The sequence below is a fragment of the Leucopleurus acutus genome (genome assembly GCF_964270905.1).
Source record: "Leucopleurus acutus genome assembly, chromosome: 3".
NCBI classification, from domain to species: domain Eukaryota; kingdom Metazoa; phylum Chordata; class Mammalia; order Artiodactyla; family Delphinidae; genus Leucopleurus; species Leucopleurus acutus.
The window spans coordinates 39,631,690-39,920,047 of NC_139145.1; the positions used below are offsets into that span (position 1 = coordinate 39,631,690).

Sequence of the window (288,358 nt, forward strand, 5' to 3'; positions counted from 1 at the left end):
AGCTTTCGCCCTTTGATATTACGTGGAGCCGGAACGTCTCTGGTGGACCAGTGTCCTGAACTCGGCTCTCCAACCTCAGAGGCACAGGCCTGACACCCGGCCAGAGCATCAAGACCCTGTCAGTCACACGGCTCAAAGGAAAAGCGAGGAGAAAAGAAAGAAAGAAAAAAGAAAATAAATTTGTTAAAATAAAAAATAAATTATTAAAAATTAAAAAAATTTTTAAAGTAATGAAAAAAATAAGAAAGAAGGAAAGAAGAGAGCAACCAAACCAAAAAACAAATCCACCAATGATCACAACTGCTACAACTATACTAAAAAAATGAAAACAACGGGCAGACAGAACCCTAGGACAAATGGTAAAAGCAAAGCTCTACAGACAAAATCACCCAAAGAAGCACACACATACACACTCACAAAAAGAGAAACAGGAAAAAATATATATATAAAAGAAAAAGGAAAAGAGCAAGCAAATCTACCATTGACAATAAACTCTACATACTAAACTAAGAGAAACATAAGACCAGACACAAATTAGATGCAGAAAGCAAACCTCAAGTCTACAGTTGCTCCCAAAGTCCACCGCCTCAGTTTTGGGATGATTCGTTGTCCTTTCATGTATTCCAGACATACAGGGTACATCATGTTGATTGTGGAGATTTAATCCGCTGCTCCTGAGGCTGCTGGGAGAGATTTCCCTTTGTCTTCTTTGTTGGCACAGCTCCTGGGGTTCAGCTTTGTATTTGGACCTGCCTCTGGGTGTAGGTCGCCTGAGGGCATCTGTCCTTCGCTCAGACAGGACAGGGTTAAAGGAGCCGCTGATTCGGGGGCTCGGGCTTACTCAGGCCGTGGGGAGGGAGGGGTACAGAATGCAGGGCGAGCCTGCAGCGGCAGAGGCCGGCGTGACGTTGCACCATCCTGAGGCGTGTCGTGCGTTCTACCGGGGGAGTTGTCCCTGGATCCCGGGACCCTAGCAGTGGCGGAGTGCACAGGCTGTGGGAGGGGAGGTGTGGATAGTGACCTGTGCTTGCACACAGGCTTCTTGGTGGCTGCAGCAGCAGCCTTAGCATTTCATGCCCATCTCTGGGGTCCATGCTGATAGCTGCGGCTCGCACGCGTCTCTGTAGCTCATTTAGGTGGTGCTCTGAATCCCCTGTGCTCGCGCACCCCGAAACAGTGGTCTCTTGCCTCTTAGGCAGTTCCAGACTTTTTCCAGAACTCCTTCCCGGCTAGCTGTGGTGCAGTAGCCCCCTTAAGGCTGTGTTCACACAGCCAACCCCAGTCCTCTCCCTGAATTTGATTGACCTGGCTGATTTTGAGAATGCCCTCAGGTCCAACCAATTGACCAGGGGATGGGTCATATAGTAGAAACATGGTGCTGGAGGTTAGAGGGGTAAAGTTTTCACAAGAGGAAGGATAATTGAAGAAATACCCTGGGAAGTGTCTAGAACACATAAGGGAGAATAGAATGCAAATTCAGAGGAGCCACTATGGGCAACATACACAGGCAGAAGAAAGGTTCCATGTGGGCTCAGTCATCCAATTCAATAATGAAAAAATATTGATTTATCCCAGCAGCTCATTCAGGCTTAAGCATATGCAACAGCTGTGCACGCTGTATGTAGCATGTGTCATTACCTCTCCTGTCAGGCAAGAAGAGAGCGCATTAGGAAGCCAAAGAAATAATTTGCGTTCTTGTTGTGGGGTCTTGGGTTTATGACCTTATCTTTATTCGCCTCAGGTTCCTCATCTATAAAATGGGAACAGTAGTATTTCCCCAGGCAGGGTAAGAATGAAATGAGATAGTGGGGCAGCACAGGAGTCAGGAGGACAGACTTGAGTCTGAGAGGCAAAGTCAAGGCTAGCCCTGCTGTTCGCCAGCTCTGGGCCCCTGTGCAAACGCACCTTCTTGGACCTGCATGCTCTGTGTCTCTAAAACAGACGGGTATACCCATCATGGGTTTTGTCAGCATGAAATGATTTATAGAAACTCTGTGCATTGGGCCTAGCAGTGTGAGGGCTTAAAATTGTGCTTCCTAAAAACTGTGTTTAAGTGATGGTGGTTTGAAAAATGTAAAATATCTACAGGGGTGCACTGTGATTTTTTTTTATATTATTATTGTCACCACTACTATCATCACATCACCACTGATTCAAGAAAGCACAGTAGAAACAAGGATAAACATAGTTTCACAGGATGGTCTTATCCTTCCTTCTTCAGCAGACTCTTCCTTGCTACCAAGATAAAAATGCTTTGACTTGACAGACAAGGCCATTCGTTCTCCGATCTCTGTGTTTCCAACCTCATCTCTCCCTCCCTCCCTCCCTCCCTCCCTCCCTCTCCCTCTCTCTCCCTCTCTCTCCCTCTCTCTCTCTCTCTCTTTCTCTCCCCCTCCCTCCCTTCCCCCCTCCCCCTCCCCGCCTCTCCTGCACTGCTGCTTCCCCTGCTACACTTCGTCACGCAGGTTCACAGGCTGTGGGCCCATGACACACTCTGTACTTAAAACTCTGTGCCTTCATTCTTGCCACTTTCATCTCTTGGAAAGACACTTTGACCAACCTCTATCCATTGAAATTGTTATTTCAAGTTCAAAAATACCTCCTTCTAGGCCGTTATTGCAGCCACTACTATTGTCACCTTTTGAACAATTGTTCACTCCTTCAAATTTTGCGTGTCTCTCTACTCCTAGTTAACCGTTATTTTACTTAGATGTTCTATGAAGTTGTTCACGTGACCCAACACCCCACCTTATTAAAGCTCCCTTTAAGGCAGGACTGTGTCATGATGGCCTTTGTAGTCCCTGTTGGCTAGCACAGTGGCTGAAGTGTATGGGTGGAACACAAGAGCTGTTGGAAGGGAGGGAGAGAAGGAGGGCAGGAAGACAGGAGGAATGGTGCTGTAACCTGGCCTCTGTGGACATCAGTCTGTGATCACAATAAGTATTAGCACTGTGTTCTAAGCACCCCAGCTGCCCAGCCCTGCAAGAATATCTAGAAATGGACAAAAAACATCTTCTTCTAAGCCTCCAAGGGGTCGTTACTATTTCCATGCTGTCAGACCATAGAATCCCAGAGAATCTGAAGCCTTAAGCGACCTAATAATAGTTATTTCAGTATCTTCATATTACAGATGAAAAAACTCAGGCCCAGAGAGATTTAACCTCCAGCCCCCAGAGGCATTAAACGAACAAGAGGCAGAGCTAGGCTAGGATCAGGGGCCATCTGTGACTGCTGTGTCCAGACCAGCCCTTCATCAGCTCCTACCTGCCATTCCCAGGTTTTGCTTGTCACTTTCCTGGACTTGACCCCTGATCTCATGTCGCCAGTCCCTTGCTGGCGCAACCCAGTGTTACAGTGGCTCATTCCAGGATTTGCTAGTCAGACAAGGAGAGGAGAGAGAAACACAGTCCAGAAGAAGAAAGCTGCCAGCGCAAGGGCTGAGTGAGCCCACAAAGTTAGAGGGAGCACAGTCCATAAGCCCACCCTCACCTTTCACACCAATTGCAAGTTTGTGGGTTTCCCAAGACCACCTTCAGTGTTGATCATTCACTAGCAGGACTCAGAACGCACCGAAAGCTGTTATACTCAAGGTCATAGTTTACAGAAGGGAAAGGATATGGATGAAAATAAGCCAAGGAATCATGGGGCCAATTCCAGGAAAGTTCCAAATGCAGAGTTTCCATTGTCCTCTTCCCATGGAGCTGTGGACAGTGTTACTTTCCCAACATCCACGTGTGACAGCATGCACCGAGTATTCTCAACCAGAGAAGCTCCCCCAAGCCTTGGCCTCCAGAGTTTTTACTGGGGCTCCATCCTATAGATACAGCTGTCTGCCCACATGGCTGATCTCAGCCCCTCTGGACATTGAATTGACACTGCGTGACCCAAAGCATCCACCCTAAGTCATGTTGTTAGTTTATCTGACATGACCCAACATCCCCAAGCAAACAAAAACACTCACATATGACATTCCGAGGCCTTAGAGATTATTTCCCAGAAGCCGAGGACAAACAGCAGACTTCTTTGGGGCAGAAGGTTAAATTCTTCACTATGAAGAGTCCAGCATAGACACCCTTCCTGACCCTTATTACCCCCACTTCAGCATGCTGGGAAACGCATGAACTTGGAGCCAGACAGGGCTGTGCAGGATCGACCATTATCCCTGTATAACCTCACCAGTCACTCACGTCTCTAAGCCCCAGTTTTCTCCTTTGGAAAATGGAGATGCGAATGCCTAGCCCTTGCAGTGTTTGTATGGATTAGAGTTGATGTTTTTAATGTTCTTAATATAATGCTGATGTGTGGTAGATACCCAGTAAATTGAATAGCCTTTTCCTATTCCTTCAATTCTTTTTTCACCTCTCTTTCTCTCTCCCTCTCTCCAGCCCCACTCCCTTCCTCCCTCCCTCCCTGCCTCCCTCCCTCCCTCCCTCCTCACTTATGCTCTCTTCTTTTCCAACCTTGCATCTTCTCTCAGGATAGGAGGATGTCACTTCACTGCACTGTGACTAAGGAAACGCCAAATTCAAGGGACGCAGATGCCTGCAGCAGCCTTGGCATACACTGCCCCCATAGACAGGCCCTACCAGTGTCTACTGAACAAAGCTAGCTGTCCAGGGCTGGAATAAACAGGACCTAACACGTTGTAATGACTTAGCTCCACTCCAGATCTGGTGTAAATTGAAGACGAAAATACGTTTTCTAAAAATACCTGGGCTGCTACAGATGTCTGGGCCTGTTTCACCTTTGGTTACACAACAGTCCTGCCTGGGCTTCTCTTCTGGGCTCACAGGGAAGGTTGGGCTCACATGCCAGGAAACTTCCCTAAGAATAGCCCTGCCCTCCTCACTAGCATTAGCACAGCCCACCCACTGTACAGACAGTCTAAAGCACCCAGGAGGAACACTGACCATGTTATGAAGCAAGGTCTTATCGAGACTGCCATTTGCGTCATCCTGAGTTAGGCTTGTGCGGCTCTCAGCAGCTCTCCTGATGCTGCCTGGAATTGTTCTGTGGTTTGGGAAAAGGCAAACCTTCCCCCAGACCCCTATTCTATGATTGAGATCAGCCTTCCATGTACACTTTCCCCAAAAATACCTTCTCCTACAGAGCTACAATCATGAATAAGAAAAAGTTCTGCTTTAGGGTCTCAGTTTTCTGACTGTTGAAGATCTGAGTCACAGATTTTGCTGTTTTCTTCCCTGTACCTCTTCCCATGAACGTGGCATTGGGGATGATCAATGATAAGGTGCCTGCACATTTGCTGCCTGAGAATCCCATGATGAGCCTGTGACGTAGCCCCAGCAATTAGAGCTGCGTACGATAAATGCTGGTGCATTGCCCTTATTTTACCTGTTAGGTCTAGAGAGAGAAAGTCACTTCTCTGAGTTCCCAGATGTTCTTAGTGAGCACAGAGAGTGACTGAATAATCTAGGGTAATCCGTGAAGACTAAACTGCAGTGCATGTAAGCAAACATTTTGCTTTCTACACATTCAGGCTATTTTTATGCCTGACCTCTCTTATTTAGCGTCCAAGTCAACTAATTTTTCAATCTTGATTTTTTAAAAAAATTATCAAATCAGAGGAGTAGGTCCTCTTCCTTAATTCATTAACTCAACAGATATTTACTAAGTGCCTCCTACACACAAAGAACTCTTCTAGGCAATCTAAAAAATGAAATGGACAAAAATTCATGGCCTTCAGTCGTTTATATTGTGGTAGTGGGGAGCAAACAATAAGCAAACAAAAAATAGTAAAAACATGTTCTATCAAATGATGATAAATGGTTTGGAGAAAAAAAATGTAAGGAAAAATGATAAAGAGTTGGGGCCTACAGGGCTTGTGGTTTTAGGTATTAAATTGGTCAGGGAAGTCCCCAGTGAAAAGATGACATTTGAGCAAAAACCGGGTGATCAAGGGATCCCGGGGAGCATCAAGACAGATTCTTGGGCTTTAAGGGGTCATATGGCAGGAGTGCCCTCAAACCAAGTATGAGGCCATCATAGCTGGAGCAGAGCGAGCCAGGAGGGGAGGGGCTTAGAGAGGTGGTCAAGGTGAGAGGAGGGGGCCACAACACACAGGGCCTTCTGTGGTGACTGCAGGTAACTGAAGAATACAAACACAAAGAATTTAGTTATGTTTTTTACTCTGAGCATATGGGAAGCCATTGGAGAGTTTTGAGAGGCGTTGTGAAATCACTTGATTTCTATTTTTTCAGAATGACTATAGCTACTCTGTTAAGAACAGGCTGCAAGGAGCCAGGGTAGAAGTGCAACCAGTTAGGAGTTGATGGCAGCAAGCCGGTTAAGAGGTGATGACGGCTCAGACCAGCGTATATCAGAGGACGTGGAGAGAAGTGGTCAGACTCTGTAAATACAGCTGACCCTTGAAGGACTCAGGTTGGAACTGTGCGGGTCCACTTATACGTGGATTTTTTTCAGTAGTAAATACTACAGTATTACAGCATCCACAGCTGGTTGGATGTATGGATACAGAAACACAATCACAGAGGAATTACGCACACCAGGGGCTGGTTATTCGACTGCATGAAGGGACAGTGCCCCTAACTCCCGCTTTGTTTCAAAGGTCAATTGTATATTGAGGTAGAGGTTTCCTGATGGATTATATATGATTGGTTAATGGGGTACAATAGAGAGAGACAGAAAGATCGAGAGAAATAAGAATGACACAAAAGTATTTGGCCAACAACTGGAAGGATGGAGTTGTAATTTGGGAACAAATTATGATTAATGTCTCTCTGCCTCCTTTTTCTCATCTGCCAGATGGGTCAAATAATTAAAATGTGAAAGGTGAGTGAGTTGTTACAAGCAAATGGCTTAGAATTATTCCTGGTACGTAAAAATCAAGTGTTAGCTACTAATCTCAGGATTATCCTCCTTTCCCTGCTTACTTCCTTCAGAGAACTAAGCACAGTCGGCTATGATCTTGTTTACTTTTCTTTGTCATCTATGCCCTCCACCGAAATAGAAGCCTCGTGAGGGGAAAGATCTCATCGACCAAGCTCATGCCATATCGTCAGCTTCTACAACACTGTTTCAACTTTAACATATGCTTGGTAAATACTTACGAGTAGAAGCATGAAAGGCTATAACACTCAGCCTGCATTTCTCGTGATATCTCTGCTTGACATCTGTCTGTTTCATGCACTCACACTTGTCCGTTTGCAGCTTAGAAAATGGCACTAAGGAGGGCCTTTTTAAAAGGTGGATGACGCTTAGGCTAAATAGTTCCCTCAGGGAAGTCTCTGTACTATGCCTTGATGAAGAGAAAAGTTCTACCTAAGTGCTGCCATCAACAGGAGCTCCGAGATTCCAGGCACCACAATCTACGCTGCTCCTTCTGAAGCTGAAATCAATGCATCCAGTTCTTTAATTAGCAGAGCTGTTGCCCTGCCTCTACCCCGTTTCTGCTGTCAAGATGTCACACGTCTCTGGGCTGGCTGCCTGTCCCAAGATGGTTTAGCTCTCTGTGCATGGCTGAGGAAGGCAGGAAAAGGGCAAGGAGCCAATTAGATTGAAATGGAATCTGGTCTTTGGCGGCCCCTGTCAGGGTAAAGAGTTTTGGATGTTCCCAGAGATGACAGATGTTTCTTTATTTGAGCTGATCTCAGAGGTTAGAGGTCATTTGTAAATAAGATTTTGTCCATTTGGCATGGCAAGTCCTGTTCTTCTTGCCTTATTTTTTTTTAATCCCTGAGTCTTTTTCTCTGTGTTTTGACGTGTTTGCTGTCTGCAGAAAGGCTGTTTGGTCTGTAATGAATATTTCATATGCTTGGGAGCAGCTGAAATAGCAATCGAATTCAGTGAGGGTGCCAGTGATCAACTGACATGGTGCTAAGACAACCCACTGGGAAGGATAAGATAGAGCAACTGGGGTACTGAATGAAGGAATGAGTGAGAAAACGAGTGAAGCCTCAAAGTTTATTTCCTCTGATTTTAGGTGAGAGGAGAGGAAGTAACCTAAATTCTATTACTGAGTCTTTCTGTTGTTGGTCTAAGAAATTTAGTCTTTGTATAGATGATATTCCATGGAATATAATCTTCAAGTAAATAACCCATTCTGATTATAAACACAAATTTTAATCCAAATCAGGGAACTTTTCTAACTTATAACTTTCTAACTTATAAGTCAATGGACTTATAAGTATCCACAAACTGTGTATATATATTTACATATGAAATACAAATGTATGTATTTATATATATAAGTTAGCAACCACTTTAAAAAGAAACATTTAGTATGGGGCAGTCATTGCTCCAATGTTTTAGAAATTGTTTCTCATGTAATCCCTACAACCCTAGGAGGTGGATATTATTACTATCTCCACACAAATAAGGTCACTGAGGTACTAAAAGGATAAGTAGGACTTAGAGCCAGGGAGTGGCAGAGCTGGCGTTTTAACTCTGGTAGTCTGGATCAAATTGTAAACATGATGTCGTGATAGGTCAAGGAGAAAGCATTGATGTGGAGTTGTTTTTCAGTTTTGCTTTATAAAGGAGGGTGTATTGAAAGAAATCAGAGCATCTCATAGACTCCAAGGGCAAGAAAGCAGCTACCCTCACAGAGAGTAGAACCAGAGGTCAAGTCATCAGGAAGCTCTGCAGCCATCTGTCTGGTCTCTTAGAGTTTCTGTGTGTCTTCTCTGCAAGACTGTCCTATGAACCCATCCATCAGCTTGAACATGGCTCGTTATAGCTGATCAAAACGCAGCTTGAGCTTCCTAAGCTTAATCTCCAGAAGCTTCATTGGAAATCTTGATTTGCACTGTAGCAGCCTGTTGGGAACTGCCCATTCCATGTTCCTTCCTTCATGCCATCATACTCATGGCAATGGACTTGGGCCAAGAAGAGGCAAAAGTGTGAGCTTTAGCCTAGGGATGACAGTGTCGAAGATCTAGCAGAACCCATTTTATATCTTGAAACCTCATTTCAATATTCAATCAGTATTATGAGTTAGGTCAATATCACCATAATTACCCATGAAAGCTCATTGCTCAGGAAGTGTTAACATTTGGTGGGGAGCAGAATACACCATCTCCAGAACGTGCCACTTTGGCACGTGGATTATTTTGAGCTGAAGACAAGTCAGGCCCAGCAACCTCAGAAAGCGCTTTTTACCTCCCCCTTAACCGCCTAAAAGAATTTTAGGGGCTTCCCTGGTGGCGCAGTGGTTGAGAGTCCGCCTGCCGATGCAGGGCACACGGGTTCGTGCCCCGGTCCGGGAAGATCCCACATGCCGCGGAGCGGCTGGGCCCGTGAGCCATGGCCGCTGAGCCTGCGCGTCCGGAGCCCGTGCTCCGCCACGGGAGAGGCCACAACAGTGAGAGGCCCGCGTACCGCAAAAAAAAAAAAAAAAAAAAAAAAAAAAATAGAATTTTAGATAGAGGGCCTGTACCAGGAAGAGAACTATTACCAGAGATAACTTTTTATATCAGAAAGACTCATTTGGATGGCAGGGCAAACATTTGTTGACCAAACGTTTGCTCGTCTCATCTTCCTGTGAATTGTCTTCCTCCCTTTTAGCCCCAGATCCCTTACCCCTTCTCCTTAGCTCAGGGTGGTATGTAAGCCTCAGTCACCTGACTGCTGGGGACTCTCATCTTCACAGGCCTCTCATACGTACAAAATTTGTTTTTCCTCCTGTTAATCTGTCATGTGTCAATTTCATTATTAGACCAAACAAAGAACCTAAAAAGGAAGAAGGGGAAAGTTTTCCACCACTACATGTTCCATAAGGAGCGAGCACCATTGTCCATGGATCCCTAGGTGTTCTGATGCATCCTATCCTGTGATTCAAAGAGATCACTGTGTGTGCACTGTCCCCAACTTAGACGGCCCAACTGGCAACCTTCCACATTCATACTGTTCTTATCACAAGTCACACACACACACTCTTAGTCCTTAGCACCCACAACTTGTGTTAAAACTGGCCTACTTACTACAACCACTCATGCCAATTATCAGCTGAGTGAATTGGCAGAACAATGATTAGAAAAAGCAATGAACCCACACACCTACGGTCAATTAATCTTTGAAGGAGGCAAGAATAGACAATGGAGAAAAGAGAGTCTCTTCAGCAAGTGGTGTTGAGAAAGCTGGACAGCCACATGTAAATCAATGAAGTTAGAACACTCCCTAATACCATACCATGTGGAATCTAAAACATGACACAAATGAAGAACATATTTTCGAAACAGAAACAGACTCACAGACATAGAAAACAAAGTTACAGTTACCCAAGAAGAAAGGAGGTGGGGGAGGGATAAATTAAGAGTTTGGAATTAGCAGATACAAACTATTATATATAAAATAGATAAACAACAAGGTCCTACTGTGTAGCACAAGGAAGTGTATTCCGTATCCTGTAGTAAACCATAATGGAAAAGAATATGCGGGAAAAAAAAGAAAAAGCAATGGGCTAAGTCATGAGGTGGAATAATTTTTGATCGCATGGCTTTACGTGCAGACATGCAAATCATATACTTTTCCACCAAAGCAACAATTTTTACCAAGACAATATCTCTCTGAAAAGCTAACAGCACTTGAGGTGAGATATCAAAGACGAGTTTCTAGCATGAGTTTAAGGATAGTTTGAGATTTCAAGGCTATAAACTCAGGGGGAAAATATAAAAGAAGCAAAAGAAGAATCTTCAAGAGATCTGAGCTGAAACTCTTGAAGAGGGTAGTCATTGCAGAGTATTTTACATCACAAAACAAGGATCAAGATTTCCTGGTCAAAGCCTGATTGCAGAGGTTTTCAGGCATATTGACTCATAAGAAAAGTTTGAGTTGATTTTCATCTGAATTCAATTCAAAGGACCCTGGAGCAAAAAAAGAGTGCTTAGGAAGCTTGTTAGAGGGATATTTGCCAAAAAAGGAAGCCAGCGCTTGCATCTCAGACTTCATTGCTCTCCGATTTTTATAAAGCCTCTTTAAGAACAGAAAGAAGAAAATACAATGTAGCCTTTATATTCCCTATTTGATTTTTGCTTCTTCATAAATGTTTGCAAAAGCATGCATTTGGGGGTTGCTTTTTCCTTCGTTTATGTTCAAGATTAATGTTGGTATTTTTAGGGTATACCACGTTTCCATAGGGTAATACCAATTCACAGCGTCACTCCTCTGGGAAATAAGGACTTACATTAAGTCAACTAGATTTGCCAGCAGAAAACCATTAGATTAGGAGCTGCAGCTTAAGTATATTCAGAGTAGCCATAAGATCACCTGTGCCTTGGGAGGAGTTATGGGAACATGCCAGAATCTTTCCTTAAGGAGAAATGTAACTTCTTTACTGCCATTTTTTGATGTTGCAACTCAGTCTGTGAAAGGGGAAAAGTCTGGCCACCGCAGTAGTAGAAGTATAGACTTTGGAGCCCAGGAGACCTGCATTTAAATCCTAACTGGGATCCTAACTGGGCTCCTTATGATATGTTTGATCTTCAAGAGGCCACTTAACCTCTTCATTGTGAAATGGTAAGGATAATACCTACCATGCAAGGTGATGGTAAGTTTTAGAGATAATATACTTAACAACACCTGGCACATAAGATAGACCAAATAAATTGTGGCCATAGTTATTTTGTTTTTGATGATGAGATTCATGATGTTTTTATTAGAGGTTTGGGATCATTTTCAAACAACCTCCTGGCATCTTTACCTGTGGATCTCTGGAATATGCCATACGATTCCAGTGCATTGTTATAAATCCCTGTTTTTATTTTGTAATTCATCTCACTTCTGCTCAGCTGTGGGCATGATGCCGGGGCAAAGTGTGCAAACACGAATAATGCCTTGCCCTCAAGGAACTTAAACTAAATTTGTGTTTATTGTGCTGAGTGCTCAGCCCCAACTCAGAGGACACCAGCGAACCTCAGTCCTCTTGAGTTTACTTGTTTGTTTGTTCATTTGTTTATTCAGCAAACATCTATGTTCCTACCGTATGCCAGCACCATCTCAGATCTTGCACCAGACACAGTCTCCTCAAGGAGCTCTCTATAGAGGGTAAGCAGAGGGAACAGGCAGTGAGAGCACAAGTAATTGGTACCGTGTCCTGCTTAAAACTCGGGGAGAAATGACAGTGGGGACGTCAGTGTAGGTACACTCTTCCTGGCCAGGGTTCCACCCTGAGTACCTGGCTGATTCCTACCCTGTGGCAGCAACACTGTGACTAATGAAAGGCCCTTGAGAAGCCCCCCTTATTTCTTTGGCTTCTAGACCAAGTCCCCGCTCTGAGCAGTTAGCTTTCTCCTTCATCTCAGCCTGGCCCTCCGTGGCCCTTCCAAACTGAGACCCCTACCAACCACAGGAAAACCCAGCCTGTTTTTCCATCCCGATCCTAGCATCCCACCTTATGCTTGGCATCTTGCTTTGGCTACATCCCAGAGAGCCCTTCTTAGAAGTTCTAGCAGGAGATGGGGCAGGGGAGTGATTGGACATCAGAAGAGCTGGTTACAAGCCCAGGTCCAGAGGCCAGACAGGTGTGGCTTCCAATCAGGACTCTGCCCCTGTGGACTGTGGGATCTTCAGAAAGATACGCAAACTCTCTGAGCCCTATTTCCTCTTCTGTCCCATGGAAATAACAGTAGTTCTTAGCTGCCAGGGCTCTTGTGGATTAAATAAGTTAATGCTTGCCGAGGCCATAGCTTAGTGTTTGACATTTGATAAGCCCTCAACCAATTTATTCCTGTTCAAGCAGGCACACTCCAAAAATGCTGCAGTTTGGAACAAACTGCCGTAAGTTCAGAGAGGGCTTGAGCTTTGAACCGGGGACATGGCTCTGGGGGATCTCTCCCCTTCTCTAGAAAAAGAGAGGAAAATGAGAAGGAGTGAATGAATCATGCAGAAGAAGAAGGAGAGCATTGAAAACATGCCTACCTGCCCAAAAGGCACACCCGGCCTTACCCTCCACCCAAATTATTGCAGTTTAACCGTCATTTTTGCTTCAGACTTTTTTTTTAGGTCGAGATACAGTTGAAGTTTATTGTATATCCCCCCACTTCCGTCCTTCTCCAGACATAACTGTTGTCCTAGATTTGGTATTAATTATTCCCATGCATGTTTTTATATCATAATAAGTGTATAAATCTATGAACAGTATATCACATTCTTTTAAGCTCTATATAAATGGCATTTCCGATAGAAACTCTTTGTTGCCTACTCAGTATTTATTTATTAGTCGACCTACTTCAATATTTACTTTCCTTCTTTGCAGAGCAAGCAGTTTGTTCTGGGCAACACTGCATCCAGCTAAAGGCCTACATATCCCACCTTCACTTGCTGCTAGAGAGGCAGCTAGTGAGATGACGGTGAAGGTCATTGGCCAGTGTTTCTGGAAGGACCCTTTGAAGAGACTCAGCTGCCAGGTGTACCCTTGCCCTTCCTCCCGGTTTCCTCCTTCCTACCTGGAATATGAGTGAGGTGGATGAAGCTCCAGTAGCTCTTTGGTTTGTAACACACCTGGAGGTTGGGCACCAGTGCTAAACATGGTGGAGCAGGAAGGCCTGCGTCCCTCATTCCCCTGGAGCTTGTGTATCAGCCAGCCTTGGAGACCTACCTCTAGATTTGTTTTGTGTCATGACTAAATATCCTGGTTAAGGCACGTTTTTTGTTACTGTGGTTAAATGCAGTTGAAGCTAAGCCTCATCATACTAACCAGAGAATCATACTGTATGTATCATCTTCCAAGTTGAATTTTTGTTCAACATTATATTTTCATTGCTCAGCATTCTATTTATTTTACAAGACAGGTATAGGGTTTAACGCACCCATTCTGGAATTAGACAGGCTGGGTCACAGCCCAACTCTGGCACTGACAGCTATGAGACCTTGGGTAACTGCTTAAACTTCTCTGTATCTTAGTTTGCTCATCTGTAAATTGGGAATGATAATAGTACCCTTATCACAGGATTGGCAAGGGAATTAAATGAGTTAATATTCACATGCAAAGTGCTTACAATTGTACCTACAGCAACATAAGTAAACCTGTAGAGACTTACTAACTATTACTTTGCAGCTTATTGATGGTGATATAGTTCGATTTTAACCGCCATATAGTATTCCATTTTATAAACATGCTATAATTTATTTTTTTATTCTATGTTTGGATTTTTAAGTTGTTTCCAGTTTTTAACTTTTACTAAATGATGGTGCATTGAACATTTCTGAATATGTCTCCTTCTTTACACGTGTGCGAGTTTCTCCAGGGTATCTACCTAGAAGTGGAAATGCTCAGTCCAGGGCCATGTGCACTTTCCACCTGGCTTGATAAAGCTAATTTGCTTTCCCAAGTGGTCATAACAATCTAAGAAAGTGCCCATTACAGCTCATCTTCCCCAAATCCCAACGTAATTCGACTTCTTATTTTTTGCCCATCTGATGTCATAGCAAGGTATCACTTTGTTGTTGTTTAAATTCGTATTTCCCTGATCAGTAGTGAAGCTGGAAATAATCTCATGTGATTTGGAGGCATTTGGGTGCTCTCTTCTGTGAACAACCTGTTCTTATCATCTCTCATTTTTCTTCAGGGTTGTTTCCCTTTTCCTTTTTGAATTTGTATCTATAATAATGTTACAACAATATCTTCCCAATCTGTGACTTGTCTTTCCACATTCTTTAGGGCATAGAAATTTTAATAGAGTCAAATTTATCAAACTCTAATTATTGATGTCTGTGCCTTAAGAGTTCCCTCTCAACCTCGAGGTCATAGGGATTTTCTCCTATATTTTGTTTTAAATTCCTCTCCCCAGGAAGGGAGCCTTGGCTACACCTGCCATTGTTTTTTGTACGTGCAGCGTGAAATAGAAATTGGCTGCTTCTGTATGAGTTAACAGTGATCTCAGCACTATTGATTGAGCAGTCCGTCCACCCACACTGATTTGTAAGTCTACCTCTGTCGCTTATTGAGTCCCCATATGTACACGAGTCTGTTGCCCAGCTCTCTGGTGTGTATCATCTGTCTGCTTGCTATCCTAGTGCCAGTGCGCACTGCCTGAATGTCAGTCTCTAAAGGGTCTTTAGTCCATGAGAACCCTGGGTTTTTGGCCTCGTGCAGATAAATCAAATCATAGTTAGGATGGATTTTCCCCTGTTCAGACAGCTCTTCCAGCTTTATGTAGGGCAAGTCTCAGTGCCACAGGGACACAGCAGAAGGGAGAAATAGGTTTAACTCAAACTTGCATCTTCCCTCTCTTCTCAATATACACCCTGTGGTGTTTCAGACTCCAAAACCCATACGTGCATCCTGCCACCATCAGAGTTTACTCTACATGATGCTGTACTCAACAGTACCCCCCAACTCTACTTGATAGCAAAGCCATTTTGTCTTTCTAATGGTCCAAAGAAAGGGAAAGGTGCCTAGATGCAGCATTTATAGCCTGGATAGTTATGAAGCACTTGGGACAGGAACCATTATACTGGAGACATAAAACATCACCAAATCCCCACACGCACAGCTCTAAAAAGGTTGAGAAGATTAGAAATAAATTATCTGCTTACCAGATGGAGTGTCATCTCCTTGGCTCTTTCATAAAAGGCCAGAATGAAGTGATTAGGAGGTGGGAAGGAGAGTGAGTGTGGCTACCTACGTGTGTTAATTTGCTTTCATCTCGATTTTCTGTATCAGAATAATAGGCCAAACAAAGCGCCTCAGAGAGAATGCTGATTTTGCTTTATTAATCAGGTAACAAAACCCCTGCAACACCCTAAGTAAATGTTTAAATGTTTGCAACCCCCCCTGGGCACCAGGAAATGTCAGTGGGTCTGCTTCAGCAGCCTCAATCAGAATTCAATCAGGCAAGAACAGAAAAAGCAAGGCCCAGTGGTTTTTCTAAACATCCAGGATCTCTCACCAAGGACTGAGGTTTAATGAAGAGGGGAGAACTGGGCCTCGGGGACCAAGTCTTCAGAAGGGGTAAATTTCCTGGAGAAGTGCGCAGCCCCCGAGCTCCATCAAGCAGTCCAGCCAGGGAACATCACTCTGCCATTCTCTTTCAAGCTGATCATGGCTGATTGACTTATCACTGTGCTGCTGCTCCCCTATCTCCATGGGCCTTTGCCACTTAAGGCAGAAGAGTACTTAAATGGTGAAACCCGTTTTCCTACTTTCTTCCCATTTCTTTTTTGTCTATTTTCTCTCTCCTTCTGTCTCTGGGTTTATGATCTCACCATAGGAAACCACAGTCAGTTTCTCCTTTACAATCTTGTAGACCTCCATTCACTCACCCGATATTAACAAACTTTTCTTTACTGCGGGAAACAAACATTAACAACTGTGGTCTATTATTCTTCCCAAAGCCGTATGTGGATCTGTGTGCCCCTATCCTGAAGGTAAATTGTGCATATTACCAAAAAGGAAAAAGAGTATGTGATGTTGTCACATGCCAATGCAAAGTCTCTGTCCAGAAATTTGCTCGCTTGCAGTTTACTGGGTCTTAAAATAGCCAGAGAACCTTTCAGAGTCTGAAATGAGGCAAGAAGCTTGTGATTAGCTCTTCTCAAGAGTCCAAAGTTACTGCCCTGAAGAGCTAGCCCCCTGCCCACCCACACCAGCTCAGGGCTCTACCATAGTGGGAGAGATAGAAGGAGTGTGGGTCGCATGAGAAAGTCACTTAGTATCGTTTCAGATAGGAATAGAAGGATATGAAAACAAACAATCCACCAACAAATATTTAACCGATTGAGTCTCTTGCTGCCAGTGATCAAGTACTGTGGCACTTGGGTCAAGCTCCGTATTTTTCTCTAATTTGAAATGCTTTGTAACTTGAGAAATCGTAAAATGCCAAGGTAAAACCCAAATAAAGGTTGTAGTTTAATTAATTGTAGTGTACGGACACTGATTTCTCATTTTGACAAATGTATCCTGGTTTTGTAACGTTAGGAGAATCTCGGGTGAAGGAAATCTCTGTACTATCTTTGCAACTCTTCTGTAAACCTAAAATTATTCCAAAATCAAAAGTTTATTTTCAAACAAACAATCACAGGGCAATCACAGATGTCTAAAATTATAGGAATAAACATAAATGGCTCACACTGACATAGAAAAACCAAAAGCCATTTGTCCAGCCTATACATTAGGAAACTGATGTCAGCTCTACCGCTGATTATTTTTGTGACCTTAAGCACGTCACCTAACCTCTCTTCTTTTTATTTATGATTCCAGAGAAAAAGGGCAATCAGACTGACCTGCAAAATATGGAAAAGTTCAGAATTATCCACAGCCATACCCTCCAAGGCATGATTCCACCAAATATGAAAGTTCAGTAGCAGCAGATTTACTTCTGCACATCTAGTTGACCCAGGCAATTTCAGTTCTGGTATATGCAAATATCACGTCATTTCTAACAGAACAAGGAACTAAAGAGGACGAAGATGGTACATTGGAAGTAGAGATGGGAGTGACGTCATACTGAAAGATAAAGAATACTGAAAGCATGTGAATTGCGATCTTAGAACCGCACCCTGGGTCTGTAGGGAAAGCCTTTGCTGAGAGGTATGAGAGCATTTTGTTACAAGCACTTTGATCAGAATTCCTTCTGAGCAGAGTGAAGGACATGTAACACTGTGTTATGGGAAGGTAGTTTCAGAAGCACGTCCCCAATAATTTGCCCATCTCAAAAATCCAGTCATTCAGAGTCTCTGAGATCTGAGGAGCCAGAAATCAAAAGCTCTGAGTCATAAAGCAACAATTTTGTTTTCATGCTTCATAACAGATGCTAGTGACAAACAAAATTAATTTCAAGTTTCTCGTGTTAGCTGAGGCAAGCATTAAAATGTTCCAGGGAGCAGATTCTGAGTGAAATCGTGCCATACCTATGGTTATTTTAAGAGATAAATGTCATTGATATTGACATGCTACCTTGATTGCTTTGTTCAAAATATTTTTTATTACACTCTCAAACTTGGTCGCAAGGAAGAACTTCTACTATGAGTTCTGAAGTTCCTTAACCACAGGTTCTCCTAAATGGGCATATTGAGGAACTTAACACCTACAGCTGGGGAGAACCAGTATAATACAGACCCAGCCTACCTCAAAGGATTATTTGGAGGGTGAAGTGGAATACAGTCATACCTCATTTTATTGCACTTCTCAGATACTGCGATTTTTACAGATTGAAGGTTTGTGGCACATCTGCTTCGAGCGAGTCTACCGATGCCACTTTTCCAATGGCATTTGCTCACTTCGTGTCTCTGTGTCACATCTTGGTAATTCTCCCAATATCTCAAACCTTTTCATTACAGGTCATTATGGTGACCTGTGATCAGTGATCTTTGATGTTACTATTGTATTTGTTTGGGGGCGCCACGAACCACACCCATATAAGACATTGAACTTGATTGTTAGTACGTAAACTTAGTTGATAAAGAAGTGGCAGGACTTGAGAGGACAGACTCCAGTTTTGAAAGACGTTCTACTGTGGGTAAAATGCTATCAAGCAGCATTTCATGCTACAGAGAAATCGTGTGCAGCAAACTTCATTGTTCTTTTTAAGAAACTTGTACAGCCACCCTAACTTTCAGCAAGCACGACCCTGATCGGTCAGCAGCCATAGACATAATGCTCTTGCATATTTAATAGACTACAATGTAGTACAAACATAACTTCAAATGCCCTGGGAAACCAAAAAATTCATGGGCCTCACTTTATTTTGCAACATTCACTTTATTGTGGTGATCTGGAACTGAACCTGTAATATCTCTAAGGGTATGCTTGTAATAGAGTTGAAGTTCTTTGAAATTTTTAAAAATAATATTGATATACACGTTTTTTATTCATCAGAGAAATCAAGCATGTCTTGGTGCCTATCATGGCACTGGGAAAGGAGGCGTAAAGTGCTGACTGCTGCCAGAAGACACTGGTGGGTAGAGTGGTGACTACCCTGTAGAAGCCCTCAATCCCAACAAGGACATAGGCTTAATATACAGAGCTAGGAGCTAAAACGGGATAAGGACAGGGTACTACGAGGCACATGAGTTGCCCCTCAATCATATATCAGGACAAAGGAAGGCTTTCTGGGGGAGGTAACATCTAAGTCCTTAAAAAAAATGAATGGAAATTAGCTAGGTTTTGGGGGGATGGGAGCTAGGGAGTGCTGGTGGTGTTGGTTGTGACAGACACAGGCACAAAAGGAAATAAAATAATTTCCTATGATTAGAATAGAGCATGAACGAGAGATTAACAAAAGATGAGCCTGGAAAGAGAGGCCATCGCTAGTTCACGGAGGGAAGGAGCTGTCAGTTATGTTAAAGTTTTATTCCTTATCCCGTCTGAGGGAAACTGAAGCCAGAATGGGTTTTTTTTTGTTTTAATAAATTTATTTATTTTTTGCTGCATTGGGGGTTCGTTGCTGTACGCAGGCTTTCTCTAGTTGCGGCAAGCGGGGGGCTACTCTTTGTTTTGGTGCACGGGCTTCTCATTGCAGTGGCTTCTCTTTGCAGTGGCTTCTCTTGTGGCAGAGCACAGCCTCTAGGCACACAGGCTTCAGTAGTTGCAGTGCGTGGGCTCAGTAGTTGCGGCCAGCAGGCTCTAGTGTGTGGGAGCAGTAATGGTGGTGCACGGGCTTAGCTGCTCCGTGGCATGTGGGTTCTTCTCGGACCAGGGCTCGAACCCATGTCCCATGCACTGGCAGGTGGATTCTTAACCACTGCACCACCAGGGAAGTCCCCAGAATGGGTTTTGAGCAAGGTTATGACATAAATGGATGGACAATTTGATGACGTCTTTCTGACTTTACTGCGGAAAAACAGATTGGGTGGGGGGGTGGGGGTTGGGGGTTGGAAGCAGAAGGACAAACTATGAAACTGTTCAAGTAATCAAGGCAAGAGATGCGAGTGGCCTGGACTGGGGTGTGGCAGTGGGCCCAGAAAAGAGTCAACAGAACTGACAGATATGTAGAGGTTACAATAAACAGGACTTGGTAACTGATTGGATACACTGCATGAGAGAAGAATCAAAAGCTTGGGCAACTGAAAGGGTAGCATTGCCATTCCACGGAGATAGGAAAGAGGGGGTAATAGCAGATGTAGGAGTAAAGGTAATGAGTTTACTTGGAGGCAAACTGAGTTTGATATTCTTAAGAGATGTCCAAGTGGTGATGTCCAACAGACAGTTGGATCTTTCCGGAAATTTCTCTCCACTTTGAGAATAGGAGTTTGGAAGATATGGAGGCCTTTTGAGAACCTTGTTATTAATATATTAATCTAATAAAAGAGGAGAAATAAAAATGAGAGAGTAAGTTATTTCTTTGGAAATAAGAGAATGTTCAGTCCAAAGTATGTGTGAGAGAGTAACTCAACCAAAACAGTTGGATGAAAAAGCTGCATTTCTGAAAAGAGAAAAGATCAGCCACTTAGCAATTAGGTGCTGTGAGGTCATTTACCTTTTATGGAAAGGCTGGCATCTGGGGAGGAAATAATCTGCCCTCTGGCAATATCCCTCATCGGGGCACTCATCCCCTTGATGTCAGAAAAGTCAGAGTGAATTAAAGCTGACGTGAAAGTGTGAGAGACATACATGGGCCTTCACCCTTACCGGGTCCAATTCCTTCCTTTTATAGAGAAAGGAACTAAGACAAGACCCAGAGGGTGTGACTGACCTGCCCATGCTCACACAGCTGGTCAATGGGATGTGTAAGCCAGATGTCAGCTTGGTGTCTTATTCTGCCCTTTAAAATCCAGATGAGATCAACCTGAGCCCCCATCCCATATCCTATGGAAAACCCCATGCCACCACTTCCCCTGCCCCCAACTTCTGTGAATGCCTGTGGGACTGACGTTTCTCCCAGTCATCTCTGGTTCTCATTCCCAGCATTGGCCAAATTTCTCACTCTCTACTCTTTCTTGTGGCTCTTCTTTTAGCTTCTCCCCCTGGCATTGAGCCAAATATGGGGACACCTCCTTCTTGACTTTTAGACCTCTACCCCCAATCAAACGGTACCAATCAGACAAGGCCACTCTGTGTTGCAAAGTTTTACTGACAATTTTAAAGTAACATGGATGGATATTATATCACATTAGAATATCATACGTATTTGTAAGTAAATATTGTTTGAAGTACCATTTATACCATGGAATATTATTCAGCCATAAAGAAATAAGGAAATCTTATCATTTGTAACAACATGGATGTATCCTAAGGATGGATTATGCTAAGCGAAATAAGCCAGACGGAGACACATGCTGTATGATCTCACTTATATGTGGAACATAAAACAAACAAAAAACAAGTTCATAGATACAGAGAACAGATTAGTAGTTGCTAGAGGTGGGTGTGGGCGGTGAAATGTGTGAAGAGAGTCAAAAGGTACAAACTTCCAGTCATAAAATTAAGTCATGCGTAGTGTACAACATGGCGACTATAGTTAATAATGATTTGAAAGTTACTAAGAGAGTAGATCTTAACAGTTCTCATCACAAGGAAAAAAAAATTTTGTAACTGTATATGGTGACAGATATTAACTAGACTTCTTGTGCTAATCATTTGCAAAGTATACAATTATAGAATCATTATGTTATACACCTGAAACTTATATAATGTTATATGTCCATTATACCTCAATTTTAAAAATAGCCCCTCTGCCCTTTTTTGACAACACAAGCACCAACCTGTTCCCATCTTAATCCCATTTCTCATGCTTTGGGCAACTGATTCTCTCCCGTTCCCTTTCCCGTTTCCTCTTCCCCTTAATTCTTGTCCCCTTGCCATTCATCCCAGGTACTAATCAGAGGATATTCCCTCCCTAGAGAAACTCTGGAGGTACCCGCTAAAATATCCATTTTTCTCACCCCACTTAACAAATCTGGTCCTACGCTCTTTGCACTAAGCCAGGTGACTCGTCCATCTGACCTTGTAGAAAGCTCCTCCCAAATTTCCCAGGTCCTGCTCCCTGCCTGTCCCCGCCTCAGGCTTTCCTGGGCTTGTTAGTCAGCATGAAACTCACATAAGCACGCATATGTTTTGAGTGAGGTGAACTGAGCCTGCCAGTGTATACTATTGTCTTTTAATTGCTTTCAGCCCTGCAGACTTTGAACAGCTTTCTTCACCCTGCAGCTCAGCACTGATTTATTCAGCTTCTGCAAGCAATTTATTCACTTTTAATTAGACCCAACTTATATTTTGTCGGTAAAACAAACCAAAAGAATCTATAAAACAACTTTTAAGTGAAATCACATTTCTGCCTGGAGGGATATAAAAAATGAAATTGCACATCTCATTTTACCTGCCTGTTACAAAGACAGGATTGCCCAGATTGTCTTTTTATTTCCCAAGACCTTTTGTCTTTCATTAAGGAAAAGACTTGGGAAATCAGGCTTGGAGTAGAGGGGAGAAAATGGGAAAAGGTCATTTTCAATAGAGAGCAGATATGTGAGCGCATAAGGCAGGGCCTCTCCAGGTTGGTTCTTTGGCAACCCCTGCCATAGAATATCTGGGAACTGGTTAAGAGAGCAGATTCCCCATCCTAGCCCCGGGCTTTCTGACTAGTAGGTCTGAGAGGTGGGGACAACAGATGGGGCTTCTCACTTACCCATTCTTATACTTTCTGGACCAACGCCTGCTTCTGGACCAATACCCAAGCCCTCATATTCACTACTTGGCCACTTCTGCTTCCCCAGGAACTTGCCTCATCCTTCCTAGTCATCCAGGTTTTCTTCCATCTCTGACAACCACCACTCCTTGATGTCTGCATTTATTCAATTCCCCGTTGATAGCCTATCCAGTTACCTTTCCTGTGTATACATCTCATGTCTACAATTATTTTGTTAGGTCAGGAACTGTGCATTACAGATCAGTCTCTCGGCCAAACACCCGGCGTGCAGTCCTGGGCTCCCTTTACTACACCAGTGTTTCCAACCTTTCAGAGCCCAAAGATCTCTTTTGTCATCAAAGAATTTTACAACGTCCACCTGGAATTTGCTATAATTTTAATTGAAAAATGCACAGCAGCTGAATCCGATTGTGTATTTGGTAATGACTTTATACAAATTTACAATATATCTATCTTAAAAGTATCTGCCACACCTTAAAATAGGGGCTCTCATATGTAGGCAGCATATAATGTGTTCCATCTACAGACTGTGCCAGGAGCACATGGGAATTCTCTGACCTCTTGCTATCAGCGGTCTACCTCAAGGGCAATGTTGAAGGGCCAGAGTTTAGGAGCTACTCTCTTGGCCTCAAATTTGAAGCAGGACACGCAAGTAGAAGGTGTCAGAGTATTTGGAAAATGTAAACTCTTCCTTCGGCTAACGGCAATAATGACGTTCTGACCATGTCCTGTCGTCATGCTGCCACGTTACTCCAGTAGCACTCACTGGATTAATCTGTTATTTAACTCTCTGAAGAAACGTCTTTTAATCTGCGACCTGGCAGAGACAACCAATACCCACCAAAGAGTCTGTGTGCTTCCCACGTAGCCCAGCCTCCCTTGCAGTTAGGATGAGGCCATGTAACTGATTCTGGCCATTTGACTATGAGCAAGGTAATGTTATTCACTTCTGGGTCCTTGTCCTGGTTATATTTAAAGCCACATGTTGAGATCATGGGGTGGAGGGAGCCTGGATCCCTGAGTCACTGGATGGAGGTGAATTACTTGGACCTGCAAACTCTTCGTAGATTGTGCTAAACCACTGAGATTTGGAGCCTTATTTGTTTCACAGCCTAGCCTAGCTTAAAAGTGAAAAAAGAGCTTTTAAGGAAAGGAACTACTAAATGCCTAGATCCATGCACCAAGAAAAAGAGAGAGAGAGAGAGAGAGAGAGAGAGAGAGAGAGAGAGAGAGAGGGAGAGCTTGGAGTGTTTGAGAATATTGAGCAGCAAGGAAAGAGGTAGGCAGGAGCTGCATCCTATAAAGAAATGTAGGCCACAGTGAGAAGTCTCGATTTTGTACAAAGGCAATCAATCATAAAGAGCATTAATAAGAGAACTGACATGATCTAACTTACACTTTAGAAAAATAACTCTGGCTGCTATGTGAAGGCTAGATTGGAAAGGGAACAAGCAAGGATGTAGGAACCAGTTAAAAGTTTGTTGCAGTCATCCAAGACAAGAGATGCTAATGCCTTTTTTAAAATGGAAGCAGTAGAAATGTTGAGAAGCTGATGGATTTGAAGAATATTCAGAAGACAATGGATAGAACACAAAGATAGATTGGCTGTATCAAATGAAGGAGGAATCAAAGTCAATGATTAGGTCATTTGGGTAACTGGAGATGCTATTCATAGAAATAAGGACTACTGGAGCCAAAGTGAATTTTGGAGAGAATCCAGGAGTTCTAGAAATGATAAAGTTGAGATACTCAGCAAAGAAGTAGGGACGGCAGGTAGGCAGTGGGATTACCACTGTCCAATACTCCACGAGTGAGGTTTGAGCTCCAAATACACTGAATGGGAGATAAGCTTGCTGGGTCACTGGTGGTGCCCTAAATGCTAATGAACTCGGAGGATAATGACGTTTAACATGGCAGAAATATCTTCTCATCTGTTTAAAAAATAGTTGTCCTTGAAAATCTGTTGGAGTAAGTCTTTTACGGGCCGAGGAGCTAAGAGAAAATCAATCAGGTAAAAAACATTAACTAGACTCGTGATGGACACTGAGTGTGGCATGCTGATAATACGTAAGTTTTATAAAAATCTATCTTTTGATCGTTCCTTTCCCACAAAGGTCCTATAGGATTTCATTTGTCAGGTGTTTTCATTCTCTTCTACAGAACTGCATCCTTTGGTTAATTTTATTTAAGGTGATTGCTGTTTCGTTCTCACTCTCCCCACACCTTTCACACTCCTCCCACTTTCACCAACCTCTAAAAGCAGCCATCCGCACCCCACCCTGTGCAAGGGCCTGCAGACTCGGTTCTTATTCAGTATTTCTTCCTCTCTAGAGGAAGGCAGCATCTGGCATCCTAATTATAGGACACGTTTTGTGGTCTGTGAATGAGGCACAGTCACAGCTTTCGCCCTTCCCTTTGGGAAGGACAGAGCACCGTCTAGTACTTTCAGGAACTGATGGCACATAGCAGCTCTATGTAGACTCCTGTACTGAATTCAAGGCCAATGGAGACTCTGAAGTTGAGGCATCCGCAAGGCTTCTGCCCGAGCTCAACTCTACTGCAGGATAAGGTCTCCCCTTTGACCATTCCTTTCTCATGAAGCCTTACTGAGCTTTCCTGGACGGGTCCCAGAACTAGAAACCTTAGTGAGCGGCTCTCAAACCATGTTTTCTGGCCTGCAACCAAAGACATTTCTTTGAATCTAAGACGCTATCAATTTAATAATGTTGTGAGGAAGCCTGCCGGCTAGCTCAGTTGGTAGAGCGTGAGACTCTTAGTAATGTTACGAGGGTAAAAAAACAAAGAAACATTACCATATCAATAATGTGACACGTCCTAGGTTCAAAACAAATGTGAAAAAAAAAGTTGGACTTCCCTGGTGGCACAGTGGTTTAGAATCCGCCTGCCAATGCAGGGGACACAGGTTCAATCCCTGGTCCAGGAAGGTCCTACATGCCACAGAGCAACTAAGCCCGTGAGCCACAACTACTGAGCCTGTACTCTAGAGCCCGCGAGCCACAACTACTGAGCCTGCGTGCCACAACTACTGAAGCCTGCATGCCCAGAGCCCATGCTCCACAATAAGAGAAGCCACTGCAATGAGAAGCCCGCTCCCACAACCAAGGTTAGCCCCTGCTCACCTCAACTAGGAAAAGCCCATATGCAGCAACAAAGACCCAACACAGCCAAAAAAAAAAAAAAAAAAAAAAAAAAAAAGGTATACCTCAGATTCTAGCAAATATAGGTTTTCCTGAAATGGAGTAGGAAGAAATCACAGGTTCTACAGAGAAATTACTCTATTTCCCTTATTTTTGTTTCTTCATCTGTAAAATGAGTATGGGTAAAATAGGTAAAATACTACATAAACGTGAGGGCCATTTCCTTAAGCAAATCCAGTCAACATAAATGGAAAAAGCAAAATGAATAAGAAATTGATGATAAGATTGTTTTATTGCAAATCTTTCCTTGATCTGGTAAAATGCTTGGGGAATGGATAGGAATGTGGTCACTGGACTTTTGCTTTAATTCAGGGTTGATGAAAAACCTTTTGTTGCTGTTGCCTCTGTTGTTCTGAAACTTCTGTGAGAAGCAAACAAAAATCTTACAAAACATGTTAGCAGTCTTTCCTGCAGTAGTTGGAAATACCTCAAATAATGAAAATGGCTGATACTTTCTGGGTGACTGGTGATGTTTCTGAACCTGGTTTCCAGATAGCAAATAGAGTTATAGATGGTCTAGGACAAATGTTGTAGTAACAGGACAACAGTTTTATTTTGATAAAAGTCGGACCTGTTAATGCCTATTAAAAAAAATAATGTGTGTCAAACTCCTAATTTCAGTTATCAGTGCTTTAGCACAAAGCCAAAGTTGATTAAGCGTTTAAAAAGTGAGTTGACTTGAAATAAAATATACTGCATTTAATAAAACAAATGTTATTAGGGTATAGCAAGAATTGGAAAGATGACTCAAGAATGCTTGCAATTTGGGGAAAACCGATATAACTGATAGATTTGAGGACACACTAACCCCAGACTATTTCTTCTAAGGTGGTTATTGTTTAACTCAGTGTCTAACAGGAAATTGTTTTTGTAAGATTTACACATTTTGTCCTCAGGGTGGAGTGCTTTAAAAACCCCTGTGGTTAACTGAGGATGAAACTTTCTTAGATTCTAATTAATTCTAATATCAGGATAGTGTACTATTCTTCAAGAATCTAAGTGTAGATTAAACTTAATTTTATAGGGTCCCCCCGCTCCCACGGTCCTGACCAACTGATATCCTTTTCAGAGACCTGTACATGAAGGGAAAATACTTTTCTAGTAACAACTTTTTCCTGCTTTCTAACCCCACTTGGGTCTTTCCATTTTTAAAGTCAACATGTTTGCTGTAGCCACAGGAAGCCTGCAAATGTGGCTTCTTCTTAGGTTGCTCACTTACATCCAGACACACACACACAATTTTATGCAGTTACTTCTCGTCTCTTGATCTCAGCTCAGTGAACCCCACCTCCTCAGGGACGGGGTCACATCCCTCTGTCCTGCAATCACATTGCACCCTCTTCTCCTTTGTGGCACTTATCCTGACAAAGGTTCAATAAGTATTTTTTTGATTCAATGAATAACTGGTTAATTGACCCCTAAGAATAAAAATGGAATTTGCTAAAAATGGGGTTTAGCTGAGTTCATTAAAATGTAAAAGCAAAGAACTAGGGTTAATTGAAGACGTGAGCCAGGCAGGATAGAGAAAGTTTGGGAATAAGAACAGAATTTCTTAGCAAACTCTAATTAACCCAGTATTTTAGACTAATGGTCCACCGTATAGAAATACTCCCCCCACACACCCCATCTAGGGGACATTCTGCCCAGTGGAAAAATGATATTGGTGCCAGAGAGGATTACTGTCTCAAGCCAGAGGTGATCTGAGTGTTCATTAGCAAAATAAGATAATCGCCAAGTTTATTGTTAGTGGAAGGTGCCATTTCGGGAAAATTAGAATGAGAGAGAGATTTTACAATCGGAAGGACCTTGGAGAGTTGCTTCAGATATGCCCCTCCCTTTCTGAAAGCAGTAATAAACCACACCTCGGATAAAAGAATTGCACAATCCCCCTTTGTTTCCTGTTCTACTTTTGGAAAGAAGTGGCTTCTCTGGAGCAAAGGGGAAGCAGTGGGTTACGGAGCTGCCTCCCGTCTTGGTCCGTCCAGCCCATTCTCGTGTGCTTCACGCGGCCTCGTGTGCTTCAAGCGGCTCTGCTCGCCGCTTCCCTGCCCAACACCCTCCAGGACTTCTTACTCTCAGCGTAATAAATGGCTCTAACAGGCCACCTCGCCCTTGCCTGCCTCTCCACCCTCACCTTTTGCTACTCTTTGTCCCCTACTTCATGGCCTCTATAGAACAGTCCTATAAACTTTCTAGAACCAGTTCTTCTACCTGGAACACCCTTCCACAACCTCCTACCTAGCTAGCTAACTGTGTATATATACACATACGCATATATGTATACACACACATATACATACACACCATTGAAGTGTCTTGCTCCTTAACCCATAACTACTTTAGGATGGATTTCCTGCAAACAAGAGCAATTTCTTTTTTTTCTTTTTTTTTTAGTATATATTGATCATCTGCTTTGTGAAAGGTCGTATGCAAGCTGCTAGATAATCCAAAAGACATGATATATGGCCCCTTCCTTCAGATTCTTTGTTTCAAATGACTAATGAAAAAGAGCTTATTTACTAAATTCATATATATTATTATTTAATTAAGTACTGACTAAATATAGCCAACTGCTGAAAAGGCTGGATCAGGTGATACATGTATGCGCGGGGAGAAGAAGTAAGATTTCAATGCGTGCAGGAGTTAGGAAATGACACTAAAGTCAACGCAAGGGAAAGCAGAGCTGACATGGTTTACTGTTGACGTCATCTGAGTACCTACCTCTAACCATACTTAAATATAATCTAGCTAAATAAGTCAGTTTCCTTCCTCCCCTTATTTTTCTTTAGCTTCTTCTTGCTGACCTCTTTGTTGCTTTTTATTTTTTATTAATTTTTATTGGAGTATACTTGCTTTACAATGTTGTGTTAGTTTCTGCTATACAGCAAAGTGAATCAGCTATACGTATACATATATCCACTCTTTTTAGGATTTCCTTCCCACTTAGGTCACCACAGAGCACTGAGTAGAGTTCCCTGTGCTATACAGTAGGTTCTCATTAGTTATCTATTTTATACATAGTACTGTATATATGTCAATCCCAATCTCCCCATTCATCCCACCCCACCCCCTTCCGCTCTTGGTTTCCATATATTAAGAACAATTTCTTATACAACCACCATGTAATTATCATAATCAGAAGATTTAACATTATTAAGATCCTGTTTCTAATCCACATTTCATATTTAAATTTTTCCCATTGTCCAATACTGTCTTTTATACCTATTTTATCTCCCCCGGTCCAGGAGCCAATCCAGGATCACACATTACTCTTAGTTGTCATACCTTTTTAGTCTTCTTTAATCAGAAGCAGTTCCTCTGCTTTTCTTTGACCTTTGACATTTGAACAACCTAAGCCTGTAATTCTGGAGACCAGCCCCCAGGTTGAGATTTTTCAGTGTTTCCTTGTGACTACCACAGAAGTGACGTTCTCAGTGTATCGTATCAGGAGACCCAACATATCCGGTTATCCCAAAATGGGTGACGTTTGCTTTGATCTCTTGGGTAAGGTGGTGTCTGCCACATTTCTCCACTACAAAGTGATTCTTTTCTTTTTCTTTAACCATTGTAATCAGTAACTTGAAGGAAAGATACTTTGAAACTATGCAAATATTCAGTTCCTCATCAAACTTCATCTACTTGTTTGGCATCCACTTTATATCTGCTTTGCTTTTAAGTAAGCTCATTTTACACTGTTAATAAAGAAAAGAATATAATATGATAAGTGGACTTTCTCAATTGCCCCACCTAACGTACCTGCATCTGCCGTGTCAATCCAGTCTTCCTTTGTGAAGACCTTATCACGTAAAATTGACAGACATCTGATATGTATGGCACTAGCCAAGGCAAGATTTCTTGTTTGCATTTTCCACTCTGTTCATGAATGATCTTTTCCTTTCCTTTCCTTTCCTTTTATAATAATAATATTTTTGAAAAAGAATCCGTGAAAGGGGCATTTATTTTAATAATGAGAAAGAAGATATACATGATTATTTCGGGCTTACCACATGTCATAATATTGCTTTTGTCTCGTTATGATGGGCGTCAGTAATTGCGTTTACTTTTTTTCATGCTTGATACAAGGACTCACTTAAGACTCTGAAGAGCTTCTTTCAGCCTTGGGGTCTGTGCATTAGAAATCATTTGGGTTCATTAAAGTCATGAGGAGAATTAGGGTAAGGGTCAGATCATAGGAGCATTAGGAAGGTAAAATATTACGATTTAAATGAGAAATGGAACTTCTCCTTTAGTGAATCACATTTTCAATGACAGATGGGGTTGCTCACTGTGAGATTAATAATGCCTGACATTCACTCATCCATTTATTCAAAAGAAAATCATCCTGCAAGACTACTAGGTGAGAAGCAAACTATCTACAACTTCTAACCTTATAAAGTATGTATTTGAATTAATTCTACTGGGTCTCTAAGCAAGATGTGGCCAAAAGGAACCTTGAGAGCTTGCTTATAGGTTCTATTAAAAGAGCTCAGAAACTGGAATATCCTAGATAAAGCAGCGTCCTTCCTCCATCTAGGACTGAGGGCTCAGTTTCAGAAACCACCAAATGGAATGGCAAGAAAGAAAGGGGTCTCCAACCCTCACCCCCAGACAACCAGATCAGGAAAAGCCCACGGCGTTCATGGAACCGCATTCAGTGCAGTCCAGTCACCTCAGGCCCAAATTTCCTAGGAAAGAGACTTTCTCTTGTTTCACCAATCACTCTCACGTGGGGTTCTGACCACAAATGAGCGCCTCTGAAATATCATCAGTATCAGAAAACTTTAGAGCGAGGGAAAACCTAGAGAATAAACAGCTTTCCCTTTAAGACACGTCTCCACTTTTTATACTGTCCAGTTTGTTCCTCACAAAAGGCTTGTGAAAAATATTAGAGTAAGACTAGGTCTCCTCATACCCTGGTGAGGACACAAGCCCAGAGAGGTGAAGGGGCAGTTTGGAGTCAGGAATGAACCAGAGCTAGAATTCTGAGCCCTCGGTTCACAGTCCTCCAGGCCACACTTTTGCCCCATCGAGGTCATCTACACCCTCTCCATACCATCGACCAGCTGAAATGCTTTCATGGCACCTATCAGAGTGTTAGTTGTATTTTATTTATATGATCATCTGCTTAATGTCTCTCACCCTAGAATGTATGAATTATAGGGATTGAACATATTCTTCTCGCCTCGTGTGCCACAGTCTACCTTGGATGGTTGGGTGGACAAGTGGATGAGCCAATATGCCGCCCGTGTGTCGTAAACATATCCACACCTCGCGCTGACAAGCCTCGTATTTCTCCTGACCACGGTGATTTCATGTCCTTTCTCAGATCGTAGCTTGCTGCCAGACATGGCCCTCTCAGTGGACTCGTCTTGGTACCGGTGGCAGTGGCGAGTCAGAGATGGCCTCCCACAGTCTCCATCAGAAGCCACACCACTGCTGTCCCCAGAGGAGGGGGCGCAGAACTACAACCTGGCGCAGCAGCGGGTCGTGTTCCCCAACAACAACGTATTCCACCGGGATTGGGCCAAGGTCTCCAGGAGATACTCTGGCAACAGGATCTGCACCACCAAGTATACCCTCTTCACCTTCCTGCCCCAGAATCTCTTGGAGCAGTTTCACAGGTATACGACCACTTGGCTGGACAGTACGCACTTTAGAGCCAAGTATTTGCCACTCAGATGAACTCAGAAATGCTACCCTCTGGGCCAAATGCGTGTACCTTGAGAAGCTTTGTCGTTCATTCGTTCATTCATTCATATTTATCAGGTTCTACTCTGTGTTAAGCCATGTGTTGTGTATTAGAGATACATGGGCGAAAAGAAAAAGACACATCGTCCTGACTATATTGGCTAGTGAAAGAGACAGATATTGATGTTAGGAATTATGTAAATTGGTGTAAACTGTAATTCAGATAGATACTTCCAAGGAGAAGGATATGGTGCTATTAGAGTGAGTACAAGAGAAATCGGGCCTAGTTAGGAAAGTCAAGGAGGACTTCTAGGAGGAAGTAACTGTGGAAGTCTAATATGAAAGAAGAGAATGTGTTAACTAGGTGGAAAGAGGCAGAGAGAAGTCAGAGAAGGGAGCCAGAAGAATGTTCTTTCAAACAGACCTTCATGTGCAAAGGCACTGTGGCAAGAGGGAGAAAGATGCACTTGGAAAACGTAAAAGTGCAAGCCACTCTTTCGAGATAATATATGCAAAATTATCTTTTAATTATAAAGCAAAATATGCACCTAGACATTATCCTAAGTTTTATAATTATTAGCACCTATCATTTATTGAGCAACTACTATACTCTGGAACCCTCCATTGCATACATAACAAATATTCATCCCAGGTAATATTTATAGGAGCCCTTTAAAGTAGACAGTACTATCCCCATTTTAAATGGATTTGACTTTAAAGCCCTTACCATGATGTTCGAGGTGACACTGAAAGAGAATGTCATTTTTAGTTGGCAAGGGCTAATAGGGAAGCAGTAATGCGGCAAGTATATTTCTCTTCTCCGCGGTTTTCATTCATACCTTGCTTGCCCCTTCCAGATGGGCTAACCTCTATTTCCTGTTCCTGGTGATTCTGAACTGGATGCCCTCCATGGAAGTCTTCCACAGGGAGATTACTATGTTACCGTTGGCCATTGTCCTGTTCATCACCATGGTCAAGGACGGCACAGAGGACTTCAAGAGACACCGCCTTGATAGAGAGATAAACTGCTCCAACATCCAGATATATGAAAGGTAAGGGAAATCATTCCTCTGTTTTCTCTGTGGCAAACAGATTATGCAAACTTATCAGTGTTTTCAAAAAATTGGTCTCTCTTCTCACATTAATTTTCTTCAATTCATGTAATTCAGTGATACTCAACCGGGGCAATTTTGCCCTGCAAGGAACTTTTGACAATGTCTGCAGATGTTTTTGGTTGCCATATGGGGAAGGAGGTTGCTACTGGCATTTAGTGAGTAAAAGCCACGGATGATGCTAAACATCTTACAATATACGGGACAACCTTCCACAACAAAGAATTATGATCCAGCCCAAAATGTCAGTAGTGCTGAGATTTAGAAACCTTTAATTTAACTCATGTAACTGCCATAAGAGCAGGGTTGAAACCTCAAGAATTAAACTCTAAAATTGACTGAATCATCTCAGGAGACCAAGTTCAGGAACAGCTCTTTGGAGAGTGACAGGCAATGTCTCCCAAACAGGAAAATGTATACTGTTTTTAAAGCATCTGTGGCTCTTGGCTAAAACTCCTTGCTTTTAGAACTTAGCCGGGTAGGTTTTAGGACCCAGAGTTGGCACACCTGTTCTTGGTTGCCTGGGGTGGAAAAGGAAGCTACCTGTGGGTGACGTCTGCATTCCAACAGGTGGAGTCTCAACAAATAGAAGGAAGTGACCTGGTGGGTACACACCTGTTCTCTGCAAGCTCTTTCCTTGTCATACTTCTCCCCTAGAGTTTATACACCGGCTTTTTACTTTTAGTTTTCCTTTTGAAAGAAGAGAGAAATTTTCAGCAGACAAGGCGAGTAAAAGATGTCAGGAACATCACTCGCTGACAGCTGAACAACGGAACCGATCAGGGAAGAACCTCTTTTATGGGGAGCTCAAGTGTCCTGCTATGAGAATTAAAGAGACGGGATTGAGCAGAGATGAGAAAGGAAGGCAAGGAAAGGCTGAAAAGGAAAGAAGACAGGAAACGAGTGGTGGTCTCCAACCTGCCCTTTGAAGGACGGTCCCACAAAGAGAACCCCAACAGACGTTACCATGGGAATCAAATTAAGACCAGCAAGTACACTCTGTTGTCCTTCATACCCAAGAACATCTTTGAGCAGCTACACCGGTTTGCCAATTTCTATTTTGTGGGCCTTGTGGTTCTGAATTTTATCCCCGTGGTCAATGCTTTCCAGCCTGAGGTGAGCATGATACCGATCTGTATCATCCTGACGGTCACTGCCATCAAGGATGCTTGGGAAGACCTCCGGAGGTACAAATCCGATACAGTGATCAATAACCGAGAGTGCCTCGTCTATAGCAGGTAAAACGAAACACCCGGGGAAGTCTCGGCCCCCAGCTCTGAGCTTTCTGTGGCTGCTGCCACCGCAGGTGCTGTTTCTAGAAGGATGGGGTAGGAAGATAGCATCATTTTATCACAGTGAAGCTGTTCAGTTCTCCACAATGGGGATTATGGTTTAAAACTGAAAAACATAAAACAAAAGGAATTGAGCCTTGAGTCAATCGTTGATTAAAATTAGGAGGTTTTTATGATGTGACATTTTCTTTGCTGTGTCAAATGTGTTAGACATTTAAGAGTTTTGCATAAATTCACAACCATTTTAGGTCCAGTGTGGCCATGAGCACATTGGAGCAGGTTTGGAGACCCTTGGAGAAAAGTGGCATCACTGTTTTTCAGGAAAGCAGTAGGCAGTGTATTAGGAGAACCAGTCCTGGAGACACACTGCCTGGATTGAACGCTGTCTCGATCAATCGTTAACTCTGTGACCTTAGGCAAGTGACCTAACCTCTCTGAGACTCATTTTGTCCCTCGTAAAATTGGAACACTTCCTGAGGTGGTCGTGAGAATTGCATGTGATAATCCTTGGAAATTACTTAGCACTGCTCCTGATGTATGATAAATACTCAGTTTGCAAACTGTAATTGCTTTATTTTTAGAATGTGAAATGCCCATTAGCTCGATCAAGACTGTCCTTAAGCTTTCTCTCTGATATCCCAACCCAAACAAACATGGCTCACCACCTGTCTTGCCATGTACTTTAACATAATTTTATACCTGTCGTTGTCTTAGAAGGACTCCATTGAGTCAAAAACCAAACTGGGTTGTTAGGAAAAGGACACGCTCTCGATCAGTAAGGGAAGAAAACAGAGTTACCGTGTGTCTCAACTTTGTGACAATTCATGTAGGCCAGAAAGAAGCAAGGGAATGGAGGCTGGGCTTGCAGTGAGATTGCGGTGACAAAGAGTGCTTTCTGGGCTGGCAATAAGAAACTTTGGATGAGTCAGTCACTTAGATGGATACAGCAGGTAGGGGCTTGACCTCCTGCCAACTAAGGGAAAAAGTCCATCTCTCTCAAGAAGCACCATCCCTCTGACTTGTTTCCTCTGACCTTACGGACCCCAAGACGTTCTGCAGTCGCTCTGGTCCTTCTTAGAGTGAAAGGCACTTGCTCCGATGTGTGCCCTACAGCTGTTTAGGGGCTGCTTCTTTCTAAGAAGTTCTCTTCCCCGGGGGAGAACATGGATCTTATGACTTGGAGCTGGCTGATGACAGTTTATGAGCCAGACTCCACTCGGAAAATTGTAGCCTGGGGAAGCTTCTAAGGAGATCATGTAATGCAAGGGACTCAGCTGTCTCCAGGGCACCCCTAAGAGAACTTCCGTACCTTCTCCTCAGCAAAAGATGAGCTTCTGTTCTGTTTGCCTACAGGACCAAAATTGCACATCTAAAAATGTTAATCTGAAGGTTTGGGTTTTTTTTTTTTTTTTTTCAGCTGGATCTAATTGTCTTGAGTATTGTTAGCACACTGAATACCTAGAGTTGAGACTGAGTCATTCCTCACCTTTGAGTAAGGAAATTATAAAGAGAGGAAAAAAACAAAAACTGTTGGAGTGTGCCGCCTTTCCTAAAGAGACTGATTTTTTAAGAAAACATTGTTTTTCTCTTGTCACCAATCCACCCCATCACTTTTTGTTTTCTGTCTTTCTCCTTTGTTGTTTTTCTCATGGAAGATGCACAGTGAGGCTGGTTCCTTGGGGAGGGATACAGGGGGACCTCAGCGAGCCTGGTTCTCTTCTCCCTGCTTTGCCAGAAATCCTCTGCCCTGAACATCCCGGAAAAATAGGCCTGTTCTTGGGGATAATCTCAGTGTCAATCAGATCACAGACGGACCTGTGCTGGGTGCTGGCCTGATACAGGCCAGGCTGTTGTCATTCTGTTCTCAAAATAGCTTCCAGGAGAGTGACAGAAAACTGAGGAGATAACAGTCCAGAAAAAAGAGACATTTATCCCCAGGCTCACTGGCAGGGAGGGACATACAGGTTTTTTATTTTTTAAAAACAAATAATATTATTTTATTTACTTCTTAATATAATTTCAGAGAAATCGTTCTAAAATTATTATAGATAAAAGTATAGTGATAATAATGGGTTTGATCATTCTTCACTATTCTGGTGAATCATAGTTTAACAAAGAGAATATTTGAAAACCAGGTTCTAAGTTCAGTTTATTTCAATACTTGATTATCATAGTTGTCAGGACTGAAAACTCACCTTGGAAAAGCACACATCGGGCTCCCCTGGTGGCACAGTGGTTGAGAATCCGCCTGCCAATTCAGGGGACACGGGTTCGAGCCCTGGTCTGGGAAGGCCCCACATGCCGCGGAGCAACTAGGCCTGTGAGCCACAACTACTGAGCCTGTGCGTCTGGAGCTTGTGCTCCACGACAAGAGAGGCCGTGACAGTGAGAGGCCCGCACACCACGATGAAGAGTGGCCCCGGCTCGCTGCAACTAGAGAAAGCCCTCACACAGAAACGAAGACCCAACACAGCCAAAAATAAATAAATTAATTAATTAATTAATTAATTTTTAAAAAAAGAGAAAAGCACACATCATGCAATTTGTACTTGGGAAGACTTTATGGTTATTGATAATGGATATACAAATTCATATTTTCAATTGAAGTATAATTAATTTACAATGTTGTGTTAGTTTCAAGTATACAGCAAGGTGATTCAGTTTTATATGTATTCTGTTGTGTCAGTTGAGTTGCTCTCTACTGCAAGAAGCAGAAACCTCAACTTAAACAATTTTAACAATGAAGAGACTTTGTTTCTTAAGTCACTACAAATATGCTGAGGTGGGCAGGTGATCAAGCATGGTTCATTCAGCCAGTTGGCGTTCTAGCTGCAGCAGTTAGCTGTCCTTCTCATTCAGTCCCCCTCTGTGTCATCTTTACCCCCAGGTAGATTTCCCTCATGGCAATGAGATGGCTGCAGCAGCTCCAGCCCTCACATCTACATGTAATAACCCACAAAGGGAGAAGCATTCTTGGAAGGTCCAGGAAGCTTACTCCACAGATCCTCCTCATCTCTCAGTGACCCCAGTGGGTCCCATGCCCATCCCTGAACCAATCCCTCTGAGCAGGAGATGAGATTACGCTGATTAGGTTATACCTGAGCCATAGAGCCCAGCATGAGGTTCACTTCCCTGAAAGCATATGGGCTACACAGGGAAGGTGAAAAGTCCAGATTTTAAAAATGAGGTCTTTCCAAGAGAAGGAGAAGCACGTGTTGGAGAGGCCACCACTATGTCCTCAACATCATCACCTTAAAATAGTTTTGAGCCTCGACTCCTTGTGAATTGCTTTTCACATATTAACAGGAGCAGACACACTTTGGGACATTCTGTAATATATATCCTTAAAGTTATTCTAACCCTGAAGTGGATTAATTCTATGAAAAACTCCAGAATAGGAAGATAGAAAATGCTAGCTATTATTATTATCTTAAGTGATGATGCTGAGGGAGCATTTCCTTTTGCCAAACGTTGAAGATATTGGGCCGGCCAAAAAGTCTGTTCGCGTTTGTCATCCCGTCTTACTGAAAACCCCAAATGAACTTTTTGACCAACACGATACATGACGGTATGTCAGGCAAAGAATACAAGATCTGAGAGGACAATTTGTTTCTGAGAAGCAACATGAAAGCTTATATCTCAAGCACTAGTTCTATCCATTTTGTCTCAATTTCACACATTTGAGAAGCTGATATCAAATGTCCTCATTTTTGTACAGTTGAACACTAGGACCCTAAGAATTTTGCACCTTAATCCCATGCGTCATCCGGCCTCGACTTGTTTATACTGTGAGAGAAGCTTTTTGCAAACAGCAGAAGCCTTGTTTACAGAATTACAATCCTGTTAGAGCATTTTCTTTTAATATAGCAACTGTGCTTGTGGTCTAAAAGTGACCCATTAATCAGATTTATGGAATGACTTCAAGGAGAGATTAGCTTCAGAATTGTATTAGCTTAGTTTCTCCCAGGGCTCAATTTAATGAATCTAGAAACCATACCGAGCAAGAGAATTGTATTTTTCCATCCAGCTTCGTATATTTTTATTTGTATTCAGAAAACAGGCAACAAGGAAGCAGGAGTGGGAACTAAGGGAATCCATGAAGGTTTTTGTCCCCATATTGTAACGCAGCAAAAGCCTTCCAGTGTTTCAGCAGCCGAGCACACAATTATTCATCTGTTCAGCAAGTCTTACGTCTGAACCGAGTACGTGTATATCAACATGGAAGGCCCCATGTACCCTCGAGGGGCTCTCAGTCCAGAGAGCATGAGGAACTTGTAAACAGCTACAGTGTCCCTTGCCTATGGACAAAGGGTCACAGTCATGCATGGGCTGCAGTGACACATCTGCCTGCCAAAAAGAGCCAGAGCCAGCCGAGGGAAGCCTTCTCTGAAGAGGTGACATTTCAGGAGGGCACTGAAGGATGAGCATTCAAATAGGTAAAGAAAACAGGTCAGCTCACAGCCTCTTCATGTGTCACCTGAAGGTTGTATGTGTGATTTATGCTGGTATCAAAAAGACCAGGATCAAGAGATAGCAGGAGCTTAAGAGAGAAATGAATCGATTAGAAACTTTATTTTATTTTATTGGCCACGCCGCATAGCCTGGGGGATCTTAGTTCCCTGACCAGGGATCGAACACGGGCCCTGGCAGCGAAAGCTCCGAGTCCTAGACACTGGACCGCCAGGGAATTCCCTAGAAACGTTTAAATTCTGACTTTTTACCAAGACTTGGAGATTCTCTTTTCTGTAAGTCAGGTGGCTGCTATAACATAAAAAGAATTCCAGATGCTACAGGATCGCGGCCAGTCTTCTGACAGCATGGCACTGAGGGCCTGGTTTCCCAGCTGTGGAAAGCTCTGCTGGAGAAGGCAGATGCCTGGCCTGCAGCCTGTTTTTATTTGTATGTCAGTTTCCTTCCGTGCCGGTGTCCCCACAGGAAAGCCTGAGAATGAGGAAACCAGAGGTCCTCATCCTGGGTCTGTCACCAATTAACTACATGACCTAAATGAAACCACTTAGGCAGTTGTGTCCCCATTTGTCTCATCTTTAAATAATGGTCATAGTCTCTCTACGGTAAATTTTGTGAAAAGATGTGAGATGACATGTCAGAGGGCTTGAACATAGCAGAGCTATAGAAACAACTCTACAATGCAGTGCCAAAGGAGACTGCTTAAAGCAGTCTCAGCAGGGATGTTTAAAACATGACATCATACTGGACACTTGGCGTCACACCCGGGCTTGTCTCAGAACTGCCACTTACTAAATGTGTGGACACTCGTAGTCACTTGATCACTGCAGCCGCCATTTCAACTTGTGTAAAGCAGGGCCAGTATTAGCACCTATCTCCCAGGGGCATGTGGGTTGAATGAAATAATCCTTATAAACTGTTAATTCAGTGTCTGCACCATAATTAGCACTACATAATTTTTTACATTTCCCTTCACTTCAACTCTCATTTTTTCAATGTCAGGCCCAACCTAAGCCTTCATCTTTCTTGCTACATTTCCCACCCATACAAGGGTGGAATTGTTTATTTTGTTGGCAAAGGTCAAGGACATTCACTGAGCCACATTTACCAGTGGGCAGGGTAACAGCGTTTTAAAAGCAAAAACTTACGCTCTGCTCTCTCATTTCTCTTCTATTCTATGTGGCAGGATTTAAAATCTGAATTTGGGAAACCCTCCTAGAGCCTGGACCTCTTTCCCCTAACTCCGTTTCCACGGCACTCCTGAGCACACCCAGACCAAGGTTTAGATTTAGGCGAGGGATTTAGGTGGCTTCATCTGGCCCGGAGCCTAAGCCACTTCTCCCAACCCAGCTTCTAACATAGAATGTACATTCAAATATCATATCTGTGTGGCTCTTAATATAGTAGCTATTCGATCCCCATTCTACTATCATTTTCCTCCATATAACATCCCTCTGGGAAACCGAAAGGGTATGAAATGATTGACAGGGTAGAATTTAGGCTTTGCCAGGGCCGTCCTAACATCGAAATACAATATGTATTCTTTACCCTAAAACTGTATCCTCGGTTTGCTGCAGCTGTTAAATGAAGTAATGCATGTAAAATGCTTAGTATAGTTCCTGGCATGCAGTAGCCCTCAGAAAATGTTGCCTAAAATATTACTAAGAAGAGTTCGATAACCTTGATAGCCAAGAGTCACCATGAGCTTGCCTCAAGGGGAGTAAGACAGACAGATCATTGGCTGGGGTTTTGAACCGCATAGAAGAGGACAAACGCTTTACCATAGAACTTGACTCCAAGCTATAATAACGTAGCAAAATAGGCCTGGGGAAAGAATCTGAAAGTGCACAAAACAGAGGATCATAGTGTCGTTTGAAGCATGACTATGAGAAGTGCCACTGGCTGTAGTTGACAGACCAGCAGACCGCTGCATCCACTCTGCAGGTCTTTGCTCTGCATTTGGCACCAGCCAAGTAGCCTCCTCTCTAAAGGGTCGGTTTTGCAAGTGCCCACCCGACTCCCATGGCCTCGCCCTGTGCTCACAGAAGGCCATAAACTACGTGGGCCAATTCAGCTTGTCATTTCAGGATAGAATGCATTAGGTTCTCCCCCAAACTCAACGGGTGGAAGAATCAAAAAACAAGAATTCAGGTGTCCCTGAAGCTCTGCACTTGTGTCAACAGGCGTGATTTGTATGTGAGCGGGTGAGCGTTTATAGCCTCTGATTTGCCATTATGGAGCTCACAATTCCAAAAGCTGAGGCTCCTGTTCCCGACCCAGCCTCAGTTATGTTTATGTCGCCCGCTTCTGAGGCGTCATCTGCTTAGTACTGCACTTTCGAACAGGACCAAGAGACCACGCTGAGCCATGAAGTCCCCACAGCTATCACTCCTATGTCCTGGCAGACACACCTATGTGACCTTACACAAGTTAGATAACCTTTCTGGGCTTAAGTTTCCTCATCTATGAAACACAGATAACAATAATAATAAAAGTTGTGTCATTATTAGGCAGCTAAATGGTAACGTTGGTTAAGTGCTGGGCTTATTATAGGCACTTAATACAAATAAGTTTATTATATTACATTACATTAAATACATTATATTATATCATCTCATCATATCTATTCATATCATCCATCATATTATATTATTATGATATCATTTTTGGAAGTCTCCGTTAGTGCGTCCATAACAAAAAGAGATAGACGTCAAAATGACTTAAGATTAGGAAAAGCTTTTCCTCTACTGCCTCATGTTCAAGACAGATCTACAAGGGATCAATTAGTGAATATTTCCTGAACGCTCCCCTGTGCGCTAGACACCATACCAGACTCCATGTAGGTACGGAGATATAAGACCCAGGGTCATCCCAGGTGTCAGCAAGCTTATTGCATAGTTGAAAGTAGAAGACACATGAAACAATTAGGCCTCTGGGTGTTAATGAATTCACATAAATACAGATGCCCCAAGCTGCTGCTTTGGGTCTTCATTCTTCCCGCCCTAATACTCAGGCCTCCCCAGATATATCTGGGCATCCTCAGGTATAGTTAATATGTTCATGTCCCCCAATATTTCCATCCGAGCCAGGGGTCCGGGTCTCCTACCCACTCCTCCAGCCTCAGCTGTTTCTTTCTGGAGCTTGCCTGAGTTTAAAGCCCCCGTCATCGTGGTCTGTAGCAAACAGGCGGGTGCGGGGACACAGCTGCACTCCCTGCCCTCTGCCCCAGGCCCACGTTGTCTTTAGCGTAACTTTAACTTAACGCTAAACCTTTAACTGCTGTTCCATTTCCATTTTGTGGGACCAGGTCAGGACAGAAGCCACAGGACCCTTCCTCCCTTTTCAGTTCCTTCTCCCTTGCTAAGCTCCTCCTCCAACCACAAAGCCCCACCCCTCATTCACGACAGCTCATGAAAATAGACAACCACGCAGATTCTGTTCTGCTGTCACCGCAGCAGTGACCCTGTTTCCTCCAAGCTAATAATAACTGTGATGACACTAATAGCAGCAGTAAATGCCATTTGCTCTAAGGCCATTTCGTGTATTATCTTATTGAACTCTCACTTTAACCTGTAGAATAGATCTTATTTGTCCATTTGATAGATGAATAAACTGAGGGTCATATAGTCAAGTAGTGGGTTCAAGGTCACCCTACCTTGTATGTAGGAAGTAAGAAGTAGTTCTGGGTTGTAGTCAGGCTCACACGACTCCAGAGCTTTTAACCACCCCACGATATTGTCTCTACGTGAGCACACCACTGTCAAGACAAAGACAGTTGGGCATTTCCAGTATTCCTGAACCAGCTACAGGACGCTTGACTCTTCTTGGAGCCATGGAAAGAATAGTGGTTCCAACCCAAGTTTTGTTCCTAGACACCTTGGCCAGGTCAGTTTCCTCACCCAAATTGGAGATTTATCAAATTTCCTCCAGCCTTTTTTTTTTTTTTTAAGACTTTATTTTTTTAATGGATCTTTTGTCCATTTTTAATTGGGTTGTTTGTTCTCTTATTGTTGAGTTTTGAGCTAGGTTCACAGTAAAACTGAGGGGAAGGTACAGAGATTTCCCGTATACCCTCTGCCCTCACACATGCACAACTTCCCCATTATCAACATCCCTCACCAAAGTGGTCCATTTGTCGAAATTAACGAACCAACGTTGAGACATCATAGTCACCCAAAGTCCATAGTTTACAAGATGGCTCACTCTAGGTATTATACATTCTATGGGTTTGGTCCAATGTATAACGACCTGTATCCACCATTATGGTATCATACAGAGTAGCTTCACTTCCCTAAATATCCTCTGTGCTCCACCTGTTCATCCCTACCCACCTCCCAACTCCTGGCTACCACTGGTATTTTTACTGTCGTCTCCATAGTTTTGCCTTTTCCAGAATGTCTTGCAGTTGAAATCATAGAGTGTGTAGCCTTTTCACATTGGCTTCTTTCACTTAGCCATATGCGTGTAAGTTCCCTCCATGTCTTCGCATGGTTTGATAGCTCACTTCTTTTTAGCTATGAATAATATTTCATTGTCTGCATGTACCATAGTTCATTCATTCACCTACTGAAGGACATCTAGATGCTTCCAAGTTTTGGAAATTACAAATAAAGCTGCCATAAACATACATGTGTGGGTTTTTGCATGGCATAAGTTTTCAACTCGTTTAGGTAAATAGGATACGTGATTGCTAGATCGTATAGTAAGAATACGTTTAGTTTTATAAGAAACCACCAAATTGTCTTTCAAGGTGGCTGTACCGTTGTGCATTCCTACCAACAGTGTGTGAGTGCCTCTTGCTGTACCCCCTCACCAGCAACTGGTGGTGTTAGCGTTCACGATTCGGGGCATTCAAATAGGTATTTTGCGGTATCTCATTTTAATTTGCATTTCTCTGATGACATGTGATGTGGAGCTCTTTTCATGCTTATTTGACATCTGTATATCTTCTTTGGTGAGATGTCTATTCAGATCTTTTGTCCATTTTTAATTGGGTTGTTTGTTCTCTTATTGTTGAGTTTTGAGTTTGTTTTTTCTTTCTGTATTTTGAATAATGAGTCTTTATCAGACGTGTCTTTTGCAAAACACATGTTTTCTCCCAGATGGTGGCTCGTCTTCTCATTCTCTTACCATTGTCTTTCACAGAACAGAAATTTTTAATTTTAATGAAGTCCAGCTTCTCAGTTACTTCTTTCATGAATAGTGCCTATGGTGTTTACCTAAAAAGTCATCGCCACACCCAAGGTCATCTAGGTTTTCTGCTATGTTGTCTTCTAGGAGTTTTATAGTTCTGCATTTTACATTTAGGTCTGTGAGGCATTCTGAGTTAATTTTTGTCAAGAGTGTAAGGTCTGTGGATTCTTCTTTCTTTCTTTCTTTCTTTTTTTTTTTTTTTTGGGCATGTGGATATCCATTTGTTGAAAAGATTACCTTTGCTCGGTTGTATTGCCTTTGTTCCGTTGTCAAAAGTCAGTTGACTATAATTATGTGAATCTATTTCTGGGCTATCTATTCTGTTCCATTGATCCATTTGTTTATTCTTTTGCCAATACCGTACTGTCTTGATTACTGTAACTTTATAGTAAGTCTCGAGGATGGGTAGTGTCCATCCTCTCCTTCAATATCGAGTTGGCTAGTGTGGGTCTTTTGCCTCTTTATATAAACTTTGGAACTAGTTTGTCGACATCCACAAAGAACTTGCTGGGCAGCCCTGATCTTAACGAGATATTTTTCTGGGAGTTTGCCCAGTAGCCAGCATCCAGAGCCCTTGGTCTTCAGTGGGCTGAATTTGGGTCCTTCTTTTCTGGACTTGGGGAAAATGTTTGGATTTTTTAAGTTCCTTGTATTTGCACATTATGTGCCTGAGCCCAATTCATGCAATGTACTCACGGACATAAAGCGGGGACCCCAATGGCATGAAGAAGAAAATGCTGGGGCTGGCGGTGGTGGTTAGCCCTCACCATAACATTAACAATCATTGTCATCAAGATCATAAAAGAAGCTTGTATTCATTAAGTACTTACTAAGTGCAAAACCAAGAACTCAGTCCCTTCCATGCATCATGTCACTAATCCTTCCAATAACTCTCTGAGACAAATACACGTATCACCTTCAACTGAAGAAATAGAGTCTCTGAAAGATTCAGTAACTTCCCCAAGTCACACAGGTAGTAAGTGGTGAAGCTGAGATTCAAACCCACTCTTAATCCCTAGACTGCACTCATTCTCACTGGCTTCCCCTTTCACCCTGGGGTAGCGATGCTGACCATCCTGGGCCTGACATTCCAGCTTCCTGAAGGACAGCCCAGGTCAGCTCATCATCCTACACTGAATGGGAAATCCCACAGACGACTAAGCTTCCTGATAAATGCCCTCTACTCTAGTTCCTTGAAACCCTTTTTACAAAACCCACATAGCACTTGAGAAATGGAAGCTTAAGCACCTTCTCCTCCTCCATTTCCCCCCTTTCACCTGCTTCCCCACAGGATCCAGTTGGTTATAAACCTCTCTTGCTGTTTATTTACCTCTTAATAAGCCCTATCTCCTCTCAGAAAGCCATTTAGCGCTGCACCACTTAATTTCTCCCCAAGGCAGAATCTGCCAGATGGAGTCTTCGTCCCCAGCCACGTCGATTTGTCTTATTTTTAAGCAGCAGTGAACATGCCACAAAACTAAAATAACAATCAGTTCCCAGGTGTGGACTCACTGAGCAGGGAAATGACCAGGAGTGGTGTGTGCATGTGTCCACCCACGGCAGCTGTTCCGAACGGGCTGGATCAACCGGGGAATGACTCCTCAAAGTGGCTCCCAGCCAGCTGTGGCCACATCTGGGCATCCCTCAATGCAGAAGCACGCCGCTTTTCTGCCTCAGCTGTATTCAGCCACTCAGCACCTCCTCGGGCTGGACGCCCCAACCCCGGAGCTATGCACCCTTGCCTTTTCCACAGTTGAGGAGACAAAGTGGGCCCCCAGAGGATCAGGAAACCAGCACAGAATAACCCAGTGCAAGAAGGAAATGTCCCTGATGTCATTTGTTCTTATCCCAAAATTCCTATAAAATCTGACTCTGATTCTATAATATTACTACATTTGGGTCAATATAAATATATAATTCTTCAAATTTTGTACCAGCTAAATTACTAAATTATGTCCCCCCCCAAAAAAATTTTGAACACCCCAAAAATCATGTTGTTCCCATAGCTTCAGTGCTCCTGGACACACACGACAAGACGTGTGCCTGGAGGCGTATGTGCCTCTGTTTGAGCATGACCCGGAGATGGGCAATCTCTGTTTAGGGGAGGGTAAGCCTACAACAGGGACGAAGAGTGTCCCTTCACCACTGCATGTCATCCTAAGGAAGAGAAGATTACATCTAAAGGAAAGACAGGCGATTATTAACGGGACAGCAGTACTGGACAGGACCTCCCAGGGACCCAAAGAATAATAGAAAGAAAACAGAGACCAGTCTGACTTATAGCTTCTTGTGTGGTTCCATTGACCTCACGATACCTATCATCATTATGGGAATTGACAAGACAGCACTCCAGCCAAACTCACAGAAGTGACTGCTCATAAATATATATACATACACACACACACACACATACACATATACACACATATATTTCATAAGTTCATCTGCGTAACATCCATCTTCCATCCCATTAATAATTTACATCCCATAATATGCAGTGGAGCCCTTTATTAGAAGGAAGAAGAATGAATTTCAGTGTTCACGGGTGGCGGTGCATTGGCCTTGCCTTCGGTAGGTCTGTGTAGGTAGCGTTCCCAACTAGCTTTTGCAAACCTTCTGGTTTGAACCAGTGTGCTCTGGAAGTGTTGGCAGTCAGGATGTTGCTCAGAGTCAAAGGTGTTCTCATTAAATCCAATCTCAATACCGGCCAGATTGCTGAGATTACAGCAAGCAACCAAGGGTGGGCCATCCCCAAAGGCATTACCCAGTAGGGCAGAAGTCAAAGGGGAGAAGAGTAAGGACAAGTTGAGAGATAATCCTTTATTCCTTGGAGCAATTTTGCTGTAATATTCAAGGGTCCTTTTTTTTAAGTGCCCTCTCAAAAAGGAAAAAAAAAAGCACTAGAGAAAGCCTCCCTCCTTCACCATACAAGATTCCTTTTCCAATGGAGAGTATCTGCCATTCCAGTTTCTTTAAGTAGCTTCATATTTGGACATTTAACAGGTGTTCCCAAGGCTGCTCTGAAGAAAAAAAAATTCTTCCCTGAATCAACAGATAAATGTTTTTCTGAAATGGCAGTGAGAAACAGATCTGGGGGGACTGTCTCTATTTTCCATGGTAAAAAAAAATTAAAAAATAAGGTAGAGCAGATGATAAGCTGCTCTAAAATAAGTTGTTGGAATGAAAAAGTGCTTAGAAACCTGTTACATCCTTTTTCCATTAAAAGAATTATTATTATTAAAATGCTACAGATGGGGCTTCCCTGGTGGCACAGTGGTTGAGAGTCCGCCTGCCGATGCAGGGGACACGGGTTCGTGCCCCGGTCCGGGAAGATCCCACATGCCGCGGAGCGGCTGGGCCCGTGAGCCACGGCCGCTGAGCCTGCGCGTCCGGAGCCTGTGCTCCGCAACGGGAGAGGTCACAACAGTGAGAGGCCCGCGTACCGCAAAAAAAAAAAAAAAAAAAAAAAAAATGCTACAGAGGCACTGCCCACAGAATGCTCAGAAGTGGTCCCGTTTGGGTGATACTGCCCACGGTTAACCAGTGGCTGTGGCTGCTGCACTGGGCTCCCTAGAGCATGGGCACTTCCACAGAACTCTGTGGGTCTTTAGAGTTACAAGACTGCTCCCTAACTGTAATCCCTGATTATTTTATAGACTCTGATCAGACCTTCCCTTGGTTGGCCTTCCAAAAGTCTTCCAGATGGATGTGCATCTATTTCAGGAAACTGGGGGATTCCTTTGAAAGGATCTTTTTGACAAGGAAGATGGGGTCTTAGGAGGGCTTGCTTGGGGTTCTCTAAAGGGCCGCCAAAGAAAGGAGAAAGGCATCAAACCCTTATCCTCCTCAAGGACTTTTACGAACTCAGAGGAGAAAAGTGAAATTCGTCACGTCTCTTCCTCTGTGGAAGAGTGGTCTTGTCATGCCCAGGGCAGCTCAGATTCCAACAAAAACAGAATCAGTAACATGCCCAGAGAGGCTCAGCATCAGTGGAGAAAAATAGCAAAAGAGAGCCTGCTTCTCCAGGCCTGGCTGGGCTCAGAGGCAACCAGCTGCAAGCCAGCTGGACTTAGTTTAAAAGACCACATGTGGAATACTGGTTTGGTCCCAGATCCCACATTTAAAGAGGAACATTTCCAAACACAGCCTTAGTCAGAAGAGCCCTCACCTCTAAGACAGATCTTGAAACTGTGTCACACAGAATAATTGAGGGCACTTGGAAAGTTGAATTTGACTTGGCAAGTCCAAAAGGCCTCAGAAGACACCCGATGAATACTTTAAAGTATTTTTTTAGGGCTTCCCTGTGTGGCGCAGTGGTTAAGAATCCGTCTGCCAGTGCAGGAGACACTGGTTCGAGCCCTGCTCCGGGAAGATCCCACATGCCTGGAAGCAACTCAGCCCATGCGCCACAGCTACTGAGCCTGCGCTCTAGAGCCCATGAGCCACAGCTGCTGAAGCCCAGGCGCCTAGAGCCCATGCTCCGTAACAAGAGAAGCCACCGCAATGAGAAGCCCGCGCACCGCATCGAAGAATAGCCCCCACTTGCAAGTAGAGAAAAGCCTGCGTGCGGCAACGAAGACACAACACAGCCAAAAATAAAATAAATGAATTCATTAAAATATATATATATATTTTTTTTTTTTTTAATGGTAGAAGATGGACTAAATCAGATTGCCTGGGAGAGCAGAATTAGTTCAATATTTGGCTAATCAGAAGGAAGAATTTCGTAAAATGAGGGCTCTTGGAAACGGAATGTATTGCCTTGGGGAGTAGCGAGTCCTTCTGCCAGGGCTGTAAGAGCTGATGCTGCCTTTCCACTGGAGAGGAAAGAGGGGAATGATTTCCAGGAGGCAGGATATTCAAGCAGTGAAAACTGGGTTTGGTGTCAAGTTGGACCCAGACTCGGGGTTCAGCTCTGTTTCTGTAAGGCCTTGGGAAATTTCTCTTGAACCCTCAAGCTCCTCATTATGAAATGGGTGTAACATCTCCTCCAGTGAGTTATTATGCAAGTAAATGAAGCAGTAATTCACCCTAGTGCTTGGCACGGTAGAAATGCTAAATTCACAATTGCTGCCCCTGTTATTACCTGAGCTTGATAATTTGGATAGGAAGAGAAAGTACATCATTTTCTCAGATTTCTTTAGCCCTCTGATCCTGTGATCACTGTGGGGCCCATCCTATCAAAGTTCCGGGTGCCATCTTCCTAATTCCCTGCTTCCTATTGCAGCATCACTGCAGGTCTTCCTAGGCAATGGTCTATATTCTCACCTTTCCCACTGCTGCTCTCCACCCATAACCAGAAGCAGTCTTTCCTATACTCCATTCTTTTGTGACCCTGCTTTCTACAGTGATAACTGGGTATTCTAGGAAGTGATGTATATTAAGAATACTATGTTAATATGACTATTATCCTTTAAATTTTTTCTCCTGCTAGGAAGCAAGGGCTGAGCACAGCAACCAGTCGATAGCCGACGGTCAGTCAAAAGTCTACATGGTCATAAGGAGGGATCTTTACTAGTGAGACTCTGTAGATCATGCTTAGCTTTTCTAGAGATGATGAGAGTGGTCATCTGGGGCAAGGTAGAATACAGAGCGGTCCTGTGACAGGCTGACTGGAGGATATTAGGTGCAGGGGGGACCTTTTCCATTCACTCACCCATGTTCTGGAGAACTTTAACATTCACTCTGGCCCCTGTCTTTCTCCAACCCCAGAAAAGAGCAGAGCTACACGCAGAAGTGCTGGAAGGATGTGCAAGTGGGGGACTTCATCCAAATGCAATGCAATGAGATCATCCCAGCCGACATACTCCTCCTCTTTTCCTCGGACCCCAGTGGGATCTGTCATCTGGAAACCTCCAACTTGGATGGAGAGACAAACCTCAAACAGAGGCGTGTTGTAAAGGGCTTCACACAGCAGGTAGGGCTCTTTCTAAGATCTTCAACTGGAATGGCAAAGGGAAGATGCCAGCCAGCTCTACTGGGAAACTGGATTTAATCTGGTGTGTAGAGGAGAAGGTAGTCGATGCCTCCTTTTCCCAGGCACTTAGGTACAATTAATCTTCCCACCAAATCTCTGAGATGGATATCATCCCCTTCTCACAGATGGGGAAACTGAAGCTCGGGAAAGGTAAATAACTTGCTGAAGGCCTCAGAGTCCTTAAATGGGGACCCCCTCCATTCAACTGAAGAAACTGTGCTCTCTGCTCTAAACCGAGGAGTCTAGTGTCTGCTCAATTACTCTTGAGACCAACCCACTTTTCTGTGCGTATCCAATCCTGGCTCATCCTGCCCAGCTCAGCTTCAGCAATTTCTCCCCCCATGAATTTTTTCTAGTACTCCTTTGACCGCAGCATAAAAGCAGCAAGGTACCATTAACTATTTTACCATTCGTGTAGGTCTTACCTTCTCAACAGTACTGAAACCTCTTTAAGGACAGGGAGTGATCATCAACGTTTTAATTTAATCCCCACTTTATGTGTGTGATACCTTGGATATCATGGAGGAATCATGATTGTTTGGTGGTTAAGAGCCCAGGCTCTACAGTCTGGCGGAGCTGAACTCAAAAGTCCAACCCCACCATTTATTCGCTGTCTCACCTAAGGCAAGTTATTACCCTCTCACACCTTCATTCCCTCATCCGGAAAATGGGCACAAAAATAGTACCCTCTCCACAGGGTGTTTCTGAAGACTGAATTGTTACCGAGCCAAACCTGGTTCTGCGTGCCCCCGTGCAGTAAAGCCAGTCTACTGACACTGGGTCGTAGTAAAGGGAAACGCAGCATGTATTGTAAGCCTGCATACAAATAGTCTGGGACGGCTCGTGCTCAAAAAGACTGAACTCCCTGATGGGTTTCAGGAAAACATTTTTAAAGGCCAGCTAAGGGAGGGGGGTCACAGGGTATGTGATCTCCTCGTGCACAGTTCTCTGATTGGTTGATGGTAAGGGAACAGGGTGGTGTCGCAGGGTTTATCAGCCCACAGGCTCCAGGAGGTCTTGGGGCTCTGTGCTCATGGTCATCAAGTAGTTAACATCTTCCATGTGAAGGGGGTTTTCATGTCTGTAAAACAACTCAGGAAATGTGCATCAGGTACTATTATCTAGGGACTTCACAAAGGAACTAAAGCAGGGAATATGGGGGAGAGGTCGGCCCCCAAAAGGCCCCATAAGGTCCTGTTTGATTATAAAATAATATGTACATGAATTACTTAGCATGAAGCTAGGCACATAGTAAGAGACCAGTAAATAGTTGGCAGTAAATATCAATGGCGTGCATAGGCAATATGGGTTGACTGATCGAAACTGGGTGTGATATTCCAGTTTTCAATTAAAATTCCCCTTGAAAGGGTTGATTTCCCATCTGGTATCTTGCTCTATGCATGGAAAAGAATAAAATTCTATCACTCCTCTTCATCCTGACAGCCTGTGGCTGGGGAGAAAACGGATGAATCAGGGGCTTTAGAAGAAGGAAGGCAAGTGGTTCATTCCTCAGAGATGCTCATGAGCTAACGTTTCGTTATCTAGACAGAAACTTCTCAAGAGAAGGCCACTCATCAAACCTCACTTTGCCTCTCTCCAAGCCCCGGATGAACAGTTGTCATAAAATCGCTTTTCTATGATTGAACTCTGTTCTCTCATCCTTATAATGGGAATAGTAATAATAGCTCTCCCAAAGTTTTACTGTGTGATTCAAATGAGATAAGGAAAGTAAAGAACAAAATAGAGGGTTTGCTGCACTGTAGATACACAATAAATGGTCTATTGCTGCTACCTCAGCTACAGTTCCTACAATGGGAATGGAAACTACCATGACCACCACGCCGTCATCTTGCTTTGTGGTTGTGATAGTGGCTCAGTCCTCCCATTGGTGCCCAGGCTCTATTGAGTCAATCACTGCCCTGGGGCTTGGCGTCTGAGTTTTCTCTCCTTTGCTTGTCCTTGTCACACTCACCCAATCAGCCCAGTGTTTACAAAAATGTAGGGTGGGATCTGGGTAAGCTCACAAAGCCATTCTAGACACAAAATAACAATCTATTTCTTGGCTCAGGGCCCTGTGGGCTGCCCTCTAGAGCAAAGGTTTTCAAGCTTTTTTAACCATAACTCACAATAAGAAATACATATTGCGCACACACACCTATCCACATGCACATGTAGGTATGTGTGTGAGTGTATAAAACTGCCACCTCAGTCATACTACGTGCAAAGGACTCTGAAACTTTCTATTCTATTCTGTCAGGTTTTGGGTTTTGTTGTTGTTTTAATTAATTAATTTATTTATTTTTGGCTGTGTTGGGTCTTCATTGCTGTGCACAGGCTTTCTCTAGCTGCAGTGAGTGGGGGCTTCTCTAGTTGTGGAGCACAGGCTCTAGGTGCTTGAGCTTCAATAGTTGCGGTGCACGGACTCAGTTGTGGCTTGTGGCCTCAGTAGTTGTGGCGTGTGGGCTCAGTTGTTGTGGCATGCAGGCTCAGTAGTTGTGGCACACAGGCTCAGTAGTTGTGGCGCGCAGGCTCAGTAGTTGTGGCGCATGGGCTCTAGAGTGCAGGCTCAGTAGTTGTGGCACACGGGCTTAGCTGCTCCGCGGCATGTGGGATCTTCCCGGACCAGGGCTCGAACCCGTGTCCCCTGCATTGGCAGGCAGATTCTTAACCACTGCGCCACCAGGGAAGCCCTGGTTTTTGTTGTTGTTGTTGTTGTTTTTAAGTTCTGAGAGCAGCAAAACGTGTGTGTGTTTGTAAATCTACCCTTCAGCCGGCCCACCCCAACATCCTCACCACAACTCTGAGTCTTTTATTCTCTTTCGCGGGCAGTTATTTCGGCGCTGTTGAGGTTCACCCAGTCCCTTCTCTTTTTTGCCATTGGCAGCAGCTCCCAAGCTGTTTCTTGTATATTAATTAGTCTGATAGTTTGGGATTTGACTAGAATGAAGAGCTGGATGAAAGGGTCATTCACGCTCCACTGCTATAAACCAGCCAATTCAAGTTAATCACATCTCTCAAACTCTAACCCTGAATTCTCGTAGGGTACTTGGTGTAATGATTTACCAAAATAAATAAATAAATAAATTCACTTGTAAAGGGAACAAGATTTATTTGATTTTGAAAGTTTCCAGAATTCTCTATTCTATTTCAATTCTTGATTCTCCCCCTCACTTTGCTTAAATGTGCTTTTCCACTTCTATAAGAACAGGGATAAACAGTACTAATAATAATGCACTTTTGTAAAGCCCTTATAAGGTAAGTGAGGCACAGAAACGTGAAGCAACTTGCCCAAGGTCACTAAGCTGGGAAGTATTGGAACCAGGATTCAAAGCCAAGTTTGTCCAGTCTCGGCTCTTAAGGTTTGCAGTAGCTCATCTCCCTGGTCCTTTGACTCTCACCCAGACTTTACCCAGAATTGCTTACTTGAAAACACACATTTATCGTTTTCAATATTCTTTCCACATGTAAGTAACAAGCAGCAGGAAGAATAAAAGCAGGCCTAGCCAGCTCCCTGGGGAGGAGGAGTTTTAGCTGCTCTGTGCGATCTTGCTTCTCCCTTATGTCTTCAGTGCAAAAATATTTTTTTAGACCAATTCTTAGACCAATTCTCTTCTGACTAACTCTATATATAATATTTCTCAAATGTGTTGAACAAAGATGTTGATGAGAGTTGCAAGAAGAATACGTGTTGCACTGTCAAATAAGATCAGAAGGCAACAGGTTACAAGTTTTCCGATAGTGTGTACTGCAGAACTTCTCAGATACTTTAATAAAGGGGGAGGGGGGGGAAGGTACTCGTATATAATATTTCTAATTATTTAACCACAGAAACCTTTGATTCCAAGGACCATATCCCAGGACTACTACAGGAGAGGTGGGATCACAATTTAGAAATTTGCCTTAAATGCATTGAAGGTGTTTTGGATGTATCATAACCATCACAGGGAGAAACTTTTTCATATATACATGCATCCTTCCCCATTATTATCACCAAATTATGATTCATGGGGACTGAGTAGTAGTCTGGGCATGCATATTTTTTAAATGTTCTCCCAGATGATCTTCATATGAACCTACCACTAGTTCATCAAAAACCTGTATAATAAAGGGAAGCTGTTACTTCCAAAAAACACTCATCATAATAATGGGAATAAAGCCACCATCTACAGGAGTCTTACATGTTTTGCCCATGTTGTCCTTCGTCCTCATGACCATCCTGTGAGGAGGACATCACTACTCCATTAGACAGATGAAAACCCTAAGGTACAAAAAAGGCAAAATTCACCACTTGTCTCAGAGAAGATTTTGAACACCTGCAAATGTGGTTTGTAAATTTAATATCTTAAATAATTAGTATTAATGACTTTTTTTAGCTTGTTATTCCTATTGGCTATGAGACTTTTATTTTGCCAAAAGGGGGTTTTTACTAACCTCAGAGATTTCTAGAAACTCCCAACCCCACACCATATACCCACAACCATTTTCACTGCTGTGTTCTGTTCATTGAAAGTCAATAAGACAAACTTTGTCCCAGCTCCCCTAGATCAGCACTTCTCAAGGTGGAGTCTGCCAAATCCTTATCTCAAGAGATAGTTCTTAAAAACCTAAAAAAGGTGTGTGGTCAAATCTGATTAGGAGGCCAAAGTCCTGTGGACCCCTCTTGGAGGTTCCAATGTCCATGAATATTTTAAGGTCTCAGAGAAGACCTAGAGGAAGGAGGCCAGTTAAACTTTCTTTAACCCTGAGCTTTCCAAACTTATTTAACCTCAGAACCATTTGGGGCACAATAACTTGTCACCTTAATATGGAAACTCGAACACATTAATCTACATTGTGTGGAACACACGTGATCACAACAGGTGAGGAATGACCGAGAGGCTGACTATCCTCATGGCTTAGACAGCTCATCCTTACCTTTCCTGTCTAGGTTCAGGGGAAATTATAAACATGAGAGAGCTTCTCAAAAGGATATTTCCCCTGTGACACAGCACATCATTCTCAAGGTTGCCAAAGAGTTAGTTTCAAAATCCGTTTCCCAGAATGCAACTTAGACCAAGTCAGGTTTCAGGGTTGTTGTTTTTTTTTCAGTCGGAACTTTTATCATGATGGGCCATCTTTGCATTCACAACATTATTGACCTGTTCTTGAAATATTTATTCCTACATCCCATTGCTGGGAAAAGGACAGAAAGGGAAGGAATACAAAATTAGGATTATGCCGAGGTCTGCAAAGCAGGCAAGAAAACTTCATTAGAGAATTAAATTTTACACTTTTGGGGCTTCCCTGGTGGCGCAGTGGTTGAGAGTCCGCCTGCCGATGCAGGGGACGCGGGTTCGTGCCCCGGTCCGGGAGGATCCCACGTGCCGCAGAGCGGTTGGGCCCGTGAGCCATGGCCGCTGGGCCTGCGCGTCCGGAGCCTGCGCTCCGCAACGGGAGAGGCCACAGCAGTGAGAGGCCCGTGTACCGCCAAAAAAAAAAAAAAAAAAAAAAAAATTGTACAGTTTTCTCTTTGGGGACATTTTTGACACCTGAAATGTCTTCTTTTTTTAATTTTTTTTAATTGAAGTATAGTTAATTTATAATATTACGTTAATTTATGCCGTACAGTAAAATGAGTCAGTTATACACATATGTACATTCTTTTTTTATATCCTCTTCCATTATGGTTTATCAAAGAATATTGAATATAATTCCCTGTGCTATACAGTAGGACCTTGTTGTTTATCGATTCTACATATAATAGTTGCGTCTGCTAATCCCAAACTCCCAATCCATCCCTCTTCCACCACCCCCCGCTTAGTAAAATCTCTTCTTTAAAGGGGTTCCAAGATGGGCACTAGAGATTTAACACCTGAAAATAAGTATGTGTCATTTATTTTGGTAGATGGAACATTTACCAAAGCCAAAGAATCAGAAATGAATTCTTCCAATTAGTATTTCAGAGCAATTATCCTAGTTATCTTTTATCCAAACCATTGAAGCCCAAATCCTACTGAAGCGTGTGTCAGATCATTTCCCAGTAACAAGGAACTTGGGACACCAAGTTGACATGGACTAGCCTCTTCAGCATCCCCTGAAAGTTTGTCAGAAATGCAAAATTTCAGGCCCTGCCCCAAACTAAACCAGACTCTGCAGTTTAAGAGATCCCCAGGTGATTCATGTGCAATTGAAGTTGGAAAGCACGGGCCTAGAGCATCTTTGATTAATGTAATAATTGTGCCTATCTGTTTTATTGCACACGTTAAAGATTCTTAATTGACTCTGCCTTTTAACTAGCTTGAATTCCACTGATGGTTAGTGCTTTTAAGCCATTTGCTCAACTAAAAAGAGCCATTGTAACCTGGATCCTCCACAGTGAATGTGTGTGCTGATTTAACGTATTTAGACAGGAGAGCACTTTACCTACGGAGTTGAGGTGGGGTGGGGAATTATCTATCACCATCCCAGTTCAGTGATGATGCATCTTGAATGAAACAAAAAGTCTCTGCCTGTCCATTCAACTTGTCTGCCCTGAGAACCAGAGAAGAATCCTCTTTCCTGCTGGATTTTATAATGGGACTGCATCTACGTAACAATATACAGTAATAATAAACAGTATCAATAGGTAACTTGGTTGAGCACATACTATGTGCCATAAGCAGCTCTTCTAAGTGTTTCATATCTATTATTTCTTTCTACTCCTGCGAAAAAACCCTATGAGACAGGCACTTTGATTATCCGCATTTGACAAATGAAGCAAGAACAGTTCACTAACTCTGCAAGCAAAGGACTGAGCTCAGCTTTAAACCCAAGAAGAGTTCTTTTATTTTAACTTTTCATTACGGGAATTTTCAAGTATATACAAAAGTGAGAATAATATGATAAATTTTTATGTGCTCATCACCAAATTTCAACGATCAGCTCATAACCAATCTTGTTTTAGCTAGATCCCCACCCTCTTCTCTCTGTTAATTATTTTGAAGCATGTCTTTTCAATACCCAGCATTTTATCTGTAAATATTTCATTATCTATCTGTCAAGAATAGGATTTTTAAAAATATACCGTTCTATCTTTGTCACGCCTAAAATAGTGGCAGTAATTTCTTGATCTCAACTTCCAAGTCAGTGTTCAATACTTCCAGTTTGTTTGAATAAGGATCAAAATAAGGCCAAATACTAAGACTACTTTCTTAAATCTCTTTTACTCCGTAGGTTCCCTCATCAGCTTTTTTTTTTTCCCCTTGCATATTTAGTTTTTGCTGCTGAATAAAACAAGTTGTTTGTCCCGTAAAATTTCCCATAGTCTGGATTCTGCTGATTGTGTTGTTTCCTTGTGGCTCCATTTTGCTTTCCTACCCACTATATTTCTATAAATTGGTGGTTGGATCTAGTGCCTAAATTAGACTCAGGTTAGACTTGTGTTTGTGTGCATGTTTATGTCAACATTACATCATAGGAAATAAAGTGTGTTACCATCTTGAGGTACAAGATGTCTGGTGGTCTTTTTTCAGTGTAAGCAGTCATTGATGATCATTGTTTAGATCCATTAATTCAATTGGGATTTGCAAAATGGCGATACTCTAACTCATGTATAAAGAGGAGTTTCCCCTCATCAAGTATTTGGTTACTGTGCACTACCCTCTATAAAGGCAGGATAAGTGTTTGTTCCTTTCCTTTTATTTACCAGTTTTAAAACAATGATTTGCTTCCCTAACATCCTCCAAAGTTGACCAGTGAGTTTTTCTTAGTATCAATATGAACTCCTGGATTAAAACATGTTTGATGTATGTCAAATCATTGCAGTTATTATCTTTATTGAGTATCCCGTCTTTAGCCAGTGGGAACTTCTTCAAATTGGCTTCCAAGTTCTTTTGCCATGACCTCAGTAGTCTTTGACAAATCTAGTCCCTTTCGATAGAAAAATGGCGTTTAGAAGTCATAGTAAGTACATGCTAGAGGTACTTTTTGCTATTGGGTTAATCATTGTTTCTAGGGCGTTTAAGTGAACAGAACTAGGACTTTCTTTTTAAGATTAAATACATCAAGAATTATGCTGATACTTCAAATTAAGGGCTAGAGGGTTTTACTCAACCTCATCAATGTTAAGTATGTAAATCCTTCTCCCACATCAGGCAAAGTCCTTAACCACTGTACTACACAGCTCCCTTTTGATATTTGACGCTCGATATCGGACACTCACCGGTTAGAAGTAGAATTAACGACATTTTCAAGATGAGAAAAGTTAATTTCAGAGAGATTGAATCTTGTCAAGGATTACCTAGCCAATATAGTACGGAGACAGAATTGGAACTAAATTCTGATGTACCTGATTATTTCTCCCACTGCTAAAGTAAATTTTAGATTCTTTTATATGTATTTTCCATTTCTCAAATAAATACAATTTTCATATATATGAAAATACTGAAGTTTTATAAGTTTTAGTTATAATAATATACAATAATACTTAGTATGACCATGATGGACACAACTCTATAAAAAGCTGTTATTTTTATTTTTATAGCCCCCTGACTTCCATTTTTTTTAACTCAAACAAAAAGTCACAAAAATTATAATCATCCTCATCAGTTCACTCAGTCCCATGTAATTAATTATTTTTATCTTGATCTTTTGATAGCACTTTTATGAATTCATCAGTTTTCCATTAGAGTTCTGAAAATGCTTATTCATTCACTTCAGCAGTATAGTCAGTTACCAGAAACCTGTACTTGTCAGAGTCTTTTCCATGAATTCCTTGAAGATGAAACCCTTTTATAGGAACATTTTTACAAAAGCATCAGAGTACACCCAGAACTGTCTGTAAATGACAGAAGACTTAAAAACGACCACGGTTAAAGATTTGATGAAAGTTCATATAATGCAGTTGACAAGGAAATTTCGTTATTTCTGAGATATACATTTTAAAGTAATAACTAGAATTATGACTTATAACATTATACCAGAACATATAAGATTTTTAGAAATTTCATGTAATGTCTGAAACATTTATATTAACATATTTCCATACAAATAACCCAAAGAAAGTTTAGTATTACTTGCTTGCTTGTTTGTTTGTTTATACTGCAGGTTCTTATTAGTCATCAATTTTATACACATCAGTGTATACATGTCAATCCCAATCACCCAATTCAGCACACCACCATCCCCACCCCACCGCGGTTTTGCCCCCTTGGTGTCCATACGTTTGTGCAATACATTTGTGTCTCAACTTCTGCCCTGCAAACCGGTTCATCTGTACCATTTTCCTAGGTTCCACATACATGCATTAATATACGATATTTCTTTTTCTCTTTCTGACTTACTTCACTCTGTATGACAGTCTCTAGGTCCATCAACGTCTCAACAAATGACCCAATTCCGTTCCTTTTTATGGCTGAGTAATATTCCATTGTATATATGTACCACTTCTTTATCCATTCGTCTGTCGATGGTCATTTAGGTTCCTTCCATGACCTGGCTATTATAAATAGTGCTGCAATGAACATTGGGGTGCATGTGTCTTTTTGAATTATGCTTTTCTCTGGGTATATGCCCAGTAGTGGGATTGCTGGATCATATGGTAATTCTATTTTTAGTGTTTTAAGAAACCTCCATACTGTTCTCCATAGTGGCTGTATCAATTTACATACCCACCAACAGTGCAAGAGGGTACCCTTTTCTCCACACCCTCTCCAGCATTTGTTGTTTGTAGATTTTCTGATGATGCCCATTCTGACTGGTGTGAGGTGATACCTCACTGTAGTTTTGATTTGCATTTCTCTAATAATTAGTGATGTTGAGCAGCTTTTCACATGCTTCTTGGCCATCTGTATGTCTTCTTGGAGAAATGTCTATTTAGGTCTTCTGACCATTTTTGGATTGGGTTGTTTGTTTCTTTAATATTGAGCTGCATGAGCTGTTTATATATTTTGGAGATTAATCCTTTGTCCATTGCTTCATTTGCAAATATTTTCTCCCATTCTGAGGGTTCTCTTTTCGTCTTGTTTATGGTTTCCTTTGCTGTGCAAAAGCTTTGGAGTTTCATTAGGTCCCATTTGTTTATTTTTGTTTTTATTTCCATTACTCTAGGAGGTGGATCAAAAAAGATCTTGCTGTGATTTATGTCAAAGAGTGGTCTTCCTATGTTTTCCTCTAAGAGTTTTATAGTGTGTGGTCTTACATTTAGATGTCGAATCCATTTTGAGTTTATTTTTGTGTACGGTGTTACGGAGTGTTCTAATTTCATTCTTTTACATGTAGCTGTCCAGTTTTCCCAGCACCCCTTATTGAAGAGACTGTCTTTTCTCCATTGTATATCTTTGCCTCCTTTGTCATAGATTAATTGACCACAGGTGCGTGAGTTTATCTCTGGGCTTTCTATCTTGTTCCATTGATCTATGTTTTTGTTTTGGTGCCAGTACCATATTGTCTTGATTACTGTAGCTCTGTAGTACAGTCTGAAGTCAGGAAGTCTGATTCCTCCAGCTCCATTTTTTTCCCTCAAGACTGCTTTGGCTATTCGGGGTCTTTTGTGTCTCCATACAAATTTTACGATGATTTTTGTTCTAGTTCTGTAAAAAATGCCATTGGTAATTTGATAGGGATTACATTGAACCTGTAGATTGCTTTGGGTAGTATAGTCATTTTCACAATCCAAGAACATGGTATATCTCTCCATCTGTTGGTATCATCTTTAATTTCTTTCTTCAGTGTCTTATAGTTTTCTGCATACAGGTCTTTTGTCTCCCTAGGTAGATTTATTCCAAGGTTTTCTTTTTTTTTGCAATGGTAAATGGGAGTGTTTCCATAATTTCTCTTTCAGATTTATCGTCATTAGTGTATAGGAATGCAAGAGATTTCTGTGCATTGATTTTGTATCCTGCAACTTCACCAAATTCATTGATTAGCTCTAGTAGCTTTCTGGTGGCACTTTTCTCTATGTATAGTATCATGTCATCAGCAAACAATGACAGTTTTACTTCTTCTTTTCCAATTTTTATTCCTTTTATTTCTTTTTCTTCTCTGATTGCCATGGCTAGGACTTCCAAAACTATGTTGAATAATAGTGGTGAGAGTGCACATCCTTGTCTCGTTCCTGATCTTAGAGGAAATGCTTTCAGTTTTGCACCATTGAGAATGATGTTTGCTGTGGATTTGTCGTATATGGCCTTTATTATGTTGAAGTAGGTTCCCTCTATGCCCACTTTCTGGAGAGTTTTTTTTATTATAAATCGGTGTTGAATTTTGTCAAAAGTTTTTTCTGCATCTATTGAGATGATCATATGGTTTTTATTCTTCAATTTGTTAATATGGTGTATCACATTGATTGATTTGCGTATATTGAAGAATCCTTGCATCCCTGGGATAAATACCACTTGATCATGGTGTATGATTCTTTTGATGTGTTGTTGGATTCTGTTTACTAATATTTTGTTGAGGATTTTTGCATCTATATTCATCAGTGATATTGGTCTGTAATTTTCTTTTTTTCCAGTGTCTTTGTCTGGTTTTGGCGTCAGGGTAATGGTGGCCTCATAGAATGAGTTTGGGAGTGTTCCTTCCTCTGCGATTTTTTGGAAGAGTTTGAGAAGGATGGGTGTTAGCTCTTCTCTAAATGTTTGATGGAATTCACCTGTGAAGCCATCTGGTCCTGGACTTTTGTTTGTTGGAAGATTTTTAATCACAATTTCAATTCCATTCCTTGTGATTGGTCTGTTCATATTTTCTGTTTCTTCCTGGTTGGGTCATGGAAGGTTATACCTTTCTAAGAATTTGTCCATTTCTTCCAGGTTGTCCATTTTATTGGCATAGAGTTGCTTGTAGTAGTCTCTTGGGATGCTTTACATTTCTGCAATGTCTGTTGTAACTTCTCCTTTTTCATTTCTAATTTTATTGATTTGAGTCCTCTCCCTCTTTTTCTTGATGAGTCTGGCTAATGGTTTATCAATTTTGTTTATCTTTTCAAAGAACCAGCTTTTAGTTTTATTGACCTTTGCTATTGTTTTCTTTGTTTCTATTTCATTTTTTCTGCTTTGATCTTTATGATTTCTTTCCTTCTGCTGACTTTGGGTTTTGTTGGTTCTTTCTCTAGTTCCTTTAGGTGTATGGTTAGATTGTTTACTTGAAATTTTTCTTGTTTCTTGAGGTAGGCTTGTATAGCTATAAACTTCCCTCTTAGGACTGCTTTTGCTGCATCCCGTAGATTTTGGATCGCGTGTTTTCATTGTCATTCGTCTGTAGGTATTTTTTCATTTCCTGTTTGATTTCTTCAGTGATCTCTTGGTTATTTAGTAATGTATTGTTTAGCCTCCATGTGTTTGTGTTTTCTACAGTTTTTTCCCTGTACTTCATTTCTAGTCTCATAGCGTTGTGGTCAGAAAAGGTGCTTGATATGATTTCAATTTTTTAAAATTTACTGAGGCCTGATTTGTGACCCAAGATGAGATCTATCCTGGAGAATGTTCTGTGCGCACTTGAGAAGAAAGTGTAATCTACTGTTTTGGGATGGAATGTCCTATAAATGTCAATTAAATCTATCTGGTCTATTCTGTCATTTAAACCTTCTGTTTCGTTTTTTATTTTCTTTTTAGATGATCTGTCCATTGAGGTAAGTGAGGTGTTAAATCCCCCACTATTATTGTGTCAGTGTCAGTTTCCTCTTTTATAGCTGTTAGCAGTTGCCTTATGTATTGAGGTGCTCCTATGTTGGGTGCATATATATTTATAATTGTTATATCTTCTTCTTGGATTGATCCCTTGATCATTATGTAGTGTCCGTCCTTGTCTCTTGTAACGTTCTTTATCTTAAAGTCTATTTTATCTGATATGAGTATTGCTACTCCAGCTTTCTTTTGATTTCTATTTGCATGGAATATCCTTTTCCATCCCCTCACTTTCAGTCTGTATGTGTCCCTAGGTCTGAAGCTGTTCTCTTGTAGACAGCATATATATGGGTCTTGTTTTTTGTATCCATTCCGCAAGCCTGTGTCTTTTGGTTGGAGCATTTAATCCATTCACATTTAACGTAATTATCGATATGTATATTCCTATGTTCTTTTTCTTAATTGTTTTGGGTTTGTTTTTGTAGGTCCTTTTCTTTTGTGTTTCCCACTTAGAGAAGTTTCTTTAGCATTTGTTGTAGGGCTGGTTTGGTGGTGCTGACTTCTCTTAGCTTTTGCTTGTCTGTAAAGCTTTTGATTTCTCCATTGAATCTGAATGAGATCCTTGCCAGGTAGAGTAATCTCGGTTGTAGTTTCTTCCCTTTCATCACTTTAAGTATATCATGCCACTCCCTTTTGGCTTGTAGAGTATCTGCTGAGAAATCAGCTGTTAACCTTATGGGAGTTCCCTTGTATGTTATTTTTCGTTTTTCCCTTGCTGCCTTCAATAATTTTTCTTTGTCTTTATTTTTTGCCAATTTGATTACTATGTGTCTTGCCGTGTTTCTCCTTGGGTTTATCCTGCCTGGGACTCTCTGCACTTCCTGGACTTGGGTGGCTATTTCCTTTCCCATGTTAGGGAAATTTTCGACTATAATCTCTTCACATATTTTCTCTGGTCCTCTCTCTCTCTCTTCTCCTTCTGGGACCCCTATAATGTGAGTGTTCTTGTGTTTAATGTTGTCCCAGAGTTCTCTTAGGCTGTCTTCATTTCTTTTCATTCTTTTTTCTTTATTCTTTTCTGCAGCAGTGAATTCCACCATTCTGTCTTCCAGGTCCCTTATCCGTTCTTCTGCCTCAGTTATTCTGCTATTGATTCCTTCTAGTGTAGTTTTCATTTCAGTTATTGTGTAGTTCATCTCTGTTTGTTTGTTCTTTAATTCTTCTAGGTCTTTGTTATACATTTCTTGCATCTTCTCTATCTTTGCCTCCATTGTTTTTCCGAGGTCCTGGATCATCTTCACTATCATTATTCTGAATTCTTCTTCTTGAAGGTTGCCTACCTCCACTTCGTTTCATTTTTTTTCTGGGGTTTTATCTTGTTCCTTCATCTGGTACATAGTCCTCTGCCTTTTCATCTTGTCTATCTTTCTGTGAATGTGGTTTTTGTTCCACAGGCTGCAGGATTGTAGTTCTTCTTGCTTTTCTGACTTCCTTTTGGTGAACCTCTCCTCCAGAGTTCTGCTGGGGCATGGGTGCACACACACACACACACACACACACACACACACACACACAGAGAGAGAGAGACATGGGATGCCCCGTTCCCAATGGTTTGCCCACTTCTATTAAACATTCTTTTTCTATTTTTACCCCTTAAGGGCCGCATTCGGAAGCTCTGCCAGGTTGTGTGAAAGATATAATCTCATTAAGGTGTTAACAGATGAAATCTTTAACAGCTTAAAGTTTTTCTCCCTCCCACTATCTCCATACCCCACGATAGTATATTTATGTTGTAATAGTGGCCTTCACTGTCTTAAACACTATGGATAATTGTGGATATTTTAGGCCAGTGTGGGAAATACTTGGTATCTCAAAGGGGAGACATACCACTCTAGTATATGGATTAGTCGGGACTCTTGTTTGCGGGTGACGGAACTCCAGTTCGAAGTAGCTTGGACAAAAAGGAGTCTTATTGGAAGGATACAGTGTGAGATGGGCCTCAGAGTGCTGTGGACCCGAAATTTCTATCCATCAGTACAATCTCCATCTCCTTTGTCTACATTTCTCTCCATGTTTGGTTTTAGTCTCTCAAACCAGTTACTTTCATGTGGAAGAAAAATTGGCACCAGTAAAACTGCATTTATGCCCCACCCCCCAAAAAGGGACTGGGGACCTTCCCTGTTGTCCCACTTGAAAAGCATCCCAGGGATTAGCCTGGCTGGTATCATGTGCCCACCCCTAGAACAATTCACTCTGGCCACTGGGGAAGGATTCTGTCCTTGGCATCCTCTAGTTCAACTTCATATTTGAAATTGGCCTGTGAAGCAGGAGGGTACTGAGCAGCACAGCAATAAATATCCATTGCATCTATTCTGCATCAGGGCTATATAAGCCTAACTTAGGTACAACCAAGGTCATCCATGCTTAAGGAGGGGGGTCCAATGTCCTCTCTCCTATAGCTCCCAGTGGCATTTCCTCTTCCCCAAAAGCCCTTTCCCATCTGCCCTTCCTCTGCCTAGGCACCAGGTACGTGGGATGAATCCCTCCTTTCTTTGTGCTCCCATAGACTTCGTTCTTACCACTCTCAACCACTACACATACCTCTTTGTAGTTCATCTGATAAATTCATTTACTCAACCAGCACCCGATTAGGTCCTTCTGTTGCCAGACACTGTGTTAGGATTTGTCACTGTTGTTGTTGTTATCACAGGGGTGACTCATTATGATCATCTCTTCTGGAAATAACTGAATATAGAGTTTCTCAAACTGGAATTCATACTCTCTTCTTTGTCACCTCTTTTGCCAAAACATGAGGTACAAAACATTGGATCTCATGTCATTTTCTTGAGTCTCAGTTATCCACAGCAATAAAAATGTGTACAGAAAAGAATGTCTTTGCAACACTCCCTTAAGGCTCCACTGCCCATCTGGTGGCAGCTGCCCATATTTCCAGCATGCATTCATGCATTCATTCACCAAGTATTGACTGAATGCCTTCTATACGGCAAATACTATAGCATGTTCTGGGGGTCCAGGTGTAAACGAGAGACATACAGGCTCTAAGAGGGAATTAAACAGACAATTGTTAACAAACAATTCCACAAATAATTAATTGATTCCTTTTAGGAATGACAGAAGAAATCATTCTTTTTTCAGTATTAGCTTCACATGCCATACCCATGCCTTTTTGTTGGAAAAATGTCACGGGAAGGTTTCAAGATTAAATTTAGTCTTCGCCCTGAATAAAAATCAGAATATTTGTCCACTTAAAAAAAAGGGAACACAGAGGAATCCTTAAATAGACCTTTTCTCCCACAGCCCTCCAGCCCTCTCTGTGTGCTTTTGTGGGAATCACTGGGGCAGGTAGGAAGACCCAGTTACTTGCACACGCAGACAATTTCCTCATCCAGAGTCAGAGATGAAAGTATCTGCCAGTCACTGTTGCAGGTTATCTCGAAAAGAACTCTGACCAGAAAGCAGAAAGGTTATCGAGTGCTGGTAAATGTCATTAGTTTTCAGATAGAATTCTCAGAAATCACAGGGTTAATTTGCATGTCAGGGAGGAAACCTCAGTCACCTGACTCAGCAGCTGGAGCATGAAGAACATTTAATTCTACCATTTATCCAAACTAGTATGCTAAAAAAAGAAAAACAAATTTTTTTAACCACTTGAAGTAGTACTCTTCTAAGGTCGCAGTATATCTCCTGTGTAGCTGCCCAGGTTGGTGTGGTTTGTGTACCCTGTGACCCCCATCCTTGCAGAGTTCCTGTGAGCCTGTGAGTCCTTGCAGAGTCCACAAATGACTCACAAATGCTGCTTTGTCATCCTCCTTCTGGCGTGGAGTGGAGTTGGCTCTTCTAGTCGTCTAACCTGAGGGTTGTGTAAAAACACACTCTGAGAGCTTTGCAGAAGCTTGGCAATCCCTTGTTCAACTCTTCTTTTTCACATACATCACCAGCTTATGATAAAAGCTCAGTATATAAGTGCATTCTCTGTTGGAGGAAAGAGTTTAGCTGATTTCTCTTTCTTCAATGAACAGAATCTTTCGTTTTATTTTTTTAATGTGCTTAGCTCTTTATTTTTTTGTTTTGCTTTTCTTTTTCTTTGAGTTTTATTGAGATATAATTGACATACAGCACTGTTTCAGTTTAGGGTATAGAGTATAGTGATGTGACTGACACACATCATGAAATGATTACCACAATGAGTTTAGTGATCATCCATCATGTCATATAGATACACAATAAAAGAAAACGAAAAAGTATGTTTTTCTTTGTGATGAGGATTCTTAGGAGTTATTCTCTTACCAAGTTTCATATATAACATACAGCAATGTTAATTCGTGTCAGCAATGTTAATCATATTGTACATTCCTTACCTAATAGTTATTTATCTTATAACTAGGAGTTCGTACATTTTACTGCCTTCATCCAATTCCCCCCCCCACCCCACCTCCTGCCTCTGGTAACCATAAATCTGATCTCTTTTTTATGAGTTTGTTTGATTGGTTGGCTGGTATTAAACTATAATTGACCTACAACACTATGTTAGTCCTGGTGCACAACATAGTGATTCGATATATCTATACATTACAAAGTGATCACCGCAAATCTAGTTACCATCTGTCACCATACAAAGATACTACATTATTATTGACTATATTCCCCATATTGTACATTTCATCCCCATGGCTCATTTATTTTGTAACTGGAAGTTTGCTTTTGTTTCCCTTGCCTGAGGAACCAGATCCAAAACAATATTGCTAAGACTGATGTTAAAGAATGTACTGTCTATGTTTTCTTCTAGGAGTTTTATGGTCTCAGGTCTCACATTTAAGTCTTTAATCCATTTTGAGTTTATTTTTGTATGTAGTATGAGAAAGTAGTACAGTTTATGTCACATGTAGCTGTCCAGTTTTCCCAGCACCATTTATTGAGGAGACTGTCTTTCCCCATTGTATGTTCTTGCCTCCTTTGTCATAAGTTAATTGACCATATAAACATGGGTTTACTTCTGGGATCTCTATTCTGTTCCATTGATCTATGTGTCATTTTTTATGCCAGTACCATGCCGTTTTGATGACTGTAGCTTTGTAGTATAGTTTGAAATCAGGGAGTGTGATACTTCCAGTTCTTCTGTTCCTTCTCAACATTATTTTGGCTATTCTGCATCATTTGTGCTTCTAATTAAATTTTAGAATTATTTGTTCTAGTTCTGTAAAATTTACCATTGGTGTTTTAATAGGGATTATATTGAATCTATAGATTGCACTGGGCAGTATGGTCACTTTAACAATATTATTTCTTCCAATCCATGAGAATGGTGTACCTTTCCGTTTGTTTGTGTTGTCTTCAGTTTCTTTTATCAGTGTCTTACAGTTTCCCAAATACAGGTCTTTAATCTCCTTGGTTAGATTTATTCCTAGGTATTTTATCCTTTTTGATGCAAATGCAAATGGGATTGTTTTCTTAATTTCTCTTTCTGATAGTTCATTGTTAGTGTATAGAAATGCAACAGGTTTCTATGTATTAATTTTGTATCCTGCAGCTTTACCACATTCACTGATGGGTTCTAGTAGTTTTTTGTTGGTGTCTTCAGCATTTTCTATGTGTAGTATCATGTCATCTGCAAATAGTGACCTTTTACTTCTTCCTTCCCTATTTCGATGCCTTTTACTTCTTTCTCTTGTCTGATTGCTATAGCTAGGTCTTCCAGTACTATGTTGAATAAAAGTGGTAATAGTTGGCATCCTTGTCTAATTCTTGATGTTAGAGGAAATGCTTTCAGCTTTTCAGTGTTGAGTATGATGTTGCTTGCAGGTTTGTCTTACATGGGTTTTATTATGTTTAGTTGTATTCCCTCTATGCCCACTTCGTTGAGAGGTTTTTTTTTTTTTACGTAAATGGATGTTGAGTTTTGTCAGAGCTTTTTCTGCATCTCTTGAGATGGCCATATGACATTTTATTCTTCAGTTTGTTAATATGGTGCATCACATTGATTTGCAGGTATTGAATGATCCCTGCAGCCCTGGAATAAATCCCACTTTATCATGGTAAATGATCCTTTTAATGTATTGTTAAATTTGGTTTGCTAATATTTTGTTGAGGACTTTTCCATATATATTTATCATTGATATTGGCCTGTAATTTTTCTTTTTTTTTTTAACATCTTTATTGGAGTACAATTGCTTTACAATGGTGTGTTAGTTTCTGCTTTATAACAAAGTGAATCAGTTATACATATACATATGTTCCCATGTCTCTTCCCTCTTGCATCTCCCTCCCTCCCATCCTCCCTATTCCACCCCTCTAGGTGTTCACAAGCCACCTAACTGATCTCCCTGTGCTATGCGGCTGCTTCCCACTAGCTATCTATTTTACGTTTGGTATTGTATATATGTCCATGCCACTCTCTCACTTTGTCACAGCTTACCCTTCCCCCTCCCCATATCTAATTTTTCTCTTTTTGTCTTTGGTTTTGGAATCAGGGTGATGCTGAACTCATAGAATGAGTTTGAAAGCATTCCTCTTCAATTTTGAGGAATAGTTTGAGAAGCGTAGGAAGTAACTCTTCTTTACGTATTTGGTAGAATTTACCTGTGAAGCCATCTGGTCCTGGAGCTTTGCTTATTGGGAGTTTTTTTGGCTACTGATTCAATTTCATTTGTGGTATTAGTGATCTGTTCATATTTTGTATTTCTTTCTGATTCAGTCTTGGGAGATCATATGTTTCTACCAGTTTATCCATTCTTCTGTCTTTCCATTTTATTGGCATATAACTCTTCATAGTCATCTCTTCTGATCCTTTGTATTTCTGTGGTGTCAGTTGTAGCTTCCTTCATTTCTGACTTTTTTGAGTTTTCTCTCATTTTCTTGATGAGTCTGGCTAAAGCTTTATGAATTTTGTTTATCTTTTCAAAGAACCAGATCTTAATTTCATTGTTCTTTCTTTTTTGTTTTTTTAGTCTCTATTTCATTTATTCCCACTCTAATCTTTACTGTTTCTTTTCTTCTACTAACTTACAGTTTTGTTTGTTCTTCTTTTTCTAGTTGAAGTATAAGTTTATGTTGTTCTTTTGAGATTTTTCTTGTTTCCTGAGGTAAGCTTGTATCTCTATAAACTTCCTTCTTAGAGCTGCTTTTGCTGTGTTGCATAGATTTTGAATCATTGTGTTTCACAGGCTGGTGGGTGGGGCCAGGCCCCAGCTCTAATAGGCTAGAAAGAGGACTTCAAGATGGCACTTGGCAGCATCAGAGTCCTCGTGGTAGAATGAGCTTCTGAAAATGACTTCCACCAGCATCTCCCAGAGGGAGTCCAAGTTGCCTCTTGCCTCTCTGGGAGGCTCTCCAAGGTTAGTAAGCGGGTCTGACCCAGGCTCCTTTCAAATGACAGCCTTTGTTCTGGGTCTCAGAGTGTGTGAGCTTTTGCGTATGAATTTTAAGAATGAAGTCTCTGTTTCCTTCAGCTGTCCCATACACAAGCCCCACTGGCCTTCAAAACAAGGTAGTCTAGGGGCTTGTCTTCCTCATGCAGAACTCCTGGGCTGGGGAGCCTGATGTAGGGCTCAGAACTTACTCCTTGGGGAGAACCTTTGCAGTTGTGAATTATCCTCCCATCTGTGGGCTGCTTGCCTGGGGGTGTGGGTCTTGACTATTACCACATCTCTGTAGCTCCGACCCATCTCCGTGTGGTCCCTTCATTATAGCTTTAGTTTTGAAAGCTCTCTTCTGCTAGTCTCCAGGTCATTCTCTTTGATAGTTGCTCTGTAAATAGTTATAATTTGATACGCCCATGGGAGGAGTTGAGCTCATGGTTTTCTTACTCTGCCATCTGGCTAGCAGAATCTTTCTTGAATATTTCCTAATGGCTGTAGAGGGGTTTCAGAATGGTCTAAGACATACTTCCTGTCCTGTAAGAGCTTAGAACTGTGGGTCCCTATTTTTCTTTAACATAAATACCCTCAGTGACTATCACAAAATTTTGATAATCCTAACCCCCAAATCCCTCCTCCCTGAAAGTGGTTGTCTTGTCAGTGTCCGTTAGTTAAGAAAATAAATTAAAACAAAAAGCGACCATGAATTTGGTGACCTTTTTAAATGCATTTGTATTTATTGATCTCAGGAATTCCTACAGAAATTTGAAAACCATGTATGTGTTAGAGTTATTTTTACTCTGTCTACAGACAGCATTTTGGTGTACGTGGGGATGTGTACACAAGTTGCAGTGCTTCATCTACCAGTTGGCTTATAGAAACAGCTTGGTATTTGACAAATAAAAGTGTAAAACATTTCAAGTTCCAAGTGAGTGGTATGGCTATTACAAATTGTCTAGGCTCAAAGGAAGGAGAATTTGTGTGATCTATGGTAGACATATGGGTCCTTAAGAGGTAAACCCTTGAGCTTGGCAATGAAGGTTTAAGGGAATTGTCAATGAGAAAAACTTGCAAAGAAATCATGAAAAAGGCTCAGAGGGTTTGCTCTATAAGAAGACAGCATTAAATGCTTACATCCAGCAAAGAACAAGCACAAGCTTTAGAATCAGACAGATGTGGGTGTTCATGAGCTGTGTGACCTTGGGCAAGTTACTTAGCATCACCAACACTCAGGTTTCTCTCTTATAAAATGGGACTAACCTGTCCTGAACACTTCACAGAAGAGTTGGGAAGATCAAATAAGATCACATAAATAAGGGGCAGCATTTTGTGAAGTGTGATTTTACCAAGTAAATACACATCATTATTTTTTAAAGGCCTAGAGATGTCCGGTGGACTGAGTAGACCACTGTGTTGATTAGGATTCTTTGTTTTCAAGGAACAGAAATGATTCTGGCTCACTTAAACAAAACGGAATTATCAAAAAAATGTGCCGGGAGGTGAGGTGGAAGGGGTGAAGTACACAATATGACTCACAGATTCTAAGGAAATCTGAAGAACCAGGCTCAGAAACAAGTACCAGGAAATTTCAACTCAGCAGGAGAATATCGGTAGCAGCAATTACTTAATGTTCTCCTTTGTTTTTCCTTCCCTGAGTTATTCTACTCAAGGCAAAGTCCCACAGTGAGCAAATTTAGTGGGCAGGGCATCGTGATTTATAGTCTCATTAAGATTATGAACCAGGGAGAAAAGGTAGTTTTCCAGAAGGAAGTTAAAGGATTGTTAAAGAAAGGAGAACACGATAGAGAGTTGAGTCACCAGAAAACATCTATCCACTACAGACAATTTCAAAAGATCATCCATACATTTATGTAATCATATTTATTGATGAACTTTGAATAATAGTGAAAAATAAGCCTAGGAAAGTAAGAGTTGAGGCTAATTCAAAGGAAATGGCCTAATCTAGATACAGAAATATATCACAACCTCTTTGTTTCACCATGGCCTTCCCAGTTGCCCCAGGAGGATACAGCCTACTGTATCTAGGGCATAGGTCAGTGAGGAGTACATTAATCCCGGAGAGTCATTACACACTAACACTTGGCTCACTTTCCTTTGCTTTCACTGATACCACCATTGACACATCCAGCTAAACTGGGAACTTTGAGTTGTTTTATGGCTGCAATAATTGATTTGTGTCAATACCCTCTTCCTTCTCTCTAATTCTCACTTCCATGGCTCATACATTATGTGTATTCAATAAATACTTGAATACATGGACGGATCGTTGGATGGATGGATGGGAGACTAGTCTGGCCCATGTTGGGATCTAGGATTTTGACTGCTTTTTTTCTTTTTTTTTATTAATTGAGCCAAAGAATTTCCTTGCAAGAAGGAATCTTATTCCCATGAATCAAAGTTAAGATTTGTACCTGGGGCTTTTCCTACTTGTGTGGGGCAGTCTTTACAGAGAGGTCTTCTTTGTTACCTCCTCATCCATCACCTTTCAGTATTTATATTTATAATATTCATCTCCCCAGCACTAACCTTACCTCTCCAAATCTTTATAGTGTGCCTGTTAACACAAGGTATCACAGGAGATGCTCTAGAGGAAGCTGACAGTTTACTCAAGGAAGCAGAGATCTAGATACATCAGTGTTAAATGGAGGCATGAGAGTTGATGTGGAAACATGTTAAAAGAGCACTTTTTGTTGGCTAGGGTGAAACAGTCTTTGGGGATATGGGTGGGCTTCATAGAGGAGGTGGCAGATAAAAAACCTCTCAAATGTTAAAAATATATATAAAGTAATAATTCTCAAAAGAATGTTCTCTGTCTAGGCAATTTAGTATCTTAACCTCTACCTTTTGAAGGTACCCTACTTTAAAATGCAAATTATACTTGGAAGAGGTAACACACCACATTGCTTATTAGTTGTAGTAATTTTTCTGTATTTTCTACTATGTATTAAAAATGAATTCTTTTTTCATAACAAATCCCCTTTTATTTATTTTTGGCCGCGTTGGGTCTTTGTTGCTGCATGCAGGCCTTCTCTACTTGTGGTGAGCAGGGCCTACTCTTCATTGCAGTGCATGGGCTTCTCATTGCAGTGGCTTCTCTTGCTGCGGAGCATGGGCTCTAGGCGTGCGGTCTTTAGTAGCTGTGGCACAGGAGCTCAGTAGTTGTGACTCGCGGGCTCTAGAGCACAGGCTCAGTAGTTGTGGTACACAGGCTTAGCTGCTCTGTGACATGCGGGATCTTCCCTGACCAGGGCTCGAACCCATGTCCCCTGCATTGGCAGGTGGATTCTTAACCACTGTGCCACCAGGGAAGCGCCCCCCTTGTATTTGTAACTGTAGGATGGTTACATATATTACCAGGAACCTCCACCATGCTTATACAGTAGTTTCTGTGGTATACAAATGACATATACAGATTTCTCTTATTACAAGTCATTATGACCCCCAGTCATAAAACCTAACTTTTTTCCAACTGAAGAGAAGAAAATACAGAAATTTGGATTGTGTCCTTTCCTAATGGACTGTCAGGATAGAGGGTATTCTCAAGCTCTGCAACTTCATCTCCTGTTAACTTGGAACTTTTTCTAGAGCAATTTTTTGTTCTTCCCCCTCCCCCAAGGGACATTTGGAAATGTCTGTAAACATTTTTGGCTGTCACAACTGAGGGGGAGAAGGAGAGGGTGCTACTGGCATCAAGTTGGTAAAGGCCAGGGATGCTGCTAAACATCAAAGAATTATCCAGCCCAAAATGTCAAGAGTGGCAAGTTGAGCTACCCTGGTCTAAAAATGCCTTGAGCTGCCAATCAACCAGATGTCTATGTAGACACTAGAAAAAATGAAAGTGAGCCAGTGCAAAACCTTTCATGAAACATAAATACACATCTTTTAGAAACAATCAAAGAAATAAAAAAATGTTAATAGCAGTCAATCAAAGGTCAGCAGGACAATATAATGTAATTTACTTTTTGATTCTTCCTTATCTGACCCAAGTTAAGAAGGGTGGTAGTGATGGTGATAATGATGATAGTTTCTAGACACTGGGGTTTGCTTACATTTTTTATTGAGACACAAGTGGCATATAACATTATATTAGTTCTAGGTGTCTAACATAATGATTTTATATTTGCATATATTGTGAAATGATCACAATAAGTCTAAGTTAATATCTGTCATCATACATACTTTTTTTTCTTATGAACAGAACTTTTAAGGTGTACTCCCTTAGCAACTTTCAAATATGCAATACAGTATTATTAAATTGTTGCCATGCTTACGTTATATTCCTTGACTTATTTATTTTTTAACTGGAAGTTTGTAACTTTTGACCCCCTTCACCCATTTCACCCACCCACAACTCCCTGCCTCTGGCAATAAGCTTTTTTCTTTAAATTTAGATTCCACATACAGTTGACCCTTGAATAACACTGGGGTCAGGGATGCTAACCGTCCACACAGTGGAAAATCCACATATAGTTGATAGTCAGTCCTCTGTACTCGCAGTTCCACATCTACCAATTCAACCGACCGCAGATCGGGTAGCACTGTAGTATTCACTATTGAAAAAACCTGCATAAGTGGAGCCACACAGTTCAAACCCATGTTGTTCAAGAGTCAACTATATACAGACCTCATTTATTGTACTTCGGTCATAGGAAGTGGAAAAGGAATATAGAAAAGGAAATAGAGCCAAAAGGAGATCTTAAACAATAATCTCTCATTGTGCATCAAAATAACACTGTGGGGCTTCCCTGGTGGCGCAGTGGTTGGGAGTCCGCCTGCCGATGCAGGGGACGCGGGTTCGTGCCCCGGTCCCGGAAGATCCCACATGCCGCGGAGCGGCTGGGCCCGTGAGCCATGGCCGCTGAGCCTGTGCGTCCGGAGCCTGTGCTCTGCAGCGGGAGAGGTCACAACAGTGAGAGGCCCGCATACAGCCAAAAAAAATTTAAAAAAAATAATAATAATAACACTGTGGTTTAAGAGAGCAGGCTGTGTGGCATCAGACGTCCTGAGGTCAAAGCCTGTCTTCTGCTTTGCTAGCCGTGCACCGTTGGGAAAATACACTGAATCTCTCTAAGCCTTAGTTCCTTCGTTTGTAAAATAGCGTAATAATAGTACCTACCTGGTGGAGTTATTGTGTGAATTCAAGAGAATAGCATGTATAAAATATTTAGTTATACTTGACACACAATAAGCATTCGGTAAGTACTGTAATAAGAAGAATAATGAGAGGAGAAAGTGGAATAAATGCATTGGTGATGATGACGATGATAACAAAGACAATAATGATTGATGATTGGCTTTGGAGTCTGATGATGTGGATTGCATTGCTGGCTCTGTTACTTACCAACCATAAGACAATTGCTTTATTGAATCTGCATTTGCACTTCTGTCCACACCTCTTAAGGTTACTGTGAGAACTTAATGACAGGTGCCTGGCACATACTAAATACTCCGGATCAGTAGGTCTGGCCTGAAGAACCACAAACACACTGTGCTCTCTGGAAAGGGTTTGCCTTTTCCTGTACCCTGATGGCTGTTCCTTTCATAAGGACAACACCTTAGATAAAAGGCTGGGTCTGAAAGAGAAGGTGGTTAGGTGGGCTTCATTCCCAAGCTAAGAAAAGCTAAGGGGTAGTGAGTCAGAAGTGAATCAGAAATTCCTGAACAAGGTAAAAAATAAGGACCCTGATAGATTTGTAGGGCTTGGCAATGCCCCCGCCGCTGCTGTCCTTGAGTTCTCCTAGCAGCTCCCTAGAGTGAGTTACAGGAAAGCCTAAGAAGCAAGCAATGCTGATGGGGTCTCTGGAGACAGCAGGGCCGTGTGGCCCTCTCCACAGTCCATCTCGGGGAGGAACAGAAGGGGCCCGAGGACAGAGAGCTAGAAAGGGCGAAGTCACCTCTCCGTGTAGAGAGGGAGACAGAGCACCCAAGGCCAGTGCCCAGAAGAATAAAAGAGCAAGGGATGCTTCAAGAGGAAGGTCATTGGGAAGCCCCACTGAGGGACAAGAGACTTGAGCGCTGCCGGGGATACGCCAGGTACGATTAAACAGCTGACAGGGACTCACTGCAGCAGGATCATTAGCTCTCAGACCCTGCTGCCACTCACATCTGAAATAAGTTTGGATTTAGAAAGCTAGCAATGAGCTGAGTGGTACAGATCAGGAGGGAAGCACACGGCTTAATCAGGGCCGTGAAAGCAGCTGACAAATTACAGCGTGATTTGTCATCATCTCAGAACTCGGCAAGTGTTTGTCCCTGAAAGAATCAATACTCGGAGGGAAGAGGGCTGTATTTTTAGAAACTCCTGGATGGTTAATTTATTTCAAGTGAATGGAGAGTTTATGTTGGCGCCCCACAGAACCAATGGACAGTATATTTACACGAAGCCAGAAAATGCTATCATTTCTTCTAATCAATTTACTCCTTTGAACAGCGGTACCTTGAAGCTTGGAGTGATAAATTCACTCCCCGTGCTAAAAGCTCTACCCTGGGAACCACTTCCAATCCCACCTTTAGTAGTACTTCATTCTATATGCATAGCATGTTATACCTTTCAAAACTTTCCCACGTGGATTCTATCTTCTGGGGCACAAGTGAGATGGACAGGGAGAGGGGGTGTCAGCCCCATTCTACAGAGGAGAGAACTGAGGCTCGAGAGTTGAATGTACTATTAGGCAATGTGGGGTAGAATTAGAAAGCAAGATCTCCCCGCCCCTAGTTGTGTTTTCCCACTCATTGAACTTAAAGAGATTGTACAGCTAAAATACTGAATGAAAGAGAAAAAGTGAAGTCAAGAATGTGTTTTAAATGCTTTGCTATAAGAATGTTCACCAGGGGGCAGTGTGCTGTGCAAGTAAAGAACAGAGGGTCTGCACTCAGACTTGGATTCAAATCCCAGTCTTGATATGACCACGGACAGCCACTTAACCCTTGTGAGTCACAGTTTTCCCATCTCTAAAGAGGGGCTAATCAAAGTACTTACTTCATAAAATGATTGAAAGCTTGAAAAAAAAATAGCATTCCTTAAGTTCTCATTGCAGCATCTGACAGAAATAAGAGTCTAGTAAATGCTACTTGTTTTGTGGGTTTTTTTTTTGTTTGTTTGTTTGTTGAGAACTTTTTTAATTTATTTATTTTTGGCTGCATTGGGCCTTGTGGCTGCACGTGGGCTTTCTCTAGTTGCAGCGAGCGGGGGCTATTCTTTGTTGCGGTGCACGGGCTTCCCATCGTGGTGGCTTCTCTTTGCTGCAGAGCACAGGCCCCAGGTGTGCGGGCTTCAGTAGTTGTGGCTCACGGGCTCAGTAGTTGTGGCTCACGGGCTCCAGAGCACAGGCTCAGTAGTTGTGGTGCACGGGCTCAGATGCTCTGCGGCACCCGGGATCCTCCCAGACCAGGGCTCTAACCCATGTCCCCGGCACCAGCAGGCAGACTCCCAACCACCTTGCCACCAGGGAAGTCCCTACTTATTTTATTAGCTACTATTTGCACAGCATTTTTGCAATAGCCAAACAATTGAAACCATGTCAATGTTCAGTAGTAAAAGGATTAAATGAAATAGGGCGACACTCATGCAATAGGTATCTATCCAGGTAACATGTAAAAACGTTCAAGTTGTATGAACACTAAATCTCATTGTTGAAATGCATAAATGTGTATGTTTGTCCATACATAAATGTGTATGTAGGTATATGCATATATTTTTTAAAGCCTGGAAGTTCTGTATACACACGAATATTGGCTAGCTGTAGGTCGTGTGATTTATAATCTCTACTTTTTTGATCATCTGTTTCTATGCTGCCCAGTTTGGTAGCCACTAGCCACCATGTGGCTATTTAACTTTAAATTAGTTAAGTGAAATTAAATAAAATTTAAAAATCACTTCCTCAGTCATACTACCATATTTCAACAGCCACATGCAATGCGTGGCTTCTACATTATACAGTGCAGACATAGAACATTTCCATCATTGCAGTAAATTCTGTGGGGCAGCTTGAGTCTAGAGACTCAAACCCAGGCCGGGGAAAAGTGGTCAGGACAGGGCCCTCCCTTTGCAGCACATCCAACTTTTCATCTGCATCTATTCTCTCCTCCTTAATGAGGATTTAACTGTTTCTTTTAACACATTACAACTATCACAGTGTGACAAAGTGGGGATTACCTTATTTGCAATGGTTCTAACAGTGATTAGCTCTCCTGATGATCCTATTAAAACGAGATCCCTCTGACTTAATAACCTCACAGCGTCCTCTCTTTCACAGGAGGTACAGTTCCAACCAGAAGGTTTCCACAACATCATCGTGTGTGAGAAGCCTAACAACCACCTTAACAGGTTTAAAGGTTATATGTAAGTATGTGCTGCCTGTGTGCTGCTTGTAAATATCTCGTCTGCAGCTAGAAAACATTTTTTCTTGAAATGGCCAAACAGATAAGCGTCTGGGTCCTAAGGAAGTTTATTTCTTTTTATCACAAAAAAAAAGGGCTAGAGAAAACTAACTAAATTGGGAAAACTTTTCTAGTCTTTTTTTTTTTTTTTTTTTTTTTTTTTTTTTGCTGGAGTGATATTTAATTATCTCACAGGGTTAAATTCACTAATAGTTCAGAACTCTGGTGAAACAGCATCAAAATCGAGACCACACTCTGATTCAGGGGAGGCAAGTATGATTGGATTTAGATCAGATTTCTGAAGGGGCCTTTACTGCCCTGTAGGTAAGAACGGGGACTTTGGAGTTGGACAGACCTAGGTTCGAAACCAGGCTCTATCACTTACAAGCTGTGTGACCTTGAGTAAATTAATTAACCTCTCTGGGCCTTCATTTCCACATCTGTAAAATAAAGATTATATCTACATCACAGGATTTTTCTTGTCTAAGAACTGATCATATGCAAAGCCCGTAGCACAGAAACTGGCACAGAGTAGATCGTTAATGCGACTGCTGCTGTTGCAATTATTGTTGTTATTGTTCCTCACCTCTGGTTCAGCATAAGAGTTTTACTGTAATTTTGCTCCCACATTTGACTGCCGGTCTTGCTGGAAAAAAAAAAAAAAAAAAAGAGTAGTGGTAACAGATGTGAATAAATGCCCGTATTCTGGCTTTAAGAGTTAGAGGACTTTCACAGAACATCGTCTCATTTAATCTGCAAAACAACCCAGGGAAGTGAGAATTATGATTCCCATTTTTCAGATGGGACATCTGATGATAAGATTTTTCAGGATTCTCCCAGAGGCACACAGCAGCTTCAAGGCAAAGCCAGGACTTACAGCTGGGTCTTTTCACTCCAACCCCGGTGTGTTTTCCATTGTCTGCACACACAGCTCAGACATGTTATAGCAACTTCTCTACCAATGTGCCCTGCAATGAAGCTTAAGAAGGCTTCTTGGGAGGCAGGTGTCAATGCTTTCCCTCCACCCACGTTTTCTCAGGCCATATGAGATATCTTGAGGAGCAAGATAAGAGGGGAAAGGGTAAGAACAGTACAAGAGAAATAGAAGCTTTTCAATGCAAATTTCTTTTTAAAAGCTCATAGAGAGCAGACGGAGACAGGCGAGAAGGGCACGAGCTCCTGGGGGAGAAGAGGGTTCGTTGCAGTCATCTGGCAAGGTAGAGCTTGCCACCTGCCCGGCCAAGGAGTCTACCCCTCGTGCCCGAGTTTTGTGGATTTGGTTCATCCCAAGTGACCCATGCCTTGAGCCATTCTTCCTCTTAGAGAGCAGCCTCCTCGCTGGGTTTCTCTTTGTAATCCTTTCTCCCCCAAACAGCTCATGCCAGCACCCAGCCTTTCTAAGCTTCATCCTGGTCTCTGGCCCTTCATCTCAGACAGAACTTTCCCAGTTCCATTCAACCCCCAGCACCTCCTCTTCCTGGCTGCTGCCCTTAGAGTTGTCTTTCCCCACCTGCCCGGGCCTCATGGGTGAGCCCTGAAAGTCCAGTTGGTCAGTCCAGCAGCCAGCCCATGGGATGCTGGGGAATTCACTGTGGTCCTACATCCCTGCCAAGGCCCAGCACCCACAGATGATAAGCACTCTCTTCCTGAACAAACCCACTGTCTGATGCCTCCAGGTCTCCGGAAGCTTCTTTGGGTCCCCTTAATTTAGGAGTTCTCCTGGGGATAGCCAGGTTGGCTAGAAAATGAGTATTTTTTAATGCTTTGAAGGTTAGGAATGTCAGATTTGAAAAGGTAACTTTTAAACAATAAGATCTCTCTAAAGGAGTGGTTCTCAAACCCCATCTCCTCCGCTCCATCAGAGGACCTTTAGCGAGTCTGGACACATTGTTGGTTGTCACAACTAGGGAAAGGGGTGCTGCTGGCATCTGGTAGGTAGAGGCCAGGGCTGCTGCTCGGCACCCTACAAAGCACAGGACAGCCCCCACGACAAAGAACGATCCCACAAAGCATGTCAGTAGCGTTGGGGTGGAGAAATACGCTCCCCCTCATAATGCTCTGAGTTGGTTAAATAAACACCCCTGGGGCTTCCCTGGTGGCGCAGTGGCTGAGAGTCCGCCTGCCGATGCAGGGGACGCGGGTTCGTGCCCCGGTCCGGGACGATCCCACATGCCGCGGAGCGGCTGGGCCCGTGAGCCGTGGCCGCTGAGCCTGCAAGCCCGGAGCCTGTGTCCCGCAACGGGAGAGGCCCACGTACGCAAAAAAAAAAAAAAAAAAAAAAAAAAAAAAAAAAAAAAATCCCTGTAAACAGAGCACTAAATAGAAGAGCTATGAGATGGCTAATCTCTTTCTACCATCCATTGAAAAAGGAACATTATGACCGGGAGAAAAAGATGCTGTCATATGTTATCACCTCAGAGAATCATAAAAAAACGCTCTTTAAACCACTAGCTACTGACACTGAATCATTCAAGTTTCTATCCCAATATTCTATCCATAGCCAACTCCCTCCTTGATAAAGAGAGGTAGGTCATAAAATTTAGCCATTCTTGGACCACCTTTATGATTTGTATCACATTCATAAAACACCTCTACTTTCCAGCTTTTTAACTGGCTTTCTTTATCTCCAAAGGAAAATGTATGTTACTGGCACTGTGGGCATCAAGCATCACTGCCCTATGTAGGTTGCCATAGACTTATGGCAGTATTGCTTTCCATATATAAATTTCATAGCAGTAAAATTAATAAAATGAAATCAAAACCGTTATTATTTCATTCTAACTACAGACTATTACTTGCCAAAGCCTCCTCTGTGTTGAAAAGTTAGATAAATAAGGGCTAGAAAAACGTTAACGAAATACTAAGACATTTCCTCGTTAGATTTCAAAGAATTGCAAATGGGAATGACTCCGATTCAATGTCAGTTAACGGGGTGCTACCTTGGGAACCCTGGTGTAGTGAAAACCACATGAGGGTTGGTGTCTGGGACCTGGGTTCCCAAGTCCTAGGATATTCCGTGTACTAGGTGAGTGGCCTTGGAAAAGTCTCTCACCCTCTCTGAGCTTCATCTTTCTTATGAGTGAGGATGATCACCGTACTAACTTCCCAGAGCTGTGAAGAGACAAATAAAATAATGTAAATAAATGTAGTTTACAAACACAGTAAAGAATTATTATTAAGAGGAGTATTGAGTGGCAGTATAGAACTCTGGAGCCAGACTCCCTGGGTTTGAATCCCCTTTCTGCCACATACTAGCTCTGTGAACTTGCCTCAATTTCCCTATCTATAAAATGAGTAGGAAACATGACCTATCTTATAAGATTGCCATGACCATTAATTAATACATGGAAAACACTTATAACTGGACCTAGAGACATGAAGCATTAAAGAATTAGAAGGAGAAAAATCCCTAAGGGTTCAGATTATTACTTTTCTGTTCTCCCCAATGTTGGGGGAAAGTTATATGTAAAATTCCTGAAAAACCCAAATGGAGGGCATCAGGATAGAATAAGGGCCAGACGCTGAGTAATCACTAATGTGGACTGACTCAGAAGTTTCTAGTGTGAGGTGGAAAATTGCAGCGCTTCTGGAGGCTAGAGAAAGGGAAACACTCCATGTACCTCGCTTTTGAGAAGCTGCCCTGCAGGATGTTGCACAGGGTCGCTGGTCCACCTCCTGTGAGGTCTGTTTATTTTAAGGCTTCCTCAGCAGAGTTCTGCCTTTTAGGTGAGTAAATGATTACGTCCTTAGGGATGGGTAATTCCCTTCTAATGGTCCAGCCCCCACTAGACATCCCAGGAGCAATGAAGGGTTGCACTTGAACACGGGGATTAGATTCTGAGTTAATATCACTCTTCTGAGGAACAGAGAGAAGAGTGATCTTGTTACTCGCCCCTCTGATTCTATGACACTCACCGGTGACAGCGTGGAGAGGCCACCAAACAGCTCCCTGTCTTTCCTCATCCCCAGGGAACATCCCGACCAGAGCAGAACCGGCTTTGGCAGTGAGAGTCTTCTGCTTCGAGGCTGCACCATCAGAAACACTAAAGTGGCTGTTGGCATTGTCATCTACGCGGGTAACTGTCCCTGGACAGCTTCCTATGTCCCTGTCCTTTATTCTCTCTCCTCCAAAACCCCCTCCAAATTTATCTTCAGTCAGTGGGAACTCACATCAGTTCTAAGGAGTAGAGTCATGTGACTTCCCATTTCTCAGCTAAGCAAACTGAGGCTGGAATCACAGCAGCTCACTTGGTCCACAGAGACATAATTCAGTTCCAAGTTACTGTCACTCATCCAGACAAGACAGGGAGGGGGACTCATGCTCATGTGTCCCTAACACTTTTCTGACACTAACCACAGGTGGGATGAAGAGTATCTCCTTGAGCCTGAGGAATCACGTCACCAAACTTAGCAACTTCACCTTGTGTGCCTCAGTGTCCTCAGCTATACAACAGGAAGAATATTTCTATCTGCCCCATAGGCCCCCCATGAGGGTCCAGTGACCCAGCACATGGAAAGAACCCAGAACTGTGTGTAGCAAGTGAGGGCGGGATGGGTTTTAGTTATTGTTTTTATTATTACCTTTATTCATTTTGTGGCTCCATATATGGTGGCCTGTCTCTCCTTTGCACTTTGATTTTGCTTCCCATTGATAAAAGGTAACAGCAGCACTTCTCACAATGGTACCTGAAGTATTGGAGGGAGGTCTTGGGACTGCTGTATCCCCACTACCTAGCACCTGGCACTCCGTGGGTACTCAGTACGTGTCTATTTTTACGTGAACAACTGCAGACTTCTTCTGTAGAGGAAACACAGTCCCCCTGGAGTGTCTACCTTCCCTGGAAGTCTCCAGAATACGTTTCCCTGGATCTTCCACTCACTGGGACACCTTGTAGTATTTCATTTGCTTGTTCTTTTGTTTGATTTGATTCGTTTTGGTCGGAGTAGACTCCCACTTTTGTTAGACGTAGAAGAGCACTAAAACGTCAATCCATCCTAAGATTCCCTTTGGGGGACTGTGAAAGAAAAATAGGTTTTTCAACAAATGCTGGAGAGGGTTTGGAGAAAAGGGTACCCTCTTGCACTGTTGGTGGGAATGTAAATTGATACAGCTACTATGGAGAACAGTATGGAGGTTCCTGAAAAAAACTAAAAACAGAATTACCATATGACCCAGAAATCCCACTACTGGACACATGCCCTGAGAAAACCATAATTCAGAAAGACACGTGCACCCCAATGTTCATTGTAGCACTATTTACAATAGCCAGGTCATGGAAACAACCTAAATGTCCATTGACAGATGAATGGATAAAGAAGATGTGGTACATATACACAATGGAATATTACTCAGCCATAAAAAGGAACAAAATTGGGTCATTTGTAGAGACATGGATGGACCTAGAGACTGTCATACAGAGTGAAGTAAGTCAAAAAGAGAAAAACAAATATATTAACGCATATATGTGGAATCTAGAAAAATGGTACAGATGGACCAGTTTGCAAGGCAGAAATAGAGACACAGATGCAGAGAACAAGTGTATGGACACCAAGGGGGGAAAGTGAGGGGAGGCGGTGGTGGTGGGATGAATTGAGAGATTGGGATTGACATATATACACTAATATGTATAAAATAGATAACTAATAAGAACCTGCAGTATAAAAAATGATCAAATTAAGTTTAAAAAAACCAAAAATATGTTTTTTAAAAAGTTGTGTCACAATCTAGCTGGCTTTCCCTAATTTGGGGGAGGGATGTTATATTTGTCAGTACAGGTCACTGCTTTCAAGGGTCTTTGGCAACGGAGTTCAATGCCATCTGGTAGACCTAGTAGACAAGAACACTTCCACAATGCCTACCGCACCAAAAAACCTGCATAGACGTGGATTTGCTTCTCTGCCTAATCAGAAGCAAAGGTCGGAGTGGGTGATGGGAGCGGTGTGTGGGGAGGCAGATGGAGGGAGACTTAATCGTGACCGGGGACTCAGGCCGCCTGGGGCTGAATCGCTGCCTGGCTGCAAGTTCCTGAGAAGCTGGCTCAGTTTTCACCACAAGGAGCACTGATAACCCCTGCCTCCTAGGGTTATAAGGTTCACAATGCCTGGCACACATTGGGGCCTCAAGAAATGTGAGCAAAAATGGTGCAAATTGTGTTTAGTGTTACTGTCTAGACCAGGGGTTCTCAACCTCAGCACCGCTGACATTTGTTCCAGGTTGTTCTTTGTGGTGGGGGCCATCCTATAGGGTGTTTAGCAGCATCCCTGGCTTCTGCTCACTAGATGTCATTAGCACCACCTCCTCAAAGGTGACAACCAAAAATTTCTCATGACTTGGCCAGGTGTCCCCCGGGGAGAATGACTGGCCTAGAGCTACATTCTCTGCCTTGGTAATACAGATGGACAAAGTGGGAGCACCTCACAGTCAGAGGCCAGAAAATGGACAAGTGAGCTTTCCAGAAGGAAGAGATTCAGTGTGGAGGTATGTTTGCTCACAGCAAACATTTATTGAGCCCCTACTGTGTACTGGAAACTAATTTAGGTACTTTGTGTATATCAGTTCACTCCCCCACCCCAAAACACTCAACGATTATATCTCATTTTGCAGATGAGGGATTGAGTTACAAGAGGATTAATTCCTCCAAGGTCACATGTCTCCTGAGATTAATTCCCTATAACCCAAGGTCAGGTACCTGCAGAGCCAAGCTCTGTCGGACACTAGAGCCCACATTCTATCCACTACACCATACTGCCTCCCCCTTGAGCCCAAATTTTGCCAAAAGAACAGGGGGATCTTAGGAAGTGAGGAAGCAGGTGGGTGAAGGGGGTGGTCCGAGGACCCCTTTTACGGGGTGAGCCTGGGGCACGCAGGAACCACAGCTGTGTCAGCCCCTGCACAGCTGCAGCAACTTGAGTCTAATTTAATAAGCCTAGCATGCTCATGCCTACAGTTTTGTTGCTGCTTTAAATCCACGAGGCCACCAGCTAAGTAGCATTAAACCACACACTGCTGGAGCTGATGTATTGGTTTTCTCTAATTTTGCACAGAAAATGTGTGACGGGTCTCTTTTAAGTTGACTGCTGAGGGGTACAGCGTGGTGAATACAATTTGGCAGCCCCAAAGGGGAGGCTCTGTTCTAAAGACAAAGGCTCAGTTTGACTCTCAACTCTTAGCTGGGTGGTTTGGGTTCCAGGAGTTACTGGAAGGAGAAATAGACTGGGAGTCAGAATCCTGGGTTCTCCATGTGGCTCTGGTGTCAATTTATTCTTTCGTTTGGAGCGGGTCCCTTCTACGTTTTGGTCCTGAATTCCTCTAATTGGAAAAAAAAAGGGCGGTGGGTGCCTGAATGAGCTCAGTAGTTTTTAAATTTTACTGTCTTTTCTTTAAACAGAACTTTATGCAGAACTCCAGGGTAGGAGAGTAGCTGCCCAGAATTAATGCTGGGGTGGAGACCTTTGGCCGCCACCACTCTTGCACGAGCACGACAACACCTTAGGCAAAGAAGCAAGCATGATAATTACTGGCCTCAAGTACAGGCCCGCCACAGGGCCTTGGCACATACTGTTCCCCCAGCCTAAAACCCTTTTCTCACAACTCTTCTCTCTCCCTTCAGGTCTCTCTCAAATGTCACCTCCTCTGAGAAGCCTTCCCTGACCACACTCTAACACCATCTCTTATTTATTAGCCCTTTATTTATTGTTTACTTCATGGGACTTATGGCTAACTGTAATTACCTTATTTACTTATTTCCCTGTATATTTTCACCAGATTGTGAATCATCTTTCTCACCACTGTATCCCACCACTGAGCCCATAACAGCACCTCTGCGCAAATTAGAAAAAGATGGCCCTTCCTCAAGACAGCTTACTGTCATTTGCTACAAATGTGTCCTAATGGACTTACAAATCTATGACAGCTACAAAATGAGGGCTACCTCTCGAGTTGTGCAAGGGCACAGCCTGCGCACAGTAGCTCTGTCCATGCCCACCAGTGTCTGGCAGGTAGGGGATGTTCAGTAAAAACCTGCTGACAAGTTGTGTGAGGTCTCTCCGGCCGTTCCCAGAACCTCCCTGCAGCAGGACGGATTCAGGTTAGAGAATGAAGCTTCTCTTGTATCGAAATCTCATGGGAGAAGAGCCAGAGGCAAACAGGGGCCAAGGGCTGACGATCTCATTTTCTCTCAAAGGCCATGAGACAAAAGCCATGCTGAACAACAGCGGCCCGCGGTACAAACGCAGCAAGATCGAGCGGCGCGTGAACACAGACATCTTCTTCTGCATCGGGATCCTCTTCCTCATGTGCCTCACTGGGGCTGTAGGTATGGAATGTTCTGGAAAGGACAACCCCACAATCATCTTCCGTTTCTCTGGGCGAGTTGCTGCAACTCGGAGCCTCAGTTTCCTCATCTAAAGAAAGAAAAGCCTCAAAGAAAGCCTACTCCGTATTTTAACAGGGTGCCAATTAAGTACGAATGCAGACGACGTTCTCCTGAAAGTAGTATGCACTCTAAATCTTAGGAAGAGCGTCTATCACGTATCTGTCCAAGAAATACTTCCTGAACCCAGGCACCCCCTTGTCATGAAAGGGTAACGAGATGAATCACAGGACCGGTCCTCAAAGAGCAGGAAGGTCCTCATAGTCTAGTAGGAGGAAGTCCAACCTGAGAACAGAATCAGTAACACCATCTGTCCCACTCAGTGAGGGCGGTACCAGGTACTGTGCTCGTTTCCTAGTGCCACTGTCAAAAGTCAACACAAATTAAGTGGTTCAAAACAATGCTGGTTGATTCTGTTACAGCTGTGGAGTTCAGAAGTCCAAAGTCGGTTTCACTGGATAGAGACCAAGGTGTCCTCAGGGCTGCAGATTCCAGGGGGAGAATCGGTCCCTTGTCTTTTTCAGTTTCTACTGTCTGCCTGTGTTTCTCCCTTTGAAGCATCTTCTTTCATTTTCAAAGCGCATTACTCCAATTTCCACTCACACTTCCTTCTCCTTGTCTGTGGGAGTGTGGCCCTCTGCCTCCCTTTTATAAGGGCGCTTGTAGTTCCATCATTGGGCCCACCTGGATAATCCAGGCTCTTCTTTCCTATCTCAAGATCCTTAACTAAATCACATCTGCAAAGTCCCTTTTGCCCTCTAAGGTAGCACATTCGCAGGGCCCAGGGATGAGGGCGTGGACACCTTAGGGGGCCATTATTCAGCCCACGACTGGGATTATGGGAGCATCAAGGAAGAAAGTCTCACTGGAGCTGATTCCCAGATGCAGCAGGTGTTCACCAGAGGAGGGCGGGGACAGGAACAGCATGGGGCAGGCAGCTGTGAAAGGAAAGAGAGAGGTCACTTCACCCCAGGGGCAGCACAAGCAAAGCACAGCGGCAGGAAGGAGAGCCATGTTATGCAGAGGAGTGTTCGGCCATTTGGTGTGCCAAGAGCAAGGCCAAGGATGGAGACCTGATTAGAAATGGGCCGTGGCCAGGTTCTACGACGGCCAGGTGTAGACAGCTGTGGGAGGTGTAGACACGAGTGATCGGAGCCATTTCAGTAGACCCTCGGAGGGTAGGGGAAGAGGGGCCCTCACTCTTACCCACTCTCCCCCTCTATGGCTTAACAGTAACGATGGTTCTCAGGACCCTAAAGGAGACCCCAAAAAGAAGCGGGGAGGATCAAAAGGGAGAACTCGTATGCTGAGTCCAGAACCCCCTGCCATCCCCACGCCAGTGAGCAGCTACAGCGTTCGCGCTTTACTTTTGTCAGAAATCGCACCCATCACTGCTTTTAAAAGACAGGGTCCAGGGAGCCCCCTGGTGGCCTAGAGGTTAGGATTCAGTGCTGTAACTGCTGTGACCCGGGTTCAATCCCTGGCAGGGGAATTGAGATCCTGCAAGACATGAGGTGCGGACAAAATGTAAAAAGATTAAAAGAAAGACAGTGTCCAAAGCTTAAGATCTTCCTAGGCCCACAGAGATTTTCTACGTCACCACAGTGAAGACAGTGGGATTCAGTCTTGTGCGTGGCCTGGAGTTTTGAATGAATATGCTTCCCAGATGTGTCTAATGGCACTCCATGTGAGGGGCTCGTGGCTGGAAGGGCAGCACCCGCATGGGACGGAAGCAGGCAAACCGGAAAACCAACTGTTCGTTTTGTGGGCCATCCCTGTGTCCCCGGAAATTCTGGAGAACTGTCAGCTCTGCTTCGGGACAGGTTTTTCAGGGAACGTCAGACCTGGAAAGGACATTGGAGATCATCTCACTGCGTCTCCAGGGAAAGGCAGTGAATGATTAAAAGGTCACAGAGTTAGATGAGGTACAGGCCAACCAGAAGCAGCTTGGTAGATTGCCCAAGATAATAAATACGTGGAGAAAGTAATTGGGAGGGGCAGGATTCTATTCTGCCCGAGAATAACACAGGCCGCTGCTGGCACCGTATCAAACACAGCTCCCGCGGGAGGTGAAAGCTCTCGAATGAGCACCATTCAGGGTCATTTATCACATGTTTGCTTTAATTGTGTGAAGATGGTGTTTCTTTTTTATTTGCCCAGAATGTCCTCCCCAGGCTTTTCTGATCACCCAGTACCCACCTGGGCTTCAGAACCCCTCCAGGCCTCCTCCTCCATGCAGCCTGCTCTGACTTCTTTCACGGTCTGTAGTAACCCTTACTCTGTGCCTTACATTTGGCCCTTAACCTCACGTCTGTAAGTCTCCTTTCTTCTGCTGTATCTGATGGTATGTGACCCAACCTCCTGTGCAAAGAAGTATCTTAGGGGCAGGGTAGGAACCCCTGTGCCTTTTATTCTCTATAGTCCCTGCCCTGGGGCCAAGAGCATCATACACATTAGGTTATCCTGTTCTCACAACAACCCCATGGAGAAGGTATTATTACTAATTGACAGATGAGGATGCTGAGATTCAGAGAGCTTGGTGCGAGGTGCACTTATCAATCCTCACTTGATGGGTGTTGTTATCCCCATTTACAGTTAAGGAAACAGAGGGTTCGGTCTGCATCTGGTGCTGTCACTATGGGCTCTCATAGTGTTCCAGGATCTAGCATAGCACCCCTCATGCTAGGTGGGATTTGTATCTTTCCATCGGACTCCCTGACTTGGTAGGGAACTCCTCAAAGACAAGAAGTAGGACCGACTCCTTCTTGAATTAAAAAATTTTGGATAAAAAAAAAAAAAAATTTTTGGATAAAGGGAGGGAAAGGAAGGAGGCAGGGGGGAGTGAGTGAACAGAGCTATAGATGGACGGACGGACGGATGGATAGATGGATGCATGGACGGGTGGATGGGTGGATGGGTGGATGGGTATGTGCATGGGAGAGAATGAGGGACTAGGATACAGGTCTGTGAAGACTTCCCAGCCATGTACTTTCTACCACCCAACTGAAAAAAAAAAAAAACTCATGCCCCTTTCTTGCTTTCCAACCCCTGAATAACAGGACTTCAACAAAATGTAAGTAATCCGTATGCTAGTCTCCTCTGGGAGGACAGACCTAATGCCTATCAAGAGATTGAAATGTAGTATATATGAAGGACCACTTTAGAGCTAAATTAATACACACACACACACACACACACACACACACACCTGTGTTATATAGAAAAAGGACGGCTTCCTCCAAAGCACGCTCACTTCTGGCAGTAGGTCAGGGAAGGGCTGACGTAAGTGACCCATTTAGGATTAATGGGAGATTTTGCCTCATGCCTGGCTTTGCCTCCTCTTAGGTCACAGCCTCTGGAATGGAACCTTTGCAGAACACCCTCCCTTTGATGTGCCAGATGCCGAGGGCAACTTCCTTCCCCTTGCCCTTGGAGGCTTCTACATGTTCCTCACCATGATCATTCTGCTCCAGGTAGGAGGCCCTCTGTAACCTGGGACCCAGAAGACCCGTGGCCAATATCTGCACAACTTTGCAAACTAAAGAAAAATCAGCGCTGGCCCCGTGAAAGAACTAACTGGACTGAGATGGGGAAATGTTTATCGCTTTCTCATGGGTCTTTGAAAGTATTCACAACTGGGATTATGCCAGGACCAGCCCTGCCTTGTGGAGGGGACCTTGGCCTCAGATAATAGCAGAGGAAAATATTTATCAGCATTTTCCATTTAAAAGTAAGATTATAGCAGTGATCCACGTGTGCCTGTCCCTCTGCCAGACCTAAACAGGTAAACCCTAGTGACCTGGGAACAACAAAAGATAATGCAGCACAGAGAACTACAGAGAACTTTCAGACCCCAAACACTGAGAGAAAGAAACCACAGGTTAGTGTTTTCTCATTTGAAAGTTTGAGATGGAAAAAGAGAACTGGCACTATATAGGAGGAAAAAAACAAAAACATAGAGCACCTACGAGGGACGTAAGAAAGGCAACGACTGTAGGTAAACACCTGCAGAGAAGTATAAGAGACAGATTAAAAAAATCCTCAGGCTCTATAAGTAATCACAGTCTATGAAAAGATAAGGCAAGTTGTAGTTTTGTTTTAACAAAACCCCATCTGTGTTTGAGTCCCTACAGTATTTGAGGGTGTTTCACTGTCCTCTCACTGATGATCCTTTTTCATTCATTAGTTCGTTCATTCATTGAGCACAGTAATCCTTTTAAAATGTGAGTCGGGTCATGCTGTCCTCTGCACTGAACCCTCCGGTGGTTTCACATCCGCTCAACGTGAAAACTGAAGTTCTGACTGCAAGCAACAAGGTCCTAGGTGATCTGGACCCTGACTCCTTTCTGGACCACGTGTCCAAGCCGTTTCCTGCACACTCACACACAGGCCTGCTGACTCTCACGCCCACCCTGCAAGCACCCAGCCACCCATGCGCTGCCCGGAACCCTCCTCCTCCCACAGATAACCTCACGCTCACACCCTCATTTCTTCAGGTCTCCGCGCAAAGGTCATGGCTTATGACCCACTCCCCCCCAGCCTTCACCCTTTTCACTTTTCTTTACGCTTTTTCATGAGACTTACCGCTACCCAGTATCTATTGCTTTGTTTGTTTACTAGAACGTGAGGTTTTGTTCTGTCACTGCCATTTGCGGGACCTAGAACGGCATGTGGCACCTAAAGCCCTGATAGGCACTAGGCATCGGATCAGTGGGCAGTGATCAACAATGAGTCTGAATAGGAAACAAACTTATGGTCACCAAAGGGAAAAGGCGGGGGAGAGAGATAAATTAGCAGTTTGGGATTAGCTGATACACACTACTATATATAAAATAGATAAACAACAAGAATCTACTGTGTAGCATATTCAAAACCTTGTAATAAACGACAATGGAAAAGAATATATATATGTATATTATATACATAAAACTAAATCACTTTGCTGCATACCTGAACCCAACTGAACACAACATTGTAAGTTAACTATCCTTCAAAAGAAAATGAGTCTGGGGCTTCCCTGGTGGCGCAGTGGTTGAGAGTCCGCCTGCCGATGTAGGGGGCACGGGTTCGTATCCCGGTCCGGGAAGATCCCACGTGCCGCGGAGTGGCTGGGCCCGTGAGCCATGGCCGCTGAGCCTGCACGTCCGGAGCCTGTGCTCCGCAACGGGAGAGGCCACGCCAGTGAGAGGCCCGCGTACCGAAAAAAAAAAAAAAAAATTGAAAAAAATTGAAGAAAAAGAAAATGAGTCTGAATGCCCATCAAAGTGGGCAGCAGTCTTTGGTGGCATAGAGATCCGAGGGGCACCAGGAGACTCTGGACTGAGGTAGCTAGAGCTCCTTACCTCCTTCTGGCTCAGTCATTAAACAAGCAATGGTGAGTGCCTACCCCGTACTGGATATCTCTGGTTGAAGAAGGTGTATCTCTTTTTCAGATGACCCTAAGAAGGCCAAGGGAGGCATGAGGTCATTAATCTTTAACTTCTCAGAGAAAGTCCACATGTGAGCTGACCTGAGCTTTCCATGAAATCCCTTTGCTACTCCCATCACCCAGTGAAGGTTCTGAGATGGGGGACCGGCCCGTTTTCTGATACGATGGGAATTGATCTCCCCACAGATACTGATCCCAATCTCCCTGTACGTGTCCATCGAGCTGGTGAAGCTTGGGCAAGTCTTCTTCCTGCACAATGACCTTGACCTGTACGATGAAGAGACCTATTTGTCCATTCAGTGTCGAGCCCTCAACATCACTGAGGACTTGGGCCAGATCCAGTACATCTTCTCTGACAAGACGGGGACGCTGACGGAGAACAAGATGGTGTTCAGGCGTTGTACCATCATGGGCCACGAGTATTCTCACCAAGAAAATGGTACGAGGGCTTCCAGGGGCTCCCACCCCTCTTCTAAAGGAATTGCCCCTGCTCTCCTGAGAGAATGATGATAAAAACCATTATCCTGGCTCCCAGCAGAGGCTGGGTGGCTCTGTGGGAAGTAGCTTCCTGCATCCCTGTGGCTTCCTTGTCAAAGATCAGTGCTGTTCTTATCACTTGTAAACTTTCATTTGTTCACAAAGGCTATCAGTGATCTCCTGTGTGGTAGCCCTCCAGTCTGTTGATCTTTGGTGCCATTTACACACAGGATTTTTATCTGTCAGGAATGCACTGGGGAAGTGTTCAAATTATGTGCCAGTCATGTAGCCAAAGTTTAAGAATTTCTCACGTCCCCTTACCTGACAGGACAGGCCCAGGTGTAGGCACATGGTGAGATGTGATACATCCAGGAAACGCCCTCCATAGTAACTGATCTCTTAGATTTTCACTGACGCAAAGCTTTGCCTTAGGGGATGTGGCTATAAAATGCCTGGACTGTCATCTTGCACAGACTGAAGGTGGCCGACAGAGCTGACTGATTCCCTCAGCTCCCTCCCCCGACAACACACACACACACACACACACACACACACACACACACACACACACACACACACACACACACACACTCTTCCTAACTAGGAGAAGAAACTCACAAGAGCAGCATTCATTCTTTTGAGTGGGAGGGATGGAGAAAGAGAAAAGAGGGGATATTAAAGGCGGTCCAATCCCCTTTGCCACAGTGGTAACCATTTACATGGAGCTTCTAATCTCTTCTTAATAATAATACAGCTATCGCTACCAGTCCTTAGAGTATGCGAATCACTTTTATATCATTAAGTCTTCAAAACAACCCTGTGAGTTAGGTACTTTTTTATAACCCCTAATTGAGGAAAGAGAGGCATGGGTTATGCGAAGCGCGAAGTCACATAGCTAGGAGGTAGGAGAGCCAGGATTTGATCCTGTGCAACTTAGTTGCACCCCTCTTTCACCAGCTGGGGTAGCCAGCTACCTACTCTTAGCTCCACCCCCAAAGTCTGGCATCTCCCCAACCATGATCTGGCCAAGGTATGACTGGCGCAATAACGGGGTTCCTTTCCTGCAGCTAAGCGACTAGAGACCCCAGAGGAGCTGGACTCAGACAGTGAAGAGTGGACCCAATACCGGTGCTTGTCCTTCCCAGCCCGAAGGGACCAGGGACCAGCAGCAATAAGGGGCCAAGGAGGGTCCCAGCCTCTGAGGAGCCAGAGTGCCCGGGCACGCATCCAGGGCCACCGGCGACAAAGGTCCAGGGGGCGCTGTGAAATCTCACAGCCCCCTGTGGCCTTCAGCAGCTCCATAGTAAGTCCCTGCCTTTTCCTTTTTGAATTGCTGGTGGCCTGTCTCGGGGAGAGAAGGGGGAGGGCTCTGGGGTATGAAAGAGAAAAGGGTGTATAAACCCTGAAGAGCTCTCAGAATGGCAGCTCTTGGTCTTGTATGTAATCTACACAGGTTTTTGGGGGCACCTACGATTCTTGTTAATTTCAAATGTTCAATGTTTAGAAATTGGGAGATTTCTAAATGGAATTGAAAAAAGTGTCCCCACTAAGCCGGCATTTCCCTGTGGCAATAAGTGGTTTGAATGAAGAAGTCGGTGCTCAGCCTGGGCGTGCCGTCCTCAGTCCATCACTGTCCCTCACCCCCTCTCTCTGTATCCTCATCCCTGAGCTGAGGCCCAGCAGCATGTTCATTATGCATTTTTTCCAAAATACAGTTAAGAGGAAAAAGAAAGATCGGACATGTCCACGTTTCTATAAAGTGGAAAAACAAAAGATGAGCCCGTAAGGCTTAGGTTTCAAGAAAAATGGGAGAATGTATTTATTGTGATAAACAGTCTTAAATTGTTATGATGCAAAGAACATCTCTGTCAAATTTAGTCAGTCCACCTCACTCCCTTAGGCTAACTGCCAGGCCCCTAGGATGTTCGACTTTGCAACTTTGGGGCTTTCTGCTTCTGGCCCCTCACATTTGATCCATTGGGATAGTTACCACTAGACGTCCAGGCAGCAGGTGAAGAAACTGAGTTCCTTCCCCAAGATGACACAGCATGCCCAAAAAGTCAAGGCCAGAACCAGGGCCTCTGACTCCTGTCTCATCCCACCTTCCTCTGCACCAGGCTCTTCCTCTGGGGAACACATCATCCAGAGTCTTCTGCACTTACAGAAAAGGCCTCAGGGAGCCCCAGGTATCCTGAACAAGACACGCATACAGAGGGACTGAAAGTGCTATTATCCCATTATTAGAACATTAGATTTTCAAAATGATCATTTTGGTGAATCTCCTTCCAGTCTTTTATTTCCCCCACTAATACACACACACATGTGCACACACACAAACTACATATTTTAACATTTTTGCAGTCATAGTACACATAAACTATAGCTGCTGGGTTTTTTTCATCTGACATGATATCAAGAGCCTTTTCCACATTGCTACCTAGTATTCATTATCCAGGACTCTGTTTTCTGACTGTGACAAGAAACGCTGTGAGACTGTATGTTCTGGGGTGTTGTTTATCTAACTTTAAGTAAGTACAAATTTAACTCTCTTATGTTATTGTCATGCTCAGAAATGCAATAGTAGCAAGGAGAAAACAATAACAGTGTGTTAAGACATATGATGCTTATAAAACTACAAGAAGAGTGATCCTTTGAGAAGATTTTAGGTTTTATTTTATTTTCCCAAATGAAGTAACAACAGGACATGCATATTGTCAAGTCTTTCCTTCTTTAATTTAATTCTGTCCCTTCTGAATGGAATGCCCTTCCCCTCAGTTCTTTACCTAAATATTTGGACAATGAATTCAGTGAATTCTCATTGGGCACAGGTAGTAAGTCTTGCACTACCGGTGTCTTTTGGCATCTTCCAGTTCTAGATACCGTGGGCATCCCGTGTGTCTGAGAATGTCTCCCCCAGGACACGGGGGAAAAAAGGAAGTTTTCCTGTGTACATCTCGTTTGGGGTACACAGATTCATTGCCCAAGCGGACAAATCTCAGCAGCCCAGAAAAGTTGCAGCCCTGAGTCAGTCAGTATAACTTTTATTCGGGGCCCTTAGCTGATGGTCAGTGAAAGGGACACGTTAACTTATGAGCTGCCTCCAGATCCTGGATGTCATTGTTCTGCCCTGGCTGGCACATTCTAAGTCCACTTCTAACTAAATGCATTTAGGAACAATAAGGAAATGGACACATAGAGTAAGACCCAACTCTTGTTGCCTGAGCAAGACAGGATGGTGATGTGTTCTCTGCTAACTATGCTGTTCTACAAGTCAGGCTGAAAATCTGGGGTCAGTGGGGTCAGCATCCTGGCTATGTGTTAGGGAGGGCACTGGGTCAAGGGTCAGGAAACATAGGCTCTGGTTTCAACTCTGCTGAGGTTTGCAGGGTGGCCTTATGCAACATGTTAAACCTCTCTCTTTCCCTGTTTCATCACCTGAAAATACGTTGCTTACAACTCTGACTGGCTGTCCTAAAAGTCAAATACCATGATGCTTGTGCTGACCTGCAAGGTCGCTGCCAGCTATGAATTAAGCACATTTGGGGTCACATGTCCCGGGTTCTCATCTTTGCTCCACCGTGTATTAGCTCCGTGACTTTGGTCAACTCACTGAGCTGGAAGCCTCGATGTTCTCATCTTGAAAAGGGATTACTGTTATGCCTCGTGAGTTGATTTTGAGGATATAATTCTCAAAGCTCATGTGTTCTAGACAGATGGATAACTAATAGAAGTTTTAAATGACTTTTCTAAAGGAAAGCTGTCTGCCTTGGACAAACGTTCACATAACTGATGACAGGGAGGGGAAATGGGAGTTTTCATAAAGCACAATGTCAAGCTCTCTCCCCTGAGATTCTGGGATATTCGGTCTAGGGCGAGGCCTGAGCATTCATGTTTCTATTTCTGATGATTCCAGTGAGTAACCAAGATTGAGAAGCGCTCTAAGCATACCATCACCCCACTGGAAAACGGTCTTCATTTGGCTCAGACGGGCGCCTTGTACAGCCTGGGAGGCATTCGCTAAAGGGAGTGATGTATGTTGCCTTAAAGGGCTCTGACACTAACCTGTAAACTCTCTGTGTCTGAGTGGCAGACCCTTGAGTGAGTCCATGGAGAACGTCCATGGCAGCCCCAGGGGGTTGCCCTGGCTCCTGGCTCCCACTCACCCCCGCTTGGCAGGCTTTCTGTGTTGCCTCCTCTTGCACCCACCCGTCTGGCAACCAACCTCGTTGGGCAATGTCTTGGCAAAACCAGTGCTTTACCTTTCCTTTGTAAACTCAGCCAGAACTTGCCTCTGAAGCCCCAGGGATGCCAGGTCATGGCGGAACACCCAACCCCATTCCAAAGAAGCCCATTGCTCTGAACCAAAAATAAAATGAACAATAACAACCACTACAACAAAAGCTGGCTTTTTTCTTTTACTACAAAGATCAAGGAAGCATCTGTTATTGTTGTCTAATTGGCTGCTCTAAAATCTGTGGCTTTAGGGTGGGGTAATATTCTTAGGAGAGTGGTGAGTTCTGAGCCAGCATTTAATAGTCCTGCCGGAGGGAAAGTGAAATGCCTTTTCCCCCCTGGTCTGTAAGCAGACAAGATTGGAGTAGAGAGTCTTTGTTTAGACATGCCACTTGGAAAAATATTTTTGAGTCATCAGACCAAAGACTGTTTTCCTAATCATAAAGTTTGCATCAGGGCCGTTTAGGCTCCAAACCCCACCACCTCTCCCTTCTGTGGGCACGACCCCTCCCACCTGTCTAGAAAAAATGCAATAGAGGGAAGTAAAGGCGGTGTCTTTGGCCCTCTGCCTCCTTTCTTGAAACTTGGTCTTCCTTTCATTCTTGGGAAGATATTTGTGCCATACTAATAGTCTGCTCCAGGTTGACAGGGACAGCCCACGTGCACAAACTCCCACGGCAAGGTTAGGTAAGAGTCCTGATTTAACTAGTCAAGCGCGCAAAATCTTTTAGTAAGTCATGTGACCACACAGGGCAAGAAATGGATGAAGCCTGTCTCAGCTTTGCTTCCCTTAGCTCCCAGGGTCCCAAATGGGGGCACACAGCTGTGGTGACCCTTTTCACAGAACTGGGTCTTAGAAGATCTGGGATACTTCTTTCTTTTTTTCTTTTTTTTTTTTTATTGAACTATAGTTGATTTACAATATTGTATTAGTTTGTGGTGTATAGCAAAGTGATTCAGATAGATAGATAGATAGATACAGACATATTCTTTTTCATATACTTTTCCATTATGGCTAATTACAGGATATTGAATACAGTTCCCTGTGCTATACAGTAGGACCTTGTTGTTTATCTGTTTTACATATAGTAGTTTCTATCTGCTAATCCCAAACTCCTAACTTATCCCTACCCACCCCCTTTCCCTTTGGTAACCATAAGTTTGTCTTCTATGTCCATGAGTCTGTTTCTGTTTCATAAGTAAGTTCATTTGTATCATATTTTCGATCCACATATAAGTGATAGCATGTGGTATTTATCTTTCTCTGTCAGACTTACTTCACTTAGTATGATAATCTCAAGGTTCATCCATGTTGCTGCAAATGGCATTATTTCATTCTTTTTAATGGCTGACTTAGACGCGCGCGCGCGCACACACACACACACACACACACACACACATATACACATACACATACACACACACCTTCTTTATCCACTCATCTGTCAATGGGCATTTAGGTTACTTCCATGTCTTGGCTATTGTAAATAGTGCTGCTATGAACACTGGGCCGAATATATCTTTTTGTTTTGTTTTGTTTTGCGGCACGCGGGCCTCTCACTGCTGTGGCCTCTCCCGTTGCAGAGCACAGGCTCCAGATGCACAGGCTCAGCGGCCATGGCTCACGGGTCCAGCCGCTCCGCGGCATGTGGGATCCTCCCGGACCGGGGCACGAACCCGTGTCCCCTGTATCAGCAGGCGAACTCTCAACCACTGCGCCACCAGGGAAGCCCCTGAATGTATCTTTTTGAATTAGAGTTTTCTCCGGATATATGCCCAGGAGTGAGATTGCTGGATCATATGGCAACTCTATTTTTAGTTTTTTAAGGAGGCTCCACACTGTTTTCCATAGTGGTTGCACCAATTTACATTCCCACCAACAGTATAAGAGGGTTCCCTTTTCTCCACACCCTCTCCAGCATTTGTTATTTGTAGACCTTTGATGATGGCCATTCTGACCAGTGTGAGGTGATACCTCATTATAGTTGTGATTTGCATTTTTCTAATAAGTAGCAATGTTGAGCATCTTTTCATGTGCCTATTGGCCATCTGTATGTCTTCTTTGGAGAAATGTCTCTTTAGGTCTTCTGCCCATTTTTAGATTGGGTTGTTTGTTTTTTTGTTGTTGAGTTGTATGAGTTTTTGTATATTTTGGAAATTAAGCTCCTGTTGGTCACATCATTTGCAAATATTCTCTCCCATTCCGTAGGTTGTCTTTTCATTTTGTTTATGGTTTCCTTTGCTGTGCAAAAGCTTATAAGTTTGATTAGGTCCCATTTGCTTATTTTTGCTTTTATTTCTTTTGCCTTGGGAGACTGACTTAAGAAAACATTGGTACAATTTATGTCAGAGAATGTTTTGCCTATATTCTCTTCTAGGAATTTTATGGTGTCATGTCTTATATTTAAGTCTTTAAGGCATTTTGAGTTTATTTTTTGTGTATGGTTTGAGGGTGTGTTCTAACTTCATTTACATTTACAGCTTTCCCAACACCACTTGCTGAAGAGACTGTCTTTTCTCCATTGTATATTCTTGCCTCCTTTGTCAAAGATTAATTGGCCATAGGTGTGTGAATTTATTTCTGGGCTCACTCTACTGTTCCACTGATCCATATGTCTGTTATTGTGCCAATATCATGTTGTTTTGATTACAGTAGCTTTGTAGTATTGTCTGATGTCTGGGAGGGTTATGCCTCCAGTTTTGCTGGTTTTCCCCAGAATTGCTTTGGCAATTCTGGGTCTTTTTGTGGCTCCAAAAAACTTTTAGGATTCTTTGTTCTAGTTCTTTGAAAAATGTCATGGGTAATTTGATAGGGATCACATTAAATCTATAGATTGTTTTGAGTAGTATGGCCATTTTAACAATATTAATTCTTCAAATCCAAGAACATGGAATATCTTTCCATTTCTTTGTATCATCTTCAGTTTCCTTTATCATTGTTTAATAGTTCTCAGCAGATAAGTCTTTCAGCTCCTTGGTCAGGTTTATTCCTAAGTTTGGTTTTGGTTTTGGGCTTTTTTGATGCAATTTTAAAAGGAATTGTTTTTTTTACTTTCTCTTTCTGATATTTCATTGTTAGTATAAAGAAATGCAACAGGTTTCTATATGTTAAACTTGTATCCTGCTACCTTGCTGAAATCATTTATCAGCTTTAGTAGTTTTTGTGTGGAGTCTTTAGGGTTTTCTATGTATAACATCATGGCATCTGCATATAATGACAATTTTACCTCTTCCCTTCCAGATTGGATATCTTTCATTTTTCTTGTCTAACTGCTGTGGCTAGGACTCCCAATACTATGTTGAATAGAAGTGGTGAGAGTGGGCCTCCTTGTCTCATTCCAGATTTTAGCAGGAAGGCTTTCTCTGTTGAGTATTATGTCGGCTGTGGGTTTGTCATAAATAGATTTTATTATGGTGAGATATGATCCTGCTATACCCTCTTTGGTAAGGGTTTTTATCATGAATGGATGCTGTGGGAAACTCTCTTCTTGCTAGGCCACTGAGTTTTTTTCCTTGGGGGCTTCTATCCCATTTGGGAAAAGCTTACCTTAATAATCCACATGCTTCTATTTAAGCAAATATTTACTAATATTGAGCTCTCCCCATTCTTGAACCAAACTCAATATCATCAAGGCCACAACCTCATCAAGGGCAAAAACATGATGCCCTAAATAATACTTCAGCCTTCAGCTCCCCAGCAACTGGGAAAGTTTGTTTCAACAATAGCAATACAACCACGTGGCTAAGTATTCAAAAGGAACCAAAGGGCAAATGAAGAGAGTAAGCCTCCCTCCCTACTCTATTCCCCACCACCTAAGAGACAACCATTATTTGTATATTCCTGTGTCTTTGCCAGAGGTTCTATATCTATATAGAAGCAGGCAAGTGGGGTGTACACATAAACACATCCTTTCCCACAAACAGAAGCATAGCATACACACTGTTTTGGACTTTGGACTTTTTTTTTAACCTAATGAATCTTGGGGAATATTTCATATATGTAGACAAACTGACAGATATTCAATGGAGAGCTGCTTCATCCCATTTTTAATGACTGTTAGAATTTGTTGGATGGTCGAGCCATCACATGTTTATACATGTATGTAAGTTTTTCTATGGCATTCTTAGAGCATAACTGCTAAATTGAGATTGTGTGCATTTTTAAAATTTTAATTGATACTTCTCAAGTGGTTGTACGAGTTCAGACACTCACCAAAGCAAATAGAAGGGTCTGCCTCCTCCCCTTCTTCCAAGTCTTTGTATTCTCAGTGTCTACATTTCTTTAGAATAGCTTTTCATTTATTGTCGGTCGGTCAACAAATACTAAATAATATAGCAAGTACTGTTCTAGACACTGGGGATGTAAAGTCTAATGGGGCATTGTTCCTGATTTCAGGCACTTACAGCCCAGTGAAGGGGCAAGAACCCCAGTGCCTACAGGACACTGCTCTCATTGCTGGGGTGTATGGGTGCAGAGGTGCTATAGGAGCCCAGAAGAGGTGCACCTACATCAAACTAGGCATCAGGGGGCTTCCTGGAAGGGTTAGCATCAGAGCTGAATTTGAGACAAAATTTTAAAGGTTAACCAGAGCAAAGAGAAGAGACCATCTAGTGGGGAGAATGCAGGTTGTTTCAAGGGAGACATTCTGCACAAGCAAATGGAGACTTGGGGTTCCAAGGAATGGCTGGAATAAGGGGCACAGGTCGGAGAGAGGCGATCGAGGAGATAGAGACATGGGAGGAACCAAGCCACAGAGTTTGCTTCCAGGCCTATGCACCAGGGTTCCTGTTCATTTCCACCGCTGGCTCTGTGGGTTCCCATGGCAACAATCTGCTGTGCCCAATTAGTGATAGTCACCAATGTGACCATGAGTGAGCCGTCACTAAAACTGAGAGGAGAGTAATGGAATGGAGCTTGGTCTTCTTCTCCCAGCCTTCCATGCAGAACACTCCCCAGTCAGAGAGGGAGTGGGCTATATCTATAGGGCAGCCCTATAGCCTAGAGCCTTGCTACTCAAACTCTTGTCCTCGGACCCCCAGCAGGAGCACCCCTTGGGAGCCTGTAGAAATGCAGATGCTCAGACCCCACTCCAGAACTGCTGCATCAGTATATGCATTTAAATAAGACACCCAGCTGATTTGTGTATATGTTAGAGTTTGGGAAGTGCTGGCATCGTGTTTAAGGGTTTGGGTTTTGGCATCAGCAGAACTGGATTCAAGAGCCAGCTTTTTAATTGACTTTGGAACCTTAGACAAGGTACTTATCTTCAGTGAGCCTCATTTGCCTCATAAATAAAATAGGAGAATGACAGTAGCTATTTTGATGCTGTTATAATGATTACATGATGTACATGGAAGCACTTACCAAAGCCCCTGACTTTGCTATAAGTTGTCAATAGATATAATCTGATGATAATAGGAGGATCCTTGAGGATGTGGTGTGAGGTAAGAGATCATCTTCCCCAAAGAGGGTTTATCTGAGCTTCGGGTGTTCTGCAATAGAAAGAAATCCAACCAGTTGGGTGCCCAGCTGCCACAAAGCTCTAATCTGAGCAACTGGTAGCTCCACAAATGTATATTTCTTTTCCTTCAGAGAAACAGACTAGCCAAAGGGCCCGGAGGGGGTTGGGGGCACTGTTTTCTCTAAAAGTGTCCTACATGCCAAGTTCCTAAATGTTAATGAACCGGACAGCAAACCAATGGGCTGTGGATGAAGGGAACCACGAAGAAGCTTGCCCTGCAGAAACAAGTCTGCGTGCCTGGATAAAGCTTCCCTGACATCTGCCGCTGACACCTGCAGGCTGGGCCTGCTGCCAATGCCAGAGAGAAGCAGGCCCTTTGCAGAACTTTTTGTGTGTGTGCATTGCTATATGATTGGGTAGAAATATACTGAATAAGAGTTTTAACAAAGAGCCCCCATGGGTTAATCAGTGGTGAGGTAGCATGGTGTCCTAGACAAGAGTCAGGCAACAAAGGTTCGAGTGAGTGCCTACAGGCTGGCAAGCACCGGAGACACATCACAGTCTCTGCCCTCATGGCACTTAGAGACTAGAGAGTAATGGACATGCAATACATAACCGTTCAATCATTTTAACTGTGTCACCGTTTGGAAATACATAATGCATAGCTTGGAGCAAAGCGGTGTGCTGTCAGAGGCCGGAGTCAGGTGGTGTGAAAACTGTCCTAGTTCTGACTCTGATTCAATGTGCAATCTTGGGGGAGTTCACTACCCTCCTCCCTGGCACTCAGTTTTAGCATCAGGAAAATAGGGGATTTGGCCTTGATGACCTCTGAGCTTGTTCCCAAGTCTGGGTATCTTTGGTAAGGGTTAAAAGCATCCCATTCATGTACCCCTGCCAAAAAAAAAAAAAAAAAAAAAAAAAAATGAATCTACTTTCTGAAAAAGATCCCCATAATCCCCTTTATAATCTCATGAACTCCCTGCTGAGCCCTAAGGATTAGATATATAAGCCCGTCAGTTGTATTTGGGATCCCAGACACTAAAGATGCCAACTGTCAGCAAGTATCAAAGGCCACTTCCTTCTCATGGGAGATCTTGCCTGGCGTGGAGGTTAAAGAGCATGAATTCTAGAGTCGGACTATCTTGAATCAACTTGCTGTGAGACCTTGGGCCAGACATCTAATCTCCCTGGGCAGCCGTTTCCTCGTTTGAAGTGCAGAGGTAACTGGGAGAATAATAGTACTCAATAGATAGTGTGCTGTGGGGATGCAGTGAGATAATGCATGTACTCAGAACATAAGAAACACTCCACGAAATGGAACTGTCACTACTGTTATCAGCAATTGGCTCAGGGCTTCCCTGGTGGCGCAGTGGCTGAGAGTCCGCCTGCCGATGCAGGGGACACGGGTTCGTGCCCCGGTCCGGGAAGATCCCACATGCCGCGGAGCGGCTGGGCCCGTGAGCCATGGCCGCTGAGCCTGCGCGTCCGGAGCCTGTGCTCCGCAACGGGAGAGGCCACAACAGTGAGGGGCCCGCGTACCGCAAAAAAAAGACATTGGCTCAGAGTTCCGTGAGTGATGCTGGTAAACCGGATGGACCCTGGAATCTGGTTAGAGGAGTACGCACGGGAGCATTCATAAGGGAACATAGCTACTTTACCACGACCACGGAAGGGAAGACCCTAGGTTCGCAGTCAAGGGGTCTGACATCAATTCTGGCTTTACAATGACTCCTTGGGTGACACTGGTCAAGTCAGACATCTCTCTGGGTTTCAGTTAAGTTGCGGCTAGTTTCTTCTCAACTTGGGACTGTGAGAACCCAGTGAGATCACATAACTGACATTGTTGGAAAGGTAGGATTAGCTCCATCACTGTCAGTTCCTGCTATGACAACTGTACTCAGAGGCAGGGAGGATGGATGGTTCCTGCTCCTTCCTGAGCTTTCTGAAAATAGGGTCACTGTATGGTATGGACGGCCCACCATTACTTATTACAGGGCAAGGAAAGGGAATGCAGACTGCATGCGGTTTTACTCGCACTCTTCCTTTTAATGAAAAGGCTTTTTTCTGGACACTGTCCTCTTAAGATGGTATCAACAAGTTGGAAGTGTAGGCGTTGGCTCTGGGAAATCCCTCCAAATGAAGGTCAGAACTCTTTACAGTGTGAGCTCCACCCGCAGTCCACTTCCCCGATCAAGCTGTGCTGTTGGAAAAGCCGACTCTCATCCCTCCAGCCATCCAGCACCTCCACGTCAGTCTGGGTTTCCTCCCCTGTGGCTCTCGCCTGTGCCAGCAGTTCCAGGGAGGTGAGAAGCTGACTTCTGGAGTCACTGCACTTGGTAGTCAGAGAAGACACAGTCTGAGGACTCTTTCCCCACAGGCTGTTTTTCCTCTCAACTTGGGTTCTTGTTCGTAAAACTTGCTAGCTTGTTGGCCCTCGGTCTTCACTCTGCACGAATCAGTCAGGATTCGTCAGTCCATCGTTTCCAATCATTGACTCTCTTCTAAACTTTAATTAACCTGTGAACTCTGAACATTGATCGAAATGGCTTTTTGCGGAATGGCTTTTGTCATATCTGTGAAGAGCTAGTGTTTATTGAACTTCGGCTTCAAACAAAGCAATCTTTGGAGTTACAGAAGATACAACTTCATGGAAAAGGCAGTCTCTTGTCTTTCAGCCTCCTGGTTTATCTCTAGAGAGATTAAACATGGACTTAAGAAAATTGAATTTAAAATATAGGTCAGTATGTAGTGAATTCTAGAGGGATGGCAGAAGTGGCGACTTCCACAAAGATGTGGAAAAATTGGAAATCCATGAGTCAGATCCAGCCCACAGGTTTTTTAAAAAAGAAAAGAAACAAAACACGGTTCTCACATCGTCTCTACTTTCTCTTGAAAAATCCAGAGATTTGGCAAAATGTTCCAGCCCTGGAGCCTGTTAGTAGCAGAGCAGTCGCCCCCTTTTAGATGGGGTGGGACTTGCCAGGTCTCACAGCCCCCCATCCCATAGTGTCCTCGACTGTACCTTGGCCAGCTTGCCTCATTCACCTTACCCTGACTCCTGTGCACATTCTGCATTCAGGAGCCTGTTACTGTGGCTCAGAAGACAGAGAACTCACTGTGGGCTGCATCAGATCTCATGGACCCGTGGAGTTTTCGTGGTTACTGATGTCTAGGTAGGATTTGGGTAGACAGGAGAGGACTTCAAACAGGGTGTGATCAGAGGCATAGGAGGGGAGTATACCCCCAGGAGGCAGCAGACAGACCACCCGGCCTAGCTGAGGGTCCACAATGCAGAGTGGTGGGAGTCAAGAGTGGAAATGCAAATGGGAAAGAATTTAGGTGCCAGGCTGAATTGATCGTGTTTCCAATGAAGATCTCCCGGAATTTTTTCAAGCTCAAGAAGACCTTGAGGGAAATAGTATTTTTAGGAGGACGAATGGGTGATACATATGAAGGGTTTGAAAGAAGAGAGGTGAAAGGCAGCCACCTCACTTTAGAGGCTGATGCAGAAATCCAAGCTGGAGGGCTAGAGGGTCTGCGCTTGGCTGGAAACATCAGGAATGAGGGGTAAATGGCGGGGAGACCCAGTGGGGAAAGAACTACCAGAGCCTATAACTGATGGGCATGTGGGGTTGAGGGAAAGGGAGGAACCAAATCACACTCTACAATGACCAGGCCCAGGGGAGGGGGGGAGACGTGCTGGATGCAGGATCGCAGGGGGGGACTGTATCAGCCTTTCCCAGGCGTGAAAGGATCTGCCGGAGGGGCTTTCCTCCCCAGTCCCTTCAGGAGACTCTGACCCGGGCCTTTCTCTCCCAGGAAAAAGATGTGACTCCGGATAAAAACCTCCTGACCAAGGTACGAGATGCAGCCCTGTGGCTGGAAACCCTGTCAGACAGCAGACCTGCCAAGCCTTCCCTCTCCACCACCTCCTCCACTGCTGACTTCTTCCTGGCCTTAACCATCTGCAACTCCGTCACGGTCTCCACGACCGCAGAGCCCCGTCAGAGGGTAAGGACCGCTGATGGTAAGGTGGGATGGATGAGAGGAGGGCGAGGGACGAGGGCGGAAGCCCTGCACAGGGGGACAAGATACTTGGGTCCTAGCCACACTGTCACCATTTCATCACTGTGAGACCTTGAACAGAGCTCTTGGCCTCTCTGGGCCTCAATCTCCTCCTTTTTTAAATAAAATATTAAAAGTTCCATATGAGCTCTCTATATAGATCTCACATTTTTGTGTCTGTCTGTCTGCAGGGTAGACGTTAAAAGTTAATACTTACTGAGCACTTGCTGTGTGCCAGGCTCCATGCCAAACATGTCACCTGCACTATCATTTAATCCTCACAGCCCAACAGTCCTAGGAGGTATGTCTTTGGATTTAACAAGTGAAGAAACAGTGGCGTGGCTCAGAGAACTTGAGGAACTTAAGGAAGGACGTATGGTGAATACACGGCAGAACGATCTGTACGATTCTGTAATAATATCACGGTATAGTGGTATCTGCTTCTTAATGGAGGGTTAAAAAAACAATTAACACCATGTGTGAAGTTCTGCCAGTTTGAAGATAGTGCACCTGGATGGCCACTCATAGGACGTTATACTCCGAATTATTTTTCAGTACAGAAGATAGATTTACCTTCGATTATCCACATACTCTCACCCAAGCTCCCTTGTAAGTGAAAAATAAGAATAATTGGGTGTTACAACATGTGGCCACAAAAATCAAGAAGAGCGTTCATCCAGGCACCAAACCAGAGCCCCCATTATTACACCCAGATTCTAAACTACCCTGAAAAGTCGGCAAGTAATCAGAAGTCTTCAGGGAGTTTGGGGAACGCAGGAAGCATTATCTGAGCAACTCTCCCTATTTTCAAGGGAGAAAGCAGTACCATGTGGGGAAGGACAGCATCCAGTTCTCAATTTGCACGTCAGTGGGGAGGCTTTAGCTGGCAGGGAGCTCAAGAGCCCAGTCCCTGGAGTCAGACAGGCCCAGACTTGAGATCACCCAGCTCTGGTATCTACACACTGGGTGATCACAGCCAATTTACCCTCTTTATGCCTCAGTTGCCTCATCCAGAAATTGGGATAATGATAGGATCCCCTAGCAGCGCTGGGAGGATGAAGTGAGATGCTGCGTGCACAAATAAAGCAGACAAGGCGATGACAAGGGTGCAGGGCGTGTGAACCCCTACTGTGAGTCTGGCTTTTGTCTCCTTTGCTTTGCCCATGATCAGAGTGGGATGGTCATAAGACAGAGGAAAATGAGTATCGCCGATCCCTAGGAAGTCAGGGCTGGAAGGAAACCAATGGCCTCACTCCCTCATGCTATAGGTGGGTAAACCGAGGCTCCTCACAGAGGGGAGAAGACTTGCCCACCATCACTGAAGGCCCACCTAATTCACTGATTGCAAAATGAGATTCATAAGACAGCTTGATAGTTTTCCCAACCTGGAGAGTCATGGTCTCCTTCCCTCCTCTACCACAAGGTCACAGTGCCACCCTCGACCAAGGCTCTGGTGACATCCCTGGAGAAGATTCAGCAGCTCTTCCGCAAGTTGAAGCTTTCGAGCCTCAGCCAGTCATTCTCGACCACCGCACCCTCCGACGTGGACCTGGGGGAGAGTTTGGGGGCCAACATGCCCACCACGGACTCGGAAGAGAGAGACGACGCGTCTGTGAGCAGTGGCGGCTACTCCACCGACGGCGGCTACAGGAGCAGCACGTGGGAGCAGGGTGACATCCTGGGGGTGGGTCCGGGTGCCTCCCTGGAGGAGGTGCTGCAGGACCCGGCCCTCAGCCTGGCCGGCCCCGAAGTCTGTTACGAGGCCGAGAGCCCTGATGAGGCTGCCCTGGTGCACGCTGCCCGTGCCTACAGCTTCACGCTGGTGTCCCGGACGCCCAAGCAGGTGACCGTGCGCTTGCCCCAGGGCACCTGCCTCACCTTCGATGTCCTCTGCACCCTGGAGTTTGACTCTGTCAGGAAGCGGATGTCCGTGGTCGTGAGGCACCCGCTGACCGGTGAGATCATCGTCTACACCAAGGGTGCCGACTGCGTTATCATGGACCTGCTGGAAGACCCGGCCTGTGGTGAGTCCACCCCACCGGGTTCCAGGGAGAGAGGGCTTATTTAACAGGCGGCGTGGATGGTAACCAGGGGCTCAGGTTATAGTGTCACTCAGTCCGGCAGGTCCCAACTGGAACACAAACCCTCAAGATGCTCTCCACAAAGCAGCTTGCTTTCCACGTCTCCACGACCTGGAGAATGACAGAGCTCATTATGAACTTATTAAAGGCTTTGTTTGGGCAGTCTTGTCATAGAGGAACTTCTTTAACTTTATTTATCCCAGTTTCTAGTTTTCCAAACTCATTTAAAGAGGGACTCTCCATACACAATTTTTTTTTTCACCAGGACACCCATTAACATACCCTAGAACACACTGTGGTCCTAACTCTTACTTTTGGAGAGAAGCCAACTGAACCCAAAGAGGGAAGTGACTTAAAAGAGTGGCCCCAGCTAACTAGTGGTAAATCCTATGTGGAGGTATCCTGAATCCCAGTTCAGGGCTCTTCCCATGCTGCCAGAATTCTGCATCAGGCTCGCCTCGGGTGGTCCTCTTTATCGTGCCTTTCCCCAGCCTCCCCCAAACAGATTTTCATAAACTTGCTCCAAGCCAGAAAAATGTTCCAAAGTCCCTACATATCAGTGTCCAATTCTGGAACAGCATGAATTAGTGTGCAGCCGCTTCCTGATTGCTAGCAAGGAGAAGACAGTTATGGGGCTGTGATTCTCCCAGGGTAGTAGATTCTAGCCAAGCTTTAGAATTGCCCAGGCAGCCCTGTGCCTCCTGAATTATCAGCTATGGATGAGAGCCAAGAGGATCATGGGGGTTGATGAGTGTTTTGAATGGGAAGGGAGCTAATTAAGTCTCTTCATCCCCAGACTCTGGCAGACAAGTGAATTCAGTGTTTCCGAGTCAAGGGTGCCACGGCATTCTATCCCCGGGCAACAGCCTTCCACACTGCCCTGGAGATGTTTCTTTCTCTGTTCCTCACCTGATTCCAAAATGGATTACCGATGCCTCCGATAAAAAATACATAGACAGTGTCACTATAAGATTTGCGAAGCAAAGATTTCAAAAGGAGGGGGAAAAATAACCTCAGCGTTTAATATATTTACAGTGTTTGAACATTCAGTTTGACCCTGAGGTTCCTGGTAGCCTGAGCAAAAATGTAAACTCAAAGGCACACAGGTAGAAGGCAAAAGGTGTTCAACCTCGGGAGCTGATGTCTTTGAAAATAAAATATTGTAGATAGTGCCCAAAAAGATAAGGTACAAAGACTGTCGTTAAGGTACCAGGAAACCAGTAGCATCTGAAAAATGGGAAAATAATCTTTGAAGGGATTTTTATACTGCATAAAAGCAGCCTTAGAATAGTATCATGGAGAAAGTGAGAGCTTTGTTGGACTTCCTTATACTTATCATACTGTTAAGAATTGTACTTTTAATTTTGCATCGTATGGAGGGATGGACAAAGTGCACAAAATCTGTTTACCGCTTAGGGCTTCTGAAGATCTCAGTCCAGCCCTGGTAAAGAAGGATTCAGAAGCTTCTTCCAAGCTCACATTTACAAAGTGCTGCCACTGATTAGTGATGTCTGTGACATCTTAGATAAAGGAAGCGGTGATTGCATCAATCCTGCCCCACAACCACCAGCCCAGGCTGAAAAATTCTTTTTTCTCTGATAGATCAAAGTACTGGAATTTCAAAAGAAAAAGATAAATTTCTTCTAAGAGAATCGTATTATGTAGGACTTCAAAAGGGGGACTTTGAGCAACACAATGAAATATTTTTCACACTAGATTTATAGGAATCCAAAAAATACTTTTTCTAAGCCTAACTCGGCAAACCCAGTATGGTGAGGAACTTAGTAATCAGATTCAGGTCTGTAGCCACCTTGGAAGCAACTTGCTATAAGGACTGAAGTAGATGACGGAGAAGGTGATGGATAGGATCTCTGAGACTTAGCAAACTGGTCATCCAGGGCTAAACTAGCCACATGGAAAACTCCTTAGGTAACAAGAAACACTCAGACTTCTCGTCCCCTGATTCAGCAGGCCTTTCAACCTGACCTGCGAATTATTGGTTTAAGTTCCCTGGTGGTTCTGATGCAAACAGATGTTTAGGTTATCCATGTTTTTTTTTTTTGCCTCACAGCATGCAGGATCTTAGGTCCCTGACCAGGGATCAAACCCATGCCCCCTGCAGTGGAAGCACATTGTCCTAACCACTGGACCGCCAGGGAATTCCTGCAAACAGGCATTTGGGAACAATACCTGGAACCACCTACCTTCCCTAAATAGTACTTCTCTCAGCCAGACGTTGGATGATCAGATAGAGAGAGCAGACAATTTAAGGACCCGTGGAGTTACCGCCTTCCAGGGCAGCCTGGGAGAGCTGTTCCATGTTTACGGGGGGGGCGGGGGTATGAGGGAATTCCTCCTCTAAAGATGCCTGAGTGTTAGGAACGGGATCCCTAAGCAATTGCCCACGACCTCATGGGGGATAATGACTATTTGACAGTGACTGACACTGATGTGGAAAAGAAGGTGAGGAAAATCCGAGCCCAGACCCAGAGGCATCTAGACTTGTATGCGAGAGATGGCCTTCGAACACTGTGCATCGCCAAGAAGGTGAGAACAAGTTCCACGCTTAGTGGCTGAAAGGCCTCGACCCTGCTTCTGTCTTTTCTATTTCTTTTTTAGAAGATCCTCAATGTTGGTTGTTTTAATATTTTCAAAATTAGCTATCCTGACCACAGGGACCCATGACTTTGACAATTTTGCTGGGACAAAAATCTGAGTGGGAAGGTTCCTTATCAGTGTGGCTTTGTGGTTCCTTGCTTTCCATTGTCCATGTAACTGATGACCTATAACTCATAATTTTTTAATGTTCTAATTTTGCCTTCAAATATCCTTTGAACATTTGCATTATTTGTCTAGATTTGGAATTGGGGAGATTTTATGTGATCACATACAAATCTAGATTTCTGGTTTCTCTTGAAAGTGCAGAGGATCTGGAAAACTGGATCTCCATTCTTGAATAGCTACAAATAGCCTAGAGCCATGTAGCAGCTGATCCCTTTGATGAAGGATATATTCTGCTGTGTTCTGGGGTTGGTCATGTGTCCTACCATTCCCGATTGCATTGCCCTTGTCCCAGCTATAGTCAAGTAGATTACCCACCTTATGCCCTTCAGGTCTCTCACTTTGCTGCCCCTACAGGAAAGGAGGCAAAGAGCTATGAATCCCAGAGCTGGGGCATCTAATGAGGCACCTAAAATCAGGGGAGCTATGATGGGCATACATTTCAAGATGGCTAGAAGTGGCTTCTTCTCCATAAATCCCCAGAGCTCTTCATCTCTTTTGTAGGTGCTTAGTGCACCATAAAGTTTAAGAGCACCCGCTTTAAAGCCAGACCTACCAGGAGACAAGTCCCAATCTCACCACGTATCTGTGGTGTGACCTTGGGCAAGTTTCTTCACCTCTCTGAGTTTGGGGATGTTTTTATCTGTAAAAAGGTGCTAGTGTTCCCTACCTCATATAATTGTCAGGGACATCAACTAAGATAACACAGGTACAGCACCTGGGACAGTGACCCACATTACTATTCTATAAATTGTAATTATATCCTTACCACCTTCTATTTTTTATTTACATTATCTATTCCTATTTTGCCTCCTCTGATGAGACTCTTCTTCCTTGAGAGCAAAAGGCCTACCTGTGTCCCCTTGGTTTTCCCTACAGTGCCGCGCACAGAGGGAAAATTAAAGAATAGTTGATGCTTGAAGGAAAGAGTCATTCATTACTATAAGAGGCAGAGAGGGGCTTCCCTGGTGGCGCAGTGGTTGAGAGTCCGCCTGCCGATGCAGGGGACACGGGTTCGTGCCCCGGTCCGGGAAGATCCCACATGCCGCGGAGCGGCTGGGCCCGTGAGCCATGGCCGCTGAGCCTGCGCGTCTGGAGCCTGTGCTCCGCAACAGGAGAGGCCACAACAGTGAGAGGCCCACGTGCCGCAAAAAAAAAAAAAAAAAGAGACAGTGAGGATATAATGCCAACAGAGGGGTCTAAAAGTGCTCTGGACTCCAGATATGCCCTCTAGTTGGATTCTTTCAGCCACTGGGCACCCCCAGCAGCTAGTGGAATGGTCTACCAGGCTATGCAAGATCTGGATGCTTCTCACCTTTCCAGCCTCATTGCTGGTCCTCTCCACCTGGCTTTCCATCCTTAAGCCAACTGGTAAGTTCAAGGGACAGAAAGAAAGCCACGTCCATTGCTATTTCATGGCCTTTGAACTTACCCCTCCCCGTGACAGAAGCCTTCTCGTCATTGGATCTCAGCCAACATGTCACCTTGTCTAAGGGACCTGACGATCCAAATGAAATAACCCCTCTTCCCGCAACTATCCCCCTACCCTGTCGTACGCCGTCATATCACCCTCTTTGTTTTCTGTATGGAACTCCTTGACATGATCCATTCTTTTAAATTATTCACTTGGATCATGTCTCTCACCCTCCACTAGCACATAAGCCCAGGCCTGTAGGATTCTTGTCTGTCTCGATCACTGGTATATCTCCGGTGACCAGAGCATCACAGGGGCTCAACAGAAGTTTGATGATAATGGAACACGAAGAACCAATCCTTCATCAATTCAAGACTCAAAAAAAAAAAAAAAAAAATTGAGGGAAAAGCCCCATCTAATTGTACAGTGAAGCTCAAACTGGCCCGTAGGAGGCCCAGCACATGGGCAGGGGGAGGGAGTCACCCAGAGCTGTGAACAAGCCTCTTCTTTTTGCATAGATCTTAAGTGAAGAGGACTTCCAGAGATGGGCCAGTTTCCGGCGTGAGGCTGAGGCGTCCCTCAACAACAGAGATGAGCTTCTCTTGGAGACAGCACAGCACCTGGAGAACCAACTCATCTTACTCGGTAGGTAAAAATAAGTTATCATTACATTTTTAAAAAGGAATGCTGCAAGCTGGAAAGGGAGTTCTTGGCCTTGATTCTGACACCGCTTCAAATGTGTCTCAATTAGGAACCTCCCCGGGGTGCCCTTCCAGGCATTTGGCGCCAATGGGCTGTGCCGATATCCAACCCAGACTCCACACGCAGATTCCTGAGGATGCCCCAGGAGCATTCCTGCACTCCCTGCCGGATGAAGCCTGGTTGCTTCTCCTCCAGTCGTTCAAATGTTTATTGAGCACCTACTATGTGCCAAGTAGCATGCTAGGTATCGTGGCTACAACAGGGAACAAGAGCCGCAGACCCTCACCTGAAACTAACACAACACTGTAAATACTATACTCCAATAAAAATTTAAAAAAAAAACAGAAAACACACAGACCCTGCCCTCCTGGAGCTCAGAGTCTAGCAAAGACACTTGGTTGATTAAACAAGTAATTTCCTCAGAGTGTGATGAGAGGTGGGCTGGAAGAGGTACCTGGTGGGATGAAAGCACAAAGGAGAAGGTGGCAACATACTGCGGAGCCAAGGAGGGTGCAGGACAGCCGGAACTGAGCAGAGAAAAGGAGCTGGTCAAAGGGGGAGGGTGTTCCAGGAGAGGGAAGGGCCCGAATGAAGGCCTGGAGGCAGGAAAGCCTGGGCTGGCTGGGGACTCAGAGGTCTCCTACGGCTGGACCCCAGAGTGCGGGGGAGATCAGCAGGATGCAGGTTATGAAGGGCCGTGTAGATCACAGGCTAAAGCTTTGGAGAGGGGAAGGGGATCAAAGCAGGGACAGATCTGCGTTTTACAAAAATCACTCTGCTGCTGTAAAGACGTACAGAAGTTAGATAGATACTCTCGGGGGAAAGATGGAAAACACCAGCTAAGAGACAGGGTTGGATTTCTGCTGAAGGAAAAGCGTTGCCAAGGGAGAAGGGGGAGGCTTCATTTATCAGACTAATCTCTTCACAGCTCGGGAAAAAGATCCCGGAAAGGCGATGCCTGAACAGCGTGCACATACTGGCCATGTGGCAAAAGGCTTCTTTCATCTTGGGAGGCAGTGCTGGCCTGGGGATGAAGGCCACATCTTGGCCCTGTGGTGACCTTGCTGTGTGCCCAGGGACACATCCCCACACCCCTCTGAGCCTTTGCGCCTCCTCTGGCTAAATCACCAAGCTCAGCCAGGCAGGGTTGAAGGGGGAAGACCCAGGGTCGCTGTAGGAAGACGGTAATACCTCTTTATATAAAAAAGGTACCAGCAAGATTTGGTCAGATGGGGGGAAAACAGGAGGAGACAGGTTTGCTCCCCACCTCCTTCGGCTTTTCTGTTTCCTGTGTTTGGACTGCAGGGGCCTTTGTCTGCTGCCTCACAAGGCCCCCTTGAAAGCTGGCCTCGAGAACCCATTTTAACAGGAAGTAGACGGTAGCTAGTCCAGACAGCTCCATCCGGCACCCCGGGCCACCCCCGGAATGTCATCCCATTAGGGCACCTGACCCCCTTCACACCCTCTCCCCTGCGGTTTCTTTTGTTTCAGGGGAGCCTTCTGGCCTCAGCTGGTGAGAAATGCCCCTGAGCCGGTAGTGCATGAAAGAGAACACACTTGTCAGGACCCATGGGCTTCCCTGGCTGAGAAAGGCTCTCACCACCTTCCTGTTTCATTTTCTCTTTCACACAACTAAATGTGTTTTTCCTGCTCTCTCCTTCACCCTGCCTCCCGGTAACGCACATCATTTTCAGTCTCACTTTCCAGGCAAACGCTCGGCGGAAAAGATGAGGGTCGGGCATCACTTTTCATGGGTTGGTTTACCTGTGCACTTGGGCCTGAAATACAAAACAGGCACATTTCAGGATAGAGAGGTTTGTTTTCTTCCCTCCAGATGGCTTGTGATGGAGAGGACTAGGGCTGGGAAGAGATTTCATCCTGCCACGAAGAAACTGTCACGCCACTAAAAAGCTGCCATGCATTCACACCGAGTCCCACGATATTAAATCAACTTTTCAATATGCATCTAATGTAACTGCTTTGCCAAGCTATTGTCACTCGGGATTATTAAAAGAAATGGCACGCCTGTTCCTGCCCAGAGTGAGATGGGTAGCCATTAGTCTGTGGTCTGAAATGAATCTCAATTTAAATGCAGATTTATTTTTGCTTAATCACTGAGCAGCTATTGGGTATTTGGGTATACAATCACCAAGTTTGGCTCAAAGCTTGAGACCATTCAAAAAATGATGGAATCCGCATGTTTAATGCCCTCCAAGAACGTTATCAAGAACCCAAGTCTCTGTTAATTCTGCGGTGAGCGCTTGCAGAGCAAAGATTCCAGTCTCTCCATATCTTTCCACTCCTATTGCCGCTATGCCAGTCCAGCCACACCAGCTCTCCTCTGTTAGCCCTGAATCTCATCCTGCTTCCTCCACCCTCCAATCCATTCTTGAGAATGATCTTCTTAAAATTCATAACCGATCCCCTCACTCTCCAACTTAACTCCCTTTCATAGCTTTCTTTGCTACCAAAAAATGCCAAATCCCTTCATGCCCTGATAGGCTCTACGGGATCCAGCCCCACCCCTCCCTGCCTGGCCTCGTCTCTCTCCCTGCTCTGCCTGCCTTTCTGTGTCATCTTCTACTCTGACCTCTGGGCCTTCACACATGCTGATCCCTCTGCCTGGAATTCCCCCTCCTTCCCCACCTTTTGGGTTTATCTCCCAGGTCTGAGCTTAAGTGGCCTTCCCTGACCTTCCAAATGAAGTTTGGGTCTCCTGATATGTGTTTGCCCGGCACCCTGGGCTTCTCTCCTCAAATAGCTCAGTTATAAATCCTTACTCACCAGGCCTTTGAGTACCGAGAGGGTGGGGACCGGCTCTGTCTATTTCACGGCTGTGTCCTGGGCACTTAGCACAGCCTAGAACACGAGAGATAAGTTAATAATCATTGCCTGGCTTGATAGGGCTTTGGGGAAATTAAGCAGCTACTTTCTCAACATAAATGTGAGTTCTGCTGTCTCTAATCACTCCAGGAGCCACTGGGATCGAAGACCGGCTGCAGGAAGGAGTTCCAGATACAGTCGCTGCTCTGCAGGAGGCTGGGATCCGGCTCTGGGTCCTGACTGGAGATAAGCAGCAGACGGCAGTCAATATCGCCTATGCCTGCAGACTGTTGGACCAGAAGGACACCGTTTATTCCATTAATACAGAAAGTCAGGTGAGGCCAAAGTACAGCTCAAATGTCCAAGTGCGGAGCAGCTTCTAGGCCAACAGGACACGGGATTGCGGGTGGGACTTGGGTACACAGGAGACGCACCCCTACCCCCAAATCTTGGAATTCCAAGGGTCCTAGAAGGCATCCAGCCCAATATCCTCGACCCCATCCCCACATATCGTTGACCAGTCTATTTATATTACATCTAGCAGTACCTAGTAGCAAGTTGTGCCTCTCTCGAATCTCATCCTTGGCCCAGTCTCCCCATTCTACACGTGAGAAACTGAGGACCACTGGAGCTAAGTCACTTGCCCAGGGCCACCCTGGTAGTTTCTGATGGACCAAGTCTAAAATGCTCTTCTCCGGCCAGGCCAGTGCTATTTGCATTATACCACACTGTTTGCTCACAGATCCTCAATTGTTTCTTATACTTTGGATAAACTTGTCCATTGAAAAACCCCAATTGAATAGAAATGATTCTGAGTTTAAAATTTCAGCTCCAATTCGTATGTGCAATTTGTTGCCACAGAATAAAACCTGAAGGAAATGACACGTGAGACCAGTATGTTTTGATGGGATGGAGGAGAGAGAGAAAGATAAGCGAAGTTTGAAAACTGTAATTTTCAGCCTGAATAGGTTGTGAGTGGCAGGGAGCAAGGTTTGGAGACAGAGGACTGTACAAAGTCTAAAGAAGCGTATTTAAAGGCATAACACAGTTTTATATTTAGGAGGAAAAAATCTATTTTCACGATGCAAACTGCAGAAAGTAAAGTTCCACTATCTCCGTGGCTGATGAATATGGGAAGTAGGCATTGAGTTGTGTGCTCCTATCAAAGGGAACAGGGCTGGATTAGATGTGCGGTTGTAACAAGGAAAGCAGTGGGTTGTGGGGGGGGCGGGGGGCACCTGGAGACCTAGAACATACCATGGGGAGAAGGATGGAGACAGGGAGGAAGATGGAAGATGGAAAGAACAGCGCAGAAAGAGAGGCAGGAAGGATGATGCAATCTCACTCCTTCACTTTTGCCTGGGGCTGAACTGGACCCAGAAGAGACGTTTACAGGTTTCAATTTGGTTTTCATTCCATGAAGAATCCACGTACACATATTTTTTTAAAGAGGTAGTGAATCCTAATAAAAGTGCCAGAGGCCCTTTAGATGAATTGGGAAAATCACTTACTTTCTTGTCAGGTGAACAGATAATGCCACGATTAGATTAAACCCCAATGAATTTTCAAAATGAAACTATTCTCAGGGAAATCTTGGCGTTAATATGATGCCTAGGAAAGAAAGTAATTTGCAGCTGGCTTCAGTGCTTGATCCCTGTAATAGTGTGGATGTCTGCCTGCCCCACTTGCAATGGAAATTCCATTTGCAATGATCATTTCACTCCAGCAGATTCCAGGAGGAGGATGTCAACAAGCCTGTGAGTGCTCCTGAGGGGGATAGAGTGGGCTTCTGTGGGTTCTGTGAAATGCAATGCATTCCTGTAGGAAGCGGAAGATGCCTCTTGATTAATCAGCCAAACTTCCCAAGGAACTGTGGGCCACGTTCCAAGTTGAGCTCAGTCACTGTCAACAATTTTAAAGCTGTCCACAACCCTCCAAGACGGTACCTGAATGTTGGACCCTGCCTACACCCCCAGGCCCACTAAACCTGGAAAATTAGGCTTTCTCATCCCCTTGGGAAAGTAGTAGGTGCAGAGATATGTTAAGACAGAAACTGGGGAAACCTATTCTAAGTCTCAGACTTATTATTTAAACCCCAGTTTAATGTAATTACATATTTGGTGGCTATTTCCTCCAAGGGTTTTAATCTGCCTGATTCAATATAAATTGATTTGGGGCTATGGTTTCTTTGTTATGTATCTTAAAGCTATAAGCAAGCTATGGGACCTGTCTAGAACTCACGGTTCTCATCCATAACACGAGAAAATTACTAATCCATCACTGGAAATGTTGATCTGTCAAGGAATTCTAGAAGGGACTATATAGTATTAGATAGGAGCTGGTAATAGCAGCTATTATTGTTATTATTAACAACATATTGAAGGCGTAATATGATCCAGATACCATATCTCTCTGAACTTCGTTCTTCTCATCTGTAGAATAGGGATTAAAAAGATTTATTTCAGAGGCTATTGGGAGGGTTAAATAAGTTCACAGAAGAACAATACTTACTAGCACTGCATTTATGAGAGTAAACAAATTACCCCAAAACTTAGCAGCTGAAAACAGTAAACATTTATTATCCCACAGTATGTGTGGGTTATGAGTCCAGGAGCAGCTTAGCTGGGTACCTCTGGTTCAAGGTCTCTCCTGGGGTTGCAGTCAGGCTCTCGGTCAGGGATGTGAGCTCATCTAAAGGCTCAACTGGTTGGGTCATTTGGTGATGGAGAGGAGTCCTTGCAAGCTCACGGACATGATTATTGACAGGCTTGGGTTCCTCACCACAGGGGCCCCTCTACCGAGCTGCTTCACAACGTGACAGCTGGTTTTCTCCAGGGTAAGCCATTCAAGAGAGAGAGTGAGAAAGATTGCCAAGGTTGGTAGCCACAGTCTTTAGATGAACTGACCTGGGAAGCGCCATCCCATCACTTTTGCAGAATTCTCTTCATTAGAAAGGAGTCATTAGTCATAACCACACTCAAGGGTTGGAGGTTACACAAGGAAGGACATGAATACCAGGAGATGGAGATCACTGAGAACCATCTTAGAGGCTGCCTGCCTCAGCACCTGATGGATACTGAATGTTAAATGAATGGTAACGATTATGATTATTACATAGAAAATTTGAAATAAGTAAATTCAGAGATTTTATTTTGAAGCTTATATTTCCCATGACTTGCTGCAGTCACATGTTGGAGGAATTGACAGCATACCTCATTTTATTGCACTTCATTGCACTTTGCAGATACTGTTTTTTACAAATTGAAGTTTCGTGGCAACCCTGCATTGAACAAGTCTGTTGGCGCCATCTTGCCAAAAGCATTTGATCACTCTGGGTCTCTGGGTCACATTTTGGTAACTCTCGCAGTATTTCAAACTTCTTTATTATTACTGTATTTGTTACGGTGATCTGTGTCTAGTGTTCTTTGATGTTTTAGGGTACCACGAACTGCACCCATATAACATAGCGAACCTAACTGATAAATGTTGTCGGTGTTCTGACTGCTCCACGAACAGGTTGCTCCATCTCCCCCCCACTCTCCTCAGGCCTCCCTATTCCCTGAGACACAACAATATCAAAATTAGGTCAATTAATAACCCTACAATGGCCTCCAAGTGTTTGAGAGGAAGGGTTGCATATCTCTAGCTTTTAACCAAAAGCTAGAAATTCTAGCTTTAAACCAAAAGCTAGAAATGATTAAGCTTAGTAAAGAAGGCATGTTGAAAGCTGGGACAGACCAAAAGCTAGGTGTCTTGTGCCAGTTAGCTAAGTTGTGAATGCAAAGGAAAAATTCTTGAAGGAGATTAAAAGTGCTACTCCGATAAACACATGAATGATAAGAAAGTGAATCAGCCTTGCTGCTGATACAGAGAAAGTTCTAGTGTTCTGGAGAGAAGATCAAGCCAGCCACAACATGCCTTTAAGCCAAAGCCTAGTCCAGAGCAAGGCCCTAACTCTCTTCAATTCCATGAAAGCTGAGAGAGGTGAGGAAGCTGAAGAAGAAAAGTTTGAAGCTAGCAGAGGTTGGTTCATGAGGATTGAGGAAAGAAGACGTCTCCATCACATAAAAGTACAAGGTGAAGCAGCAAGTACTGACGTAGAGGCTGCAGCAGGTTATGCAGAAGATCTAAGATCATTAATGAAGGTGGCTACACCAAACAACAAATTTTCAATGTAGAGACAACAGTGTTATATTGGAAGAAGATGCAGTCTAGGACTTTTATGGCTAGAGAGAAGTCAGTGCCCGGCTTCAAAGCTTCAAGGGACAGGCTGACTCTGTTAGGGGCTAATCAGCTGGTGACTTTAAGTTGAAGCCGATGCTCATTGACCATTATGAAAGTCCTAGGACCTTTAAGAATTATGCTAAAATCTACTCTGCCGGTGTTCTATAAAAGGAACAACAAAACCTGGATGACAGCATAACTGTTTACAGCATAGTTTAATGAATATTTTAAGCCCACTGCTGAGACTTACTACTGCTCAGAAAAAAAGATTCCTCTCAAAATATTACTGCTCACTGACAATGCACCTGGTCGCCTGAGAGCTCTGATGGAGATGTACAGTGAGATTAATGTTGTTTTCATGCCTGATAACATGACATCCATTCTACAGCCCATGGATCAAGGAGGAACTTCAACTTTCAAGTCATTATTTAAGAAATATATTCCGTAAGGTTATAACTGCCATAGGCAGTGATTCCTCTGCTGGTTGTGGGCAAAATAAATTGAAAACCTATGGAAAGGATTCACCACTCTAGATGCTATTACGAACATTTGTGACTCATGGGAAGAGGACAAAATACCAACACTACCAGGAGTTTAGAAGAAGCTGATTCTAACCCTCATGGATGACTTTGAGGGGTTCAAGTCTTCAGTGCAGGGAGTCACTGCAGATGTGGTGGCAATGGCAAGAGAACTGGAATTAGAAGTGGAGCCTGAAGATGTGACTGAACTGCTGCAATCTCATGATAAAACTTTAATAGTTGAGGCGTTGCTTCTTATGGATGAGCAAAGAAAGTGGTTTCTTGAGATGGAATCTACTCCTGGTGAAGATGCTGTGAAGATTGTTGAAATGACAACAAAGGATTTAGCATATTACATAAATTCAGTTGATAAAGCAGCAGCAGGGTTTGAGAGGACTGACTCCAATTTAGAAAGTTCTACTGTGGGTAAAATGCCACCAAACAGCATTGCGGGCTACACAGAAATCCTTCATGAAAGGAAGAGTCCATTGACGTGGCCCACTTCATTGTTGTCTTATTTTAAGAAATCGCCTCAGCTACCCCAGCCTTAGCAACCACCACCCAGATCAGTCAGCAGCCATGGACATCGAGGCAAGACCCTCCCCCAGCAAAAGGATTACAACTTGCTGAAGGCTCAGATGATAGCACTTTTTAGCCATAAGTATCTTAATTAATATATGTACAGTTTTTTAGACATAATGTTATTGTATACTTACTAAAGATAACTTTTATATGTCCTGGGAAACCAAAAATTTCATGTGACTCACTTTATTGCAATATTCACTTTATTGCAGTGGTCTGGAACCAAACCCACAATATCTCCAAGGTATGCCTGTATATACTGTGTGCCAACCCCAAGTTCCAGCAAGGACTACCTTGATCTCTCTCCCAGAAAAGTGCTTCGGGTATAACCACCTGCTCCTGAGCTACTTCCTGTGGCCCCGCTAGGTCCTGTGCACATCCTCTTGCTTGCAGTGCTCAGTTTAGCATCCCCTAAAGGAAGCCTCCAGAATAATGAGCTGCAGTCCTACTCACTCCAGAAGCAATTATTCCAAATATTCTCAGAAGCTTCTAGATCAGGGGTCTCCAAACTTGTCATTTCAGAACAACCTTCACGATTTTTGCCTAAATCCACATTATTATCTATACTGTTGTTTATTTAATGATTTCATTTAAATAGACTCACTTTGAACTTTTCAAAACTTATTTTTAGAAGAATTTTTAGCACTAAAGTAAATGAAAAATCATCATCCCTTGCCACGGATAAAAGAACACTGCTAAATAAAGACCCCGTGAACAGAACAACGAAATTAAAATTGATAATACAGCTGACTGCCACCACTTTTCTCTATCTTTATTTAAAAGTGATGTTTAAACAAGTGAAAGAGGTATTAAGGATATCTTTACATCCAAGATCTGTCTTTATCTTTGATACAATCAAAAGTAATGGAGGAGAACTGATAAGAGGAAATAATTTCTTCACCATGTTTCAAGGTAAACATCAGAAAAACTCAATAAGACTCACATACATGGTCAGTTTTTTTTTTGTTTTTTGCGGTACACAGGCCTCTCACTGTTGTGGCCTCTCCCGTTGCGGAGCGCAGGCTCAGTGGCCATGGCTCACGGGCCCAGCCGCTCCGCGCCATGTGGGATCCTCCCGGACTAGGGCACAAACCCATGTCCCCTGCATCGGCAGGCGGACTCTCAACCACAGCGCCACCAGGGAAGCCCACATAGTCAGTTTTAACCAGTACGACCAATACATTAATACAAACGGATAAACACGCAATGCATTTTTTCAGTTAAGAAGCCACAATTCGAGATGACCTTGGGCAAGTTACTAAGGACTTCACTGTTTCAATTTCCTCATCTCGAAACTAAAGTCAGTAATACTCACCCTACCTACCACACAGGAATGTTCTGAGGAACAAAGGAGAACAGAAATGACTTGTGAGAAATGGAAAGTAGGATACCAGCATGACACATTGTCATCATTTGCCATCCTATCAGTATCATTTACTACATTCTGTCATCCCTGTAAAAGGCCTGCATCTTGCTGTGCTATCTCCACTCCCATTCCCAAGCTGTCTCTCCTATTTGGGCCATTAATTTGTTTCCAAATTACTATTGCTTTGATGCTGTTTGAAATATTGCAGAGAAATGTCAAAATCAGAGAGTGAAATCCCGGGTCATCTCTATGGGGGTAGAGTTTTATAACACTTTAACTAAAGGATAAAGTGACATTTTTAACCTGTTTCTAATGTTGCTTACTGACACCAAATTCATTATTCTGCTCTTTATAGGAAACCTGTGAATCCATCCTCAACTTGGTATTGGAAGAGGTAAAGCAACTTCATGGACCACAGAAGCCGGACCACAAGCTCTCTGGGTTCTTCCGCCTACCTTCTGCGACGCCACCCCCCACCTCAGGAGCTGCAGTTCCAGAGGTTGGATTGGTCATCGATGGGAAGACGTTGAATGCCATTTTCCAGGGAAAACTGGAGGAGAAATTTCTGGAGTTGACCCAGTATTGCCGGTCTGTCCTGTGCTGCCGCTCCACCCCACTCCAGAAGAGTATGCTCGTCAAGCTGGTGCGAGACAGGCTAAGAGCCATGACCCTTTCCATAGGTACCCATCATGCGGAGATGTGGGGGGGACGCTGGGCAAGCCCACTCTGGACCAGAGGTGAGGGGTCACGTATCACCGTCAGGATGCTCAAGCTGAGGGTCATTGTCTTAGAGGGAGAGAGTTCAACGTGACAATCAAGATGTGGCAGCCAGCAGGTGAGCAGCAGCTAAGCAGGGTGGGCGAGCAAATCCAAGTTCTCAGGATGAGCAGGTCTGCTAAGGAACAGTCAGGACTTGGATGGAGGCCAAAGGCAAGAGGGGCCTCCAGTTCAGGATAGCCAGGTAGCTCAATATACATTCAGGCCCACTCACTTCTGGGATGCCGACCACGTGCCCTTCAATACTTAACACATGGCACAATACCACGCACCTCAGGTGCCTGTGGACTTGATATTCTGTCCAGTGTTGATGGCTGGTGGGGAGATCTAAAAAGTGAAGCTTGTCCCACGTTTAGTGTTGTATATTCATTTCTAAATATAAGACTCTACACAAAGCATACCCTCAGTAAACACTGGCTTTTTGGTTGTTGAAGAATTTCTCATAGGGGATTAAATTTTAGCCATGGTTGAGGCAGAGAAATGAAGTGTCCTTACTTCAAACCTTCCAGGAACAACCAAAGCTGGTTTACAAGAACCTTCACGATCTGGGCTCCATTATCTCTCCAGCCACCTTCCTCCCCACAACACTCAGCAGTCCATGTCCCAATCACATGAAGCTGCTCACCATTCTCCAGGAGCCTCGTCCTCCCTCGCTTCCTGACCTTTGCTCAAGCCGTTTCCTCTGTAAAACCTCCTCCAATCCCGCCTACTGTTCCTCTACTCCGTGGGCTCCCACAGAGCTCCACAGCACTGTTACGGCTTCAGTGCTGAGCTGCTCGGGAGACCAGAAGTTTCTTGAGGGGAGGGGCAATGTCAGTCTTACTCAGTTCCATCCCGTGCCCAGCGCATACCAAGCACGTGGTAAACGTTGCTTTTGTGTGAGGACATTCTTACAGATGGTTCAGGTTCTCTTCCTCCTGCAAAGACATGGAAAGAGATTTTCTTTCCTGGCGTTTCAAATAAGGGGCCTACTTTACATTGGTGGGTTGTTTTGTTTTTTTTTTTCCTTTTCTCCTGGTCTTCAGGTAAAAGCAGTTCAAAACCAGAAAAAAAAAAAAAAGAGGGAATGGGCAGAAAGAATAGAGGGAGCAGAGCTTTAGCAACTGCATCCTAATTGTATTCCCTGAATTGTCCTCTTCCAAACGTCAAGGCAATAGCCCGGGATTGATTCCCAGAGGTAAGGGACTGGCTTCACTGCCACAGCAGCAGAAACAAAACCAACAGGGCAAGAAAGAGCGGGATTCCACACCTCTGCTTCCACTGCCTTGCAAACAGAAGAGGTTAAAGGGTGGATTTGTTCTGCCATGGGGAAGATGAAAATCAGGCACTGCTGTGCTATCAAGGAAAAAAAAAATCATCGTTAGAAGAATAACAGCAACTTACACTGACACAGTTTTTGAGCTTAATGAATTTTGTTGCCAGATAATTAGGAGAAGGAAATTTTCTCCCCCAAATCCATATTCTCTCTATTATCTCATATAAATTGACTTGCAGATCATTATGAGAACCCACTGGAAAAACAGGTGGCGCCAGGAGAAGGAGAAGGATGAAGCCAGTTCAGTCTACAAATCATGGCCCTCAAGCTGAGACTGGCCCACTGCATATTTCTGTAGAGATGCTAAGAATGGTTTTTGTGTTTTTAATAGTAAAATGTGTAAAAACGATTTGCCTCTCAGCAGGAACAGTTGTTCAGTTTTGCTTCTTGGCCCACAAAGCCTAAAATATTTACTATCTGGCCCTTTACAGAAAAAGTTTGCTAAACTCTAGTCTGATGGATAAGGCATCATAGTCTGGAAAAGCCAGGCTCGTGAGGAAGACCTCACTGTTGAGAGCTGTGCCGTCCAACATGGTTGCCACCTGTTATATGTGGCTATTTAAAGTTAAACTTAAAATTAAATAGAAATTCACCAGCCACATTTCAGTAGTCATAGGGGGCTAATGGTTTTCAAATTGGACAGTAAAGATATAGGACATTTCTATCACAGGAAAATCTGTTTGACGGTGCTGGTATAAAAGGTGGCATGTGTGTGTATGTATTTCCATGCCCTAACCTCCAGTTCCCTGAATCAACTGATTCATTGACTGGGAACCCAAAGTGACTCAATGTACCTCAACCTAAAAAATGAGTCAATCCCATGTTCCTCTGTTTAGAAACATCACTGAACATTGTCTCTGTCCTTGGACACCACTGACAATCTCTGATGACTTAGCTGTCCAGCATTCCAGTTGTCTTGATATGGTCAGTGTAAGTTATACTGAGTGAGGGAAGGTTTGCTGGCCGTGGAAACAGAAAGATCTTAGTTCCAGGGCTTCCGGGTCCCTTCACTACCTGGATTACCCTTGCCGAGCCCCTGTGTTGCTCAAATTCTCCATCTGCTTCTCAGTGAAGCCCGCTGTAACACCTGAGAAGGCCTTTTTGGCAAACTGTAAAGCACTGCCCAAGGCTCACATACCATTGTATTCCCAATACCTAACATTGTACCTAAAAAAAGGACACAATAAATATTTGGTAAATGATAAAGAAAGAGTAGGGCTTCTTGTCCAAAGAAGAAAAGATCTCTCAGGCTAAAGTCCTGTAGCAATGACTCTTCCTATAGGACTATTCAGAGCAACATTAAAAGGATTCACTTGTGCATAAAATAGGGACGATTTAGTGCCGCCTGTATAAAACTTCTCATTGTCACATAGCAGGTGGACCAGGATCTCATGACCTCTCTCCTTTCAGGTGATGGAGCAAATGACGTAAGCATGATTCAAGCTGCTGATATTGGGATTGGAATATCTGGACAGGAAGGCATGCAGGTATCATTTGCTTCAACTCTACTTGTTACTTTCTTACTCTCCTTTGTCCTTATTAGTGAGTTAAGCAATTCCCCACAGTGTTGGAGGAATTTATACTGAAGAGCTTTGCAGAATTATCATCTGAAAGACAGATATCCTTGCCTATACATAACCTCCATCACCGCATCCCTACTGCCCAGTCCTTCAGAATGAAGAGAGTGATCAAAGATGCTTGGCTTCTTATAGACAGCTGGCGATACCCATATTCTAAAGCCAAATAGTACCCAACCATTCAGGGAAAACAAAGCCTTCCTGATTCCATGCTTCCTCCCTGTAACCTCCACCCACATCCAAGTTTGCAGTGCCCTCTGTGAGCAGTGACAGCTGTAAGGACATCGGAAAATATTTTTCAATTGCCATTTGAGTCGTGATGGCTAGATGGACCTATAAGTTGCTTGGTATACCTTAAAAGTGTACCAAAATTACTCAGATTCAGCTTGGAACAAACATACTAACTGGAGCTGCTAATGTTTCCCATTAAGACAGACCCCACCTTGGGGTTCTGAACCATTAACAACTGTATTCCCACCACCAGTGCAGACATTAGGTGGTGCCTAAATTTGTTGGTGGGGGAGGATCGAACACCGTCACCTTTTGAGTGTCTATCATAGGCCAGCACTCTATTCGCACTTCACACTTATTATCCCAGTTAATTTCAGCAGCCACCACCCTGTGTGTTAGGGATTGTTATTCCACTTTTTCAGATGAGGAAACTGAGGCTGAGAGTGGTTAAATGCCCTGACCAAGACTCAGACGAGGATTTATAACCAGGCATGTCCAAACCTCATACTCTAAAAAATTACTATGAACTGGGCCTTGTTTCGGAGTCATCCCAAGGGCAAAAGACACATTTCAGCTCCAGGGAAAGGAAGAGCTATCCATCCATCAGCTCCGCATGAGACTGGAGCAAATGGCCTGCCTTGGTGGGTGGCCAAGGGTGTTGAGAGGTTTGAGGATCACTTGCATGGAAGCCCCTACTCTCTGGTCAACCATCACATCCCTAGATGGTGCCCAACACACACTGGTTCACAATAAATGCTTATTGGATAAGTGGAAGGAGGTGAAGGGCCAGGCCAGACCACTGGTCCCTTCTGACCTGCCCTCCTTGGATTCCAGTGGGATTTGCATTTCCCAGAGGAGAGGGTGGGGTGTCAGAGTCCATAAAGCCACCCAAGGGTGCTACATGTGACAAAGGGTCTTTTAGACCCTACCGGCTGTGGACCCAGAACAGAGCAGCACCCTCCAGGGAGCCTCTTTGGTGCACTGGCAGCAGTGAATGGAAGCTGATGTGTCTGCTCTGCCCTCTCAGGCCGTCATGTCCAGCGACTTTGCCATCTCCCACTTCAGACACCTCAAGAAGCTGCTGCTTGTGCACGGACACTGGTGTTACTCACGCCTGGCCAGGATGGTGGCATACTACTTCTACAAGAACGTGGTGAGTAGCCCTGCGGTAACCTCCCACCCGAGCCTTGGGAGCCCTGGCCAGGGGACAGCCAGCTCTCCCCGCTGAAATAGACGAAGCATCTCTATGTAAGGAAATAAGTCAGGCTAACCTGGATTTTGAATCCTGAAACTGTCCCTTACTAGCTCAGTGACCTTGGGCAAGATAATTCAGTTCTCTGAGCCTCAATTTCGTCTTTGATAACATGGGGCTAGTACTATTTGGTGAGATTATCGTCAACACTGGCAGTACTGTCTGGCACGCACCTGGCACGTAGGAGGCAGCGTGAGCACTCTGGAGTCAGATCAGATTTGGTTCAAACTGAGGCTCCTGTATTTGGTAATGGCTTCACACCTTAGTTTCCTCATCTCTAAAACGGGGATGGTAATAGTACCTTTCTCGCACACTTGCCACAGGGATGAACTGACAGCTTGTGTGGAAAGTGATTAGCGCTTAGTGATCACCCTATAAAGTTAGCCATTCTTCTTTTTATCATTGTTGCTGCTGTCGTAACTCTTAGAGGGCCTCCATACATGAGATTTCTTTTCTGACTGCAAGGAAGAAGGATTTGAAGAACAACTCGCCTAACTTGTAGCTTAGGTTTCCTCCCCAGATAGAGTCACCCGGATAGGCAAGAGCAGAACCCTGACCCTCAGGAGAGTGAAGGGGAAGGTTTCCACCCAAGACCCTGTGTATCACTTCAACATCGCCAGCATTCCCAACAAGGACTTCTAAATAAAATATACATTAGCAAAAATGTTTAGAGCAGGGTGATCATCTGGGTTTTAGTCTTGCCTGACTCCAGTATGCTTTGTAAACTTGAAAGAGTTACTTCAACTCTCTGAGCCTTGGTTTCCTCATCCATAATGTGGGGAGAATAGGACTCTCTCTGTCCCTAGAAGTATTATCGAGGGGTTTTAGCATCAGAGCTCTGGATGGCACGGAGCACTATACAATCATTTGAAGGTATGATTGTTTCTCTGAAAGATACGTGTGTTTTTGTCTTGTTGATAAGGGCCCAAAGCAGGCACACACCAACTGAGGTATTAAAACTGTCAGAGGCTCTTGTTTGCAAAGCCCTCGATTAACAATGGGCATAGGAAGAAGTCAGAGCGCTGCTGTACTAAGGGAGAGAACAGGGCCTGCGCTTTTCATTATCTAGCTTGAGGACCTTTGAATGATCCCCAAGAGACTCCAAATAGAATCCAATTCCTTTCTGCATAAGGAAAAAGGGAGGATTAAGACCAGAGTGATGGAAGCGAAACACAGTAGCCAAGTAGCAGCTACAAAATGGCATATATTTTTTCCTCTCACTCCATTCTCCCAGGCCTGCTTTCAGGAAAGTCACAGTTACCCTGACTCGGGAATAGGCATTTCTGTGCAAAGTTCAATGTATATGTAAAGAAGCAGCATGACAAAAAATAATGTAAATTCCATACACTGGATGGTACCATTATTTCAGCAAGCCCATGCAAACAAGCCTCTGTTTGACCAGAAAGACTGTGTAGTTAGAATTCAAAATGCCCCCGTTTAATGTTTTTTCCTTGCCTCCAAGAGAATCGTTTTTCTGAATAAGCACAGCCTCTTCTCTGCATTAAATCTGTGAAATAGAAAAGGAAACGTTTCCAGCCAGCCATGCTTTCAGAGCTTAAATGATATTTATTTCCAGCTCAATACCGGGATCGAAATGGCGATACTGATGCCCTATTATCTCCCCTTTGCAATTAGAGGGTGGAGAACTATAACTTCCATGTCCGAAACCAATTTCCGAGGGGATTAAAACCCTGCCTGCTCTGAAATGTGAACAGCGAGTTAATTACGGCACTGTGTCTTCTTGGGAGGAAAAACAGGCGCCCAGTCTCAGCGATGCCATCACGGGGTTCAGTACGGTCTCCCCGGGGTGCAGAGATTCCAGCCAGGCAGAGCAAGTGGAAACGCACAAGGTCCTAACACGACCTGTGGAAGGAAACACATTTTCACGTTAAAACTCCAGGATGCATGTGAGGACAATAGAACCACCAAGATGTGCTTAGTTTGTTCAAATAATTATTGAACATCTGCTGTGTCGGGAACATTATCAGGCACTGGGTATAGAGCAGAGATCTAGACACACGTGGTCCCCACTCTCACGAGGCTTACGGTCTAAATCGGGGCTCTGCAAACTTCTTCTGCAAAGGGCCTGCTCATAAATATTGTCTTGGAGGTCAGGAACCTTGTATTCTTTTTTTTTTTTTTTAAGGATTAATACAGTTTCAATTTTCTAATTGGATTATTCCTTTTTTAATTTAATTTTTGTTTTATATAAGAGTATACTTGATTTATAGTGTTGCGTTAGTTTCAGGGGTATAGCAAAGTGATTCAGTTATACATATACATATACCCATTCCTTTTCAGATTCTTTTCCCATACATGCTATTAGTAATAATAACAGTAATAATGTTATTACTGATTATTGAGTAGAGTTCCCTGTGCTATACAGTAGGTTCTTGTTGATTATATATTTTATATTACCTATTTTATATAGTGTGTATATGTTAATCCCAAACTCCTAATTTATCCCTCCCCCAACCTTTCCCCTTCGGTAACCGTAAGTTGTTTACAAAGTCCGTGAGTCTGTTTCTATTTTGGAAGTTCATTTATATCATTTTTTAGCTCCACATAAGTGATGTCATATGATCTTTGTCTTTCTCTGACTTTTCTCACTCAGTATGACAATCTCTAGGTCCACGTCGCTACAAATGGCATTATATCATTCTTTCTTATGGCTGAGTAATATTCCATTGTATACATGTACCACATCTTCTTCATCCATTCTTCTGTCAGTGAACATCTGGGTTGCTTCCATGTCTTGGCTATTGTAAATAGTGCTGCAGTGAACACCGGGGTGCATATATCCTTTCAAATCATGGTTTTCTCCAGATATATGCCCAGGAGTGGGATTGCTGGATCACATGGTAGCTGTTTTTAGTTTTTTAAGAAACCTCCATAGTGGCTATATCAATTTACATTCCCACCAACAGTGCAAGAGGGTTCCCTTTTATCCACACCCTCTCCAGCATTTGTTGTTTGTAGGTATTTTGATGATGGCCATCCTGACCAGTGTGAGGTGATACCCCATTGTAGTTCTGATTTGCATTCCTCTTACAGTTAGTGATGTTGAGCATCTTTTCATGTGCTTTTTGGCCATCCATATGTCTTCTTTGGAGAAATGTCTATTTAGATCTGCCGGTTTTTTGACTGGTTGGTTTGTTTGTTTTATATTGAGCTGCATGAGCTATTTGTATATTTTGGAGATGAGTCTCCTGTAGGTCGCTTTGTTTGTAAATATTTCCTCCCAGTATGTAGGTTGCCTTTTCATTTTGTTTATTTTTGCTTTTATTTCTATTGCCTTGGGAGACTGACCTAAGAAAACATTGGTATGATATATGTCAGAGAATGTTTTGCCTACGTTCTCTTCTAGGAGTTTTATGCTGCCATGTCTTACATTTAAGTCTTTAAACCATTTTGAGTTTATTTTTGTGTATGGCGTTAAAGAATGTTCTAGTTTCATTTTTTTTTACATGTAGCTGTCCAGTTTTCCCAGCACCACTTATTGAAGAGACTGTCTTTTCTCCACTGTATGCTCTTGCCTCTTTTGTCATGGATTAACTGACCATAGGTGTGTGGGTTTATTTCTGGGCTTTCTAGCCTATTCCTTTGATCTATATTTCTATTTTTGTGCCAGTACCATAGTATTTTGGCAACTGTAGCTTTGTAGCATAGTCTGAAGTCAGAGAGCCTGACTCCTCCAGCTCTTTCTTTTTCAAACAGCTTTGGCTATATGGGGTCTTCTGTGTTTCCATACAAATTATAAAATTTCGTGGTCTAGTTCTGTGAAAAATGCCTTTGGTAATTTGATAGGGATTGCATTGAATCTGTAGATTGCCTTGGGTAGTACAGTCATTTGACAATATTGATTCTTCCAATCCAAGAACATGGTATATCTCTCCATCTGTTGGTATCATCTTTAATTACTTTCATCAGCATCTTATAGTTTTCAGAGTACAGGTCTCTTTCCTCCTTAGGTAGGTTTATTCCTAGGTATTTTATTCTTTTTGATGTGATGGTAAGTGGGATTGTTTCCTTAATTTCTTTCTGATCTCTTGTTGTTAGTGTACAGAAATACAAGTGATTTCTGTGCGTTAATTTTGTAACCTGCAACTTTATCACTGATGAGCTCTAGTAGTTTTCCGGTAGCATCTTTAGGATTGTCTATATATAGTATCATGTCATCTGCAAACAGTGACAGTTTTACATTTCTTTTCCAATTTGGATTCCTATTATTTCTTTTCCTTCTCTGATTGCCATGGCTAGGACTTCCAAGACTATGTTGAATAAAAGTGGCAAGACTGGACATCCTTGTCTTGTTGCTGACCTTAGAGGAAATGCTTTCAGCTTTTCACCAATGAGACTGTTGTTTGCTGTGGGTCTGTCATATATGGCCTTTATTAGGTTGAGGTAGGTGCCCTCTATGCCCACTTTCTGGAGAGTTTTTATCATAAATGGGTGTTGAATTTTGTCAAAAGCTTTTTCTGCATCTATTGAGATAATCATATGGTTTTTATCCTTCAATTTGTCGATGTAGTGTCATCACAATGATTTGTGGATATTGAAAAATCCTTGCATCCCTGGGATAAACCCCACTTGATAAGGGTGCACAATCCTTTTAGTGTATCGTTGGATTTGGTTTGCTAGTGTTTTGTTGAGGCTTTTTGCATCTATGTTCATCAATGATATTGGCCTGTAATTTTTTTCATGTGTGGTAACTTTGTCTGGTTTTGGTATCAGGGTGATGGTGGCCTCATCGAATGAGTTTGGGAGTGTTCCTTCCTTGCAGTGTTTTGAAACAGTTTCAGAAGGACAGGTGTTAATTCTTCTCGAAATGTTTGAAAGAGTTCGATTGTGAAGCCGTCTGGTCCTGGACTTTGGTTTGCTGGAAATTTTTAATCACAGTTTCGATTTCAGTACTTGTGACTGTTCTGTTCATACTTTCTATTTCTTCCTGGTTGGGTCTTGGAAGGTTATACCTTTCTGAGAATTTGTCCATTTCTTCCAGGTTGTCCATTTTATTGGTGTATAGTGATCTCATACAATCCTTTGTATTTCTGTGGTGTCCATTGTAACTTCTCCTTTTCCGTTTCTAATTTTATTGATACGAGCCCTCTCCCTTTTTTTCTTGATGAGTCTCACTAAAGGTTTATCAATTTTATCTTTCAAAGAGCCAGCTTTTAGTTTCATTGCTCTTTTTCTATTGTTTTCTTCATCTCTATTTCATTTGTTTCTGCTCTGATGTTTAAGATTTCCTTCCTTCTACTAACTTTGGGTTTTGTTTGTCATTCTCTAGTTGTTTGGGGTGTAAGGTTAGGTGTTTATTTGTGATGTTTCTTGTTTCCTGAGGTAAGATTGTATTTCTATAGACTTTCCTCTTAGAACTGCTTTTGCTGCGTCCCATAGGTTTTGGATGATCATGTTTCTCATTGTCTTTTGTCTCTAGGTATTTTTTTATTTCCTCTTTGATTTCTTCAGTGATCCATTGGTTGTTTAGTAGTATATTGTTTAGCCAGAACATCTAGGTCTGGACTCCAGCTTTGTTACTTACTCGTCTGTAACCCCAGCCCCATGATTTGACCTCTCTGAGGCCCGGTTTTCTCAATTGTAAAATGAGGATAGTAGTGATATCCTCATAAGGCTGGTAGATGGACTGAGTGAGTCAACACAGTGTTTGGCACATAAGATGCGCTTTAGGGGTCTCGGTTGCTGTTGTGTTTGCTGCCGTTGCTATTCTTGGCCTCGTCTGTAGATGGCGTCACTTCCAGCCCTGGCGTCCTAAGGTTCTACAACCTCAAGTCACAGTTCCAGGCCCAACTGGCAGAGGGACTTTGGTGTAGTCACTTACCCCATTTGAGCCACTCAAGCTGCCTGTGCGTACATGGAGATAAGAGTTATTGTCTTACCCAGCTAGCTGGGGAGGAAGAAGCAAGGCAAGGTGCTCAAAGGGCTTAAAAAAAAAAAAAAAAAAAAACAAAAAACAAGCAGTCAAAGCCTCATGCAGTTGCTGAACCCTAGTATCAAGGAGACTTTAGCACTTTGGTTCTTCTTAAACCAATCCTGTCAAGTGCACAAGGGGGTGATGTTGATTTGGGGACTCAGTGTCTGCCCATAGTATATTTCAAACCTACCTACAGCACACGAAACAGACCAAGCCCTCTCCTTCCCAAATCTCCTCCTCTGAGAAAGCACTTCGCCAAAACTCATAGGAGAAAAGCCCTCACAGCATCACAGGACTGGAGTGGGAGCGGGATGACCTGAAGCCCCAGAGCAGCAATGGAGGGGAGCCTGGCCCTCAGACAGAGAGATGCAAGGTCCATCCAGGGTGTCTCAGAGCACCGGGGTCTCCTTCAGAGCCAGGAAACCTCCCATTAGTCACCTTGGCAGAAAAGCCAAAGGATGGAGTTCCTCAGCTGGGAGAATCTTGGTTAGCATTGTTATTATATAATCCAAAAACGGGACTAAGAGTTCTTGCGGGTGGTTGAGGAGGAAGCTTTGAAAACTCAGTGGCTGGTTGTGCCATTTCCTGGCTGTGAACACAGGCAAGGAGTAACTGAGTATCTCAGAGCCTCAGACTCCTTGTCTGTAGATAATGTTAAATAATGTTAACATTATTATCAAGTTATAATATTTAATAATACATAAATATAGTAGTATGATATTATTAGCAATGACATTAATCTTGCTAGGTTGATGGGACAAATTATGTATACTGCACATCTACTAATGTGGTATATACTAATATAGTATGTCACACACCTGTCACAAATAGAAGCTCAAATAACAATCGTGGTGTTAATCTGAATGTTAATATTACTAGTAGTATTACAGTACTAAACAGAGAGGCTCTTAAAAATAACACTGGCCCGGCAATCAGGGAATGAGAATTCTAGCTTGAACACAAACCCACTGAAAGCTTCCTTACAACATCCTTCACGCCTCTGTGCCCCAGCCACGTAGAGCCGAGAAGTTCTAGTTCTAATGCCAGGACCGGCTGCTTCTGTGACCTTGGTCAAGTCACCAAACCACATCACAATATGTTAGATAGTAATAGTGAGCCAGCCCTTCTCAGGGGAGGAGGTCTTGGGTCGAAAGATCTTTCGAAAGCATAAAGCAACTTAGGCACAAGGTTTTCTTCTTCACCTTTGGAGCTGTGTGACCATGAGGCAAGTGTTGTGAGGTCAACCTCCTCACGAAGTCATCCTCCGGCCAGCCTTCCTGCCCGCGGTCAAGTCTTTCTAGCATCCCTTCCTCTTAACCATACTGCTAATCACAACTACTGCCTTTTGGTATCCCATGTCATGGTCTAGGTACTAGTAATCGTATCCGAAAGATGGCAAGATGACGTTCAGAAAGGCTAAGCAATTTGACCGAGTTCACACCCAACTGGGGTGTGACTCAAGCTAGTACATGACCCAACTGGGGATTCAAAACCAGTCCTCTCTGCCTCCAAAACCCTATGCTCTTGACAACGTATACTTAACAAATCGGTGGAATTCCTTTCAGGTCCTAAAGAAGGTTAGTAGTAGTAGTAGAAGTGTTAATGGTAGAATCTAAGGGATGCAAATTACCTGCAGTCCTTATACAACCTTGCCTGTCACAAACAAGGAAACTGAAGCTCCAAGTCTGAGTAGGGACTTGTCAGAGCTCCTAAGCAGCATCAGACCTCCTAAGCAGCATCTGGTGACCCGGCTGCCCGCGGGTCCTCACTCACAAGGCCGCACCCTCTGCCTGCAGGGCTACGTCAACCTGCTCTTCTGGTACCAGTTCTTCTGTGGTTTCTCTGGCTCCACCATGATCGATTACTGGCAATTGATCTTCTTCAATCTCTTCTTCACCTCCTTGCCTCCTCTTGTCTTCGGAGTCCTCGATAAAGACGTCTCTATGGAAACACTCCTGGCGTTGCCTGAGCTGTACAAGAGTGGTCAGAACTCTGAGGTAAGGGGCTCGGGCAGGCGGGGAGGTGACCTCCAGCTCCTCCCTTGAGGTGGCAGAGGAGGAGTGCTGGGCTGGCGGTCCTGTGTTCTGGTCACCACTCTGCCACTTACCTCCCATGTGACCCGGAAACACTGCTCCCTGCTTCTGGCCTGTTTCTCATTTGCTGTTGAAGGTGATGGACCAGACCAGTGGGTATTTTTCTTTTCAGTTATTTCTTAATTACATCACACGTTAATATGGGACTGCCCTAGTTAAAGGGGAAGAGGGCTTACAGAAAGATCCCATCACCCTTATCTGGTCCTTGTCTGTAGGCTTTCAACAGAGTGCCCAAGGCTTGGTTTGGGAACCCCTGGACTAAAACCACAGAACAGTCTCTTACAAGGCACAGAGGCCACACTGATGCCCTAAATGATCTGGAGAAGTCACACAGCAGGCAGCCCGACTAGCACAGACACGGGTCAGGAGCTTAGATGCAGGAGGCAGAGAGGGGACCTGACTGCCTCGAAGGGGGAGCTCTGGGAAAAGGGATGTCGATATGCACAAGGGTACCTTTGCACCTGGGGAAAAGGAGGGCAAAGCCAGATGTAGTGCTTGAGAGCTGGTGATATTTTGGGGACAGCCAGTGAAGAACCAAGCCCCATCCTCAACCAGAGACAGGTGGAGAGCAACACAGCAACCCCAGCACTTCAAGCAAGGGAGAGGTGGCGATGGCACGCATACATCCTGGGCCCTTCTAACTGCCCCCTTCCCAGAGGCGAGCTAGCTGCATGATGTCTTCCTTGAGTAACTAACATTAAGAGAAGTTAATGTGGCAAAAACATACAATGTGAACAGTTTCACTTTTCCCAGGGAAGGCAAGAGGAGCGAAGCACAAAATGAGAAAGGTTGTCTCTGAAGCCACTGAGATCTTGGGAACCTGTGACCCTGGGCTGTGATTGAGGGCTCTCTTTCAGATGCTATTCAGAAACCTCAGAATCTCTAAACTTACCAAGTTTGTATTAGCACTAACAATGTGCTAATGAATGGTAATCATGCATTATCATTTGGTAATAATTTGGTGGCTGAGTCTTTACTAGCTACCAAAGCACGTTGCATTTAGACCTCTTGAAACCCAAGGAAATGGCTGGTGGTGTTTTTCTCTACTTTCTAAGGAAGAAGAAACAATGCTCAAAGAAGTGTAGTGACTTTCACTAAGGCCACACAGTGCTGGAACTGGACCTGAGGTCTGTCACCCCCAGGCCCATGCTCTTAATCGTTCCATTCTATTGCCTCTAAGATAAGAAGCATTGTAAGTGCCGTGTTGTCTAGTCCAGCCATGCACAAGAAAGTTGCTTACAAAGAACAGAGGCTTGCTTTGATGGTGGTTACTGTCGATGTGTTATTTCCTGCCAGTGCTATAACCTGCTGACTTTCTGGATTTCCATGGCGGATGCGTTCTACCAGAGCCTCGTCTGTTTCTTTATCCCCTACCTGGTAAGTTGTATGGTCCCATTCTAACCGTACAAATAGCAGGGTAGAACTGGTCCTGTTTATATGAAATCCCAGACTAATAGTTTCCTAATATTCAGAGCAGGGGCTCCAAAGAGGAGGCCTGCAGACTCCACCCTACCCTGGTATTCAAAAAGTCAGAATATTTTACCAAAACGTCTTCATTTCTGCCAGCTTCTGAAACACTGAAAGCTATTATTACACTGGGTCATTCTTCCCTCGTGGCGAGAATCCAGAGTTGACTCACTGCCCTGCTTAGATGGGGGGGCATGTGCTCCAGTTTGCCATAGTCCCCACCATGCCCTTTTGTGTCATGCCTGGCCTTCTTCACTCATTCACCGCTTCTTACTTGAGCACTGAAGGTATCTGAATTTGCAACCCTTGGTTTATATTTAGATTTGACCTTCCAAGGTCAAGGCAGGAGGTTCTGATAATAAGGGATACTACATTCTATGAAATAAGAACAAACAAGAATGCAGATAGTAAGGGATTCCAGCCCCATCTCAGTTTGGTTCCCCAGTTTCAAGAGTGAGAATTTATACAGCATAGGACATCTGTATTCATCCTAGACAGGGAACTCAGGTGTGGGGTAATTGCTCCCAGGAAGCCAGTGGTGTCTAGTCTCTGGCTCGTGTTCGTTTGCAAATAGCAACACGATGAGTGTTGAGGTGGGCATTTTGTGCTTTCTTTGAATTTCCTGGTTTACATTAACCTCCCTGGTCAGGCCTCTGCTTGCCTTTCCTGCGTCACCTTTTGCCCTTACTGTGTGCTCAACAGACCTACCATCTAGGACGATTTGGACTTTTCACCCTCGGTTGTGGCCTTTGCCTTTCCTCTCTCTTTTCAATCCTCTTATTGTAGTCTCAGCTGATTCCTCTTCTCTACTCCCAGCGTTCCTTGTACTTGCTGCCATTATAGCATTTATACCCTAAAATTGTACCACATTTGCCCTGCCTAGTCGGTCTCTAAACTCCTTGAAAGTGGACACGGCAGTGTCTTTAGCAGTTGGCACTGTGCCTGGGAGGTACTCAGTAAATTCTTTCTTGACTCCAGTTCTGCAGTGTTCTGGAATACTCATCATGGCTTCCTTTGCAAATGCTTTTTCAAGAGTTTAGTCCTGTCAACTCACTCCTCCTCTTGTCTGTCCCTTGGGTCAGCTCCACGTGATGGCAGCTGGATGCCTTCTCCCCAGCCTGCCCCTCCCTTGACACCTGCCTTCACTGATGTTTTACAATCACTTGTCAAAGCCAAGGCCTTCAGTCCATGGGCACATCTGCCAGTGCCTGTTTGTTCCTCCTCTGCAGACCTACAAGGATTCTGACATCGACATCTTTACCTTTGGGACACCCATCAACACCGTTTCCCTCGCCACAATCCTCCTGCACCAGGCAATGGAAATGAAGACCTGGGTAAGTGCCCCAGAGCCCTTATGGCCTAAGAATTGTGTTCCTGTTCATCACCCACCTTCAGATTTCTGAGCTGCTTTACTCCATATAATTGATCCACTGGATAAATACATACTGAACCCCTACCTGCGTTCCACTTGTACAGGGATAAAGAGGTAGAGAAGATAAAATTGCTGGCCTCAACTTTGTAACCATCTAGCCAGGATGAAAAAACTAATTCATAAAGAACAATGAGACAATTTGTTGCCAAAATGCAAATTTTTGATTAAAAAATTCAGGGGTGTTTGAGAGACAAAGGAAAACGTTAGACTGATCGTACTTGAGGCTGTGTTAGGGAGGTATGCTCCCCATTTAACTTGGGGGTAAAAGATTAGTAGACTGTCTCCATTAAGCATATCTCAAGCACGTCCAAATATCACATTTTAGTATCTAAAAAGGTAACACTACCTTTCTCATTAGACTAGTCAATGATAATTATAAAAACAAAGAGCTTAAAATTATATGCCAGGTACATATCTACATGTTTTAATGTATTATCTTACTTAACCTCCCAGAACCCTTCGTGTTAGATGGTATTTGGAGCGTTTTGTTCTGCTTTTTTCAGTTTTATTGAGATATGATTGACATACAGCACTGTATAAGTTTAATGACTTGACATACACATATAGTTAACGCTTGAACAGTTTGGGGTTTAGGGGCGCCAACCCTCCACGCAGGGGAAAATCCACACATAAGTTTACCGTTGGCCCTCCGTACCTGCAGTTCCACATCCATGGCTTCAATCGTGTAGTACTATAGTATGTACTTAGTGAAAAAAATCTGTGTATAAGTGGACCCGTGCGGTTCAAACCTGTGTTGTTCAAGAGTCAACTGTATTGCAAAGTGATGAATCTTAACTAAACTTACTGTGGAAATCCTTTTGCGATATACGCATGTGTTAGGTGTTTTTTTTTTTTAATTCCCATTTTATAGCTATAGAAATGAATATAAAGAGGTTAAGAAACTTTCCCCAAGTAGTTCAAGACAGAAGCAAGTTTGAACCCTGGCCAGCTGACTCTTGACCGTTTAACCTCTGTGCTAATAGTGTGAGAAGGTAAGACTAAGACTGACTGGTGCAGGGAGACCCCTTGACAGAAAGATCTGTCTTTAGCCAAGCTGAAATGGCTCTTTCTGACAGCATTTGTATTAACCATTTCGAAGACTTCCCCAAGTAGGCTCAGTGTGTTCCCAGCATTCTGCAATGGGACTTCCTCCCCACGCCCTACTATCACAAGTTAGGCCAGGCCCTGACATTGGGCAGTGGCTGATAAGAGCCACCCAAGGGAGCTTCCAGATCACGCAGTTCCCATCTGGAAAACCCCTTTGCTCCAATTCATGCCAATGACAGATAGACCAAAACGATGAAAACGAAAAGGCCTAGCCAAGCTTAAGTACACAGGATAAATTTCTTTCAGAACCACCAGAAAAACCACTTAGAAGCTGTGAGGAAGACAGACAAGAGTCATAACTTTAATACTGGGAACTGAGCCAAACTAAGGAAACATTTAGAACTCTTGAAAAATATAAAAATTTTGTCATTGAAATTAGACTGGACACTGGCTAAAAGTAAACTACCAAATTGGAAGGTAGTATTGGGTACCCATGCAGAATGCCACACAAATATGAAAATGTAATCAAGAGGAATGGTGGCTAGAATAAATGGTTCCAGCAGCTACATAATAGGAGTCAGAGTCACAGAAGAACAAGCAAAGAATAGTAGAGAAGCAGTATCTGAAGAGATCATCACTGAGAATGACGATTAATCAAAATAAACCTGGGTATATTGCCTGGTATATCATAGTAAAACTGTACAGTGTGAAAGACAGACTATGTACCAATTACTTGAAATTTAACAGCAGTTTAGAAAGTAGAAACCGAAAAAACAATGGAGTAATTATCTTCAAAGATCTGAGGCAAAATAACAAACAGTTATACTACCATTTAAGACTGTGACAAATGACATTTTCAGATAAACTCTGCAAGGCCTACCGCCCACAGACCCTCACTAAAGGAAGAAAGAAACATGCAAGAACATAAAAGCTAACAGCTAAAACTACATAAGAATCCGCCTGCCAATGCAGGGGACACAGGTTCGAGCCCTGGTCCGGGAAGATCCCACATGCTGCAGAGCAACTAAGCCCGTGTGCCACAACTACTGAGGCTGCACTCTAGAACCCAGGAGCTGCAACTACTGACGCCGCGAGCCACAACTACTGAAGCCCACACACCTAGAGCCCGTGCTGTGCAATAAGAGAAGCCACTGCAGTGAGAAGCCCACCCACAGCAACGAAGACCCAGCGCAGCCAAATAAAAATAAATGAAGACTTGGCTTTTTAAAATTTATTTATTTATTTTTGGCTGTGTTGAGTCTTCTGCTGTGTGCGGGCTTTCTCTAGTTGTGGCGAGCAGGGGCCACTCCTCACCATGGTGTGCGGGCCTCTCATTGCCGTGGCCTCTCCTGTTGCAGAGCACAGGCTCGAGGTGCGCGGGCTTCAGTAGTTGTGGCACTTGGGCTCAACAGCCATGGCTCACGGGCTTAGTTGCTCTGCGGCATGTGGTATCCTCCCGGACCGGGGCTCGAACCCGTGTCCCCTGCATCGGCAGGCAGATTCCCAACCACTGTGTCACCAGGGAAGTCCCAAGACTTGACCTTTTAAAAATAATAATAAAAATAATTCCTTTAGGGCTTCCCTGGTGGCGCAGTGGTTGAGAGTCCGCCTGCCGATGCAGGGGACACGGGTTCGTGCCCCGGTCCGGGAAGATCCCACATGCCGCAGAGCAACTAAGCCCGTGAGCCGTGGCCGCTGAGCCTGCGCGTCCAGAGCCTGTGCTCCGCAACGGGAGAGGCCACAACAGTGAGAGGCCCACGTACCGCAAAAAATAATAATAACGATAATAATTCCTTTAAATGTAAAATTTACCAAAGCATAGTCAAAATCATTCAGCAAACATGAATAAACCAATCACTATTACAGAAACTGACTCGGTAACCCTGTTCCTAAAGACACCAAGCCCAAGGATTATAAAGGTCAGTTTGACCAAACTTATAAGGGACAGATAATTCCTCTCTCATACCCATTGTTTCATGGATTCAAAAAAACAGAAAATATAGGCAATTCAATGTTCATGGCTAGAATAATTCTGATATGAAAATGAGCATGGACTGTTCAAGAAAACAAAATTACAGACCAATCTGTTCCATGAACATAAATGTAAAAAATTCTAAATAAAATATTGCCACACTAACTCAGTAGCAGGTTAAACATCATAAAGCCCAACCAAGGAACTTTCATATTCTGTTGGTAAACTATAAACTGATACCACCATTCTAGAGAGCAACTTGAAAATAGCTAGAGGAGTTTAAGTACTCACTATATGCTATGACACGATTCCACTTCTAAATATGCACCCTGGGCCATCCTTTTGCACATGTATATACATAGACATGTACAAGAATGTTTGTTTCTTCATTGTTCTTAATAGCAAAAAAAAAAATCGGAAACAGCTTAAATGTCATTAACAGGAAAATAAATAAATAGTGGCATATTCATACACTAGAACAGTTAAAATGAATAAACTAGAATGGCATTTATCAACAAAAATAAAGGTCCAAAGCATAATTCAGAGCGATACCTATACATGATAAAATTAAAAAGCATCCATTAACATGGATACGTAAACATGTATATAGAAAATACACAGAAGAATGAGGAACACCGAGTTTATTTTCAAGACTAACGAGAAGGCATTTGCAAGGGATACATGGGTGCTTGAATTGTATCTGTAAGGCTTAATCTTTTAATAAAATCTGAGGCAAATATGTGTAGAGGAAGAAAGAATAATTTTCCCTCTACCCTTCTAGGTTCTCAGCTTAGACACTCTTGTGATAAAAGACAGATTAATGCGAGAAAAACAAAAGTTTAATGAATACTTCCTATACACATGGGAGAGGCCAGGAAACTGAGTAACTTTCTGAAATGGCCCTGGCCACCACCTTAAATACCATCTCTAGCTAAAGACAAAAGAAGTTTTGAGGCTAGGGGAGGCCAGATATTGGAGTTGATAAAGATTTCCTAGAAATATAGAATTGTCCTTTTCTTCCAGGTACAGAGAGGGAGACACCCTTACAAATGGAGATTTCCCTTATAACTGTAACTGTCTCTTACAAAAAGATAACTTCTTTTCAGTTTCCAGAGCTCCTCCTCTGTCTGCTCTTTCTTAAAAATAACCAGCTCAAGATAATCCTTATGCCGGAGACTTACTTGGGGATGATATATTCTGCTCCCCTTTATATGGCATAAGATTAAAACTGATAAAGCTGGATGTCAAGTATATGAGATTTGTTGACTATGCACTTGAAATATTTCACAATAATTTAATTACTTTTTTTTAAACACCAGCACAAGATACTTCCCAAGAGGATCTCTGCTCTCCATGACCCTCTTAACCATTAGGTATCTTACTAACCTTTCAAAATTGCCCTGTAAATCATCAGGCCTCAATGTGTAATATAACCACTGGTCGTTCGGCCCTCTTTCTCAGAGCACTGCATTCATCTGCTTTAAAAGACAGAACGTGTTCCTTTCACTCACCATTCAGCACTATTTTTTTTTTTTTTTTTTTTTTTTTTTGGCCGTACGCGGGCCTCTCACTGCTGTGGCCTCGCACGCTGCGGAGCACAGGCTCCAGACGCGCAGGCTCAGCGGCCGTGGCTCACGGGCCCAGCCGCTCCGCGGCATGTGGGATCCTCCCACGCTGGGGCACGAACCCGTGTCCACTGCATCGGCAGGCGGACGCTCAACCGCTGCGCCACCAGGGAAGCCCCACCGTTCAGCACTATTAATCCACCTAATGCATCTCTAGACCAGGTATCCTGGGAGTTACTGGTGATTTCTGTTGCTCTTGGGAAAGGAGTTAGTTTGCTACTAGAATCATTATGAAAAAAAGTGTTTCCCTTTTTAAAGTGCTGGAAGCAGAGGGAGAATGTCTTTCTTCCCTGGGTAGAAATCTAACATGAATTTTAATAGCTGTGTCAGCTTTCACAGTCCCCACACCAAAGTGATTTAAAAAGTTAGCTAACTGCTTTCTTTTCAGGAACAGGGGCTAGGATATTCAAACCACCCCTTCCACTGAAAACAAATTAATGTGTGTGTGTATGTATGTATTTATTTAATATATGTATACATATATAAACATATATATGTATACACACATTTTATATATATATATATATATATATATACACACACACACACACACACACACACACACACACACACAAGTATGTATGTATACATATGCTAAAGGTATGAAAAAGATGACAGGATAAAGACCAAAGCCTCTGGGAAAGTGGGTTTGTAGAGAAGCAAGCTGAGCCAAAGCCTCTGTTTTCTTCAAAGCGTTTGCAACCCTGCCCAAAATGAACTTTTTGGCAGACTTCATTGAGCATAAAGTTCAGAAATTAAAAGCCAGGCTGCTAAAGTGGGAGTCTAATAAGAGATCACATTAAATTAGGACCCCAAAGGCTCTACCTTCAGAGTAAAGGTATACCCAAAAGTGGACCTACCTGCACTCCCCTCCCCAGCAGGGACCGTAGGGATTGTTCCCACTGTGCTGAAGAGAGCAGGGAGAATCAGTAAAAAGGACTTATCCTGGGAAATGGACCATGGGCTGGCCTCACACAGATTTGCAGCCCAGATTCTTTGTACCCCCTGGGTGAGCCAAATTTTGACTTATGAATTCAGTTTAAAGTAACTGACAGTGCACAAGGATATTACAAAATACACATACACCCTCTCCAGGGAAAGTTTTCCTAAGCCTCAAAGTATCCCCACTAATTTTCCAAGGCCAAGAAGCATCACATATTCAAAAATAAGGAAGCTCATTATCATACTAAGTGAAGTAAGCCAGACAGAGAAAGACAAATATATGATATCACTTATATCATAATTTTTTTTAAAGATACAAATTAACTTATTTACAAAACAGAAATAGACCCACAGACGTAGAAAACAAACTTATGGTTGCCAAAGTGGGGATTAACATACACACACAACTGTATACAAAATAGATAACCAACAAGGACCTATAGGCAGCTATACTCAATTTTGTAATAACCTGTAAGGGAAAAGAATCTGAAAAAGTATATATATATATATATATATATATATATATATATATAACTGAATCACTGCAACTATACTTCAGTTAAAATATATATAATAATAAACAGTAGACTTTAAGAAGATTTTTGCACTATATAACAACAGATTGCATTAAGAAATTTCAATAACTCTCAAATGAGTAAGAAAAATAAAATTTTCAAAAACACACAAAAAAATAAATAATGGGGCTTCCCTGGTGGCACAGCGGTTGGGAGTCTGCCTGCTGATGCAGGGGACACGGGTTCGTGCCCCGGTCCAGGAAGATCCCACATGCCGCAGAGTGGCTGGGCCCGTGAGCCATGGCCGCTGAGCCTGCGCGTCCAGAGCCTGTGCTCCACGACGGGAGAGGCCACAACAGTGAGAGGCCCGTGTACCGCAAAAAAAAAAAAAAATAACAAATAAGTAAATAAATAATGAAGCTCAAAATGAAACAAGAACTCAATGAGGATCACAAGCACAAACATCAGTAACAAATATTTCAGGTATTGGAATTATCAGATAGAAATCATAGAAAAGGTTTGTTTGCTATGTTTAAAGAAGATTAAGCTTTCAAATATCTGCAAGAATTCTAGAAGATGTGAAAAAAAGACCAAATAAAACTCTTCGAAATTAAAAAGTACAATAACTGTAATTTAAGTTTCAATGGCTGGATTAACAGCAGATTGGGCACAGCTGAGGGGAGAATTAGTGAAATGGTCAAATTATCCAGAATATAAAACAAAAGTAAAATGATGAAAATTATGGAACAGATATTGAGATATATAGAAGATATGGTGGTATCTTAAAAGATCTAACATACGTTTGATTAGAGTCTCAGAAGGAAAGGAGGAGAAAATGAGACAGAGGCAATATTTGAAAAGATAGTGACTTGAGAATTTTGCAAAAGCAATGAAAGACATCAATCCACGAATTCAAGAAGATCAGCAAAACCCAAGCAAGATAAATTTTTTAAAAATCCACCCTTATAAGAAAACTATAGAACACTGAAGACGAAATAAAAATCATAAAAGCAGCCACGTTGTGAGAGACTTCCTTCTAAGGAATAACAGCTGAAGAGTTGCTAACTTCTCAATAGCAACAACAGAAGCCAGAAGATAGTGAAATGCTATCTTAAATATACTAAAAGAAAATAACTTCCCAACAAGATCAAAAATAGTTTTTAAGAATGAGAATGAAATAATGGATCAGAGAATGCATCACCAGCAGACTTTCACGAAAGGATATTCTAAAGGATGTACAGCCATCCCTCAGTACCCACAGGGGATTTGTTCCAGGACCCAATGCAAATACCAAAATCTGTGGATGCTCAAGTCCGACAATCAGTTCTCTGTATCTGTGGATTCAACCAACCACAGATCAGGTAATACTGTAGTATTTGTTGAGAAAAATCTACACGTAAGTGGACCCGCACAGTTCAAACCCATGTTGTTCAAAGGTCAACTCTATTTAAAGTATAAGGAAAGACACCCCAATGTTCATAGCAGCACTGTTTACAATAGCCAAGACACGGAAGCACACTAAATGTCCATCGACAGAGGAATGGATAAAGAAGATGTGGTACGTATATACAATGGAATATTACTCAGCCATTAAAAGGAATGAAATAATGCCATTTGCAACAACATGGATGGACCTGTAGATTATCATACTAAGTGAAGTAAGTCAGAGAAAGATGAATATCAATCATATGATATCACTTCTATGCAGAATCTTTAAAAATGACACAAATGAACTTATTTACAAAACAGAAACACTCACAGACTTAGAGAACAAACTTATGGTTACCAGGGGGAAAGGAGGGTGAGAGGGATAGACTGGGATTGACATGTACACACTACTATATTTAAAATAGATAACCAACAAGGACCTACTGTATATAGCACAGGGAACTCTGCTCAATATTCTGGAGTAACCTAAATGGGAAAAGAATTTGAAAAAGAAGAGATACTTGTATATGTATAACTGAATCACTTTGCTGTACACCTGAAACTAACACAACATTGTTAACCAACTACACTCTAATATAAAATTTTTTTAAAAAGTATAAGGAAAGAAAGCTCAGATGGAAAGTCCAAAATGCAAGAGGGAATGAAGGCATAAAAAGTGTCAAGCATGTAAGTAAATCTTAAAGAATACTGACCATATTACACTGTAATAATGACTGATGTGATTTAAAAAGATGATAGGATTTAAATACACAGTAGCAATGAGATATGAGTCAGGAGGGAGGTAAACAAAGTTAATGTGTTCTAAAGTTAATGTATTCAGGAGGAGGGAAACATAGAAACTTTATACCACAGTAAGTTAGAACTGCTTATTAGCATTTATTGAGTAATCACTAAGGAATGGAAATGAAATATATAACTTTCAAACTAGTAGACAGGGAAATGAAATTATATGCAATCGTCAGTAAGTTTAAAAGAGGACAAGAATTGGAAGGAAAGCAGCATAAAACAGGCAGGGCAAAATGAGATCAGACTACAGAAGACTGCACTGCTTTGGAAATGAATAACTAACAGCCACATGTGGAAAAAATGAATTCATCACACAAACATAATACTGAGGAAAAAAGACAAAAGTCACATCAAATATGATTAATTTTTAAAAACAGACTATTAGGAGAGAAACATAGGTAGTAAAACTAAAGAATATCATGAAAATTATCACCAAAGTCAAGGTGATTTAGGGGTTTCCGGGGTATGTGTGTTCAAATTCTGGGTGGTAGCAGTATAGGTGTTTACTTTATCATAAGCCATTAAATGGCACACTTTTTAAAATTGTTTATAGGTATGTGGCATTTCCAAAAAAAGAAGTTTAAAACAAGTTAAAGTAGCGTGACTGCATTCCCCCCTAATCTAAGCTATCCCTTCAACAGTGTTCACTTCTTTCCTTCCACAGACCATCATCCACGGGCTTGTTCTCGCAGGCAGCTTCCTGACGTACTTTGTGGTATCCCTAGTGTACAACGCCACCTGCGTCACCTGCAACAGTCCCATCAACCCCTATTGGGTGATGGAAGGCCAGCTCTCGGACCCCACTTTCTACCTCGTCTGCTTCCTCACACCGGTCGTGGCTCTTCTCCCAAGGTTTGAACAGGGGGTGCTATTTTCTTCCTAGAACTACCACTCTCCCCTCAATCAGCCATTTTCATAGCCCAAGAGTCAGGAGTTTGACTCCAGCTGGGATGCTTGAGGCTATTGTTTCAAAGATAGGGAGCTAGGACAGAAAGAATAATGAACTTGGAGGCAAATAGCACGGACTCTGGTCCCAGCTCAGCCACAGAGCAGCAAAGTCACCAAATCCGGCACAACCTCTGTCATACCATCTGTAAAATGAGAGTACTAACTCCTACCCTCCTGCCATACAAACTTTGTTGTGTAGAAAGAATCACCTTGAAAAGCTCTAGAGTCCTTTACTCCTTAGCCCAGGAGTCTCACTCTCAAATGCCTACAGGGACAGGTAAGCAACAGCAGCAAACCAGGTGAGGTACAGACAGACATTAGGAGAAGGAACCTCTAAGCTTCAGCCTATCACTGCCACAGGGAAAGATCAAGACCAGCATTTCAGAGCTTTAGCTTTTCCCCAGAAATTCAAATTTTGCATGAAATAGCCAACTTTTTAATACTACTCAAATTTGTTAAAACACACACCCTGTATTTGCCAAATAAGTCATTCATGCAGAGGGACTATTTCTAACATTTCCAGCCTAAATCCTCTACATTCGCCTTTTCCCGAAAAACAGCAACAGCAACAACGCCTGGCGTGTCCTTAGAACTTACTCTTGACACATGCTTTTCTATCTAGCTCCTCCACTTGTGCAAAAAATGCCTTTTGCAAAATCACCTAGAAATTAGGCAAAGCGGCGGTTGTAGTCCTACTTGCTCATGGAACAGCTTAAGTCCTACGAGGGACCAGAATGTGTCCTCCAGCCCACCACAAGTCACAGCGGGAGCCGAGTTCTCCCCACCCGGAGGCCAGTGTTCTGTTCTCCATCCCACGCTCTCTATAGTCAGAGCATTCGGTGAACTTAACGATGCTGTACCCAGAGGCAAGACTCAGCCTCTCTCCATCCTTAGGATCTCGTCTGCTCTAAACGTTGAAATTCAGCTACTTTATCGTTATAGGCCACAGTCAAGAAGCCATTGCAACATTGTGTAGAACTTTTTCTAATAGGCAGAGAGCCATTCGCATGCTTTGCTTCCTTTAATAAGTTTGGAAGCTTGCTTAACCTAGTTTGGGCTCCATTTCTTCTTCATAAGCCACCTCAGAACCTTGACATCTGATGCAGGGTTTAGAGGCTGAAGATACCAATATGACAAACACTACTGTGAACTCAGCAAACGGCTGAGTATGCACTGTGGACGTAGCCTCCCTGCTTGGCCCCTACTGGCCTCTACAGCCTCATCCCCCTGCTCCCAAAGCTCAAACTTTGGGCTCCACATCACCAAGCTTCTTGGACTTCCCTAAAGGCTCCCTGCCCTCTCCCCTTCCTGCCTGTGTTCATGCTGTCCCTTCTGTTCAAAATGCCCTTCGTTACCAGACCGCCTCACCCTTTGACATCATTTCAGGCATGAGCAATTCCAGAACCCTCGCATGACCTCACCTACCTCCCTCAGGCTGAAACAGATCCCCCTCGCTCCTGTGTTCCCATGACCTGGGTCTATCTGTCACTACTCCCTTTAGCCACATCATCTGTTTTATCTGTTTGTCTTGGTCTGACCATTAACTCCGGGAAGGAAGGTGTCTCCTTATCATTATATAACCCACAGCTAGCAGAGAGTTCTTGTCATGTAGGCTGCCCTCAGAGATAAATGAGAAAAAGATGCTAAAGAAACAGAAAGATGAATAAAACAGAACTCTTGCTCTCCAGAAGTCTACAGCCCAGTGGACAATTCAGGCAGAAGTGTGATCGTAATACAGGTGAAAGTAACTAGTATTAAAACAGGGCCCTGGGACTGAAGAGTGGGGAGCAATTAAGCACAAGCCTCAGAGGACATTATTTCCCACCCACCCCCTTTCTCAGCCCAACCCCTTGGGAGACGGAGCCTGGGAGAGACGGTGAAGGTCCTGCCCTCATTGGAAAAGGGCATCAGATATGTGGGTTAAATATTTTTGTCCACACTTTTGGGGTTAAACATGGTTGTGATCACCTCTGACCGAGGACTGACCTCCTCTGTTCTGTGTCTTATCTGGGGTATGGAAAGAGCAAATCATCAGCGAGGATTCTTGTCCTACCCTTGGTTAGAAGACACATTTGGAGCCAGAGGCTACCAGCTTGATGAGGGCTGTTGAAAAGTGTGAACGTTCTTGGAAAAGACAAACACTCAACATTACAGCTTGTTAAACAAATGAGGGACAGCTTAGGGAAAAGCAGGCAAATATTTTCTTGCCAGTTACCACAGTGCACAAGTTAAATCTCTGCTTATTCTATATTATTCTATAGTATAAACTTGAATTACTGTTTAATTCTGGTGCCTAAGAAAGGCAAAGAGATTTCCTGTGACAGAGAAAGGATTATTTTAATAGCTCCAAGGACTGATGACTTGTAACCTTAGAACAATTAATTTTTGTTACAGAAATCTACATGATAGAATGTTTGCTATAGAAAACTCTGTATTTTTTCACTTAAAGATGTAAGCTGTACTTATAATAAGATTGATTTCACTCACCAAGCTTGTGATAATTAGCCACTAACCGTGACCTCACTTATCTCGGTCTAATTACTTCAACCAGTATAAAGGAACTATGGATTCTCTTAAACTAAGAGAAGGTAAGTTTCTTTTGTTTTATCTCTTAAATAACTAACACACAAACTTTAAAACACAATGCAGCATCGTAATTCGCTACAACAGAGCCCTTGGACACTCTTCGTTTAGCTTCAGTAACACAGAACTCTCTTGGTTTTTCTCCTACTTCTTCTTTGTTTCTTTTGCTGGTTCATGTCTTTGACATGGTGTATTGTCAAGCCTTTGGCCTAGGTTCTTTTGTCTTCTCACTTTAATTCTTGCCATAAACATAGCAACCACTATTGTGAAGTTAAATATCATTTTTCACAAATGAATATCTAATATAAACTCCCAGCCCAGATCCTTCTCCGGAATCCCAGATACATCTTTCTAAGCTACCTATGCCTCACCAGCACTGGGCCCGCTACATCTGAGGAAAGTGGGAGACATCTGTAATTTAATTCGCTATCTACTTTCTGTCGCCACCACCATCCCAGAAACCTGGCTCTCTTCCCGAGTTCCTTTCATCCACGGTGACCACTCAGGATCAAGGCAGGCCCCTGAGACTCATCCTTGATACCACCCACCACATGCCCCTCTCTCGCCCATCACCAAGACCCGACAATTTTATCTGCTAACCTATTTCTCAGTAGGTATTTCCATCTGCTATTTCCATTTCTACAGCCACCACCATGGATAGGTTATAAGACTTTCATTCCGAATTACTTCAGTAGTCTCCTACTGGGTTTTACTCTAATCCATTATCATTGTGTCAAAGTGTAATCGTGTCATGTTCACAACTTTCCAAGGCCTTTACAATAATGCACAAAACCCAAAACATTCCCCATGGTCCTTGCCTGCTCTGACCCTGCCAACCCCTCTGTGTCCTAGTCCCTCACTCTTGCCCTCACTCTCCACACTGCAGCCATTGAGCCCAGGATTTGCTTCCCACCCCCTCTTTGCCTGGCTTCCTCCTACGCATCCCTCAGTCCTCACCTTTACTGTTTCCTCCTCAAGGAAGATCTCTTGCACCAGATCACGTGTTTGACACTCTCACTGCTCCTGCGGCTTCCAACTCTGTTCCTGTGCTTCCTGACAGCAAGATTCCTGTCAGTCTGGTTCCCAGCTTAATAGTCCCTTGGGGCTTGGCCCATTGTAGGAACTTGCCAGGTATATGTTCACTAAATGGACAGAGAGGGAAATTGGTAACTTGGGGGAATGTTTAAACTGAGAAAATTCCAGTTTCCCGCAAGAAGAGTCTTTCCTGAAACACATATGTAATGGTCACCTGCACTGCCGCCCTGGGTGAGATGAGAGAGAACGGGGAGAAGTTTCTGATTCCGTGGGATCTACTGTGGTCTTCAGAAACCCCTGCTCACTTTAGCTCATCCTGAATCTTTTAGACATAATAGAAGGATGGGAGCCTCTCTGCTTATAAGGCTTTAGAAATTTTTAAAAAAAAACATTTAAGGATTATTTTTGGAAAAGACCTTAGATGTCCTCTGGCCCAACTGGATTACGTTTTAGATAAACTGACACCCAGAGAGGGGGTATGAGCTGCCCAGCATCACAAGATGGTATATGCTTCTACCACAGATCACATAGTTTTAGTTACCTTCTTACCTAAACTTCGAACAGGAAAATATTCTAGGCACATATAGAGACCCCCAGAGTCCACTACAGGCTACAGGAAGCTTGGCAGCGGAAAGGAACCTTGAGTTAACCATCAAGGAGATCTATCAACTTCTCGGGAGACCTTAGGAAACCCATCTCATCACTTGGGACCTCAGTATCTTCATCTGGAAAATAGTGATAATACACTGATGCTGTGAAGCTAGCATAGCCTGTGGATTCAAGAAAAGGACGTATTGGGAAACTAAAATTATTAAGTTCCACAAAGAGTTGACATTCCAAAGCAAGAAAATCTGCCTAAATTAGAACAGCTCAGAAATAGAATGGACTGCCTCATGCATGGTAGATGAGAGAAAAGCCTCAGAATCCACAGCACTTGGTCTTCACCACAGCTTGACCACTGTGTGGCTCTGGACAAACCATTCAATCTCTCGGTGCCTCAGTTTCCATGTCTGTACATAGCGGGAAACAAACGTACCAACCCCGTGGGATTTGGGGGAGAATAACACGAGTTAATAATATGTAAAGCACTTAGAATAATCCTGCTACCTAACAAATGTTAGCTGTTATATTTTGTTGTTGAACTCCCCCATACCAGAGGCGTACAAGCATAGATTTGATCCATCAGTCAAGAGAGTGGCAAAGATGACCTTTCCCGAATAAATGCTGGAGGGCGTGTGGCGAAAAGGGAACCCTCTTGCACTGTTGGTGGGAATGTAAATTGATACAGCCACTATGGAGAACAGTTTGGAGGTTCCTTAAAAAACTGAAAATAGAACTACCATATGACCCAGCAATCCCACTACTGGGCATATACCCTGACAAAACCATAATTGTGTACCACAATGTTCATGGCAGCTCTATTTACAACAGCCAGGACATGGAAGCAACCTAAGTGTCCATCGACAGATGAATGGATAAGGAAGATGTGGCACATATATACAATGGAATATTACTCAGCCATAAAAAGAAATGAAATTGAGCTATTTGTAGTGAGGTGGATGGCCCTAGAGTCTGTTATACAGAGTGAAGTAAGTCAGAAAGAGAAAAACAAATACCGTATGCTAACACATACATATGGAATCTAGAAAAAAAGGTTCTGAAGAACCGAGGGGCAGGACAGGAATAAAGATGCAGATGCAGAGAATGAACTTGAGGACATGGGGAGGGAGAAGGGTAAGCTGGGACGAAGTGAGAGGGTGGCATGGACTTATATACACTACCAAATGTAAAACAGATAGCTGGTGGGAAGCAGCCGCATAGCACAGGGAGATCAGTCGGTGCTTTGTGACCACCTGGAGGGGTGAGACAGGAGGGTGGGAGGGAGACGCAAGAGGGAGGAGATATGGGGATATATGTATATGTGTAGCTGATTCACTTTGTCATACAGCAGAAACTAACACACCATTGTAAGGCAAATATACTCCAATAAAGATGTTAAAAATAAATAAATGAAAAATTAAAAAAATTTTTAAGTGCCATCATTACGAACTAAGAGGTGGTACGAGCATTTATGAGAAGGAAGTTCAATCAAATAAGGCTTCCCCAAGGAAGCACCCCTGATTCACGCAGTCAGTAAAGGCCAATACATGGCAACCTTTTCTTTATAGTAACTAACATTAAATTACCATTGTTTGAAAGAAAAAAAAAAAAAAAAAAAGATGATCTTTCCCCGGGCAGGGAGTTGGATTCTAAGGACCCTTTCCATGCTGAAATTCAGAAGTCAGACGTCAGAAAATATCTTTATTCTATTATTTCCCACCAGGTACTTTCTCCTGGCTCTACAAGGGACATATGGGAAGTCTCTGATCTTAAAAGCTCAGAAAATTGACAAACTCCCCATGGACAAAAGAGAGCTGGAAATCCAGAGCTGGAGAAGCCGACAGAGGCCTGCCACTGTCCCTGGAGAGGCCCAGCCCACCCACCGTCCAGGGCCACCTGCCCCAGAACCGAGCTTCAGAGCCAGCACCCCAAACAGCTCGAGCCCTGTGGAGTGCAAGTACAAAGAGGACTGGGTGCTGCCCGGAGAGAGATCCAGTGGAGACCACATAAGGGATGACCCATGCTCACGGGACTCCTGGGCTAAATTCTCATCTGGGGAGCACCTTCTCCTGGAGCCTAGTAGGATGATGGCGTCCGGAGCCTACTCAAGTGGACAGACCAAGTCGAACCGGCCCTTCAGCCAGGGCAGCCATCGCCGATCCCAGAGTTCAGTGACCATATGAGGGGCCTGCAGAGATCTGCACAAACTCGGAGGAGGCCGCCTAATCACTGGCTTAATTAACCACGACTCTTCCTCTTCATGAAGGGAAGAATGTGCCCGTCTTATCCTCTTCTCCCCACCAGGCTTGACTTCCTCAGAGGAAGTGCTGGCCCCAAGGGGTCTGACAAAAAAGGACTGGAAACCAGTCGACCTCTAGTTTTCTCCTGCTGCCAGGCAGCACTTCTTGCAAAAGGTTTTCTATAAGGAGGCTATATTTCTATTGCATTGAGCGTTTTTCATTTTTTAACCCAGAGACATTCTTTGACCCTCTAGATAAGTACAGCCTACAACCCAATGCAACTGGGCCATCAGTTTCCCAGATGCCAAGAAGTGTGTAGCGAGCCAGCCAATATCTCAAGATCTGGAAGTTTCTGGGTTTGTCAAAACCATCACCTCACTCCTCGGTGTCAAGAGTTCAAGTTTCAGAAGAGTCTCATACACACAAGTGCCTCATCTCAAATGTATTGCAGGGATGGTCATATCGGGGTGAACATCCCTTCCAGAGTTGGGTCTGCTCTAAACCAAAGAAAATCACACCTAAAGATTAAAATCAGATTTGTGTGTGTGTGTGTTTTGGTGTTTTTTTGGCGGTACGCGGGCCTCTCACCGTTGTGGCCTCTCCCGTTGCGGAGCACAGGCTCCAGACGCGCAGGCTCATTGGCCATGGCTCACGGGCCCAGCTGCTCTGCGGCATGTGGGATCTTCCCGGACCGGGGCACGAACCCGTGTCCCCTGCATCGGCAGGCGGACTCTCAACCACTGCGCCACCAGGGAAGCCCTAAAATCAAATTTGAACTCAGAGCCACAGACACTTCTGAGGGTCATAAGGCCGCAGCTAGTTTAAGAGGCAGAAAGAACATAAGCATGTGAAAATGAATGGACATAAGCACGTGAAGCAGAAACTCCACACTTCAGCTAATAGGCTACATGTCCCACAGTCTGGGGAATCTACCAAGAGGGCATGGGCAACACTCTTCTTTTAAAGATATTTACTTTATTTATTTTTAAATAAAAGTACAAATATGCCCCACTTTTCAGGTTTGCCTTAAGCCATTTCACTTTTACCAAAGACCTACATTGGTACCTGTTGTTGCTAACCGAAAGAAATCCAAAGAGTTGCATTTCTTTCTGCTTTTACCCTCCAGAAAAGGTGAAAAGTGAAAATAGCATTGAGCATTTATTTTGCAGCCAGCGGTTATAGAGCACTGAGCACTGAGTGGCACCACCCAACTCCTTCCCCAGGAACTCCACTCAGCATCTCAGAATCAAACCGCCATAGCTTTGAACTGTGTCTAAGCAGCTGTGCTTTATCTGGATCTATCCATTTTGTGCATCCATTAGCAAGATGTGTCCTAAGGTAATTGATTCTTTGTTTACGCCATTTCAGCTTACGAAAATTTTCATACTAACGCTTTACTTTCAGATAGCAGGGGAAGCCTGTACCCATTCCTCGTTCAACTCTCAGAAAAGGAAAGCTCTAAGATCAGACCTTTACACAGCTGCACCCAGAACAGACGACCCGCATGACAGAGCAACTCTGAGCCCGAACAACAACATCTGAAAGAGTAGGACCCGTGTCAAACCCCATTTATTAAGCTTATCCCAGAATATCACAGGCTTCAGTTGAATTAGGGAGAGCCAGAGGAAGTCTCACTTCACAGGGAAAAGAAGGATTACATAGACTTCTTATCCCTAGAGGTCATAAATGCCAAAAATGCAAACGAGCTCATAACAGTGTTGGAATAGAAGAATGGATGATAGGATTCTAATACACTGTCAAGAGAAGTGAGGTCTACCATGGGCAAGGATAGCCTGTCCCTAGTCTTTTAAGGTGAGCCAGGGAGGACTACTGAACCCTCCCGCCTTAAGGTGGTGCCCATATATGTCAGGCAAAAAGTACAAGGGTGGGAACAAGTGTGGCAAGTTACAGCCACCCCATGAATTGACTTATCACTTGAGTAACTTCTCAGCAGAAGTACCCAAAAAGAGCTCAACAATCAAGCTGGCACATGGCAGACTGAGCTGGTCCTCTGACCATCCTGCTGGCAAACCTTAACTGGAAGGGCCATTTGGGACATGGCCCAAATATACTGGATCTCTTTCACTGGCTTTGCCACATAATGATGCCAGCACTGACCAGCTGGTGGGTCTTCAGGGGAATCCTTCATGAGGATTGCTAGAGGAGGAGCAGGTAAACACATCAGGCAAAGTAGTAATCATATAAAATTGTCCCAAATGAGGGGATTGAGCCAAAGCTTGGATCTCAGGGTCCTTCCTTTCCCCCGTATGATTCCTGCTCACTCCTGAAAGCCAGATGAGACAGGCAGGATGTTTCAGAAGACAACAGAGTAGTGGGAAGAACACTGGCCTCAGGAGATGGGGGTGGCAGTCTTTTCTCTGCCCCATATTCTCTAGGAGCTAGGAGCACTGATGTAGCATGCTTCACCTGCAAATTAGGTTAGAACTGCCCTACCTCCCAGGCTTGGCATAAAGATCAAGTCAAAATTACACGGGGCTGTTAAAACCCTTTGAAAGCTGCAACACCCTTGATAATAACACAGGGATTTTTATTCCAGAGCTAAGAGGAAGCGAGGTCACGGGAAGTTGAGAAAATATCGGCCCCGTGTACCTAAACACCAAAGCACACCCAACATTCTCGTGCTGCTCTCTTTCTTGCATGACCAACCATCCCAGTTTGCCTGGGCTTTTCCCAGTTTTAGCACTGAAAGCCCCACATCCTGGGAAACTCCTTAGTCCTGGGCCAACCAGGCCAACTGGTCACCTGCTCTTGCCCTGTTTTGTTAAAGCAAACCAACAGTGACCATCCAAGTACCATCTTAGGGGAAAAGGTTATAACAACTATTTCTCTGCAATGTAATGCTAATGACTGTACTTAATACATTTTTATATGTTCATGACGTTTTACAGATTGACTGGAAATGTACTGTCCTTTATTAGAAGGAAAAAATAAACATGGTTTTCCATTGTTGCCTGCAGTCTGAGTACTACTGTCCATCCATCCTTCTTTACATTCACTCATTTATTCATCTGTTCATCCACCCGTCCATCCATTTATCTATCCAGTAAACTTCTCTTAAGCCTCTACTAGGTGCCTGACAATGTGCTTGGGGCTGTGAGGGACTCAAATCTCTTTCTAAAGAAGCCCATAGCCTTGTTGGGCATAGGATATCAGGAACATAATTGATCCAACAAAGAGTGTGACAAAAACCTAAACGGCTGTAAGAATGAGAAGCAGCACACATGGTCTCCTCTGAAACTCCAACCTGGATTCTCCCCTGTTCTTGGAAACCAGACACCAACCTCAAACTCATATTGACTAGATGCCTCTTTTCATCCACTCATTCAGCAAATACCAAGTGAGTGCCTGCTGTGCACGGCACCGTGGTGGGCAGCAAGGATAAAAGCCCAGCTCCTGCCCTCAAGGGACTTGAAATCTAGAAGGGGAAACAGACAACATTCAAGGAAATCAATAAATGTGATGATCAGACACAATGAAAGGAAGCAAAAATGGAGAGGAAGGGAGGAGGGAGATTCAGAGAAGATCTCTCCAAGGAGAAGAAGTTTCAGCTGAGACCGCAACCATGAAAACAAGACAGCAGGGAAGGACAATTTCAAACGGAGAGAATTAAGTATGAAAGCCCTGAAAAAGGAAGAGTTTGGTATATTTAAAAGAAGAAGACGACGGAGGGGGAGAAGAAGGAGGAGGAAAGAAGGAACAAGGAAGAAAGAAGAATAAGAAGAAAGGAGGTCGGTGGAACTAGAATGCAATAAGCAAGAGGAAGTGCCCCATGATGATGGTAGTAGTAACGACTGTATTTGCTTCACGTGTGCTAGGCGCTGATCTAAGTTCCATTATGTAAACCTCACCGCCACCTTTCAAGGTAGGTACAGCAGTCCCCCTTATTCTAGGAGATTATGCGCCAAGACCCCCAGTAAATACCTGAAACCACAGCTAGTACCAAACCCTACATACACTATGTTTTTTCCTATACATACATACCTATGATAAAATTTATAAATTAGGCACAGTAAGAGAATATGCAAATTGCTGGCATCACTACTGTTGTGTTTGGGGGCCATTATTAAGTGAAGTAAGAGTGACTTGGACAGAAGACAAGACCCTCTGTCACTTGGTCCCTACCTGTCCCAGGACTGCAATACCAGGACCATCGATCTGATAACTGAGACTAGAGCACTACTAAGTGAGTAATGGGGGTCGCATATATTGCTCGGATATGCTGGAGAAAGGGATGATTCATGTCCCAGGTGGGAAGGCGCAAGATTTCGTCAAACTACGCACAAAATCGTGCAATTTAAAACTTACAAATTCTTTCTAGAATTTTCCATTTGGTATTTTGGGGCCATGGTTGACCACAGGTAACTGAAACTGTAGAAAGCAAAATCATGCATAAGGAGAGACTACTGTACTATTATTCTCCCCTATTTCAGTCAGCTTCAGCAACATAACAAACCACCCCCAAAATAATTCATGTACTCACAATGCTGTGAGTGGGCAATTTGGGCTGGATGGCTGGGATCTCCTTCCACGTGGCCTCACATCCTCAATGGCATCAGCGGGGCTTGTCACATGGCAGCAATGTCCTGAAAGAACAGAAGTTGCAAAGCCTCTTGACACCTAGGCTCAGAGCTCACACATTATTGCCACCCATTCCTATGGAAGCAAGTCACAAGGCCAGCTCAGTTTCAGAGGGGTGGGAAAGTATACTCCACCTTTAGTGGGGGAAGTTGCAAAGGAATTTGAGATTCTATGTATACCTACCCCATCCCATTCACAGAGGGAGAAACTGAGGCAGAGAAATGTTCCATAAACATGGCACAGTAACACAATTAACAATTGGGGAGATGCCATTCCAATCCCAGGAGTCTGAAACCACAGCCCATACTCTTAGCCACAGAGCTCCACAACTGTGAGATGGCACTGGAAGGGTAGGTAGGGACCAAGTGACAGAGGGTCTTGTCTTCTGGACATTCTCTTGAGAGACAAAGTAGTGTGGTCCTTAGCAAGCCTGGACTCCATCCCCCCTCTGTCACAGACTGGCAATGTGACCTGGGGAGAGACCACACTGTGTTCAGCTGGGTTGTTCACCCAGACAGAAGCTTCAGTAAGTAAGAAAGATACCAGCACCTAAGGGGAATTTGTGCCTGCATGGCCCTAAAATAGCTCCCCTGAGCTGATCACCCAGCCAGAACTCTCCATTCTGCACAGAGAGCCCCCAGAAGAAATCAATCACATAGGAGTGAATTCTTCCAGGTAACCAGCGAACAGGTCCCCAAGGCACCTGGGACCCAGGAAGGGATGAAGGAAGTGGGACTGTGATCAGGGGCAGCCCCCCGAGCAGGCAGGCCTTGTGAGGGCACTAGGAGAAGACAGCACCCAGCCTGGACTTCAGGCTGCCAGCAGTGAGGATTCGGGCATTTTCAGATGGGAGCCAGATTGGGAGCCTTTTTGTTCCAAGGTGTGCTGGTGCCACCTAGCATCTAGCATCGGCGGAGGAGCTACCACACCTGAGGATTCCTCCTGCAGCTGGAGCAGGAATAACAAGGCGCAGGGGAAGCCGAGCCAGGAGTTGGAGGCCAAGTTTCAACTCTGGCCCCGCCCACAGTTTCTGCTCTGACTCTGGACAAATCCCTCCCCCGGGGTTTCAACCTCAAACTGAGGTTCACTCAGATTCCCCAAACACTCAGGGTGGGAATTGGCCTGGTTCTAATATTCTGTGATTCTAAAAGCTCTTTTGGGGAGGCTGGTTACAGTGGGGGAAGGACCTCTGGTAAACCAATGTACTGTTCGCGCAGTTGTTTGAGTCTTGCGCGTGCGCATGCGCACACCACACACACGAACGATCCCATGAGGGAGGGAGCGAGTGGTCTTGTTCTCTGATGTGCTCCCAGTGCCCTGCCCATGTTAGAGCTCAGCAATATGGTGACTCTTGCTGTTGAAGAAAATCATAGATGGGGGCTAGTTTCAGAGAGAGTAGAGAAGGCAGGAGGGCAGCAACCCTATTTGGGAAGATAATGCACCCGGGGAGGCGCCACGTTGCCTTTCTGAGATCTGTAGGTATTAAGGAATTACAAACACCTCAGGAGGGGACAGGGCAGCCGGCATTTCCAGCTGTCAGGAGGGAGCTGGAGCCAGGACGCCTCTCCCTCACACACTGTCAGCTGGCTCCAGGTGCAAAGGGGTGGACGAATAGGAAATTCACTCTCCTATAATCTCTGTCAATACCTCCACACCCCTCCGGAAACATGGCTGCTTGCTGTGTAAATAAAACACCAAGCCCAGCTCCAATACCGTGCACATCACCGCCCCTACGCCCCTCCTCTGACCCCAGATTTAAACAGCCACCATCTCTCCCCTGACTCCCAGGCTATCGGAGGAGCCAGCCCCTCACCGATAAGGGCTGGAGGAAGGTAAGCTCAGGCACAACAAAGCCCCAGACCACCTGGGAGGCACAGTATCCTCAGAGCCTGTTCTCAGACCCCAGTGCAGCAAAGGGAGGTTGCCTGACAGACACTTGACTGAACTTTGAGGAAAAGTGTTCTTTCTTCCGTGTCTTGAGCCCTTCCTACCCCAGCTCTCTTATGTTCCCACAGGTTGAAGTGGGAGATATTCCTTAAGACGCTGATGACAAAACTGAGATGAGAGGTAAGTGGCTGTGTGCAGGGTCACCCAGTAATTTGGAGTTAGAGCAGAGATTGGAATTGGAGTCTCCTGACACCCCCCTAGGAGGTCTCTTCAACCATCTCATCAGCTAGAGATGAACTGGCAGTCCCTTCCAGCTCTGCTTGCACATTTAAAAATGAGAAGATTAACCCAAAAGGGTAAAATTTTAAAATATCAGGCCACACGGCAGGTGAGCCAGCATAGATCTGTTTGACTATGAAATTCATATCAGCCTGTTTCCAAAAGGGCAGCCTCGGGGGTGAAGGATGGGGCTATACTAGTAAGAAGTCACCTCTCGGGGACTTCCCTGGTGGCGCATGTTAAGAATCCACCTGCTAGGGGCTTCCCTGGTGGCCCAGTGGTTGAGAGTCCGCCTGCCGGTGCAGGGGGCGCGGGTTCGTGCCCTGGTCCGGGAGGATCCCATGTGCCGCGGAGTGGCTGGGCCCGTGAGCCATGGCCGCTGGGCCTGCATGTCCGGAGCCTGTGCTCCTCAACGGGAGAGGCCACAGCGGTGAGAGGCCCGCGTACCGGGAAAAAAAAAAAAAGAATCCACCTGCTAATGCAGGGGACACGGGTTCGAGCCCTGGTCTGGGAAGATCCCACATGCCACGGAGCAACTAAGCCTGTGTGCCACAACTACTGAGACTGTGCTCTAGAGCCCGCGAGCCACAACTACTGAGCCCGCACATGTGCCACAACTACTGCAGCCCACACGCCTAGAGCCTGTGCTCCGCGACAAGAGAAGCCACCACAATGAGGAGCCCGCGCACTGCAACGAAGTGTAGCCCCCCACTCGCCGTAAGAGAAAGCCCACACGCAGCAATGAAGACCCAACGCAGCCAAAACTTAATTAATTTTTTTTTTTTAAAGTCACCTTGGAGTTCTCTGGTCTGCAGAGGCAGAACAGAATTCTGAAGCTCCCCTAGCTGCTTCTTCTGAACCTCCAATCTTGCCTTTAAGACAACTCACCGTTCCCCCCCCACCCCACCCCCCACACACACACACGAAAAAGCAGCATTTATCCCTTTTACTGGATGCAAAAGACAAAAGTGTGAAGAGCAGCACACGTTTGCTTTCCCCATTTGTAACAGACTAGTATGTTGGACAGTGAGGGTTCTCTTTCAAGAAGGGAATACAGAAACCCTGAGAGCTTAACGATTGCTAGGCTTCTAGCCAAGTCCTCCTCTTTTTAAGGAGCAAGGAACCAGAGAAGGGATAAAAGGCCCAAAGAGGGGATGTGAACTTGCCGGAGGTTGAGGGTCACCTCTGCTACCTTCAACTGCCCCAGCTGGCCAGAGGACAGAGATTTAGAAGATCTGTTCCATGTTGAAAATGGAGGGGCTTCCCTGGTGGCACAGTGGTTAAGAATCTGCCTGCCAATGCAGGGGACACGGGTTCGAGCCCTGGTCTGGGAAGACCTCACATGCCGTGGAGCAACTAAGCCCGTGCACCACAACTACTGAGCCTGCGCTCTAGAGCCCACGAGCCACAACTACTGAGCCCGCATGCCACAACTACTGAAGCCTGCACGCCTAGAGCCTGTGCTCCACAACAAGAGAAGCCACCACAATGAGAAGCCCACGCACCGCAGGGAAGAGTAGCCCCCGCTCACCGCAACTAGAGAAAGCCCGCACGCAGCAATGAAGACCCAATGCAGCCAAAAGTAAATAAATAAAATAAATATATATAGATATATTTAAAAAAAAGAGAATGGAATCTCTGAGGTACCCTCAATAAGTGCTTTTACCAAATGGGCCCATGGGTACCCTTCCAAGCAGGACCCCATGTCACCCTCCTGGCCTCACTATCGGCTCAGGATAAACCAGAGGATGTCATTCAAACCACGGTCTTAATGAACATCAAGATCTAATGTGAGACCCCATCTTGGTAATTCATCTATTTTAAGAGGTCTTGGGGTCCTTCATCCCGAAGATAAAGCAGGCAGGGTGGCAGGCCAGAGTGAGGATATCGACATCTTTGGCCAAAAGACCCTTTCTTTAGAAGACCCTTGCTTCACCCCTTGGACATGACTGCCTACACATCAGGCAGCTCTTTTACAAATAGGAAATATCAATATACGCCCTTTTTTCTGTTCCCTGAAAATGATAATGTATTTTTCCACTTGGCTTCCTTGTCCCATTTTATAGATGGGTAAACTGAGGCTTGATACCTTTCCCAAAAGTCAACAGGCAATTATGTGGCTAAGAGCCAAGATTCAACATCGAGGAGCCCAACTTCAGGGCCCAAAATATTAACCTCTAGGTTACACTCCTTCCACAATGCAGTGAAAAGACACCTGACTGAATTAAGAGTCAAGAGATCTGATTCCCAGATCTGCAAATTTCTTATTGTGGGACTTTTTCCTCTCTCACTCTTCTCTATATGTAAAATGAAGAGGCTGGCCTGGAGACGACTAAGGCCACCACATTTTTCTGAATTCATGATTCTCCTCTGTAAGAACACATACTCAGTTGACTCCTAAATGCCCCTGAAGCTTCCACTCAAGCTATCAGTAAGAAATCTTTTTTTCAGTAGATGTGTTTGAAACCAGACTCATCAGCTTTTCAAAAGGATAATTAAAGCCACTACTAAGTCAACTGAAAACCTGCTGACTGGCTAAGCACTAGCAAACCACAAACATAGTTGGAGGGTGGGGGGTGGGCAGGGAGAGTAAGCAGGTGGCAGGGAAGGAATCTGAAGGATATTAAGATAACACCCGGGCTTCCCTGGTGGCGCAGTGGTTAAGAATCCGCCTGCCAATGCAGTGGACACGGGTTCGAGCCCTGGTCCAGGAAGATCCCGCATGCCGCAGAGCAACTAAGCCCGTGAGCCGCAGCTACTGAGCCCACGTGCCACAACTACTGAGCCCACGAGCCACAACTACTGAAGCCTGTGTGCCGAGAGCCTGTGTTCCCCAACGAGAAGCCACCACGAGAAGCCCGCACACCACAACGAAGAGTAGCCCCCACTCGCAGCAACCAGAGAAAGCCCACGTGCAGCAATGAAGACCCAACGCAGCCAAAAATAAATAAATAAATTTATTTAAAAAATAAAAATAACTCCCAAAGGAGATAAGCAAGAGCTGTGTGTTCTATTTATGGCCCAACTCCTGAACCAGGTGTTCACTGAGCCCACATCGCCTGACCCTGACCTACCTTGCCGAGCTCAGAGCCTGCAATTGAGGCAATCAGGCGGCTTGCCATCCTAAACACATTTTACACTTTCCAACCTCTGTTCCTTTGGTTGGGCCACTTCCTCTGCCTAGAACTCCTGATCAAAGCCCAAATCTCAAATTCAGACCTCTAACGACCACTTCTTCCATAAAGCTTTCCCTAGTCACTGAACTCTCAAACCTCTCTGCACACCACTTACGGAACTCAATACAGACTCGCGTCTTTTTTTTTTTAATCACTCCTGATAGAATGTCAGAGCCTGAAATCACAGGTCATTCCAGGGCTAGAACCAAGCCTTGGCCAATGATAGTAGCAGACTGGCTCATAAGAATGTTCTTTCATCTAGTCCTGACTACAAATCTAGGAGACAGAGGTGGGGAGAGACATTTCCTCTGCCTCTCTCATACCATGAGGTCTCTGTCTCAGCCTCCCACTCTTCTCTTCCCTATAGACAAAGACCAGAGAATGATCCAATGGTCAGAGTGCCAGGAAAATCAGTGATTCTTGACGGCCTATATTTTAAAAGAGTTCCAGGGCTTCCCTGGTGGCGCAGTGGTTGAGAATCCGCCTGCCAATGCAGAGGACACGGGTTCGTGTCCCGGTCCGGGAGGATCCCACATGCCGTGGAGCAGCTGGGCCCGTGAGCCATGGCTGCTGGGCCTGCGCGTCCGGAACCTGTGCTCCGCAACGGGAGAGGCCACAACAGTGAGAGGCCCGCGTACCGCAAAAAAAAAAGAGTTCCAGACACATCTGAGCTCTCCTGCATCTCTCTTTCCTCCTTCCATGAGGTCAGTCAGCACACTAAGCTGAGACTCATCTCATGGAGAAAGCCAACCTCTCTTTCATTCCCTTTTCTTTCTCCTACTTTGGTTCACTGAGCTCAGTTATAAATAAATTATTTTTGTTCCCATTCTGCTAATGTTCCTTGTGGTACTAGTCTGCGAAGAACGGAGTAAGGGGAATTGGGAAGTGGAGTCCCACAGAGGGGAGAAATGATTGTCCATGTGGGATGCAAACATTCCTGAGTTCTAAGTCCGTGATGCCAAAATAACATCAAACTTAATTCATATTTTTAATCCCCATTTTACAGGTAAAGCAAACTGAGACTCGGAAAAGTTAAACAGTTTACCCAAAGATGCTCTGTTAACAAGAGACAAAACTAGTGTTCCGAACCCCGGTGGGATTCCCAGCCCACTGTAATTAACAACCAGGGCAGCCTGGTCTTACAGAAGCATCAGGGCCTGCGATTTGCCAGAATAGTCCTGTCTCACCAACTCCCTCAGGCTGTACTTCCAGCTACTTAAACTTTCCAGCCTCCTCCCCTCCAGCTCCTCCACAGGCACCCCCTCCAAACACTGACACAGAGCCTGGAAAGACTGGAACCCCGGACACCACGGTGACATTGGCCCAGCTCTAATTACAGCTCCAACAGCCTGCACCAAGCCTGTAGACAAACCACACCCGAGGCACAACAATTTCTGCCCCAGCTGGCTCCCACCATGGGCATGTTCACACTGTTGTGCTCAAAGGCAGCCTGCCTGAACCCCTGATGTGGGAGGAATGCACCCAGCCCCTTTTCGCTTCTTATTCTTAATTAGAATTTCCGTTAAAACCACTACAGCAATGAGGCGCACCCCAGGCAGCACACTTCAGGACAATTAGCACACCCCTCAGGTGGCTAAAATGGCCTCTGCCCTGGTCGGGTTGACATAATTGCACCGAAACATACAGCCTACCAGGAGGCTCCCATTTTAAGTAGAAAGAAACAATTAGTCACACAATCTGTTGGGCAGTTAGAACTGTAGGAAATTCTTCAGTATACATAATTTAAAAGTTTGTCAGCCGGTGAGATATATGGAAATTATCTCTTACCTATGGCTCCCCGTTTTCGTAAGCAAACTTCTATCCCTGCCCACACTACAGCCCGATGCTGTTAATGCTGTGTGTCTGTGTGTGTGTGTGTTGGGGGGCGGGGGGGTAGGTGTGTGTTTGTGTGTAGACGCCTGCTGCATAAAGGGACCGGTTATAATTATGTGTCTGGTTCACTGTGGACCAGAACAGCCCATTCCTGGAATGTGGTAAATAATCACTGGGTCAAAGAGGTTATGGAGCCCCCATCTACCTCGCTGCCACTTTTGGAATCCCAAGCCACTAATTAAAACCTGCCCCTAAGATAGCTCATGGCCGCGTCACCCTGGTGATTCTGAGGAATAAATAAAACGAGCAAATGAGAAGACCAGAAAGACCTCTCTGAACACCAGAAGAGTTGCAGAAAACCACCGGAGGCTCCCTGGCCTCTTTTGTGAAGCCACACTTGGATTTCACAGGCAGAAGCATCTCATCTGCATTCATCATCCCTCTCCCGTTCTTCGTTCTCGTGGCTGAACCATGGCGCCTTCCGCGGGCCGGCACTGCCGCTATAATTAATATTCGACTGGCATTTCCACTGCGTACTCAAAGCCTGTTCTTTCAGCCTTTTCAAATCCAATTCAGACCAAAGTCATCTCTGCCCTTGCAGTTTGGTTCGGGCGGCAGGGATTGTTAGGATTGCAACTTACGGTTTATTAGCATTTACTGAACAGCCAAGGAGCCCTGCACGATAGCAGTTGTCACTAGGTCTCTGACTCCCAAACTAAAATTAACAAGCCAGCGGGACACCAATTCCGGGGCAGACAGGAGGCCGTTTCAGCGAGAATTATTATTTATGATTTTTTCATACAAGACTATGGATGAGTGGAGCCGTTGAAAAAAGGGGCAGTCAGGCTCATAGGATGCAGCCACGGTTTGATCACTCACTTGAAGGTCTCCACAGTCACCCTTCTGGCTTCATCATTTGTGGATCTAGAGGAAATGGTAAAGTGTAAGGAAGCCTTGATTCAAATCCTGAACTAGTCCACTACCCGACCTTCTACAAGTTACTTCCCAACTCAGGGACTCAGCCTCTCACATTCAAGATGAGAGTTAGATGGGATCAGTGGTGGTTAATCCATCTCCTTGGGGAGATGTGATCGGGATGGGGTAGGTTCCCTCCCCTACATTACCCAGAACCACTCTCATTCTACCTGCTTCATGTACCAGGCTTTCCCCCAAGATTGGTTAAAACTCTTCTTTTTGATCTGTAGACTGCACGTTTGAAGCCACTAGGTCATCTCTAAAATCCTTCATAGCTCTGGAGCATATGAAGTAGTAAGAAGTGAAATGGTGTAAGGAACCCACCGTGCCAAGACAGAGCAGCTGTATATTTTGAGTGATGAAGGAGACACAAGGGCCAAGGAAGAAGCAGATTAACACGGAATCCCAGCAAAGCAGAGAAAACACCCAGAGATGATAGTAATGACTGTAGATAGAAACTCAGAGCACAGGGGAGCTGAGAGCTGATTTGAGTGATGTGTAGGCTTCCTTTAATAACTAAGATAGCTCAGCATCATTCTGTGGCAGATTTCCTGGGAAGATGGAAGGCCCCTTTATCCAGGCTGACAGATCCAGACTGATAAGACCTTCTACCACTTCTCTCTTGAATGCATGCATTGCTCACCCACGCAAGCTTTGAAAATAGGGCATATATCAGCTCTTGGCTGAAAATTTTCTAAAGACAAATTCTGAAACCTAAAAGAAATCTCCATGGGTATTCCAGGATGAAAACAAATGACTCTGGTTAATGAAAGGCTGGCAAACCCACACAACCAGCAACAGAAAAAGTTAACTTTTGAAACAGAAAAAGAGAACATCAGCTCAACTTCCAGTTAAATGAGGTGGATTGACATACACATTTATCTCCACTTTCTCCTAAAATCCCACTAGAATACGAGTTAAGGGAGTAGAAAGGTGTAAATCCTCAAGAACAAAGAGAAGGGGAGAGAACTAAAGACAAAGAGGAGTAAAAAAAAAAAAAACTTAGGAAAATGGAAAAGAAATAAAGGAAGGGTAACTGGATTACACTTCAGCTGTCTTCTCTCTGCAAAGGACCTGCAGGGTGAGAAACCAACATAAATCCCGGCAGTGCCTACCAACAGACCTCAGAGGTTTGGGAATCAAAAGCACCAGGTAACTCTAAAACTGGGCATCCAGGGAGTAGAGCTGAAAACAAGGTGTTTCCAAGCCTGAGCCAGCTCCCCTACCCCAACCAGTGCAGACATGGAACCTCCATTCCCCAAACCAGGTGGGAGGTTGAAATGTAGACTCTGCAGGAGGTACCATGAGCAGAGCACAGGCTGAGAGCAAGGTCCTCCCTGATCAAAAGGATAGACCCTCAGCTCTTAGAATGTGGGCAGCCCCAAAGCCAAGGCCCCTCCCAAACAGGAGATTGGAGAACTCTTTTTTGGTAAGCTGACTAGCCTAAGAGAAGAGATTTTCAGGTATTACCTTCAAAAGAGGGCAGGCAGAAGACATGGAAGCAACCTAAGTGTCCATCAACAGATGAATGGGTAAAGAAGATGTGGTATCTATAAACACACATAATGGAATACTACTCAGCCATAAAAGAGAACAAAATTTTGTCATCTGCAGCAACGTGGATGGACTTGGAGGGCATTATGCTAAGTGAAATAAGTCAGAGAAAGACAAATACTGTGCAATGTCACTTATATGTGGAATCTAAAAATCACAACAAACTAGTGAATAAAACAAAAAAGAAGCAGGCTCACAGATATAGAGAACAAACTAGTGGTTACCAGTGGGGAGAGGGAAGTGGGGAGGGGCAACAGAGGGGTAGGGGAGTGGAAAATACAAGCTATTGGGTGTAAGATGGGCTCAAAGATGTATTGTACAACATGGGAAATATAGCCAATATTTTATAATAAATGTAAATGAAAATTAACCCTTAAAATTGTATAAAAATAAAAAATAATAATTTAATAAAAAAGAAGGCAGGCGGGTCATCATTTGAAAAGCAAACTGTGTTCAAGACCCACTGTTTCCCTCTGCCCTAGAGAGACACAACCCAACACTTTTCTGTTTGGAATTCCACTGCCACCACCATTAGCTGAACTCTACCTAGAGTATGGTGAATGGAGGCTTTAATCGAATCTACCCCATTTCATTGGCAGGGGGCGGGGGGCGGAATGAGGGAAATCAGTAGCATACCTTATTGTGGTAGGTATTGCTGAGTGCAGGTGTACAAGCACAGGGCGAGGGTGAAATGCCACAGAATGTGAGTGCAGAGTGTTTTTTTTAATACTGGAGATTTGTGAGTTAAAAAAAGGGATACGAGATTTGAGAAGATGGCGGAAGAGTGAGACGCGGAGAACATCTTCCTCCCCACAGATACACCAGAAATACATCTACACATGGAACAGCTCCTACAGAACACCTACTGAACGCTGGCAGAAGACCTCAGACCTCCCAAAAGGAAAGAAACTCCCCTCGTACCTCGGTAGGGCAAAAGAAAAAAACAGAGACAAAAGAATAGGGGTGGGACCTACACCAGTGGGAGGGAGCTGTGAAGGAGGAAAGGTTTCCACACACTAGAAGCCCCTTCGCGGGCGGAGACTGCGGGTGGCGGAGGGGGAAGCTTCGGGGCCACGGAGGAGAGCACAGCAATAGGGGTGCGGAGGGCAAAGTGGAGAGATTCCCGCACAGAGGAGCAGGACCGACCAGCACTCACCAGTCCGAGAGGCTTGTCTGCTCCCACGCCAGGGCGGGTGGGGCTGGGAGTTGAGGCTCGGGCTTCGGTTGGAGCGCAGGGAGAGGACTGGGGTTGGGGGCGTGAACACAGCCTGCAGGGGGTTAGTGCACCACGGCTAGCCTGGAGGGAGTCTGGGGAAAAGTCTGGCCCTGCCGAAGAGGCAAGAGACTTTTTCTTCCCTCTTTGTTTCCTGGTGCACGAGGAGAGGGGATTAAGAGCCCTGCTTAAAGGAGCTCCAGAAACGGGCGCGAGCCGCGGCTAAAAGCGCGGACCCCAGAGACGGGCATGAGACGCTAAGGCTGCTGCTGCCGCCACCAAGAAGCCTGTGTGTGAGCACAAGTCACTATCCACACCCCCGTTCCGGGGAGCCTGTGCAGTCCGCCACTGCCAGGGTCCCGGGATCCAGGGACAACTTCCCCAGGTGAACGCACGGCACGCCTCAGGCTGGTGCAACGTCACACCAGCCTCTGCCGCCGCAGGCTCGCCCCGCACGCAGTGCCCCTCCCACCCCCCGGCCTGAGTGAGCCGGAGACCCCGAAGCAGCGGCTCCTTTAACCCCGTCCTGTTTGAGGGGAGAACAGACGCCCTCCGGGCGACCTATACCCAGAGGCAGGGCCAAATCCAAAGCTGAACCCCGGGAGCTGTGCGAACAAAGAAGAGAAACGGAAATCTCTCCCAGCAGCCTCAGGAGCAGCAGATTAAATCTCCACAATCAACTTGATGAACTCTGCATCTGTGGAATACCTGAATACACAACAAATCATCCCAAATTGAGGAGGTGGACTTTGAGAGCAAGATTTATTATTTTTTCCCCTTTTCCTCTTTTTGTGAGTGTATATGTGTATGCTTCTGTGTGAGATCTTGTCTGTATAGCTTTCATTTCACCATTTGTCCTAGGGTTCTATCTGTCCGTTTTTTGTTTGTTTTTACTTGTAAAAAACTTTTTTTCTTAATTTTTTTTTATTTTAATAACTTTATTTTACTTTGACCTTACTTTATTTTATTTTCCTTTACCCTCTTTCTTTCTTTCTACTTTTTCTCCCTTTTATTCTGAGCCGTGTGGATGAAAGGCTCTTGGTGCTCCAGCCAGGCATCAGGGCTGTGCCACTGAGGTGGGAGAGCCAAGTTCAGGACACTGGTCCACAAGAGACCTCCCAGCTCCACATAATATCAAACGATGAAAATCTCCCAGAGATCTCCATCTCAACACCAACACCCAGCTTCACTCAACGACCAGCAAGCTCCAGTGCTGGACACCCTATGCCAAACAACTAGCACAGAACACAGCCCCATCCATTAGCAGAGAGGCTGCCTAAAATCATAATAAGGCCACAGACACCCCAAAACAAACCACCAGACGTGGGCCTGCCCACCAGAAAGACAAGATCCAGACTCATCCACCAGAACACAGGCACTAGTCCCCTCCACCAGGAAGCCTACACAACGCACTGAACCAACCTTAGCCACTGGGGACAGACACCAAAAACAACGCAAACTACAAACCTGCAGCCTGTGAAAAGGAGACCCCAAACACAGTAAAATAAGCAAAAGGAGACAACAGAAAAACACAACATCAGATGAAGGAGCAAGGTAAAAAACCACCAGACCTAACAAATGAAGAGAAAATAGGCAGTCTACCTGAAAAAGAATTCAGAATAATGATAGTAAAGATGATCCAAAATCTTGGAAATAAAATAGAGAAAATGCAAGAAACATTAAACAAGGACCTAGAAGAACTAAAGATGAAACAAGCAATGATGAACAACACGATAAATGAAATTAAAAGTATTCTAGAAGGGCTAAATAGCAGAATAACTGAGGCAGAAGAACAGATAAGTGACCTGAAAGATAAAATAGTGGAAATAACTACTGCAGAGCAGAATAAAGAAAAAAGAATGAAAAGAACTGAGGACAGTCTCAGAGGCCTCTGGGACAACACTGAACACATCAACATTCGAATTATAGGGGTCCCAGAAGAAGAAGAGAAAAAGAAAGGGACTGAGAAAATATTTGAAGAGATTATAGTTGAAAACTTCCCTAATATGCGAAAGGAAATAGTTAATCAAGTCCAGGAAGCACAGAGAGTCCCATACAGGATAAATACAAGGAGAAATACGCCAAGACACATATTAATCAAACTGTCAAAAATTAAATACAAAGAAAACATATTAAAGCAGCAAGGGAAAAACAACAAATAGCACACAAGGGAATCCCCATAAGGTTAACAGCTGATCTTTCAGCAGGAACTCTGCAAGCCAGAAGGCAGTGGCGGGACATATTCAAAATGATGAAGGAGAAAAACCTACAACCAAGATTACTCTACCCAGCAAGGATCTCATTCAGATTTGATGGAGAAATTAAAACCTTTATAGACAAGCAAAAGCTGAGAGAGTTCAGCACCACCAAACCAGCTTTACAACAAATGCTAAAGGAACTTCTCTAGGCAAGAAACACAAGAGAAGGAAAAGACCTAAAATAACAAACCCAAAACAATTAAGAAAATGGGAATAGGAACATACATATCGATAATTACCTTAAATATAAATGGATTAAATGCTCCCACCAAAAGACACAGACTGGCTGAATGGATACAAAAACAAGACCCATATATATGCTGTCTACAAGAGACCCACTTCAGACCTAGGGACACACACAGACTGAAAGTTAAGGGATGGAAAAAGATATTCCATGCAAATGGAAATCAAAAGAAAGCTGGAGTAGCAACTCTCATATCAGACAAAATAGACTTTAAAATAAAGACTATTAGAAGAGACAAAGAAGGACACTACATAATGATCAAGGGATCAATCCAAGAAGAAGATATAACAATTGTAAATATTTATACACCCAACATAGGAGCACCTCAATACATAAGGCAAATACTAACAGCCATGAAAGGGGAAAGCGACAGTAACACATTCACAGTAGGGGACTATAACACCCCACTTTCACCAATGGACAGATCATCCAAAATGAAAATAAATAAGGAGACACAAGCTTTAAATGATACATTAAACAAGATGGACTTAATTGATATTTATAGGACATTCCATCAAAAAACAACAGAATACACATTTTTTTGAAGTGCTCATGGAACATTCTCCAGGATAGGTCATATCTTGGGTCACAAATCAAGCCTGGGTAAATTTAAGAAAATTGAAATCGTATCAAGTATCTTTTCCAACCACAATGCTATGAGACTAGATATCAATTACAGGAAAAGATCTGCAAAAACTACAAACACATGGAGGCTAAACAATACACTACTTAATAACAAAGTGATCACTGAAGAAATCAAAGAGGAAATCAAAAAATACCTAGAAACAAATGACAATGGAGACACAACGACCCAAAACCCATGGGATGCAGCAAAAGCAGTTCTAAGAGGGAAGTTTAGAGCAATACAATCCTACCTTAAGAAACAGGAAACATCTCAAATAAACAACCTAACCTTGCACCTAAAGCAATTAGAGAAAGAAGAACAAAAGAACCCCAAAGTTAGCAGAAGGAAAGAAATAATAAAGATCAGATCAGAAATAAATGAAAAAGAAATAAAGAAAACGATAGCAAAGATCAATGAAACTAAAGGCTGGTTCTTTGAGAAGATAAACAAAATTGATAAACCATTAGCCAGACTCATCAAGAAAAAAATGGAGAAGACTCAAATCAATAGAATTAGAGATGAAAAAGGAGAAGTAACAACTGACACTGCAGAAATACAAAGGATCATGAGAGATTACTACAAGCAACTCTATGCCAATAAAATGGACAACCTGGAAGAAAGGGACAAATCCTTAGAAATGCACAACCTGCCGAGACTGAACCGGGAAGAAATAGAAAATATGAACAGACCAATCATAAGCACTGAAATTGAAACTGTGATTAAAAATCTTCCAACAAACAAAAGCCCAGGACCAGATGGCTTCACAGGCGACTTCTATCAAACATTTAGAGAAGAGCTAACACCTATCCTTCTCAAACTCTTCCAAAATATAGCAGAGGGAGGAACACTCCCAAACTCATTCTACAAGGCCACCATCACCCTAATACCAAAATTAGACAAAGATGTCACAAAGAAAGAAAACTACAGGCCAATATCACTGATGAACATAGATGCAAAAATCCTCATCAGAATCCAACAGCACATTAAAAGGATCATACACCATGATCAAGTGAGGTTTATTCCAGGAATGCAAGGATTCTTCAATATACGCAAATCAATCAACGGGATACACCATATTAACAAAATGAAGCAGAAAAACCATATGATCATCTCAATAGATGCAGAGAAAACTTTTGACAAAATTCAACACCCATTTATGACAAAAACCCTGCAGAAAGTAGGCATAGAGGGAACTTTCCTCAACATAATAAAGGCCATATATGACAAACCCACACCCAACATCGTCCTCAATGGTGAAAAACTGAAACCATTTACACTAAGATCAGGAACAAGACAAGGTTGCCCACTCTCACCACTGTCATTCAACATAGTTTTGGAAGTTTTAGCCACAGCAATCAGAGAAGAAAAAGAAGTAAAAGGAATACACATTGGAAAAGAAGACATAAAACTGTCACTGTTTGCATATGACAGGATAATATACATACAGAATCGTAAATATGCTACCAGAAAACTACCAGAGTTAATCAATGAATTTCATAAAGTAGCAGGATACAAAATTAATGCCCAGAAATCTCTGGCATTCCTATATACTAATGATGAAAAATCTGAAAGTGAAATCAAGAAAACACTCCCACTTACCATTGCAACAAAAAGAATAAAATATCTAGGAATAAACCTACCTAAGGAGACAAAAGACCTGTATGCAGAAAACTATAAGACACTGATGAAAGAAATTAAAGATGATACAAATAGATGGAGAGCTATACCATGTTCTTGGATTGGAAGAATCAACATTGTGAAAATGACTCTACTACCCAAAGCAATCTACAGATTCAATGCAATCCCTATCAAACCACCACTGGCATTTTTCACAGAACTAGAAGAAAAATATTTCACAATTTGTATGAAAACACAAAAGACCCAGCATAGCCAAAGCAACCTTGAGAACAAAAAATGGAGTGGGTGGAATCAGGCTCCCTGACTTCAGACTATACTACAAAGCTAAAGTAATCAAGACAGTATGGTACTGGCACAAAAACAGAAATATAGATCAATGGAACAGGATCGAAAGCCCAGAGATAAATCCACGCACATATGGTCACCTTATCTTTGATAAAGGAGGCAAGAATACACAGTGGAGAAAAGACAGCCTCTTCAATAAGTGGTGCTGGGAAAACTGGACAGGTACATGTAAAAGTATGAAATTGGAACACTCCCTAACACCATACACAAAAATAAACTCAAAATGGATTAAAGACTTAAATGTAAGGCCAGACACTATCAAACTCTTAGAGGAAAACATAGGCAGAACACTCTATGACATAAATCACAGCAAGATCTTTTTTGACCCACCTCCTAGAGAAATGGAAATAAAAACAAACATAAACAAATGGGACCTAATGAAACTTTAAAGCTTTTGCACAGCAAAGGAAACCATAAACAAGACCAAAAGACAACCCTCAGAATGGGAGAAAATATTTGCAAATGAAGCAACTGACCAAGGATTAATCTCCAAAATTTACAAGCACCTCATGCAGCTCAATAACAAAAAAACAAACAACCCAATCCAAAAATGGGCAGAAGACCTAAATAGACATTTCTCCAAAGAAGATATACAGATTGCCAACAAACACATGAAAGGATGCTCAACATCACTAATCATTAGAGAAATGCAAATCAAAACTACAGTGAGGTATCATCTCACACCAGTCAGAATGGGCATCATCAAAAAATCTAAAAACAATAAATGCTAGAGAGGGTATGGAGAAAAGGGAACCCTCTTGCACTGTTGGTGGGAATGTAAATTGATACAGCCACTATGGAGAACAGTATGGAGGTTCCTTAGAAAACTACAGATAGAGCTACCATACGACCCAGCAATCCCACTACTGGGCATATACCCTGAGAAAACCATAATTCAACAAGAGTCATGTACCAAAATGTTCACTGCAGCTCTATTTACAATAGCCAGGACATGGAAGCAACCTAAGTGTCCATCAACAGATGAATGGATAAAGAAGATGTGGCATATATATACAATGGAATATTACTCAGCCATAAAAAGAAACGAAATTGAGTTATTTGTAGTGAGGTGGATGGACCTAGAGTCTGTCATACAGAGTGAAGTCAGTCAGAAAGAGAAAAACAAATACTGTGTGCTAACACATATATATGGGATCTAAGAAAAAAAAAAGTCATGAAGAACCTAGGGGTAAAACAGGAATAAAGACACAGACCTACTAGATAATGGACCTGAGGATATGGGGAGGGGGAAGGGTAAGATGTGACAAAGTGAGAGAGTGGCAAGGACATATATGCACTACCAAATGTAAAATAGATAGCTAGTGGGAAGCCACCACATAGCAGAGGGAGATCAGCTCAGTGGTTTGTGACCACCTAGAGGGGTGGGATAGGGAGGGTGGGAGGGAGGGAGGCACAAGAGGGAAGAGATATGGGAACATATGTATATGTATAACTGATTCACTTTGCTATAAAGCAGAAACTAACGCACCATTGTAAAGCAATTATACTCCAATAAATATGTTAAAAAAAAAAGAAAAGAAAGGATACAAAAGATGGCTTGTAAGGAAGAACTACTCTAGGGAGAAGGACAAGATGTATAAAGGTAGGTCCCTCTTCTAATCCCCATACACAATCTTTAGTTAAATGTCACTTCTCCTGGACACTCCTTGGACTGCATCTACTTTGGAGATGGCTCAGACTTCCATGTCCTACCTCAAAGGGGCATCAGGAAAGAACAGAGGCTGCCACATCCAGACTACCCAGTTATTTGTCTGCATCCCACCAGCACGTCTTGGTTGAGAATTGCTCATTTTTAAAATGGTCAAAAAAGACCACCCCCTCAAATGAAACCGCCTGCAGATAAGCACCAAGGACACCCCAATGTCTTTGCATGCAGTGTAACTTAATTCATTTTGGCATTCTCTGAGGAGAAAATTCTACCCTTTTTCTTGCGTTTAAATTAAGAATGTGCAGCAAATGTCAGTGAGGATGTGGTGAAGAGGGAAACCTCATACACTCTTGGTGGAATGTAAATTGGTGCAGCCACTGTGGAAAACAGTATGGAGGTTTCTCAAAAAACTAAAAATAGAACTACCATATGACCCTGCAATTCCTCTCCTGGGTATATATCCAAAAAAACTAAGAACACTAATTTGAAAAGATACATGCACCCCAATGTTCATAGCAGCACTATTTACAATACCCAAGATATGGAAGCAACCTAAGTGTCCATCAACAGATGAATGGGTAAAGAAGATGTGATATACCTGAAGAAAAAGAACAAAGCAGGAGGCATAACCTCCCCAGACTTCAGACAATACTACAAAGCTACAGTAATCGGGCTTCCCTGGTGGTACAGTGGTTGAGAGTCCGCCTGCGGATTCAGGGGACACGGGTTCATGCCCCAGTCCAGGAAGATCCCACATGCCACGGAGCGACTGGGCCCCTGAGCCGTGGCCGTTGAGCCTGCGCGTCCAGAGCCTGTGCTCCGCAACGGGAGAGGCCACAACAGTGAGAGGCCCACATACTGCAAAAAAAAAAAAAAAAAAAAGCTACAGTAATCAAAATGGCATGGTATGACAAAAACAGACATATGGATCAACAGAACAGAATAGAGAGCCAGAAATAAACCCACACACCTGCAGTCAATTAACCTTGGACAAAGGAGGCAGGAATATACAATGGGGAAAGTCTTTTCAGCAAGTGGTGTTGGGAAAGTTGGACAACTGCATGTAAATCAATGAAGTTAGAATACATCCTCTCACCATACACAAAAATAAACTCAAAATGGCTTAAAAACTTAAATATAAGACATGACACTGGGACTTCCCTGGTGGTCCAGTGGGTAAGACTCCACACTCCCAATGCAGGGGGCCTGGTTCGATCCCTGGTCGGGGAACTAGATCCCACATGCATGCCACAACTAAGAAGTCTGCATGCTGCAACTAGCAGATCCCGCATGCCACAACTAAAGATCCCGCATGCCATAATCTGGCGCAGCCAAAATAAATTAAAAAAAAAAAGACATGACACCATAAAACTCCTAGAAGAGATCATAGGCAAAACATTCTCTGACATAAATCCTACCAGTGTTTTCTTAGGTCAGTCTCCCAAGGCAATAGAAATAAAAACAAAAATAACAAAGGGGAACTAATCAAACTTACAAGATTTTGTACAGCAAAGGAAACCATAAACAAAACAAAAAGACAACCTATGAACTGGGAGAAAATACCTGCAAATGATGCGACCAACAAGGGCTTAATTTCCAAAATATACAACAGTTCATACAACTCAATGACAAACAAACAAACAACCCAATCGAAAAATGGGCAGAAGACCTAAATAGACATTTCTCCAAAGAAGAATACAGATGGACAACAGGCACATGAAAAGATGCTCAACATCACTAATTATTAGAAAAATGCAAATCAAAAGTACAATGAGGTACCACCTCACACCAGTCAGAATGACCATCATTAAAAAGTCTACAAATAACAAATGCTGGAGAGGGTGTGGAGAAAAGGGAACCCTCCTACACTGTTGGTGGGAATGTAAGTTGGTGCAGACACTATGGAAAACATTATGGAGGTTTCCCAGAACACTAAAGGTAGAAATACCATATGATCCAGCAATCCCAGTCTTGGGCATATAACCAGAAAACTATAATTTAAAAACATACATGCACCCCTATCCTCACAGCAGCACTATTTACAACAGCCAAGACATGGAAGGAACCTAAATGTCCATCTACAGATGAAAGGATAAAGATGTGGTACATATTAACTCAACCATTAAAAAGGATGAAATAATGCCATTTGCAGCAACATGGATGGACCTAGAGATCGTCATACTGAGTGAAGTAAGTCAGAGAAAGAGAAATATTGTATGATATCGCTTATATGTGGAATCTAAAAAAAAAATGATGCAAATGAACTTATTCACAAAACAGAAACAGACTCAAAGACTTCGAGAACAAACTTACGGTCACCAGGGGGGGAAGGGTCAGAGGAAGGGATAGTTATGGAGTTTGGGATTGACATATACACAAGGCTATATTTAAAATGGATAACCAACAAGGACCTACAGTATAGCACAAGGAACTCTGCTCAATATTATGTAAGAACCTAAATGGGAAAAGAATTTGAAAAGGAATAGATACATGTATATGTATAACTGAGTCACTTTGCTGTACACCTGAAACTAACACAACATTGTTAATCAACTATACAGTTCTCCAGTATAAAATAAAAAGTTTAAAAAAACAAAACAAAACTATACATCCTTCAGGAAAAAAAAAAAAGATGATATATTGGGTTGGCCAAAAAGTTCGTTCGGGTTTTTCTGTAAGATGTTACATATATACACTTCTCAGCCATAAATGCGAATGAAATAATGCCATTTGCAGCAACATGGACGCAAACAGAGATTATCATACTAAGTGAAGTAAATCATAAAGTGAATGACACATACCATATGATATCACTTATATGTAAAGTCTAAAATACGACACAAATGAACAGGTCTACGAAACAGAAACAGACTCATGGACACAGAGAACACACTTGTGGTTGCCAAAGAGGAGGGGGTTGGGGGGGATGGAGTGGGAGGCTGGGGTTAGCAGATGTAAGCTATTATATACAGAATAGATGGACAACAAGGTCCTACTGTATAGCACAGGGAACTATATTCAATATCCTATGATAGGGCTTCCCTGGTGGCGCAGTGGTTGAGAGTCCGCCTGCCGATGCAGGGGACACGGGTTCGTGCCCCGGTCCGGGAAGATCCCACATGCCGTGGAGCGGCTGGGCCCGTGAGCCATGGCCGCTGAGCCTGCGCGTCCGGAGCCTGTGCTCCACAACGGGGGAGGCCACAACAGTGAGAGGCCCGCGTACAGCAAAAAAAAAAAAAAAAAAAAAAATATCCTATGATAAACCATAATGGAAAAGAGCATTAAAAAAAGAATGTATGTATGTACATAACTGAATAATTTTTCTGTACAGCAGAAATTAACACAACATTATAAATCAACTATACTTTAACAAAAACAATTAAAAAGATGTGATATACATTATAACTATATAGATACACACACACACACACACACACACACACACAATGGAATACTACTCAGCATAAAAAAGAATGAAATTTTGCCATTTGCAGCAACATGGATGGACTTGGAGGGCATTATACTAAATGAAATAAGTCAGACAGAGAAAGACAAACACTGTATGATATCACATATAAGGAATCTAATAAAACACAACAAACTAGTGAATATAACAAAAAAGAAGCAGACTCACAGATATAGAGAACAAACTAGTGGTTATCAGTAGGGAGAGGGGACAGGGGAGGGACAAAATAGTAGTACAAGAGTAAGAGGTACAAATTATTAGGTATAAAATAAGCAGCAAGGATATATTATACAGCATGGGGAAAATAGCTAATGTTTCGTAGTAACTATAAATGGAGTATAACCTTTAAAAATTGTGAATCACCATGGTGTACACCTGTAACATATAATATTGTACTTCAACTATACTTGAATAAAATTTTAAAAATTAAGAATGTGCAAGTGATTTCTGTACTGATACCCTTAAATGAGAACTCTTTTGACCCTGTGTCCCTTAGAGATAGCTGTAGGGATAGCAGCTTGCTTGGAGCGTGCACAGCAACTTCTCCAGAAGGCCATCAGAGAAAGGAGAAGCATGTTGGAAGATGACGCTAAGTCACAACGATGATGTATCCTCTAGCTGTCGGAGCCCAGGCCACTGGTCTCCCGTCTAACATTCACAGCTCTTGGGCATGCGGTAAGTTCTTGGGGTTCAGAAGGATAATAAGAGTGACCATACTTATGACACGATTTATTGATCATTTACAGTATTCCAGGCACAGTACTAGTGCTCTACATACAACTCTTCACTTAACCTTTATGACATCTATACAAGGTATCACCATTTCTGTTTTATAGAGGAAACTAAGGTTCAGAAATATTAAATTATTTACTAATAGACACACAGCTAGTATGAGGCAGGCCTGGATTTTAACTTTAGTCCCTCCGATCCCATAGCCTGTCTGCTTAACCACCAAATTCTGGATTGTTCATTCTTAAGCTATCTCCACATCACTTACCTACTTAGAAAGTTTCAATGGCACCTTACTACCTACAACAGTGGTTCTCAACCCAACACTATATGTTCATCAAATTCAACGACTCATGGCTGCCTAGACAGCCATACGTACTATCCAAGTCTTGGAACGCTTCCTACATTAAGGTGCATGTTATCCATCTTGAAGAGACCAGCCAAGGCCACACCTCCTCTGAAGCCTTCTGTGAGGACTTTAGCACCTAAAAGTTTCTGAAATGATCTTCTGTCCTCTGGGCTCCCCAAACCCTTACTGAGTATCTGTCATTTTGCCTTTATGACACCTTACAAGTTAGCATTTTATGTATTGTACGTGTCATGGTCCCAGCACAAAGCACATTCACTTTAGAATAATTGGAGTTGTTTTTCATAAAGGGACTGTTTACAGAGGTGTGGGAAGTCTAGAGGGAAACTATGGCAGCTAGTGTGAGCCCCAAGTCTGGCAATAGAAGCCCCTATAACCACTCGCAGTTCTAAAGAAAGGATGAGAAGAGGCAACAGTTATTGCTAATGGGACCCAATACCAAGAAGGCTGCCTGGAGAGGGCTGCCTTACAGGAGCTGGGACTATCAGTTGAGGAATTAAATAACTCCATAGAAAAGACTAAAACTCTAATTCAAAAAGATGCATGCACCCCAATATTCATAGCAGCACTATTTATAACAGCCAAGACATGGAAAAAACCCAAGTGCCCACCAACAGACAACTGGCTTAAGAAGATGTGAGATACACACACACACACACACACACACACACACACACACACACGAATATTACTCAGCCATTAAAGAACAATGAAATAATGCCATTTGCAGCAACATGGATGGACCTAGAGATTATCATACTAAGTGAAGTAAGTCAGCCAGAGAAAGACAAATATTATATCACTTACATGTGGAATCTGAACAATAATACAAACGAATCTATATACAAAACAGAAACAGTCTCACAGACATAGAAAACAAACTTACAGTTACCAAAGGGGAAAGGGAAGGGATAAATTAGGAGTATGGAATTAATAGATAACAAACTACTATACATAAAACAGATAAGCAACAAGGATTTACTGTAGAGCACAGGAAACTATATTCCATACCTTGCAATAACCTATAATGGAAAATAACTTTTTAAAGTATAAATATATATATAAGTATATATATATATAAAACAATCACTTTGCTGTACACCTGACACTAACATAAATATTGTAATCAACTATACTTCAATTTAAAAGAATCCCAGATGGGGAAAGACATAAATACATACAGACATACATACACAAATCACTCCACAGGGTGAGAGACAGTGAACGAATACTTTGCCTCGCTCTCCTTCCTCCCTCCCTCAATCCATCTTTTGCCGACGCTCCTAACTGGCAGAAATCGACAGGAAGCTGAAGAGCAAGGGAACTCATAGATCAGTGGTTCTCAAATGTTAACGTACATCAGGATTACCTGAGGGCTGTTAAAGATTCCTGGGCCCCCACCCCCAGATTTTCCGATTCAATTGGTCTGGGGTGAATGGGGCTCAAGAATCTGCCACAAGATCACCATCAATGCTAGCATGATGCTGATTCCAGGACCAGACACTGAGAACAACTGCCAGAAACCCTACCCTAGAGGCCAGCGTCCTAGGGTACAGAACATGGTGGAAGGGGTGAAAAGTTGATCCTGAGGGGCAAAAGGAGACTATCCAGCACACACTCATTTATCCAATCTACACCGTTAGACCAGAGGTCAGCAAACCTTTTCTATAAGAACCAGAAAGTAAATATTTTAGCCTTTGCAGGCCATATGGTCTCTGTTGCTACTACTTAACTCTGTATTCATAGCACAAAATCTGTCACAGACAACACAAATGAATGAGCATGACTGTGTTCAATAACACTGGACTTTCATTCTTTATTTATAAAATTTTGTTTACCACAAACTCATTTAAGTCTTACCCACCTTTGTATCTCCACAGTGTTCAAAAACGACCACTACAATCATTTGCTGAGTGTCCACATATAAATGCCAGGAACCTTACATGCATTATCTCTTCACTTTGAGGACACCTAGATTTACTCTGCCCCAATTAGGATCAGCACTTGTGTAGCTCTCAATTTATATAAGCCAATTTTTCATCTCCACTCTGTGTCAGGAACTGCGTGAGTCACTCGGGATCCAGATGTGAAGGAGACAGCCACAGTCCCTAGCTTTGAGGGTTAACCAGCTAATGAGATGTCAATTAAGGTTTTCTGGTTGCAAGCAACAAGTGTGAGCCTGAGTAACTTAAATAAAATGAAATGTGTTGGCAAAATACTGAAATGCCGATAGGCTTGAAAGACAAACAGGTCAGCCATTCTTCAGGAAGGCTGGAAACCAGAATACATCCCACAAGGGTTGCCAAGTCCCAAGCTCACTCCCTGGATTCTTGGAACTCTGTCCTGGATGGGGTTCTGCCTTAGGCAGTTTTTAAAACTTCCCCAGATGATTCTAATTTGTAAGCATGGTTGAGAACTACTGCTCTGGTCTCTTCAGCAGAGTTGTTTTATTTTTCTCCTATGTCATTCTGTGTATTAGTAGATCACTGGCTCCTGGTAAAGTTTAAATAAACTTTTGAAAATATACCCCAATTCCCCACCAAGTTTAATAGGTGGACAGCAATATACCCCATGTTTATAGCAGTCACTTTGCCTCAAAGTATTCTCAGGTGTCTCAAGTGAGCTTCATGGCTGCCCTATGACGTAGACGGCACAGATGTTATTATTTCTCCTTAAGACAAGAAAACTGAGGCTCAAGTAAGGGATGGGCCCAAGTGAATGGCAAGAGCTGAGACTAGACCCCAGATCTCCATAGGGCAGTGGTTCTCCAACATTAGAGTGACTACGACACACCTGGATACTTGTTCCAATGCAGTGTACTTGACTTCAAATCCAGAGGTTCTGGATCCAGTAAGTCTTGAGTGAGGCACAAGTACCTACAATATCACCCAAGTGATTCTGATGCACCCGGCCCCCAAATCTCAGTTGGTGAAACACTGCCAGCGAGGAAATCATCCTCAGCCCATGGCTTTGAATATGACCCTGTCCAGAAGCAACGGAGTGGACCAGCTGACCAATTCAAGATGCTTTCCAAACCGATAGCATTTCCTCTGCTTTTCCCTTCATCCTCTTATCTGCTAATATTAGCTTTTCAGAGAAATAACAAAGACAAACTCTAGATCAGCAATAGTGAGTTTCCGTTCACCTCAGATCAATCAGTAATGGTTTCTTAAAGCCTTGGATGGAGAAGCAATGAGACTGTACTGGGCACAGAAGGAAAATATATTGTGATCAGTTAGTGACGTCTGTCAGGGACACGCTGAGGATTCCGGCAGTCGAGGCTATCATTGCTCTAGATAGGATTTATCCTTCGTTGTTGTTGTTTTTTGGTAGAAAGAATATTTCTACAAAGAGAGACCTTGTTTTTAACTACAGACAATGAGAAATGATTTTTTTAAATTGCTTCCATGCTTTCCATAAACTACAGGTTGTACTCTAGACATTCTAGATGCCATGATTCAAATGTAAATATCCCCTGAAATCCATCAATGTCTGGGTAGTTGATTAAGCGCCATGGACTGTAACGGTGTTCCCTTTTCCGATCTTCAGGCATTTTTTATTTTTGTGAGCTGATGTATTACCACGATGAGGGTACTTTCTCACACATTCTGCTCACGATAACAGATGAGGTGTGAAATTGATTCTGAACACCTCGGAAGGCTATGATTTATCATCATCCATTAGGCCCTGTGGAGCTTTACAGGATGAATCCCAACTACACTCAGAATCCAACCACACTTCTGGAAAGAGGACACTTAATGACTCAAGATACATTAAGTACAGCTATTTCACAGCTGGCACCCAATAAGGGGCTCCATTTCATTCAGTCGGTCAACAAATATTAACTACGCACCTAACATATGCCCAGTACTGTTTTAGAAACTGCAGATAACACAACGGGCAAGAAAGACTCATTTATCCTTAGAGCTGGCTTCCCTCCCTGTTAACTCACACTCACTACTGGCCAAACACACCAACAATGTGGCACCTGGGGATCAATACTTGAGGTGGCCTGAACTGGATGTCATCCTACAATTTTCTGAAGGTACTTGGGGGAGCCAACTTGTCAATAGCCAACGCTGCACCTTCAGTGTTAATACTCCCTGTACAAAGGATGGGCCCATGGAAATCACTGATGAGTGAGGGTGTACGACACATGAGCCCCTCAGGAAGTCACTCTGTCAAGAAGGGGCTTCAGGCCTTACCTAACTGAAAGTATGTAGACCTCTGGAAAGAATTCTCTCTCCTGCTAATCAATGCCTAAAACCATATCCTTACCCAGAGCTGGGCAAGGGAAAAGGGAGACAGGACATCGAAAACGCGTAAGGGAGTTGTTGTTTTTAATACACACTCCTAAGGTTTTGTTCTGCTGTCCCAGAATTCTGCCTCTGCAGTTCTGGCCTAGGCTCCAGGCAGATCTATAAAAGCACCCATGGGTGATTCTGATGAATCTAGAAAACACTGTCTTCAAGTTTCATATAGATACAGGCCTCACCGGTGTCAAAATACAAGGTAGAGATTATGAAACCCATGTGACTGGGAATCACCCAGCTCAAGTGCTAGTCCTGATTTTGTCTTTAATCAGCTGTGTGACCTCAGACAAGCCACTGCAGCTTTCTGGGCCCCAGTTTCATTAGAGACACAATGAGGGGAGAAGGAGTAGATGATTTCCAAAGTGTCTTAAAGAGCTCAGGTTATGGAGTTATTTCTTTTACATGTGCAGGCCAGTTTCAAACACTAATTGATTAAGCCTTGGTATAAATAATCACTGTTAAATAGTTCTTACAGGAAAGTAATGCATATTTAAAACACACTCGTGCCAGATCAGTCCATTACATATTTAATTGTCTTCGGGATCCATAATTAAGCTTCTGCGGCGTTCGGTGTGGAATTTTTGTAAACTCCCCAGTAGCAGAGTCATCCTTGTACCATTTGTCACCCTGCCTTCTGTCTTCCTGCCCCTTGCCCCAGCCTTTGGATGTCCCCTCAGCTGTGGTAGTTAGTCATTATCTGACTCTTAAGTGGAAGCTACTGGGTTTCTCTAACAATATGTAAATTCCCTCTTCTCATTAGCGGATCCAGAATTGTGACTTTTTACAGACCTTTAACAGACTGATTGGATTAATATTCATGCTGATTGCCTGCCTCTCTATACCCCACTCACTCATACCATCATGCAAATCCTCTGTGCTGCTGGCAAAACCATTGGCCAAGCAACTTATCAGATGACAAACATCAAGATTTTTGTGTCTATTGCTTCTCCATACAGATAATCTTCTTTGAGATAATAATGAATGAGACCAAACTCGGACTTTCTTGCCCATTCAGCATACTTATCTTGTCTACACCCCTACCTCCAGCCTAGTTATAGGTCAAAATCAGCAAGAGTAATTTCCCAGGAATTCTTCACCAAGCCACAGTTGACCCAGCCAGTGTTCATCTTTGGGATGGGGCTTATAGTTCACTACCCACCTAGAATCATAGCATATTAGAGCAATAGATCTCAAAACTCTAATGGTATAAGAATTCCACAGGGGCGTGGCAGTTGTTTTCCAGTCTGCTCGAAGCCCCACACTCCCCAAAGCAAGTCATAAGTCCAGCCCACTCAAGAGATGGAGGGATAGACTCCACCTATTAAAAAGGAGCAGTCCCACTAAAATCCTACTAACGAAGTGCTCACCCTCAGCACATCCCTTATTCCTTTTACTCCCCCTCTTCCTCACACCATTATTACCATGACAGACTATAGGCAAAATGGTCCCCATTAATCTCTTCTATTTATTCCCCTTGGCAATGTGACTATAAAGCTCCTCCCGGACTTCCCTGGAGGCACAGTGGCTAAGAATCCGCCTGCCAATGCAGGGGACACGTGTTCAAGCCCTGGTCCAGGAAGATCCCACATGCCGTGGAGCAACTAAGCCCATGCGCCACAACTACTGAGCCTGCGCTCTAGAGCCCACGAGCCACAACTACTGAGCCCGTGTGCCACAACTACTGAATCCCACGTGCCTAGAGCCCGTGCTCTGCAATAAAAGAAGCCACAGCAATGAGAAACCCACGCACTGCAACGAGGAGTAGCCCCCGCTCGCCACACTAGAGAAAGCCCGCGCACAGCAACAGAGACCCAATGCAGCCAAAAATAAATAAATAAATTTGTTAAAAGAAAAAAAAGCTCCTCCCATCAACAGGTGAAATCTGTTTCTCCATCTCTTGGGTCTGGGCCGGCTTTATGACTTGCTTAAGCTAGTAAATAGTAGCAAAAGCAATATGCCAGTTCCGATTTTAGACCTAAAGACCTTGCATGCTTCCTTTTGGAATCTCACTAAGCTTCTGCGTGAATGAGCCTGAGCTAGCCTGCTGGAGGATGAGAGACCTCACGGAGAAGCAAGTTCCCCAGCCAGCAATCAGTCAGACCACAGAACCAGAGCCACCTAGCTGGCCTGACACCCACCACAGATACATGAGGGACACCAGCCGAGATCAGAAGAGCAATCCAGTTGTCCACTAGACTGGGGAGCAATAACAAACAATTGTTCCTTTACGCTACTAGTTTTAGGGTGTTCTATAACCCCACAACAGATAATTCATGTAATAATTGTTTCCTTTCATTAAATCTCTCTTCCATTGCTGTTTCTCTGACTGGATCATGAATGATAAAGGAAACTTACTAAAAATGCAAAAGCCCAATTGAAGCACCCCAGGCAATTTTGATATACGTGGCCTCAGAACATTCTTTGCCAAACACAGCTTTCAAGGGGCTGTGGAAATTATCTTGTCTAAATTCTCACCTCTCAAACAGTTTATAGATAGGATCACCTTTAGGCAAAACCTCAGTCTGATCAAATATTTGGTAACCAATTCCAATGTCCAAGAAACATCACAGCACTGTCAGGGATCTTTTTTTTTCCTAGCTTTATTCCCTCAAGCTGCAGTTTTTGTCTCTTTCCTTGTATTTCTAACTTAGAAGGAAAAAAAAAAAAAACTGGCTGGCAGATATTCTCAACAAGTAAAACATTTTTTACCCCCTAGGTTAAACAGCTGCAGCCAAATTCTTTAAATTTTCATTCTGGCTGCTTGGAATTAAAAAAGAAAAATGTAATTAGTTCCTGATGTACAACATAATGATTTGATATTTCTATATATTACAAAATGATCACCACAGTGGGTCTAGTTACCATCTGTCACCATACAAAGATATTACATTATTATTGACTATATTCCCCTTGCTGTACCCTTCATCTCTGTGACTCATTTATTTTGTAACTGGAAGTTTGCACTTCTTAATCTCCCTCACTTGCTTCACTCATCCCTCCACCCCCTCCACTCTGGCAACCACCTGTTTGTACTATGTATCTATGAGTCTTTTTCTGTTTTGTTTGTTCATTTGTTTTGTTTTCTTGGATTCCACATATAAGTGAAATCACATGGTATATGTCTTTCTCTGGCTGACTTATTTCATTTAGCATAATACCCTCTAGGTCCATCCATGTTGTTGCAAATGGCAAGATTTCATTGTTTGTTTTGTTTGTTTGTTTGTTTGTTTTTGCAGTAGCGGGCCTCTCACTGTTGTGGCCTCTCCGGACGGACGCGCAGGCTCAGCAGCCATGGCTCACGGGCCCAGCCACTCCGCGGCATGTGGGATCTTCCCGGACCGGGGCACGAACCCGTGTCCCCTGCATCGGCAGGCAGACTCCCAACCACTGCGCCACCAGGGAAGCCCGATTTCATTGTTTTTAAATGGTTGAATAATATTCCATTGTGTGTGTATATCACATCTTCTTTATGTCCATTCACCTATTAATGGACACTTAGGTTGCTTCCATATCTTGGTTATTGCAAATAATACTGCAATGAACATAGGAGTGCATATATCTTTTTGAATTAGTGTTTCTGTTTTCTTCAGAAACATACTCAGAAGTGGAACTGCTGGATCGTATGGCAGTTCTATTTTTAATGTTTTGAGGGAACTCCGTATCGTTTTCTATAGCAGCTGTGCCAATTTACATTCCTACTAACGTGCACAAGGGTTCTCTTTTTTCTACATCCTCTCCAACACTTGTTATTTGTTGTCTTTTTCTCTTTTTAATTGAACTATAGTTGATTTACACTATTGTGTTAGTTTCAGGTATACAGCAAAGTGACTCAGTCATACATACATATTCTTTTTTAGAGTCTTCAATTATATGTTATTACAAGATTTTGAATATAGTTCCTTGTGCTATACAGTAAATCCTTGTTTTTTTAATATATAGTGGTGTGTACCTGTTAATCCCATACTCCTAATTTATCCCTCCCCCCTGCCTTCCCCTTTAGTAACTATAAGTTTGTTTTCTATGTCTGTGAGTCTGCTTCTGTTTTGTATATAAGTTTATTTGTATTATTTTTAGATTCCACATATAAGTGATATCATATAATATTTGTCTTTCTCTGTCTGACTTCACTTAGTATGATAATCTTTAGGTCCATCCATGTTGCTTCAAATTGCATTATTTCATTCTTTTTTATGGCAGAGTAATATTCCATTGTATGTATGTGTATATATTGATGTATATTATGCCATATCTTTAACCATTCATGGACACTTAAGTTGCTTGCATGTCTTGGCTACTGTAAATAGTGCTGCTATGAACACTGGGGTGCATGTATGTTTTTAGAGTTTTCATCTTTCTGGACATATGCCCAGGAGTGGGATTGCTGGACCATATGGTAAACTCTAGTTTTTAAGCAACCACCTTACTATTTTCTATAGTGCATGCAACAATTTACACTCCCACCAACAGTGTAGGAGGGTTCCCTTTTCACCACACCCTCTCCAGCATTTATTATTTGTAGACCTTTTGATGAAGGCCATTCTCACCAGTATGAGGTGATAACTTATTGTACTTTTGATTTGCATTTTTCTAGTAATTACCAATGTTGAGCATCTTTTCATGTACTTGTTGGCCATCTGTATGTCTTTGGAGAAATGTCTATTTAGGTCTTCTTCCTACCCATTTTTTGATTGGGTTGTTGCAGTTTTTTGGTTTTGTTTTTTTGTTTGTTTGTTTTTTGGTATTGAATCGTATGAGCTGTTTGTATATTTTAAAAATTAAGCCCTTTTTGGTCACAACATTTGCAAATATTTTCTCCCAGTCCATAGGTTATATTTTCATTTTGCTTATGGTTTTCTTTGCTGTGCAAATCTTTTAAGTTTGATTAGGTCTCATTTGTTTATTTTTGCTTTTATCTCTCTTGCCTTGGGAGATGATTTAAGAAAATATTACTCAATTTATATGCAAGAATGTTTCACCTATGTTCTCTTCTAGGAGTCTCAACATAATAAAGGCCATATATGGCAAGCCCATAGCTAACACCATAGTCAGTGGTAAAAAGCTGAAAGCCTTTCCTCTAAGATCAAAAACAAGACAAGACTGTCCACTCTTAGCACTCCTATTCAACATATCACTGCAAGTCCTAGACTTGCAATTAGGCAAGATAAAGAAAAGTTATTCAAATCAGAAAGGAAGAAGTAAAATCTTCTCTACTTGCAGAAGACCCATCATATACAGAAAACCCTAAAGTCTCAACAAAAAAAAAAAAAAACCTGTTAGAACGAAAACAAACTCAGTAAAAATATACAAAAATCAACTGCATTCCTATACAATAATAGTGAACTATCCAGAAAGAGAAATTAAGAAAACAAAGTCATTTAAAACAGCACCCAAAAGAATACTTAGGAACAAATTTAAGCAAGGAGGTGAACAATGTATACATTGGAAACTATAGGACATTGGTGAAAGAAATTGAAGACACAAATGGAAAGATATTTTATGGTCATGGATTTGCGGAATACTGTTAAAATGTCCATACTACCCAATGCAATGCAATCTCTATCAAAATTCCAATGGCATTTTTCACAGATATAGAACAAACAATCCTAAAATGTGTATGCAACCACAAAAAATCTTAAATAGCCAAAGCAATATTGAGAAAGAGCAAAGCTGGAGGTATAACACTTCCTGGTTTCAAACAATATTACGAAGTTATAGTAATCAAACAGTATGGTATTGGCATTAAAATAAAGACATAGATCAACAGAACAAAATTTAGAGCCCTGAAACAAATCCACACATATATTGCCAATTAATTTACAACAAAGGAACCATTAATATACAATGGAGAAAGGATAGTATCTTCAATAAATGGTGTTGGGAAACTTGAAAGCCACATGCAAAAAAATGAAACCAGACCCCTATCTTAATCCATTTTGAATTGATTTTTGTGTATGGTGTGAAGATTTAGATTTGAAATGACAAGACTCCTAGAAAAAATAAATAACATAGGAGGTAAGCTCCTTGACATCAGTCTTGGCAATGATTTTTTGGATTTGACAGCAAAAGCAAAAACAACAGTAGCAAAAACAAACAAGTGGGACTACATCAGATTAAAAGCTTCTGCACAGCAAACGAAACCATCAACAAAATGAAAAGGCAACCTACTGAATGAGAGAAAATATTTTCAAACCACCTATGTGATAAGGGTTTGATATTCAAAATATATAAAGAACCCATACAATTCAAAAATAAACAATATAATTTTTAAAGGTGCACAGGAACTGAATTGACATTTTTCCAAAGAAGACATACAGATGGCCAACAGGTACATGAAAAGGTGCTCAACATCACTAATCATCAGGAAAACGCAAATCAAAACCATATGAGGTAACACCTCACACCTATTAGAATGGCTACCATGAAAAAGAAAAGAGACAACAAGTTTTGGGGAGGATGTGGAGAAAAGGGAACCCTTGTGCACTGTTGATCAGAATGTAAATTGGTGGTGCCACTATGGAAAACAGTATGGAGGCTCCTCAAAAAATTAAACAGAACTACCACATAATCCAGCAATCCTCCTTCTGGGTATATATCCAAAGGAAATGAAAATAGGATCTGGAGGAGCTATCTGCACTCCCATATTCATTGCAGCATTATTCACAATAGCCAAGATATCAAAACAACTTAAGTGTTAGTCAACAGATGAATGGATAAAGATGTAGCGTATATATGTATATACACAATGGAATATTATTCAGCCATGAGAAAGGACATCTTGCCCATTGTGACAACATGCATGAAACTTGAGGTCATAAAGCTAAGTAAAATAAGTCAGACAGAGAAAGACAAATACTACTAAGATATCACATATTTGGAATCAAAAAACCTAATGCATAGAAACTGACTAGAACTGTGGTTACCAATGTCTGGGGGGAAGGGGGAGATGTTGGTCAAAAAATACAGACTTCCAGTCATAAGATGAAAAAGTTCTGGGGATCTAGTGTACAGCATAGTGCTTATAGTTAATAATACTGCATGATATAAAGTTATTCATTATATATATGAAAGTTGCTAAAAGACTAGATCTTAAATGTTCTCACCACAAAAATAAGTATTCTGTGATGTGATGGAGGTGTTAGTTAATGCTATGGTAGTTGCCATTTTGCAATATATAAGTGTATCAAATCAACACATTGTACATCTTAAATAGGTCAATTACATCTCAATAAAACTGGAAAAAATCTAAAACTCAACAAATGACTTGGAAATTAGAAAGGTTTGACCAATGATATGCACCACAACTTATATTATTTGCCAAGCAGTTTTAAAATATAGATAGATGGGCTTCCCTGGTGGCGCAGTGGTTGAGAGTCCGCCTGCCGATGCAGGGGACATGGGTTCGTGCCCCGGTCCGGGAAGATCCCACATGCCGCGGAGTGGCTGGGCCCGTGAGCCATGGCTGCTGAGCCTGCACATCCGGAGCCTGTGCTCCACAACGGGAGAGGCCGCAACAGTGAGAGGCCCACGTACCGCAAAAAAAATAAAATAAAAAAATATACATAGATAGTATATAAACTAAAAGGGCTTTTCAAATTAGTTTATTTTACATGTTGATTTACATTACCAAACAAGTTATTAACTACTTTGAGCATGACCTCTGCCTGCTACGTCCCAGGACCATTATACTCTTATTTACTCCTGTTAGACTATAACTGGTTCCATGGCCCACCCAGAAGGCAGGAATGCCTTCCCTTCTATCATAAGATCAGCATCCTGGCCCATAAGAAGTGTCTGTAAATTCCTGAATCACAAACTCATACAGCTGGAATGGACTTTAAAGATTATAGCCAAATTTCACTTTACACCTGAAAAAAACTGAGATCTGGGCAGGGGAACTGACTTGCACAAGAGCAAACAGCTATGCTAGAACCCAGACCTCCTGACCCTCATCTAGGAGGTACACTGTAGCTTAAGGGTTAGGAACTTATGCCAAGATATGGGTTCAAATGTCAGTTTGGGGGACTTCTCTGGTGGTGCAGTGGTTAAGAATCTACCTGCCAATGCAGGGGACACGGGTCTAAGCCCTGGTCAAGGAAAATCCCACATGCCGCAGAGCAACCAAGCCCGTGAGCCACAACTAGTGAGCATGCACTCTAGAGCCTGCAAGCCACAACTACTGAGCCCATGCACCACAACTACTGAAGCCCATGCACCTAGAGCCGTGCTCCACAAAAAGAGAAGCCACCGCAATGAGAAGCCTACACACTGCAACGAAGAGTAGCCCCGGCTCGCCACAACTAGAGAAAGCCCGAACGCACCAACAAAGACCCAACACAGCCAAAACTTAATTAATTTTTTAAAAAATTAACGATATTTCTTTTAAAAAGTCAGTTTTAATTTCTCAGCCCTTCAGACAAATATCATACGATATCACTTATATGTGGAATCTAATTAAAAATGATACAAATGAACTTATTTAAAAACAGAAACAGACTCACAGACTTAGAAAACAAACTTATGGTTACCAAAGGGAAAAGGTGGGTGGGAGGGGAAAATTAGGAGGTTGGGATTAACATATACACACTACTATATATAAAATAGATAATCAACACGAACCTACTGCATAGCACAGGGAACTAGACTCGATACTCTGTAATAACCTATATGAGAAAAGAATCTGATAAAGAAGGGATACGTGTATATGTATCACTGAATCACTTGCTGTACACCTGAAACCAGCATGACGTTGTAAGTCAACTATACTCCAATATAAAAAACCATTTTAAAAAATAATAATTTCCCAGCCCCTGCAAAATTTAGACACTCCTACTTCCTAAGGCTGTAAGAGTCAACACACCTATGCATGTATGTGCTCTCATTATCATCATTATGGTTTTGACACTACCCCAGGGAAGACTCTTATTTTTTCATCTTAATCCAAATATCCCTCTACTCAGATGCCCTCTCCCACAGTCACAAAAGGAACATGAAAGGGCCGGAAGTGGGAAATGGAACACAATGACAACTGATTCTCATATGAGTAACAAAGCTTGTCTGGAAACACCAAGGAAGACAAACGGCATGACTTGAATGCCTGCTGGCTCCAATGCCAGGGTGGCCCTGGGGCAGCATCATAGTTGCTAAATTACTTGCAAAATTGTGCTAGGGAAAGCAGGCCAGTGCTCAGATGAGCAGCTCACAGCAGCCTGCGCTGGGCCCTGAAAAAGCCTGCTGTTGCATCAGCAGTATCTTGAACTCTCACTATTGGCCCAGGGAGCACTTTTCAGTGAGAGCCTTGTAGACAGACATCAGAACTCACCACTAGCGAAAGCCAACAACAAAATTAGGAAAGAAAAAAAAAAAACCTGTAGGGTTGGTTAAACCCCCCACCAACGGAAAAAAATTCATGGTTGGAAAGGTGAAAATGCCTAGAAAATAAGATTAGGAGAAAATTAGCATAACTCAAATGAAACTAGGTCTTCTAGCTCCTGCTTCTCCATGGGGGGTCATATTCAAAATAAACACATACTGGACCCCAAAAGTCTCAAGAAGCAGCAAAGACTTTAGGGAAGGTATCTTGAAGCACAAACGGGAAATTGCGCCCCGCGCTACAGAACAAGATTGAATTTCCTAAAACTCCTCCCAGGTGATTCACAAGCACACCTCCTTCTCCTCAAAGGTGCCCTGTGCACTGCTGTCCTTCTCCTCCTTCAGAGCTTCTCAGCAGCATCCCATCCAGGGTCCTTTCTCCCTGGTGGCTTGGGTCCCTTCCTCCTGCAAAGCTGCCCACCTCCTGGCACTTTCTTCTGTCTGCTGCCCCAGCCAGCACTGCAGAAGCAGGCCGCTGAGCAGCAATCTCCTCCCCCTTAGCAGGCAGGAATGGGAGACCAAATATTTATACTTTACTGCATTCTCTTCTAAGAAACCATTTTGAGTAACATTAAGTACATTTTGCAGGCGACAGTACAGTTATAAAGGTCGCCAACCCAAGCGCTGAAGAAGAAAAAAAAAAAAATCAAACTATTCTGTGAAACACTTTCTTCTACTACTCAAAACAGATCATTTCTGTTTGGGAATCTATTGGGGCAGATTCTTCTATAGGTTTTCTATTCAACAGACTGCTCTGTTCTTTTCTAAGGTTTTAAAGGAGCCCCTGTTGGCTTGAAATTTAATCTCTTTTTTGTTTTCAGTCACCCTTGTTTCATCTTCTCAAGCTTTAGCCAAATGCTTGGGAACCATGTGACCATTACACAAACCTCACCATTTTTAAAGAGCTTATTTTCCTAGGCCTAGATTTCTGTGAATAACTGAGAGGATGAAACCTAAACAAATCTCTCTTAAGTCAAGCCACACACACGCACATTACTTCTCCTGGAAGAGCAAGCCATTCTGTCAGGTTCTCATTTTAAAGAGCCTACACTGAATTTATACTATGTAAACATATTATGGGTATTTTTGTGTACAAATAAAGAACTATGTTATGTCCAAACCACAATGTTTCCGGATTATGACATTTTTCAACAGACACAGCAGGTGCCCAGTGCCCTAAAACGTCTAAGGGCAGAAAATCTTTGCCTCATCCCTGAGCTGCATTTCCTCTTGCAGCAAAGGTGGTTGTGCTGTAGAAGAAATGCCACAAGCCCTGGAGTCACAGAACCCAAGTTCAAGCCATGACCCTGACTCATATAGGCTCTGGGACCCTGGCCAAATGCTAATGAAAGATGAAATCTGCTAATCTCCTAGTAATTAAATATAACTACATATTCCTTACAGCTTCTTTCATCAACAGAGGGAGTTTCTCCAAGCTTAGGATCTGTGCTGGTCTTGAGACTTGCTTTGACAAATAGAATATGGTGGAAGCAACAGCCTTGCAGCTTCTGTCTCCACCATCTTGGAATGCTTCCCTGAGACCACCATGTAAGGAAGCTAATCTAGTCTATGGAGGAGGGGAAGCAACGTGGGGAGAAGCAAGGCATCATAGCCCACATCTAACATCAACTGCCAAATATACCACTGAGGCTCTCTTGGACCGTCAACCCAATGGACACTCCAGCATTTTGAGTCTGGGCAAAACCAGCAGAGGAGCCACCCTGCCAACCTACAGAAGCATGAAGAAGGAGTCATTGTTACAAATGAACTTATCTATGAAACAGAAACAGATTCACAGACATAGAGAACAGATTTGTGGTTGCCAAAGGGGAGGGGGTTGGTGGAGGGACGGATTAGAAGTTTGGAATTAGCAGATGCAAACTATTATATATAAAATGGATAAACAACAAGATCCTACTGTATAGCATAGGGAACTATATTCAATATCTTGTTATAAAACATAAAGTGAAAGAATATGAAAAAGAATACATATATACGTATAACTGGATCACTTGGCTGTACACCAGAAACTAACAGAACATTGTAAATCAACTATACTTCAATAAAATTAAATTGAAAAAAGGAGTCGTTGAGAGATTGATTCAAGATGGCGGAGTAGAAGGACATGCTCTCACTCCCTCTTTTGAGAACACCGGAATCAAAACTAACTGCTGAACAATCATCAACAGGAAGACACTGGAACTCACCAAAAAGGATATCCCACAGGCAAAGACAAAGGAGAAACCACAATGAGATGGAAGGAGGGGTGCTATCACAATAAAATCAAATCCCATAACTGCTGGGTGGGTGACTCACAAACTGGAGAACACTTATACCACAGAACTCCACCCACTGGAGTGAAGGTTCTGACCCACACGTCACGCTTCCCAACCTGGGGGTTTGGCAACAGGAGGAGGAATTCCTAGAGAATCAGACTTTGAAGGCTAGCAGAATTTGATTGGAGGACTTCAGCAGGACTGGGGGAAACAGAGACTCCACTCCTGGAGGGCACACACAAACTAGTGTGTGCATCGGGACCAAAGGAAGGAGCAGTGACTCCATAGGAGAGTGAACCAGACCTACCTGCTAGTGTTGGAGGGTCTCCTGCAGAGGCGGGGGGCAGCTGTGGCTCACCAAGGGACACGGACACTGGCAGCAGAAGTTCTGGGAAGTACTCCTTGGCGTGAGCCCTCCCAGAGTCGGCCATTAGCCCCACCAAAGAGCCAGGTAAGCTCCAGTGCTGGGTCGCCTCAGGCCAAACAACCAAAAGGGAGGGAACCCAGCCCCACGCATCAGCAGACAAGTGGATTAAGCTTTTACTGACCTCTGCCCACCAGAGCAACAGCCAGCTCTACCCACCACCAGTCCCTCCCATCAGGAAACTTCCACAGGCCTCTTAGATAGCCTCATCCACCAGAGGGCAGACAGCAGCAGCAAGAAGAACTACAATCCTGCAGCCTGTGGAACAAAAACCACATTCACAGAAATATAGGCAAGATGAAAAGGCAGAGGGCTATGTACTAGAGGAAGGAACAAGATAAAACCCCAGAAAAACAACTAAAGGACATGGAGATAGGCAATCTTCCAGAAAACAAATTCAAAATAATGATAGTGAAGATGATCCAGGACTTCGGAAAAAGAATGGAGGCAAAATTCAAGAAGATGCAAGACATGTTTAACAAAGACCTAGAAGAATTAAAGAACAAACAAACAGAGATGAACAATATAATAACTAAAGTGAAAAATAAACTAGAAGGAATCACTAGCAGAATAACTGAGGCAGAAGAACGGAAAAGTGACCTGGAAGACAGAATGGTGGAATTCACTGCCGCTGAACAGAATAAAGATAAAAGAATGAAAAGAAATGAAGACAGCCTAAGAGACCTCTGGAACAACACTAAATGCAACAACATCCAATTATAGGGGTCCCAGAAGGAGAAGAGAAAGGACCTGAGAAAATATTTGAAGAGATTATAGTTGAAAACTTCCGTAACATGGGAAAGGAAATAGCCACCCAACTCCAGGAAGCACACAGAGTCCCAGGCAGGATAAACCCAAGGAGAAACATACTGAGACACATAGTAATCAACTTTACAAAGATTAAAGACAAAAAAAAATTATTGAAAGCACCAAAGGAAAAAAGACAAATAACATAGAAGGGAACTCCCATAAGGTTAACAGCTCCTTTCTCAGCAGAAACTCTACAAGCCAGAAGGGAGTGGCATGATATACTTAAAGTGATGAAAGGGAAGAACCTACAACCAAGATTACTCTACCCAACAAGGATCTCATTCAGACTCGATAGAAAAATCAAAAGCTTTACAGACAAGCAAAAGGTAAGAGAATTCAGCACCACCAAACCAGCTCTACAACAAATGCTAAAGGAACTTCTCTAACTGGGAAACACAAGAGAAGAAAAGGACCTACAAAAACAAACCGCCAAAAATTAAGAAAATGGTAATAAGAACATACATATTAATAATTACCTTAAACGTGAATGGATTAAATGCTCCAACCAAAAGACACAGGCTTGCTGAATGGATACAAAAACAAGACCCATATATATGCTGTCTAAAAGAGACCCACTTCAGACCTAGGGACACATACAGACTGAAAGTGAGGGGATGGAGAAAGATATTCCATGCAAATGGAAATCAAAAGAAAGCCAAAGTAGCAATACTCATATCAGATAAAATAGACTTTAAAGAATATTATAAGAGACAAGGAAGGACACTATGTAATGATCAAGGGATCAATCCAAGAAGAAGATATAACAATTATAAATATATATGCACGCAACATAGGAGCACTGCAATACATAACACAACTGCTAACAGCTCTAAAAGAGGAAATCGACTACTCAATAATAGTGGGGGACTTTAACACCTCACCTACACCAATGGACAGATCATCCAGACAGAAAATTAATAAAGAAACACAAGCTTTAAATGTCACAATAGACGAGATAGATTTAATGGATATTTATAGGACATTCCATCCAAAAACAGCAGATTATGCTTTCTTCTCAAGTGTGCAAGGAACATTCTCCAGGATAGATCACACCTTGGGTCACAAATCAAGCCTCAGTAAATTTAAGAAAACTGAAATCATATCTAGCATCTTTTCTGACCACAACGCCATGAGATTAGAAATCAATTACAGGGGGAAAAAAGTAAAAAACAAAAACACATAGAGACTAAACAATACATTACTAAATATCCAAGCGATCACTGAAGAAATCAAAGAGGAAATCAAAAAATACCTACAGACAAATGAAAATGAAAACATGACGATCCAAAACCTAGGGGATGCAGCAAAACACTTCTAAGAGGGAAGTTTATAGCTATACAAGCCTACCTCAAGAAACAAGAAAAATCTCAAATAAACAATCTAACGTTACACCTAAAGGAACTAGGGAAAGAAGAACAAACAAAACCCAAACTTAGCAGAAGGAAAGAAATCATAAAAATCAGAGCAGAAATAAATGAAACAGAAACAAGGAAAACAATAGCAAACATCAATAAAACTAAAAGCTGGTTCTCTGAGAAGATAAACGAAATTGATAAACCATTAGCCAGGCCCATCAAGAGGGAGAGGAAGAGGATCCAAACCAATAAAATTAAAAATGAAAAAGGAGAACTTACAACAGACACTGCAGAAATACAAAGCATCCTAAGAGACTACTACAAGCAACTCTATGCCAACAAAATGGACAACCTGGAAGAAATGGACAAATTCTTAAAAAGGTATAACCTTCCAAGACTGAACCAGGAAGAAATAGAAAATATGAACAGACCACTCACAAGTAATGAAATTGAAAGTGTGATTGAAAATCTTCCAACAAACAAAAGTACAGGACCAGATGGCTTCACAGGTGAATTCCATCAAACATTTAGAGAAGAGATAATACCTATCCTTCTCAAACTCTTCCAAAAAATTGCAGAGGAAGGAACACTCCCAAACTCATTCTATGAGGCCACCATCACCCTGATACCAAAACCAGCCAAAGATATTACAAAAAAAGAAAATTACAAACCAATATCACTGATGAATATAGATGCAAAAATCCTCAACAAAATACTAGGAAACAGAATCCAACAACACATTAAAAGGGTCATACACCATGATCAAGTGGGATTTATCCCAGGGATGCAAGGATTCTTCAGTATATGCAAATCAATCAATGTGATACACCACATTAACATATTGAAGAATAAAAACCATATGCTCATCTCAATAGATGCAGAAAAAGCTTCTGACAAAATTCAACACCCATTTATGATAAAAACTCTCCACAAAGTGGGAACAGAGGGAACCTACCTCAACATAATAAAGGCCATATATGACAAACCCACAGCAAACATCATTCTCAATGGTGAAAAACTGAAAGCATTTCCTCTAAGATCAGGAACAAGACAAGGATGTCCACTCTCGCCACTATTATTCAACATAGTTTTGGAAGTCCTAGCCGCGGCAATCAGAGAAGAAAAAGAAATAAAAGGAATACAAATTGGAAAAGAAGAAGTAAAACTGTCACTGTTTGCAGATGACATGATACTATACATAAAGAATCCTAAAAATGCCACGAGAAAACTACTAGAGCTGATCAATGAATTTGGTAAAGTGGCAGGATACAAAATTAATGCACAGAGGGCTTCCCTGGTGGGGCAGTGGTTGAGAGTCCGCCTGCCAATGCAGGGGACACGGGTTCGTGCCCTGGTCCAGGAGGATCCCACATGCCACGGAGCAGCTGGGCCCGTGAGCCATGACCGCTGAGCCTGCGCGTCTGGAGCCTGTGCTCCGCCAGGGGAGAGGCCACTGCAGTGAGAGGCCCACGTACCACAAAAAAAAAAAAAAAAGAAAAATTAATGCACAGAAATCTCTTGCATTCCTATACACTAATGATGAAAAGTCTGAAAGAGAAATTAAGGAAACACTCCCCTTTACCATTGCAACAAAAATAATAAAATAACTAGGAATAAACCTACTTAGGAAGACAGAAGATCTGCATGCAGAAAACTATAATACACTGATGAAAGAAATTAAAGATGATACCAACAGATGCAGAGTTATACCATGTTCCTGGATTGGAAGAATCAATATTGTGAAAATGATTATACTACCCAAAGCAATCTACAGATTCAATGCAATCCCCACCAAATTAACAATGGCATTTTTTACAGATCTAGAACAAAAAATCTTAAAATTTGTATGGAGACACAAAAGACCCTGAATAGCCAAAGCAGTCTTGAGAAAAAAAAAGGAGCTGGAGGAATCAGACTCCCTGACTTCAGACTATACTAGAAACCTACAGTAATAAAGACAATATGGTACTGGCACAAAAACAGAAACATAGATCAATGGAACAGAATAGAAAACCCAGAGATAAACCCACGCACCTATGGTCAACTAATCCATGACAAAGGAGGCAAGGATATAAAATGGAGAAAAGACAGTCTCTTCAGTAAGTGGTGCTGGAAAAACTGGACAGCTACATGTAAAAGAATGATATTAGAACACTCCCTACCACCATACACAAAAACAAACTCAAAATGGATTACAGAACTAAATGTAAGACCGGTCACTATCAAACTCTTAGAGGAAAACATAGGAAGAACACTCTTTGACATAAATCACAGCAAGATCTTTTTTGATCCACCTCTTAGAGTAATGAAAATAAAAACAAACATAAACAAATGGGGGCTTCCCTGGTGGCGCAGTGGTTAAGAGTCCGCCTGCCGATGCAGGGGACGCGGGTTCGTGCCCCGGTCCGGGAAGATCCCACATGCCACAGAGCGCCTAGGCCTGTGAGCCGTGGCCACTGAGCCTGCGTGTCCGGAGCCTGTGCTCCGCAACAGGAGAGGCCACAACAGTGAGAGGCCCGCGTACCGCAAAAAAATAAAAAATAAAAAAATAAAATAATGGGACCTAATGAAACTTAAAAGCTTTTGCACAGCAAAGGAAACCATAAACAAGACCAAAAGACAACCCTCAGAATGGGAGAAAATACTTGCAAATGAATCATCAGACAAAGGATTAATCTCCAAAATATATAAACAGCTCATGCAGGTCAATATCAGAAAAACAAACAACCCAATCCAAAAATGGGCAAAAGACCTGAAGAGACATTTCTCCAAAGAAGATATACAGATTGCCAACAAACACATGAAAGGATGCTCAACATCACTAATCATTAGAGAAAAATGCAAATGAAAACTACAATGAGGTATCACCACACACCAGTCAGAATGGTCATCATCAAAAAATCTACAAGCAATAAATGCTGGAAACAGTGTGAAGAAAAGGGAAACCTCTTGCACTGTTGGTGGGAATGTAAATTGATACAGCCACTATGGAGAACAGTATGGAGGTTCCTTCAAAAACTAAAAATAGAACTACCATATGACCCAGCAATCCCACTACTGGGCATATACCCAGAGAAAACCATAATTCAAAAAGACACATGCACCCCAATGTTCATTGCAGCACTATTTACAATAGCCAGGTCATGGAAGCAACCTAAATGCCCATCGACAGACGAATGCATAAAGAAGATGTGGTATATATGTACAATGGAATATTACTCAGCCATAAAAAGGAACGAAATTGGGTCATTTGTAGAGACGTAATGGACCTAGAGACTGTCATACAGAGTGAAGTAAGTCAGAAAGAGAAAAACAAATATCGTATATTAACGCGTGTATGTGGAACCTAGAAAATGGTACAGATGAACCGGTTTGCAGGGTAGAAGTTGAGACAGAGATGTAGAGGACAAACGTATGGACACCAAGGGGGAAAAGCGGCGGGGGGGTGGGGGTGGGGGTGTGATGAATTGGGAGCTTGGGATTGACATGTATACACTGATGTGTATTAAATGGATGACCAATAAGAAAAAATAAATAAATAAAAGATAAACATACAGAAAAAGAAAGGAGTCGCTGTTGCTTTCAGCTACTAATCTTTGGGGTGGTCTGTTACACAGCAAAGACTGCATCCCTATTTCCTCATTCAGATGGGACAATAGGGCTTCCCTGGTGGCGCAGTGGTTGAGAGTCCGCCTGCTGATGCAGGGGACACGGGTTCGTGCCCCGGTCCAGGAAGATCCCACATGCCGCGGAGCAGCTGGGCCCGTGAGCCATGGCCGCTGAGCCTGCGCGTCCAGAGCCTGTGCTCCGCAGCGGGAGAGGCAACGGCAGTGAGAGGCCCGCGTACCGCAAAGAAAAAAAGGGACAATAATGCCTATCCAACTACTCATCTGTTTATTCAAGAGAGTTGATGGCTTACTGCATAATATCTATAGATTACATATTCATATATAATTAAGAATCAAATGAGATAATGGCTGTTAATGTACTTGGTAACATTAGTTTTACTATTGTTACTAACACCTCCCTTTCACTGAGCGCCCACATTTTTTAAGCACTTAAAATCCACTTTGTATTTGATCTTCTCAAAGGATCAGACAGCATCATTTTCAGCCCTCTCTGATGGAGCTGACCCCTTAACACCTGCCCTTCTTCTACATACTCTCATTAGCAAAGAAGCCTGCCCTTGGATTAAGGACCTCTGGGACTTTCCTCCTACTGGAGGAAATAAGGAATTCAATCCTTATGGGGAGCCCACAGCCACTGCCATAAAGTGCTAAAGATGCAGGGCCTGCCCATTACCATCCCAATGAGAGCTTTTAAAAAAATTATTTACTAACAATAACAACTAAAATGTATTGAGCACTTACTATGTGCCAGGTACAGTTCTAAGCTTTTTAGTGAACTGTTGTCTGACTCAACAGCACTCTGAGGTAGGTACGATTATTATCCCTATTTGGAGGTGAGGAAACTTAAGCCCCAGCAATGTTAAATCACTTACCCAAAGGCAGACAGCATGAAGTGGACAAAGATTCGATCCCTGGTAGTCTGAGGCCAAAGCGCCCCCCTTAATCACGGCCCTGGTCTGCTCATTCTCCTACATCATGTTTCACTGTGGCTCCCAATACCCGTCCAGAACAAAGATTGTGTCTTTTCCAGCTAAGTTCATCGGAGGTGAAGTTCTGTGACCCTAGCTAAGCTATCTCCTTCTCTAGACCTCTGCCTCACGCCAGGTAAATTATGTGAAGGGTTAGACCAGGTAATGTTGAAAATCCCTTCCAGCCCCGAAAATTAAGATAGTAAATTCTTCCCCAATATCTTGTTTTATTCTGAGTTTTGTTCTCTTTCTTACTAAGGCAACTGAAGAACTTTAGGGGACGAAAATGAAAAGCAGACGCTATAAAAATGTGTTTATTAACTAATGCAGGGAAATGAAACGGCACCAGAGGAGATTCTATTTATAACTGCCTCGAGGATTATGCCATCATCTACAGTATTTGATTTTTTAATGCATTCATTCAGAGCTGAGACCCTGTAGGGGTGCTCTTTAAGCCTGACACTGAATGAAATAATTCAATTAAAATAGGCTCAAGGGGTTTCCCTGATGGCGCAGTGGTTAAGAATCCGTCTGCCAAGGCAGGGGACACAGGTTCGAGCCCTGGTCCGGGAAGATCCCACATGCCACAGAGCAACTAAGCCCATGCGCCACAACTACTGAGCCTGTGCTCTAGAGCCCGCGTGCAGCAACTACTGAAGCCCGCGCACCTAGAGCCCATGCTCCACAACAAGAGAAGCCACCACAATGAGAAGCCTGCACACCACAACGAAGGGTAGCCCCTGTTTGCCGCAACTAGAAAAGCCCACGCGCAGCAACAAAGACCCAACTCAGCCAAAATAAATAAATAAATAAATTTATTTATTTTAAAATAAATAAATAAATAATAAAATAAAATAGGCTTCAGGCTTCTGCAAGGTATTAAACTTCCTGAAGAGAAGATTTAGGACTTGCTCTAGGCAGCTTCAGCACCAGCATTGGTGAGACCACAGGTAACTGTATGAAGGGCTCAGTAAGAGGGTTTTCTGGAGACATTGGTGGCGGTGACATTTCTGGGCTGCCTGGAAAGGGGGCTGTCAGAGTAGAAATTGTACCTCAGGGAAAAGAGACTCTGTCCAAAAGCTTCCCAACAGCTCACTGGAGTCTAACAGGCATTTTACCATATTGCTCTGGGTGAAACCTATCCTTTCCCAGCAGGAAGTGAAATTTAATAATGATCATTAACATGTACCATTCATTGAGCGCTCTCAGTGAATATCCTCAGTAGAGTATTGACCTAAGCACTTTCCATGCGTTCTCTTACACAGTCTTCACAACTGTATGATGTTAACGATCATCAAGCCCATTTTAGATGGGCAAACTGAAGTGCTAAGAAGCGCCATGAGCTGCCCAAGTTTACACAGCTAGCAGGCTGCAGACAAACCCTCATCTGTGGTGCCAAAGCCAGTGCTGTTCAGCACTTAAAAGTGCAAGTGGCATCTTATTACAGGACTGTGCTGCAGAAGTGTGTACATTCAAAGAAATAAAGACACAGCCCCTTTCCTCAGGTGTATGCAGTCTGGTAGGCAAACAAGGCTTATACTCAGAGTAGTTCAAACTAAATTACAAATGACTGAGGTCAAATCCAAACGTGAGAATAGGTTTTCACACAGGCAGGGGAGAGAGAACAAGATCACAGGAAGAGGAGGATATGAAACAGGCAAGCTGAGGACCTAAAATCACCCTTCTCCCTGCCCAAGACAGGCCCAGTAGGCTACATTTTTTTTTTTTTTTTTTTTTTTTTTTTTTGCGGTACGCGGGCCTCTCCCTGCTGCGGCCTCTCCCGTTGCGGAGCACAGGCTCCGGACGCGCAGGCTCAGCGGCCATGGCTCATGGGCCCAGCCACTCTGCGGCATGTGGGATCTTCCCGGACCAGGGCACGAACCCGTGTCCCCTGCAACGGCAGGCGGACTCTCAACCACTGCGCCACCAGGGTTTATTTTTTTTTAATGCTCGTAAGTTTCTGACTCCAACTCCAACGTGCGGCGGGTTCTTTCCCACACCAAGCAATTCTCCAGCACCAGCTGGGTGCCCTACAATTCAACTCACTTCTGATATTACAGAGGTAGCATCAGATCCCAAGGATAAGGGCTCAGCCCCACAAGGCTGCCCCCTGCACCCGCCACCCCTGCTTCAGACGCCAGTCAAAAGCCCAGGTCTTCTGACGGACCAGCGATAATTGGAGGTTCCAACAAACCCCTGCTTAGGTTCGATTAATTTGCTAGGGTGGCTCATAGAACTCAAAGAAACATTTTACTTACCAGATTGCCAGTTTATTATGAAAGGCGCTAACTCAGGAACGACCAGCAGGAAGAGATTCATAGGACAAGATGTGGGGAAAGAGCACGGAGCTTCCATGCCCTCTCCAGGTGCAACACTCCCCCGGCACCTCCATGTTCCCCAACCCGGAAGTTCTCTGAACGCAGTCCTTCCGGGCTTTTATGGCCGCTTCATGACGTAGGCACGACTGATTAAATCATTGGCCATTGGCGATTGAACTCATTCGCCATCCCCTCTCCCCTGCCCCGAGGTCGGGGGTGGAACTGAAACTTATAATCACAGGATGGGCTCTCCTGGCAACCAGCCTCCATCCTCAGGTGTGGTTCAGAAGTTACCATCAACACAACAAAAGACACCTTTAAACGCTCTCATCACAGAAAATTCCAAGGGAAATTTCCAATTTCGCAGGTCTGTGCCAGAAGTGGGGACAAAGGCCAAGTACACATTTATTATAAATCACAATACGACAACTGGGCGTTCCATGGGATTAGGAACCGTGTCTTCCTTATTTGCTCCATACCCCCAGTAGCCAGCACCGACATTTTGTTGGGAGAATGGAAGCGTACCTGAAAGAAGAAAAAGAAAATATACAAAATTAAATAAGCAAAAGAAAAGAAATCTCAGCCCTAAATCTAACCATCCTCTTCTGAAGGAGAAAAAAAAAAAAAAAGGAGAGCAAGCAGAGGCACGCAGAGGAAGTGGAGGGGGAGGGTCTGAGAGACCTGTTGGTTCAGGTGCAAGTGATGTCAACAGCTGAAATGACCACCCTGAACGGCTAGCCCTGGATCAGTACTCATGAAACTTGAGTCTGCATGGGGAGCTTGTTAAAATACAGATTGCTGACTCACCCCCAGAGTTTCTGATTCAGTAGACCAGGGAAATTTTGCCTTTCTAACTAATTCCCAGGTGATGCTAATGCTGCCAGTTCAGGGTGCAGCCCTCTGAGAGCCAACAGCATTCAACCTCATCGCACATTAAGATCACCTTGGGGAGCTTATAAAAACACCCAGGCGGTACCCCTGACCAAATCCATCATAATCCCTGGGGGTGGAAACAAGTTATGCCTGTTTTTAAAAAGTAGGACCAGGTCATTGCAATGTGCAGCCAAACCAGAGAGGAAGTAATGTAGGCGCATGTGTGAGCTTGAAGTTCATACACCATAAAAATAACAGCTGGGCTTCACTGGTGGCTCAGTGGTTGAGAGTCCGTCTGCCGATGCAGGGGACATGGGTTCGTGTCCCGGTCCGGGAAGATGCCACATGCCGCGGAGCGGCTGGGCCCGTGAGCCGTGGCCGCTGAGCCTGCGCGTCCGGAGCCTGTGCTCCACAATGGGAGAGGCCACAGCAGTGAGAGGCCCGCGTACCGCAAAAAAAAAAAAAAAAAAACAGCTAATAACAGCTAATATTCACTTACCATTAGACAGTCACTCTGCTGAGTACATTACTGCATGACCTCATTTAATCCACACAGGAACCTTCAAGTAAGGACTATTATTCCCATTTTACCAATAAGGAGAGTCAGAGAAATTAAGTAATTTGTCTAGGCCACAAAATGGTAAGTGAAAAGCTAAGAATCCAGTTCAGGGTTTTGTCTGTGCCAAGACTCCTAACCCCTAGGGGTCTTTAGGCCCATCCCCAAGCCACTTAGTGCTCTGGTCCCTGCCTTAAATCTTCAGTATTTGGTTGCATCCAGATGACAACAATCTGCGCTGTAATAACTGGAATCCTCTTCATATTTGGGATTAGATAGAAAGAGATCTGTATTCATAGATACATACATGAAAAAAACAAATGCAAATCACAGAATGGTTGTTTTACTGAATTCAATACTACTTAAAAATCCAGTCACTGTCCTGCTCATATGGCTTATAACCACTTCCAAGTAAAGTTCAACCTCCAAATACGGCATTCAAGGCCCTTCATGATGGAACCCCTGCCTCGGACTCTGCAGCCCCGCATCCCTCCTCCTCTATTCTCAACAGCCTCTTTTCAGTTCCCCAGATCCAACCATGCCACCATGCCTTTATCCTTGCTCTTCTCTCTCTTTCCTTTCTCTTTATCTGCCTGGAGAACTTCTACCCATCCTCTAAAACTCAGGTCACCTGTCCCTTCCTATCCATCATCCTCCCGCGTGCCTCTTCTCTGAGCGATCGAAGCAGCATGTGTATCACATTTTATTCTAGGGTTACTATGTATCATTCTCTACCCCCTTAATCTGTTTGCTGAATTTCCAAAGGGACCTTTTTAAGAGAATCCTGGCTCTGCTCTGAGAATGTGACTTTCCCCGAAGATCCCTAGAGTAAGAACTATACTCTCTCCCATCCACGAGGCTTGGAGATGGAGCGTTTGTCCTCTCTTCCAGACCATCGTCCTTCCTTCCTCTGTAAAATCCCTGCAGCTCTGAATCTCATGTTATCAGGTGACACCACTAACCACCCCTCCTTGTTACCGTCCTGCTCCCAGCATCACCCCTTTTATTCCTTGAATATTTAGCTCCTGGCTCACTGTCCCTCTCTCCAATACAAATCTGTCTTAATTACTGGTGATTCCAATATCTACATTGTTGACCCTTCCAATACGCTGTTCACTCGATTTCTTGATTTTCTCACCTCTGATGAGCTTGGTCTCTATCCCACTTCACCGATCACCCCCATGGTCTCACCCCAGATCCTAAACCATGTCACTACCAATCACTAAAACCCCTCCAAAATTTCACTTGCAAGTATCCCACCCTCCAAGTGAGGACACGGCATGGGGGAGGGGGAGGGACAGTGAACAGAGGCTCAGATTCCCCAGCCCACTGTTATCCTCGTTCCCTCTTGCCCGGCCCCCTGGCCTCCTCTTACTTTGTCAGACTCACTTGGCTAAACCACATATTTCTCAGTTAAAACCAAGTCTCTGCCTGCTCTGCCCCTGTACCCTGAGAGCTGAAAGCGGCTAGAGAAAGGGGCTGACTGGTCACTGTCAAGTCGTGACCTTGAACCTCAAGCGGGTCCTGTTGCTAGCCCATTCACTCTTCCACTCTCCCTGACAAATCCTGCTTTTGCCTCTCTTTACAAACCTCGAGTCCCCGTCCCCATTTTCAGCACTTGACCTTGCTTCTCTAAATCATTTGAAAATAAAGGCAATCAGACAGGAACTTCCACCAGCTCCCACCTCACTTCACTCTGCGGCACCTGCACCCACGTTCTCTCCGCCTCACTATGGCTACGGGGGAGGACTCCAGAGACCTTCCCCTCTGGCCATGCAGGGATTCCAGACGCTGCAGCACCACTGAACCAATTCTCTACCCTCTTTGTGCCACATTCCCTAGCTCCCCTAGATGGGAAGATCCCACCGAGACAGAAAATAAACTGTGGTTGGAGGGTGTGGATCGCTTTTCTTTTGAACTGGAAATTTACATTATTCTTTTGTGCTTTGTACCCAAGTAGAGGATAAGGCCCTTGATATGCGATTATTTCTACAAACAAAAGGCTAGGCGTCTCTGAATTGTTACTCCAGTGAATGCCTATTTATCTGGCTTCTACTTATTTCAAGTACAGTGACCCAGAGAAGACAAATAAAATAGGATTTGAAGTTCTTAATGTGCTGTGTATTTGCTTGGATTTACAAAGACCAATTATTCAATTCAATCAGTAAAAATAAAATCTTATTCAGTCTTTTCCCTGTAATCATTGGAGGATCTCAAAAGTGAATAGCGTATGGGAGCGAGAAGCATGTGTGTGCGTGGGGATGGGTGGGAATGCCACTTTTGGTCAACTTTTTTGAAAAGTCTTCACTTTTCCCAGACAATTTTTTTTAATATTTATTTATTTTATTTTATTTTTTGGCTGCATCGGGTCTCAGTTGTGGCACACGGGATCTTCATTGAGGCACGTGGGATGTTTCGTTGCGGCGCACAGGCTTCTCTCTAGTTGAGGCGTGTGAACTCAGTAGTTGTTGCGTGCGGGCTTAGTTGCCCCACAGCATGTGGGATCTTAGTTGCCCAACCAGGGATTGAACCTGTGTCCCCTGCATTAGAAGGCAGATTCTTAACCACTGGACCTCCAGGGAAGTCCCGAAAATTTTTGAGAAAGAGTAGTCTAGGATTTTTCTCTCCTCCCTTTCCAGCCCAAACTATTGACAATTAAAATTCCCACTTTCCATATTACGTTAGTTAAGGCCATAGGAAAGAATCTTCTAAGGGTATTTGTGTTTTAATTTACATTGAGCACTTACCATCTGCCTTGGCATCATGCAAGTGCTTTGTGTCTGTTATTTAAATCTTTATGCTTCATAGGATAGGTAGTATTTTATCATCATCCCCATTTACAGATTTGGAAACTGAGGCTTAGATAAATTCAGAGATCAGCCCAAGGTCTGTAGCTACTAAGTGGGGGAGCTGAGAATCAACCCTAGGCAGTATGACTCCTAAATGTGTATACAGGGATGTCCCAAGGCTTTCTATTTTCCTCTCAGAGTTTCACTCCTTTATCTGCTATAATCCATTGGTTATTTAAAAGGAAAATAGGACGAATGGAGTCAAGTCTCACTGAGAAGATATAAGATGAGTTAGGTCATACAGAATGGACTGACCTCCTCAGGGAGAGAATTAGCAGAGGCAAAATGCAAATTCTGCTGGTGGAGAGGCTGCATTTTAAATCCTTATCTAACACACTGGCAAGGACAGGGTGACCCCAGTCTCTAAGTGGCTGAGGGAGGTAGTCTAAGGTGACTTCTGGAATGAAAACTGCCAAGGTTTAAAGCCAGGCTCTTCTTACCTTGTGATCTTGGGCAAGTTAATTAACCTCTCTGACCCTCAGGTTCCTTCTAGGTAAATGGAGATGACAGTAATAGTAGTTACTTCCCAATCAAGTTGGTTCCAAGTGTTCACCAAAGAAACATCATTAAATTTTGAATGCAGCATGACAGACTGAATATACAATGGCCAAACCATATGTAAAAATAGATCTCTAACCTACTGTCTGCAACCAGCCCTAGAAACCGACCCATTATCTAGGGAGCTCAGGAAGCCAGCCTACTTATTATTTATAAGTCAGACTTGTACAAAGTCAGACCACCATCTCTAGAAAAAATTCCATAAAGCCAAACTCCTATAACTACCAGCCCAAAACAGGCAGGACTTGATTAATAACTGGCAGCTTCCAACTTAGGACCAACCAGAGAAAGCCAAATATGCAGCCTTCACCAGTCACATAAGATGTCCTACCTCTTATTGGCCCACCTACAACTTCCCCACAATAACAGCCTTCAGTAGGGACATACCTGAAATCTTCCTTTTTCTCCACTATGAAGTTTTCCAATTCCTCTGCCTGCTTTTGAGTCTCGGCCAAAACACAAGTGATGGTGGCTGGCTCCTTTGTTACAGCAAGCTCTGTACAAATAGCCTTTGCCTGTTTTCACTGGGTTGGTCTTTATTTCCACAAGCGTTAACTGGACTCATTCAGGTTAGAAATGATGGAGACTTAGATCAAGGTGATAACAGTGAAGATAGTAAAAAGTGATTATATTCAGGAAATATTTTAAGGGGAGAACCTTCAGGGACTTCTCTGGTGGTGCAGTGGTTAAGAATCCGCCTGCCAATGCGGGGGACACGGGTTCGAGCCTCCGGGAAGATCCCACATGCCGCGGAGCAACTAAGCCCGTGTGTCACAACTACTGAGCCCACGTGCCACAACTACTGAAGCCTGCACGCCTAGAGCCCGTGCTCCGCAACAAGAGAACTCACCATAGTGAGAAGCCCACGCACCGCAATGAAGAGTAGCCCCCGCTCGCCACAACTAAAGAAAGCCCATGCACAGCAACAAAGACCCAGTGCAGCCAAATGTAAACTTTAAAAATTAAAAATAAAGAAATAAGTGTAGAACCTTCAAAATATAAGCAGGGAGGGAGAGTGAGAACCAAGTCCTAGCTTGAACAACTAGGTAGGCAATGGTGCCACGTAGAAAGTCAGGGAAGGCTAGAGTACATACATTCGCAAACAGGAGAAAAAAATGCCTAGTGTTCACCTACTCTCTGCATACACAGTAATGTAAATAGCTCCAAAAATCTTCTCTGTCTCAGAGACCACCTCTGCCAGCACAACCTGTGGACAGAAAATTGTTTCCTTGGATAGAGGTGCCTCCAGGGTGTTAGTTCATGAGTATCCACCAGCTCCCACTGCCCACTTGCACTCCCATTTACTTCCTCCCCAGATCAAAAAAAAAAATCGTTGCAATCCGCTAACTGATACATGAAATTCCACCCTTGGAACTGCTTTCAACCACAAGTCAAAAGTTAATAAAACAGTATAATCTCAATGTTTTGAAGTATGTGTATATCCAGAAGCAAGTATAGCAAAATGTTAGCCACATTTGTTATCTCCAGATACTGGTATTCTAGGTGATTTAAATTTTCTTCTTAATACATTCCTGTATTTCCTAAGCCTTTCATAATGAACAAGACCTTTTCTTATTAAAAAAAACAATAATAAAGTTCTTAAAAATGAGATTTCTGTAAACCAATTATACTTCAATATTAAGAAATGAGACCTCTGGGATAGTTAACAAATTAAAAGCTATCAGTCATTTATGCCTTGGTATGAATGAATAGTTTGTTTATCACCCATTCTGTTGGGGTGTGTAGAGGATATGAGAACTGAGGTGGGAGCTGTCAAAGGCACAAGGAGGAATGTGTTACCCAAACATTTCACAACATGGCCAAAGACAGCCCTGCCTCTGCAGGTATGTGAGAGAGAGCAGACACAGAGGTCAGCTCAGAGGCAGGAGCTGAGAAATACAAATATATGTGGTATTTCCAAACACTGTTTCAGTGGGGTCATTGACAGCCTAAGAAGAAGGAACACCCTAGTTTTTAACTAAATAACAGAGGTGTTAGAAATGCAAACAGAGGTAAATTCAGAAATAGGCACTCCCAGGCTCCCCTGGTGGCACAGTGGTTAAGAATCCGCCTGCCAATGCAGGGGCACATGGGTTCGAGCCCTGGTCTGGGAAGATCCCACATGCCGCGGAGCAACTAATCCCATGAACCACAACTACTGAGCCCACGTGTCACAACTACTGAAGCCCGCACGCCTAGAGCCCGTGCTCTGCAACAAGAGAAGCCACCGCAATGAGAAGCCGGCGCACCACAACGAAGAGTAGCCCCTGCTTGTCGCAACTAGAGAAAGCCCGCCTGCAGCAACGAAGACCCAACACAGCCAAAAACAATAAATAAATAAATTTATTTAAAAAAAAAAAAGAAAGAAAGAAGGCTTCCCTGGTGGCGCAGTGGTTGAGAGTCCGCCTGCCGATGCAGGGGACACAGGTTCGTGTCCCGGTCTGGGAAGATCCCACATGCCGCAGAGCGGCTGGGCCCGTGAGCCATGGCCGCTGAGCCTGCGCGTCCGAAGCCTGTGCTCCACAACGGGAGTGGCCACAGCAGTGAGAGGCCCGCGTACCGCAAAAAGAAAAACAAACAAAAAACAACAACAACAAAAAGAAATAGGCACTCCCAAGAGAACCTTGACTGGGGCAGATTCAGCCCTGACCAGACCTCATGGCCAAGTCCTGGACTTGGAGAATCACCAAGGTGTGTGGACATATTTTGTCACTGAGGTGAGAAAAGGAAGTAAATTAATTTCAGGCACTGCTCTCCTCTCCCAAAGCACCAGAGAAGAGCTGTCATTGCCCAACCCCTACCCCCAAATTCAACAGGCCTTCTGCTCCAAAAACTTTAAATCTTCACTTACTTCCATTCATTCTTGGCAAAACTGACAACTAAATCTGTTTACTATGGCTTCTAGCAAAGAATAGGCCCCTCCTGGGTCCGGGATTTCAAACCCTCAGCAGTTTGGCTGATTGATACTGGGAGGATTGATGGAATGAGACTTTCTCTTTCCTAGGATCACCTCCTCTTGCAGTATGTGCATAGGAGATGTATAGATGGATGGACTCTCACATAATCAAGGACCCAGAACACTCCAAAAGCACATTTTCCTGCTAAACAGTAACAACTGAGGAGTACTTCAGACATTTTTTTCATCACATTCCCATACTAAGCCAAACTTACCCAAAACTTGGAAATAAACTACCATAGTAAACGTACCTCCTTTCAGTATCATTGTTTAACAGACTCATCCGAGGATTATTAATTAGGACTTTGTATGATTTTGCCATTCACTACTTGTTTAGAGAACAGACATTGTGAAAATAATGTTAACCTGTAGATTTCTGTCCCAAAGGTTACAATTTCATTGCCCTGTAGAACATTAACCAATTTTGTATCTTTTAGCAAATTCATTTTCACATTCCCTTGACTAACATACTATATAAATGTGTTTCTTAAATTTTTTGGAACCAGCTCTATGTTCTTTGAATAAAATCTTTACATGTTTACTGTCTTTTGTATGAGTCATGTGTCATGGAGAAAAACTTTTTCTCTCACCTCTTACATTTTGTTTTGCGTGCCTGCAAAGTAAACTCAGACAGACAGAATAGCAAGAGAAAAATCAGATTTAATCATGGGAGTTCATAAAAAAGATGTGACCCAAAGGGGCTTATATACCATCTTAATAGGGGAAAGGAAGGGGGAGAAGGGCACTTCTGGGAAACAAATGACTTTTTAGAAAGAGAGGGAAGAAAGGGCACTTAGAATAAATGGGGGACATGATAGTTTTGTAATAATGTCTGTTTTGGTGTGGTGCCAGCTTTACATCTCCAAGAAGACTAGAGAGTTGCTCCCAGGGAGGGGATTTATGACAACTGAGTTCTTTTGAGATGCTCTGCTTTTAGGCAGATAAGGGATTTCAGGATCTCAAATGCCTTCAGCTCAAAATAATTTTTATGTAACAAGGGCATACTCTGGACTTCTTCATCCCTTCACATGTTTTCACTTTTTTGAAATGTATGCCCCATTTCCCAGGACAGCAGAAGAGTCCCACCTTAAAGCCAGTTCTGACACTAAAATTCTTCCCACGTTGCCAAACTAAACAACTGTGTGGCCTTGAACAAGTCACGTTCCCTCTCTGGGCTCAGCTTCCTGAGATATAAATTGGGGCATGTGGAGGAGATGATCTCTACAGTTCCTTCCAGATCTAGGCATCTCTGCTAAAGTTAATTGCTTGGCAAAATGATAAAAACAGGCCACGTTGATCTTCAAGTCCTCTTCCCATTCCCATTCCACCTCATCCTTAATGATGTCACTACACGAGGGAGGCCTTTCCTCCCAGGCAGAAGCCCAGAGTCCTGAATTTTCTCTCTCCCCACCAACACTGATCTATATCCTATGTCCAGTCCACCAGGGAACATTTCCAACAGGGAACCTGCTCAGGTTATAAAATAATCAATAGCAAGGGTAAAAAGCTATTAGGAAATGAAGTTCTCACATATATACACATACTCTCCTCCAAAAGATATCTGTATTGATCTTACAAGAAAGATAAAATTTTTACTCAGGTGAGGGGTGGAATCTCAGGCAATGTGACAGGCAAGTGGGGTAGGCTTGTGAAAGCAGGGGACTCTTAATACCCCCACATCAAATGCTTTTGGAGGGCTGGTTTTGGTCAAAACAGACCAGAACTGTGTCCCAAGCAGCACCAGGCCCCATGCCATACCAGCTGTTATATATTTTGAACATCACCTTTGTTTTTTCGGCTTGGTTTACAGAGTCACGTCTGTCTCCAAGTACGTACAATAGTGACAAAAATCTCTGCATCTGTTGCTAGTCATTCATCTTCAACCCAAAATGTAACATTTGCGCTTGAACACTGCTGTTGATTAAGATGATTAGACTTGATTCTCATTATTCTTCATTAAATAGAAAATAGACACTTAGGTAGTTTTCCTTTCACTTATTAATCTGTCCTAATGTTTCTACACTGAAGATTTCTTCAATGCTAGAATTTAAATAATGAAAACAACTAAATTCAGAGACTCTTAAGGATAAGGAATGAACTCCCATCCTGATTCCTGCAATGAAGCTTGTCTTTTTAACACTCTTTTTCCCTCCTCCCTGGCAATTATAAGACAAGCATCCGTGCCAGAAAAGGCTGGGAGTGTGCATGTTTTTAGAGCAGAGGAGAACCAGCAGGACAGTTGTTCCCACTGCCAATGCAGCAATAACATAGCATGTCTTCACTTGTGGGACAATCATTTGAACATCTTTCTTACAAAAATAACAATGAATCTTCTTCCGGGTTAGCATCAGATCTCAAGGGAATGTCCTGGCCCAGACAAGACAGAGCACATGTGGTCAAAGTTGCATGTAGGACAATGATCCTCGACCCTGGCTACACATTAAAATCACCTGAGGACCTTTTAAAAACTATTCATGCCTGGGCAGCATGAACTCAGACCAATAAAATCAGAACCTCTGGTAGTGAGGCCCAAGGATAGGAATAGAAAACTGATTAGAAAAGGTGATTTTAACAGGCAGTCAGAAATGTGAACCCCTGGGATAGAGAGGTGTTCACTGTAGCTTTGTTTAGAAGGAAAACAATGCAAACAACTTATAGTTTATTGATTGGGTGTGATTAAATTATGATGCATCTACACAATGGGATAATTACCAGTCTTCTTTTTTTTTTAATAAGGCAAATCTATAAGCGTTAGGAAAAACCATTCTCTCCATCAATACTTTGGGTACAATTAAGGCCTATAAGTTTGTGAGAGGCCTATACAAATGTTAAAGACCTGAAAAAAGAATGTTGATTACAAAATACAAAAATAAAACTGCAAAGTTGCAACGAATGTGTTTGTCTATAAAATATATCATGCCAGCTTCAGCAATTGTTAGGTTTAGTATTCATAAAATTATTACATTTGAAAACAGCTGGTAAGTTCTATTTTTACCTCAAGAATTCCTGAGTATGCATTGTCAGTGGTTCTCAAAATGTGGCCCCCAGAACAGCAAAATCAGCCTTGTCTGAAAACTTGCTAGAAATTAAGACTCCTAGGCCTCACCCCAGACCTACTGAATCAGAAACCCTGGGAATGGAGTTCAATGAATGCTCTGTTTGCACAAGCCCTTCAAGTGACTCTGATACAAGCTTAAATATGAGGACCACTGTGCTAGACGATTACCAAAATAAAAGGATAATAATCTTATAGAATAAAAATTAAAATAACCAATCATAAACTAAATAAGTAGCCAAGTAATTTACAAAGCACAATTTGAAAATCCTTTCAAAAGTTTCTGAGAAAATTATATATAGCCTAAAAAAGTCAAATATAAAATTACCATATGATCCAGCAATCCACTCCTAGATATATACCCAAAAGAATCAAAAGCAGGGACTCAGGGCTTCCCTGGTGGCAAAGTGGTTGGGAGTCCGCCTGCCGATGCAGGGGACGCGGGTTCGTGCCCCGGTCCAGGGGGATCCCACATACCGCGGAGCGGCTGGGCCGTGAGCCATGGCCACTGGGCCTGCACGCCCGGAGCCTGTGCTCCGTGTCCGGAGAGGCCACAGCAGTGAGAGGCCTGCTTACCGCAAAAAAAAAAAAGCAGGGACTCAGACAGATATTTGTATATCAATGTTCATAGCAGCATTATTCACAATAGCCAAAAGGTGGAAATACCCAAGTGTCCACAAGAGATGAACTGGTAAACAAAATGTGGTCTATATATACAATGGAATATTATTCAGCCTTAAAAAGGAATGAAATTCTGAATTCATGCTACAACATGGATGAACCTCAAAAACATTACACTAACTGAAGTAAGCCAAACACAAAAGGACAAATATTGTAGGCTTCTACTTATATGAGGTATCTAGAATAGGCAAATTCATAAAGGCAGAAAGTAGAACAAAGGTTACCAGGAGGTGGGGAGAAGGGAGGGAGGAATAGGGACTTTCTGTTTGGGGTGATGAAAAAGCTCTGGAAATAGATAGTGGCATGGTTGCACAACATTGTAAATGTACTTAATGTCCTTGAGTTGTATGCTTAAAAATGGTTAAAATGGTGACTTTTATGTTGTATATATTTTACCACAATAAAAAAAGCAAGCTGGAGAACCAGGAAAGCCAGTGGAGTCATTCAGTCTGAGTCCAAAGGCCTGAGGACCAGGGGAGCCAGGGGTTAATTCTCAGTCCAAGTCTGAAGGCCTGAGAACCAGGAATGCTGATTTCTGAGGGCAGGAAAAGATGGATGTCTCAGCCAAGCAAAAAGAACAAACTTGCCCTTCCATCCTCTGTTTGTACCCGTCAGGCCCTCAACAGATTGGATGACGCCCACCAGCATTGGGGTGGGGGGTGCAGGGGAGGGCATTTTTATTCAGTCTACCAAGTCAAATGCTAATCTCTTCCAGAAAAACCCTCACAGACACCAAGAAATAATGTTTCACCAGCTATCTGGGCATCCCTTAACCCCAAATTGACACACAAAATTTACCATCACAGGTGGTTTATTTACCACCTGTACGCTTGGAGTATAAACTCCTTGAGGGTAGGGACTGTTGTTCATGGGTCTCCAATATCTAACACAGCACCTAAATCACAGCATTAACTAACAATGAATGAATGAACGCGTGAATAAGTGAATGAGCAAGTAAATGAATACATGAGTGCACAAACAATTGCCACATAAGTCTTTAGGTGTCACGTCCACTGAGATTACATGCAAAATTTTGTGCACACGTGAATTTTCCAGAGAATGGGTCCGTACCTTTTATCATAGTATCAATGGGACACATGACCCCAAAGTGCTCAAAACCACTGGTGTAGAGATGGGGACAGGATGGGTCAGACTAGACGATTTCCCACGGATGGCCCCAGGCAAGCATTTCAAACAGATCAAAAGTGAGCGGCACGCAAGCTGACAAGATGACGTATCACACTGAGGAAAAACAAGAGAGGAAATCAGAGTTTACTGAGTGAAACCTGTCATTGGCCGACCATTCCTCTTCGTGTCCTTGAAGTTCACTAGTCCTCTGATTTTACAGAAACAAATGAATACTCTGGTCATTATCCTGATTGCAGTTCTGGCAGACACTAGCTAGACACAGATGCTTCCAACTTAAAGAAATTTCAAGAAAAAGCTTGTATTTGGAACACCTGAATCCTCTGCTGAGGGACGAGCAGGGCACTCATGTAAGTAAGGAGGTCCTACTGGGTAGCAGAGGCCAAGGATACACACGATTATCGCACGGCCTTAGAGGAACTCACAGTTTCATGGAAGAGAAAGATAATCCTCTGCTCAACTCCCCTAGCAATCAGACAAATGCAAATTAAAATGACAGTGAGAAACCTCTGTAGACACATCAGACTTTCGGTGAGGATAAGGGAGAATGGGATCTTCACGGGAGTGAAAAGCTAAGGTCGTTCTGGAGGGCACTGTACGAGTGCTCACCGTGTACCCCACCCAAACTTACACCAGGGTCAGTGTAGCTTACCTACCACTCACGGATCTTACTCCTGGTATAAACCCCCGAGAAATTATCACACTGATTCCTAAGAGGACTTATGCAAAGTTGTTTTCCAAGGCTCCTGGAAACCCCAGATGCTCCCTTATTGTCTCCTGCTACTTACAGAGAACATGTTGGAAACATTAGCTAAAGCTGTGCCACAGGGGGAAGAACTCAAATGTAATGCCCTAAACCTAGCCTCACCACCTAGCTCCAAAATTGCCATCTTGAACCACTGAGGGTGTATAATTCCCATTTGGGGGTTGGTAGGGTGGGGGGAGGTGATTAGAGGGCACATGTTCCCTGGATGCTGAAGACAGAAGTCAATTCAGAAACATGGCCTTCCATGCAACAGCCGTCTTGGCCATCACTGAATGAGAACATAGAATGAGGAACTTGGAAATTAACCTCTCTGGGTCATTTCATCTAGTCCTCTGCCTCCCGTGGGTCGCATGATTAAAGCATCCTCAGGAGCCCAGATCTAGGGAAATGATTTTCCATTTTTTTCCTGAGATTCTTTAAAACTTTGATTCAGGAGGGCTATGAACTCTTGAATAAAGGGGACGAGAGAACTCAAGGGAAAACTACGATGGTACACAAAGGTTTTGAGCATGGACCCCAAATATAACTACTTTATACTTTTAAAATATCAGTGTAGTTCCACTTACCAGTAATATGCTCTATCCAAGTTGCTTAAAAATATGTTTCTCTAAAAGGATTAAGCCTCACAGGGCTGTGGTGAGGGATAAATGAAATAATAATTATGAAGCATTTAGCACATTATAGATAGCCCATCAATGTCAGCCATTATTCACAAAATGTTTCCTTTTATTTTCTTAGCCAATAAAATGTATTAAGCCCTTTTTTTTTTTTTTTTTTTTTTTTTTTTTTGCGGTACGCGGGCCTCTCGCTGTTGCGGCCTCTCCCGCGGCGGAGCACAGGCTCCGGACGCGCAGGCCCAGAGGCCATGGCTCACAGGCCCAGCCGCTCCGTAGCATGTGGGATCCTCCCGGACCGGGGCACGAACCCGCGTCCCCTGCATTGGCAGGCGGACTCCCAACCACTGCGCCACCAGGGAAGCCCTATTAAGCCCTTTAAAAAAAAAAAAAAATTTATTTATTTTTGGCTGTGTTGGGTCTTCATTTCTGTGCGAGGGCTTTCTCTAGTTGCGGCGAGCGGGGGCCACTCTTCATCGCGGTGCGCGGGCCGGTGCACGGCCCCTCTTGTTGCAGAGCACAGGCTCCAGACGCGCAGGCTCAGTAGTTGTGGCTCACGGGCCTAGTTGCTCCGTGGCATGTGGGATCTTCCCAGAACAGGGCTCGAACCCGTGTCCCCTGCATTGGCAGGCAGATTCTCAACCACTGGTCCACCAGGGAAGCCCCAATTAAGCCCTTTTTTGTTCACTGAATTAGACCTTAGGAGTGAAGACTGGACATAGAATTTTTGAAAGCTGAACAATAACTTGGATATCATCCAGTCCATTTTTTCCAAATCAAATCTTAACTGTAACACCGAAAAACAGTAATTAAAAAGAGCTGCTGTAATGGGAGAGATTGGTAGAGAGCTGTCCTGTTGCCCTCCCCAGGGAACCCTAGGATCCCGCAGAGCACAGTTTGTAAACCACAGCTCATCCAACTTCTTCATGTTACAGATGAGGACGGGGGAGTTTACTGGTCTAATTGCTTGTCAAAGATCACAGAAGCTGGATCTCTGATATCAAGGAAGCTACCAACTAGCTATGGAAACTGGATGTGGAAGAAAATTGGGGCTAATTTTTTCAAGTTGTATTAACAAAGCCAGGGCATTAGTCAAGTCCCATGCTCTTTGGGTTTCAGCTTCTCCACTGAACTTTTGGTTCTCAATAACTTCTGCCTTAGTATCTACTACCCTAAAAAGAATGATCATTTATATGCTCAGTGACTGGTACAAATTTTTCATTGAATACTTTTATGAACTTGTGTATCTGTTATCTAAGTAAAATAAAAATACAAATATGTTGATATTGTAATGAAGGAAAATCATTTTGAATCATTTTGAATAAAACATCCTTATATAATCTGGAAATATATAGAAAACACTCAGAAAGCAAGCATTTATATGTGATGAACTTTATATCACTTTTATGTAGCACTGAAGATTTATTTTAAAAACTTACTAAGAAATATTTCAGACATACAAAATGAGCTCTACTTCTCTGACACCAGATTCTGAGCGGGGCAGAATGACAATGAAGATAGTTGCTTTAATAAAATGCAACTCCTCCCTAATGGTAAGACTGAAGATTAAATGATTTTGAATGTTGGATATTGTCATCACTTCCTACTAAGGCGGGAAGAACCAAAGGGAAGTGAAACTTCCCTCAGTGCTCCGCCCCACTACCTGGAGTTGGCGGTTCGCTGCTCTGCACCCTCCAGATCCTCCCTTTTATCATCTCTCAATACTGCATTAGCTTTCTGTGGGAAAACCCACCGACATCCTAGTCTATGTTTTGAATCCTATTTCAAAGGCCTCAAATGGAAACAGAGAGGGACTTAAACCAGAATGCAGAGCAGATGAAGTGTGGCTCATTTACCCTCCACCAGCATCCCCTCTTTCCACCAGCCCTGGACAGACAAATCGTTCTTACCCAACATATACACTCAGCACAATGGAAGATGAGGACTCAGACCCTGCTGTCAAGGTCTATTATCTAGTGGCTAAAAAATTCAAACACATAGATATTAAAAGGAAACAAATGTTTCAGGGGAAGATGTTTGATACCAAGTGAGTAGAATGAATTGTAAATGTCCTGGAACTTTAAACCACAAAGAAAGCATTGCTAGTATTTAGAAAAGACTTAGCAAAAAGAGATGGACCATGAGCTAAGCCTTAAATAACAGCAAGAATTGGATGGACAGGAGGGAGGGTGTTCCAAGTGGGGGAAACAGTGAACAGAGGACCCAAAAAAGGAAAAAAACATGAAGTATGGAAGCAAGTGGGAATGCTTGTCTGAGCAAACCTAGGCTCTTTGATTAGAGATAGAAAGTGAGGCCAAACCACAAAGGGTCTTAAACACCAGACTGAAGAGTTTACACCTACCCTTATTCCCTCCCTTCCCCCCATTCCCCCATGACACTAATCAGATGGGAAAATTCACAAGCAGACGCCTGGCCGCCTCACTACCAGAAACCCATGGATGGCAAATACCTTTCCTGCTTTATACAAAATCTCATCTATTGGTAGAAACTGCAAGGGAAGCTGTGTTGAGAAAGATTCTAAGATGACTCCTGAACTCATTGTGAGCGCTGTGATTTATAACTGGTGCCTGTCAAGGATAAAACACGGAGGCATTGTAGTAAGAAAAGCAATGCAGATGCTTTGCCTTTGCCAATTGTGCTTTATCCAAAAGGGATGGCTATCCCAAACCTGGAAGCAACCTAAATGTTCAGCGACAAATGATGGATAAAGAAGAAGTGGTATATATATATATATATATATATATATATATATATAAATATATATAATGAATATTACTCAGCCATAAAAAAGAATGAAATAATGCCATTTGCAGCAACATAGATGGCCCTAGAGATTATCATACTAAGTGAAATAAGCCAGACAAAGACAAATATTACACAATATTGCTTATTTGTGGAATCTAAAAAATAAAATGATACAAACAAACTTATATACAAAACAGAAGCAGACCCACAGACATGGAAAACAAACTTACGGTTACCAAAGGGGAAAGAGAGAGGAGAGGTAAATTAGGAATTTGGGATTAACATACACACACTACTATATAATAGATAACCAACAAGGACCTACTGTATAGCACAGGGAAATATACTCAGTATTTTGTAATAACCTATAAGGAAATAGAATATATATATATATATATATATATATATATATATATACACATATATATGTAACTGAACCACTTGGCTGTACACCTGAAACTAACATAGCATTGTAAATGAACTATACTTCAATTAAAAAGGGGGGATGGCTATCACGATGAGAAATTTAGGAATGGAGTTGCTAAATGGGGTAAGGTTGGTGGTGTAGGGAAGGCCTTATAATTTCTACTAGTTAGGTCAAACACCAACCCTATCTATGCTTAAGACCAACCCCAAAAGAATGTTCTGCCCAGACTGTAAGTAAGATTATTAGGCACTAGTGCTGACATCTGGCCTCAGCAGCAGAGAATACTATAATTGATTAGTGATGGCTGTCATGAGCTCAGAAGTAAGAAGTAGCCGTATGCATGCTACATACTTACTGTGCCTACCTTTACCAAAAGAAACCACACTAAAAGTATTTCAGGCATCAGAACCAACTGATACAAGAAGTTAGGTATTCTGGTTTGGTTTGGTTTGGTTTGGGGTTGGGGAAGATATGTTTTTCAATTTATATAACCAAGCTGACAGGTACTCCTTCTATGTGTCTGTAACTACTAAGATCAGCCCCAAATGGACATTGTTTCGCTGAATGAACTCAAGGTAGGACCACGGAGCCCACTTATAAAAGAATTCAGAGATTTAAAGCCTTTAATCATAGCAGTTGTGTTTATCTTAACCTGTTTCTTTAGTGAGACCTACCCAGTACTTAAAAACATGCAGCCCACACCTGTCAATAATTCCCGGGGCAGATGAGCCTTCACTGGCAGCTTCTCACCCTGATCTCTGATCTCCCTGCCTCTAATTTTCTCTCCTGTTGGAACCCCTTCATCTGCTTCTCTACCACGCTCCTGGGACAATGGGGTTTGTCGACAGAGAGAGCAAATTTTTTTTCTTCTTTATATTCTTCCTGTAAATGCAAACAAGCGACCAGCACTACAAGAACTTTCATATTTGCAAACACCCCAGGGTGTCTGACACAAATCAATCTGACCAAAACCCATAAAATATAAATTCACCTGATACAAGCACAGGATGACTGCGGAGATTTCTCCCCCTACCTCCGCATTACACAGTGTCCATACAAATGACTCTGGAAACAGCACCAATTACTAGAGCCACCAGAGAAATCTCAAGGTCAGGAGAATTTGCAGGAAAAAGAAAGCAAATGAAATGCATCTTTAAAGAGGGCCTGTGCATAAGAGAGCCTGCTCCGAAGCAGGCTCGAGTAAAAGTAGATGATTTGGGCAAGAAATTTTCCACCTTCCCTTTGTGATATTGCAGGTATCTGAGAATCACAGCCCCACTATCCATTCCCAGAGCGCTTTCCTAATCTGGAATCTATGCAATGTGCTTCTGCTATTGGGGAAGAAATAAGGGTTGTGCTGGATGTGGGGGAAGGCAGACTGGAGGGGCAGAGCTGCCGAATATTTATATATAAAAAACGTTTACAAAGGTATAAAAGTTTTAAAAAAATATTCTTACTTACTGTTAAAACTTTACAAAATACAAGGAAAAAAACCAGTCCTCCTCATCCCTCTCCAACCATCGCTCGGTGGTACCTCCACCAGCACAGTCTCCCAAAGCCTGCAGCAGAATCTCCCCATGCATACACAAAATCAGACTCCTGGGCATGTCCGCACGTCTGCAGAATCCAGATTTCTGGGTATGGATGGGTTCCCAGCACCTGCATTTTGCAAAGGCACCCCCAGCGATCCTTAGGATGACTTCCTTTCGGATCGGTAAACCCTGCTAATGCAGATATTTGGGCTTCTTCTGTTCACCACTGTATTCCAGAGCCTGACATATGGGAGGTACTCAATAAATATGTATTGAATAGATAAGTAAATTCTTTTTCTTTTTTGCACATATGCTTCCCTTCCTTTTTTTTTTTGAAATATGTCCTCATAGTTTCACTTAACGATAGATGAGGCACTTACCATGTACTTGTCACTGCCCTAAGTTTTACAAGCATTATCTCACTTATAATAAACCCATAAAGCAACTATGATTTCTGACCCCTATTTCAGATGAAAAATCCTAGACACAGAGAAGTTGTGTAATTTGTCCCATGCCACACAGCTACGAAGTGGTAGAAGCAGGTTTAAACCTCAGAAGTATAATCCAGTCTTCATGTTTCACATCTGCATCCATCTTGAGCCTTTTCTCAGGCTTTCAACAATGTTCTACACTTTTTATGCAACTGACAAGGGCTTAATTTCCAAAATATACAAAAAGCTCCCACAGGGGCTTCCCTGGTGGTGCAGTGGTTGGGAGTCCGCCTGCCGATGCAGGGGACACGGGTTCGCGCCCTGGTCTGGGAAGATCCCACATGCCGCGGAGCGGCTGGGCCCGTGAGCCATGGCCGCTGAGCCTGCGCGTCTGGAGCCTGTGCTCCGCAAAGGGAGAGGCCACAACAGTGAGAGGCCCGCGTACCGCAAAAAAAAAAAAAAAAAAAAAAAAGCTCCCATAATTCAGTCACAAAAAAACAAACAACCCAACCAAAAAGTGGGCAGAAGACCTAAATAGACATTTCTCCAAAGAAGACATACAGATGGCCAAGAGGCACATGAAAAGATGCTCATCATCACTAATTATTAGAGAAATGCAAATCCAAATTACAATGAGGTATCACCTCACACCAGTCAGAATGAACATCATCAGAAAATCTACAAATAATAAATGCTGGAGATGGTGTGGAGAAAAGTGAACCCTCTTATACTGTAGGTGGGAATGTAAATTGGTTCAGCTGCTATGGAAAACAGTATGGAGGTTCCTCAAAAAACCAAAATTAGAGATGTCATATGATCCAGCAATCCCACTCCTAGGCATATACCCAGAAGAAACTATAATTCGAAAAGATACATGTACCCCTATGTTCATAGCAGCACTATTTACAGTAGCCAAGACATGCAAACAACCTAAATGTCCATTGATAGATGAATGGATAAAGAAGATGTGAAAAATATACAGAAAGGAATATTACTCAGCCATTAAAAAGAATGAAATAATGCCGTTTGCAGTGACATGGATGCAACTAGAGATTATCATACTAAGCAAAGTAAGTCAGAAAGAGAAAGACAAATACCATATGATATCACTTACAGATGGAATTAAAATACAACACAAATGAACATATCTACGAAACAAAAAAAGACTCAGACATAGAAAACAGACTTCTTGTTGCCAAGGGGGAGGGGGCTGGGGGAGGAAAGGATTGAGAGTTTGGAATTAGCAGATGCAAACTATTATATATAGGATGGATAAACAACAAGGTCCTATTGTATAGCACAAGGAACTATATTCAATATGCTGTGATAAACCACGATGGAAAAGAACATGAAAATGAATGTATATATATATATATATATAACTGAATCACCTGGCTGTAGAGCAGAAATTAACACAACATTTTAAATCAACTATACTTCAATAACATTTTTTTAAAAAGCAATGTTCTACATTTTTTAATGGTAACATGGTATTCCACTTACAGATTCACCAGAATTTAAGAAATTATTGGACAGTTCCTCTCTATTTTTACAACACTGTGCCAAAAGCACGTGAACTAAATTTCTCACAACCATAATCTTAGTTCCTTTAATCATTTCCTGAAAGTGGAACTGCCAAGTCAAAGGATGTGATCACTTTTAGGGCTCTTGATTCATACTGACAATTGTCCTACTAAAATATTTTAATAGAATACTTGTCTACCTACAGCATAAAGGTGCCTATTTCTTCCATTAAAAACACAGAAACTTTGAATATCATTAAAAGTATTTGTTTATGGACGTCACGTTTGGGGGAGTGTTTTAGTCCTTTTTTAACAGGAGGCGCTTCTCACAGGGCAGGACCTTGGCAGTACCAGATCTAGGCAGGGAGACAGAGTTCATCTCAACACCTCCTGGTAACGCCCTGGGTACCGCTCCCTCAACGTGTTTTGGGTTTTGTTTTGTGTTTTTATTTTGTTTTCTTTGACCTCTGTGCCTTTACTGATGTTACGCCCCCAGCTGCTGGGGATGTTTTCATTTCTGTGCATTCCACAAATTCACTCCCTCCCCATTCCAGCCTTTGGCGACCATGCTCCTCGAAAGATCTATGGAAGGCTTGCTGAGGGCCAGCAGAAGCCTTGTCTCCTGTGATTATCCACAGAGCACGGATAAAGAAATCCAGGCTCAGCCAGGCTGAGTAACTTGCCCAAGGTCACACGGCCTGTAAAGAGGTAGAGTCTGGATTCTTAGAGCTGGAGCTCTTAACCACCACCCTCCACTGCCTCTCTCTTGGCAAAACTTGTCACCTGCAAGAGAAAATCTGAACTGTGAATCAACCATTGCCAGGACTGACTGACCTAGCAACCCTCCAGCCAAAAAAGAGATGACTTCTCCCACGCAGAGAAGGCGAGAAGGAAAAAGCCTCTACCCGTGACGCCGGCGCTCCGAATGTAAGCATCACTCCTCCTCCAGAGTCACTGGCTCCAAACACTTGCCTCTGGTGCAACTGAAATCATTATCAATCCAAAAGTGTTCTCTAAATGAGCTCGCAGTCTACCACAGCCGCCTGCAGACCGGCCAGGCTCCTAGGAGCAGCTGCTTCCTTGGTCAGCTCTTCCTGGCTCAGATTTACTCTGAGAAATTAGAAGTTAAAAGTAAAAGCAAATAGAGATGGAATTTAATCATACTGAACGGAGACACGGTGTGCAAGGAACGCTGTTCTTCTCCTTTGATAAGCAGAAGAGAACGGCTGAGCTGGTACCCAGGCATTGCCCCAGCTGACAACTCCGCTCTCTTCCCTGCCCGGCATCTCTGTCATCTAGCGATTGCGTGTAAGCTCCGTGGGGGCAGGGACTGTGTCCCGTCACTCAACATGCTACTATCTATTAGGCTAGCTTTCAGCCAGAAATAACTGATAAAGAGGTTAAGAATGTCTTAAACCATTCTGCATTGATTGTTTTTAAGTGAGAAGCCCAGAGGAAGGCGCCCTTAGGCTTGGTTGGGCAACTCAACCAAGCCATCAGGATCCAGGCTCTCCTGTACAGTAGTCCCCCCTTATCTGCAGTTTTGCTTCCTGTGGTCTCAGCAGTTGCCCCCCACCTACCCCCAGGTCAACCGAGGAGAGGGTGAATGCTATCATCCAGGCAGGTGGGGACTTGTGCCAACACAATTTCTATTTTCAGGCTGGTGACGTTTGGGTTGCCAGGGGACAAGACAGAGCTGGCTATGGTTTTCCCATACAGGGAATGTGACTTACCTAGATTCTCAGAGCAGGTGACACTGCTGGTGAGAAGCCCACCCAGGAAGCCAGAGGTCAGCCTCTCTGTTAGGATTTGAGGATTCTGCAAACAGAGTAGGAATCAGGGGAACCGCTGGCAGCCAGGACCACCTCTAGGATGTACATGGAACCAGATTCACTACTCTCTCACTGGGTCAGGTGGTCCTGTGGATGAAAAAAGTGTCCTGCCATGTCAGTAAACAAAGGGTGTTTCAGCCATCAATCCACCACAGCCGCCCCCGTGGTGAGCCCTGCAGGAACTCAGCATGGTGACAAATGGCTTCCGGGCTGCCAGGTTGCCCACTGCCAAGCCCTCAGCCATGGCCGCCATCCCCAACTGTGCACCCTGAGGGGACTCAGGATGTGCAAGAACAGGACACTGGCCCCAGAGAGCTGAGGTGCATAGCAAAGGAATGATTTCAGTGAGCCCAGACTCTTGCATCTTCCCATACGTAGAAAAGTGCTAAATTCATTAACTTGAGCTCTCTGGTTTTCTTTAATTAACGGTAATCTTTTAATGTTCCAACAACCTGGTCTTTGTTGCAAAAACCCTTATATATCCTACCTCCTTCCTTACCTCTTGGGAGAAGTCCCTCAGAGCTATCTGAGAGGCTGTGTCCTGGGCTTGAGGTCCTCAGAAAGTCCGCTAAATAAAACATAATTCTCAACTTTTAGGTTGTGCATCTGTTTTCAGTCGACAGTCCCTTCTCCTCCCAGGGCCTCAATTTTCTCATTTATAAGATGAAGTGGGGAAAAAAAAAAACGATGAAGGGATCACATTACATCTCTAAGGTCCTTTAACACTTGTGTTCAATTTTGTTAGTTATAGAATCTGCAAACAAGAAAAATGTTAAAATAAATCAGAGTGATGCAACAGAGGATATGAATAAAGATATGGCCCGACCATCAGGCAGTGATGCAGTGGTTGAGAACTGGGGCTTGAGACTCAGCTGGACTTGCCCTCGGGGCCAAGATCTGTCACTTAATATATGATCTCATGTTTTTAAGCCCAAGATGAGTTTTCCTTGTCTATGAAATTGAGATAATAATAGCGATCTCATGAAGGAGTGTGGAGAATTAAATAATATACTCATGTTGCCTGGTAAAGTACCAGGCCTATAGTAGGTGCTTTATAAACTGCACTTTCAACAAAACCAAAAAGATGAATCCGCAAGTGAGAGTCTTCCTTTAAGACTTCAGGAATCTCCATATCGTGGTTTTGGTTTCCAAATCTTTGTTGCAATAGAACTATCCTTTTTCTGACTGCCAACTTTGAGTTCAAGGAAGGCGCCAGGACCATCATACTTCCTGAAGCTTGATGACTACATGTTTTATAAAGGGCACTGCCGGGCTTCACCCTGGACTCAGGGAGACATGCAGAGGCCCTCTATTCTGGCAAGGGTCCACCTTTCTTCCTTTTGTGGGCCTTGTCTAGTTGGATAGCCAAATAAAAGGTTCTGCCCACTCACATTCAAAAATCTATTCATTAATGGGATGCAATTCACATTACGTGCCACTAATTACCCTAGGAAAGCAGTAAAAATTAATAAGGAACTACAGTTTAATTGTTTGATAATGACAGGGAGCTCCAAAGCGTCCTCCTGAGTAACAAAATTAACATTTAAACTAGCTCAGTCGAAGAACCTTCCCTTAAATGTAACTCTTCACTATTAGTGTGGCTTATTTCTTTCTTTCTTATGTCTTTGGGCCGCTCTGAAATATCAGAAATGTGTACTGAACCTTGAGAAGCTTCCCAATGTTCCAGGATAGTGAGTAGCCTGTCTGCAGAGTTTCAGGTGAACTGTGGATGGTCCCCACCATACACACGCACACACACACACACACGCACGCACACACACACACACAGTACAATCAGACTGTCCTATGTTTATTTAATCAGGGGTAGAGAAGCTTCTCAGAAACTAGTGCCTCTTCCTAAAGGGAGATGGGGGATGTGGGGAGCTGTCAAAACATTGCCCAGGGTAGGGTCCTAGAGAATCTCAGAAATGAAATGTTTGCTATGATGTCATTCATTTTTTCTTTCGGCCGCGTGGCTGCGGGACCAGGGATCAAACCAGAACCCTCAGCAGCGAGAGCGTGGAGTCTTAACCACTGGACCACCAGCGAATTCCCGGACGTCATTATTTTACACTGGAGCATATACCGCTATTCCAGGGTACTCTCTGGACTTTTGTCGAAGGGAATGTGGTAGTTTTCAAATATGCCCATAAAAAGTGGAGTCTAATTTCCTTCCCCTTAAACATGAGGAGGATTTAGTGATTCTCTTCTAACGAATAAAATGTAGCAGAAGTGACGCTGTGTGACTTGAGAATTAGGCTCTAAAACGGATTCAGCTTCCACCTGGCTCTCCCTTGAGATGCTTGCCCTTGGAATCCAGCCACCATGTTGTGAGGAAGCCCAAGCACATGAAGAAGCCACACGTGGGTGTCTCGGCCCACAGACCCAGTGAGGTCCCCAGGCCAGCAACACCATCACCCACCAGACTCATAACTGAAGGAGGCTTTAGATGATTCCAGCACCCAGCCTTCAACCCTCCTGCTCCCACACCTGAGGACCCAGACCTGGAGCATCAGACACAGGTCATGCCCCCTGTATTCTGAATTCCTGACCCACAGAAACCATGAGACATAGTCAATGATATGCATTATTTTAAGCCACGACATTTGGAGATAAGCTGTTACACGGCAATAGATGACTCACAGAGAAAATTTTACAGACATGGGCCTCTTAGTTCTTGAACCAAAACCTTAAGGCCAGCAGGGACTGACTCACACAGGGCAGAGGGGAATGACGAGGGAGGGCTCAGCTGTGGCTGACCACAGCCCCAGCCCCCAGCCTTCCAACATGCTCATCACCTGCTAAATGACACACCCCAACAGAAGCTCTGTAGTCCTGAGCAACTTTAAGGTTGAAGGGTTTTCTTGTAATTCACAGAGATAGGACTAGGCACGGTCTATCTACCTGGGATACTTGCTTTCCCTGAAGAGCTAAGGATTGGCACTCATAATCCCTCAAAAGTGGCCTTTCAGAGAGTCCCATCATGTTGTGGCTCATTTCACACATGCTTGGGAGAGAGGAAAAGCCAACAGAGAAGGAACAGCTGTGCTCTGGGACCAGTCATGCCCACTCCCCCACCCTCGACCCAAACTCCATGCCCCATGTCCACTCTCTCATGCCAGCACTTCTATCTTCCCAGGCCAGGCCAGCTGTCTTCTTATGCATTCATTCATTCACTCAATATGTATCGGATGCCTACTGCATCAGGGGGAGACAGACATTAAACAACAAATCATACAAACAAAGAATTCTACTTGTCCTAAGCACTTGGAGGGAGAAGTACAAGGTCCTCTGGGGAACTAGGGATATTTAAGTTGAGATCTGAAAAATTAGAGAATGAGTGAAGCAGACAGGGGTGCAGTGGGGGCCTAGGGAGATTGCATTCCAAACAAAAGGCCACTCTAGGGCTTCACTGGTGGCTCAGAGGTTAAGAATCCGCCTGCCAATGCAGGGGACACGGGTTCGAGCACTGGCCCAGGAAGATCCTACATGCTGTGGAGCAACTAAGCCCATGCACCACAACTACTGAGCCTGAGCTCTACAGCCCACGAGCCATAACTACTGAGCCTGCGTGCCACAACTACTGAAGCCCGCGTGCCTAGAGCCCGTGCTCCGCAACAAGAGAAGCCAGTGCGATGAGAAGCCCGCGCACCGCAACAAAGAGTAGCCCCCACTTGCTGCACCTAGAGAAAGCCCGCGCACAGCAACAAAGACCCAACACAGCCCAAAAAATTAATTAAATAAATAAATAAAAGCCACTCTATAGGAAGAAAGTGTGTGGTTTCTGGGGACTTAAAGAATGATCAGTCAGGATGCCCGTCAGAAGTGGAGGAAGCAAGACAGTGCCCCCAGAAGAGTCTGGGGATTGAGGGAGCAACCAGACCATGTGGGGCAATACAGAAAGATCTCATCTATATTCTAATCACAACAGGCAACCACCGAAGTGTTTAAAGCAGGAGAATGACAGGGTCAAATTTCACCTGTTAAAGCATCTCAGTCCCCTAACCCCATTATTTCCCATTTGTGTGTACACCTCTGTACAACCCAGATCACATTATATTATAGGTAGTTGTTTAGGTATCTTTCTCCCCCACTGTGCTGATGGTCTCTTGAGAGCAGAGACCATGGCGTAACCATATTTGTAATTCCATTAGGCTCCCTACTGATCTTGGGATCAAGTGCAAACTCCTTCTACAGCCTGCAAGGCCTTGCACCTTCTGTCCCTCGCCCGCCTCCCCAGGATCATCTTAGTCACTTCTTTTGCTCTCCAGTCATTCATCATGGTCCAGCCACTCCGGCAGACGTGTCACTTCCTCAGAGGCCTTCCAAGATGCCCTAGCTAGGATAGGGCCCCTGCTAAATATTCTCAGAGAAACCAATGCTTCTCCATCAGACTACCTACGAGGATTTATATCACCACTCATACACATTATTGCTTTAAGACTTGTCCCCCTCCTAAACTGTCAGTTTCGTGAAAGCAGAGAACGCGTCTGCCTTGGTTACCATCATATCTCCAGGACCTGGCACTTTGACGCTTATAGTTGGCATTCCACAAAGAGTTGCTGAATGACAGAATGAAGGAGTAAGAATGCATCAATGGGCAAATGAATGGGTGATTTCATGTATGATCCCAGCGGCCACCCAGGCCAATTCAACAGCTGATGTTGGACACCTCTCTCTGATCACCCTCCAGGCCCTTCTATGACATCATCTCTTTGCTGGCCTCACTGACTCTCCACTGGAAGAAGCCAATGTTAGTGAAGGCTTTATGGAATAAATGGAAAGTAGAAATGGGTAGAGAAGTCCAGGAAGGCATTTCTGGCAATCTCTGAGTAGTTATTACCTTAATCCTTCTGCCAAGCAAGAGGAGGAAAACTGGCAAACACCCATGCTCAGTCAACAAGTCCACGTAAATGCCAACATGTACAGGACCTCAGCTGCGTTCATAAGCTTTTCAAGTCCAAAGTCTTTTATAGGAACTAATGGGGTCAAATATAGTCCGTCAGGTCACTGCTTCTCAAACTATCTCTGGTAAAGGGCCAGGTTTTAATTTTGTTTTCAATCTGCCACAGATCAATACTTTATAAAATAACGGGAATTATATACTTGGATGAGGCTGCAATGTCAAATTGCTATAAAAGTTTTTAAATGCTTACTTACCGTTTCTGTACTCATTTCTTCATGGGTAACAAATATTTCTAGACCTACATCCATCTGCAAATCACACTTTGAGTAGCACTGACCCAGGTCAGCACTTGTACTCCCACTGCCTCATTCCTCAACCATGGCAGAAATTGCTAATCAGTCATCACACATTTCCCCATGAAGCCCATGCTTGGTTTTAAAATCTTCCTTATCCCAGTGTTCAAGACAGCCACTACCCTTCATACTTGTTAGAATGTCTATTATCAAAAAGACCAGAAATAACAAGTTTTGGCAAGGGTACGGGGAAAAGGGAACCCTCATGCCCTGTTGTGGGAATGTGAACTGGTACAGCCAGTATGGAAAACAGTACGGATGTTCCTTTAAAAACCAAAACACGGGCTTCCCTGGTGGTGCAGTGGTTGAGAATCTGCCTGCCAATGCAGGGGACACGGGTTCGAGCCCTGGTCTGGGAAGATCCCACATCCCGTGGAGCAACTGGGCCCGTGAGCCACAACTACCGAGCCTGTGCATCTGGAGCCTGTGCTCCGCAACAAGAGAGGCCACGACAGTGAGAGACCCGTGCACCGCGATGAAGAGTGGCCCCCACTCGCCACAACTAGACAAAGCCCTCACACAGAAACAAAGACCCAACACAGCCAAAAATAAATAAATAAATAAAATTTAAAAAAAGAAAATAAACTTGTTAAAAAAAAAAAAACTAAACTAAAACACAACTACCGTATGATCCAGCAATTCCACTTCTGGTTATTTACCTGAAGAAAACAAAAACACTAACTCCAAAAGATACATGCACCCCATGTTCAATGCAGCATTATTTACAATAGCCAAGATACTGGAAACTACCCAAGTGTCCATCGATGGATGAATGGATAAAGAAATTATGGTTTATATATCTACAATGGAATATTATTCAGCCATAAAATAGAATGAAACTTTGCCATATGTAACAACATAAATGGACCTCAAGGGCATTGGGCTAAATGAAGTAAGTCAGACTGAGAAAGACAAATTAGAGTATGATCTCCCTTATAGATAGAGTCTTTTTTAAAAAAGAAAAAAGCTTATACATACAGAGAACAAATTGGTGGTTGCCAGAGGTGGGGGGGAGAAATGGGTGAAGGGAGTTAAAAGGTATTTAAAAGAAAGTAACCCTGTAACGTTTACCTGTCATCTTCCAATTCTTCCTTCCCCTACAACCCCAGTTCTAAGCAATCGCTAATCTGCTTTCTGTCTTCTGTCTTCCCTGTTCTGGACATTTTATACATTTGGAAAAGAGAAAAAAGACAGTCACAACCATGTACACAATCAGGGATACCACGGGAAATTCAACTTGTTTACCACCCCTACTTTACATGTGCACAGGCTCACCATTTGTCATATTCACACACAGGATAAGGAAATGTCTATATTTTTGTATCCAGCCTAATGAAAAGTTCATGAAGTATGACCACCTATCTCATCAACGGAGTCCCTCCTGATCATTCAGTCCATTAACAATCTTTTCGCAGCTTGAGAAGCCCTTAATTCACACATTACTACAAGAAGACATAGCAATCTATACCACAAACACAAACTTCTGCTATGTTCTCAGATGTAGACTATGTGGATTGGATCTGGGAACATGAAATCACTAGCCCTTCATTGCTTTGACTCTTTCTTCCCTCAAATTCTCCATCCCTACGGCTCACCTGCTTCTATTTCAATTTGTCACAGGGGCTCCTTCACAGTGGATTATTTTCACTTCTCATTACCCTCTTTAGCACAACATGAGGTTTTCATTCCTCCCACGTTCAATCTTTTCCCCAAGCAAGATTAAAACCCCTTGACCCTCCTTGGGTCACCATCAGGCTGTAAGCCAACCTCCAGTCATGGTCACTGAGAGGCCAGAGAAGCAGCAGCCACGAGGCAGAGAGAATTGATCTGTTGTCTTCAGGCTTCAGATCTGAAACTCACTTGTGGAGAAAGGCAAGTTTCACTTTGAACCTTTTCTCTCAAACTCACCTCTAAAGTTCTCTTTGAAATGTTTTTGCAACTTCCTCTTTGTCCCTGTAAACCACAGAATCACAGACTGTTAGCCCTAGAATATGCCTTAAAGGGCATCTGGCTCATCCAAAGTCCTCTTCTGAGTCGTGGGGGGAACAGTGAGGTCAGTGTGGGGAGTCAGCAGACGTGAGCCCTGCTCACTAACCAGTGATGACCTTAGAAGAGGTGATCCACGTCTCTCAGACTGTTTCCAAGGAAGGCAGATAAGATCCCTAAAATGCGGTGATTGTGACCCACTCACGGGGCCAGTTGAAAATAAAATGAGATGATGAGAACAAAAGTGCTTTGAGGGGCTTCCCTGGTGGCGCAGTGGTTGAGAGTCCTCCTGTCGATGCAGGGGACGCGGGTTCGTGCCCCGGTCTGGGAGGATCCCACATGCTGCGGAGCGGCTGGGCCCGTGAGCCATGGCCGCTGAGCCTGCGCGTCCGGAGCCTGTGCTCCACAACGGGAGAGGCCGCAACAGTGAGAGACCCGTGTACCGAAAAAAAAAAAAAGTGCTTTGAAATGAAAGCACCATGTGAATGTTGGGATTTTAACAGTCCTCAGCATTGCAGTAAACTAGAGGCCAATATCAGAGCAGAAACAGTGGGAGGAGAAAGAGAGGGTGATCCAAGGTGCCTTTTGACAAAGACCTTTTTTGACAACTTGGGAGCTGAAATTAATTTAAGGAAAGGAATTGGGGTGTTTTGGACCATTTGTAGTCTGAGCAAGAAGGAAAGTATTTAGTAACGATCTAGGATGGTGGTCATGACAGAAAAAAGTGGACAAATTCAAAAATATTTATGAGGTAAAATTATCAGGCTAAGTGTCCATCAGCAGATGAATGGATAAAGAAAATGTGAGGGATATATACATACAGTGGAATATTATTCATCCATTAAAAAGAAGGAAATTCTGCCATTTGTGACAACATGGATAGACCTTGAGGGTATTATGCTAAGTGAAATAAGTCAGGCAGAGAAAGACAAAAGCTGTATGGTCTCATGTATATGTAGAATCTTTAAAAAAAATGAAACCAAACTCATAGAAAAAGAGAACAGATGTGTGTTTACTAGAATCAGGGTTGGGGAGGGGGCAGGGTGCAGAGGAATTAGATGAAGGTGGTCAAAAGTACAAACTTCCAGTTATGAGATAAATAAGTTCTGGGGATGTCATGTACAACATGATGACTACAGCTAACACTTCTGTAGGACATATTTGAAAAATGCTAAGGGAGCAAATCCTACAAATTCTCATCACAAGGAGAATAAATGTTTTTGTAACTATATGAGATGGATGTTAACTAAACTTATGGTATTTATATGTACGTCAAGTCGTTACACTGTACCCCTTATATAGCAAGTCGTTATGCTATATGTCAATGATATCTCAATAAAACTGGGGGAAAAAACCATCAGGGCTAGGTGATGGATTGGATACGGGAAGAGAGAAGGAGGGGGTATGTTCAGGGTGACATTTCTGGCTTATTTAACTGGAGTTAAGAAACACCAGAAGAGATCCAAGTGGGCGGGGCACAGAAGGGAGATCACAGACTTGCTTTTGTACTTGTTGAGTTTGACTCGCCCTTGGGGCACCCAAGCAGATATGCTAAATAGGCCATTGGAGCTGAGGGGTTCTGTGTAGCTCAAGATATAAAAGGTTGAATATATCCACGTAGGTGGGAATTAAAGTAATTGGCTAGGATGAGATCACCTAGGGAGACAACACAGGGTGGGAAAAGAAAGGGACCTAGGACAAGTCTATGGACAAGGGACCATAATATTTAATGACAGAGGAGGATGAAACTTAAGAGAAATTAAGGCAAGATCAAAGAGATAGAAGGAAAAGCAGAAGAGTGTTTTTAAGCAAGGGAAGAGCATCATTCAAGAAGAAAGAAATGGCCAGTAGCACCAAGCGCTGATAAGGGTCATTTAAGATGAAGACAGGTAAATATCCATCAGGATATCCAAATATCCAGGTCACCGGTGTCCTTTCATGATAGCATCCCATTCTGGGTCCTCTCCAAACACAGATTCTTTCCTGTGCCCTTGTCCCCATTACAATCCAAGGTTCAAAATGGACCTCAACTCTCTAGAAAAACCAACCATTCATGAGATCCTGAACACTAGGAACGTTTTCAACATGACAGTTTGAGGCTTCAGCTAAGCCTGTAACTTTCTGGAACCACCGCTCCACCCTACATACCAAGAAATCCTACCTCCTGAGATTGGTTTCCTCTAGATCACAGATGGCAAGTGTGAGGCACACCTATTCACACCCACCAAATCTGGGTCCATGTCAGACATCACTAATTGATCGGAAGTCCCCCTGAAAAATGTGTGCCTCTGGGGGTCACTCTCCCTACATGCCATGTTCTAGGATGGCGGTACAGCTCTGAACCCTTGATCCCTCCCCAGGTCATCGTCGCCCATTCCCCATCCTCCCCTGAGGGAGGTAAGACGACTTCCACAGCACATCATGTGTCTCTGTCCCTAGCTGCACTCAGCCCTCAGCCAGACTGTTGCATCTGTTCCCAACACTGAGGGGATTCACAGTTATTTGCTTTGGAAATCAGAGCCTGGGGTTGTCAGCTTTATCTGGAAAGCAGGGCCTGCTCCATGGAGAAGGGAACGACTCGGCACACAGCAGAGTGTGTTTGTTTGTCTTGTCCTGTGGGACACCAACACCCACCGGGTCCTGTGCAGCACGGACGAGGCGCGTGCCTCCCCGCCAGCCTGATTTGGGAGGATAATAAGCTAAACAAAGGAGCAGATGATCATGGAGGCTTATTTGCAGTCTGTACAGTTTATATTTAGCCATCTCGTGACGGGTTGCTAGCTCTGTGTGGCAGTCGCCCTTGGGAAATTCAATCTGGGGGATGCAGAGGTGGGACAGATCTGGGAGAGAGGAAGGAGGGGTTTAAAATGCCACTTTCGGGCACAGGAAGGACGGGCAGGCCAAATCTGTCCAACAAGCCAGCAGCCAGGGACAGGATTTTGGACACTTATTGTAGAAACATGGAAGAGAATATAAAAATGTGTAAGAGGGGACACTCTTAACAATCTGTAAACTGCCAGGCATTGGAGGGTGAAGTCCCCTCTTCCTCCCTTCCTGGCCACCTTCAGTAATCCTGAAAGGGGTGGTGATTCAGAAAACCTGAATTCTAGCCCCGGTCAGCCACCAGCTGGAAGCCGCATCCCTGCTCTGGGAGATGAAAGGGCTAGAGAGGATGATCCCTAAGATGCGGTGATTCCCCGCCTCCACCCGGTGTCAAGATGAAGAGAGGCGACCTAGGGGATGTGCAATGTGTGGGTTGGGTGGGGAGTTGCCAGTTAAAACCGTGGAGCAGGGGGATGCCCTGGTGGTGCAGCAGTTAGGACTCCACACTTCCACTGCAGCGGGCACAGGTTCATCCCTGGTCAGGGAACTAGGATCCTGTAAGCTGCAAGGCCTGGCCAAAAAAAGCCAAAACCAGTCATAACTGGAACATTCTGCGATCATTACAAATTGTGGTACTGATGTCACCCAACCAAAAAATAAACTTCCATTAAAATGTACGTCAACGTTAAAATAATCTTTAGAGAAACACGAATCATGGTGCTGATCTATATTAACTGAGAGCGAAGGTATCTATAACATCCTGCTCGGTGGGAAAGGCAGCAGCCACGCAAGGCAACCGCTTGCTGTCTATCAGGCATTGGTGGGCAGGGAGAGAGAGCCATCCCCAAAGCGGGAAGGAGAATCCGAGCGGAGCCTCCCTGGGCCCCTGCTGACCCCTCCCACTCTACATTTTGGGTCTAAGTCGTGAATCCCAGAAACTGGTGCTGCCAGAGAAAGGAGGTTTTCCTATAGGGTTTTTGTTGTCGGTTTTTGATTTGTTTGGGGTTTTTGTCTCCGTTATCGTCCACCATCTTCCCCCAGCCCAAAGCAGCAGTGGGCGGTGAGGACAGCACAGGTCCTCAGGGGCCAGTCCCAGGGGGCCGTCTTAGAACAAGACTGTGGCTTTAGGCCGAAGCTCTACTTCTTGGTGGGGCCTCCCAGGGATAGCCTTGTCTGGGCATAAATCTTCTCCTTCTAGAGTGACAAGGCAGAAAAGGGCCTTAAAGATCATCTCTCAGTCCCAGAGCAGTCCTGTTCCCACGCTGGTCTCAAGCCGGCCGCCTCGTGAGCTAGTTCAACGAGGCTCTGGATTCCAGGATAACGGAGGGTTTAATTTGAGTTTCAGGGAGATACTTGCTTCTCACAGATACTCACCCTGTCTCCCACATCAGAGCCAAGTAGCTCGTCCCTATCAAAGGCAAAGAGGATTTGGTCATGGTGCGATTTGAAAGAACCGACAGTATCTCTCTCACCACTTGCCAGAACCCCGCCCATAGCTCTTCATTCCTTTGTGGTAAAGTGTATTCATCTGTAAAATGAAAGGAGGTGTGAGTCAGGAAAACAGAACTCCCTCAGTGGAAAGAACCCCCCAAATTAGAAATTACACAAGGAGTCATCTGAGGGGGCAATTCTCCACTCTTAACTGTCTTCACCACTTGGATTCTTTGAATCAGAAGAGACTTTTCACATCGCATCATCCTTTTATAAAGGAGCAATTTAGGCCCAGAGAGGTTACGTTCTTAAGCAAGGTCACACAGAACACTGCGAACCAGGACTGGGGCCCCCTGGCCCCTCTGCACATTTTGAAGGGCTCTTTCAAGCTTAAATTCTAATGCAAGACTCCATTCCTTTGTTTTATAGACAAGAAGAACCACACCCACCAGAGGCTCCTTGTTAAAATTTCTCTGCTGGCACTAGTATCTGTAGCAATCAACAGTGTGCAGGAGGGAATCATCATTGTAAGCACACTTGGTGTATCGGAATCGAGACACGTAAAGCTTGGGCTTCGGAGCTTGACGGGGCCTACATCAGCGCAAACCCTGTCGGACTGTCTGCGTGTTACCTGCGGGCTTCATTTGCTTTTTTCCCGGAACTTAGTCCTTTGCTTTGGCGCTCCTGCCCCCTAGTGGCAGCAAGCTTCACTGCCGCCACATTCTTGTACAGACAAATGAAAGGGAAATCGGGGCGGGGTGGTGGGGGGAGAGGAGGCACTTTTGAGGATGGATAGAAGCAATCCGCACCCTTCTCTAAAAGAGCAGGCTTGGTTACGATGGCGGAATTTTTTAACCTCACACACAAAAGCGTGACTAACTAGACGTTAGCCCGCAGCGTACCTGAACCTGCGGAGCCGTGAGGCCAGAGCACCAAGGATCCTAGATTGAAAATAGGATAACTTTACATAACTGACTCAAGGACTCCTGGGCTCTGAGAATCTGACGGCAGGAAGAAAGGGACCTAAACTAGCAAGCAAAAGAGAGGAACACTGACATATGGTACCCAACAAACACTGGCATGAATGAATTCAAAGCCCTGCCCCCCTAACTGCCCAGGCTCTGTCCAGTATTCAAAATACTGGTCCCCACACTGCTTAGCTAATACCTGTTCCTTCTGCACATCTCTGCTCAGCGCTTCCCCTGCCTCAGCGGAGGAGATGGGTCCTCTTCATATGCTCTCATGGCACTGGGTACTTTTCCTTCATAAGACTTTTCACAGTCCCTAAGTCTGTGTTTCTCTGGTTATTTTCACGCCCACCCTGAAGTGTAAGTTCCCTGAGGACAGGCACTGAGGCTACCTTGTTGACTACTGAATCTGTGTCTCTAAACTAGTGATTAGCACATAGGAGGCCCTCAATTAATGCTTTTCCGTGGAATTAATGAAATCACAAGTGTTGGTTTACTGACTGAATTATATCTGTTTACAGAGTTAAAAAGCAGATCTCAGTGGAGAAAGCAGGTGAGCTACGTCTTGGGGTTTCACAGCTATGCGGCACTGGTCATGTGTTTAGTGCTTTTCTTGACATGTCTTGGGATCCCTCCTAACCTATAAAAGGCACAAAAATCTTCTGAGGATGGAGACCTTCCTTGAATATGACCGCAAATGCTCACCATCACCCTTGGGGCAGGTAGCTGGGCAGGTGTCTTTACCGTAATTACACTTGTTAACATTCTGCCCCCACCAGCTCAGCTTTCGTTCCTGCCATGGTGGGGAAATCAGCCTGAGAACTGAAGGACAGCAGACTGAGAGGCTACACAGACATCAGGACACCTGACCTTCGGGGCTGTCTCTCTGTAACCTTGGGTGGTGCCTCCCTACCCCGGCTGTCTGTTGTCTCATTTCTAAACTCTTGGGGTATGTAACATCAAAGCCACTGTTTTTCAGGTGTCAGAAAACCCAACCTAAACTGCCTTAAGGGGAGTAAAAGGGGGATAAGTATTACTCATGAAACTGAAAAGCCACGGATTGAGGACTTAGTCCAGGATGTCAAGCAACTTCCTCTGAGCCTGGTCTCTCTCCTCCATCCTTCAGCTCTGCTTCCCTCTCTGTTGGTCCCCTTGCAGGAAGGTTCCTTGTATATGGGGGTCTCCAGCAGCTCCAGGCTTTCATCCCCACAGCAGAAAAATAGAGGGGCTTTCTCTTAGCCATAGCACACAAAAGGCCCTGGACTGCCCTCACAGGTGCCTTTGGGCCACATGCTCACCTATGAGCCAGTAGCTGTGGTCAAGGGAAGTTCTGGGCTCCACCTGAATCACGTGGACTGACACGGCCAGAGACCAGGCACCCCGGGGGGTGATCAAGGAAGTACTCTCGGAATGTGGGAGAACAGTTGCTAGACGTGCAGCAACAGAAATGGCACTGCAGAGTTAAGTGATTTTTAAGGACCCTTCCAGCTTTCAATACCCTGATGTGACTCTGATTGGATGTCAGGGAAATGGAAGGGAGAATAAAGCCATGGAAATGCTCTAGCATTAGCCCAACCCCAAACCCTTTCAAAAAGCCAAAATGCCAAATAAGACCCCCTCACCCAGAGACTTCCCTGGCGGTCCAGTGGTAAAGAATCCGCCTTCCTATGCAGGGGACACCCGTTCGATCCCTGGTCAGGGAACTAAGATCCCATATGCCGTGGGGCAACCAAGCCCACATGCCACAACTACTGAGCTCGTGTGACTCAACTAGAGAGCCCGCGTGCCACAAACTACAGAGCCCATGCGCTCTGGAACCCACGCCACAACTAGAGAAGAGAAAACCCATATGCCACAACTAGAGAGAAGCCCGTGCACCGCAATGAAAGATCCCACACGCCGCAATGAAGACCTGACACAGCAAAATAAATTAAAAAAAAAAAAAAGGGTTTCCCTGGTGGCGCAGTGGTTGAGAGTCTGCCTGCCGATGCAGGGGACATGGGTTCGTGTCCCGGTCCGGGAAGATCCCACACGCTGCGGAGCGGCTGGGCCCGTGAGCCATGGTCGCTGAACCTGCGCGTCCGGAGCCTGTGCTCCGCAACGGGAGAGGCCACAACAGTGAGAGGCCCGCGTACCGCAAAAAAAAAAAAAAAAAAAAAGACCCCTCACCCATTCTGAAGGGAGCCCTTAGAAAGCAAGCAGTGGTGGTGACCCTCCTGAAGCCAAGGGGCAGAAAATGAATAGCATTTTGATAACGACACGAAAATGGAACATTTCTATTTCCCAAAAAGATAGACACTGTCAGTGAGATTCATAAAATAAATAAATAAATTAAAAATCTTATTAAACTTTCCCTTTCACTGCTTCTTTGTATCTCTGGTTGAGGTGGTGCAGGATGAAGGTTGCCATGGTGATGGCTGAATTTTTTTTTTTTTTTTAAATAACAGGGCTCAGGAGCTCTGGCTGCTGGCCATACCGCCTCAGGCAGGAAAGGAAAGGGTCGGGGGAAGGAGAGAAGCAAAGTGAGAAAAGGAAGAAAGCTGCTGGGCTCATCCCAGGACTTGGTAGCTTCTCCAACTTGCTCTCCTTGTACCGAGGATAAGGCCCCAAAACTGCAGACTCCGGCTCCTTCAGAGAATAAGAGAATGTGGAGCCCAAATGCATGATGAGGACAGGACCTTAGAAGTCACTTTGCCCATCCCCTACCTGATTGTCTCTTGTGACAGATGAATTTCTCCTACATTTACACTCCTTCCGGTGAACAATGGGCCCACCCAGCCCATCCAAGTTTTAGATGAGCCGCTGGAAACTTGACCCTAAGAGAAAGGTTCAAAGACATCCTGAGATTAAGAACCCATAGGACTTTTAAGTGAAAGAGGAATTTGAGGTTAGAAGCCCAGTACCTGTCAAAACAAACAGTCCTGGCCACAAATTCTAGTTCTGCTCTTCTCTCTAGCACCATCTAAGAATGAGATGGGAGATTCCAGAAGTGGTGGACTGTCTCCCCGTGAGTGGATATACTCAAGCCTGCATAGGCCAGCAAGGAGCTGACTGATAAGCAGCATGTTTTTAAATAGTTCCAGTCATCAGAGAGGCAGGACCCTGCTGAGGGAGGCTCAGAGAAGCAACACACCAAGGCCTTCACGCAGAACCTTTTAAACTCCAGACCAGGGAAAGGGGAAGCCAGGAACTAAGCCTGGAGAGAACCAGTAACCAGGAAGCACAGAAATCTGCTCTGACACCAGAATGCCTGTCAGGGGATTTGACAGGGGATGGTCTCGGCCCAGCTGACCCCGGTAAGGACCGGCATTCTCAGCTGGCCCCATCCCTTGTCTCCTGACCAAAATGGCAGGCAACTACGGCCATGCTGTGTTTGTCAGAGCATGGCTTCTAGAAGTTAAATAATAATAGTAATAATAATAATAAATACTAAGATTGTTCCTCTAAGCCGGGAAAGTGGCAGGATTACTAAAGCTGAGTTTGTTTGACGTTTCCCCCGGCAGCTGGCTGAGCAGAGACCGCAGGAGGAAGGGGAAGAGCCAAGGAGTGCAGGCCCCTGGGCCTGTGACCTGCACCTCCATGACCTGCACCCCCACCCCTGTGCTGTGCCTCAGGTGTGATGATCCAGCAGCTTGGGGTCTAGGGGTCCCCATCAGCTTTCCCCAGGCAGATTGGGAGGAGCAGGGGGAATGAAAGCACCTTAAGAAAGAGATGAAAGCCAGACTCGGAGCAAGGGAGAAGTGGGCCAGCGTTCACACCCCCAGGCCACCCGCCTGTGTCTTCTGGAACAGGGTGGAGAACTCAAAGGCCCCCAGCCCTGAGGGAGGCTGAAGGAGGCCACCCAGCACTGGCCCTGGTCTATCTCTGGTGCTGCCCAGACCTACTGGCCTCTCTTTCCAAGGGCAAGGTTAGATCCCAAACCCCACTCTGCCCTCATAAACCCTCCTCACAACACACACACACACACATACGCACACACACACTCGCACGCGCACATACACACACGCGCGTGCCTGGAGCCGGAGACCAAAACAGCAACAGGCCTTAGAAATAGTACCCAGGGATCCATACACCCCAGGCTTGTCCAAGCATGAACCAGCTCCTGGAGGATGCACAGAGTCCATCCACAGAAAGGGACAAGGAGACCAGCCCGTTAGCGGCACGGTAAGACTTACTTTGCACCACATGCCTTTTTTGTAGAATGTTTCTCACGTGCATATATGGCCTTTTCAAAAAACTAATTCTGCTCTTCTTTCTAGAGCACACATACAGAATCTGTCCTTTGTCCTGGCCACCTGAAGTCAGGAAAACCAAGTCCTAGCTCGAGTCTGCCACTAATACTGAAGCAGTGTGATGTCAGCCTGGTCTTAACCATCCTGTGCCTCGGCTCCTGGGGCTGTAAAATGGGGGTGACAAAACCTACCCTACCCTCCTCATAGGCACTTTAGGAGTCTGATGAGATACAACAATAACAGCAATGATAATAGTTAAACATATTGAGTGCTCATCGTGGACTGGGCACACGGCTACTATCTCAACACTAAAACAATCCTATGAGATAGCAACTCATATTAGCCTCAATTTAAGAGACAAGAAAAATAAGGCAGAGAGAAGTATGCTTAAGTCATGCAATGACATGTCTGGCCTTCTGACTCGAGCCAAAACTTGTACCCACTGAGCACAATATGACACTTTGATATTAATATTCGTTATTCTACTGCCTGTCCCAAGAGGATTGGGTGAGTGAGTGATCAGACTGCCTCCACCTGTTTGCCCCAATATCAGAGTCTCTGCCCTTGCTTAAGATCGTTTAATGAAGGGCTAGAATCTAGAGACAGGGATAATAAGCAAATCCCAAGGTGGGATCCTGGTCCTAGATGTTAGGATTTGTTTCCTGACAGAGACCAGGATTGTGGATCTGCCTCTAATGGAAAGAAGCCCCACCTGAAACTCCTATACACACATTGGCTTGTTACTGCCCCACCCCATCACTGTCACCACGGCATCGAGGGACCCAGGATGCCAGTCCTCAATCACGGTTCCTGATTTAGAGTCTTCCTAATTCACACTTCCTCCTTCAGTCTTCTCTTCTCCCTCCTGTGGACTTCACAGCCCTCTACAATATCTACCACCTGGCGGTCATGCAGCCCCGTCCTTGAACACCACCAGGGACAGGCAGCTCACTACCCAACAGACCCAAACCATTCTCAAACCACACTAACTGCTTGCAAAGTCCCCCTTCTATTGCCCTGAAATCTGTCTCCACATTTTGTCTAAGCTCTAGTTTTCGTGCTGCCCTCAGGGGTCTCATGTCACACCTGCCCTGACAGTCCTTCAAATAACCAGAGATGGTACTAACGTTCTGCCTTGGTCTCCTCTAGGCCGGTGGTTCTCAAACTTGAGCGTGCATCAGATGTGAAGATCTTGCTAAACCACAGAGTACTGGGCCCCACCCCCAGAGTTTCGGATTCAGTAGGTCTGGGGTGGGCCCAGCAATTTACATCTCTAAGATGCTGCTGCCGCTGCTGCTGCTTGGGGATCACACTTTAAGAACCACTGCTCTGGCTGAACACCCTCATAGCTTTGAAAACTCCTTCTGTGTGAGATTCCCAGGCTTCCTTACCATTCTGAGTCTCTCTCTCTGGCACCTACTCTGGTTTGCCACTATGGCGCCCGGGGCTAGACAAAGAACCTTAAGTAGATGTTTTGGGTTACAAGGAGCAAAGATTCCCTCGGTCACCTCAAGTAAGAGGGGGTGTTTATAGTGGACTGAAGAAAAACAGGAACCTCACATTTCTGGCCAGCCTGACGGACCCCAGGCTGATGAGGCCTCTTGGGAAGAGTAGAGATGGCAATGGAGTTGGATCTCCAGCCAGAGGACAAGAGATCTTGCCGGTCCCTCAGCAGCAGGGTGACATTTATCCTCAGCGCTCTGCCTCTTCTTCCACCATTTTTGCTGCCACCAGCCAATCCCTTATCCCCTCTCCCCTTATAGATTATCTCTACCTCAGAGCTTCTGCTTCCTCATTCTTGCTTCCCTTTTCTTACGTTCATTATGTCCACTCTGAGCCCACCAGCAAATGCCTGATTTACTCTCTTCTCCCCGGTTCAAATTCCCAAAAGAATCAAAGTGAGGAACTTGTTCTAGTTTGGATAAAGCTCTTTAAGCATCCTATAGGTTGGCGGAACTTGGGTCCATATCCAATCTCCTGTGGCTGGTAAAAAGTTGAACCATGTGATTTAAGCATGAAATGTGTCCTTAGAAGGAGACCATAGGAGAAGCCTGCAGTCCATTGGCTACCGACAGGTTTCATCTTGCACGCCAACTCCGTGGAAAAAATATTGGCTGCCTTAAAGACCGTGTTGAGAAGGATTCAGAGGCTGCATCGAAACACAATGGAATATGATGAGTGAGTGTGATCTGCCATGGCATACAAACATGAAGCCTCAGCCTGCATGCCCGTTACCCACCATCCTAGTGTTATAGCATGTGGTCTGACGAGGGCAGACTAAGCGGAGGCATCACTTTCCTCATTCTGAACTTCCTATTTCTCTTTATAAGGCCTAAGATTCCAGGTGCTTGATTAGACAGCTGTATCACACTATGGCTTCACATTGAACCTCAGCCACAGAAAACCCTAAGCCTTTTTCATACCTGTTATTAATTCACATTTCTCCCATTCTGTTTTGTGCAAAAAAAGAAAGAAAAGGAAACAAACAGTTAAATTTTACGTATTCCCCTAATTAAGTTCACCTTGTTTAATTTAGCCTACCACTCCAGCCTACCGAAACCTTCTTGCTATGGTGTCTTTTCTTGGCCTATTTGACAAATTGCTCATACTGTATGTGCAGGTCCCTGTCCATGAAATGAAGGTTAAATGTTTAACTCCTTCACTAGATTGACACAAACATGAATTTAGATTGTTTGTTTCCATGGACCTACTTTGTGCCACTTGCTCAATAATTTCAAGAAATTATTTTCGGCTGACAAGTCCTAGTGCATCTTTGTCCATTGTGTGCTCGGTGAGGATAACGAAAGACAGTCACACGAGTTCATGGAGTCGGCTCCTTTCATAGAATAATTGCTGTCGTTCATTGAATATCATTCTAGGTTGTGAGTGATTTAATACATTATTTCTAACCCTTACAACTTTAAGAGGTAGGTTTTATTATCCCTTTTAGCGAGGTGAGGCAACGGAGACATAAAGGGTTTAATCACTTTCCAAGATGGCACAGCTAGTATACATGGTAGGGCTGAATCCCAGCCCCAACCTGCCTGACCCCAAATCCTGTGTCCCTTCACTGTGCCACACACCTTCTCCCTGTGCCACACACCTTCTCCCTGTGCACGCCCCTCTGAACGACAGCAACACCTGCCAGAAATGGCTGAAGGCAGAGATTGGGGGCAGAGATGAATATAGTTACCCATGGATCACATTTTTTTAAAGCACCACCCACATCAGGTCTTTAAAAGTATGATCTAGCCATACTTAGGAATATTACACAATTGCTAAAAAGAATGAGGTAGATCTACCTTATTCATATAAAAGACATCTAAGATGTCCTGTTAAGTATGTCTATTCAAGATCCTATTTTTTTAACATTATATTAACATATGTAGGTAGGAGGTGGAGAATTATAGGAGACTTCCAGCTTTTTTTTTCCTTCCTGTTTTATTGGCATACAGCACTGTATAAGTTTAAGGTATGCAACATAATGATATGACTTACATACATCACGAAATGATTCCCACAATAAATTTAGTGAACATCTATCATCTCATATAGATATAAAACAAAAGAAAAAGAAAAAAGTATTTTTTTCCTTGCAATGAGAACTCAGGATTTACTCCGGCTTCTATTCTTAACATTTCTGTTTTGACTGAATTTTTACATCTATGTATTACTTTTGGAATTCAAAAAAATTAGAAAAACAAAATGTTAAAATCATCAGTTACCCTTCCCTTAAACTCCTGAATTACATGCATCTCTACGATGCATAAAGATCTGAGCCGCCTGTGTCTGTGGTGTCAACAATCAGAAACACAGTGTCTCAAATAATAAGACCTGAGGTAGGCTAGGACTCAGGTCGGTGAATTCAGTGGTTACCTGAATTATGACATCCTAGAGCATCTTTGTGCTCTGCCACCCACAGCATGAGGCCTGGCTCCGTTCACATCATTACCTGGCTGCCACAGTTCTAGGCATCACAAGCTGCTATGATACTGTCTGGTAAAGAAGAGGCAACTATTTCTTCCTATGTGACTCTTTTTAGCAACAAGAAGAACCTATTCTAGAGATATCCACAGCAGACTTCTCACATCCTATTAGGACTGCATTCCATGACCCTGCTAATCCAATCATTGGTAAAAGGGACAAGGTTATCCAGCCTGGAATGGACAAATGATTTTCTCCTTGGCACTGGAGAGGCCAGCCCCCTTTCAAGGCACATGACTTGCCTACTCACTGAACAATATTGGGGTTCTATTAACAAGGAAAAAGAGGGGGAAAGGCTCATAGGTACCCAACCAATGGTGTCACAACTGTTCCCTAAATTAATTATGACACCATGCTCCTCATATGAGTGTTGTCACCCAGCCACATTCTATGTCCCTCCCTGCAGCTATGTATTCTCAGAAGTACATTGTTTCTGAGCCACATATACTAGGTGTAACGGCTATTTGCATTGTTACCATATTAGCTAAAGTGCTCCTGCTTTTGTTACTGTTACTATGCTGACAGGGATACTCATATGGGAAATGTAACTGTAAAGATGATTGAAACATACTGATAAAAATCCACTAAAGATCCAAAGCCATGGTCCAGTTCATTTCAGAAACTGAGAATTCTGAAAGCAAGCAAGTAAATGATTTTTCGTGGTGGTAATACATGGCTCAGTTTAGCAAGATATATCGTGTTTGACAAGAAGTATTAAGCTGAATAGACTTTAGAGGAGAAACTTAAAAACAGACAGATCAGTCTTGGATGTTTAAAGATACAGGCTTCCACAATGCTAGGGTTCAATGAACTCTGTCACCCTTCTGAAAACTTGGAAGAAGTTACCTCCCTACATTGTTCAGAATTTTGTCCATTTGGAAAGTGATCACAACAAAAGTTTCAAGCCCTGTGTTACAAACTCGAGGAATCTCTGACATGAAATCAATGATGTTTCTAGTAGACAGGTGGTTAAACATAGCTGACGGGGAGAGAGAGAGAAAGAGAAAGAAATTTCCCAGCCCCATCTAAGCTCTTCCTTTCATCTCCCAAGGCAATAGAAATAAAAATAAAACTAAACAATTGGGACCTAATCAAAGTTACAAGCTTTTGCACAGCAAAGGAGACCATAAACAAAACGAAAAGACAACCTACAGAATGGAAGAAAATATTTGCAAATGATGCAACCGACAAGGGCTTCATTTCCATAATATACAAACGGCTCATACAACTCAATAATAACAACAACAAAAACAACCCAATCAAAAAATGGGCAGAAGACCTAAATAGACATTTCTCCAAAGAAGACATACAGATGGCCAAGAGGCACATGAAAAGATGCTCATCATCACTAATTAGAGAAATGCAAATCAAAACATGAATGAGGTATCACCTCACACCAGTCAGAATGGCCATCATTAAAAAGTCTACAAATAATAAATGCTAGAGAGGGTGTGGAGAAAAGGGAACTCTCTTACACTGTTGGTGGGAATGTAAGTTGGTACAGCCACTATGGAGAACAGCATGGAGGTTCCTCAGAAAACTAAAAATAGAATTACCATATGACCCAGCAAATCCTACTCCTGGGCATATATTCAGACAAAACAAAGATACACATACCCCTATATTCATAGCAGCACTATTCACAACAGCCAAGACACGGAAACAACCTAAATGTCCATCAACAGAATGAATGGAAAAAGAAGATGTGGTATATATATATAATGGAATACTACTCGGCCATAAAAAACAACAAAATAATACCATTTGCAGCAACATGGGTGCCACTAGACATTATCATACTAAGCGAAATAAGTCAGAAAGAGAAAGACAAATACCATATGATATCACTTATATGTGGAATCTAAAATATGACACAAATGGCAACTTCCCTGGCAGTCCAGTGTTTAAGACTCTGCACTTCCACTGCCGGGGACATGGGTTCGATCCCTGGTTGGGGAACTAAGATCCCGCATGCCGCGCGGCACGGCCAGGGGAAAAAAAAGTAAAATATGATACAAATGAACATATCCACAAAACAGAAAGAGAATCACGGACATGGAGAACAGCCTAGTGGTTGCCAAGTGGGAGGGGTTTAGGGGAGGGATGGAGAGGGAGCTTGGGGTTAGCAGATGTAAGCTTTTATATACAGAATGGACACACAACAAGGTCCTACTGTATAGCACAGAGAACTATATTCAATATCCTATGATAAACCATAATGGAAAAAATATTTTGAAAAAGGACTTATATATATGTATAACTGAATCACTTTGCTGTACAGCAGAAATTAACACAACATTGTAAACTAACTATACTTCAATTTTAAAATATATTGATGAAAAAAAAACAAAGCTGGACCCCGTATTCACAATTATCTTAATTTCTTCCCCTACCCATCATCAGTCCCTGCCCCCTAAAATGCCCTTGGCTTTCACCTGCCCCTGCCTTTGTTTGCCCCTCCTGAGCCACTCTCCACTGCTCTCCACCCTGCTCTGTACCCCCAGAACCTGGAGGGATGCATAAATGGGCTTCTTGTCCTCCAACTTCCAATTGAGTTTGGCACTGGCAAGAGATCAATGGGAAGGAGTAGAGAGAACTTGGTAAGGTTGGGATATTTATTCTCCAAGTTCCCTCCCCGTAGGGTGCCAAGGGGCCGGCTGCATCCAAACTTCTCAGCTCAAGTGTGCAGCCCTCTCTACAGTCCTATCTCCCCGATTCCAGTAGCCCACCCTGTCACCTGCCCCTAGAGGTCTAGGAGTAGCAGTAGAGTCCCACTGTTACTAATCTGGGGTCCTGCACTATGCCTTGTGGTTTCCCTATACTCTGCCCACGCCTTTGTAAATAGTTCATGAAACTCTGCTTGAGCTATCCTAATTTGAGGGTGCTATCTGTTTCCTGCTGATACCCCTCTCTAATTTGATCTTATATGGGCTGAATGTTTTTGCTTACTGGTACTTCTGTGTTCCTGCCTCCTAAATCACTGCTCTGCACAGAGACAGCAATCTCAGCCTCGGAAGTTGCATAGAACTGGGCTCATATCCCACTCTGCCTTCTATAGCTAGAAGACCCCAGGCCAGTCACTTTACCTCTCTGAGCATCAGTTTCTTCATCTGAAACTTGGCAATAATAGTGGTATCCACTCATAGAGATCCCGTGCGGATCAAACAACACAGTAGGGAGCGATGGGGAGTGTGACGAACTCATGCCTCAACTGAAAGGAAGCGGCAGCTCCCCAGATGTGAGTGATGGCTGTCATAAGGAAAGGCCAGCTCACAGTTATCAGTTCTTCTGATACTTTAAGGAGCCAAAAATCCAAATTTCTCTATGAAATCTCTTCTTTACTAAAATATCAGTGCCATGAGGACAATAATGACTATTTTATTCATTACTGTATCCCCAGTGACTAGAATAGTGTCAGGCACACAGAAGTGATCAAAAAACCTTTGCTGAATAATTATTCCAATTTTTAAACATTAGCAACTAGTAAAGACAAAACAAAACCAGGGCCATGCAAGTAATACACGACAACGGGAGTGAACATCCCCTTAAATTTTGCTTAAATATCCTAAGCACCTCACTCACCTCACTCCAGTCCCAGCCCTAAAACAAAACACTCCTATTAATTGCTACTTTAGACTTCTGCTCTAGAAATAACCACAATTGAAAGGTTCCAGTAAATGACGGATCTTTTTTGAGCCCCCTCCTAATTAAAGCCATATTTTCAAGAAGTGGGGTACAGCCATCATTTTCAGCATTGCCACTGTGCAGCCCCTAGTTCAGCTCATCTGCAACCAGGCCCTTAATGAACATGCTCAGGGCTGAGAGAAAAGTGACGCAGCAACTTGTTTTAGCCCAAAAAGCTTGTGGATCCTCCTCTCCCTATGCCACAGACCAAGGATACGAACCCAGGGAGCTGCAGATTTATTACCTAGTTTATAAATGCCAAGGAGACGGCGCTCCAGCAAAAGAATGGCTTGGTGGACACACTGCAGTTAAATAATGTATGAAAATCACTTCTCTTTTAATGGCACTTTGCGGTGATATTAATATTGATAAAAAATGTTAGCATGCGTTAGATGGTGTTATATTCAGTGAAAGATGAGTTTTGGCAGGCTCCAGGCCACTTCTAGTCTAGCCACTTCTAGAGGTGTGAGAAACAGCAATTCCCAGCTAATGGGTATTAGCACCTGTATGAAATAGGCTGGTTGGGTCAAATAAGACCAACACTTGACCTTGGCAAGTATCTTGTGGTGGCCACTGTAGGTTAACTGACCCAACAGTCCTAACCAAATCGCTCTCATCTAGTCAACTTCTCCTCTAGAGGTAAGGTTTTTCCCCAGCCTCTTCTGCAGTTGGCAGTGATCATATAAAATACAATAATTCATGAGGGGAATTCTGCTGAGTGAAAAAGGAAGTTCTGAGAAGAAAATGTGCTTTCCTGATAAAAGGGGCAGAAGTGATCAGTCAGAGCCACCTGTTTCACTCTCTTCCCGCCCTGAATTGGGATGTGATGTCTAGATCAGTCGCAGCCATTTTAAAACCAAGAGGCATGGGAGAAGAGGACGGCAGTGACAGCAGTCTTAATGTGTCTGAGCCTCCAAACCAATATCGATAGCTGCCCAAATGCAGAATGAATAAAGGCCTATCTGTATAAGGCTCTGTAAGCTGAACGTTTTGCTCAGTACAAGTGAGTGCCTTCTCATATGTATCTCAACCTCTCTGTGCCTCTGTGGTGTCATCTGCATGACGAGAATAACAGAAATGGTAACTTTAATGAAAATCTGTTCAACGTCTTAAAATAGAACTTGGTACATAGTAAATCCTTAACACTAGCGTCATTACATACTAATGAATAAGAAGCTACTAAGCTTTTATTTTTTTAACACTCCTAAGGTCATCACAAATAATGCCTGAATCAACGTAAGCAAAAGGCTAAAAGGAAATAAAGACAGATATGTGCGGGTGGGGGGAGCAGCAGATTTGGATTCAGGACATCCAAGTTCTAAATGTCCAACAATAGGGGAAGATCATGCCAACAAATGCACATCCACTCCATGAACTACATAGGCAGCCGTTTAAAATGCATGAAAAAGATCATATAAGGACATGAGGGTATGCTTATGACAAAAACAGGAAAACAAACACAAACAAATTACATTTAAATGATGACCCCAATTGTGTTTTTAAAAAGTGAAAAGGAAAAGGTATAAGCCAAAATAGTCATCTATAATCTTATGGGTAGTTTTTCTGCTGTATGATTTTCTGAATTTTCCAAATTCCCAGTTAAAAAATACTTTACTGGACAATAAAATTTTTTGATAGTTTAAATTTTTTTCTCTTTTACACTTTTCTGCATTTTCAGAATTCTTCTGCAGTCAACTCATATTACTCATATAATAAAAATATGTTAGCTTTTTTAAACAAGAAAACACACTTGTTGCCCAGAGGCAGGTGGAATCTGACCAGTCTTAGCCGTATGGCAAGACCCAGGGCAAAAATATATTATGGTTTCTTAAAAGCTACCAACAATGTAATTTTAATATATTTTAAAGTATAACTGTGCCCCAGAGGGCGGAATTGATCATGTATATGTCCTGCTTACCAAAGACATAGGCAGGGGAACTAGGGTGGACCTCAATGTATACTACTCTGTTTTCAGTCACATTAGAGAAACTGAGGCAGGGGATTTTTTTTCTTTCTTACCTCCTTTCTAAGTTTATGTGTATTCCTGTGAATTTTTTTAGAATAAAAATTATCTTTTTATTTGAGATTTTGGATTTGTGTCCCTGCTTCAGCAGTTTCTAGCTACATGACACAGGAGATAGACAAGATGTGTAACCTTTGAAAACTCTATTTCCCATCTCTAAAATTATGGTTATAATATCTACTTCACTGGGGAAAGCTACAGTCAACAAATAAAAGAATGTGTGTTAAAGTGCTTTATAAACTGTAAAGCCCAGTACAAACTTTAGTGAAAAGAACATAGGCTCTGATTAGGCAGCCTTGATTAACATCCTGGCTGTGAAACTTAATAGTGTGTGAAATTTAGGCAGGTACATAACCTTCCTGAGCTTCAGTTTTCTCATCTAGAAAATGGAGATGATATCTTTCTTCATATAAGACACCTGGAGCACTGCAAACACCTACTATAGGAAAGTTGTAATCATACTGTTGCCTTTCCCAGGAAAAATTGAAATTAGCTCTTCTACTTGGAAGGGCCGCCCTAGGAGGTAGGAGCAGGACTTCCTTCAAAAACAGTTCCTCAAAGCACTTTAATGCCAAGAAGAACAAAGAGTAATGGGGCAAGATGCCTGGCTCCCCACCCCTACCCCCAGAGCATTTTTCAAGCATCTGTGCCAACCAGACATCCAAGCTCTGAAATATTATCAGAGAAGAGGGCAAGAGAACCTAGATGTGAAAAAACATGAAAAAGGAACTGTGAAGGTTAATTTTATGTGTCAATTTGACTGGGTCACAAGGTGCCCAGATACTTGATCTAACATTGCTCTGGGTGTGTCTGTGAGGGTGTTTTCAGATGAGATTAACATTGGAATTGACGGACTGAGTAAAGCAGATTGCCCTCCCCAGTGTGGGTGGGCCTCATCCAATCAGTTGATGGCCTGCATAGACAAAAAGGCTGACCTCCTGGGAGTAAGACAGAACTCCTCCTGTCTGATTGCTGATCTGGGACATTTTTTCCCTCTGCTTTTGAACTCGAACTGAAACATCAGCTCTTTCTAGTCCTTGAGCCTGCGGGCCTTTGGACTGGAACTACACCTTGGTTTTCCTAGTTCTCAGGCCTTCAGACTCAGACTGGAAGGACACGATTGGCTCTCCTGGGTCTCCAGCTTGCTGACTCACCCTGCAGATCATGAGATTTGCCAAGTGGTACTCCGTAATCACATGAGCCAATTCCCTATAATAAATCTCTATGTGTGTATAATCCTACTGGTTCTGTTTCTCTGCAGAACCCTAATACAGGAATCTTCACCTTAACTAACACAGGGGTTTGACAGCTGGGAGGACTTAAGAAACCACTGTGTCCCTAAGTCACTGAGTCTCAGCAGCCTTGTCATGTGGATAGACAGTGACTATTGAGTGTGTGTCCAGCTACCCACCGTGTCCCATCAATGTGAGCTGATAAATCATGACCTTCCCCTGTAATCTGAGGATGGCAAGTCAATACTTCCATTATTATTATTATTACTCCCAAGGCACCTCTCCAAGAGCATCTGACCTGTTCTCTCTGAAGCACAGAGCCGAAAGGATGATGAATCTGCCTCTGAGAGCCCACCAATCACAGCAGGAAGGGAGGGGATGAGAAGGAAAGAAGACATGTAAGCGAGGATACAGGGGGGAAAAAAGAGAGTCTGAAAAAGCCTAAAACCGTTGCTTAAAGTGTTGTCCTAGAACTTCCTTGATAGAATCCCTTAGGGGTGATGGTTGAAATGGCAGACCTCAGGAGATGCTGAGTCTGTAGGTCAGGGGCATGACTTAGGAATCTGCCTTAATTAACAACCTCTTCAGGTGATTTTATGCACTTGAAGTTTGCACTTTAAAAACTTAGATCTACTGTTCACTGCAGGGAATGATCATTGGTAAGGATCTAGAGGTTTGTGGTCCTGCCCTTCATCTCTCAGAGATCAGTTTTACAGAATACCTGCCCTCATACTTGTAGGCGTGGCCAGTATCTTTCATATCAATATCAGCTGTGTTTCAGTTTGGTGGAGTGGGGATGTCCCTTGATTAACATCCACAGTTCAGCCCAAGGGCTTGTTAAAACAGAAATTACTGGATCCTATTCCCAGAGTTCCTTATTCAGTAGGATAAGGGTGAAGCCTGAATTTACACTTCTAATAAGTTCCCAGGTGATACTGATGTGGCTCGTCCAGGAAACTCACTTGAAAACCACTGGTTTACACGATGGATGGATTCTTGGAAAGTAGCACATATACAGTGAGAGTTCTTTTTCTTCTTATTTGGGCAGAAAAGCCTAAGTAAGGGAGAGAGAAAAATCGCCTGCTACCTTACCACCCACTACCCACTGGACTCCATACAAAGACACACATACACACTTCCCTCTTGAAAAAAAAAAATCACACTATTTCCCTACGCCCACCTCCTTCACTGAACACATCAGGAACCTCCATCCACTCTTCCATGACACACCTGTGCAACATACCTTCTACCAAATGCACAGCACTAGCACTTGTCTAGATTCATCACAACTGTATGTGAAATCTTCTTCAATAACTTTACTGTTTTACATGTATGTGGAATCTAGAAAAATGGTACAGATGATGTTATTTGCAAAGCAGAAATAAAGACACAGATGTAGAGAACAAATGTATGGACACCAAGGGGGAAAGGGGTGGGGTGGGAGAAATTGGGAGATTGGGATTGACACATATACAGTATTGATACTATGTATAAAATAGACAACTGAGGGGAACATACTGTATAGCACAGGGAACTCTACTCGACGCTCTGTGGTGACCCAAACGGGAGGGAAATCCAAAGGGGAGGGGATATATGTATATGGATGGCTGATTCATTTTGCTGTGCAGTAGAAGCTAATGCAAAATTGTAAAGCAACTATACTCCAATAAAAATTGATTAAAAAAATAATAACTTTATTGTTTTAATTAATCATGCTCAGTGTAAGAATCAAACACTAGAAGAAAATACAAAGAAAGAAAAACACATGTTAATTCCCACCACTAAAGAAATAATCCCTGTTGATAAATTGATGTACATTTTTCAATGCACATATTCCTTTATGCATTTATAATTTTACATAAATTGAATCATATAATCCACACAATTTTGTAACCTACTTTTTCCACTTATATAAAATGTTTTGATAAAGCAAATACAATCTCAAAAATCCTTGGAAAATGTATTACTTAATGGAATCACCTCTTACTTAATAAAAGTTCTCTCAGGAAATGAAATATTATCTTATATAGTGAATTTTCACCTACTCCTCATAGATCTACTGTGTTATTTTTTTAAGTGTGTGTGTGTGTGTGTGTGCGTGAGAGAGAGAATTCCATATTTCATTTACCAGGTTTGCTTTAGGAAGAGTTCACCTGCATTAAGGATTAGCCTTTTGCAGTAAACCACGAGTCTGTGCTCTAAGCCCCTGTTCACAACACAGATGGTCTGAAATCCAGAGCATTTGGAGCTTCTGGAGTAAATTCTGGAATTTCTCCAGCATCTAGAACCAAAGACACTGATCTCTGGTCTCAGTTGAGTTTCACCAGTGTTCCGGTTCTAGAATGAGTCACTGGCTAAAGGTCTAGGAAGCAAATGACAGAAATGGGCAGACTGAGAGGGGGTGGGAGAGGCCCTTAATACCATCAGTACAGCCCAGAGAGCACACGCATGTCCAACACCCACGCCGGGGGCCTTCAGAAGAAACAAGCACCCTTTTGTATCGTATAACATCATTACACTTTTTTATTTGACATCCTTTGGTTAATTTGTCCTCAATTTCTAGATAAGGCCTGATGTGAGATTCATTGAGATCACGCACAAGATGCACTGAGCCCAGTGCCCAGCATGTAGTGGGCACTTGATACACATCAGTGGCACTGAGAAGGCACAGTGAGAAGGCATGTGCTGTGGGCCTCCCACTTTGTGCCTGCCTCCCCTCCCTGGGCCAGACCACACCTGCATTCTGTAGACATAAGGAGATGGACATTTCAGGACACCAAGACCCTCAAAGATGAATTTCCAATAGATGGGAATGCCTGGCTCCCCATCATATCTAAAGCCTAATAAAGCCCAGATATTACTTAGGCAGCCCTCAGCCCTCAGCCCTCTGCCTAAAGGTGGAAATCATCATTATTGTAGAAAGCGTGACCCTCAGAGCAGACCAAGCTGACAGTGACACAGGAGCACAACAGAGGGCTTGACCTACAGCACACAGCTGACCATACTGGCAAAGGGAGCAGGCCTTCAAAACCCTCATATCCCTTTTCCCTGGGAGAAACTGGGAACCACAGTAAGGTCTAATCACAACCTCCTTTTGCCTAGTTTGGAATACAAAGACACTATATAGCCCTAATGTACTTACAGAAGGCAAGGAAGTACAGATTCAAATAAATGGAGAGGGGGACCACAGGAGGGATGTATCCATGTATCTCATCCTAAAGAGGGACCAGCCAGTTAGCTCAGCAATCCATGCTAAAGACTACCTGTCACATTCTGTTAATTCGGTCTGATTCCATGTAGAAGGGGAAAAAATCATTGCATGGCAGCGCCAGGCGTCCCAAGCTTCACTAAAGTGATTTTTCCCAAGAGTCTCCTATAACAGCATGGAAAGCACTTAGTACCGCACCTGGAACGTTGTAAGTAATCAATAAAGGTAAACTAGTAAAAGCAGCAGCAGCAGCAAAACTGACTTGCCTAGAGCATCCATTTAGCTAGTTAGAACGCTGCTCGGCTAGAATCCGAGTCTTCTCACAATGAAATGAGCGCTCCTCCTGTGAACCCATCCTCCCTATTGCTTCAGAGCCTGAGACTTGGCCCTTCTGTCTCCAGTCTTCCAGGTTCTTCAGCCGACCTCGGATCTGTTCTCTCCAATGTCCCTCGAGTCCAGGATGATAGAGATATCCCAGCTGAAGAACTAAACTTCACAGGTCTGACACTGACACAACCCATGGAATTCAGTTCTCAGAGCTGGGGATACACATAGGCTTTCCAGGGTCGGCACAAAGCCCCCCTCCTCACGGCCCAGGCCCGTCCCAGCCCTGTAAGATACAAGAGAGAAAAGCCAGGTGAATCCAGAGCCGCTGCTTCCCACGACCAGTCTAGTTCTGGCACTCCTGAGTCCTAAGCACCTGGAGGATGTGCTTCGCAGACACGCGCATCATTAAACATCATTAAACGTTGTAGCTGGGCTTTCCTGCCTTCCCTTATACACGCTCTCCCCCTGCCTGGAAAACTCTTCCCTCTCTCTCTCTACCAATTCATCCTCAGGTTCTCACCTTCAATGTCACTTCCTCAGAGAGGTCATCCACGGCAGAAACGGCTAATTGTTCACCCTACATCTGTTCTCCCCTCCTTCTTTAGTAATAGGATCTCCAAGGTTATAACAGAGCCCCTAAGGGCACAGGGACACCTGGCATATGACTTCCCTTCCCAGCCTCATGTGACTGAGCATTGGATGTGAGCAGAAATGATGAGCATTCCAGTGCCCCCTTCCCCATCTCAGTGCCAGCCTGTAGACTTGATGGAGAGTCGCCGTGGACCAGGCAGATGAGGGCAGCCCCCCCAGGGGAAAGACAGAGCAACACGCCAGAAGATCCCTGCAACTGTGGGCTTCCATATGAGCCCCGCACTGCTTACACCTGCAGTATTGTATAAGCGAGAATTCAACATCTACCTTGTTTAAGCCACTCCTATTTGAGGATCTCTGTTGGAGCACTGGAATGTTACAGCTTTCCTAGTATCAATATCTATTCCCTAACCCCCATTAACTTCCTGCTAGTCTCTGTCATAAGATTTGGTTCTTTCCCTTCATAGCACTTACCATAATTGGTAACTACAAAATTTTGTGGGCTTCCCTGGTGGCACAGTGGTTGAGAGTCCGCCTGCCGATGCAGGGGACACGGGTTCGTGCCCCGGTCTGGGAAGATCCCACATGCCGCGGAGTGGCTGGGCCCGTGAGCCATGGCCGCTGAGCCTGCGCGTCCGGAGCCTGTGCTCCGCAACGGGAGAGGCCACGACAGTGAGAGGCCCGCGTACCGCAAAAAAAAAAAAAACAACAACTTTTGTATAGTTATTTGATTCATACTTAGCTCCCAAACAAGATTATGTTTTCCACAAGGGCAGAGCTCAAGCTAGGGCTTTTTAAAGTATATATAATAGTTTTATTGAGATATAATTCACATATCATACTATTCTCCTATTTAAAGTGTACAACTTGTTGGTTTTTAGTATATTCACTGAGTTATGTAACCATCAACATAACCAGTTTTAAAACATTTTCTTCAAACAATCCAAATGGATTGTTTCCACTTTTTGCCTATTATAAACAATGCTTCTGTGAACACCTGTGTACAAGCATATGTGTAGATATACATTTCCATTTCTCCTGGGTACATCCCTAGGAGTAGAATTGCTGGGTCATATGGTAACTCTATTCCAGACTGTTTTCCAGTGGGGTGGCACCATTTTCAAAGGCTACGAGCAGTGTATAAGGGCTTCAGTTTCCCCACACCCTCTGCCAAGACTTGTTATTATCTTTCTCTTGATTATAGCCATCCTGCTGGGTGTAAAGTGGTATCTCATTGTGGTTTTGACTTGCATTTTCCTGATGACTAATGATGCGGAGGCTCTTTTCGTGTGTTTACTGGCCACCTGCACGTCTTTGGAGAAATGTCTTTTCATAACTTTGCCAAGCTCTTAATTGGGCTGTTTTTATTATTGAGTTGTAAGAGTTCTTTACATGTTCTGGATACAAGTCCCATGTATATGATTTGTAAATATTTTCTCCCATTCTATGGGCTTTTAACTTTTTTGAGGAGTGAGTGTGAGTGTGTGTGTGTGTGTTCTCCACAACATTATTTCCAACTTCTAGCATAATGTCTGGATCACGTAGGCACTGTAGTGATTTGGGAGAAAGGAAAGAAAGGGAGGAAGAAAGGGAGGGAGGAAAGGAGGGAAGGAGGGAGGAACTTTTAGAGACCATGTGGTTTAATTTCCCTATTTTATAGATGGAGAAACTGAAGGCCTCAAGACATTAAGATACTGCATGATGAGATAGTAAGAACAAGGAGCTAGAAGTTAGAACTGGGTTCTAGTCTCCAACCTGCTTGTCTCCAACCAGCTGTGAGAACCAGGCAGGTCACATAACCTCTCTGCACTTCAGAGAACTCCTTCCACTCAGCTACTGGAAGGAACAAAGTGAACGAATGCATAAGAAAGCACTGCTTGAACATGAGTTATAACTGAGGCCCAAGATCAAATAGCTCAATCAGTCAAGTCAGAAAAAGGTGGCAGGTGGCCCGATTTCTGGTCCAGGGTGCATGCTTGGGCATTATAATGCATTTTTCAGGTTGTTGCCGATTTCCATCATCAATCGGGACACCTTCTGGTTCAACACAGGGAAGTATCCCGAATCACACAAATTCTGAGTCTTCTTCCTACCCGCAGAGAGTCTCAGACAAGAAGTCATGATCTACTAAGCGTAGCCCCCGAGCAGGGATTGTCTCATTAACTACGGAATCCTCAGCACCTAACACTGTGCCTGGCACATGGCAGACGCACAGAAGTATTGTTTAGTGAATGAGCGAATGAATGAACAAATGAGCACATGTAGTATGAACCTCTATCCCACAACCTTAATGAGGCAGATGGGAATAAATTTACGGGGTAGAAGGATTCTGAGGTAGCATCTGGGCATAGCTAGAGGCTGTAAAGCGTAACAATTAGAGAGCAGGCTCTAGAGTTTGGTGGCCAGGGTTGTAATCCCAGCTCTGCCACTGGCCAGCCTGGAGACCCTGGGCACATTACTGACCACTCTGAGACTGTCTTCTCATCGGACTAGGAAGATAATAATAGACCCACCTCACTGAGTTGTTGTGGGGAGTAAAGAAGATGATGTGCACAGAACACAGTGTCTGGCATGCAGTAAACACTCAAGAAATGTTAGCTTTATATCAGAATGAGGAATGAATGATGTGACAGATTAACGAAGTCTGCCACGACTGCAGAAAGGGAAAGAGGCAACGACGTATTTTCATCTCTGCTTAAATGTACATCTGTTTATATCACCGTGCTACCCCCATGCCTTCCACTCCTTCTGTTCCACGCCAGGCTTCATGCTCTGTTCATCCATGGCCCTAAGCCAAGGCTCCAGGCATTTTTCTTTCTGGTTGGATCCACACAATTTGGTGATTACTATATAAACGTCTTGTATTGCTCAGGCTGCAGCATCAATTCCGCTTACTGAAAATGATTCACTTGGCGCTCACTTCCCCCGGGGTGGCATGGAAAGGCTTCTCCATCATCCTCAACTCAACAGAGCCTGTCACACTTAGGATTCAACATCACGTACAGAGCAAATACCCGCATTTGAGGGGCTCCACTGTTTCCTCGCTTCCCCCTTTTTTTATGAAGGAAAACCAAGACATGGAAGGGGAAAAGGGATACCCTTACCGCAAAGAGCTCCAGCTTAGATGACCCTGAGATACAAGAGCCAGCAACACAGAAATCTAGTGGGAAGGGGAGAGCCACATGACGTAAAAACCACCAACCACCAACCGCTTGCCAGACCCACGCAAGGCTTTATATGCAAGTCTCACTTTGCTTTCACAAAGTGGTGGTAGGAAGTAGATACGGTTGCCTTCTTCACTGAACAACAAAAAAAAAGCGCTGAGGAAGAAGAGGAAGGGGGGAAGAGAAAGGGAAAGAGGGTAAAAGCTAAGCAGTTAAAACACTTACCCTAGCACACACAACTAACAATTGTAACCATTCTGCCCCACTGCCTGCCTCTTGGAGAAAGAACAACAACAACAAAAAAAGTTCCTTCCCTAAAGAAATTTAAAGACTAGGTAAGGTAGCGATGTATACAGATGAAAGATAAGTAACTGCAGAAGGCAATATATAATATATGCTAAGATAGGCTCAAAGAGATACTGTACAACACGGGGAATATAGTCAATATTTCATAATAACTGTAAATGGAAAGTAAACTTTAAAAATTGTATAAAAATAACATTTTTTCAATTAAAATTAAATATATACATATTAAATTAAATATATATACATGCTAAGCCTAGCGTCAACAAGAGGGGCCTGCAGCTGATAGACGGAAGACCTCACTCTAGGAATGGTCCCCGGGAAGGCGTGCTCCGCCCATGGTCGATCTCGTCTCCATAAATGGAACCCAGTGCCTGGGCTAAACCTTGGCTTACCTGACTCCTCTTTCTTTCGCACCCTCCCCTCCATCCCTCTGCAAAGCCTGTGAGCTCTCCCTTCACAGTACAATGGAACTTAACCCCTCTCTCTCACCCAAGCCGCCATTCACCTCCAACGGAGACCCCAGCAATAGCCTCCTTGCTGGTCCCCTGATTCTACTTCTGCCTCTACTGTCCGCCCTCCAAACAGCAGCCAGGCAAATCAGGCCAGCGACTCCCCCGCATAAAGCTTGCCAGCTTGCTCAGAGCAACACCTAAACCCCTAGCACGGCATATAAGGCCCGTGTGACCTGGCCCCTGTCCCGCCTCCAGCCTCATCTCCCACCATCCTTCCCTCACTCATCCACTCCTGCCCAAGTGGTCTCCTTGCCGTTCCAGTTCCTCCACACTGCTGCCTCTTCCTGGGATGCTCTTCCCCCTTACTTCTTCCAGAGTCTTCTCAAGTGTCACCTCATCCAAGTTACCTGACCCCCTACCTCAAAGAGCCACAGACGTGCCCATACTCACCCCCATGCACACTATCTCTATGCCTACTTTTTTCTTCTTTACAGGATTTCTCACTCTTTGACAGTTATGGCTACTTATTTATTTACTGCCTGCCCCACAAGGATGAAAATTCCATGGGGGTAGGCACTTTGACAAGAATAATGCCTGGCATAGAGCAAGTCAGTTCTCTACCTTTTTTTTCATTATCATCCCCCAAAAGAGACTTTTTAGAAAGATTTTTTCCTAATCACCCCCACTATGAAATTTTAATACCATAGACATACTATATATCAGTTCATGTACTATATGTATATCTGTGCTTTATACATAAAAAGAACGAAATTTTTCACCTCCTGCAAGCCAATTTTTGTGCCTTTGGGGGTGACAGTTCCCCTGTTGGGAATGCAGAGAATAGGTGCTTGATAAATATTTGTAGAATGGATAAAACTCCTGAGGTGGACAGCAGGCTGAAAGACAGACATTATTCAAGGCATTAAGTTCGGGTGGGGAAATTCCCAGCGACCTTGCCACCCAAGCCTCCAGTCTGCAGTGTGAGTACATCCTGTCAAGCTGTGTCTGGTGACTATGCGGTATATGTCTAATTCAGTTTTCAGCTTTTTTTTTTTTTTAACCCTAATCTTATTTTGCATCCCAACTCCCACTGCTATTTTAGATGCTTAAATTCACTTTTCCTTCACCCTCATCCCCAGGCACACTTTAAAACCCAGAGAAGCCCCCCACCCCGACCCCATTCATGCATAATACATTCTTCATCCACAAACCTTCATTGCTTTCTATGTGAGCCAGACTCTGGTGATGAAAAGATGATTATGATCCAATTCCTGCCCTCTGGAAGCTGTAGGCATGTGAGGGTAGACAGGATGTTTAGTACAGCATACCAAGTGCCCCAGTAGGAGAAGGGACAAAGTGCTTTTAAAGGACAGTGGAATCTCTCCGTCCACATCCAGCCATTCATTCATCCATCGCTCATTTACAGAGCACCTGCTATGTGTCAGGCTCTGGAGCACGATGCTGGAGACAGCAGGGAAGAAGATGAACACGGCTGCTGCCCTGATGCTCCTGGAGGTGACCAAATAGCAGGAAAGACTGAGGTCTCATTGACAATCATACAAAACAAGTGAGCTCAAATGTGAGAAGCACTGCCAATGGAAAAGTACATGATCCTACCAAGCACCTGGTAGTTAGGAAAAAGTGACATTTAAGGAGAAATCCTGAAGGAAAAATAGGCTGTGGTCAGGAGTCCAGGCAGAGGGAACAGAATGTTCATACACTCTGAGATAGGACATGAGCAGGCACACAAGTGGGGACCGAGATGGACGCCTCTCCTGGGGATGGTACTGAGACCAGCCATGGCACAGAAGTGAAGGAGGCCCAGGCAGCCAAGGGGCAGTTCGCATCACCCTTGCTTAGGAATCAGGGGAAAACAGAAGAAACAGGGAAGTGATGTGATCCTGCCTGCATTTTTAAAATATTCTGGCCGGATGTGATGAACAGTTGCGGGGAGGGCATGAAATAGTCCCGCATATCCATCATGCAGTTTAACACTTGATCCTGTGGGGTCTTGTATCCATCAGTGCATGCCTTGTGAGACGGAAATTCTCAAAGACAGGTGTGATATTTTCAACCTCTTTGCCCTCCCTCCCCATAACAGGGGTACATTACACATGGTAGACGATTAGACAACATTTCTCAAGTAGTTGTTCTGCGATAACAAATTCTATGTCTTTCTTATAATGAACACCTCGTTCCCTCTGCCCTCTGAAAGACTCCCTCCTGTTCCCAGTTGCTCTCCCACCCTCCACCCAACTGTCATGTTCTGGTTCTGAAAACCACCACACCTTTCAGATAACCTCCTCACAAGCTCTCTGAACAGTCATTGCATCACCTGGACAGGGGATATCAGGGACCCCACCTGTACGGGGTCACCCAGACCCTCCAACCTCTGGTTCTTCAGAGTCTGCATCACCAATGAGGCAGGAGTTTGCTCCTGCGCTGCTGAAGCAGCCAGGCCACAGTGAACTTCAGCTGCACAGCCAGAACCATTTCTCAGCCGAATGGAGAACAGGACAGAGCAACTCAGCAAAGTAATTGCCTCCTATTTACCGGGACGCACTCCACATCATAAGACATTTTATCAACTTCATGAGATTTGTAGTCAGAAAACACGGAAACAAAAGAACAATACAAAGGCCTTTTAACCACTGACTGTTCACATTTATCAACACTCCTGTTCTACCCATTATTAGCACTTCCCCAGTACAGAGCCCAGGAAACCTAAAGTTGTATTAAATCAATAAAAACCTGAATTCTCTTTTAAGACAGAACTCCTTGTGTAACTCTGTTGGGTAAACGTATGTAATCTATCCTACGGAAAGAAACCCACACCTGACTTGGTCTTGGTGTGTTATGATAGACGAATTATTCATTTCCGTTTCCAAGAATTCACGCCCTTCTCCTTCATGCATTTTCCCCACTCTTTGAGGAAAAAATAAAAACGAACCCAAAAGTTGTTATAAATAAGATTTTGCTGCCCCAAAATTACTACTGTGGCACTTTGCTCTTGCTATATACACTTAGAATATAGGAATGAGTTTCTAGTATGTGAGGCTTTTAGGAGAGCTACTCATCTGGTGTAACTTAGCAAATCTAAAATCCTTTCAGAGCTAAATGAATCCTGGTCTTCCAGTTCATTTCCCAAAGGTATAAAGGAGATGCTTCCAAATTGCTTTATATGCTCGCTACTAAAAAACAGTCCCTTACATAGCACTTTTTTTTTTTTTTTTATCTTAAACAGTCTGAGTGATTATCTCATTTAGGTCTCCACACACAGCCTTAGGAGGAAAGCTGGAGCAGACATGGCCATATTAAAGAAACTGAGTTGACAAATCTTTGCCAGTAAGAAACTGCAGGGTTATCCTCCAGGGTTGAACTTCACTAGCCCTTTGTGTAAAACAAAATCCCCTTATAAACATGAGGTGATTTCCTATGAAGAGGAAAGAGACTTAAAACACAACTCACCAAACAACTGATTGCAGCCCATGCACAGGAAGAGGGTCAGGGAGGCACCTCTAGGCTCTAGGGCCCACTTGGCCAGGAATCAGGCAGAGCTTACTACAAAACAGGCTTAAAGTCTGCAGAAACTGATGGCTGGATTCACTCAGCAGAAGTGGGAGATACTTCTCTCTCTGGTCTTCCAGCCTATCCACTTTAAACTTGGTAACTGTCTCCTATGCGGTGGGGGGGGGGGGGGGGGATTCTAAGTTCCCTGTCCCTGTTTCCATGGCCTTGACTGTCTCTCCCTCTATCCACAGGCTCTGCCACATCCAGAGTCCATGCCCTTGTGGTTACTAAGGTACCAGTCTCTGGGGACTTCTCTGACTCCCTCCCACTTCCCCAGCCTTCGATGCTCACCTGTCAAAACGCTAATTTCCAGAGTATTAAACTCTTCGGAGGCACAAACTGTAGAATTTTGACCTGAATGTACTCACAGAGGACACTCAAATAAATGATAATTATACAATTACCATAACAGCTAAGATGTATTAAGTGCTTATTATGCACCAGCCACTGGGTTAAATGAATAATCTCACTTAAAATTCACCAAAAAAAGCTATGAGGAAGGTACAATCATCAACATCATTTTAAAGATGAGAAAAGGTTCAAGGGACTTGCCCAAGGCCACACAGCCAGCGAGTTAAGGAACTGGGATTTCAACCTAATCATTCCAATTCCCGAACCCAGGTCCCCAACAGCCCAGCTGTACAGGCTAAGTGAATTAACCAAGCTTCACTGAAGCCAGCAAACTAATGAGCCCCACCCAGACTCCAGCCCCTCCAGCTCAAGCCAGGGCAGTCCTCGCCTCTTCAAACCACTCCTGGTTTCACTGGAGGAAGTGAGCCCTTTGGACGAAGGTAGAAAGAGCCCACACCCCCTCCCCCATATCAGCCAGCTCTTCTTACACACTGGAAATAATCATCCCCATGAGAGGGGTTCTCGGACAAGCTTGACAGCAAACATTATGGTTTTACAAAAGCTACTGCTACAAAAGGGAAAAAAAAAAACTCTGGGTGACTAAGTCACATGAATTGCTGGAAGGCAAGTCTTCCATCCAGCCCTCTCTGAACTGCAAGATGATGGTGTGTTTCAATGGTAAATGAACACAGCATTTCCAAAGCCACCAAGTGAATGAATTGAGCAAATCCTCAGTCTTCTCCTCATCCCAGATTTCTCTCTTCCCACTGGCATTACTGTCTTGCTTAGAGAATCGTTTCTGGGCCTTTCTGCTGTTCCACAAAGCTGGACTGTCACTTAAAGGCCTGTTCACTAACTAGAATTGCTCTTCTGTAGCTGCAAATAAAAATCACAGGCAGCTCGGATGAGTTTATCATAGGAGCTGATTAATTAGCAGTTACAGAACCCTGAAAATAGAGTTCCATTTCATTAACATGTAACTTTGGGGCAAATATTGTTATGCTTTAAACACGTTTGCTCTGTGGTGGGGAAGCTATGGAGGTAGTAGAAAAATGGGAAGTCTGTGTGTTTATTAGAAGTGTGAGCAAATATAAAGGGCTTTTTAAATAATAGTAATAGCTAACATTGGGCTAGGATCTGTCCCACCAGTGTCTGTTCTGAGTGTTTTATGTGTATTTGCCCAAATGGTAAAATGGTCTCCTAGGACCATCCTAGGAGACAAACACCATTATTGTTTGCATTTTACAGAGGAAGAAACAGAGGCACACAGCTGCTGAACGGTGGAGCCAGGGTTAACGCTCAGGCAGCTAGAACCAGACCAGTGGTTCTCAGCTGGGGTGAGGGTGAGGCATGCAGGTTGGTCCCCAGGAGATGTTTTCAGTGTCTGAACATAACTTGATTGTCGTGAGTAGTTAGGGCTGTTAACGCCTCTGGGGGGTAGAGACCAGGGGTGCTGCTAAACATCCTACAGTGCATAGGACAGCCCCACAGCAAAGAATGATCCGTCCCCCAATATCAGTGGTGCTAAGGAGGAAAAACTCTACCCCAGAGCCTAGTCCGTGTTACCGTGTCCGAGGCTTGTGCTCAAGGAACAGGGCATTCTCTACAAGACGCAGGTCACCAATGATGACCCCTCCCTGTGTACTAGAGAGGTACATGTGTTCCTTCCTGGCCAGTCACCTCAGCAGCAGTTAACGCCCATACACAGGGCTAATACTGCCTTCCTTCCCTGAGGTCTGGACATGACCTCTTAAAAGCCTTGTAAGATCTCAGATTCCCTAGCAAAAGCTATGAACTCTCTAGAACTAATATTAATTAAACATATGACATTGAGGCAGAAATAGCAAATGCACCAATAGAATAAAAGTAAGATTCTAGAAAGACATCTGTGTATATGTGGGAATTTAGGACCAGGCAAAAATATATCCTTTCAAGTCAAAAAGCAGCCGAGAGGAGTACACAGGAACTCTCTGTACTCTCTGTGCAAATTTTCTGTAAATCTAAAGCTATCCTAAAGTTAAAAGCTTATTAAAAAACAAACAAACGAACTGCAGAGGGGGAAACTGGCATCTATAGAGGAAAATATTAACTTCAGATCTGTCTCACACCTTATGAAAAATACACTTCAGCTGGATGAAAGAGTTAACTGCAAATAAAATAAATATAAGAATAAATCTTTATAGCCTTCACTTCAGAAAGGCCTTTCTAAACAAGGCACATAAGCCATCAGGGGCAATACTGGCAGGTTTGAGACCACCTACGTGGCCATACAATCACACACTGAAGACAGAAGGGGTGTCAGTTCAGTAGAGAAGGAATCAGAACTGTTTTCTCAACTTTCCTCTGGGAGAAACTTCACAGCCAAAGCTCTGAATCTCCAATTACAGAAGTCAAAGGGAAAGGGCCCAGGTGGACTCCCGCTGTCATTCCTCTCTAACTAGCTTTAGATTTAGAAGGGAAATTCTCCTTCCTGGTGTCACGGGGCTTGAAGGAAGTCTCTGGCAAGCAGATGGAGTGTTACTGGTGCATAGAGCCTAAGTCTTGGCTTTGGGAGAACAGGGGGCTCTTTCCTTGTTATTTTAATATCCGAGCGGATCTGGATGACAGTTCCTCAAGCAGTGGGAGCAGTGGTCACAACTACTGTAGGCCAGGTAACCTCTGGTCCCTGCACACCAGGCCCCCGGCCAAAAGATGGCATTGCATGCCTCCCCCCATACCTCAGGAGACAAAGCTAGAGACAGCTGTTCAGCTACACACGCAAAACCGTGGTATTAGTTTCCTCTGAGATCTGTGTGGTTTTATGCCCACACCTCCAAGAAATACTAAAAATCCAAGACAGTCATTTTTTCAGCATAACCTTGAATGTTTATCCCCAATAAGGAACATATCCAAACAGTCATGACCTTAAAGATATAAATTTCTGGCAGAGTAAGGAGCCTAAGAAAAGTCTGTATAAAGGGGTAGGGAAGCTCTTGGCCACCCTCTGATAGTACAGGCAACTGTTTGCAGTTTCTCAGTATCTTTTTTGGAGAATCAAAGACATTTTCCTAGAGAAAAGACAACAAATATCATGTAAAACATTATATCAGAGCCGATATGGAGCGGAAAAAAATCAGAAGATCTGAGTTCGAGTCCCTCCTGGGCAGTGGGGCTTTCAGTAGGTCACTTGACCTCTTTGAGTCTCAATGGGTAAAATGGGGATAATTCATTCATTCAACAAATATTTAATAAGCTCCCATTATGTGCCAATTCTACTGTCTCTACTAACCTTACAAATTTTATGGGAGAATTACATGAAATGACCCAAATGAGAATGCTTTGCAAATTGTAAACCATAAAAATACTTCACTAGTCATCATTAAAATAAAAAGAATGTCTTGTTGTTATTAAGATTGAGGCCAGGACCAAAATAAGGAACTTTTGCCAGATTGTAGAACAACCAGAGGGATGAATCACCATTTGAATTTTAAAAAGTACCCAAAGCTGGCTTTTCGGATCACACCCAAGCCTATAAAATGCTGACAGTCAGAGAAAATAAACATTTGCTACAGATTTAGCCCAAAGGCCCACACTGAGAAGGTAAGACTACACTAAGTTTCTTCAGGGTCCTTGGAAAAAGGTGGGATGATAGGAATTCAGAGATAAGAGGATAACCAAGAATCATCACCGGCCTTCCAGTCAGCACTGCACCCCATCCCATGCCTGGGCCTGGACAGATCCTGAAGAAAAGACTCCGACCCCAGCCAGTCCATGTGCTACCAATCCAAGCAGCTCCAAACTATCTGAGCAAACCCCCAAGTCAAGTTTCTACCTTCTTCTCCCTCTGTGAACTCCAGCATAAAGAGTTGGCTTATCTGTTCTCAAAAGTGCTATGACTAAGGACAGCAAGGTGATTTTTATTAAACAAATGAAGAGAAATCCACTCTATTCAAATCCATAGTTTACAACATGGGGGCAAATGTCAGCAGTGTACAGCAATCAGAAGAGTTTGGGGAAAAATCAGGCAGAACTCTGGGTAAGCAAGTGAAATAATGGACACTGAATATACAGGTCCCAAAAGACAAGAAAATACAATAATACAGTTAAGCCTTTAAGAAGGAAAAGCTACACTATTTGCCCCAATAATATAAAGTCAGGTTCAGCATGTTAAAAAAAAAAAAAAAAGATTATTTTCAAAACACAAAAACTCTTATACCCAAAGGCAGGACTGAATGAGATCCAATATTATGTAACAACCTAAATGGGAAAAGAATTTGAAAAAGAATAGATACATGTATATGTATAACTGAATCACTTTGCTATATACCTGAAACTAACACAACATTGTTAATCAACTATACTCCAGTATAAAATAAAAGGTACCATATGCACTATGTAATATTTTCATGCTACCGTCACTGCAAGGAAGTTCATGACTTGCTAAGTAGAGGTTACAGTCTACAACTCCAGGGTTTAAAGCATATTATTTTATCATCCCTATAGGCTCTACACCACTTCCAGACTCCATCCCACCCCACCCTGAAAATAACGAAAGGTTAAAAATATTTTCCTTGTGGGAATGGAGCCACATCTTAACTAAAGCACTGGAAATCTCTCCAAGGCCCTGACAGTTTTATATTTATAGACCGTGACAAAAGTCTCACCTACTTTTTAACGTCATTCAATATGCCTTAAACATCTTGATTATATCTTTAATGTGCCATTTACTCTGCAATAACCCACTGTACAAAAGCCAGCTACTTTTCAGACAGAGGATACGTACATAATAAATCAGCCTGCCATGATTATTTTTCCCAGCTCATACTCACAGCGAGCTCCTAAAATTTCGTTTTACTTTGTCTTTCCAACTCAGCGGCCGTTCTTCCCCTCCTCTGTTTGCTACTCCCTCCTGTCCACCCGGCCCACCCAGGCGTTGCCGCTGCCGGGGTGTTACCACTTCACTCGGCCCTGCTGCCGCCGTCCAGGGAAGGAAGAGCGCTGTCAAGTGTCTTGGAGCAAGAACATCTTTCTGGAGAAAGGCTCTTGCTCGCAGGGGTAGAGGAAGGCACGCAAGGGCCTATTTGCATATGCTTTTATTCCATTTCCACACCCTGCACGCTAACGCTCTCTGGAAAGTCCCTTCTCGATTCCCTCCTGGGCGCAGAGAAGGGGGAAAAGGCTGGGCCGGAATGGAAGGTTCCAGCCTGGCAGGGTCAACCTCTCCCTGGGGAATAGCCTCAACCTCCCTCCCGCTGCCCGCTGAGTCTGGACCCACGGGCGGGGGCCCGGGACCCTCTGCACGCGCGCTGGGGAAGCCGACGACGCGCTCGGCCGGCGCGCTCTGGAGAGTTCTGGGCAGGATGCTCGTGCTCTGCTCCAGCCTCCCCCGGGGAAGTTCTGGTCAGGCGCTCGGGTCCCGGGCTTCCTGTCTGTACTCTTCGCAGCCCCGCGGGGAAACCCCGAGAGCTCTAACCGCTGCCCAACGAGCCCGTCCACCTTTCAAGTATGCGCAGCTTGAGTTTCGGCTCAAACCTCAATTTAACGTTAACCATAAATAAGTAAATAAAGAAAGAATGAATAAATAAATAACACGTGTGCAGGCATTCATTTAAAAAGAAAGAAAAGAAAAAGAGAAGAAAAGAAAAAAAGAAAAGAGAATTAGCCTTTGGGGTCAAGATCGGTGCTGCAGATACACAAGGCCTGAATCTGTTTGAACAAATGGGTGCTTTTAAACTGGCTGCTTGAAGTGAGCGCTGACCTGGCAGGCAGGAGACCCGGAAATGTTTTTCCCAGTACTTTTCTCTGAAATGTGGAGATACAAAGCTGCCTCACTCAGCTAAGGATAACAATAATAGCTCGACTTTAATGGGCTCTTACTATGCACCAGGCATTCTGCTCAGTGTTTCACAGGCAAGGGCTTTCCCAATCCCACAGCAGCATGTCATGGAGCCGGTATTATGATCCCCATTTTACTGAGAAGAGAGTCTTATCTCCCAGGAGGCTAGGGTGACTTGCCCAAGGTCACACAATTAGGAACTGCTGCCAAGGGGTACCACCGTTTGCCACTCCTTTTCCCAAACTGGAAAGGCCCTCCTAAACCCTTGGAATATGCAATTGCAAATGAAGATTCCCAGACAAGATAAATATACCCTCCCTACGCTGGAAATTTACCCATGGACAGAAAAGAGCCAATTTAAAGGTTTTTGCTTCCAAGCAGAGTTAGTCATTTCCCTTGCCTCCCCAGAAGGTGTTCGTTGCTCACCTTGCTGGGCTCCCAAAAGCTTTGTTTGCCCTTCTATTATAGGTAACTTTTTTAAAAGCACATATTTATTGAACACTTATTATATGCCAGACACTGTATATATATACAGGTTCTTATTCAATCCTCCCAACAACACCAAAAAGTATATCCTATTATTATCCCGATTACAAATGAGGCTCAGAGAGATTAAAAACTTGCCCAAGGTCACATAGCCAGAAATTAGCAGAGCCAGGGTTTGAACTGAGGTTCCCTCTCCTGGGATCTCTGAACCCCACGTGCTGCACTACACTGCCGCTGAAGGGGACCAACATTAAAACTCTGTATTTATGTGAGATTCTCTCTCACGAGAAAGGAGCTCCTTGGGAGTATGGGCCTGGCCCCAGGCATCTGAGTCAGCTCTGGGCTGACTTTTAGGCATTATGTAGCATTTTCTGAAACACTGGATGGATGAGAGGAAGGATAAGTTGACCAGAAGAGTTAAGTGTACTCTTTACCCATTCCACATTGAAATAAGGAGTAAATGACCTATTTGTGAAGCTTTTACAAAGGGTTAAGAGCTACATCATGCCAATTAGTGACGATCTTGTTGAAAGAGATCTGAAGTCATTTGGATCCATTAACTGGGGCTTGACTCAAATGGAATACACAGAAGGAACCCAGGCCTGGCTGGTTTCTGCTAACAAGCTCATTACCCTGTTCCAGTCAGTTAACTTGACTTATGCATTCCTAAGGGCTCCTTCACAACACCTGGGGCTCCTCTGGTATGGTTTTCTAGAACCAAGCAAGTGGATGTGCAGAGCCAGGATTTAAAGAGCTACATGCGGCCAGCTGTATGCACCTCCATTGTCTATTACCTGGGTAAGAACAGACTCTAAAATCTTGAGCCAGGTTTTCATGGATAATATAGGAATTTAGCCTCATCCTTTTAGAGTCAAAATTTATATCACTTTTGTTTTATTTTGTTGACGGGGGTGGTGAACTTAAACACCATTTATGGAATTTATAGGCCAGGCAAAGTGCTAGGCACTTTAGCTACATTCTCATTTAATGCACATAAAATAGGTGTTAACATCCATCCTACAGGTGATAATGTACAGATGACTGACTGAGACTCAGAGAAGTTCCATCACTTCCCAGAGTTACAGTTAGAAAGGTGATGCTGGGAGGAGGGGAATTTTTGAATGAATATGAATCTTCCTGGGGGACAAGAACACTGCCTTTCCTAGTTTGGAGCCCCGAACTAACTAAATGCCATGCTACATTCTTTACAGGTGCTCACAAACACGAAAATTAATAGGATTACTGGGCTGGACCTATTTTCTACCCAGTTACTTGGGAGGCAATGTGTACAACATCAATATGAAAAAGTTGAAGCCCTGCATTGTTTTATTTTAAATCCAAGCAGGGCCACCCTTCCTTTTGAATAACTCACTCACCCATCCCCCACCCTTTACCATTGTATTAGACATTTCTAAATGAATCCATATCCCACAGGAAATATTACATAAGGCAGTCCTTGATTTTCCACAAAACTGTGTTAACTGAGGGCTTCCCTGGTGGCGCAGTGGTTGAGAGTCGGCCTGCCGATGCAGGGGACACGGGTTCGTGCCCTGGTCCGGGAAGATCCCACATGCCGCGGAGCGGCTGGGCCCGTGAGCCATGGCCGCTGAGCCTGCGCGTCCGGAGCCTGTGCTCCGCAACGGGAGAGGCCACAACAGTGAGAGGCCCGCGTACAGCAAAAAAAAAAAAAAAACTGTGTTAACTGAAACTAATGTTGATATATAACTTGGCTTAAAGTTCATAAATGGATACAATATTATGACGTTATGTTGGGGAGGCATTTAATTAAACATTTATTAGCTTTAATTTTATAGTTTTCTTTTCGAATTTTGGAGCCAGCCAGTTCTTCCCTAATGAGCCCTGGAAAAGCACAAATAGGCAACATCCAGAGTCTCTGATATGTTACCTGGTTCCATGTTTAAGAGATGGCCTTGCTTCACGGTTCACGACGCACATACACGAAGCTTGAGAATCTTGCCACTCTCTGAAAATATCACAGTGTGGGCTCAGGGGTACAAAAAGGTCATACTGGAAAGATGACCTCAAACGTGCCCCTGAGTACTTTAGGGACGTCTCCACCTGAGTTCTTTGGCCCTCAGACGCTTTGATCCAGTACTAGGAAATTGTGACATAGATAGCTATGAAAAATACCTCCAAGTGTCACGATGATGCTTGTGTTTCCAGCCCACTCAGTAGCTGAGATGCTTGGGGTTCTTGAACCCAGGAAATCCCCAATAAGACAGGCTCTGTTGCGGTGAGGGTTAGAGCTGGTGCCTCAAACAGCTTATAGTTCAGCTGGAGCCCAGAATGAGGATTCAACTCACCCTCCTCTCTGCAAGTTCAAGGGAGGGTTAGCTGTCCCTGGTGGACAGCCTCTATCCAAAGGAAAACCCAATGTCACCAAGTGCCCTTCGGCTCAGCTGCCTCATACAGAGCATGTGAGCAGCAGAAGGCCTCCAGGCTGCCACACCCCAGCTTCCCCTCCCTCCACCGTATCGCAGGACTGTCTGGCATGTGTGCCTTGTCCAACGTTTTTAACTTTTCGTCTGTGCACAGCTGGTCTCTCCAACTAGCTTAACACCCTTTAAGACAAGAAGTAGTAGTAGAAAGAGCCAGACCATTAGATTCCAACTGAGAAAAACTAACTTAGCTTTTACTGACTTCTAACACAACCGGGAATAACTCCTATCTGACAGGGGTGTGTTAAAGCTTAAATTTATTTTTAAAAAGCAGTAAAGTGCCAAACATAATACATGGTCCTTGGCACACCCTGAAAATGACAAAGCAAAAAGATCACCTATTAAAGAGCTTTGTATTTCTTGTATGGCCTTTCCCCAAGCTGGACCTCCAGAGAGCTAGTGCCCAGTGCAGGGATGGTACTACACTGTGACAGAAACAGGCAGGAAGATAATAATGATGCCCATTGCATTCCTGCGTTCTCAGAGGCTGTTCCTGAACCTGAAAACCAAGCAGCTCTAAGGTGGGAACAACACAGTGGGCCTGAAAGAGTAGAGCATCACCATCCCCAGAGGTGGAAGACTGACACAATCGGACCCAGCAAATGAAGGAAGCCATCAATAATGTAGCAAAGATTTGGCCAAACAATGCTCACGAGTAAAGCTGTCTTAACATCAAAACACTGACAAGTCTAACTGTCAAAAATAGGGAGTTGGCAAAATAAATTATGGTGCATCTACCAAAGAAGTGTATTCACTCTGCTTAAAGTGATGATGCCAACCTAAATGTCCATCGACAGAGGAATGGATAAATAAGATGTGGTATATATACACAGTGGAATACTAGCCATAAAAAGGAACGAAATCGTGCCATTTGCAGAGATGTGGATGGATCTAGAGGTTGCCACACAGGGTGAAGTAAGTCAGAAAGAGAAAAACAAATATATAATATCGCTTATATGTGGAATCTAGAAAAATGGTACAGATGAACTTACTTGCAAAGCAGAAATAGAGTCACAGATGTAGAGAATAAATTTATGGTTACCAAGAAGGGAAGGTGGGGTGGTATGAATTGGGAGAATGGGACTGACATATACACACTACTACATATAAAATAGATAACTAATGAGAACCTACTTCATAGAACAAGGAACTCTACTGAATGCTCTGCGGTGACCTAAATGGGAAGGAAATCTAAAAAAGAGTAGATATATGTATATGTATAACTGATTCATTTTGCTGTACAGCAGAAACTAACACAACACTGTAAAGCAACCATACTCCAATAAAAATTAATTTTAAAAAATAAATAAAAAATACCGTGATGATGCTAAAGAATGCTTCATCACAGCTTTTAAGATCTTATAGATTTTTTTTTTTTTGCGGTACGTGGGCTTCTCACTGTTGTGGCCTCTCCTGCTGCGGAGCACAGGCTCCGGATGCACAGGCTCAGTGGCCATGGCTCACGGGCCCAGCCGCTCCACGGCACATGGGATCTTCCCGGACTGGGGCACGAACCTGTGTCCCCTGCATCGGCAGGAGGACTCTCAACCACTGTGCCACCAGGGAAGCCCATAGATATTTTTAAAAAGGAAATAATACTACAAAAAGCTGTTTTCATGCAATTTCTATAAGAAAAAGTGAAAGCAACACACCAAGAAGAGTAGTTACGTGCAAAAGGAAGATGGAACTACATGAGATGTTTCTTAAATTTTCTCATTTGTGCTTCTACATTTAAAAAATAATCCAAGTGTATTACTTTTATAAAAAGAGGGAAAGTCTTAGTTTGAGAGAGAGACAAAGGAAGAACAGGAAGGAGGAGGAGAAGGAAAAAAGGGAAGGAGGTCAGCAAGCAGGGGTTCATAAACATCTTCCCACCAAGCTGCTTCCCCTCTGCAAACCTTTCTGCTCTTCTTCCTTCAAAGCTTCTGCTGAGGAAAAACAATACCAGCCATGCTGCTAGTAAAAGATGCTAGATAAAAGCCCAGGAATATATACCCCATGCGTTAACAGAGTGTAAATATTTATAGATCAAAGATAAATGCAATTTAAGGGTAATTTTAAGCAAAAATTACTCTGTCTTTCCCATGAACTCCTAAAAGCATGATGGGACCCTGAAACTGCCCAAAAGGTTTCAACTAAGTGAAAAGATCCAGAGCAATATAGGAACATCATCTTCTTCAAAAAGCATCCCGAGGACTCCCCTGGTGGCACAGTGGTGAAGAATCTGGCTGCCAATGCAGGGGACACGAGTTCGAGCCCTGGTCCGGGAAGATCCCACATGCTGCGGAGCAACTAGGCCCGTGCGCCACAATTACTGAGCCTGCGCTCTAGAGCCCGCGAGCCACAACTATTGAGGCCGCATGCCACAACTACTGAAGCCTGCGTGCCTAGAGCCCGTGCTCCACAACAAGAGAAGCCACCGCAATGAGAAGCCCTCGCACCACACGAAGAGTAGCCCCCGCTCGCCACAACTAGAGAAAGCCTGCGCGCAGCAACGAAGACCCAATGCAGCCAAAAGTAAATAAATAAATTTATTTTAAAAAATAAAATAAAAAGCATCCTGAGAAAAACTACAGATTACAGCAAATAGAATTAGGAAAGTGACTTTGTGGAGCAGAACTACTTTAGATTCCAACATGGGTCTGGTAAAAACCATGGTGTAACGTTGAAGCAGCAGGTCCAGAGCCATACTGCCTATGTTGAATTTGTTTGCTTCCACTTACCAAGTAGGCAACTTACTTGATCTCATTCTGTCTCTGTTGCCTCATCCTAGGGATAGAAAAAATAGTAGTGCCTCATAGGGTTTTCTTTAGCACTAAATGAGTTGGTACATGTAAAATACTTAGAACTATGGCCAACATACAGTAGATACTCAATAAATAAATAATTGATGATTCTAGTAGGCGCTTACTATATACTGGCTGCTTAATATCCACTTCCCTTCCAAACACTGCTGGAGATCTCCTTTGTGAAATCACCACTCCCCCATTCTCAACCCCGTTATTTTGAATGGAATTGATCCTATGCTCCCCTCCAAAAGTGGTTACTGATGGGCTTAAACCACACTTCAGAACAATGATGATTGGTTCAGGAAAGGGCCCATGACCCAAGTCAGGGCAATGAAAGAGAAGCAATTCTGAGGCTCCTTGAGGAATCTCCAAAAGACACCCTCTCTCTCCCCCTAGATGATGTAGTATGTGGATATTGGGTCTACAGCTGCCATGCCATTTAGCTACCATAAGGGGGGTCTGCAGCTGCCACAGGGACTCATGTAAGAGCTGAAAATGAAGCCGTCATTAAAAAAGCACTGCTAAACAATTCAGTTATGTGAGACAATAAACTGTGTATTACTTAAGCCAGTTTGTTTTGGCTTTCTGTAACTTGCACATAAGAAGCACTAATCGATTCCCTTTTCTGAGATGAATAATCCTTTTCATTTCTTTCCCTGGAACCATGTTCTAGGCATTCTCTACATCAATAGAATTTGAGTTGAGTCTCAGACCCTTTCTATGAAGAAAATGAAAGGAAACAAGCCTTCAGCTGCCTTCACCCTTTCCTGCCTCAACTATTTCAACCCACCCCAATTTTCAAGGTATCCTCCCAAACCAACAACATGACTTGAAAAATGGTCCAGGCATTTGGAAAAAGAAAAACATAGTCAAATGCATAAAACTCTATGTTGGGGCTTCCCTGGTGGCGCAGTGGTTGAGAGTCCGCCTGCCGATGCAGGGGACACGGGTTCGTGCCCCGGTCTGGGAAGATCCCACATGCCGTGGAGCGGCTGGGCCCATGAGCCATGGCCGCTGAGCCTGCACGTCCGGAGCCTGTGCTCCGCAACGGGAGAGGCCACAGCAGTGAGAGGCCCGCGTACCGGAAAAAAAAAAAAAAAAACTCTATGTTGTGTGCATATGTATCTTTTAATGTGGTAACTACCCAAGAAGGAAAACAAGAAATATGTATGTTGTAACATACTTAATCATTTTGATGAAATTCTACTACAAAATGGATGTTTCTGGGATTTCGTGATGAGCTACTTGAAGGACAGGGCACATTATCACACAGCTTTGAATCACCCCAGTACCCAGGCCATCGTCTCCCATCTAACAGATGACAACGATCACTTGTCAAATTGAAATGCCCATCGTGTAGGCTACACCCTGCTCAAACCACAACTACAACCATTTTTTGAGTACTTACTATCCACCAGGCGATTTGCTGGGCAATTCACACATATTGACTTAGATAATTTACTTCAAAGCACATGTGCATAGTAAATAGTGAACTTCCATTCCTATTTATAGAGGAGGAAACAGGGTCAGTTTGTCCCCGGGCCACCCAAGGAGTAAATGATGGCACAGAATCCTGGCCTAATATGTAAGAGACACATTATAGTGAAACACACATCACGTGAGTATCAGTAGAAGAACAAAAGGTCATGTGGTTACAAGATGTAAAGGTCAAGGGCAAAGATATTTACCGAGGTGGGAGGAAGCATGATGTAGAGGGAAAAAGAAGCACAAGCTCACACTACTCTGCTATGATTGAACTTCATGAGCTTTAAACAAGACAAAGAATCCATTCACTTGTTTGATCAATAATTACTCGTTAAGGTCTACTATGTGCTTAATACTTAGAAAACAAGAGTGAATAGGACTCCCCAGGTGGTACAGTGGTTAAGAATCTGCCTGCCAATGCAGGGGACACAGATTTGAACCCTGGCTGGGGAAGATCCCACATGCCACGGAGCAACTAAGCCCATGCGCCACAACTACTGAGCCTGCGCTCTAGAGCCTGTGAGCCACAACTACTGAGCCCGTGTGCCACAACTACTGAAGCCAGTGCCTAGAGCCCGTGCTCCGCAACAAAAGAAGCCAACACAATGAGAAGCCTGTGCACCGGACCCAATGCAGCCAAAAAAACAAAAAAGCCCACAACAACTATATTTCGATAAAAGTTATTTAAAACTTAAAAAAGAAAACAGCAGTGAATAAAACAAAACATGGTCCCTCTCCTTGTGGAACTTGTAACCCCATGAAGAGCCTAGAAAATGGAAAGGCCCTTCAGGATCACCTAGTCCAATTCCCCCTTTGACAGATGGAAAAACTGAGACCCAGAGATGGAAAGAGACTTGCTCATAGTTACACAGTGAGTTATAGTCAGTGGGCAAGCTGGACTAAAGCCCAGCTCTTCATACGACCCACTGCAGTGCTTCACAGATAGGAAGAAGATTGCAAATTCCATGGTGGTCCAGTGGTTAAGACTTGGTGCTTTCACTGCTGTGGGCCCAGGGTTCAATCCCTGGTCAGGTAACTAAGATCCCAGAAGCCACACGATGTGGCCAAAACAAACAAACAAACAAATGGGAAGAAGATTAACCGCCTGCCCTCACCCCAAAATAGCTCAGATGGAGTATCTGAAAGCAGCTGAAAGACATATAAAGATGTTCATTGCACCACTGTCAGAAGTGGCATAACACAGACACATATACACAAACACACATACACACTGGAAACAACTTAAATGTGCTCCAAATAGGGAGTTGTTAAATAATAAACTATGGCACATTCATATGATGGATGCTTTTGCTATTAAAAATAATAATAATAAACATGAGTTTTATTGGCTTGGTCCAGAGAATGGCCACGGTGCTTTATGAAGCTTGGGGGAAAGCAAGTTACAGACTAATGAATATAACATAATCCCATTTCTTGTCGGTTTCTTGCTTTCAAGGAGAAAATGTAGATGTATTTATAACTTTTATATACTCATGTTTAAACATAGAGAAAGATGTTAAAAGATATACATCACTGGGTTTTCTCAGGGGCTAGGAAAGGAAGACAGAAGGGACCATTATTAATTTTCTTTATATTCAAATTATATCATCTGACTTGGTACAAGCGTGTATACCTTTTATTTTTGATCATTTTTTGAATAGGTAATATATTCATATGGCTCAAGATTCAAAAGAGAGAAAAGTGTATAGAGTAAAAGGGGTCCTCCTCACTCCATCCTCCTAGAGGCTCCAGGTTCCCATGGGCTATCAGTTTCCTCCATATCTTTCAGACATAGTTGATGCAAAAACAGAGATCTCTGTGTGAATGCACGGTACAAACACTGCATCTTGCATTTTTTCACTTGACAATGTATCTTGTATATTCTATTTTCTCAGTCAACTCAGGCTGCTGTAACAGAATACCAGAGGTTGGCTGGGTTAGGCAGCAAACATTTAGATCTCACAGTGCTGGAGGCTGGAAATCCAAGATCAGGGCACCAGCAAGGTCGGGTACTTGATGAGGACCCTCCTCCTAGTTTGCAGATGGACATCTTTTTGCCATATCCTCAGGTGATGGAGATCAGAGAGAGGAAAAGCAAGCTCTCTCTGTCTCTACTGACAAGGGCACTAATCTCATGAGGGCTCCACTTTTGTGATCTAATTACCTCCCTAAGGCCCACTTCTAAATACCATCACATTGGGGATCAGGCTTCAACACAAATTTTAACATTCAGTCCATAGCACATATCATATCCATACAGAACGAGCTTTCTTTTCTACAGTGCGTTTATTTAACCTGCTCCTTACTAATGGGCATCTAGGTTGTTGCCTGTCTTTGCTCAAATGACCAATGCTGAAAAGACTATTTTAAAATTACATCAGATCATGGCACTCCTCTACTCAAAAACCTCCAGTGGAACCTGTTCTCATTCAGAGCAAAAATGAAAATCCATCCAATGGCCTACAAGGCCCAGGGAAATGTGCACCCAACCCACCACCTCTCAGCTCTGGGACCTCATGTTCTGCCATCTGCCCTGCCCTCTCCAGTGGGTGACAAAGGCCTCCTTGCTGTTCCTCAGAGCTCTCCTCCCTACCGTCTCCATGGCTCACTCCTTCACCCCCCTCAAGGCTTTGTTCAGCTCTCGCCTTCTCAAGGAGTTGCCTCACATTTTAAACAGCCCACACACTTCAGTACTTCCTGTCTTATCCACTCCCCAACATTTTTTTCCATAGCATTCATCACCTTCTGACATACTATATAACTTTCTTATTTAGTATATTAGCTGTCATCCATCTTCCCCAACTAAAGTGTAAGCTTCTTGAGGGCAGGAATTTGTGTCTGTCTTGTTCACTGATGTGTCCCCAGTGCCTCAAACATAGTCACTGGCACACAGGACAAAGTTAAAGAATGTTTGTTGATAAAGAAGATGTGGCACATATATACAATGGAGTATTACTCAGCCATAAAAAGGAACAAAATTGAATTATTTGTAGTGAGGTGGATGGACCTAGAGTCTGTCATACAGAGTGAAGTAAGTCAGAAAGAGAAAAACAAATACCGTATGCTAACACATATATATGGAATCTAAAAAAAAAAAAAAAATGGTTCTGAAAAACCTAGGGGCAGGACAGGAATAAAGATGCAGACGTAGAGAATGGACTTGAGGACACAGGGAGGGGGAAGGGTAAGCTGGGACGAAGTGAGAGAGTGACATGGACATATATACACTACCAAATGTAAAATAGATAGCTAGTGGGAAGCAGCCGCATAGCACAGGGAGATCAGCTTGGTGATTTGTGACCACCTAGAGGGGTGGGATAGGGAGGGTGGGAGGGAGGGAGACGCAAGAGGGAGGGGATATGGGGATATATGTGTATGTATAGCTGATTCACTTTGTTATACAGCAGAAACTAACACACCATTGTAAAGCAATTATACTCCAATAAAGATGTTAAAAAAGTTTGTTGAATGGATAAATATGAATGAATTGCCCGTGTGAGCAATCTTTTATTACACACATACTTTTAACAATTAGAGTGAATTAAAGTGTAGGGAAAAGGAAAGGCATATTGTATTTGGAGGAGGGAGCAGGGGAGTTATAGGTACGGACATTGTCTTTCAAAACAAGACCTATGCATATAACCTACCACATACTTCATGAGGTGTGTTTGTGTCACCTTACACACACATCTCAGGCAATCCTCACAATGACCTGTGAGTTAAGTACTGTTGTTACCCCCTTTTAGGGTTGAGGGAACTTGGGCACAGACCAGTGCAGTGATTTGTCTAAGGTCACACAGTGGGAAGGGGGAAAGAATTCACAGCAGGGATCCAAATGCAGTGGCTTGGTTCCCCAGCTTCAACTCCAATTTCCACTCAGGCCAGTGGCCTTTTAATGCAAGTGAAATCCTATAAAGCCACTAATAAATCACTCTAGTCCAACCTCCTTTACTTTCACAGGTGGACACAGCATCAAGAGAATCGTGCACCTATCCAGGCTGAAGACACAATGAGATTTAAGTAACTCGTTCAAGGTCACACTGCTCTGTGCAGTGGAGTCGAATCCAGACATTCCTCATGCCTGAGCTTACCCTCCAGCACCACACCACACTGCCTGCACTTGGGCCAGAATGAAGAAAACATAAATTGGAGAGTTGCGTGTCTGTAAACACCAAGGAGCCCCCAGGAGGTTCCTTGTCCCCAAGGACTCACATCAGCCACCAAAGCCACACTGTGTGCTCTCTGCAAGTTCTGACTTACAAGGTTCTTTCGACAGGAAGTGCTGCCAGCTCAGATCTTACCTACATCAGTGTGGTGTCTGGGAGTTCTCCAAGCCACATCAACAGGACACAAGACAGATAATACTGGGGCCAGCCGTGAAATATTATCTAAGAGGCAGCTGACCGTCATCCTTCAGAACGTCCAAGGGTCTGAATGATGGGCAGTGTCAGCACACATTAGGCCCCTGAGACCCACTGACTGCTGCTCTCCACATCTACCAGGACATCGTAAACCATAGTTCCATCTGGGCGATGCATCCTTTCGGGGCAGGGGGTAGCCGACATTTAACATGCCATCGACCCAGGGCAGGCTCATGAGTGTCTTGCTGCTGCCTGTTTGCATTTGTGAAATAAAAATGAAACACTGGGGCTATATTTGTTAATGGGTATCTGCCTAGGGTTTCACTTACTTTAAAATGCCACTAGTCTGAGAGTTGGTAGACCTGTGTCAAGATGACGTCAATTAGTTTCTGACAGTCAGATGACATCTCTCTGGGTCTCAGTTTCTTCATCTGTCAAGTGGGTGGCTGGCATAAGGGCTGTGAATTTGGGCTCTGTTGCACTCTGAGTTCTGACTCTGGTCAATCCCAGGGCCGGGGACCCCTGCTCTCTGTGCTGCCCCATTCCTCACTCTGGCCACTGTCACAGGCAGGCTAAGCCCAGGCTTTGGGTCTCAGAAAAAAGCAGGGACACCAAAAAAGGAATGTCTTAAAAGCAAAAGATCCTTCAACAAAAACCATGAGGTGGTCCCTGTGGAAAAACATCTGAACTTTTTTATGTTATGATTTTTACTAATGGTGTATGGCGGGCGACATCTTTCCATGTTAACCTTCCAATCTGACCCTGTTCTAAAAATGTAGAATATTCTGACTTCCTTTCTCCTTCCCTCCCTCCCTCCCTCCCTTCAAGAAGATTCCTAAATACTTCTGTACCTTGCTCTCCTATTTTTAAAAGGGGAGAAAACTGCCGAGTTACCTCTTAACGTGTACCTCTCACACATTTACATGTAAGGGGATACAGATCACTCACCGTGAGGGCAAAGAAGTGTGTGCAAGGGTATTCTTTTTTTTTTTTTTTTTTTTAATTTTTGCCTGCACTGGGTCTTCCTTGCTGTGCACGGGCTTTCTCTAGTTGCAGAGAGCAGGGGCTACTCTTCGTTGCAGTGCACGGGCTTCTCGTTGCGGCGGCTTCTCTTGTTGCAGAGCACGGGCTCTAGGCACGCGGGCTTCAGTAGTTGTGGCATGTGGGCTCAGTAGTTGTGGCTTGTGGGCTCTAGAGCGCAGGATCAGTAGTTGTGGCGCACGGGCTTAGTTGCTCCGGGCATGTGGGATCTTACCGGGCCAGGGCTCGAACCCATCTCCCCTGCATTGGCGGGTGGGTTCTTAACCACTGCGCCACCAGGGAAGCCCTGCAAGGGTATTCTTCACAGCATTGTTTGCAATAGCAAAATAAATATCCGTCAACATAGCACTCGTTAAGCCAATCTCAGCCACATCCATTCTACAGAACACTAGGTGCCCTTAAAGTGACTGCAGTAGATCTGCATGTGAGGAATGGAACATCCTCCAGAACCCACTTCTAAATGAAAACAAGATGCAGAGCAATGCACGGTAGGCTTCTATTTGTGTTTCTTTTAAAGAAGGTCTATATTCATATATGCTGATTTATACGTGGAATATTTCCAGAAGGATAAACAAGAAACTATTACCAGTGGTTGCCTCTGGGGATTAGACTAGGCGGCCTGAGAGAGAACGAAACTTCATTTTCATTCTATATGCTCTTGTACGATTTAATTTTTTTTTTATCACTCACATGCCGAGCTTCTATTTAAATAGACAAAAGGGTTGCATTGAGGTACCAAGTTGTTATCAATGTTAATGATAGAAGATAATGAAAGATTATAATCTGTCAATGTCAATTAGAAAGCATCCATTCATTTGAAAGACTGATGGAGCATTTACGATGTGCAAAGCGATGTCTCTGGCCACGCAGAGGTGCCTGGGAGTGGCTGTTCTCTTTAGGAGGGCGCAACAGGCACCAGCTCAAGCTCTGGAGAGAGGCGGAATAGACGCCAGGTGCACCAAGGATCCACCATGTCCTTGCTGGGCGGCTGTGAGAAAATCAGGTCACGTCCTTGAACCTCTGTCTCTTTATCTGTAAAATCAGGATATTTAAAGAACCGACTCCCCACCCCTCACCCCCCAAGAGCTGTGATGAAGGCTAAAGGAGATAAGGATGTGAGATGTTCAGCCCTGGTCCTTGTTAATGGTGACGCGCACAAGTCACGGTTATGACAGCTGTCTTTCTCTATCTGAACTCCAGCCACTTGTTCTCTCAAACTCAGGAACGTCTTAGTGCTTGAA

The 288,358-nt window shown here is 43.6% G+C and overlaps 2 protein-coding genes across 2 annotated transcripts; both read left to right on the top strand.

The window, feature by feature from the left end:
• Positions 1–31,123: 31,123 nt before the first annotated feature.
• LOC309958881 (phospholipid-transporting ATPase VB-like) lies at positions 31,124–92,310 on the top strand (the record flags this gene model as incomplete). The annotated part of the gene is given in 9 exon segments (XM_082835013.1): positions 31,124–31,398; positions 32,323–32,517; positions 49,242–49,446; positions 77,734–77,819; positions 81,827–81,933; positions 86,041–86,172; positions 89,575–89,702; positions 91,844–92,159; positions 92,162–92,310. Coding segments are annotated over 9 exon segments (1,593 nt in total).
• Positions 92,311–92,483: 173 nt separating this feature from the next.
• On the top strand, positions 92,484–154,149 carry LOC309958882 (phospholipid-transporting ATPase VB-like; the record flags this gene model as incomplete). Its single annotated transcript, XM_082835014.1, has 16 exons — positions 92,484–92,493; positions 93,202–93,437; positions 105,649–105,840; positions 107,318–107,918; positions 110,413–110,522; positions 112,689–112,815; positions 112,922–113,116; positions 115,846–116,030; positions 122,741–123,065; positions 125,888–125,964; positions 127,313–127,438; positions 135,140–135,469; positions 136,862–136,942; positions 138,262–138,366; positions 147,465–147,652; positions 153,690–154,149. The coding sequence occupies 16 exons, from the start codon at positions 92,484–92,486 to the stop codon at positions 154,147–154,149; spliced, it is 3,348 nt and encodes a 1,115-aa protein (XP_082691140.1).
• Between the last annotated feature and the right edge of the window lie 134,209 nt (positions 154,150–288,358).